A 246221-nucleotide genomic window follows, 5' to 3' on the forward strand; every position below is an offset into this window, starting at 1 on the left:
CTCCTGTCTCTGGTTCCCTCCCTGAGCGTCGTGGGCTTGGGGTCTGTCCCTGGGGTGGTGCGTGTGGGCTCCTCGCTCCTGTCCATGACCGGGGGACGTGCCTGCACGTGGGGGACACGCTGTATTTATCCACTCCTCTGTCCCTGGACACGTGGGCCGCTTCCACTTTGGCCACCGGAACCCATGCAGGTGTCCGCGTGGACGTGTGTTTCTCACCTGCTGCTTCTCACCTCCGGAAGCTCCGCCCCAGCCCCTCTCGGCAGCTGGAGGTCAAGGCAGAGCTAGGTCTCCTAACCTCTTGTGGCGAAAGCTCTCCTGTGCTCGTGACAGTGACCTTTAGGATGGAACCCCAAGTTCTCGCTGCAGCTCCAGGCCCTGCGTGAGGGAGGGCTCCGCACTGTCACCCCTCCCCATGAGCTCTGGCGCCTGTGCCCCCTCATCCCCAGCCCCTCCGGGCACTCCTCCCTCTCCCTCCTCCCCTCTCCTTCCTCCTCTTCCTCCTCCCTCCCTAACCACTCAAGCCCCCGCCAGGCTGTTTCCACCTAGAATGACTGGTTAGCTCCCGAGTCCCTCGAGCCCCCGGGGGTGGGGCAGGGGGTCCTTCGTGTCCACTGTCAGGTCCTCAGTGGCCGCCCATGCACCGCTGTCCCCACAGGTGGCAGAGACGTGCCAGCTGGCCGTCAGGCGGCTGGAGTGGCTGCAGGAGCACAGCAGGGAGCCGGCGGTGGCGGCAGGGCCCTACCTGTCCGTGGACCCGGCCCCTCCGGCCGAGGAGCGGGACGTGGGGCGGCTGCGGGAGGTGCTGCTGGACGAAGCCCGGCCGCTCTTCGAGCGCTACCGAGCCATGTTCGCCCTGCGCGATGCGGGCGGCGAAGAGGCGGCCTTGGCGCTGGCGGAGGGTGAGTGGGGGTCGGGGTCACGGTCCGTGCGCCTCGCTCAGGCTCTGTGGCCGCACCCGGAAATGGAGGAACAGAGTGACCAGGGAACGTGCGTCCTGCCCCGGTGCCCGGACTCGCCCACGGGCTTTCCCGGAGGCGGGCGGGCACACTTGCCCCCACTTCCCGTGGGGAAGCCGAGGCCAGAAAGGCGGAGAGAGTTGCCTGAGCGGACAGCGGTTGGCAGCCTGGCAGCCGCAGAGCTGGGATCCGGTCCCTGGGAGTGTGGCTCCGTGACTTGAGTCACTCCCGCCCCGGCCCCCAGGGCGCTCTCTGCAGGCCTCTCCCCGGGCGGCCTGTGGTCCCTGCTGCCCTCCGGCACTTCCTGTCTGGCCATCGCTGGGACCTGGGTCACAGGGTGGGGGTCCCAGGCGATGCCGGGCAGGAGCACAGGGCTGGGTGGCCTTGAGTCCTGGCTCGGCCTTGGGGGCCTCTGGTCCTGGGCGGTCACCGCTCGTCTCCTGGCTGTGGTTGCGCCGTCAGTATAAAGCCTGACCTGTGTGTGGAGTGGGGACCAGGTGCCCGTGACTGTCCCTTATTAATCACTGCGGAGGGGCGGGAGCAGCTGGAAGGGGACCCTGCGTGCAGGAGGGCCACGCGTGCTCTGTCTGGCCTTTGGGAGGGCAGAGCTGTGACCCCAGGCCCCCCCCCCCCCCGCCGGCTGCAGACCCCTCCCTCTGAGCAGCACTGACCACCGGTGCTGGGGCGGCTGTCCTTGAAACAAGGAGCCCCCTTTCCACCTCTCCTGGTCCCCCGCCTGCCCCAATGGCACCGCCCAGCCAGTGACCAGTCGCCCTCCCGCCTGCAGGCCTGCGCTGTGGCAGCGCCCTCTTCCGCCACGAGATCGGCTACGTCCTGGGCCAGCTGCAGCACGAGGCGGCCGTGCCCCAGCTGGCAGCCACCCTGGCCCAGCGGGCCGAGAGCCCCATGGTGCGGCACGAGTGCGCTGAGGCCCTGGGAGCCATCGCCCGGCCCGCCTGCCTGGCCGCCCTGCGGGCCCACGCGGCCGACCCCGAGCGCGTGGTGCGGGAGAGCTGCGAGGTGGCCCTGGACATGTACGAGTACGAGACGGGGCCGGCCTTCCAGTACGCCGACGGGCTGGAGCAGCTGCACGCCCCCTCCTAGAGCCGCCCGCGGCCTCCCCGGCGGGGCCCAGCGCACAAGCTGCCCATACACCGAGCGTGCGGGTGGGATCTGACCTCGCGGGGCTGTCTGCTTGGCCCTATCTGGCTGCTTTTGCATCTTGCCTCCCCCAGGGCCAGGCTGAGGTGTCCTGTGACCCCTACCCAGTGACATGGCGCAGGGTTGTAGCTCCCGGGTTTCGGGTCACGGGGGTGGGCGCGGGGGTCTGAGGGTGCAGGCCAGGGCTGTGCTCAGGGGAGTGGGGTTGCCTTGGCCCAGCTTCTCGAGGAACTAGGGGTGCCGGGAAAGGCGCTGTGGGCAAACCCGCCCCCCTCGGGCCTGGGCAGGGGCTGGGGCTGCCAAGGGCTGTTCCTGGAGCCTCTGGCTCTCCAGCCTGGGACTGGCTGGGTGGGTGGGCATGGAGACCCCAGTGTCCAAATGGATTATTAAATTATTTTTGCCAAGCCGTGAGTCTCAAGAGCGTGTTGGGGGCTCCACAGGGCTGCTCTCTAGGAACATCGGGGTGGGGCGCAGGGGGCTGGGGTGTTGGAGGAGCTCATCTCTGAGATCTGCCCCCCGCCACAGGTGCCCTGGTTTCATCTCCAGCCAGCCCTCTCCAAGGGGCTTGGGGGAGTCAGCCCTCCGGCCTGGCCCTCCCCAGGCCCTCGTTCTCCCTGGCTCTACTGGGGGCAGTGGGGCAGGGGTTTAGTGGTATGGCTAAGAGCCCAGGCCATGGCTTCTCATCCCAGCTACCCGCCCTCACGTTGTCCAAGTCCAGCCTGAACAACCTGCTTTACAGCCATAAAGTGGGCGTAACCCTAGAACCTAATCTCACGTGGAACACGTTCCACCTGCTGCTCTCCGCCAGCCAGCAGCAACCCTGACACAAGTGGAGGGGTCACATGAGGCCGGGGATGCCCAGACGGGGGTCGTGAGCTGGTTCTCCCGTGCACATGCCTTCTGTCCCCAGCCCTTCTGACACCTGGCACACCAGGCGTGTGGGGTCTCTGTCCCAAGCAAGTCATTTGTCTGCGGGTGTCCTACGACTCGATCCAGTTCTGAGGCTCACTGCCCAAATGCACACAGACCCCTGGGTCCCCCACTCAGGGTTCCCACCCCCTCCTCACTTGTGATGTATTGCTAGCAGAGCTCACAGAATTCCAGAAAGCGCTCGACCTGCTCGTGTCTTGTAAATGGTGTCAGGAGGGATCCCTGGGTGGCGCGGCAGTTTGGTTTTGGCGCCTGCCTTTGGCCCAGGGCGCCATCCTGGAGACCGGGATCGAGTCCCACGTCGGGCTCCCGGTGCATGGAGCCTGCTTCTCCCTCTGCCTGTGTCTCTGCCTCTCTCTCTCTCTGTGTGTGACTATCATAAATAAATAAAAATTAAAAAAAAAAAAAAAGTAAATGGTGTCAGGAGCCGCCGGACAAGGGGTCCTGGATGCAGGGGCTGCTTCCTGGTGGAGTTCGGGGCACAACCCCCTCCCACGCCTGGATGCGTTCACCTGCCCAGGAGCTCAGTGCCCTCCGATTGGGGTCTTGTGGAAGCTCTGGGTGCAGGCGAGGTTGGGGACTCTCCCCAGGGGGCGGGGGTGTGGCCGAAAGTCCTTCCCCCCCCACCCCCGCGGCCCCCAGCCCAATCCAGCAGCCAACCATGGAGCCTGAGTGTGGGAGGGCCTTCCTCTGGCCCTTGGCCCTCAGGAAGTTACAGGCTTTTGTTTTATTTTAAGATTTATTTACTTGAGAGAGACAGAGCCACGGAGCAAGGGGAAGGACAGAGGGAGAGCAAGTCCCAAGCTGACTGCTCACTAGGTGTGCGGCCTGACGTGGGGCTCGATCCCACGACCCCGGGATCATGACTTGAGTCTAAGAGTCTGTCATCCAGCCCAGTGAGCCACCCGGGAGCCCCGGGAAGTTACAGACTTTTCAAAGGGCCCAGGCCCCCGACACACGTTCCTTGAAAACAAGGGAAAAGGGATCCCTGGGTGGCGCAGCGGTTTAGCGCCTGCCTTTGGCCCAGGGCGCGATCCTGGAGACCCGGGATCGAATCCCACGTCGGGCTCCCGGTGCATGGAGCCTGCTTCTCCCTCTGCCTATGTCTCTGCCTCTCTCTCTCTCTCTCTATCATAAATAAATAAAAATTAAAAAAAGAAAAGGGGAAAAAAACCCCTCAGCCTTCGTGGGGTCACGGCACCCCCAGGTTCTGTCTCCCACCCACTTTCTGCTGCTCTTTCCAGCGACAGCCTCCCGCAACTCACCTGTCCCTCCTGTGCCGGCGGCTCAGCCTCTCCTGTCCCCAGACCTGTCATAGTGTCTGTCTTCCCCCTCCCCGCAGGGTCTGACAGACCGGCCCGCCCCGTTCTGGGAACTCTTCAGAGACCCGGCTCCCCCCCACCCCCACCCCCCACCCCAGGCAGGCTGGTCCCAGCTGCAGACTCGCCCCATCTCCACTTAGACACTGGTGAGGTACCCCAAACTTAGCGGGGGAACTCTCGTTCCAGGAGCTCAGCCTAAAAACATCGGGGTTGAATCAGTTTAAAATCTCTCCCAGGTCTGTGCCCACCCCCCCATCATCATCTGCCTGAACCTGTTCCAGCCCCTCCCGTGGCAGCCACTGGAGGGCGCCCCTGAGCACCCGCGTCAGGTCCTGGGGGGGGTGGGAGTAAAGCCCAAGTCCTTGGCCTGCAAGGCCCTGCACGACCTTCCCCTGCCCCCTCCTCTCTGCCACCCTCTCTGCTCCAGCCAATCACGACTCAATGTGCTTCTGACAGGCCAGGCCCAGTCCTGCCCCAGGACTTTTGCACGCGCTGTTTACCTGGAACCTCTCTCCCTCAGGTGTCTGTTTACTCCCTCACTGAAATGTTTGCTCCTTTGCTCTAAGAGCACGTTAAAATCACGTGTTCCTCCTCCCGTTAAAGTCATAACCTCACTCTAAATGTTCCTTTAAAAAAACAAAAAATTGGGATTCCCTGGGTGGCGCAGCGGTTTAGCGCCTGCCTTTGGCCCAGGGCGCGATCCTGGAGATCCGGGATCGAGTCCCACGTCGGGCTCCTGGTGATGGAGCTTGCTTCTCCCTCCTCCTGTGTCTCTGCCTCTCTCTCTCTCTGTGTGACTATCATAAATAAATAAAAATTTAAAAATAAATAAATAAAAAATAAATGTTCCTTTTATCCTATCCCCTGTCTTATTTTTCTCCAGGGCATTGATATTGTCCTGTTCGCTTTTCATAATTATTTTGCTTATTGCCCGTTTTCTGCATTAGAATAAGCACCACGGGAGCAGAGATTTTGTCTGCTTTGTTTTCTGTGACGTGACAGCGGTGTAGTGGTTAAGCAGCCACCTGGAAAATAAAAATAAAGCCCTAGTTTGTAAGCGGATCAGGGTTCTCGTAGTTTAAATATTCCCACCGTGGGGCTCCTGGGCAGCTCAGCGCTTGAGCATCTGCATTCGGCTCAGGGCGTGATCTCCGGGTCCCAGGATCGAGTCCCGCATCGGGCCCCCTGCAGGGAGCCTGCTTCTCCCTCTGCCTGTGTCTCTGTCTCTCTCTGTCTCTCATGAATAAATAAATACAATCTTTTAAAAATAAATATTCCCACCATGGTGCGCACACGCAGTTCCCGATCATGACTTCTGTAGTCAACACCCACGGGCTCCAGCACATCACTAAGTGGATCCCTAGCACCCATGACATGCGTGGCTTGTAGTAGGTGCCAGGTCAGTATTGAGGACTACTCACCCACAGCGGTGCCGGTTACACGGTGGTGCACGCGAACGTTAAGGATCAGACCTTCCGAAGGAGGCCAGGATCCCCGTGTGACAGGAAAAGCAGTCCCAGCAGCAGCATCCTGCCATCTCATTTGCATAAGTGGAATTATATGTGTTATATGTTATGAGTCATATGTGTAAATTACACATCGATAACATTTTTGAAAAATACCCAAGCATTTGCCCGAAGTACTTTAAATCTTTTTTGTTGATGTTCCCAAAGATTTTATTTCTTTGAGAAAGAAAATGAGCACAAGCAGGGGGAAGGGCAGAGGGAGGGGGAGAAGCCGACTCCCCACTGAGCAGGGAGCGGACCTGGGACACGGACCTGGGACACGGGGGCTCGATCCCAGGACCCTGGGGTCACGCCCTGAGCCGAAGGCCAACGCTCAACTGACTGAGCCACCTGGGTGCCCCAAGCCACCCAGGTGCCCCTAAATCCTGTAGCTCCCTGTGCTACTTGAAATTTTTTTACTGTGATATTTACTTTGACATTTGTCAGGAAGGATTGGCGGTGGGCCCTTCAGAGTGAGCAAACAGCCAGCACCAGGCAGCTGCTTTCCCCTGGGGCCAGAATCGTCTGGTCACTGAGGTTCTGTTCTTGGCTTTCTCTCGCTTCCTCTCTCAAATAAATCTTCAAAAAAAAAAAAAAAATGTGGGCAGTTAATTAAAAACACCAAAATGCCATCCATAACAAAAAAGGCACTTTGACAAGCTCACTGTTGGCTTAAACATCCAGGCATTCATTTCACAAATATTTATTGAACACCTACCGTGCAGCAGGCAGTCCAGGCACGGGGTGCGGGGTGGGGGGTACAGAACGAGATGGTCTCTGGTCTCATGGAGCTGACATCCTGATACTTTTTTTTTTTAAGTGATTTCCACACCAAATGTGGGGCTTGCACTCACAACCTCGAGCTCAGGCATCACGGGCTCTGCTCTACAGACCAGGCCAGCGGGCGCCCCCTATATTCTTAGGTATTGTCTTCCCTGCCTTTGAAGGCTGACTCCAGGTTGAGGTGGTCGCGGGGCCCTTGGCTGCCTTGCAGGGACACCGTCTCGACCGTGTTGTGTGGCTCAGGCCGATGTTCACGCGGGGCTTCCCCGGGGGGCCGGGCGCTGTGCTGACTCTGGAAGGCTCCAAGGCAGCGCGCCAGGTGTGATTGGGAGGAGGTAGGCCCAGGGGTGCAGGAAGCAGATATGGGACGCCACACCCCAATGCAAGACCTGTGTGCGTCAGAGAACTTGGAATCTTGAACCTACAGACCCGCGACACCCCGATAGCAAGAGACATCTGTGCGAACCAGACATCCCCCGCCTTCCGGTCTGCGGCTCCTTCGCACCCGAGCAAGTCCAAGCTCAAAGCGTCAGCAACGCCGGCCGGCCTGGGCCTTCCTTGGCCTGGGGACACAGCTCTCCGGCCTGTGCCTCGGCCCCTCTCTCTGTGTCCAGATTCCCCTCTTCTTGTAAGCACGCCACCCGCGGGATGTGGGGCCCACCCCGCTCTGGTCTAACCTCGCCCTAACTCACTGCAAAGACCCTATAAGGAAGGGTCCCTTCCCAGGTACTGGGGGCTTAGGACCTCAACCCGCCTTTCTGGGGGACACAGTGAAACCATCACCCTTCGTTATGGTTCTGAGGTCGGGTCAGGTGTCGGCCCGGCCCCTGCCCCAACCCATCTGGGCTCCTGCACCGCCAGTTCCCTCTCAGCGCCCAGGCCAGAACTCAGGGGTGACTTCTGGAATGTTTACCGGGCTGCGTCACCCCTCTGGAGTTCTTTTTTTTTTTTTTTTTTTAATTTATTTATTTACGATAGACCCACAGAGAGAGAGAGAGAGAGAGGCAGAGACACAGGCGGAGGGAAAAGCAGGCTCCATGCCGGGAGCCTGATGTGGGACTCGATCTGGGGTCTCCAGGATCGCACCCTGAGCCAAAGGCAGGCACCAAACCGCTGAGCCACCCAGGGATCCCCGCCCCTCTGGACTTCTAATTTGTCCAAAACCAGAACCTCTGCTTTAAAAAAAAAAAAAAAATGAGTTAAGTAGGAATTCAGCAATGCTCTCTAGGAGCAGAACGAGAGAGAGGAGAGGGTTTGTTCAGCACTGTGGCGGGGGAGCCCCAGATCGAAGGGGTGCCAAAATCTCAGTAAGTAAATCAGTAACATCTTAATGCTTTTTTTTTTTTTTCTTTTTAAAAGTTGACACGTAGGGACGGCTGGGGTCTCAGGCGTCTGCCTTCGGTTCAGGTCGTGATCCTGGGGGCCTGAGGTGGAGCCCTATGTCCAGCTCCCTGCTCAGCGGGGAGTCTGCTTCTCCCTCTGCCTCTCCCCCTCCCACTTATGTGCACCTGCTCTGTCTCAAATAAATAAAATTGTTTTAAATAAATAAATAAATGAAATGGACATGTATGTTGAGATCACTAGATCCCATTGCAGTTCTAAGAAATAATCCAGAAGGCCCAGTGCAACCTTCACCTAGTGACACAGAACGGGGCACACAGCACAAGTGATGACCGGCCCCCAAAAACACTGCTCCCTGACCCCCAGAACCGGTGACTGTGCGCTATGAAAGGAACTCTACAGATAGCGGTAAGTTATGAATCTTGAGGTGGGGGTGATCCTGGGTTCCCGGGGGGCCTCAGCATCCTCACCAGGTCCTCCCGAGAAGGAGGCAAAGGGTGGGCGTCCAGAGATGTGCAGACGCCGTGCTGCTGGCGGTGAGGACGGAGGAGGGACGGGGAGGGGGCGCCTCTGGAAGTGGGAGAAGGCTGGAGCCGGGACTCCCTGGGGCCCTGGAGGGGTGCAGGGGGACCAGTCCTGCCCACGCCTGGGTTTTACCCTGGGAGGCTCGTGCCAGATTTCTGACCTCCAGCATGGCAAAATAACAGTTATGCTGTGCTCAGCTCACAGTAAGTTTGGGGCGACTCGTTGCAACAGCAGTGGGAAACCACACTGGGTAACCTCCCCTGCTGTCCTTTTATAAACCCCCACATTCCTCCCTCATTGATGAGATTTTTTTTTAAGATTTTATTTATTCATGAGAGACACAGAGAGAGAGAGAGAGAGAGAGGCAGAGACACAGGAGGAGGGAGAAGCAGGCTCCATGCACGAAGCCCAATGTTGGACTTGATCCCGGGACTCCAGGATCACACCCTGGGCCGAAGACAGGAGATAAACCACTGAACCACCCAGGGATCCCCCTGATGAGATATTTTTAAAAATCAAAATTAATGTGCAAAAAAAAAAAAAACCCACGCCTTTTTTTTTTTTAAGATTTTATTTACTTATTCACGAAAGACACACAGAGAGAGGCAGACACAGGCAGAGGGAGAAGCAGGCTCCCTGTGGGCAGCCTGATGCGAGACTCGATCCCAGGACCTCGGGATCACGCCCTGAGCCGAAGGCAGACGGTCCACCGCTGAGCCCCCCAGGTGTCCCCCTTTGTATTTTTTAAATGTGGCTAGAAGAAAATTTGCAATTACTCATGTGGCTCATGTTTCTACTAGATCCTGCCGCTCTAGATCCTATGGTGTTTGCCGAGTCACTGAAATCAGATAAAGGCGCACACGTGTGACATACATCATTTCACATTAAATAAACAAACCAACAGAAACCGCGTGCCGTGGTATATTCTTTTCCTTCAAACCTTTGCCTGAATATCCCTCATCCACCATGTTTGAGACTCCAGCCCCTTACCCTATACTCCCTTGTTTCATTCATTATTCTTCATCCTTCAGCTCCCGGCACACAGGAATCTTTTTATGGTGACTTTATTGAGATAACAATCCTCATAGTATAAAATTCACTCAAAGCGTATGATTCATCTGGTTTTAGTGTATTCAGAGTGATGCAACTGTCATCACATTCAATTTTAGAACATTCCATCACCCCAGCAAGAAAGTTCCTAGCAGTCACTTCCAAGTCCTCTCCGCCCCTCCACCCGAAGCCCCTGGGGACCACCAATTTACTTTCTGTATCTATAGAAACAATACAGTGGCCTTTTGTGTCTGGCCTCTGTCCCAGGGGCTCATCCACTTGGTAGCGTCAGCGTTTCGCTGCTTTTTACCGCCAAACGATACACCTGCACGTGGTTATGCCACATTTTGTCCACCCAGTCATCCTTATAGGCATCTGGGTGGTTTGTATTTTTCATTTATTGTGAAGACGCTAAGAACGTCCAGGTAGACATGTTTACGTGGACACATCTTCAATCCTCCTGGGTTCCTAGGAGAGGAATCAATCGCCGGGTCATCTGGTAATTCAACCTGCAACGCGGAGGAGCTGCCTGACCGCCTTCCAGGTGGCTGCCCCAATTTCCACCCCACCGGCAATGCGGGGAGGGTTCATTTGCTCTGCAGCTTCACCCACACTTGTTATTTTTCCTGGTGTTGTCTTCTGTCAGAGCTGCCCTGTCAGGAGTGAGACTGTGGTTGTCTTTTTTACTTTTTAAATATTTTATTAGTGAGGGACACACAGAGGGAAGCAGAGAGACACAGGCAGAAGGAGAAGCAAGCTCCCTGCGGGGGAGCCCTAGGCGGGGTCACGACCTGGGCCTAGGGCAGATGCTCAACCACTGAACCAACCACCCAGGTGCCTGTTTTGTTTTGTTTTGTTTTTTATTTATTTACTTGAGAAAGCCCACAGGTTGGGGGGGGCGGGCAGAGGGAAAGGGAGAAGCAGGCCGACGACCCTTAACCCACTGAGCCACCCAGGCGCCCCGCCTGTGATTTTGATTGCATTTCCCTGATGACTCACGCTGGTGAGCAACTTCTCCGAGCTTCTCGACCACCTATTTTTTTAATAATAAATTTATTTTTTATTGGTGTTCAATTTACCAACATACAGAATAACACCCAGTGCTCATCCCGTCAAGTGCCCCCCACCTCGGTGCCCGTCATCGACCACCTATTTTGTTTGCAAAGTGTCTGGATGCTCTGCCCATGTGGGGGGCAGGGATTTTTGTCCCTCCCCTGGGCCAGCGCTGGGTGCGAGCGCAGTCCGCGGACTGAACCACCGTCCCGCGGGGGCAGCAGGGTCGGCCCGACCCAGACGTGCCCCTGCTGTGGGGCGCGCCCGCCCGGGGGGGAGGGTCTGCCCTTCAGTGCCCGCGCCCGAGCCCGTCCCCCGCTCAGACCCACCACCTAAAGGAAGCACAGCCGTGCCCTGGGGACCCCGCCCGCCCCGGTCGCCCGTGGCAACGCTTGGCGCCGCGCTTCCTGTATTGATTCGAATCGCGGGCTACGTCACGTCCTCCCGAGATGCCCGCCGCGCGCAGGCGCAGTCGCGCGGGGGGCGGGGCGGGGCGCGGGCGCGCGGGGGGGCGGGGCGTGGCGGCCGCACGCAGCGCGCCGGCGCGGGGGCGTGGCCGGCCGCGGGAGCGCGCGCGGCGGAGGAGGGCTCCGGGAGGCCGCGGAACAGCGACCGCCGCCATATTAAGGAGCGCGGAGCCCGGGGTCCTGTCGGCGGCGGTCGCGGCCCGGCCGGTGCAGCTGTGGGCGGCGGAGGCCGGCGCGGCGCCGGGAGAGGCGGGGTCGGCGGAGCCAGCGGGCGACCGGAGCGAGCCAGGTGAGGCGGCCGCAGGGCGGGGCGGGGGCGGGGACCCGCCCCCCGGGCCCGGGCCGCGACCCCCCACCCCGAGCCGGGCAGGGCCGGACGGCGGCGCGGGCCCACCCGGGGCCCCTGACTCCGAGCCGGCGGCCCCGGACGCCGCCCCCCGGGCCGCGCCGGGCCCGGGTGACCTCCGCATCGCCCCGCCGGCGTCGCCCCACCCCCCGAGCCCCCCGCGGCCGAGCCCCCCGCCGGCAGCCCCCGAGCCCCGCTCGTGAGGGCGCGGCCGAGCTGTCCCCGAGAAGCGCCCAGCCCGGGCCTCCTCCAGCCCTGCCCCGACCGAGGCTGCCCCGGGGCTGTCACGGCCCAGCCGGGCTCGCCCCCTCCCCCCGCCCTGCGGCCCCGAGACCCCGAGGCGCCCCCCGTGCGCCCCCCCGCCGCCAGCCCGCCCGAGTCCAGCTCTCCGTGGGGGCCCGGACCCCCACCGCTGCCCAGCCGCCCTGTCATCCCAGGGCCCTTCCCGGGAGCCCCCCGTGTGGAGTGCCGCTCCCATCACAGCCTGCCCCCCACCCCCACCCGTTGGCCCTGCTCCCCCAGTCCAGCCCGAAGCGGGAGGCCCTGCCCTGTGCACCTGCGTCGTCGTCCCCGAGAAATCATCCCCTCTTCCAGCTGCCCGGCCTACTGGGAACTGGCCCTCCTGCTCTCACTCCAGCCCGCGGAGTGATGACCTCATGCCTCCCGTGGGTGAGGCTGCACCCTCCCCCTTCGCCTCCCCCCCCCCAACTTCTTCCCGCACCTTCAGTGGGGGAGGATTTACCCAAAGGAGAAACAGGCCACCGCAACATACACAGGTGTTTCCCTTACCCCAAATCGGGGACAGGTGAGAGGATCTTTGAAATGAAGGAGGTCGGGTGGTGTCTCCCCCGTCCCCCCGTCCCGGGGAGGGCGGGGATCTGCACACTAGAGGCTGATGGGATCTGGGATCTGGGGACAATCCTCAGAGCGGGGCATTGTCCCCTAGAACGCATCCTAGGCTGTTGTTCGTCCAGAATTCCCCGTGGGCCGTCCTGGCCTCTGAGGTCAAGGGTCCCTTCCGTCTCAGGAGTACTAGACTGGCTGGCTGCCGTGCGATTCCAGGGTGCTGCGCCGAGCGCCGAGTGAGCGGGGTCCCACTGCTCCAGGAGCGTTTTAGGGAGGGTGATGGGCTCTCCCGCTCTGCACACCAGGCTTCTGGCCCGTGGATGGCTCTCGGTTCAAAGGACAGTTGCTTTGCTGGGTGGTGGGCAGTGTCCGGGGAGCTAGCCGGGCTGGCTCTTCAGGCTCCCATGACTGTTTCTCTGGGGAAATCTCAGACCCCGGGGCCCAGCCGGTGGTGGTGGCCGTTTGGGGCCAGGGGAGAAGTGCTGGGAAGCAGCTGGGGAGGCGGTGAGTCTTCAAAAGCCAGTCTGCCTCCGTTCTCACACCAGGTCCTCTCTTTCAGCAGGAGATCTCCCCGTGCTATTCGGTTGGGGCCTCTGGCCTGGTGGGTGTGGGGACCAGAGTGGGACTGGTGGTGGGGACCTTTTGCCTGGTAGCACCGAGCCAGGCGAGGATCCCAGATCATTCTTTTGGAGGGCTGATCCTGGGGACCCATGTCAGGTGTCAAGATCAAGGGACGTGGTCTTTTAGGAACCAGCAGAATGGCAGTACCATCGTAACTCTCCTGGAGCAGAGGTTCTCAAGCCGAGACATTGGTGCTGTCTGGGATATCTGTGGTGATCACGACTGTGGATGCTCATGGTGTCGAGTGGGTGGGGTCAGGGATGCTGCCCCCTTCCCCGCCCAGTGCTCAGGATGGCTCCAAATATCCACAGTGTCGGGGAGGGGGGAGACGGGCCTGGGTTGAGACCGAGAGCCCTCTGAGGGCAGGGACTCTCCCCAGGGCCTGCATAGTGCCTGGTAAGGCTGGAGCTCCAGAGCACTGCCTGAGTGGGTGCTCAAGGGCGGGAGTGGCCCGAGGATAGGGTGCGTTTGGCCCCTTCTGGGAGTTGGCACAGGGAGCCAGAGGCCTCGAGAGCTGGGAAAGGACTACTAGGCTGCCCCTCTTCTGCCCCGCTGCTTCCCACCATCCAGCTTCTGGTCCCTCACAGGCCCTAGTAGCCTCCTGCTTGTCAAGTCCACTGGTCACTGCCCCGGCTACCTCTCACTGCACCTGCCTGAGATTTGGTGTGTGCAGAGCAGCCGCAGGGGTGTGTGTGTTGGGGGGGGCGGGGGCGCGGCGTGTGTTGAGCCAGATGCGTCCTGCAGCTCCTTCTGCTGAGCGCTGGGACTCCACATACAACCAGAGCTCCTCATGTGGCATTGGCGTTCTGGATGGGGGACATTCGTGTCCCCAGCAGCCATGCATCCTTGGCAAGTGACTAATTTCTCCTGCTATGGCTTCCTCGCTTGAGACTGGTACAGGAGCACATGGTGCGTCCCACCAGTGGTTCAGTCCTCAACCATCATGCCTAATAAATGACCCCTGCCCCCCAGAAGTGGACTGTGGACTCCACTCTCTGTGGCTTCGTATACCTGCCTGCCAGTGAGCAGACTCCTTCACTGGCTCTTCTTTTCGTTATTTATTTGCTGAATTTTTGTTGGTAATAGATCTATTCAGATATAATTCCCGCACTATATGGTTCACCGATTTAAAGTACATAGGCCAGTGGTCTTCAGGCTTTTGCATCTATCCCCACTAATTCCAAAGCATTCTCATCATTCCGAACAAACCTTTCCATTATGCATCAGTTCTATACCCTCCCCAGCCTCCGGCCCCCACGAGCCCCCTCCCCGTCCGTGGATTAGCCTGTCCTGGATGTGTCACACACATGGACTCACACACTGTGGGGCCTCCTGTGTCTGGTTCCCTCCCTGAGTGTCATGGACCCAGGGCCCGTCCCTGGGACAGTGTGTGGGCACCTTGCCCCTGTTCGTGGCCCAGTGATCTGCCCCTGTGTGGGGGGACACATTATGCTTCTCCACTCGCCAGTTGCTGGACACTTGGGCTGTTTCCACCTATTACCTGTTACAGATACAGCTTCTACGAACAGTTGAGTACAGGTTCTCGTGTGGCGACCCTTATTTCTGATTTGAACCCAGATGCTTGTCTGCTCTCCACATGCTTTCTTGGCGGGCACACTTAGCTTCCTGTCCTCATTTGCTGCTGGTGCCTGAGGCTGGCTCCAGAACTCCAGGCCCATGTGGCCGGTGCCAGTCGTTGTTTGGTTGTCCTGCAGGCACCCGGGTTGAGTTAGCCCGGAAGAGGCCACTCTTTCCTTGCACCTTCCCCACCCCAGCCTCACTTGGGGCCATCCTCTCTGCCCCCCTCCTCTCAGGCTCACCTGCTTCCTCACCTGGACTGGGCAGGCACAGTCTGGTCCCCCTGCTCCCCAGTGCTCCCTTCCATGTGACCCCACCTTTGGTCCATAGAGGCACATCTCTTGCTACTCCCGGCTCCCCGTCCTGCCCCACCTCCCTGCCACTGGCCCCAGGACATGGCCCGGCCTGGTAGACTGTGCTTCCGGCGTTCCCTTTCCCTCTTCCTGCCTCCAGCGTGCTCCTTACACCCAGCCTCCCTAGACATGTGCAGTTCTCTAGAGCAGCAGACCATTCCTTCCAGATTCCGGTGCCTTTTTGCATATTCTCTTTCCAGAGAAAGGAACCACTGATTTACATGGGACAGACATGTGTTTGCATAGTGTCCTATGATAAGGGGAAAAAAGGAGATGCTGGCTGGGCGGGAGGTGGGGTGGGGAGAGGATGGAGTGAGCAAGAGAGGGTCTGACTGCTTCTTGGAGCTTGTCTGTCTGCACTTAAGGCTGAACAGTAAGAGAAAGGTCCGCGCTGGTCTACTGAGCCTGAGGGAAGCCACTCTCCCCTTAAGGATTCCTGTAAAGCAGGGTTTCTCTCCTGGAGGCAACGTCTGGCAATGTTTATGATTATCGTACTGGGGGTGTTCTGGCATCAAGTGGGTGGGGGCCAGGGATGCTGCTCAGCCCCCTGTGGTGCCCATGATGGCTGCCCACAGAGAAGGATGGGGCCGCAGTGTCAGCAGGGGTGGTTGGGGTTCCCTGCCCAAAGCATACTAGGTTTTAGGGTTTCCTTCTGTCCTTACCTGGGACCTGGAAGTGGGATCCATGGTGAGACCTATTGAGGAGGCACTTTCTGATGCTCAGGGCTCCCTGAGGGGGTCAGCTCCCTGTCCCTGCAGGTGTGCAAGCAGATGCAGTCGTGAGGGGGCTCACTCTGAAGCCTTTAAGGCCTGTCCAGCCTTCAGATCTGGCCCTCTGACGTAAACCACAGCTGCAGTCACATAAGTGAGCATACATCGTTCAGGTGCCATCGCCAAGTTTTCTTTCCTTTGCGTGGGGGTTTGCATCCTCTGGGCTGCTGTGGACCCTATGCCCTTGCAGCCCAGATGTCTCACCACGTCACACTGGGGAATGGGTACCTTGCAGTGCTGAGAGCTGGGAGATGAGTGGCTTGACCTTGGGCCCGTTTCTGAGGCTTAGAGCAGCAGTGCTCACCTGGGGAGCCAGGTGTGTGCTCTCACGACCCTTGTCACAGAGTTAAAAGGGAGAGCCTTTGCTCCAGAAAGCCACATCCTCTAGACTGCCAGCCCTGGGGGACAGGACTCCTTGATCAGCCCAGGGCCTGCCCGCACAGAGTGGGGGGGGGGTGTCAGCATTCGCTGAGTGAATGCATGCTGGAACTTGCTTCTCAGGCACCGGCCCCTTCTGGCCTCCCCAGAAACAACTTGCCTCTCATAGTGATTCACATCAGCCCCCCAGGGGAGGCACATTGTCACCTGTGTCAGGAGCACCTGTGTTAGGTGCCATTTAGATGCCAGCTCTTCCAGGCCTTGCCTTTTGCTATAGTGAGAGGTGAGGGACCACGAGCTCATCACGTTCCCTCTGCCAGGGGGACCTCCCTCTTCAAAAATCCCATTCTGTGCAGCAACTATTGGGCTCTTAGAAGCCGGCATTCTAGTTGAGGTCTGGAGGCCACAGCCAGCCCTCCATCACATGGCTCTACGTCTCTTACTGACCATAGTCTTCCCTCCTCTTGTGAGAGATCCATTCTTCTCCCCTGCAGGGGCAGTGAGGGAGGAGAAGGGGTTCCACCTGGCCACACAGCCTGCAGCTGGGGCCAGCTCCTCAGTGGACAGCAGCAGCCGTGGCTGCCGGGGAACCTTCCCGTGCCACAGACTGCACACGCTGCCGACAGAGGAGCAGGAGGCAGGCATATCTGGGGTCTGTTGTGCTCCTGTCACCGAGCCCCTGGGATCAGCCACCACTTCCTAGCTTCTCCTCTGGGTCAGGCACACTGCTGGCTGCTTCACAGAAGTCCCGCCCAGTTTTATAGCAACGTAGGTGGCCATATCCCTTTAACCCACTTCAGAGAGAAGCTGCTAGGCCAGTAGGAGTTGAAGCCAGGACTCAAAGCCAGGTCTGCCCGTTTCTGAAGCTCTCCTTTATCTTTATCTGATAGACCTTTCTAGGACGGTATGGTGGTGTGTGTGTGTGTGTGTGTGTGTGTGTGTGTGTGTGTGTGTGTTGGGGGGCTGCTGTGAGGGCTGCTTACAAGTCTGCCTGAGTGGAGACAGAAGCAGCAAAGCCAGAGGCTCCCATGTGAGCAGAAGATGGAACAACTCCCCCTTTTTCTCGTTGGATCTTTCTCATGTGCTACTTCCCCAACCTCTTAGAGACCAGCTGAGAAGAATATGACCACCTCCTGGGCCCCCGGCAAGACGCTCCGGTCTTCTCAGGAGGAAAGGGCTGCTAGTCGGTAGTGTGGGAACATCCAGAGCTGCCTCCGGGTCTCTGGCAGCCTCTGCCTGTGGATCTCTCAGGTGCATGTTCCTCTGGAGAGTTCAGGGGTCCTGTGATGGGCTGTGCCCTGTGGTGTCAGTTCCCAGGGAACCCACAGCCATTTACCAGTATATTCCTTATTGGTGGATGGTTCCTGCAAGAAGCCACCAGCGAATATTCACATGTGGTATGATGTGATGCCCCAATCCAGAGCAGGCCTTTGATCTTCAAGCAGCTGGCTCTGGTGCTGGGCCTGGGGACTCTTCCCGCTGGTGCAGCAGCATGATCTGAGCAGCTACGGGTGCTCGCAGCCGGTTCCTCCTTTGTGGAAGGGAGATAGCATTGCACCTGGGGGAGGAATTAAGTAGAGGACCTGGAGCTATGCTGGCCCGAGGAAGGGTGGGGGCAGGATCTGCTGCTGTCATTGTGACAGGGGCCAAGAGTGGTATCCTGTTCATTTGGGGCCCTGTGCCCACACAGAACGTGGCAGGGTGTGTGTCCACAGGCTCCTTCATACCCGTGTGGGTAATACCAGGTGCCGCTTGACCTCGACCTGTTTGCAGATGGCTTCTCCCACAGAAACTGGAGTTACCCTCACCCAGGACAATTTGCCAGGGGATGCCGGGTGGTGTCAAGGACATGTGGTCGTCACAATGGGAAGAGCCTCTGGTGTACTCCATTTCATAGGTAGCCACACCCAGGCCAAGGTCATCCTCAAACACCAAGTCGTGAAAGCCCTGTTGTGGGGACATTTCATTTCTTTTGGCTTATTGAAGAGCCTTACAACTTCTAACCCAGGAGGGACCGGTTTTTCGAGATAAACAGGACCTTCGAGAACTTGAAATTTGGTGAGTGCTTCTGGAAGCAGAGTGCTCCGTCCTGGGCCCAGCACGAACTTGGGAGGAGATGTGGCCTGTGCTGCACCCAGGCCTGGAGAGGGGACTGCTACGTGTCCAGGCCAGTGCCCCTGCGATACCCCCCGTGGCTGCACCCTGCTCCGGGAGGCTGGGAGGCAGGTGGAAGTGCCACATGTTGTGTCATTGGTCCTTGCTGATGCCAGGCACAGCCACGTGTCTCATCATCTCCCTTATTTGCTGGTCTCCCTGGCCTGGCCCCAGAGCAGGTTTGCCGGGCACTGTGAACATTCCAGCCGGACCACTCTCTGAGAGGGTGTCCCTGGCCCCACCCCTCCATGCCAGGACTACCCTAGTCGCGACGACCACACATGTCCCCAGACACCACCCAGTGTCCCCTGGGGGTTGGGGAAAGAGGATGGTCCCAGCAAGAACCACTGGGTCACGCCTAGAGTAAGCCATCCTTGCTGAGTTCCCAGTCGGTGGAAGCCACGTGAGCACCGCTCCCGGGGCTGGGCGAGGTCGGGGCTAGCGGGGAGCTGCGGAGGCTGCGCTCCATTGCTGCCGGTGGGAACGGGCCTGCTCTCAGGCCCCGGATGGGTGAGGAACATGGCCAGAGCCCGGGGGGCCTGGGCAGTCCCTGACCTGTGCAAACTCTAGCTTCTGCTCTGTGGGAACCTCCTCATCCTGTGAGGTGACTGGGGTGCTGGCCATCTCCCAGAAGAACAGGCGGGCAGGTTGGAAGCTCGTCTGAGGCAGGGGCAGAAGGTGGGCCTCCTGGCTCTTCGTTCCGGGGGCCACTGCGAGAGAAGGGGAGACCCCCTTCTTCTTTTTTTTTTTTTTTAAGATTTTATTTATTTATTCATAGAGACAGAGAGAGAGAGAGAGAAAGAGAGAGAGAGAGAGAGGGAAGCAGGCTCCATGCAGGGAGCCCGATGTGGGACTCGATCCCGGGTCTCCAGGATCACAGCCCAGGCTGCAGGCGGCGCCAAACCGCTGCGCCACCGGGGCTGCCCCAGGAGACCCCCTTCTTAAGGGTTGGCTTGCTAGGTGCACTGGTCCCCCAGTGACCGTACCCCGTGGAGGGGACAGTGGCAGCAAGTGGCCGAGGGCTCTGGCCCCCCTCACCTGACCTGGACACCAGATCCCCTGCTGCCTTCCAGCTCGGGCTCAGCCCTGGGGGCGGGGGCAGGGGAGCAGATGACAGCTCGTTCACAGAAGCATCACCGCACGCTGTTGGGTATTGTATCAGGAGGACCTTCTGTCTGAGGGGCAGAGGCTGGGGTGCCCTGCTGGCCGCACCCCGGCCCTGGGCCCTGCAGCTCCGTCTCCCCTACCGGCCTGTTTCTTTGGTGAACATGTTCACGGGACACAGAATCCAAGAAATACAAGCTGACGCACCTGAGGAAACCAGGCTCCCTCTGCTCCGGGCCCCTGCCCCCTCGGTGTCTCCCACAGCCGACCTGGGCTGCCCAATGTGCCCCGGGCCCCCGGAGGGAGCTGGCGCCACGCTGGCTGCCCTGTCCCCTGGCGGGGAACGAGCCTGCCGACGCTGTCCTTGGACACGTGGTTTTGCACACACAGCTACTACGGGCAAATTCTTAGAAGCAGAGCTACTGCATCAGAAAGGATGTGCGTTTGAAAATTAGGAAGCAGCTGCCAAGTTGCCGTCCTTAGAAGTTGGGTCTCAGCTCCTGCCAGGGAGTGCGTGAGCCTGCCTTCTCCCTGCGGCTGGGCGGCCCGAGGGGGCGCCGGAGGTGGGCACCTGCTGCCCTCCAGCTGCTGGCGAGGGTGGGCATCTTTTCTCAGGAAGGCCACGCTCCCACCCTGCACCTCTCTGTGTCTCCCGCGCCTGGCACATATTTCTCCCGGTTGTGTCATCTTTTAAATAAAACCATTTGTGGTTTGTCTTGCCTTCTGGACACTTCGTTTCTCCTGGGCCCTGCTGTCCTCACAGGGAGTCACCTGAGGACATAAGCGTGGTGGCCTTGCTCTGTGAGCAGGGGGTCTGGTTTCCATTGGAAGTGAGCCTACCTGGGCTGAGAGGTTTAGAGCCCCGTAGTGCACAGTGTGACTGTTCCCCGTGCTGAGGCTCCTCATTCCCCTAAGCCCCCCTGGCCCTGAGCAGCCCTGCCTGGGGAGAGCCGGAGAGGGGCGTCCCCTGAGCGTAGGGACTGCACATGGCCTTCACCTGGTCCCCCCAGGGCTCACTGCCCCAGGAACTCTGCACACAGTGGCCAAGGGAGATAGCTTCCTCTCTAACCCTCGTTTCCTTGTCTGCAAAGGGGAGCAGACAGCTGATTGGCCCAACTCTGGGAAAGTACCCCTCAGTGGTAGAACTTACCAGAATGGAGCCATGGTTGCTTCTCTTCCGGTCCCTCTTCCTCCTGCTTGGGAAGGAATTCTCAGTCCTCAAAGTGGCTGCTGGCCTCCTGGAGCTCAGCCTTGGTGTGCATGTGGCCCAGCCTCACTCTCAGGACTGTCTTCTGAATGGGCATCTCTGGCCTGGACAGAAATTCGTATGGGCATGCCGCCCCAGGAGTGGTCACGGTGGTTGGGGTTTGTTCCTGGGGCAGACCAGTAGGTCGACGTGGAGCTGGCCTGGAAGGGGAAGGTGAGAAAAGGGGTCTCACCCCCAGAGAAGTGAGGGACACAGCCATCACTCACTTCTGAACTCAGTGACAAATGGGCTGAACCAGTCTGGGGACCTCTGCTGGGGCATTCAGGGTACATGCAAGGGGGGTGGTGGCCAAGAAGGGGATGGCTGTTCCCACAGGTTTACCCCAGCCAGAGGGCCTCAGCCCCACTTTGCTCACCAAGCAGGAGGCCCACTCTGTGGCCCTGTGGGGAGGACGGAGGCCGGGGGAGCTCAGAGGAACGCCAGGCCCAGTGGAGGGAGGACCCTGGGGGCTGGTGGCCATGGACAGTCAGGCCTTTGGGCAGGCGCCCCTTTCCCTGCCCCCACGTGACCCTGAGGTGTTGCTGCCCCTCGCTCAGCCATCACATGTCCACGTGCACGAGGCGGTAGTGCAAGCACGCAGTTTGTGAGGCCACGCACTGGGAGCCCCAGCTAAGATGTGCGAGCCTGCTAACATGGTACAAGCTGTGGGACACACCGTGGTGGCTGGTGGCCACGTTCTTTTGCCTCCAATTTGAGTCCAGTTGGCTTGGCTTTGGCTGAGTGTCCGGCTCTGGGCCTGGACCACGTCAGGCCCGGCCTCTGTGTCCCATGATAGCAGGTGAGGGTCAAACACTGAACTGGCTCGTGCCTGCCCTTCAGCCACCGGTCCCAGAACCCATCAGAGAGGCCGTTTGGGGAGTTGGATTGGCCTCAGTAATCCTGGTGTGGCCACACCTGGAGAGGGCCGAGTGGTATACACCCAGGTTTGTTCCCTTCCGGGTGAGGTGAAGCTAGTACTTTTCTCAGGAGTCTCGTGGACAGGACCCTCTGGGGACCCCCTATGAGTGGGGTCATACAGGAGGTGTCCTCCTGTGTCTGGCTTCTCTCGCTGAGAGCAGTGTCCTCAGGCATCAGAACGTCCTTTCTTTTTAAGGTTGAGTAACATCCAGTGCGTGGGTGGCCCCCACTGTTTGTCCTTCATCTGTGGACGGACACTGGGGAGTCTTTTTCTGAGTGGCTACTAGGAGTAATGCTAGTCAGGGCGTTAGTACTAGTTCCGGCGTGCTTCTGCCTTCCTCCCTCCTGGGTGTGTGCCTACAAGTGGAATTCATGGGGCACGTGGCTGTGTGTGTGTGTGTGGCTTCTCCGGAAGCTCGTGGAGATGGGAGCGGGGAGTCTGTGCTTCCTGGGGACAGAGTCTCAGTTTGGGGAAGATGAGAAAGTTCTGGAGACGGATGCTGGGGGTGGTTGCAGGACAGTGTGATCTTAAAGGCGAGTATTGACGTCTCCAGGGTGTTACACCTTGGAATTCATAAACTAACAATTTTTGACCAGCCTTTGTCTTTTAACTTGATGTTTTCCTGTCATGGACCCAGGCTCCAGCCAGAGTAGCCCAGCGATGGTGACTGTGGGTGCACAGAGGGTCTGGGCCAGAGAGCAGGTGCATTGGGGGAAGCTGCAGTCCTCCGAGCCCCCTCTGTGCCAGGCTCTGTCCCTGCAAAGTCTTACATCAGCCTCCAGAGGCTCTTGGGGAGGTAGGGCTGGCAAATGTTTCATGTTGGCTTCTGGAAGCAACTGCTGGCAGTGGGCCTGGTGTCCGGCCTCATGGCGAAGAGCATCCTCTCAGAGGTGGCTACTGCCTCCCTTTTGTGCACAGCCCTTTCTTGCCTCCATGTGTTCCTCCTTCTAGAACATTCTTCTCTGCCTCCCCTCTTCTTATCCTCTTCAGAGAAGCCTTCTGAGCTGGGATGAACTCAGTGGGAGGTGGGTGTGAGCTCTGCATACTGGCCAGGAGCAGAGTGGAGCTGCTGAATCCCACCCCGCTTGTGCACACACAAGTGCCTGTAGATTGAGGACTGTGGTCCGGTTCTTGCATTAGGACCCAGAGGCTGCCCCATTCAGGGAGGAATCCATGCTGAGACGGTAGCTCTTGTCCAGCCCCCACGTCAGGGCTGGACATGGTCTGGGGGCAGCTTGTGGCCTCCGAGGATCTGAAGCAGGAAGGCAGCGCGATGGGGTGCATGGGTTGGAGGGGTGGTCCCAGCGTGAGCCCCGTGGCCCGGGAATAGATGAGAGACTTGCACTAACCAGGACAAAGCCAGGAGGTCTGGCAGACGGTCCCTCAGAGGAGTCGCAGTCCTCCCTGTCCCATCCCCCTGGGGCCTCTCTGGCCTGTGGGGTGCACCCTGGGCTCCTGGGAGGAAGGCCCTACACATGGTAGAAGGACTCGGCCGTCACCACAGGGTTTCCTGTGGTCACCAGGCAGTGGAGGGAGCTGCTCCTCACTGGTGCTGACCTCTTCCGTCCTTCCTGCTCCAGGCTGACCTTGGCCTGCTGACCTTGGCCGGCGGGCTGTGCCTGCCCTGCGGCGCCATGGACCAGGAGTATGAGCGGCGCCTCCTGCGGCAGATTGTTGTCCAGAATGAGAACACGATGCCCTGTGTGAGTATCTGGCACCGCAGCCCCACTGGTGCAGTCCTGGCTCCACGCGGTTGGGGGCTGGAGGGGTGCAGTGAGCCACTGGGCTTCAGCCTGCAGGGGATGGGGTGCTGGGCAGGTGAGAGGCACAGCCACACACCAGGGAGTCCTCGGGCTGCCAGTGTGCCTTCTGCTGCTGGAGCCCTCATGGACCATCGGCTTCCCCTCTGTTCCTGTGGGGACATGCTCGGGACTGCCTAGGGGGCCAGGGGACATGAGCTGCCCTCCCAGTCTCCAGAGAAGGAGGTGAAGGGCCCAGGGGCTCAGAGCTGTGGGGCTCGCCTGACCGGACAGAGGTGTGATGGTGGCCTGAGGTGGCCCTGTCCTTATCTGCAGGAACCCAGCAGAGTTGGAGGTGCCTCTTTCCTGTGCCTCACCCCTCTCAGCCATGCCACCTGTGTCCTGGGCTCCTGACCTGCCCCAGGCTGTACCTGCTGCTCCCCTCAGCACTCTCTAAGCTCGGCGCCTGGCAGTCAGGCTCCACCCGAGGTATCCCAGAGCCATGCTCCTTCTGGGGGCCCCGTGGAGGCATCCTTTGCCTCTCTCAGCTCCTGATGTGGCCAGCAGTCCTTGGCTTCAGAGCCATCGCTTCCATCTCTGCCTTATCGTCATGTCCCCTTCTCTGTGTGTTGGCGTCTCTGACTCTTAGGACACAAGGTGTGGATTTGGGGCCCATCCCACTCCAGGATTTTTTTTTTTTTTTTTTTTTAAGATTTTATTTATTTGCTCATGAGAGACCCAGAGAGAGGCAGACACACAAGCAGAGGGAGAAGCAGAATCCTTATAGGGAGCCCGATGCAGGACTGGATCCCAGGACCCCGGGGTCACGCCCTGGGCCCAAGGCAGATGCTCCACCACTGAGCCACCCAGACGCCCCCAGGATGGTCTTGTCTTAACTGAATTACACCTGCAAAGACTCTGTGTCTGAATAAAGTCACTTCCCAGGTGCTCGGGGATAGAACTTCATGTCCTTCTGGGAGACACAGTTGAACCCACAGCAGATCCCTTATAGAAAAAGGACCTTCCAGGGGTGCCTGGGTGGTTCAGTCAGCTTAGCATATGCTTTTGGCTCAGGTCAGGATCTCAGGGTCCTGGGATTGAGCCCCATTGGGCTTCCTGCTCAGTGGAGAGTTGTGCCCCCCACCCCCCACTGTGCTCGCTCTCTCTCAAATAAGTAAATAAAGTATAAGAAAAAAAGAGAGAAAGGACATTCCTGCAACAGTTGAGAGGGGTGGGCTGCTTGGCTGGGAGCTTGGGAGCTATACCCCCGCGCCCACTTCCTGGTTCTGCTGAGTCGAGGTTCTGTGGAGGGACCGTCCTTGTTTGATGGAGATGGGGCAGCAGCTCTCAGTGCCCAGGGAGTCAGGGGCCTTAGGTCTGTACTGTTCCCTCTCCAGCTGTTTGTGATGGCTGGGAAATAAAAGCCCTGTCACGCCAAACCGAGCGCATGGCTCACCTACCATTTCACCTCTCCTCCTGGACCTCGAAATCAATCCCCTGGTTCGGTGGCCAGAGACTGAGTGCAAGGAGCCAGGCTAGGCCCGGCCTCCGGGTGTGAGAGGAGAGGCTGGCCTTGGCACTTCATGCTGGGGGGCTCTGAGGCACCAGCCCTGTCGTCATTGCAGGTTGCGGAGATGCGGCGAACCCTGACGCCTGCCAACTCTCCCGTGTCCTCCCCCAGCAAGCATGGAGACCGCTTCATCCCCTCCAGAGCTGGTGCCAACTGGAGCGTGAATTTCCACAGGATCAATGTGAGGGGCTGCCCAGAGGGCAGGGGGCCTGGGGGGTGGGCTGGGCAGGTTGCTCCAGCTGGCCCTGCCTCCTTTCCCTCCCTCCCACAGGAGAATGAGAAGTCCCCCAGCCAAAATCGGAAAGCCAAGGATGCCACGTCAGACAACGGCAAAGGTCAGGAGTCCAGTCCCCCTGCCCCAGCCACACCCCCCCCAGCCCCTCCCTGGCCTCATGGAGCCCCTGCCTGCAGACGGCCTGGCCTACTCTGCCTTGCTGAAGAACGAACTGCTGGGAGCCGGCATCGAGAAGGTGCAGGACCCGCAGACAGAGGACCGCCGGCTGCAGCCTTCCACGCCCGAGAAGAAGGGTCTGTTTACGGTGAGCCTGCTGCCTCCCCACTGGCAGCCTGCACCGCTCCAGGCCACCCAGCTTGGCTTCTCCCCACTTGTTCCTCCCGAGCTCCCCTTCGGAGCCGCTTAACCCCATGCCTCCAGCCAAGAGTTTGCTCTCCTACTGCCACGAAGGCAGCCCTGGAACAGGTCTCACATGCATGGTCCAGAGCCTTGGGGCAGCCCCGGGGCAGTGTCGGAGCCTGTTTGGGTCTCCTGAGAGATGGCTGGGGTGCTGGTGGCTGGGGGGGTGGAGAGGTGGACACTGGCAAGTCACAGTCCAGAGGCCTCGGGCATGAGGCCTGGTTTGCTTCTCTGGATCCCCGGAGCCCAGGCCATGCCTCTGGCCAGTGCTTCCCCCCGGGGTCAGTGTGCACCCCACACTCCTGCCCAGCCGCCAGCTGGGCAGGGGCACCAGGGCTCTGAGTGGGAGGTCCCTGAGCTCAGGCTGAGGCTCCACTCAGCTGTTGTCTGCCCTCCCCTGCCCCCAGTATTCCCTCAGCACCAAGCGCTCCAGCCCTGACGATGGCAACGATGTGTCTCCCTACTCCTTGTCCCCAGTCAGCAACAAAAGGTGAGTCTGGGCCTGCATGGGCCAGGATGGGACGGGGCGGGCGGCCAAGTGGTGCTTAGGAGCCAAGATTGGTTCTAGAACTGGGCTCAGGGTACAGCGGTGGCCCGGGGCACCTCCCACATTGAGGATGCAGCACAGACTCCGTGGCATTGCACCCAGACGGGAGTCAGGGAGGGGTCCCCAGAGGACGTGCCAGGCAGAAGGGCATGATGTGGCTGTCAGAGCTTCAGGCGAGGGCAGCGCCGGTGGCGCAGCGGTTTAGGGCCGCCTGCAGCTCCGGGCGTGATCCTGGAGACCCGGGATTGAGTCCCACATCAGGCTCCCTGCATGGAGCCTGCTCCTCCCTCTGCCTGTGTCTCTGCCTCTCTCTAGCTGTGTCTCTATGAATAAATAAATAAAATCTTTAAAAAAAAAAAAAAAAAAAGAGCTCCAGGCGGCCAAACATCTGATGGTGGAGAGGTTGGTGGCCACTGGGTCACCCATAGCCTGGGATCGCATGGGCAGCTGGAGTCAGGGCCCGGTGAGTAGGAGACCCTGAGAGGGAGCCTACGGCTTCTAGGGCTGCAGAATGGGGAGGAGACCGTGGTTGCCTTAGGTTACACCAGCACAGACCCACGAGGGGGCCTCTATCTCTCTGTAGTCAGAAGCTACTGCGGTCGCCACGGAAACCTACACGCAAGATCTCCAAGATCCCCTTCAAGGTCCTGGATGCCCCGGAGCTGCAGGACGACTTCTACCTGAACCTGGTGGACTGGTCATCCCTCAATGTGCTCAGCGTGGGGCTGGGGACCTGCGTGTACCTGTGGAGCGCTTGCACCAGCCAGGTGGCCCTGCTCGGGGAGCATGTGCTGGGGGGGCAGTGGGGGTCTCAGTCGGCCTCCGCCTGTGTCAGCGGGAGAGGCGCAGCCTGGGGACAGCCGAGGGGGCCATGTTCCTGGTGGCGGTCCACCCACCTACCCAGGCAGCGGGTCTCTCCGAGTGGCAGCTGGGGTTTAAGGCCACTGCTCTTTGGAGTGGGCTGTTGTCAGGAGTAAAACTGAATGCAAGTGGGCTCCAAGGAGGCACGTGAAGCCGCCCCAAAGAGAGGACCACCCTTCCTCTGCCCACAGCAGCTGGTGCCCTGCACCCATGACATGGTGCCTTGTCACCCGGGCGCCCCTCCCCTAGGTCTGTGCTGCTGTGTGTCCCCTCCCAGCGTGCAGCCTCCTGAGCACTCCAGCTGCATTACCCTGCGTCTCAGCGCTGACACCAGGGCCCATAGGCCTGAGCAAATTAATGGGTGTTTGGGGGATAGACAGGGGGGGTGGTTGAACAGATGGTAAGGGGGTTCCTGGAGGCCCAGTGGGCAGTATGTCCACTCACACTGACCATGTCCCCTTTCCCCAGGTGACCCGGCTCTGTGACCTCTCAGTGGAAGGGGACTCAGTGACATCTGTGGGCTGGTCTGAACGGGTAAGTACACAGGCCCCGTCCCCTGGCTGGGCAGGGCTGGCACAGGGGAGATCTGACCTGGTCTCGCTGGCAGGGGCCCTTCACAGTGCTGGGAGGGCTTCAGAGACCCACAGGAGCCAGAACCCAGGCTGGAGGTCACTCGTCTAAGCTCCAAGAGTGGCATCGGCACCCCTGCCTGTCCCCAGCCTGAGAAAGATGGTTACAGTTATAGGGCTCCTCCACAGAGACCCTGGGTCACACTCAATCCCCTGCAGGCGGCTCCCCCTCGCCTTCACAGCTGGTGCGGCAGCCGCACATTGAAGCGCAGATGATTAGTGTGTCTGTTAGCTGGATTTTAACAAACCTGTGTGTTGGTGTGACCATCTTCCTAGAGGTTTCCAAGGAGAGGTAGCCTTTTGGCCCAGAGGATCTTGCAAAGAAATGGCCTGCAGCAAGGAGGGTGAGGGAGAGGTCCCCATGTGGGGCCTGATGTCTGCTCCCTCCCCATGTGATTGGTCTTAGGGGAACCTGGTGGCCGTGGGCACGCACAAGGGTTTCGTGCAGATCTGGGATGCAGCTGCAGGGAAGAAGCTGTCCATGCTGGAAGGCCACACGGCGCGCGTTGGTGAGGAGCCGCTCGGTTCCCAGGGGACAGGTGTGATTCTGGGGGGCAAAGCCTCAGCCTCCCTTGCCCTCTGTCTGGCCTCTAGGGGCACTGGCCTGGAACGCTGACCAGCTCTCATCTGGGAGCCGGGACCGCATGATTTTGCAGAGGGACATCCGGACCCCGCCCCTGCAGTCAGAGCGGCGACTGCAGGGCCACCGGCAGGAGGTGTGCGGACTCAAGTGGTCCACGGACCACCAGCTCCTCGCCTCAGGGGGCAACGACAACAAGGTAGGCACCGCAGGCTCCCTGCCATCCTGGCCTGAGGCCAGTCCCTTCCACCACAGGTGTTTCAGGGTGCGGGGGCGCTGAGACAAGCTCAGAGGTCTCACTGCCACTGCCCCCGCAGCTGCTGGTCTGGAACCACTCTAGCCTGAGCCCCGTGCAGCAGTACACGGAGCATCTGGCGGCTGTGAAGGCCATTGCCTGGTCCCCACACCAGCATGGGCTGCTGGCATCTGGCGGCGGCACAGCTGACCGCTGCATCCGCTTCTGGAACACACTCACAGGGCAGCCACTGCAGTGCATCGACACAGGCTCCCAGGTGTGCAACCTCGCCTGGTCAAAGCACGCCAACGAGCTGGTGAGTGCGGGGCTGGGTAGGGCCTGCGGGCAGGAGTATGCATGCGTCCCGCCTCGTTAGAAAGCCGTCAGGGTCCCTCAGTGAAGAGGCAGGGGCAAAGGAGCCTGGGTGTGCAGGTGTGGGGGCTGCGCGGGAGCCCTGGCCCAGTCAAGGCTTCCCCTAGGGTCCTGAGGTTTGGCCGGGCGCCTGCCACCCATGTCTTGGAAGACTGGAATGTCTGGATGTGCCCATTCTGGATGCAGGCCCTCCCGCCCAGCGCGCACTGGAGAGGTTCACATAGCTCTCAGGCGCTGTGTGGCTCTGGTCAAATCCAGCCGTCAGCCAGAGTGCAGGGAGCAAGGGCTGTCCCCTGTGGCCTCTTGCTTGGCGAGCCTAAGACACAGGCTCCGGCAGCCTTGCTGCCTGGGTGGGAGCGTCACACTGCTTGCATCTGAGCCCCGGGGCCACCGAAGGGGGGCCTGGGTTCTGACAGTGCCTTCTCTGCCCCCAGGTGAGCACGCACGGCTACTCGCAGAACCAGATCCTGGTCTGGAAGTACCCGTCCCTGACCCAGGTGGCAAAGCTGACCGGGCACTCGTACAGGGTCCTGTACCTGGTGAGTCTGCCCTGACCGGGTTCTGGAAGAACAGCACTGCCCCATGCGCCTGAGAGGCATTGTGCAGCCCCTGCCTCAGCGTCACCCGGCCTGGGCGGCCTCCAGGACTGCAGTAGGGGACATCTGTAAAGGCCAGGTTGTCCCACCACCTGGTATCTGTTTTCCGCCCCTGCCTTCCTCCACTCATCTGTGTGTGTGCACACGCACGGAAGGAGTCTCTGTGGATAACCCGGGTCCGAGTGCTCAGCTGCTCTCTGGACATTTCACCAGACCACCGTTTGATCGGGCTTGGAGAAAGGACCACTCTCTCCAGATGTGCCCCGTTGTTTTTTTCTTCTCAGAAGAAAATGTTTTGTGTTTAAACCCACATATCATTTGTCTGATTGTACAGAACAGACTGTCTCCTTGCGGTGGGTGGGGGACGGCCTTGCATTTTTACCAGGATGCTCTAACCTCGCTCTGTCATGCAGCCTCGGTGGGGCCCACCCCCTTGAGCCCCCAACTCCCCCTGCACCCCTCTGCCCCTCTGCTCCATTCCGGTAGCTTTGTCCAAGGAGGGGTGTCTGCAGGACAAAAGGATGAGGAAGGGTCTGTCTCCTTCCACAGGCCATGTCCCCCGATGGAGAGGCCATAGTCACTGGTGCTGGGGACGAAACACTGAGGTTCTGGAACGTCTTTAGCAAAACCCGTTCGACAAAGGTAAAGTGGGTCGGTATCAGTGCCAGATGTTCCCCCACGCGCGTCCCCTCAGCCTCAGTCCTGGGGGCTCCCCCTCGCCCCGCCGCCTGACCAGCCCTGTTTACCCTATCAGCTACACTCTCCCCAGGGTCCCCTCTCTCTCTGCTCCCCATCGCCGAGCAGCCCCAGCCGCGTGGTACCAGGTGCTCGGAGCCTGGCTCCCCGCACACCTCGGGGTCCTGGGAACGGTGCCTGCAGGCCCCTGTGCCCAAAGCCCCGCATGCCTTCCAGGCAGAGGTTTTTCCCACCCCCCTGCTGCCTGGCACCTAGCCCGGGTGGCCTGGCTGAGTGGCCCGCGATTACAGGGAGGCCGCCCAAGGGCCGCAGGCTCAGCGGTGCCTCCTTTGTGCCCCGCAGGAATCCGTGTCAGTGCTCAACCTCTTCACCAGGATCCGGTAAACCCTCGGGCCTCCATCCGGGTCGGAAGAGTACCACCTCTCGTCGGCGTGCATGGACCCTCCCCTCCCCAGCTCACGGTCCCCAGAGGGGGCGGGCGGGGAGTCGGGCCTGGAGAGACCCCGAAGATTCTCATTAAAGCCTGATTGCGAACCCTGGCAGCCGGTGTTTGGGGCGGGGACGTGGCCGGGCACCAGCAGGAGGGGGCCCGGCTCCCTCCATCCTGGGTGGCCCCAGCAGGGACCATCTGGCTGCTGTGCTCAGAGCACGATGGACACTTCCTGGGACCCAGCCTGCTTCCATCTGCATCCGCCGCTGCATCGTCGGGGCTGCATGCTCTTCCCAGAAGCACGTGCTCACTGCCACTGCCGCCGCCACCGCCACCACCACTCATGCCTACAGGACAGACCCCTGGGGCTGGGCGGACTGCCGAGGTCAGCACATGGATCGAAGGGACAGAGCCACCTGATAGGTTTCTCTGCGGCTGGTCCTGCTGTCCTTGCCCCGGCAGCCACGCCGCTGACTCTTCCAGAGGCACCACGTCAGAAGCAGGCCCTGGGCAGTCTCCGTGCCGAAGGACGTCATCTTGAGATGGACTTGTCTGAGGAAAACGAGTCAGGTCCATCGGCTGTCTTGTGTTTACCCTGACCCTGCACTGTCCTTGTTACTAACGGGGGTCACAGCCCTGTTTTGTCCCCAAGCAGGACTCGGGTTCTCGCGGCTTGCTGGGCAGCCAGTCAGGATAACCCAAGGGCAGACTCGACCCTAAGAGGGTTCCTGTGGGCATCTGGCCCTCCTCCCTAGCCCCTGGCCACACCCTAGGCCCCCTGGTTGGGTCCTGCCATTGGTGCCATTGGCCTTGGGGCAGCCAGGGGAGGAGGTACCTATAGGTCCTTCCAGATACTTCCTGAGCTTCCCCCAGCCTGCCTCATGGCCCTCTGCTCTGTCCAGCTGCCCCATGGGCCCATCCACTCCTGCCTTGTCTCCAGACCAGGAGAAATGGAGGAAGGGAGAGCCTGGGCGTGGCCAAGGTTGTGAGCATCCCCCCCCCCCGCCGTGCCTCCGATCAAGGGGTGCTGATGGAGCGGACGGGGACGGGGTGGAGCAGGCCTGGGCGAGGTGGGTCCTGCAAAGCCAGGGAGGCCTGCACGGAGCCCCTCCAGGTCCCCGTGGCCATGTGTGTGCACGTGTATATATGTACTTGTGATTTTTCTTTGGGTTTGTTTGTTTGTTTGTAGATCAGTCCCAGAAAATTTAAGCCTGGTGGGGCAGGAGTGGTGGCTCACCCACTACCCACTGGGGGGTCGGGGGGGACAGCGCTCACAGCTCCCAATCAGCCAAACCTGCCTGAACTTGGGGAAGGGACCCCTCCTCCCCAGCCCTGATCTGCCTGCCGCAGGGACGACAAGGGACAGTGTACATAGATGTGTGTATTTTGATTGGTCGTTCTTTGAGTTTTTTTTTTTAAGAAAATAATCCTGACTCTGCCACACCCTCACCTCGTGCAGTTGCCAGAGCCCTGGAGCTGGCCGTGCTCGAGACTGTGTGTCCCCCAGCCTGTGGACTGGGCCTGGGCCTTGGGATAGAGAGAGGGGCGCAAAGTGTGTCTGCAGCCGCAAGTGTGCGTGGGGCTAAGTGCAGGGGCTGGGGACGGAGGGGCGCCTGGTGCAGAGCTAGCCTTGTTCTTGTGAAGTGCAGCATCGTCATTAAACCAGTCGTGGGTTCATGCACTGCTAGGGCTGGCTGTCCATCTGTCTTGTCTGTCTGGTTCTCGGCCGGGGTGTCTAGATTTCACAGACGGCACAGGCAGCTTACCCCGGGTGAGCCGGCCATAGAGAAGACTCACCTGTAGTCTGTAAGAGGTGCTGGTGACCCCGAATTCAGGGTCCCCGGGGGCTGAGGACGTGGGTGTGGCCCAGCCAGGGTGCAGCCCCGCCGTGGGGAAGAGGCACTCAGCCCTGGTTACCATCTGGAAGGAGAATGGGCCAGAGTAGTGGCCTGTGTGTGCAGGGGCTGGTCACGGTGGGGTGGAGGGAGGGCTGGGGCGAAGGAGCAGATGAGGACGGGGTGAGGGGGCCGCACAGCAGCTCTCAGGTGAGACAGGTGCTCCGACCACCTCCACCCTACACAGGGAAACGGAGGCCAGTCAGTGTGGCATCTCCCTGGCCCAGCATCTCCCACAGGGGAGGAGGCTGGGGGCAACGGCAAGGTTGGTTTCTGTTGATCCATGAATGTAGCTTTTGCAGTGAAGGGAGTGGGATTTAGTAGTAATAGGGGGTGAGGCACAGGCCATGGGGGGGGCGGCACGGAGCGGCCAGTGCGGGGGCTGACGAGAGGATCATAGAAGAGGGATTTGGATGTGGTCGAGGGGAGGGGAGGAAGCAGCAGGTTTTGTGTCTCTGGAGGAAAGCCAGCCCAGGCCAGAGGGGAGGTGACTCCGGGTAGGACCTGGCAGGTCAGGGAGCCTCGGGGGGTCTTGGGAAGAGGGATGAGCCCCCTACAGTGAGCAGCTGCCCACATGTGGCACAGCACCCAGAGCCCCTTCCCTCTAGGTGAGGAGCCCTGTCGGGGGCAGTGGGGACCAGGCCATGGGGAGGATGTGGGCTTCCACCCCTCGGACAGCAGGGCCGGCGTGGGGCCAGCAGGAGGCGCTATGCAGGCAGCCAGGAGCGGGGGGAGGGGGGCAGGCCGGTCTTGCGGTTCTCGTTCTATTTTTCATTACTGTGGTAAATATGCATAACATACAGTTTACCATCTGAAAGTGTATAATTCCGTGGTTTTCACTACATTCATGAAGTTGTGCTGCCCCCATCTCTAGCTCCAGAACATTCCACCACTCCAGAAGCATCCCTGTCCCCGCCCCTAGCCCCCTTTCCATCCGTGGAGGAGCCCATCCTGGATGTGTCACATAAATGGACTCATACACCATGTGGCCTCGTGTCTGGTTCCCTCCCCGAGCGTCGTGGGCTCAGGGTCCGTCCCTCGGGCAGTGCGTGTGGGTGGACACATGGTCTGTGTCATCATGCAGTTGAGGACTGTGCATGGGGCTGCTGTGCGTGCCTGCCCGGGGATCTTGCTGAGTGTCTCAGAAGCAGATGAGGGACAGGGCCCAAGGAAGGGGGGCCGGAAGCTGGGGTCCCAGCGGGAGCTCTGGAAGGGTGCGCCTGGGGCACAGCCGGGAGCCGAGGAGGTGGGAGCCCAGGGTCGCGCACAGGGAGCCGGGGCCTCACGGCCAGCAGCTCGCTCCTGGACAGACCCCCACCCCCACCCCAGGCATGCGCCTCCGCTCACCTGGCCCTCCTGGCCCAGCCCCGTCCACTGGGGGAGGGAGGAGCAGGCTGGATGGGGGCCAGTGCTGGCCAGTAGCGTTGCCAGGACACCGAGGGTGGCCTTTATCACTGTCAACAATGGCCCTACAGGCCTTGCAGGCTTGAGCCCCTGGGGACCCAGAGGCAGACATGCAGACCCTACAGCGGGAGGCAGCCCGGCCCTACGTCCCCCGGGGGACCCTCGAAGCCGACTTCCCAGCACCGCTGTCCAGGTGAGTGGCCGCACGGCCCTATGCACCACCGCCGTGTGTCAGGCCTGATGTTCTTGAGTGTCACTGACTCCAGTCAAGGCCCATCGGTGCTGTGCCCTTGCCCTGTCCTAGCCTGGCCGCTCCCTGGGGGTACAGGCAGGGCTGGCAGAAAGGACTGGCTCTCCGGGAGTCTCCTGCAGCGGCCTGCACACACCGCCAGGCTGGGGGCTGAAGCCAGAGGCGTTCTCTCCTGGTTCTGGAAGCCAGCAGTCCGAGACCAGCTGGTCCGCAGGCCAGTTCCTCCAGGGCCTAGTGCAGCAGCTCCACTGTGCCTCCCTGGCAGTCCTCGGTGCCCCCTGGGGATGCATCCCCCCCAGTCTCTGCCCTGGCGACACAGTCCTCAGTGTCCAAGCTCCCCCGTCCAAGGACACCAGGCCCTGCACACGGGTGGGGCCAGCCCCAGGTGCCCGCAGCTTAGCAATGGTGTCTGCTGGGACCCTGCTTCCCAGCGGGGTGGCTCTGAGACACCAGCCGGATGTGGACTTGGGGGCCCTTCCCACCCAGGGGAGGGGGTAGTGCCCCTGGGCCGCTCCACTGTGCGCCTGTGCAGACAGGGGCGCCCACTGGAGAGCAGGCACAGAACTCGCCGGAAGCCCGGGAGCTGGGGCCGCGGCAAGGGGTAGGGTTAGTGAGGGCAGGCTGTTCCGTCACCTCTTTCCAGTGGCAGGAAGGCTCTGGGTTGTGGGCCAGAGTGGCATTCGCTTGAGGTTCTCCCCAGCTCCAACGTGCTCTTCATCTGTTACATCGACATTTGACAGAGACCTGCTGGCTGTCACCGCGTTTTACTGCACCTCAGTTGTGAAGTGTTGAGCTCACGGGGCAGGGTTCCCGAGGCGACCCTGAAGCTGCCCTTTGAGCAGCAAACCCTGTCTCCATCAGGTCCCCAAGCCCACCAGGGGGTTTCTAGTCTGTGATGTGACCCTGTCCCGAGGGGCGAGAACAGGATGCAGGGAGAAGCCCCTGGCCCGCAGCTCCCGGGGCCAAGGCCCGGCTCGTCCTCGCCCTGGGCCTGGGCGGCGGTGCTGCCGGAGGAGATTCCCTGCAGCCTCAGCAGCTTCGAAGGGGTCTTTCGCTTTGTGGTTTTCTTTTCCACTTTTTGGGTTTCGTCTGCTTTTGTTTTTAATGTTACCACATTGAAATCCGATTTTTAGTTATTTTATTTTTAAGTCATTTTTACACCCAACACAGGGCTTGACCTCACAACCCCCGAGATGAGGAGTCACAAGCTCCCCTCCCCACCCCACCCCAACTGCACCAGCAGGGGGGCCCCTCAACCTTTACAGTTCAGCTCTGGCCTGTGTCCCTGTTCCTTACACCGTTCCCTGTTCCCAGGGCCTCTGTACATCCCCCTCGTCCGGGAGGCCGCCTGGCACAGGGGCCCCCCCTGCCACCCCGTGTCCCCGGGATGGGGTGGGGAGGACAGGCCAAAAACACTAAAATAGGAAAAGGTTTAGGGAGGGTCCTGGAGGGCTGGAGAGGAGAGGGGGCTGCAGGGCTCAGCACCGCCCCCCCAGCCCGGTGTGCGTGCCTACAATGCAGGGGAGGGCCACAGGCTCAGCCTCTATCTCCTGCCCCCTGCCTTCACCCCCTAGTGAGGACTACCTGTCCCTGGAGGGGCCCCGCTGGGCACCGGCCATCAAGCAGGCAACACGCTGGAAGTACACACCCCTGGGACGTGACGCGGCCGGCCAGCTGTGGTACACGGGCCTAACCAACTCGGACTCCCGCGAGGCCTGGTACATGCTCCCGCGGGCCCCGGACAGCCCGTACCGGGAGGCCTATGCCCGCTGGCACGGATGTCACAGCCACCGGGAGCGAAGCATGCCCTCGGGTGAGTGCTCAGCCCTGCCTGCCCCCAGCCCCAGGCCAGCCCCAGGGAGGGGGGGAGGGGGGGACGGGGGCAAGGGCCAGAGACGACCTCCCGCCCCCTCCCCCCACAGCCTATACCCAGTGCCTCCGGGAGACCGCGTGGCATGACCCCATCATCCCTGCCCAGTACAGGGCCCCCAGCACGCAGTGGGGGAGCATGCTCTGGAAAGACAGGCCCATCCGGGGCAAGGAGTACGGTGAGGAGGGGGTGGGGGCAGCCGGAGGGAGCTGGGCCACCGGGGCTGGGGTTCACACGGCCCAGGGGACAGGAGGTGACCTGGGTCCTGGCCCCACAGTGCTCAACAGACACCGGTACGGGGTGGAGCCACCGGGGCCGGCCTCTGACTATGTGCCGTACCTGTCGGTGCCTCAGCGCCCGCGCTACACCACCCAGAACTACCGGCAGTGGGACCTGGAGCCTTACTGCCCCTCCACCAACCAGCGGCCCCCGCCCATCTACACACCCATCCACTGATAAAGTTCATGCTGCCTGATGCCACCCTCTACAGGGACCCCAGCGCCTCTAGCCCTCCCCAGCCCGCTCCTGTGCATCTGCCCCCTGGGGACTGGGGTGGTGGGGAGGACGGGGGGGGGGGGGGGGGGGGGGTCCAGTGGCAGCCAGATAAAGGGAGCTACTAACCAAGACCCTGGTGACCAAGACTCTGGGACCCACCAGCTGCCCTCTCCCCACTCTGGGCTCCAGGCAGACAGCTGAGGCCACAGTCCTCACCCACGGGTGGCTCTTTATTCGTGGTCAGCAGCGGCCTGGGCACAGGGCAGGGGACCTGCTCCTCCCACCTCTGCCCGAGGCTCCAGTCCAGCTCCGTGACCACGCCGTTATCGAGGGACCTGGCAGCATGTGGGACACCCCATGGTGAGGGGTGAGCTGGGCACAGCCCCGGGTTCCAGAGGGCCGAGCTCAGTGGGATCCTGACCGCCTGCCCTGGTGCCGTTAGGCCCAGGCAAGGATGGAGGAGCAGGGATGGCAGCCGGGGTGGCACGGGGCTGCTCCTGGCCTCAGCTGGGCACCGTGCATGTGCACAGGACAGGGACCGTGGGGTGTCAGGGCTGGGCTCCAGGGTCCCCTGCAAGAGAATGGGGTGGGGGTGGTCAGGGAGGGCGGGGCCTGTCCCTGGCCCAGCCCTGCAGCCCGTGGCCAGTGGGGGCACGGCGGGGAGGACTCACAGCTCCGCAGGCGGATGGGCCAGATGAGGAGACTGCACAGACAGAGGGTGGCGGCCACGCCCACACCGCCGGTGGCGGCCACCATCACCCAGCGGTAGAAGCCCATGCAGGCCCTGCAGCAAATCTCCAAGCTAGGGGGAGGGGGAGGGGGCGGGGAGGGCAGAGCAGACGCAGGTGAGTCGCCAGCTGTCCGGCCTCCAGCCTGGGCCTCCTGCCCAGTCCTCTCCCAGCGTCCGCCTCCCGCAGGTCCAGCCCCATCATCGCCCGCCTAGACCACCAGTCCCCTCCTCTGGGTTCTCCCCACAGTGGCCACCAGAGGGCTCCCACCCCCCTCAGCCCCCCTCCCCCAGGCCTTGCACACCTGCCCTGTCCCCTTTAGCCACAGAGGCCTCCCTGCCAATGCCAAGCCCAGTCCTGCCCCGGGACCTTTGCACTGGTGGCTCCTGCGCGTTTGCCTGGCACTCCCTGACTGGTCTCAGGTCCAATGTCACCTCCTCAAGGGAGCCCTCCCTGACCTCTTGCCCCAGGCAGGCCTCCATAAGTGATGTTTTCTACACCCCCGTGCCACCGGTTTAGATAACAGTTATATGCTTATTAAAGCGGCTGGCGTTGCCCCAGATCTATGAGGACTGGGGGATGGGTTTGTGTTCCCAGATCCTAGGCTCCTACGAGGCTCCAACTCAGGAGTCTAGAACCATCTAGGTCTGGAACCCTAGGTAGGTTCTGAGGGTCTGAACACAGGCTCTGGCTTTGCCCAGCCCTGCCCTGCCCACCCCCACTCCCCCAGTGCGGGCGTACGCTGTGTCCCCGGCACACGACAGACACAGCGCTTGCCGAGCAGGCCAGCCAGGTGCCACAGGTAAGGAGCGAGCAGGTGTTTCGCCGGGCAGACCTGGAGCGGGCCTGGCGCCAGCGCGCGCAGCACACTCTTCCTAAGTGAACAGACGAGCGGATGGCACTCACGAGCAGGGATACAGGCTCTGGATGGCCATGACCGCCAGCCCGTTGGCCACTTTATCCGAGAAGCTCATGGCGCCGTACACGAAGGCTCCGCTGTGCTGGGGTACACGAGCAGGGAGGTCAGCCCCCCGGCCCCAGCCGCGGCCCCCCGGCCCCCGCCCACACCATCAGCCTCACCGTGTGGGGGCCGATGAGGTCGGCCGTCATGGCCAGCGAGGTGACGAGGATGGTGGCGCAGCCCGCGCCGAGCAGCACCGCCGCCGCGTACACGGCCATGCCCAGCCTGTCCGCCAGCGCCACCCAGGCCGCGAAAGCCAGGACCACCAGGAGGCCCGTAAAGTAGGTCAGCTGCGGGGGAGCGCCGCGTCAGAGCCCCTCACCCGGGGCGCCAGCCCGCCCGTCTGCGAGCACCCCTGGCTCGGAGTCGGAGGGCCGCGAGGCCGGGCTGCCAAGCGCCACGGAGCTGGCCCTGGGCCGGAGCCAGCTGCAGCCACACGCGGCGCAACGTCGAGGTCCCGAACCGCGCTGGCCCGGGCTCAGGTCCCCCCGCCCCACTGGCGGCGCCCCGCGTGGCACGGGGTGCTCGAGCTCCCTCGGGGAGCCGGCGCTCGGCTGTGGGGTCCTCCCGGCCCCCGCCCGCAGCCCTGCCCACTCACGTTCCTCCCGATGCACTTGTTGACGGGCTTCATGAGGAAGGACGAGCAGAAGCCACTGAGGTACATCACCAGCGGGATGGTGGCGATGAACTTCTGCGGGGGCAGAGCGAGCGTGGGCTCATCAGCGGGGCCCCCGCCCTGTGCGCCCGGGCCCCCGCCCCGCCCCGCCCCGCCCCGCTCACCTTGGGCAGGCTGAGCGAGTAGGTGAGGTACATGGCTATGTACGTCTGCGACAGGTTCACGATGAGCCTCGTGCTCATGTACAGCAGGCCCACCTGCGGGCGGGCGGGCGAGGGCTCGGGTCGGGCCGCCTCTGTCCCCGGCGGCCGGGGACGAGGGGCCTCCGGGAGCGCCGTGGCGGCGGAGGACGGCGGAGGGACGGTGGGCCCCGTGCCCCCCCAGCGCACCTGATAGAAGGCGGGCTCCCGCAGCCAGTGTCTCCAGAGCAGCAGGGGCCGGGCAGTAGTGGGCGCCAGCAGCGGGCGGTTCTCGTCCGGCTCCTCCGCCTGAGGCCGGCGCCCCTCCCTGGTGCCCAGGTGGAACAGCAGCGAGAAGACGGCTCCAACTCCTATCACCAACAGGGAGAGGTTCTGGAGGCCAGGCGGGAGAGGGGTCAGCGGCAGCGCTCTCAGCCCGGGCCCCAGGCTCGGGGCCACCGGGGCGTCCCTCCCGGGCCCGGCTCACCTGGAACACCTGCACGTCCTGGATCCCCAGCTGGTCACTGGCATCCCGGGCCATCTCCACGTTCGGAGAGCCCTGCAGGTGGAGCAGGAACCAGGCGGCAGCGTACACGGTGATGTTGGCCACCACGGTGAAGGCATACCTGCGGAGGCGGGCGACGCTTCAGCACGTGGCCGGGAAGGCCTTGGCCCCACACCATCTGATGACGGACATCGGACGCACGACTCTGCTGTGCGACCCGCTGCCCAGGCCGCGACTGATGCGGCCAAGACCGGAGATGCTCAGAAGGGGACTGGGATGGGTTCCCAGATCCTGGGCCTGGACGGGGCCGGGGCTCCGTGGTCTCGGAGCATGTGGGGCCCCTCCTGCCTATAGCCATAGAGCAGCATCCCTCTGAGGGCTTGGGGTGTGGGGGCAGAGCCCCCGGATCTCACACCAGGACTCAGTTTCCCTTTCTGAAAGTGAGAACAAGAATACCCCAGGGATCGGAGTGAAGAGGCTGCAAGGCTGGTAGGAAAGCGCCTGCAGGTAGGAGGCGCCCCAGAGCCCGGTCTCAGCAACACCCGTCCTGCCGGCTGGGGCCCTCGGGGACTGGGCATTGGGCAACCCCGAATGCGGAACTCAACGGCGGGGTTGGGAGGAAGCCAGGCTGGCAGCGCTGGGGGCCAAACGGGCCGAGATGGCAGAGCGAGGCCCTCGAAGACGCTACCACATAGCAGGTGCCCTCGAGGCGGCCAGCCCTTCCCTGAGCTCCAGCCACACCGGCCGCTGCCCCCGGTGCTGGCCCTCTCCCTGCAACTCCATCCTTGCCAGCCTCTCCTGCTGCGGCCCTCCCCCAGGGACATGCTCTGCCCACACCCTCGCGGGGGCACGTGACCCTCTAGGAAGATTAAAGATAATGCAGGTGAAGGGCCTGGATCTGTGCCTGCACACAGCAAGCGCTCCATAAATGCTCCTGTTAGCACCGTATCCAGGAGAACTTCCATTAGTGCCCCAAGCAAGTCAACAGATGAGCAGCTGTATGCACGTGTGGCAGCCAGGATGCCAAGATGGCCCTGTCCCACCCCACCTAGTCCCTCCCCTTGGGGAGGGGGCCTGTGAATATGGGACGTCGCTCCCACGATGAAGCAGCGTTTGGTGACAAAAGTAAAGGGAGTCTATGGATATAACGAAGGGAGGTTATCCTGGGTGAGCCAGACCTAATCAGGAGATCCTCAGAAGACCCTAAGCCTCGGCGGAGGCCCCAGCCCCAGCCAGGGCCCTGACGGAAGCCTCCGGACAGACCACCACCCCAGCTAAGTGGTGGGGCGCCTCGGTCGAGCGTCCACCAGTGATATCGGCTCAGCTCGAGTCACAAGGACGGGGTCGAGGCTGTGAGATTCCCTCCCTCTCCCCCTCCCCCCACGCTCTCTAATAAATCAACCTTAAAGAAAAACACGGCTAAGCGGCCCGGCCTGGCGCGTACCTGAGGGCCGTGAGCTCCACCTTCTCGTGGTCATTGGTGGCGAGCTCCGGGATGAGGCTGAGGTGGGCGATCTGCGTGGCGGCCCAGCCGAACTGGAAGATGACAATGAAAGGTCCGTAGTAGAGGAGGGCGGCCCACTCGGGGGTGGCTGGCCCGCAGCCCAGACACGGGCTGAAGATGAAGGGGAAGGACAGCAGGACACAGACGGTGCCTGTGGATGAGCAGAGAGCGGGCAGGTCACCCCGCAGGGCCCGGCCTCCACCTGCTACGTGCCCCCAGTGTCTGCCGGGGAAACTGAGGCACACAACGGTGTCCTGGTCCCAGGTCGTGCGCTGCCGCCAGACAAAGGACAGGGCCAGGACGTACGCCGAGCGATAGGGAAGGACAAAACGGGGCCTCCCCTGCCAGCCTCGGGCCCCCCAGCAGGAAGGAAACAGGAGGGTGACAGGTGGGGAAACGGAGCAGGGTGCCCACGGCCACATACCAGGTTGAAAGGTCACGCAGGGTCCCCAGAGGCCGCACACACCCTCTTTGCCCACAAGCCCCCATCCCCGGCCCCATGGGGCCTTTCCCCAGGTCCCGCCCAGCGTCCCGCCGCGTTCCCAGCAGTCAGGCGGCCAGGTGCAGCCAGGCGGGGTGACGCCTAACCCTGCCCCCCCTGTGCCCCAGGGTCGCCACCAGCTCATAAGGAGGTCTCTTCCCCGGAAAACCCAGGACCTCGGAAGCCCAAGTCCACAGGCGCAGCCAACAGGCCCTGCGGGACCCGCCCACCCCGCCACCCCCCAGGCCAGGCTCCGTCCTGCCCCAGGGCCTTTGCATAGCTGTGCCCCTCATTCCCCTCACATCCTAGGGAGGCTGAGTCTTCCCGTCTCGGGACTCAACTCCAATGCCACCTCCTCAAAGCTGGCCCCCACCAACGCGGTCACCAGCTGTCCCCTCCCCGCCAATCCCTCTAGACACTGCTCGTCGCTCGCTTCTCTCGTGGCTTAGCGCACACAGGGGCGCTTTTGTCTCTGCTTGTTTCCTGGCCACCTCCCCCACAGGGTCAGGCTCCGGGAGCGTGGGCACTAGGTCTCTCCGGGTCCATGCTGGGGCCCAGGCCACCGGCACGGAGCCTGGCGCGCATCTCCGGGATGAGTAAGTAGGTACTTAGAGCACCCAGAGGTGGCCTCCCATCCTCCCCGCTCCGGGCCCGCCCCTCCCCACCCAGCACCCGCTCCCCATCCCCTGCCCGCCCTGCCAGCTGGCCCTGGACCTCACGCCCCCGGGCCTGGGGCCGCCTCCGCGCCCGGGAGGAGGAAATGAAAGCAAAAGCACCCTTCCTTGCTATTTCCTTGGAAGTGGGGCCCGGGAGGGGCACCCTGAGCTCACGCGGTGGGGGGGGTACAGACTGCGTAGACTCTGGTCAGAAGAATGTGCTGCCCTGGCTGGAATCCGCCCCGGCACTGGCCGGGCCGGGTTAACCATTGCCGGGAGGAGGCTGGGGGGGGGGGGGGGGCAGGAACCCGGCGTTGACTCTGGAGGCAGGAGCTCTGCGGCCTCCAGGCCACGGTGTCACAGCCCCCGCCCCCCCACTCCTATTCATCCTTCACAGCAACACCTCTCCCTTAGGAAACTGTCCACCCACATGCCCCAGCCGGGACCCCACGGGAGAAGCCACGTGTGGCTCTGAGGGTCCCCTCTGGGCTAGAGCGGGGGCGCCCAGGGAGCTGGCGAAGGGGAAGAGAACCCGCCACCCAGAGGCTCAGGGGCCAAAAGAAAGAAGCGGGCACGGTTTCCGAGGTGACTTTCACTCAAGCCACCTTATCAGGCATCAGGAGGGGCTGCCCCAGCTTCCTCTGCCCACAGATCCTCCCGGGGCTCCCACATGCTCCCTCTGAGGCAGAGAAGGGGCACAAGTGGGGGCCCTGGAGCCCGCTGGGGCCCCCATCCCCCGGGCCCGTTGGACATGAACACAAAGCCTTCGCTTCTTTATTCACAAAGGTGCCTAACCTCTGCCTCTGCTGGGGGCTCCGATGCCTCCTGGGGGGTTGGGGGTCCGTCACTGAACCCCACGCCCCCCACAAAGGAGCCCACAATCAGGCCTGGAGCACACGCGACACTCGCTGCCAGGGCTGCCCTCCCACAGCGGGCTCTGCGCCTGGCCCCCCCCTCCCCCCGGCAGAGACCCCCACCTCCCACCATCCGCCCGCCCAAGTTCACCGACCGGGAACGAAACCTCGCTGGAGGGGCGCCCGGGGGCTCGGCAGTGGAGCATCTGCCTTGGGCCCAGGGCGAGGCCCCGGGGTCCCAGGATCGAGTCCCGCATGGGGCTCCCCGCAGGGAGCCTGCTTCTCCCTAGGCCTGTGTCCCGCCTCTCTCTGTGTCTCTCATGAATAAATAAATAAAATCTTTAAAAAAAAAAACAAAAACAAATGTCACTGGAGACTCTGGGCTCAGCTCCGCAGACAATCCCAACATCAGCCCAAAGGGGGGCACCTTTTTCGGTGGAGGCGATCACCCGTCTGAGTCCCCCACCTCCCCTGCTTCCCTCCCGGTGCTACAGCCGCAAGCGCCCAGCACAGCCTGGTGTCCTTCGTGCCGCAACCCCCGAGATCCGAGGTGCGCTGCACCCCGCAGAAGTAGCGCTCACGAGGACCCGGGGTGATCGCCGCCACGGTCACCGCTCCAAGGCCAGGGAGCCACCAGCCAGCCCCTCCGGACTCTGGAAGCTGCTGCCCAGGATTCACAGGACCGGGCAGGCGTCCTGCTCCCTGATGCCAGTGGCCCCAAACGCCGGGACGCCGGGAAAGAACAGCAGAGACCGCGGCTGGGGCTAATCTCAAGGCCCAGCATCCCGGCGGCAGAGGGGGGACGCGGGGGCCAGGCCTTATCAAGGGTGCGCCCCAGGCAGGACAGCCAGCTGCCGGGGGACCTGCCGCCTCCCTCGCCACCAGAGGTGGTCTGACCGCTCCCCCGGACCACCGTGCGCCCCGCGGCCGGACCGACCCCCATGTCTCTGGTCTCCCCTGGCCCCCAAGCCTTGGCTCCCCAGGGCAGCACCCCTAAACCTCCCTGCGATGGGGCAGACAACATGGGCAGCAGTGCTCTAGACAAACGGACAGACTGATGGACGGGGCTCTAGGCAGCCTGCCCCTCATGGAGACGGAGTTGCCCTGAGCAGTCACCCGACAGACAGATGGAAGACTCAAGCTGGGCCAGGCAGACTGACGGAGGGGGCTCTAGGCAGTCAGGCCGCATCCAGAGAGGGCTCAGGGTGCCCACCGGGGTCAGACAGAAAGACAAAGGGAAGTGCCACTGGAGGGTCACATGAGCGGTCAGGTGACAGACAGAAGGAGCACAGAGCAGTTAGGCAGACAGACGGAGGAGGTCACGGATGGGGCAAGAGGGCTTCTGAGCAGCTGGAGGGAGGAGGCTCAGGCCCTGGGGCAGGCGGAGGGGGTAGGCAGAGAGGGATGCTCAGGCCCTGGGACAGGCGGAGGGAGGAGGCTCAGGCCCTGGGGCAGACGGAGGGGGGAGGCTCAGGCCCTGGGGTAGGCTGGCAGGCAGAGGGGGCAGGCAGGGGCGGGTGTCAGGCTCAGGCCCCGGGGCAGGCGGATAGGGGAGGCTCAGGCCCTGGGGCAGACGGAGGGGGGAGGCTCAGGCCCTGGGGTAGGCTGGCAGGCAGAGGGGCAGGCAGGGAGGGGGGTGTCAGGCTGAGGCCCCGGAGCAGGCAGAGGGGGGAGGCAGGGGGTGGTGTAGGCTCAGGCCCTGGGACAGGTGGAGGGAGGAGGCTCAGGCCCCGGGGCAGGCGGAGGGGGGAGGCTCAGGCCCTGGGGTAGGCTGGCAGGCAGAGGGGGCAGGCAGGGGCGGGTGTCAGGCTCAGGCCCGGGGCAGGCGGAGGGGGGAGGCTCAGGCCCTGGGGCAGTCGGAGGGGGGCGGCGCAGGCCCTGGGGTAGGCAGGCGGGGGAGGCTCGGGCCTCCCGGGAGGCAGTCGGAGGGGGGCGGCGCAGGCCCCGGGGGGGGGGGGGGGGGGAGGCTCGGCCGCGACTTACCAACCAGGTGCCAGGCCTTCCGGGGCCCGCAGCGCACGCAGCGGCCGGCGGCGCGGTCGGCCTCGTAGCCCACGAGGGGCGTGCACAGCCCGTCGGCCACCTGGCCGAGCAGCAGCAGCAGGCCGGCGCCGCGCGAGCTGTAGGCGCGCACCGAGTGCAGGTAGAGCAGCAGGTAGGTGAACCACATGGACGCGCACAGGTCATTGAGGAAGTGGCCCACCGCGTAGCTCAGCCGCGCGGCCAGCGACAGTGGCCGCGGGGGCGCCGCCGCTCCGGCCGCCGGGGGCCCCGGGCCCATGGCCGCGCTCCGCACCCGGGCCCGGCGGTCTGGCGAGCGGCAGACGCGACCCCCGGGGCGCACCGTCCCCGCCCGGCTCTCCCCGCGCCGCCGCCGCCGCCGCCCAAGCCCAAGCCCAAGCCCAAGCCCGCCCCTCCGAGCGCGCCTGCGGCCGCCGGGCCCCGAACCCCGCATTAAGGCCCGGGCGGGGCGGGGCGGGGCGGGGCGGGGCGGGGGATGCTGGCGGCCGCCTCCGCCAATCGGGGCGGCGCGCCGGAGCCCGGCAGCCAATCGCCGGAGAGGGGGCGTGGCCTCGGGGGGCCAGCGCGGCCTCCACGCCCTGCGCCGACGGAGCGGGGCGGTCCTAGCGCCCGACGGCTCACCGTGGGGCTCGCGGGCCCCCAGGGGCGGGGGACGGCGCAGGGGGTGCCCACACCCACACTCCGGCCTTCGGGCCCGCGCCGCCCTAGCCCGCCCGCTGCTTCACGAGGCCTAATGAGTGGGGCCGGGGGCGGGGGTACGGGGGGGGCCGGGGGCGTGGAGGGTGGGCGGGGGGCTGCCGGCGGATTCTGCGTGGAGCTGCCCCTCCTTGGTCCAGTGACTTCCCGGAGAGGCCCAGTCGGACGCGGAGAGGGCGCATTAGTTCTAATTAATTAGTTTATTAAGGATAATAATGGGGGTAATCATCATAATAACACCAGCTGGCGTTTAATGAGCGCTGACTGTGAGCCAGATGCCCACGTGGGTCCTCTCCCCAGGCCCGGAGGGAAGCGGGCGCCGGAGCGCGGGGAGGGCGCGCGGGGCTCAGCGAGTCAGGTGCACGCGGCGCCCCCGGGCCTGCGCTCCGAGCTCCTCCCCACTCCTCCGACGGGCCTCCCGGAGGGGCAAGTTCCTCCCAGCGGTGCACGCAGTCGTCACCCCACCCCACCCCGGGCCTCCTCCAGCAGCGGTTTGACACCTGCACCCCGGAGCCAGACGCTTGGGGCCAAACCCAGCCCCGCTGCCACCCGCTGTTCCAGCTCGGACACGCCCTGCAACTCTGCGGGTCTCGTCTCCCCAGATCTGGGCTGGGCGTCATGCACACAAGTCCTACAGGGGCGCCTGGCTGGCTCGGCCCATACAGGGAACCACCCTTGATCTCAGCCCCACGTTCGCCTAGAGATTACTTTTTAAAAAAATAAAATAAAATCTTTTTTTTTTTTTTAAGTGACATAATTGTTAGCTCTTAATAGTCTTAGGCAGAAAGGTTTCTCAGCCACCCCCCCTCACCCCGGTCACCTCTACAGTACTCTGGGCCGCCCCTCCCCATCATAACCCTGACATCTGCTCCCATCTGGCCACCCCAGCTGTAGCTGTGTCCCCCACTGAACTATGACCGTGAAGGCAGGGGCCGGAGCCCTGTCGGTCACTGTGCTGTCTCCAGCGACGCCTGGCACATAGTAGGAGCTCAAGAAACATCTGTCGAATGACCGTATGCTGGACCCGGAGGCAGAGATTCCGAAGTTCAGAAACAGACAGGAACCCGCTGACCAACCAGGGGCCCAGGCAGCCCACGAAGGGGGGGTGTCCCAGTCCAGACCCCCACACTGACGCAGGCCACCCACCACAGTACCCACTGTTTTATGAAAAGGAGCCCCCAAAATGGGTGTGGATGGGGTAATAGGGACTCAAGATAACCTAGTGGTGGAGGGGGCAGCGGGGAGATAAGGGGTCACCAATTTGGAGGAGATAAACCGATAAGGAGAGACAAGAATCTAAATTCTTTCCTCCCCAGAGGCCATGCTCCCGCCCGGTTCTCCAGGGGAATGAGAGATGACTTAAAGACATTCTAAAAAAAAAAAAAAGACATTCTCAGCCTCAGCTTTACACTACTTTTAAAAAATACTTGCCTACACTTCTTTAAAATGTTTTTAAAAAGTTATTTGTTGGGGGCAGCCCTGGTGGCCCAGCGGTTTAGCGCCACCTTCAGCCTAGGGCCTGATTCTAGAGACCCCGGATCAAGTCCCACGTCGGGCTCCCTGCATGGAGCCTGCTTCTCCCTCTGCCTGTGTCTCTGCCTCTCTCCCTCTCTGTCTGTCTCTCATGAATAAATAAATAAAATCTTAAATATAAATAAATAAAAAGTTATTTGTTGATTTAAGGCCCCTCCACCCCCAACGTGGGGCTCGAACTCACGACCCTGAGATCAAGAGTCACACGAGATCCAGAGTCACACGCTCTGTTTCTGAGCCAGCCAGGCGCCCCTCACCTAAGCTTTGTATTTACAGTTTCTCATCTCCTTTCATCCCACATCCCTGGGGGATCCTACACTCCTTCTTACCCATTTTACAGAGAGAACAGGCTCTTACAGAAGTCCCTGGCCAGAGGGCACGCGGCTAACAAGAGGCAGATTCAGGACCCAAGCTCAGCTCCCCGCGTGATCCGCAGCGTCTTTGAGCTCTTTATTTGCTGGTGGGGCCCCACCTGGAGAGAAAGGTGCCTGGAGTCCGCTCTGACCGGCCTCCCCTGCGGGTCAGGAACGCACAGGGCTCAGCCCGCACCCCCTGGAGCAGGTGCAGCACGAGGAGCGGAGCAGGGGGCGTTTGGCAGAAGCACCAACACATCTCTGGGTTTTCCTCCCAGGGGAGCCGCAGGCTATTCCTGGGCCTGGACCTTGGCAGGGACGGGGCGGGGGTGTGGGGGTGCGGCAAGAACAAGGCAGCCCCTAGCTGTGTCCTTCCTTCCTTCCCTCCAACCTTCCTTCCCGGACTCATTCATCTGCTGGATCTGGCCTCAGGCTGAGCCCCAAAGACTGAGGCCCCCAGTCGGCCCCCCTGTGGCCGGTGCTGGTGCTGGAGGCGTCAGACGCTGAGTGGCAGCCCGAGTCTGGGCGTTCCTCCGGGGCACTGGGGAGCCACGGCGGGGTTTTGAGAGGACCTGGGGGGGAGGGGGGTCCCATATAGTCTGGGTGGGGACGAGGGCGTCTGCTCCTAAGCAGGCCTTTGGCTGCTGGGGTTGAGGCAGGGGTGAGGCTGGCAGGGGAAGATCAGAGAAGGTCCTGCCTCAAGGAGGATGTGAGAAAGCAGGCCCTCGGGACAGGACGGAGACAGGCTCAGGGTCCAGAGAGATCCGGACGGGCTCGGATGTGCCCAGAGCGTCCAGCGGCACCCCCCCCCCCCCCGCCCCTGCTGGAGATCGGATGTCCTCCTGGCCACGGTCCAGCTGCAGGTAGGGAGGGGGGTTTGCTTTGATCCTCTCCCAGACCAGCCCCCACCCCGTGACGAGGAGCGGGGGGTAGGGGAGGATGGGGGGTGGGAAGGGGACCGGTGGAGGTTGCTAGAAGCCGCCTGGGACCTTGGCCAACTTCCATAAGATCCCAGGGTGGCTGTGGGGGTGGGGCCCACAGCCAAGATCAAACCCAGTCTCAGGAAAGCTCCAAAGCCTCAGTTTTCCTTTCTGTAAAGTGGGCACGACTGTAGCACTGCGGGATAGGGTCACAGGGTTGGTGTTCAGCCTGGAGATCGGGGTTCGCCAGCCCGGGCACAACACATGGCTCCAGATCATCCTGTGGGGCTGCGGGGGGCTGTCCTGTGCATCCCAGCATCGCTGGCCCCCACCCAGTAGACGCCAGGGGCACCCCCCACCGCAGGTCGTCACAGCCAAAGATGTTTCTAGGCATCGTGCAGGGTGCCCTGAGTCACCCTGGGTGGCAACCACCCTACTAGAAAATTCTCCGTTGCCGGCGGGGGGGGGGGCTGTTTCTGCAGCTGCACGGACAACGGGGACCAAACCAGCGAACACGTTCAGTCCACTGGGCCTGGAGGCTGAGCGCCAGGCCCAGTTCTAAGGCAGAACATGAATTAAGCTCCTTAACCCCTCGACGTCCTGACACAGTCACCGTCCCGTTCTGGGAGCGCTGGACCGAGGTGCAGGCGGCTTCGGTAAACAGCTCGAGTCACACACCAAGGACTCAGGGCCACCTCCCTGACCTTCCGAGGGTCCCCCGCCCCCCACCCCTTCTTTCTGGCGGCTGAGACCTCAGCCCTCCATCGCCCATCACAGCAGCCCCTCGTGCTAAAGGTGTCCCTCAAACATCCCGAGGGTGGCCCAGGTCTCCCAGCAGCGCTAACTACACCCTGATTCATTTTTTTCTTTTAAAAAATATTTTAAGGGATCCCCGGGTGGCGCAGCGGTTTGGCGCCTGCCTTTGGCCCGGGGCGCGATCCTGGAGACCCGGGATCGAGTCCCACGTCGGGCTCCCGGTGCATGGAGCCTGCTTCTCCATCTGCCTGTGTCTCTGCCTCTCCCTCGCTCTCTCTCTCTCTGACTATCATAAATAAATAAAAAATAAAATAAAATAAAATTTAAAATAAAATAAAATATTTTAATTATTCATGAGAGACACAGAGAGAGGGAGAGACACAGGCAGGGGGAGAAGCAGACTCCCTGCGGGGAGCCTGATGCAAGACTCGATCCCAGGACCCGGGGATCACGCCCTGGGCCCAAGGCAGACGCTCCACCACGGAGCCCCCCAGACGCCCCCGCACCCTGATCCTACCCCGTGTTGGCAAATAAGCATTAAACATTTCAGTGGGGGACACCGCAACCCAGGGCTGGTGTTTACAGCACGAGGACAGTCTGATCACAAACACAAAGGATGGCCTCTCATCTGTACAGAAACACGTGTGTGTGCGTGACTTGTGTTTCCCTTGCGTCCTCTCCCCTGCCACCTCCCTACCCCCCATCCCAGATTTCCATCTGGAAGTCCCAACCCCCAGGATCTGGAAATACACCCTTGTTTGGAAATAGGGCGATTGCAGATGTGGTGAGTTAAGATGATGTCACTCTGCAGGGTCCCGAGTGGACCCGGTCACAAGGGAAGGATGGACACCGACACACGGGGAGAAGCCAAGTGACCATGAAGGCAGGGAGGTCTGGGCGCCGCTTGGACAGGCCGTGGAGCACCCTGGACGGCCAGCGAGCAGACCCTGGGAAGCGGGGAGAGCCGGGGACAGTGTCCCTGGGGCCGCAGAGGGGACCAGCTCTGCCCAAGCCCTGCAGGTGCACCTCCAGGCCCTGGCCCCCGGCCCAGTACCTGTCTGTTGTGTAAGGCCCGGGTTTGCGGTGCTTTGTTTCTGCGGCTCCAGCAGTGTGCGCACACGTGTGCACGCGTGTGGGTAGGAAATGTTCTATTAAGTGTAACAGGTTGGGACGCCCGGATGGCTCACCGGTTGGGCACCTGCCTTGGGCCCAGGGCCTGATCCCCCGGGATCGAGTCCCGCGTCGGGCTCCCTGCATGGAGCCTGCTCCTCCCTCTGCCTGTGTCTCTGCCTCTCTCTCTCCCTCTCTATCATGAATAAATAAATCTGAAAAAAGAGAAAGGAAAAGAAAGAAACTAACATGAAATTTATTATTTTAGACAGCTGTGGTTCCTGCTTTTAAGGAGAGCTAGGTGGGTTGGTTTTTTTTTTTAAGACTTTATTTATTTATTTTAGAGAAAGAGAGCGCAAGTGGGGAGAGAGAGTATCCCAAGTGACTCGATGCTGACTGCACAGCCCTTCATGGGGCTCAGTCTCGTGACCCTGAGATCATGACCTGAGATCATGGCCTGACCTAAACCAAGAGTGGGTGGCTGACCCAGCTGAACCACCCCGGCGCCCCTACCGAGGCCTAAGTACTGAGAGACCTTTCTGTAGCTAAGAAAAAATAAGGGGCGCCTCGCTGCTTCAGTTATTGGACACACGACTCTTGATCTTGGGGTCATGAGTTCGAGCGTGAAGCCTACTGAAAAAAAAGAAAGAAAAAATGATTTATAATTTCAGGGCAGAAAGGACCTGCTGTCAGATAAATCACGAAGGATGTAAAGTCAAATTATAGTACGAACACTGCTGCTTGTGTGTCGCTTGTTTGGGGGTGTGGGTGTGTACGGGCTGCATGAATTGGACGGAATCCAATGCAGTTTGGACTGGAAACCCTTATTTTTTCTAGAGAATATCCATGCAGCAAGATCTTTTTCTTGATCCCCAGGAGCTACAAATTGCTTTCAAAATCAACCTCAGGGGCGCCTGGGTGGCTCAGTCCGTTAGGCGTGGGACTCCCGGCTGCCGGGACAGGCCCCTCTTCTGGCGGCAGGCTCTGCGCGGAGTCCACTGGAAATCATCTCCCTCTCCCTCTGCTCCCTCCCTGCTTGCTCTCTCTGTAAAATAAATAAATATTCTTAAAAAAAGGGGGGGTGGAATCTGTGGGTGACTCAGCGGTTTAGCCCCTGCCTTCCGCCCAGGACATGATCCTGGAGTCCCAGGATAGAGTCCCGCGTGCGGCTCCCTGCATGGGGCCTGCTTCTCCCTCTGCTGTGCCTCTGCCTCTCTCTCTGTGTCTTTCATAAATAAATAAATAAATAAATAAATAAATATATAAATAAACAAACAAATAAATAAATAAAATCTTTAAAAAAGAAAACCAACCTCAAAAGATATCATTTCTTTCTGACCTGCAGGATGACCCTGAATTCCTTGGGTGGTACCTTGGGGGGCGGGGAGGACAGTTTCTAAGGCAACCCCTTGTCAATCAAGCCAAAGAGGCGGGGTTCCCCATCTTCCTGCCTGGACTTCTCACCTAGGTTTTTGTTTAAGGCAGCGGAGGGAGGCGAGGGTGGTGTGTCCCAAGAAGCAGTAGAGCAGGGTCTGGAATCTGGATCCGTCAAAATTCCAGGGCACGCTCATCCCACTCGGCCCAGGGCTGCCTCTTAGGGAAGCAGGTTGTGCGGGGCTTTGATTCACATACCATACAATGCACCCATTTAAAGTGTGGCATTCTGAGGTTTTTAGTATATTTAGAGTTATGCAACCATCACCGCGGTCTAATTTTAGAACATTTTGATCACTCAAAAAGGAACTCCATGCCCATTAGCAGCTTCTCCCCCATTGCCTGTCCCCGCGAATTCCCCAGCCTCAGGCATCCACTAACTTTCCGTCTCTGCGGATTTATTTGCCTGTTCTGGACATTTTGTATGAATGGAGCCACACACTTGTGGTCTTTTGTGACCGGCGTCTTTCACTGAGCATCATGTTTTCAAAGTTCACCCCCCCGTTGTAGCATGAATCAGCAATTTATTCCTTTTTTTTTTTTTTTTTAAAGTTTATCTTCGTGATCTCTACATCTAACGTGGGGCTTGAACTCATGACCCGGAGATCAAGAGTCACAGGCTCCTCTGACTGAGCCAGCCAGGCGCCCCTTATCCCCTTATTTGTTTCTTTTTTATGGCCAGTGATATTCTATTAGATGAATGGACCACATTTTGTTTGTTAATCAACTGATGGGCATTGGAGTTATTTCTACTTTTCGGCCATTCTGAATCATGTTGCTGTGAACATTTGTGGACAAGTTCCTGCGTAGACATGTGTTGTCCATTCTCTTGAATTCACCTCTAGGAAGGGGGTTTCTGGATCACCTGGTAACTTCATGTTTAATGTTTTGAGGAACTGCTAGGCTGTTTTCCAAAGCACTTGCCTCTGAGAAATTTACTGTATTTCACACATTTGCTTATTCGGCAAATGCGGATTGAGCAGCTCCTGGGGCACTGTTCTAGGTGCTGGAAGTGTTAAAAACCACTCGCCCATAAAAGAGCCTCTTGGGGCAAGTCATCAAAGTGGGGCTTAATGCCTAAGCCAACTACAGCTTCAGCCTCCCCCAGAAATGTTAGGTCTTACTGGGTCAGCCAGGAACTTTCCATCCTCACCCCAAAGGAAAATGAGAGAATCAGCATAGTAAGACCGCCAGCTCTTGCCCTGCTAAGGGAAAGTCACCTTGCAAGGAGGAACAATTCTTTTCTCTTGCTAAGAACATCTTCTCCCCTTTTTCCTTTCTCTATAACTTCCCTTTAAAATTTTATTTATTTATTTATTTATTTATTCATTTATTCATTCATTCATTCATTCATGAAGATACAGAGAGAGAGAGAGAGAGAGAGAGAGAGAGAGACCGGGACACAGGCAGAGGGGGAAGCAGGCTCCATGCAGGGAGCCGGATGCGGGACTCGATCCCAGGACCCCAGGATCATGACCTGAGCCAACGACTGAGCAGCCCAGGCATCCCTAACCTTCCACTTTGTTCACCTCTTTGGAGCGCCCTTCTACTTGCTAGGTGGGATACTGCTCCACCCGTGAATCACTCAACAAAGCCACTTAGATTTTCAAATTTATTCCGTTAAAATTTTGTTCTTTGGGGGACGCCTGGCCGGCTCAGACATAGAGCATGTGACTCTTGATTTCTGGGTGGGCCCACGTTGGGGGTAGAGCTTACTTAAAACTGAAAACAAAACTGTTATGTAGCAGAGGAAACAATCACATGGGGAACAAATAAGACAAGGTGTATGGGGGAAACCTCATTGAGAAGTTGACATTTCAGCAAAGACCTGAAGGAGATCAAGCCATGAGCCAGGCGGATAACCTGGAGGAAAGGGCACACCAGGTGCAAAAGCCTGAAGGCGGGAGTGAGAGAAAGGGACCTATTTGTATGTGAGGGACATCAGGGGGTGGAGAAGGCAGAGGAGGGCAGGGCGGTGATGTGGGAGAGTTGTTTGGGGACTAACGGGACATCGTGAGCATCCAGCGGCCACAGCTGTCATCCTGGGAGTCGGGGAAGTCCCAGCCCAGGCCACAGGACCACGCTGCCGCCTGGAGCTCCCCCAGATCCCAGAGCAGAGCCTCCGGCCCCTCCATCTCCACGGGGTCCCAGCCCCGGACCTCAGCTTCGGGCATCCCAGCCTCCTGGTCCTGCACATCGTGCAAGGTCCCCATTGCAAGGGGGGCGGGGGGGGGGAAGCGGAGCCTCCGGGGGAACAGCAGCCCCCGCCCGCGCACTGCGGGGCTGGGCACAGCGGGACGCCGGGGGCCCTAACTTCAGGGACTAGTGGGGTAACTTCCCCGCCCGGTTTGCGAGATCCGAAGACAGGTCCCACCTCGTCCTGGGGCGGGGGGTGGGGGAGACCGCCACGCTGCGGGGAAGGACCTTAACCCCCTTCCCTAGCAACCGGCCGCCGTCTCCATGGCAACCAGGGAGGGGCGCGATCTCGCCCCGCAGGTCCCGGGATCCCGCTGGGGCGGGGAGTCTCGCCTTCGCCCGGAGAGGAGGAGTCCGCGCCGCGCCTACTGGCCCTTTAAGGGGCTCCGCCCGGCGCGGCCCCAAGGCGCCCCGATTGGCCCCGAGAGCGGCCGAGCGCAGCCGAACTTGACGCACCCGCCCGCGGCCTTCCCCGTCCACCTCCCACGCGGCCCAGCGGCTGCCCCAGCCAATCGCCGGCCGGCGCGCCAACCCTCATCTGCATGGCCACGCCCCAGGGAAAGCCTGCACCCAATCGGACGGCTCGCGGAGGCCGTATTAGCATGCCGGGGGCGGGGCGAGCGGCAGGGGCGGGCTCGGGGCGGTTGGTTGGAGCGTCGCAGCAGCCGAGAGGTCCGGGAAAGTTTCTTTGGAGGTGAAAACAGCCGCGGAACTCGGGGCCCTGCGAGGGGGCGGGGGCGCGGGGGTCCCGGGACCGGGGAGGGGCCCCTCCCGGACCGGGGGAGAGTGGGCCCGGCCCTTCCGGGGGGCGATCGCCCAACAAAGGATCCCTGGGGCGCCCGCCCTCGAGGGCCTCCCCGCCCCTGGATCCGGCCCCCCCAAACACCCCGGGCCCGGCATTCCGGGATCCCCGCCGGCCCGGCCCGTCGGCGGCTCGGGCGCCGCTCACCCGGCCACGCGTCTGCCTTCCAGGTGGGGCCGGGAGCGGCCATGTCCCACGGCTCCAAGCAGCCCGGCGCGGCCGCCGCGTGAGTGCGACTCCCCTCCCCCAGCCCACTCGGGTCTGCAGCCCCGCCCCCGCCCTCCCTGTCGGAGCTCGTCGCCCCTCGCCCCTCGCCCCTCGCCCCCGGGTCTTGACTCTCCCCACTGCCGGGCAGGACCTCCCGCACGCCCCCAGCTCCCCGCCCCGGTTCCTCCCGGGGGTCTCTCCCGCCCCCCCCCACCCCCGCGCTTCCGTCCCGGCCCGCGGATAGTGACCCCCGCAGAGCCCTGCTCCCGGGCCCCAGGCCCCTCTGTGCCAGCTCCGCGGTCGGGATGGACGTGAGGGCGGCGGTGACCCTGGCGTCCCGTGGCTCCAGGCCGGCGGGCGGCAAGGCTCCGGGACCGCACGGGGGCTTCGTGGTGGCCGTCAAGCAGGAGCGCGGCGAGGGCCCCCGGGCCGGCGAGAAGGGGTCCCACGAGGAGGAGGTGAGTCCCTGCCGTGGAGGGGGCAGCCCTGGGGCTCGCCCCTCGCCTGGAAGCTCCACCCCGGGCTAGATTTGAATTAGCTGCGGCCCCGCCCGCAGTCCTGATTTTCCTCCCGGCGCTGAGGCCCCGCCCCGTGCCGCACGCCACGCCCCCGGAGGTCCGCGGCCCCGGAGCCCAGGCCCCGCCCACCGCCAAATGTCCGGTGGGAGGCACCTTCCCGTCGTCCCGCGGGGCTTTCCTGCGGCGGGAAGCCACGCCCACGCCAGATGCCACGCCCACTCGCCGTCGCTGGGCCCAACCGGGGTCCTTATGCCCCGCGCCCGGGGCCTCCGATCCGTCACCCACGCGGCCAGCGTTCCCCGAAACCCGCCCTCTCCCAGTTCTGGCCCTTGATCAAGCCATACCTGCAGGTTTCCAGGATAGGCCCCGCCCAGCCCTCTAGCCCCGCCCCAACCCTCCAGGCCCCTCCCAACGGCGCGGAGTGGGTACTGTTCTGCAGCCCGTGAAGAAGCGCGGCTGGCCCAAGGGCAAGAAGCGGAAGAAGATCCTGCCAAATGGGCCCAAGGCACCGGTCACCGGCTACGTGCGCTTCCTGAACGAGCGGCGCGAGCAGATTCGCACGCGCCACCCGGATCTGCCCTTTCCCGAGATCACCAAGATGCTGGGTGCCGAGTGGAGCAAGCTGCAGCCGGCGGAGAAGCAGGTGGGGACCACTGACCTTGCCCCACCCACTCGGACACTGCCCTGCGGCCACATCCCCCAAAGGGCTTCCGCGGGGAGCACTGACCACCCTTGAGCCCTCCCCAGCAGGCGGAAGGAGGGGAGGGTCGCAATAAGCAAGAATCCACGGAAAGCTTGATAACCAACACGGAGAGGTCTAAAGAAGTAGGAGTGGGGGCCGGATTTTTATGTGATACCTCTTGGTTTTCAAATCCTGCTAATTAAAGTTGCAAAAATATAGGAAACAAAACACACCACCAGTTTGTACCCTCTAAGTGGGATTTCACCAAGCAAAATGGGTGTGGGAGCCCAGTCCAGCCTGGAGATGGGAGCCTGCCCTCAGACAACTGGGAGAGGCTTTTAAAGGCAAGAGTGTGGGGGAGGAAGGTGCCCTGCACAGCAAGCCGAGGAGCCGGGTTCACCTCCAAGGAGGGAGCTGTGGGAAGGTGCGGTGTTGGCCTTGGAGGCCGGCAGCCCCTGCCCCTGGGCTGGGACAAGCCTTCCGCTGCCCCCACCAGCGGTACCTGGATGAGGCCGAGCGGGAGAAGCAGCAGTACATGAAGGAGCTGCGCGCCTACCAGCAGTCGGAAGCCTACAAGATGTGCACGGAGAAGATCCAGGAAAAGAAGATCAAGAAAGGTGGGAAGGGCCCCAGCCCCTAGGCAGCTGGGTGCGGGCTCTGAGACAGGTGACCCAGGCAGACCGACCCGCCCTCCTCCATGGGACTCAGTCCCATGAAGACAAGACAGCTCTGGGTGAACAGGGCTGAGCAGTGCCAATGCGGGGGCACACAGACACTGGGGGTCCTCACAGGAGCCTGCCCCAGGACAAGTAGGGCTAACTTGGGGGGGGTCCCAGGCGGGGGGACGGCACTTGCATCGCAAAGCAATGTGTGGGCCCCTGCCAGGCTGATCCTGCCCTCCTCCCTCCCCCACCAGAGGACTCGGGCTCTGGGCTCATGAATACGCTCTTGAATGGACACAAGGTAAGTACCCCTCCTCCCAGGACCATGCCTGGGCGAGAAAGGTCTGGAGGCCTTTAGACCCCTGGGTGAGCCAGAGCCAGCTCTCATGGGAGGAAGCAGTGCCGGGCCTCCAAGTGTGCCAGCCGACGTGGGGCAGCCACATCGTGGGAATGTTGTTAAAAGGACGTCGATGCAGACGGCCAGAGGAATCCCTCTCAAGCTTGAGGGACACGTCCCAGAGGGGTTGTAGCTGCCCCACGCCCCCATCATCACCTTGTCCTGTCATCCCAGGGTGGGGACTGTGATGGCTTCTCCACCTTCGACGTCCCCATCTTCACTGAAGAGTTCTTGGACCAAAACAAAGGTGAGCGCTGACCAGGGGTTCTTGGGGAGGGTGCGCGGGCCAAAAGGGTGCCAAGGCCGCAGGGGGCGGGGGTGGTGGTGGTGGGGAGCATTTAGCACTCCCAACAAGCTGCGGCGCCCACCTCCCCCGCCCCGCGTGGGGCTGCAGGCAGAGCAGGACAGCCGGCCTGGCAGGGAGGCCCAGCCAAGGCAAAGGCCCCTCGGAGGGCAGGGAGGGCAGGGACGAAGCGCAGGCTCTGACCCGGCTCCCCCACGCCGCAGCGCGGGAGGCAGAGCTGCGGCGCCTGCGCAAGATGAACGTGGCCTTCGAGGAGCAGAACGCGGTGCTGCAGAGGCACACGCAGAGCATGAGCAGCGCGCGGGAGCGCCTGGAGCAGGAGCTGGCGCTGGAGGAGCGGCGGACGCTGGCGCTGCAGCAGCAGCTCCAGGCCGTGCGCCAGGCGCTCACCGCCAGCTTCGCCTCGCTGCCGGTGCCGGGTGCGGAGGCCCCGCCCCGCCCCGCCCCGCCCTCCGGGCCCCGCCCACGCCCCGCCCCGCCCTCCGGGCCCCGCCCACGCCCCGGCCCCTCCGCGCCCGGGCCCCGCCCCGGCCGTGCGACTCCAGCTCCGAAGGACCGTCCGCGTCGAGAGCAGAGCACGCGCCCGCCCTCGCTGACCCCTGCCCCGCCCCCTCCCTGGCCTTCCGCGCTGCGGCCGCAGCTGACAGCGGCTACTTCCTCTCCTCCCGGGTTTGGATCCCCCGGACCACCCCCCCCCCCCGGGGCTGCCCCTCACCACTTAGCACCCTCTGCCCCCTGCCGCACAGCTGACCTTGGTTTTTCCGGGTCTAGACGTCCTGATCTCCCACCTGACCCCACCGACGCGCCGCGCCTCTGGCCCCCGGCCCCGGGACCCTGCCCCTGCAGACCCCCACCCCCTGACCTCTGCTCCTGTGGAACCCGGCTGCGTCGGCCCCCCTCCTCCGCTGGGCTCCGGTGACCGGTCCCTGCCCTCTCCAGGCACGGGCGAGACGCCCACTCTCGGCACCCTGGACTTCTACATGGCTCGGCTGCACGGCGCCATCGAGCGCGACCCCGCCCAGCACGAGAAGCTCATCGTCCGCATCAAGGAGATCCTGGCCCAGGTCGCCAGGTGTGTGCCGGGGGCGGTGGGGCCGCCCTGTGCGGGCGGTGGGGGGCTGCCTGGGGCCCCGCGGACATGAGGCCGCCGCCACCCGGGACCTGCCAGGTGGGGCCTGTTTGACGCCCGCGGCCGGAGGCCGGACCCCTGGGTGGCGCTGATCAGATCGGGTACTTTACTGCTGCCCATGGGGTGTCCTAGTCCCCCTTGGCCAGTGGGATCCCCTGGGAGGCTAGAACGTCCCCACAGCTACTCGGTGGGTTTGTCTGGGTGGCTTCCAGCTGCCCGAGACCCAGGGCGATAAATGATGGGGGTTCCCCGTCACCCGTCTTCTTTCCTGTCACAGTGAGCATCTATGAGGGTGTCTGCAGCCCCACGGATCCAGAGAAGACCAAGCTTTGGTCATGGCCCCTTCTCTACCCCCATGGAGGAGGATTGGGGGTCCACCTTTTGGGGCCATGCCCAATCCTGCACCTTGGGGGCTCCAGCCCCCCTAAAATTAAATTTCTACAGCATCCCTCTAGCTTTCAATTTCCCCAGCCTCCTGAACCCAGAAAAATCACCTGCTGTACACGATATACCTAGAACCCATAGCCCCGAGGCCCGGCAAGGCCTGCTCGCCTTGCACATGACACTACAGGGACAGGGGAGCACCACAGGGCTGCGTAACCCGGGACACAAGGGGATCTGCGGCAGCTGGCTCGCCCAGTGTGGGGAGGGTTACACCTACTGCACCGGATCTCCAGGACCGGGCCAGGGACAGGGTAGAGAAAGCCCACCCCTGACACGCTGGGACCCCCAGCAGGTGCTCACCACAGGTGCCCCCACACAACAGGCACACTGCAGGGACACGCTCTCGTACCCAGGGCGGGGCCCTCTGCTTGTGACCTCAGATTCCTGCACCCCAGAATTGAGGGGGCTGGTACTGACCACCCCTCCCTCATTCAGCCGAGGGACCTTTGTGGAGGCAGCCTCTGCCTTTGCTCAATCTGGACTTTTTAAATAAAAAAAGTGGAATTTGAATTCCAAGCTTGTGAATGTTTTTTTCTGGGGGGGGGGGGGGGAAGTGGGCCAGAAGATGTGCCAAGAGCTCCCAAGACACCCCTGCTGGGTGTCCCAGGCCTGCCCACCCCTAGTGCCTGGCAGCCACTAACCCCCTTTCTGTCTGGATGAACCTGTCCTGGATGTTGGACTCACACACGTGTGGCCTCCACCATGGGCTCAGGGTCCATCCCCAGGGCGGCACCTGTCAGCACCTCGCTCTTTTTTCGTGGCTGAATAATATTCCAGCGCGTGGATGGACCACATTCTGTTGATCCCTTCACTCGCTGATGAACATTTTGGTTGTTTCCACCTCTTGGCTGCCGCGAGTCGGGCTGTGTGAACACGCGTGGACAGGCGCTTGAACACCTGCTTCCAATTCGGCAGGCTCTCTCCCAGGCGTGGGATTCTGTGCTTGACTTACTGAGGAAGCCTCGCTGCGACTTTTTGTTTAATGCGCTATTGAAGACATCCCAAAATTTTTGGAGAACAACTTGACAAACGCCCGTATCATAGGTTGAATCATGTCCCCTCAAAAGACACTGAAGCCCTAAACCCCAGCTCTCAGAATGTGACCTTATTTGGAAATAGGGTCGTTGCAGATATAATTAGTCAGGATGAGGTCATCTTGCAGAGGGGTGGGCCCCTGATCCAATATGACTGGTGTCCTTATAAGAAGATGAAGATGTGGACAGCCACGTGACCAGAGAGCAGAAATGGGAATAACGCAAGCTGCCAGAGAGCGCCGAGGAGCGCCCGCCGCCCCGGCAGCTACGACAGGCTGGGAAGGGCTCTACCGAGGGCTCTAGGCTGCGGGAGCGGGGCCTTGCTGACAGGCTGACGTCACACTTCGGGCCCCTGGAACCGAGAGACAGCAAGTCCCTGTGGTTTTAAGCCCCCCTCAGCCTGGAGAGACTCACACAGCCAGACGTCACCACCTCCCCGACCCGAGGTCCCTTGTCTGCCCCACACACCGCCCCCGCCAACGGCACAGGTGCCCCCACCCCGAGTTCGCAGTATATAGCAGGCGGCTCTTTATATACTTTGAGCACACAAGTATGTCTTCCTCGGAGAGTACCGCTTTGATGGGGTTTGGTTTTTTTCGTTCAGTTTTCAAAGGTTTGAAAGTGTACAAGTCTGTGGTTTCTAGCGTATTTACAAAGTTGTGCAATCATCTGCACAATCGGATTCCAGAACATTTCTGTCGCCCCAAGGAGAAACCCCGTACCCCTCTCAGCCACCGCCACCCCCACCTCCATCAGCCCCTCGGGGACACGAGCCCCCCTGCCTGTCCCTGGACGAGCCCGGCCCGGACCTGTCACACACGTCGGCTCACACGCCAGGGGGCGGGGGGGGCCTCCTGTGTCTGGTCCCCCACCCCCACCCCTCGGCCCGCCAAGCGTCATGTTTTCAAGGCTCGTCCATGGTAACACACGGCGTGTTTTGCAGGCTTGTAAACTTGACATTACATTTTCTTACATTGTCCAAAGCCTTCTGGGACTTGCCTTTTTCCATCAACGCTTGGTTTCTGAGATTCTCCCAGGGCGGGAGGCCCCTCTTCGGGCCACCCCGTGGCATTCCAGGGCCGCTGACTGTAAGAGCCAAGATTCTCATTGTTGGACGCCTCGGTGTTGCGTCCCAGGGGATTCCGACAGGTGCCTCCCGGGGGCCAGCGCCTCCTTCCCTCCTGTGACCTGGGTGTCCATGCCATTCCTCACCGCAGATCGCCGGGGTGCCTGCTGTCTCTGGGCACCAGGCCCCAGGATGTGGCAGCGGGGAGAAGAGGCCAGAGCCCCTGCCCTCCTGGGGCTGACACTGCGGTTGTGGGGACAGCCGGGATACAGGACGATTAAGTAGAACAGTTGATATCTATCAGGTAGGGCTCAATACCAGGGAGAAAAACCTAGGAAAAGGGATTGAGAGGTGGAAGGAGCGGACAACATTTGAGTAAGTAGCTGAGGTGAGGCAGGGACCCGAGCGCATGACTGGGAGATGGCCTTGCAGGCAGAAGGAACAGCACGTGCAAAGGCCCTGGGGCAGGACCCAACCTGGCATTAGAGGAAAGGCAAGGAGGCCGGTATGGCTGGAGCAGCGTGTGCCAGGGGGAGATGGGGAGGAAGGGAGGGCAGGGAGGGCGCCGGGCTGGTCGTGCAGAGCTTGGCGGGCCTCAGGGAGGACGGAGCCCCCGAGGGGGGTGGCGGGCAGGGACAGGGCGTAGCTGCGGTGATCCCCGGTCCCTGTCCTGCCCCTTCTAGGGTCCTTGCAAGGAGTACAGGGGCGCGCCTCGCACACGGGGCGCGCTGGGCACGCTCACCGCCCTGGTCCTCACTGGGGACCCCCGTTTCCGCCCCGTGTGCTGCTCAGGCCCCGCGGCCTGCCCGGCGTCCCCCGGGAGCGCGCAGCTGGCCTAGCAGGGCCCGCGCACCTGGGCCAGACCCCCCTCCGCGGCCCGCGGTGTCGCCTTCCCGGGAGGCTCGGGTTCCCGGATCCCCTTACCCAGCGGCTCGGCTGTCGCGCCCTGGGCCGGGGGAGGGGAGGCTGCAGGAAGCGGCGGATCCGGCGGCGGCGGCGGCGGTGGCGGTGGCCGCGGTGGCCCAGCTCCTCCCGCCATGGAGAGCGCAGCGGCCCACGAGCCCCGGGGCGCCGAGGCCCCGCGCCCGCCCTCGCCCGCGCCCTCGCCCGCGCCCGCGGAGCCCCCCGCCGCGCCCCGCGCGCGTCCGCGCCTGGTCTTCCGCACGCAGCTGGCGCACGGCAGCCCCACGGGCAAGATCGAGGGCTTCACCAACGTCCGCGAGCTCTACGCCAAGATCGCCGAGGCCTTCGGGATCGCGCCCACAGAGGTGAGGACCCCCGAGGCCCCCCTCCCCGCGCCAGAGCCCCCCCACGCCGTCTGAGCGGGGAGAGGGGTGGAGCCGGGGGCGCGGGGCTGGGGGCCCGGACCTCCCCTCCCGGGTGGACGGGCTCCCACCAGCGGGTCTCAGAGACGCGCCGCTCACATCCTGGGGGCCCCGTACCCCAGACCCCCTCTTGGCTCGCCCTGCGCAGAGGGCCTGCGTCGGGGTCAGCGGGTCCCTAGCCTCCCCGGACCCCCTGCGCTGGGCCAGCTAAGAGCGGACCCCGCCGGCGGGGAGGCGCCTCTGCGGTTCCAGGGCGCGGCGGGGGCCGGGGCTCCAGGTGCGAAGTCGCCCGGGTAGGGGCCCGGCTGCAGGGCGGTGCGGCTCGTGGCCCCCAGGGGGCGCCAGCAGATCCAGAATCGACCCAAAAAGTCGGTCTGGGGTGTCAGGGCGCCAATGTATCAAAACTGAAAATCTAGGGGTGACGGGGTGGGGGGGCTCTCTTCCTGCCCACAGCCCCCTTATCACCCTGCTCCCCATTCTCAAGGTCTCAGACTCCTTCTTGCCCCTCCACATTCGGAGAGCCCCACACCCCGACTTGGACTGGGATCCCCAGGGGCTGGGTGACCAGGCCAGTTTCATGCCCCTTTCTGCCTCAGTTTCCCTCCCAGGCTCCTGAGCCCATCACCCTGGTTGTTCTGCACAGACAGAGGGCGAAGAGCGCTGTCATTAACTCTGGGCTCCCCCTCCCCTTGGGACAGATCTTATTCTGTACCCTAAACAGCCACAAAGTGGACATGCAGAAACTCCTGGGCGGCCAGATCGGGTTGGAGGACTTCATCTTTGCGCACGTGCGCGGAGAGACCAAGGAGGTCGAGGTCACCAAGACCGAGGACGCCCTGGGACTGACCATCACGGACAACGGGGCCGGTTACGCCTTCATCAAGGTGCCCACGGAGGGCGGGCGGCCTCTTCCTGGGGGCTCAGGGCCCTGGGATGAGCCACTACCTGGGCTCTGGGAAGCCGGGGGGGGGGGTGGCTGGGGTGGCCCCCTGAGTGACTCTGGGTCCCTGCAGAGGATCAAGGAGGGCAGCATTATCAACCGGATCCAGGCTGTGTGCGTGGGCGACAGCATTGAGGCCATCAACGATCACTCCATTGTCGGCTGCCGCCACTACGAGGTGGCCAAGATGCTCCGGGAGCTGCCCAAGTCCCAGCCCTTCACCCTGCGCCTGGTGCAGCCCAAGAGAGCCTTCGGTGAGGGCCGCCTGGGGCCCAGGGGGCAGGTGGGGTGCTGGCCACGAGCCCTTCCAGAAGCGGGTTCTCTGGATGCCCAGCACAGTGGACGATGGGGGGGACGGGACAGGATGGAAGGTTCTAGATGTCTCTGGTGGCATGACAGAGAGCCTTCTGGCACCGTGTCAGGAAGAGGTCGGCAGTCTCTAGATTGTTATGGTCAGTCCAGCATGGGGGTGGCGGGTGAGGAGGTGTCTGGACCTGTCTGGTAACCTGGGAGGAGGTTTTAAAGTACTGTGGTCAGGCTACGGTCCTGAGAATGTTTTCCCAAGTGAGTTCTAGAATGGTGCCTTTTTTTTTTTTTTTTAAGATTTTAATTATTTATTTGAGAGAGAGAGAGAGAAAGAGAGAAAGCGAGCACAAGGAGGGGGAGCAGCGGGCAGAGGGAGAAGCAGGCTCCCATTGGGCCAGGGAGCCCTATGTGAGGCTCACTCCCGGGACCCCGAGATCATGACCTGAGCTGAGGCAGATGCTTAACTTGACTGGGTCCCCCCACAGGCGCTCCAGCAGGTAATTTTTTTTTTTAATAGCAAGACTTTCTCAAGGAAGGAACCAGCGTGTTGCTTCCCATTCCAGCCCCACTTTCCTATTTCTTTACGGATTGGCCTTTGAGTAGCACCATTCTCCAGCAAGAGGTTCTAGAAGCGCCCTGATGCATCTGGAGGGAGGTCCCAGGGAGAATGGGACAGGATGGGGTTCCAGACCTGCCCTGTAGCACAGCAGGGGACCCTGAGAGCCAGGCCCCAACGTTAGGAGGACTGAGTTCTACACAAAGTCTTCTCTAGGTTGACCCTCTGGCTATGGGAGGGTCTCAAGCATTCCTTCTAGAGAGAGTTGTTTTATTTTATTTAACTTTTAATTTACTTTATTAATTTATTTATTTATTTATTTGTTTGTTTTTTTTGAGAGAGTTGTTTTAAAAAGAGGAGAGGGATGGGGCGCCTGTCTGGCTCAGTGAGTGGAGCATGTGATGCTTTTCTTTTCTTTTTTTTTTTTTTTTTAGATTTTTAAAAAAGATTTTATTTATTTATTCATGAGACGCACACAGAGGCAGAGGGAGAAGCAGGCTCCCTGCTGGGAGCCTGATGCGGGACTCGATCCCAGGACCCCAGGACCCCAGGACCCCAGGGTCACGCCCTGAGCCGCAGGCAGACACTCAATGGCTGAGCCACCAGGCGGCCGGGAGCATGTGCCTCTTGATCTCACCGTCGTGAATTCGAGCCCCATGCTGGGCGTAGAGATTACTTAAAAAACGTAAAAAAATAAGAAGAGGAGGGAGATTCAGGGGAAGAAAGGATTCTCAAGGCAGGTCTCTGAAGACTCACCCGTGGACCTAAGGAGGGCTTTGAAGGCTTAGAAAGTTCTAGAAAGGCTCAAGGGCTTACACAGATGTGGGTCTGCCCAGAACGCACGCCCCTCCCCACTCTGTCCCCTGCAGACATGATCGGCCAGAGGAGCAGGAGCAGCAAATGCCCCGTGGAAGCAAAAGTGACCAGTGGGAGGGAGACCCTGCGTCTTCGTTCTGGGGGGGCTGCCACCGTGGAGGAAGTGGTGAGTGAAGGGGAAGGGAGTCTCCTGGGGCTCTTGCACCGAGCACTCGGCTGAGGCCGTGGGACCTCGGGTAAGACCTTCTCCTTCTTCCCGCCTGCTCCCCTCCCTGTCAAGTGGGTCCTCCTTGCGAGGCGGGGCAGCGGCGGGGGCCCTGAGCTCTGCCTCTGCTCACACCTAAGGGGCGGGGCCTCGGCGGGGCGGGGCCTCGGCGGGGCGGGGCCTCGGCGGGGCGGGGCCTCGGCGGGGCGGGGCCTCGGCGGGGCGGGGCCTCGGCGGGGCGGGGCCTCGGCGGGGCGGGGCGGGGCCTCGGGCGGGACCTGCGAAGGGGCGGGACCTGCGGGGGGCGTGCGGCGGGCCGCGGAGGGGCGGGGCCTTTAGGGGGCGGGGCCTCGGTGGGGCGGGGCCTCGGAGGGGCGGGGCCGCGTGGCGGAGCGGGAGGGAGCCAGTTTCTCACCCTGCGGTCGGTGCTCCTCCCCCAGCCCAGCGAATTTGAGGAGGAGGCGTCCCGGAGGGTGGACGACCTGCTGGAGAGTTACATGGGCATTCGGGACCCAGAGCTGGGTAAGGGGCCAGGGTAAGCCGGGCGGACCCTGGGGGGAGGACAGCCCACGGGGAGGGCGCCGAGGCCCACGGGGAGGCGGGGCCCGGGGAGCACCCTCACCCGCCTTCCTCCTGCTCGGCCTGCAGCGTCCACCATGGTGGACACCTCCAAGAAGACAGTGAGCGTCCAGGAGTTTGCGCACCGTTTAGACTCCGTCTTGGGCGAGTTCGCCTTCCCGGACGAGTTTGTGGTGGAGGTGTGGGCCGCCATCGGCGAGGCCAGGGAGGCCTGCGGCTAGTCTGCCCCGGCGCTGAGCGCGGCCCCAGCCCGGAGCCCAGCCCCCTGCCCCACACCTCCCGGCCGGTTCCCGAAGCCCGGCTCTGCACCACAGCCCGGGCCCCATCTGAGACCCAGCCCCGCTGCAGAGCCCAGGCCAGCCCTGGGGCTGAGTTTACCTCTAGAACCCACAGCAGTGTGGACACCAGTCCCAGCTCTGAGGCCAAGCCCTGCTCCAGACTCCAGGCCAGCCCTGAGGCCGAGTTCATCTCTAGAACCCAAACCGCTCCTGAGACCCAACCCAGCTCAGAGACTCAGCCCCCTTCCAGAGCCCAGGCCAGCTCCGAGACCAAGTTCGTCTCTAGAACCCCTTCCAATTCTCAGACCAAGCCCAGCTCTGAGCTCAAGTCTTGCTCTAGAACCACGCTCAGTTCTGAGACCAAGCCCTGTTCTAGACCCCAGGCCAACCCTGAGACTGAGGTCATTGCTAGAATGCAGTTCGGTTCCGAGAACCAACCCAGCTCCAAAACCCAGCCCTTTTCTAGAACCCAAGACGGCTCTGAAGCTAAACCAAGCTCTGAAATCAAGTTAAGGTCTGGATCCCAGAGAAGTGTTAAGACACAGCCCAGCTCCGAGACCAATCCCAGTTCTGGAACCCAGCCCAGATCTATGACCAAGACCCGCCGCCCAACTCAATCTGACACTGGAGCTCAAGACAATCCCATGACTCAGCCGTACGAAGACATCCAGTCTAGCTCAGGAACTCCCATTAGTTCTAGAGCCCAAGTCAGACTCAAGAAACAGCCCAGCAACAGTAGCCACACCAGCTCAGGATTGGAAGATGGCTCCCAAACCCAACCCTGCTCACGAGCCCAGAGGCATGCTACAGCTCAGTCCAGACCCAGACCCCAGCCCTGCTCTAAAACCCAACTGCACTCAACTACCCACCCCCATCCTGGGGCCTGGTCCAGTTCCAGCGATGAGTCCAGCTCAGAGAATGAGTCTGGTTTTAGACCCCACCCTAGTGCTACTACCGGGCCCATCTCCAGAAGTCAGACAAGCTCTGAAGCCCCATCCACCTCTGAGGCCAGCCCGGCCTCCGGAGCTCAGCTTGATGCCGAGCCTGGTTCTCACTGTAGAACACAGACCCGCTCTAGAATACCAGCTAACTCTGGGACCCAGACCAACGTTAAGGCCTGGGCACTTTCCAGAGCTCAGTCCAGCCCAGGGATGCCACCCAGCTCCAGAACGCAGCTCAATTCTGAAGCACAGACTGGGTCTGAAATCCCTTCCAGCTCCCAAACACAGTCGGTTGTTGGGACCTCACTGAGTTCCAGAATCCAGTTAAACTCTGGAATCCACTCTAGCCCCGGGACCCAGATCAATGCAGCAGCAGATTTATGCTCCACAAATCTGCCTCACTCTGAAGGCAGGCCCAGCTCCAGGACCCAGACTGGCCCAGGAACTCAGTCAACTTCTGGAAGTCAGATCATCTTGGAAACCCTGTCAACTTCTAGATACCAGCTCCAGGCCGCAGCCCAGGGCAGCTCTGGAGTCGAGCCAGACTTTGGGAAGCAGACCAGCTCTGGAACTCAGCTCATCTCTAGAGCCCGGCCGAGCTCTGGGGCCCAGATAAGTTCAAGAATTCAACCCAGCTCCAGTACCCAGCCCAGCCCCAGGATTCACTTTGGCCCTGAGACCTGGCCCAACTTGGAAACCCAGAGCAATTCCAGAACCCAGACTATTTCTGAAGCCCAACCCAGCTCTAGAACCCTGATCAGTTCTGGAACCCAGCTCAGCTCTGAGACCCAGCCCAGTGCAAGAATTCAGCCCAGCCCTGGAGCTCAACTTAGCTCCGGAACCCAGCTCAGTTCCAGGATTCAGCTCAGCCCTGAGACTCAGCCCAACTCTGGAACCCAGAGCAGTTCAAGAACTCAGGCCAGCTCCGGAAGTTACCCTAGTCCTAGAACCCAGGCTGTTTCTGGAACCCAGTCCAGCTCCGGGACCCAGACCAGTTCCAGGATTCAGCTCAGCCCTGAGACTCAGCCCAACTCTGGAACCCAGAGCAGTTCAAGAACTCAGGCCAGCTCTGGAACTTACCCTAGTTCTAGAACCCAGACTGTTTCTGGAACCCAGTCCAGCTCCGGGACCCAGACCAGTTCCAGGATTCAGCTCAGCCCTGAGACTCAGCCCAACTCTGGAACCCAGAGCAGTTCAAGAACTCAGGCCAGCTCTGGAACTTACCCTAGTTCTAGAACCCAGACTGTTTCTGGAACCCAGTCCAGCTCCGGGACCCAGACCAGTTCCAGGATTCAGCTCAGCCCTGAGACTCAGCCCAACTCTGGAACCCAGAGCAGTTCAAGAACTCAGGCCAGCTCTGGAACTTACCCTAGTTCTAGAACCCAGACTGTTTCTGGAACCCAGTCCAGCTCCGGGACCCAGACCAGTTCCAGGATTCAGCTCAGCCCTGAGACTCAGCCCAACTCTGGAACCCAGAGCAGTTCAAGAACTCAGGCCAGCTCTGGAACTTACCCTAGTTCTAGAACCCAGACTGTTTCTGGAACCCAGTCCAGCTCCGGGACCCAGACCAGTTCCAGGATTCAGCTCAGCCCTGAGACTCAGCCCAACTCTGGAACCCAGAGCAGTTCAAGAACTCAGGCCAGCTCTGGAACTTACCCTAGTTCTAGAACCCAGACTGTTTCTGGAACCCAGTCCAGCTCCGGGACCCAGACCAGTTCCAGGATTCAGCTCAGCCCTGAGACTCAGCCCAACTCTGGATCCCAGAGCAGTTCAAGAACTCAGGCCAGCTCTGGAACTTACCTTAGTTCTAGAACCCAGACTGTTTCTGGAACCCACTCCAGCTCCGAGACCCAGACCAGTTCCAGGATTCAGCTCAGCCCTGAGACTCAGCCCAACTCTGGATCCCAGAGCAGTTCAAGAACTCAGGCCAGCTCTGGAACTTACCTTAGTTCTAGAACCCAGACTGTTTCTGGAACCCAGTCCAGCTCTGGGACCCAGACCAGTTTTGGAACCCAGCTCAGCTCTAAGACCCAGCCCAGCTCTGGGACCAAGAACAGTGTAAGAATTCAACTCAGCTCTGGAAGTCATGTCAGTTCCAGGATCCAGCCTCTTTCTGGAACCCAACCAAGCTCTGGAGCCCAGAGCAGTATAAATATTCCACCCAGCTCTGGAGCCCAGCTTAGTCCTAGAACCCAGTTTACCTCTGAGACCTGGCTCAGCTCTGAAACCCAGCCCAGCTCTAGAACCCTGATCAGTTCTGGAACCCAGCTCAGCTCTGAAATCCAGCCTACCTCAGAGACCCAGCCCAGCTCCAGGATTCAGCTCAGTCCTGAGAACCATCCCACCTCGGAAACCCAGAGCAGTTCAAGAACTCAGCCCAGCTCTGGAACTTACCTTACTTCTAGGTCCCAGCCTGTTTCTGGAACCCAATTCAGCTCTAGAACCCAGACCAACTCAAAGATCCAGCTCAGCTCTAGCAATAGACGCCACCTACAGACCCCTGGCCTTGACCCCAGAACCCAGGCTGATCTCACTCCCCCCATCCAAAATCAGCCCTCAGGCCCACAACCCAGAGCCCTGACTCTGGCCCCGAGCACAGTCTCTCAGCCTCAGCCGCAGCCCCATGATCTGGTACATGGAACACAGGCCAATACCGGCCTGGCCAGAAGCCCACCAACTTCCCACCTGGCCCCACAGTCACAGAGCCCCTCAGCACCCCAGAAACCGGCGCTCTTCCCCAAGCCCCAGCTAGGACCCCAGAAGCCCACCCCACCCACCATATCTGACATCTCTAGTTCTGCCCCCAGGGTAGCCGTCCTGCATTCCCAGCCCCCTGAACCTCTAGCCCAGAGACTTGTCCCCTCCCCTACACTCAAGGAGTCGAGGTCTGCTCCTTGGGGGTCGGAGCCCCTGCCCCACCAAGGGGAGCTGTAGCTTGAGGGTAACATAATGTTGTTCCCCCATCCTGTCTCCTGCCCCTGCCTCCCAGCCTGGGTCCCCTGGAGACAGCAGGTGACCTCATTCCCCCAGCAGGTGGGGAGGGGGGGAGTGGGGAGAGTGGAAACAGGGGCTTTAGTTTCACTTGGCCTGGCTCTGAGAGGTGTAAGCAGATCCCAGGTCTGTGGAGTGGAAAGCCAGGCGTATGGCGGAGGGGGGCATGTGGGCCGGAGGTGGAGATGTGGGGGGCAGGAGACAGTTTTGTCCTCATGTACCTCGAGGGCTGGCGGGGAATAAAGGCATCTTCCACCCCTGCAGCTGGGCGCGTCGTTTTTGGGGGACGTTCATGGGAAGGCGGGGGAAGGGGCAGGCGTGAGGGTCCAGGGGGCTCACGTGACCACACGCGGCTCTGTGCCCAGCCCTTTACTAAGTGCGCGTGTGCCCGTGTGCCTGTGCGCGCCTGATGCTGTGTAAGGCTCGTCGTCCGGCCGGTCGGGCCGTGTTCACACCTGCTGTGGGCCAGGGGCTGTGTGTTCCAGGCCCGGCGGGTCTGAAGTGTTGAGCGAACAAGCAGGTAAAGGCACGAGCCCTGATGGAGGGGGAGGCAGGTGCTCCCTCCAGGATCCCATGTCTTGTCTCTTTCTCACCTCCCGGGGGTTAATCCCAGAACCCCAGGGGCCGCGGGGAGGCTCCCAGGAGATGCGACCATGGAAGGCCCGCCGAGGGCGAGGGCGAGGGCGCGGAGGAGAGCGGCGGGCACCCAGCGCACCCCCTCCGCCCTGCCCGGCCCCGGCGCGGCTCCGGCTGCGGCCAACACGGGGGAACAGCAATCTGACGCCCGAACTTTAAAGATTGATGATTTCCGGACCCAAAGGAAAGTAAAGCTGGGGGGGCCAGTATATATTTTGGCAAGAGAGCGGGTGTCTTGCCTGTGCACACTCAATGTTTTCTAAATAGAGCCTTCTCGGGGCTGGGGAGTCAAAGGGAATCAACTGTACCCCAGGAAGCAGGTCATATCCAGGGGTCAGAGTCCCCCCATTCTCAGGGGATTCCTGGAAGGGGAGGCTTCCAAGTCCGATTTCCTCAGACGCCCTCCCCCCAACATGCCTGCCCACCCTTCCTGGGTGGGGAGGGGGAGGAGATCAGAGAGGAGTTGGGGGGTCCCCAGGGCCGCTGGGGGGGCCCCACCATCCTGGCATGCACAGTCTTGGCCCTTCTGACACTCCGGGCTCCCGGGGCTCCGGGCCAGCTGGGGGGCCCCCCGTGTGCGGCCGTCCCGCTGGGGCCCTACGGCACCGGGCGCCTCTGGGTGAGCTGGGGCTGCAGGGACAGCGACCTGGGCCGCGCGCTGAGGCGAGGGTGCAGGCGACGGATCACCGCCCGGCGGAACAGGATGTACACCCAGGGGTCCAGGATCTGGTTCCAGGTGGCCACGCGCAGGTAAATGAGCAGCTGCTGCTCGGTGGCCCGGGACAGCTGTCCGGTCGGGCTCATGGCGGGCGGGCTGCGCAGCACCGTCTGGGCGATGAAGACCTGCGGGGAGTCAGAGCCGTTAGCGGGGGACCAACCGCCACCCGCACCCCGCCCCGCGATCCGGTGCCGCTTCTGTCGCCACCTTGCTGGGTGACCTGGGTGGGGGTGCCCAGCCTCTCTGAGCTGCCCCATGCAATCTTCCTGCCTGTCCCCACAATTAAATACGGTGGAAAACAAGGTGGGTGTGAGCACGCGGAGCCCCCGCACCGCCAGCGTTATTATCCTCCTAAACACCTGAAAATTCGTAAAAGTTTCATAATGTAAAACTATACTATTCAATCGCACCTTAAGTATTTAATTTTTTAAAAGCTTTTATTTATGTATTCCTGAGAGACACACAGAGGGAGGCGGAGACACAGGCAGAGGGAGAAGCAGGCTCCCTGCGGGGACCCCGATGCGGGACTCGATCCTGGGACCCCGGGGTCACGCCCTGAGCTGAAGGCAGACGGTCCACTGCGGAGCCACCCAGGCGTCCAAAAATAAAATCTTAAAAGAAAATTTTATTAATGTTGATTCCTGAGCACCTGCTGGGCAGTGCTGGGGACACTGCGCTGCCACGAGGGACCAGTCCCCGCTGCACAGGCTTGCGGCCCCAACAGGAGGCAGCCAGGCAGTCACAGCGTGGGGGCGGGGGTGACAGAGCTGTGACCGGGGACGCGTGGGGCCTGCGGGAGGCCAGCGTGGGCGCCTGAGCTGACCCGGGGCTGGGAGCCGGTTGGCAAACTGGGTTCCCCAGGTGAGCTTGAGGGCCGCGTGGGGGCTTATCCTCTGGGCCCATGGGGAGCCAGGGTGGGTTTAGAGCATGAGCTGGCCCGCGGGCCAAGTCGGGCTTTTCCCCTCTTCCTGTTTGGTTTGCTTGGGCTTTTGTGGTTTCATTTTATTGTTTTGTTAAGGACGTTTTTACATGTGCAAATAGTGGGAGAAAAAAAATAGGAAGGAGCACGTTTGTGACATGTGAGAATGACATGAAATTCTCGTGTCCTCCTGGCGCACAGTCAGGCCCATCCGCTGCCTGTGGCTGCGTTCCCGCCGGGAGGGGACAGCACAGCTGAGCCTGTGACAGACCGCGTTGAAAATACCACACGGAAAAAAAAAAAAAAAAACCACATGGCCCTTTATGAAACAGTTTGCCCACAAAGGGACTCAGGGGGTGTCTCATGATTCAGTGATCCTACTAGGACGGCTTCCCTCTTATGTGTAGCAAGGAAACTCCTATTCATGCTTCAAAGCCCCGGTTCCAATGGTTCAGAGCAGCAAGGAGCCCATTCTGGGTGTCCCCAGGAGAGACCAGGGGGCAGGGAGGTGACCGAGGCGGGTTCTCCCCGGTCCTCCCCGGCCCTCCCTCTCCGTCTCGCCCACTCTGCTCCTCCGACATGCCAGGCAGCGTCCTGCCCCAGAGCCTTTGCACGTGCTGTGCCCCCTTCCTGGAATGCCTTCGCCCCCAGATCTCCACACAGTCCGCTTCCTCCCCTGGACCGCGTCTTTGCTTAAATGTCACCTTCATGGAGATGTCCCTGACCAGGATCTGCCACAGTCTCCCGGGACCCCCCAGAACGGGCCCCGCTCTGCTCAGGACCACGGGCTCTGGGGCTCTGAAGCATGGGTGCGAGGTTCACAGCTGGATCAAAACCAGGTAGGTGTCCTAGATCGAATCTCACGGAGTCGTGAAACGGTTCCCGGGGCCCCTTTGGTGGCAACCTTCCTTCTTACAGGGCCGTGGAATAAATATTTTAAACGCAGTCCCTGTCGCAGCTGGGCCACCGCAGCCTCGGAGCTACAGGGAGGCACAGGGGCGTGGCTGCGCTCTAGCGTTATTTCTGGATGCGGAAATTTGAATTCCATGTCATTGTCACATGTCACAAAACATCAAAATATGATGCTCCTTTGTGCTTTTTCCCCGACTACTTACGTATGTGAAAAATTCTTAGCAAAACAAAACACAAAGCAAAAAAAAAAAAAAATTATGATCTTGGGATCCCTGGGTGGCGCAGCGGTTTGGCGCCTGCCTTTGGCCCAGGGCGCGATCCTGGAGACCCGGGATCGAATCCCACATCGGGCTCCCGGTGCATGGAGCGTGCTTCTTCCTCCACCTGTGTCTCTGCCTCTCTCTCTCTGTGACTATCATAAATAAAAAAAAATAAAATAAAATAAAAAAAAATTATGATCTTTACATTTGCAGTGCTTTATTTTTTTAAGATTTTATTTTTAGGGGGCGCCCGGGTGGCTCAGTGGTTGAGCGTCTGCCTTTGGCTCAGGTCGCGATCCCAGGGTCCTGGGATCGAGCCCGGCTGGGGCTCCTGCTTCTCCCTCTGCCTCTGCCTGCCGCTCCCCCTGCTTGTGCGCACGCAGTCTCTCTGTCAAATAAATACATAAAATTATTTTTTAAAAAAATGCATTTAAGGTTTTAAGTCCTCTCTACACTCAACGGGAGGCTCGAACTCAGAACCCCGAGATGAGGAGTTGCAGGCTCGACCGACTGAGCCCGCCGGGCGCCCATGGGGTTGGTTTGCACTCTAGCTCTTTTCACTCCCATCTGCCGCCTCCCGCATCGTCGCACACGTGCACGACCGGCCTTCCCCGCTGGCAAGAGCTCCCAGGGGGCTCTGTTGCTTTCATCCTCCGCTGTGTCCTCGGTGTCTACACCGCAGCCTGGGACGTAGCAGTCACTCGTGAAACGTTTGTGGAAGCAGCAGATGGATACATGAGTTCATTTCAACCTCACCACCGCTCGGAAGGGCAGGCAACCTTTGAATCCCCGTAATCAGGCCTGGAGGAGGGGAGCCCAGAGCCAGAGTCACACAGCAAGTCCTTGAAGGACACGGGTTGGAAGCCGACTGTCTGACTTCAGACTTTAGACTTGTTCTGATCGAGTCAGAAATGGAAAAATATCCACCCCAAATGGCCAAGGACGTCGGCCAAGCTCCCCTGACTGGGAAAATCCGGGCAGAGCTGGGTCTCGGACCAGAACCCAACACAAAGTGGCCTCAGGAAATGTCTGACGAGTCGGTGATACTACGCAGAACGCTTTCCTTGGTTTTGTTTGGCAGATAAACTCTTATGCATCCTTCAAAACCCCAGCTCCAGTGCCCCTCCTCTGGAGAGCCCTCTGATGACCCAGATGGAAGCTTGGAGCCCCTCCCCCGGCATCCCGGGCCTGGCCCCCCCGGTTGGGGGGTTGTCTGTGTCTTATCCATGAGCTCCTCTGGGAAGGATGCTCAAACATCGGGGGGTCCGTGCCAAATTTTCCTGGGTGGGTGGGAACCTGGGAACCTAAATCCACTGTGGAGGGGCGCCTGGGGTGCTCAGTGGGTTAAGTGAGCCTCTGCCTTCGGCTCAGGTCGTGACCCCCGGGGTTCCAGGGTCCAGCCCCACGTGGGGCTCCCTGCCCAGCGCTTCTCCCTCCGCCCCCTGCCCTGCTCGTGCCCGCACACGGGCTCGCTCTCTCTGAAATAAATAAAACCTTGAACAAAAAGGCAACAGATGCACGGCGGATGGAGCCCCCGCCCCGGGGAGGGCGCACTCACCAGCAGCGGCATCCAGCAGATGCTGGCCACCACCATGATGCCCGTGAGCTGGGCCATCATCTCCACCTCGCAGTCCCGCGGGCGCTGCTGGGCCGCCTCCTGCCCGTGGTACACGTGGCACAGGGTGGCCACGCTGATGGTGTTGAGCAGGAAGGACAGCCCCACCGAGAGGCTGCCGAGGAGCGTGAAGAGGAGGCCGAAGGCCACGTCCCCGGGCTGGGCGCCGAGCGTCAGGAAGCACCAGGAGCCGGGGTACTGCACGGTGTAGCGGCCCACGCCCAGCAGCGGCAGCAGGCCCAGCGCCAGCGCCGCGGCCCACACCAGCGCCACGGTGGCCCAGGCCCGGCGGCGCGAGGAGGCCGCGGGCCGCGAGAAGGGCCGCGTGATGCCCAGGTGGCGCTCCGAGGCCATGGCGGCGCCCAGCAGCAGCGGGCAGAGGCCGAAGAAGACCATGACGACGCCCATGAACTGGCACAGGCGGCAGCCGGGGTCGGCGGCGCGCCAGTCGAGCAGCGCGGCGTGCTGGGCCACCACGATGGCGCCGGTCACCAGCAGCCCCATGAAGTCGGTGAGGACCAGGCCGCAGAGGAGCGTGAGGAAGGAGGAGCGCGCGTGCGAGCCGCCCTGCCTGGCGCCCGCCAGCACGCCCAGCGCCAGCAGGTTGGACGCCAGGCCCGCCAGGCAGAAGGAGGCCGCGAACCAGGGCGACGCGATGAGGCGCCGCTCCTCCGCCGTCAGGTTGCTCGGCCGGAAACACGGCCCCGCGGAGCTGCCGTTGGGCCACATGGCGCCGAGCCGGGCGCGGGGTCAGCACCCCATGGGGCGCGGCGCACCTGGGGGCACAGAGAGGGTGACTGGCCGCGGCCCTGGCAGCGCCGCCGCCGTTGATGGTCTGGGTTAGGAGCGCAGCCCCGGCCCCCCGACGTGCCCCGCCGAGCCGTGGCCGCCGCGGAATCCAGGACGGTCGGGCCGAGGTGAGGAGGTCGCCGGCTGTCGCGCGCTCCAGGCGGCCCTGGGCCCCGTCCGGGCTCGCGGCTCGCGGCCACCCCTCCGGCTCTTCGGAAGCCGCTGCCTCACACATGTTGGGGTCATGTGGGTTCTTCCCCCGTCTGCCCCCGTTTTTATAATAAATAAACCCAGAAATCCAGTTCCATTCTGGGAACAGCAGCAAAAACCCCGGCACTCGGCACTCGGAGCAACAGACTCCCCAGGGACGAGCTATAAATGGCAGCGAGAGGGACCTGTCACCCTCCGGGGCTGCGAGACAAGGCGGAGACGCCCGGGCCCCGCCGCGAGTGTGGACGGGTGTGGACGGCTGGACCGGCCGGGGTGGCAGGGGAAGGGGGGATGTCCAGGAGAAAGAAAACGAGGGATCATTCTGGAAACCGCTCCCGGTGCCCGAGAAGGACAGGCCGGGGGACCTTCCGGGGGCTCCTGGCGGCAGCTGGCGGGTCCCCAGCCTCCTGCCCTGGTCCGTGCACCAGGCTCGGGTGGGCAGGCGTGGGCGGTAGCACGCAGGCGCCCGGAGGGCGGGGGGCAGAGCCAGGCAGCGCCTGGAGGATCCCCACTTTGCAGAGCCGGAAGGGGAGACACAGGGGTCAGGCCTTGTCTGGCTCGAGTTGACCTGAGATGTAAATTCAGGCCTTGTTATGCGTAAGCCCAGCCCGTGTGAATGATTCGCAGGCCCGGGCCTGGGGGGTCCGGGTCGGGGCGTGGATGTGGGCCCCCCCATTGTCGGATTCTTCTTTGAGGGGTAGAATTTTCTACAGCGGGATCCGACCAGATCTGCACCCAGGCTTGGCCATGAGCCCCCTCACGGCCCTGCTGAGCTTCAGCTCCCCTTCCTGTAAGCAGGGACGGTGGGAACGAGCCAGGCAAGCGCAGGGCCTGCGGGCGCCCGTGGGTGCTGCCGTGGCGCCGGCCCTGGGGTGGGGGGGGCCCCTGCGGCCGCCAGCCCTCGCCCCCCAGCTCCCCTGCTCATCGCTGCGTTGGTCGGGCCCCTCTGCGCGGCTCCTTATCGCTCCTCATAAATCACCCAGGCCCTGAGCTTCCCTCCCAGGCCGTGAGCCAAGGCCGGGGGCGCTGGCGGGGCAGGGCCTCCTGGGCGGGGGTGGGGGGGTGAGGGGGGTGGGGTGGGAAACGGAGGCTTGAGACCCACGGGGTCTTAGCCTCCCGCAGGGCAGGGCTTTGCCCTCTGCTCCTGCAGCGAGGCCTCCTTTGCGCCCTCTCGGGCCGGGGCACCCTCTGCCTCGGGAGCTGCTCTGCACCGTTTCTGAACATTCCCGGGGACTCGGGCTGCGCCTCTGTGTCCTGGGTCTCGCGGCCCCAACCGGGTGTGGGGGCTCGTGCACCACCCATTCGCGGGGGGCCGCACACCCCAAGACTGCCAACGGCCTCCCTTGTCTGAGAACAAACCTGTGACCCAGAGCCCTTGGCGTGGCCTCCGGGGGGAGGCTGGAAACTGGCATGACTCCCCCTGGCCACCGCCGGAGGTTTCTAGTCCCCCCGCAGGTTCAGGTGATAGAGGCTGTCTCAGGTTCCCCAGGCACCCAGGCCAGGCCAGTAGGGGCACCGGGCACGCCTCCTGCCCCTCCCAAGTTGTCTGGGAGGGATGGCGGGGCCCTCACCCTGCAGGGGACTGTCCTCGTCTGCGCGAGGTCCTGAATCAGCACCGCGTGGCCCTTGGGGGAGTCCAGCTCCAGCTCCCTCCCGGGAGTCATGGACCCCAAGTTCCCAGGCTGGATTTGCTGGACAAACCCAGGCTTCCAGGACCCAGGCACGGGGAAGTGTGGGCTCCGAAGGACCAGGGACCTGGAATCCGCCCCCGAGCTGGTTCTGGAACCCCTGGAGGCCTCAAATTCCAGTGGCTGAGGTGCCAGCACTTCACCGGGCATGTGGCAGGGCCCTGGGTTCCAGAGCACGGGCCTCAGCTCCCGGTTCCTCCTGGGGGACGACCCTGCGGGGTGGTCAGCCCACCTGGGGAGGCCGCCCGTCCTGCCGTCCTGCCCCTCCCGCGCCCAGGCCCCCGTGGAATGTGATCTGGGCCCCTCCTCTGTCCGAGGTCACCAACGGCCCAGCACCCCTCCTCCCTCCCTGGGGAGCCGGCCAGCCCCCCATGTGTCCCTCTCCCGCACTGCAGCCCACGCACTGGGGCCCCTGACCTGCCCTTGCCACGTTGGGGGCGCTGCCCCTGAGCCTCAGCATCCCCCCTCCCTGAAATGCAGAGAAGGGGGACACCGAGTGGCCCGCTGGCATCCTGGCTGGTCTCCCCAGGCCTGACCTGCTCCCGCCTCCGCCCGGTGAGCCTCTCCTGCTCCTGGGGTGCTCCCAGCTTATCCTGTTGGCCGTGTGCACGCGTGGGGCGGTGGGGGGGCAGCCCTGCGGCGGCCCCAGCACATTTGCTGAGTCCTGAGTGCTGTCCAATGACCGTCGCCGCCCTTTGGTGTGACACCACAGGGGCCCGGCCAGCCCAGGCCTGATGCAGACCCGTGGCTCCCGGGCGCGGCGCCCCCACAGACACCCACCCAGACACACCTGCCAGTTCCCAGGCCGCCCCTGCCCACCCTCCCACATCAAAAGGCTCAGTTTCCGGGAACTTTTTCCTGTTTGTGACACCGACCTAGCCCTCACCTCAGAGGGTGCAAAGTGGGGCCTCCACAGTCAGCCCACTAGGTCTCAGCCCAGCCTGGGTCTGACTCAGGGGCCCCCTGGGAGCCTCAGTTTCCTCATCTGTACAATGGGTGTGCCCTCGAGGGCTCACCACCCACGGCCAGGGGGGCTGTGCAGGGGGGCAGGTGCGGGATGAGGGCCCCCGGGGCCTGTGGCTGAGGTTAGGGCTGCAGTTAGTGATGGTGCAGATGGGCGCTGAGACCTCACTGCCTGTGCATGCGGGCGCGCACACACACACGCACACACACACACGCACACACGCACACACACACGCACACACACACGCACACACACACGCGCGCGCACACACACACACTTGCTCACAGCCACACCCAGACCCTTGCACCCTTCCCACGGCACCAGAGGCCCCAAGTGGCCCCACGCTTGTGGATCCCGGGACACGCATGAGCACATCCTCAGCCACCCCTGGGCAGTGGCACACCTGGTCTCAACACCACCCCCAACACCCACACCTGGGCCGGCTGGTGGGGGGACACACCCACCCAGGCCCCTCCCCTGACCGGCGCGGGTCTCACCTGGAGATGGTGATCGGTGGGTCGTGCTGGGGTCACCGCGGCCAGGAGCGGGCCCAGGCCCGGAGGGCGGAGCGGGGAGCGGGGCGGCCGGGCCTCCCGGGCCTCTGGGGAAACAGAGTCACAGCCGGGGGCGGGCAGCTCAGAGGAGCCTCGCAGGGCACAGAGGGAGGGCGCGGCGGCGCAGCAGGCGGGGGTGCGCGTCCCCCGGGGCTGGGGGGGCCACGAGCCCTCCGGGCTGGAGCGGGTCCGGGGGGGCTGGGAACAGCCAGGCCCGGGGCTCTCGCTCTGCCGCCGGCGCCCTCTCTGCCGGGTGTCCGTCCGTCCCTTCATCCGTCTCTCCGCGGCCCCGCCCCTGTGCTGGCCACACCCCTCCGGCCGGCCCGGCTGCTGGGGGTCGGTGGGGGTCGGTGGGCGCCCCGGGCGGGCTGGGCAGGGGTGGGGATGCGGGGCCGCCGCTCTGGAGCCTCGCCCCGGGCCCCCCGGAGCTGCCCCGTGGCCCCGCATTGTTCACCAGCCCCGCAGCCCTGGATCACAGGCCGGGAGGGGCGGCATGGACCTCCCCCACCCCAGGCGCCCAGACCCGAGCCCAGGGCCCGGGGCTCTCAGCTGGTGACCCCGAGGGCTGGGGCCTGGCACCCAGAGGTACCTAAGAGGCTCTGTGGGCACCGGGCGGAGCCCTTGGGGCGTGCTGGGGGTCCCCGCCTCCCTGCGGGAGTGTCCTGCAGGGCAGAGGCTTGGAGAGGCCGTGGGGCTGGAGAGAGCACAGCCCTAGAGCCCGGCGGGGGAGAGGAGGTCCGGCCCCCTTCCCCCTCCACCCCTCACCCCTGCGTGGGGTGGGCAAGGGTGCCCGGCCGCTCAGCTCAGGCGAGAGTGCGGGTGAGGCCCGGGGCTTGGGTGCGGGCCGCAGGCAGGGTGCGCTTCCTCGGAGACCCCAGACCCCGCCCCCCAGCCCCAAGAGCAGAGGGCGGCCAGGCTGGACGTGGCTGAGCAAAGGCCCCAGAGGTGCCCTGCGCTGCAGGTAAGTGAGGCGAGGCGAGGGGGGCAGGAGGCCTGACCCGGGCCTCACTGGCCCCAAGTGAACCGCCTGGCCGCTTTGGCCTCAACCCCGCCCCGCCCATTCCCGCCCCCCCCCCCTGCCTGGGAAGGACCTGGAGGTCGGCTCTGCCCTCCTCTGCCCTGCGAGTCCCCGTCCTTCCGGCCTCCAGGCCTTAGCTCACACCCAGCGTCCTCCCAGACGGCCCCTCCCCGAGGCCGTTAACTCTAACTTCTCCTCCTTGGGAAGGGGTCCCCAGCTCCTAGGCGTCTGGCACAGCCCTGGCTCCCAGGGCCCCTCCTCTGTAAAGCCCGGCTCTCCCAGGCCGTCTTGCTACCCCCAGCCTCCCTCAGGGGCAAGTCTGTGTCCTATCCCTGCGCCGGCACAGTTTTGCGCTGGATCTGCCCTCGAGGATGCCTCCTGCGGGAGAAAGTCCCAGCGAGAGGGACAGTCCGGCCCCCTGGAGCCAGGGCTGGGCCAGAGGAGGTGACGGGGCGTAGGGGGTGCCCAGAGGTGAGCCAGGAAGGCATCCTGACAGAACTGGGGCTTTGTAGGACGAACAGGAGTCCCCCGGGTCTGAGAGACGGTCGTGGCAGAAATGACATGATCAAGACGTTGAGGAGGAGACGGGGGTGGGGGGGGCACTGAGGCTTCGGGAAATTGTAAGGAAGGCAGATGTGGTGGCGAGAGGATGTGGAGCGGGGGCTACAGATGTGGGGACTTGAAGGACCCTGCTCCCCACTTCCTCTGCCGCGAGATAACAAGGACAGCACCCCTTCTGGGAACAGCGCGGCGTGTCAGAGGGGCCAGACCTGCGCGCCGCCACCCGGCAGCGCCCGAGGCAGTGGGGGCGGGGGAGGGGACTGGGGGCGCCGGCCAGCCTGTTGGCGGAGGGTACGACGTCCGGGTCGTGAGCTCAGCCCTGTGTCACGTGTGGAGATTACTCAAAAAGTCTTAAAAAAGAGGGGGGGGGAAACTGAGGCCCACAGGAGGGAAGGAGGCAGCAGAGGCCTCGTGCGGGCACGCAGCTCGCGGCCACGTCCGCCTCCTCCGGGCCTCCCTCCCGGCCCCGCCCGCCGGCTCAGGCTCAGCTCATCTGCTGGGGAGGACCAGATGGTGGGAACAGAGGCCAGGCTCAGGATGCGCCCCCCGTGGCGGGCTTCCGGTGGGGGCCCGGCAGGCAGTGTCTATTCTTAGCCTCCAAGGCCAAGGGCAGGAAGACAGGGTGGGGGCTGGGGCAGCTTAAGGCACCGGGCGGACCCTGGGGGAGGGCAGGGGGGCGGGGGCGGCTGCGCTGTCTCCACTGACACCCAGCTCCAGGCCGCCAGACATTCGCCCTCTATGGCTCCCAGGGCCACCCCCGGCCTGCAGTCACTGCTCCCCACCCCACCCCACCTCCAGCACCTGCTGCCTCAACCTCTCCCACAGCCCCGAGCCCTGAGCCACAGCTCTGCCCAGCGCCCCTTCTCCCCTTCTCCAGGGAGCCTTCCTCGTTCCTCCTGGGGGCCCCAGACCCCAAGCCCCCCTTGCCGCAGCCTGACCCCTAGGTCGCCCTTGGGGTCCGCACCCCGTGAGGGAGCAGAGGGACACGGGCTGGGGCGCGGTTGGGAGGTGGGATCCTCCCAGCCGGAGACTCCAACCCCGGCTCGCACACGTGGCCTCTCTCCGTGAGCCCGCGCTGGGGCCTGCGTGCACCCGGACAGGGGAGCAGGTCCGGGATGCACTGGTGCCAACTGCTGGGACGTGTGGGACAGTGGAAGATGGCTCCAGCAGGCGCCACTGATTAGCGATGTCTGTCGCGGGTTGTGAGGGGGCCCCTTCCTGCTGCTCCCGGCTGCGGTGGGCACATGTGAGCTGTGCCAGGCGCTCCTGGGAGCGTACGGTGGGCTTGGGGGCCACCGGTGGGCTTGGGGGCCACCCGTGGCCTGGGGACAGTCTAGGCCATGCACCCTGGGCTGGACCCTTCTGTCGTGAGGCGGCCTGGGCACCGTGGGGGGTGCTGACCAGAGCACCCTCCCCACCCAGGCTCCAGCCGGTCAGACGCACTGGAAGGTGAGGCCGGGAGGGCAGAGACGGGAAACCTGGAGCGGGAGGTTCCTGAGGGGCCGCCGCCTCTGTGCTCTGCAGCTTTGTAAAAGGCCGTCTTGCCCGAGCCCTGGCTGGGACGTGCGAGCCCTGAGCCCTGGCTGGGACGTGTATGCCGGGCTCAGGGAGATGGTAAGGACGCGGCTGCGGCGGCGGGGCGGGGCACTCTGCAGCATTTCTGACAGTCTGGAAGTATTCTAAAATAAAGCGTTTATTAAAAAAACATGCAACTTCATGAGTCGACCAATTAAATGAAAATAAGATCTTTCCCCCACCTAAAAAAAGTCTTCGTAGAGAAACAACCTAAAACGTTTCCAGACGGAACAGGGCATGTGGGTGGGGCCGTTGGAGGAGCCCTCAGGTGGCCCTTGGTGGGGCGGGGGTCATCCCCCTTAAGGCCAGAAGGAACAGTCTCTGGAACCAAATGTCACAAGAAACGTTTCTGGGGCAGCGTGTGACCGGGTGGTGACTGCACCTGTCAGCCCCGCCGCCGGGCTCAGGCCACACACAGGGATGCCGAGGCCAGTTTTGAGCCGGCTGGGAGGTGCTCTCCAGGGACAGCTGTCCCAACATGGGGGGCCCCCAGGCCAGGTGGCGTGCCACAGCCGCACACGGAGACCAGGCTCCTGCAGCCACAGAACATCTCAGGCCCCGCCCCCCCCACTCCTGGACCCGACGGCAGATGGTGATGGGTCTTCCTCGCCCACCAGGGGGGCACTGGCCCACACCAGCACTGGGGCCACCTGGGGAGCCAGAGCTCAGGCGCCCCTCAGCGGGCTCTCTTGGACCGTGCCCGGCGGGGGCCCACGTCCCTGTGCTGCAGGCCCAGCCAGGCCAGCCAGGGAAGGGGCCAGGAGTGTGAGTCCTGCAGCCGCCCTGGACTTGGTTTCCTGCCCGAGAGCGCCGCTCCCTGTTCCGCACCCTGTTCCATTGACTGTCCCCAGCAGGCTCTGTGGTGAGCCCCCCTGCACCCCCTTCCCACTGGGGAAATTGAGTCTGGTGGAGCGGCAGGCCCAGCCTGAGCTCCCGGGGCCCCTCGCCCGGCCCGGGGAGGCTGCTGGCTCCACCAGACCCCGAGGGGGGCTGCAGGTGGTGTGGGAGGAAGGCCCTGGCCGTCACCGCCGGTAGCGGTAGCGCTTGAAGTGGAACCAGAGCTGGAAGATGCCGTTGGCGAACTGGCAGCGGAAGCCGTGCCGGTGGGAGTACTCCCACTCGCGGTTGACGATCTTGAAGGCGATGTCCTCGTAGGGCGGCCCGGCGTGGAAGCGCAGCGTGGCGAAGTCCTTGTTGTCGGGGCACGCCTCCAGGAAGTACTCGGGCGTGGAGCGCTTGTCGATGAGGTCGGGGTAGAAGATGTTGAACTTGTAGCCCTGCACGATCTTGGGCGGCGGGTTATCGAAGTCGTAGTGCGTCTGGTTGTACTTGTTCCACTCGAAGCCCGTGTGCACGCGGTTGAAGAAGCGCGGCTTGCGGGGCCGGTACTTGTCGGCCCACAGGTAGGCCTTGCCCGTCAGCGGCATCTCCACGCTGAACTGCGCCTCGTCCTGGCCCATGCCCTCCTTGGCCCGCCGGAAGAAGATGTCCTCCGCGCTCTCGCTGGCGTCGCCTGCAGGCGGGGGTGCGCGTTGGGGATGCGGCAGCCCTGGGCCCCCGCTCCACCCAGAGGTGCACAGAAAGCCCCCCCTCGCTGCCCCCTGCCCCCGACGCCCGGTCTGGGTCATCTCTCCGCATCCTCCTGGGTGGGCACCGAAGAGCCTGTGGCCAGGCGTGCGGCCAGAGAGCCTGCTGGTGAAAGCCCTGCACGTGAGCCCCGGGCAGGTCCCCACGCCCCCGTACCTGTGACCTGGAGCTGCTGGCGGGACAGCTGCAGACGTTGCAGGTCCTCGTCGGGCTCCAGCACGTGGGCGTCCAGCGGCAGCTCGTGCGCCGTGAGCAGCCGGGGGCTGTACTTGCCGGCGTCGTAGTCATCCAGGCTCTGCTGGATCAGGTCCTCCTCCATGAGCACGGCCTCCCCGTCCGCCTCACCCTCCACGGGCGCCGCCCCTTCCGTCTCGGGCTCCGCAGAGCCGCCCTCCGAGGAGGGCCCCGGTGGGGTCGGTGCCGGGTCCTCAGGCTCTAGGCTGCACAAGGGAGGAGGCTGGGCTGGGCCAGGCAGCAAGGAGCAAGGTGCTGCCCGGGGGCCCACCAGAGGTCCTTGGCTGAGGGGTGGGGTGGGGGCCACGGGGTGGCCTACCTGTGGCCAGGGGACGGGGGCTCTTGCTTGAGAATGGGAAACAGCGGCTCGCTCTCCACGCCCTGCTCCTGCTTCAGCTTGTAGAGCTTCTGACGCAGCACGTCCTGGTGGCGCTCTCGGAGCCTGGAACGCAGGCTGCCGGTCACCCCGACACTGGCCGCACAGGGGCCCCCCCCCCTCCCCCACGGCCTTTCTTCCGATCCCCTTTGATGGCGAGGGCCTGGAGCCTGGGAGGGCACCAAGGGGTCCCTGCCCAGGCGAGGCCCTGAGGCTCCAGGCTGTGGAGGGGAGAGGGTCGGGGGGGCAGGGGGAGCCTGCCGGGGTGGGGGTGCTGCGGTGGGGGGAACCTCTGGGCCAGGGGCCGGGACTCAGGGTGACAGACCCTGCCGGGAGCAGCATTCTGCGGTTGGCAAGAGCGGGTCCCCATTCAAGGGATTCATGCGCCATGTCAGCCACCGAGCCGGGGGGGACAGGGCGCAAGACGCCAGCAGGGGACGAGTGAACTCAGAGGCAGCTCTGCAGTTAGCGACAGCCAGGCGCTGTGTTTATGCGGCGCGGCCAAACATGCTGAGAATTTGTACACAGAGGGTGTGGGGTGGGCGGGAGACGGGGGACAGGCGGCCTCCGGGCCCGCCAAGATGCCCGCTGACCCGGGCGAGACGAAGGCCAGGTGCGGCTGGAGGCCAGGCCCGCAGAGGCCCTGCCCGCCGCCCCGGACCCTGACCCCGACCCCCAACCCCCGACCCCAGGGGCACAGCCTTCCAACTGGGACAGTGAGCGGACGCTCCCTGGGGCCGGCTCCTGGGCCCCACAGAGGCCGGGGGAAGCACTGACCTGGCGCGCGCCATGTGGGCACGGAGCTGCTGCAGGAGGCTCTCCCAGTAGCCCATGTCCAGGTTGGGGCCCCCGGCCCGGATTTTGCCCTCGATGCCCTGGAAGATGACCTGCAGCTGGCTGTACGTCTTCCCCTTGAAGACCGACTGCACGTCAGAGCTGACCGAGGCATTGACCCCCTCTCGCCGCTCTCCTGCAGGGGACGGGACGTTCAGCACGGGCCGGGGTCTGAGCTTTCCCTCTGCCCGCCCCGCTCCTCCCCTGCTCCTGGGGTCCTCCTCCCCGCCTCTGGCTGGATCCTGCTAACACATGAAGCGGACACCAGGCCACAGACCCTGGCTGGGATGGTTCGGACTCTGTGGGCCTGGGGAGCCGGGCAGGTCCTTCAGAGGGTCTGACCCCCGGGCCACGTCTGAGCACCTCAGCCTGGCATGTCTGGCCTGTCACCCCGAAAAACATCTGAAGAACAAGGAGGAATCACCTGACAGCCCAACTCTCGGGAGCTCAGATCCTGCTCCCGCTCTCGGCCATGTGATCCTGGGTAGGGGGCTTGCCGCTTCTGGGTCTCCCCGTTTCCCCAGGAAGGAGAGCTGCTCATCTCCCAGGCTTTGCAAGAAGTCCTGGCGCTGCCCCGAGGGGAGCATGCTCACCACCCCCCACCACGGTCCTGCATCCGTGGTAGCTGGCGGCCCCGGAGGGCGGTGTTGGGTGCTGCGGGCCCCACCCGCTCTGGCACACCCGTCTCCTTGTTGCTCAGCACAGACACCACACCCTGTCGCAGGGCCTTTCCTCCAGCAACGTGACCTTCCCTGTCCGTTTGCCTCCCAGATCGCTCCCCTTGGCCCGGATGCCCGATTTGTGGCTTCCCCAGGGCAGGGGCCTTGTGGGGCTTCTCTGCGGCACCGTGCTGGCCCTCAGGAGTTAGGGTGCAGCTGCTGCTGGGTGCAGAGGGACATGAGCAGAACGTGGTCCCTGCTCAAGACCTGGCTTCTGCTACCCTCCCGCTGGACGGAGTCGTAGCTGGTCAGAGAGGGGCACGAAGGAAGCACGCTCCTCTAGCCAACCAGCGCAGGACCCGGGAAGCAGCACAGAGACTTGGCCCCTCTGCACACAGCTGGGCGCCCCAGGTACCCTAGTCTGACCGGCTGAGTCTGCGACGGGCACAGAAACGTTACAGGATCAGAAGTGAATTCAGAGACAGCTCCCAGCCGCCCCTGGGGCCACATCCCGCGCTCGCTCACACAGAACTCACACCACACACAGACTGCGTCCGCCGGCACAGCCCCACATGAGCCAAGCTCCATCTTGTCACGAGTTAAAGTCGGGTCCCAGGTCCAGATGCCCCCTAACACCCAGCTACAGGGCCCGGCTGGCTGGAGGCGGGCGCCCGAGCAGCTGTGCTCTGCTGACTGGAGCACTCTGCGGGCAGCACACGGGGAGAACCCACAGGGAACGGTAGTGGGGGACCCGTCGCGGTCACCCACTTTCTACCGCACAGCTACCAACGTGAGAACAACAAGAGAAGAAGCCCAACTGAACTTGTAAAGACAACGTGTGGCACTCGACTCAAGGAACGATGGGGCTGAGACTGCTTGGAAATGAGGCCGAATGGAGAAACGGAAAAGCAAAGCTCACCTCAGAGGATGGCTCAGGTGAGGGGGAGAGCGGGCAGGGACTGGGCGCAGGGCAGCTGTGCGCAGGGGCACAGGGCGGGCCGGCCCCCACTCTTCCCCAGCCGGACGTGCATGACGTCCCAGAACTTCCTGATTCTCGCCAGAAATTACTGGAGGATGCGTCCCACTAAGATGAGGGAGCACCAAAAATGGTGATGTGGGGGGGTCACAGTGGGGCTCCAACACGGGCGAGTGAAGGGAACCCCAGGAGGTGGGGGGCGAGGGAGGCAAAGGCCAGTGGTGAGCCTGAATGCCACGACCCTCGGTGACACTGGCCAGTGTAGCTTCTGGTACGTGACAACCACCTACTCATTTCTCCTCCCGTGATGCTCCCAAACATGTCTTATCATCCCCAGGGGACAAAAGGGACAACCAGGCTCCCAGGAGCAGCCGACTGGCCCAGGTCACTGAGCGGCCTGGTGGCCTGGATCCGCACTCAGGGCCACACCTGCCCAGTCAGTGCCCTTCGGGCCAGAGTTCTATACCCAGCCCCGCTGCCCCCGAAGGAAATGCCTCCTCAAGCATCTCCAACAGCAAAGCATTTCCTTTTCCTTCTCCTGAAGTTACTACAGGACGTGCGGAGGGGACGCAGGAAAACAAAGCACCAGTTACAAAGACAAGGAAAGACGTGCCTCCTTCTCCTAAGCAGAGGAAACCAGCCCCAGCCCTGTCTGAGCAACACAGGCGTGGGGGAGGGGAGGCCACCACGCCTGAGAAACAGCAGCAGAGGACGTGCCCAGGACAGGCGCAGAGGAGCCAGGCACGGTTTGAGGGGCGGCTCGAGGGGTGGAATGCAGTTGGTTATAAGCTCCTAGAACAGCGGTTCTCACCCTGGACAATCCTGTCCCCAGGGGACACCAGGTTATGTTTAGGGAGCTCTGTGGCTGTCAGGACGGAGTGTTTCTGACACCGAGTGGGTCAGGGTCCAGCGTCTGTGGTGCTGAGCTCCAGAGTCACTCCCCAGAGGTCATGAGTGTATGGCCACCTCCAGGGCAAGAACGCACACGGAGAAAGATCACCAGGTTGAACAGACTAGGGCTCCAGGGGGTTCCCAGACAAGCGGAGCCGAGTCCCACTCTGGTTCAAACACACCAAGCCTCTGGCAAAAACTTGAAACCCAAACAAACAAGCCCCTGCTGGCGCCACTCCCAGGGAAGCTGAGCGGCTGAGTGTTTCAAGGAGGCCGGTGGGTGCGCTGGGGGGTCTGAGCCCCCACCCAGTCAGCGTCAGGAGCACCTGCTGCTGCCCCCTGGTGGTTCCCGGAGAGGCCTCGAGAGGGACATGGAGACCCCATGTGGGGAAACTGAAGCAGCAGCGAGGCCAAGGTTCCCTGGGGAGCCACCCAGACGAAGGCGGATCCAGCTATGTGTCCCTCAGAGCACACCGGGCGCTTTCTGGGGACTCTGGCGCCCGTGCTGGGTTACCTGGGCCCTTGCCCGACGCCTCCAGCTTGCGCAGCTTGGCGATCTCATCCTCTGTGATGGTGGTCATGTCCCGCCAGAAGTCTGCGTTCTTGCCCTGCTCCAGCTCCATGTACACCTGGAGGTGGACGTGCAGAGGGGCGAGTTGGCGGAGGGCTATCCCAAGGGCCCGGGTGCGAGGGGCAGGGCCGGGCAGTACCTGGATGTCCTCCAGCAGGTCCTCCATATCCGCTACAGTGAGGCCGTTGAGGAAGGTGTACGGCTCGTGCATCTCCACGGCCAGGTCATCATCCTCGGCGCTGATGTACTTGGCCAGCAGGTCAATGGGCTTGGCCCGCCCGTCCCGGATGCGGATCTTGGAGCTGCCAAGGAGCAGGGAAGTGGTGTCAGAGCCCAGGACATCATGACCCCCGCTGCCCCTCCTGAAGACCCTACTCTGGAGGGGTGCCTTGTGTGGGAGCCAGGGGGAGAGCCTGGCCTGTAGGGGCTGGTGGTCACAGAAGTCTTCGGGAAGGGGGGGTGCCAGGCACAGGAGCAAGGGAGTTGGAAGACGTAAGTAAGCGTGGCATCTGAGGAGCAGCAGGTGGGAGTGGAGCAGGGCAGGGAGGACCACCTGGGGTGGGCTGCTGGGGTGGAAGATCCGAAGCCTCACTGCTGCACCCATGGGGACAGGAGTCAGAACCAGGTAGGTCTGAGCCCCTGAGGCTGGCATGGCCAGCAGGCCCCAGGACAGAGGGGCCAGGAGTGGGTTCCTGGCGCACACACACCGGGCCTGGGGTGCTCGTGAGCCCTAGAGCCTCACAGTCCTTGTCTGTGGACCGGGCTGTGGGCTGGAGTAGAGAGGGGTGACCACTCTGGCTTGGGGTCTAGCACTCTGCTCAGCTCCCGTGGCACCACTACATGGAGCGAAGATCACGCAGATGTCTCCTTGGCATGCGACTCAATGGGGGACACAAGGGGACTCGCCAGTGACAGGCTCAGGGAAGGAAGTGAACAGGAATGGCACACACAACAGGGGTTGGCACCAGAAAGGGGGTGAGGGAGGGACCCCCTGAGGCGACGATGGGTGGAAACCTGAAGGGCAAGGGGGACCAGCCAGGGCAGAAGGCTCCAGGCAGTGCAAACAGCATATACAAAGGCCCTGGGGCAGACAGGGCTCTGTGCGTTTGGGCCCAGAAAGAGGCTGTGGGCAGAGGGAGGTGGAGGCAGCACCGTGCAGGCCTGCCCACGTACCGCAGCTTGGCCTGCTGGAGGTGGAAGTTGTCCTCCTGCTCCTCCCACGTCTTGAAGTGCTCTGCCTCCTTCTCCCGCTGCAGCATCTCCAGCTCCTGCTCCCGCATGGCCTTCTCCCGCTCCCGCTCCAGTCGCAGCTGCTTCACCTGGGGGTGCACGGGGAGGACGTACTCTCTAAGGCCATGGGGGACCCTGAGGTCAGGGGTGGGACTCTAACCCAGGCCTGGCCCCAGCCCACCAGCCCGGGTGTGGACTAGTCAGGAAAGCCTGCTTCAGACAGACACTAGGGCAGATGCACATTCTTTCTGCTGGAAACACAGCAGCCTGCAGCAGCCAGGACCATTTCAGACCTTTCACTGAAGGAAGTTTCTGAGAGTAAAGCCCAGGGCCCATCAAAACCGAGAGATGGAGGGAGACAGTGTGCTGAGACACGGCCTGAACCCCTTGATCCAGTCCATCCATGTTGCCTGAAGCCAGCATCCCCTGGACTTACTGCATAAGCCAGTCAGGTCTCCCTTGACTTAAGCCAGGGTCAGCCAGCATTTAGGCCCTCACAAGGGAAGGCCTCCTGACCCGCGTAGGCAGGCCCAGGGCAACCCCACCTTCTGCAGCTCTAGGCGATTATCCTCCTGGATTCTCTTGTTGCGCTCCTTCAGCTCCTTCTCCTCCAGGTGGCTGATCCCCTTCTTTTCCAGGGCCTGGAAGGGCCAAGCACACGCCCACTGAGCAGAGACGCCTCCCTCCCAGGCACCACCCGCCAAGGATCTTCCATGCCCTCCTCTGTGAGACCCAGATCGAGATCCACCTGGCTGAGTAGCGTCTCTGCAGGTGAGGCCCAGAGAAGTGACCTGTCCATGGCCACACCTCCCTGAGTCCCACTGAAGATGCGGCCCCCTCAGTGCTCCCAGACCCAACACGGCCGAATGCAATGCTCAGAGCAGCCTCCTGCACGGGTGGGACATACACTAACGTGCAGAGGGGAGGCAGCCGCCTGCCCCAGGGACTCCCGGAGGTCGCTCTCAGAAGCATCTCAACATGAGCCCCACTGCCCTGGTTTACACAGGAGCCTAGCTGTGCCAAGTCCGTTTAAGCCCCCAGCAGGTCAGAGGCCCACTGCATGCGGGCAGAGGCAGGACAGCGATGGAAGGACTCAGAGAGCACACTTGCTGGGCTCACTATGAGAGGAACAGCAGTCCCCGGGCTCACAGACCCCTGGGGTGCCATGCAACATGGTCAATGCTTCTTTCCTATCTGCCCCCTCACCCAATGGAGGGTGCTTGGGGCACAGGGGCTGGAGACCCTTCGACCCTGACATCCCCCCATGATTACTGCCTGAGCCGGGCGCTGAGCCCACACTTACTGACATGCACTCCCCTGGCTCCGAGGGCTGTCAAGGAGGCCCCCAGTGCCCAGGAAAATATGCCCGCAGCAGGACACGGAGCTCAGTGAGGGACCACCCGGCGACACCCGTGCTGCTCCTTGGCCTCCCCAGCCGCCACACCTATTAGCAGTGACCATACTTGTCACCTCTGTGGCCACACAGAACAGCAACTGAGGAGCTGGGCAGCCCTGGTTCCAATCACAGCTCTGCCGTTCAGGAGCATAGAGACCATGGGCCACCAACTCAGTGACCTGGAGCCAACAAGGCCAAGTCAGGGAGAGCCAACACGCGGAGAGCACTGTGAACAACGCCCAGCATGGAGTGTGTGTCAACGATCAACATGGTGACTGCCCATGCTGCCAGCCAGCGGTCCTGGGACAAGGGGACAAAACGCATGATGCTGCCCAAACTGTTGGCCTGTCTAGAGCGGCCTCAGAGGCTGAGCTGGGGTCGACCCCCAACGTGCTTATCACCGGAGGGGCCAGTGAAGGCCTCTTGTGGGGCAAATCCCCCTAAGCCAGCATGGGGCCCAAGAAAGACCATTGGGGAAATGCCTGAGCACATGTGTGTGCACATCACCTGGAACTCATTCATTCCACACCTACCCAGGGCCGAGCGTGCGCCAGGCTCTGGGGACAGAGCTTGCCCGGTGGGGCTCACAGTCTGGCAGGAATCATACGCACGTTATCAATCAGAACCCACATTTAGATGTCTGCTTTGCAATGAGACCTTTCTGGACCTGCTTATTCTAACCACAACCAGAGCACCCCAACACCTGCCTGCCTTCTCTCCTCTGTGCTTTGCTAATCTACTTATTTACAGTCTCCCCCAGATGGCCGGCTCCACAGGCATCTGTCTCTGCAGCTCACGGATGCATGCTGGGCCTGCACGGTCCCCAGTGCCAGCAGTTGAGTGGCACCGGTTCATGAGTGAAGTGCTAGGAGGAGAGGACAGGCAACACTAGGACCTGTGGGACCAAGGGGGCTGACAAGCGGGCCCCAGAACAGGGACCAGGTCAGCTGCAATCTGAAGGAACAAGAAAGCAGCAGCCACAGAAAGAGGTGGGAAGTGCTCTAGGCAGAGGCGCGGCGAGGAGCAGGGCCCACGGTGGCATGGGCTCAGTGTGTTCTAGACAAAGGCCTGGAGTGCACGTGGTGAGTGGCAGATATCATGGCATCCGACTGTGCCCGCCTGCTCTTGCCACCCCAGGGCCCCCCTCCCCGCCCCCATCCCGCCATAGATGGGTGCCGTGTGAGGGTTAACTGCACCCTCCAGAAAGTCACATCCACTTCCCAAGCCCAGAACCTGTGAAGGGACCTTACATGGAAACAGGGTAGTGTTCAGAGCAGCCTCCTGCACGGGTGGGACATACACTAACGTGCAGAGAGGAGGGACCGCAGATGTAGTGAAATAAGACCAAGTCACGTGGTGTTAGGCTGGGCTCTAAACCAACGACCAGTGTCCTTACACGAAGACACAAGATGGCCACGTGACCGTGATGACAGAGGTTGGGGAAAGCAGCCATGAGCCGACTTCTGACCTCCAGAACTAGGAGAGAAAACCTGTGGCCTTAAGTCCTGTGCGCAAGGCCGAGACTGACGGGTGAGTGATCCGCATGTGACTTTCATCTTGACAATGAGATGTCAACAAGACTGAGCACCTGTAACTGGAATCCCATCTTGGGCACACGACGCAGGGAACCTGCTCCCGGTCACGTCTGAGATTAGCCTGGTGTCTCGGAGAAAGTGTCTGAATTTTACATGGCAAAAAAATTGACACAGTAAAAGGTGGCAGAAACCAGGGCGCATGCGCACGGATAAAATAAACTCTTAACGGCAAAGTACCAGCTGGGAACACGTGCTGCATGTGCTAAACCACGTCTTTCGAAACAGAAACCGTAAAAGGCACATGAAGCAAACCCACGAGAAAGGCAGGAAGAACCTGCAAAGGATGCGCCACGTGCCGAGGGCGGGAAGAGGCTCACCTTGTTCCAGATGAAGGTGCCCAGGAGATTGTTGTCGCCGAAGGGGTTGTCGGTGTTGGTGTAGCCCATGTACTCCTCCCCCCAGCCCATCTTCTCCCGCTTCTTCCTCTCCTTGGCCTCCTTCTTGGCCAGCCGCCGGGCCCGCTTCTCCTCGGGAGTCTCGAAGGCCTTCATGAGCTCCTCCTGCTGCTTCCGCTCCTCCCGCAGCCGCAGCCGCTCCTGCAAGCTCTGCTGCTGGCTCAGGGCTGCCGCCGCCTCCCGAGGGCTCTGGGAGCGGTCTGGGGAGGCCGAGCTGGATGCCGAGGAGCCCGGGGACCAAGAGTGTGTCCGTCGCCGGCGGGCCCATCGGCGCCGCTGCTGCTCCTGCCGTTCCTCATCCGAGTCGGACTGAGAGGACCGGTCCTGTGAGCGCCATCGCGGTGGCAGTGGGCTCGGGCTCGGCCTCCTTCGCCGCTGCCACCTTTCTTCCTCCGAATCTGACCTGTGGAGGGAATCCACAGAGGTGCGCTCACTGCCTGCTGGTCAGTCTCGTTTGACAGATGTTTACCGAGCACCTACTGTGCCAGGTGCTGTTCTAGATCCTGGGGACACGGCCGTGACCAGCAGTGATACCGACCAAAGGTCGCAGCCTTTGGAAGGCTCCCATCAACAAACAAGCCACATGACACTAGACAGTGCTAGAAGTCCCAAAGAAGAGTGACTAGGCATTAGGAGATAGAGATCTGGGATCCCTGGGTGGCGCAGCGGTTTGGCGCCTGCCTTTGGCCCAGGGCGCGATCCTGGAGACCCGGGGTCGAATCCCACGTCGGGCTCCCGGTGCATGGAGCCTGCTTCTCCCTCTGCCTGCGTCTCTGCCTCTCTCTCTATCTCTCTGTGACTATCATAAATAAAAAAAAAAAAAATTTAAAAAAAAAAAAAAGGAGATAGAGATCTGAGGAGGCAACTCTGGAGAAAGTGGGGGAAGATGCCACAGGGAGAGAGTCATCCATGAAGAGGGTATAGCAGGAGCAAAGGCCCTGCGGCAGAAATGTACTTGGCATGTTCAAAAAGCAGCAGGAAGCCTGTGTGGCTGGAGCAACGTGAACGAAGGGGAGTGAAGGAGGGAGTGAGGACAGGGAGGCGGGCTGGGGTCTGATGGTACAGGAGCTGTAAGTATAGGAACCAAAGGATCTGATCTGTCCAGGTAACAAGAGGGAGCTTACAGGAGAAGTGGTGGCTAAACAGGTCTCACAGGATGGGCTAGAGTGAACTGGAGTAAGACTGGCAGGACCCAAGCGCCAGGCAAAGAATACTGTGGACACGAAATGGAATGCACAAGCCCTACTGCAGGGATAGGCTCTTTAATGGTCAGGGGCCTTTGAGTGTGCAGAGGAACAACCATGTCTCTTCATTTTGTTAAACGCTCCACTTGTCAAGCTCACATAAAAAAAAATCTATGCCACGGGAACCAATTATTTTGGAGTCCCTGTAGGCAAACTACACACTTGATCAGATTTTTTTTTTTAAGATTTTACTTATTTATTAATGAAAGACACAGAAATGGTGGGGGGCAGAAGGAGAAGCAGGTTCCATGCAGGGAGCCCGATGTGGGACTCGATCCCAGGACCCCGGGGTCACGCCCTGGGCCGAAGGCAGGTGCTAAACTGCTGAGCCACCCAGGAATTCCCCCTTGATAAGATTTTCATAAACAACCCAACTTGAACTCGGTATCCAGGATGGCTGATTCTCCTGAGGAAACAGCAAATATGAGAGGTGCACAGAAGACTGACGGCTGTACGTGAACCAGTGCGGAAAACACCAACCCCAGGGGCTCACACCAGAGCCAGCAAACTCTCTCTGTGAACGGCCAGATGGTCGAGGACACAGTCTGCTGCTCTGCTGTTGTAGGGAAATAGTAGCTCGGACAGACAGGAACTAATGGGCATGGGTGGGTCCCAGTAAGTTTTTACTTCTGCACCCCAAAACTTGAACGCATTCAAGTACCCCATAAAATTTTCACGTCTCATGAAATACTTTTCTTTTCCCCCCCCTCGCCATTTAATAACGTAAAAACCAAGGGCACCCGGCTGGCTCCGTCGGTTAAACGTCTGCCTGCGCTTCAGGTCATGATCCTGGGGTCCTGGGATCAGGCTCCGTGTCGGGCTCCCTGCTCAGCGGGGAGTCTGCTTCTCCCTCCTCCACTCCCCCCTGCTCATGCACGTACCTACGCGCTCTCTAATAAATGAAGGAAATCTTTAAAAAGACATGTATAAACCATTCTCGCTTCACAAGCGGCAGGCTGCACACCCCGCTTTAAACCCTGTCTGCGCTACTTCCGTTCCGCTTCTTATAACTTCTCGGCAGCCTGCGGTTGCAATGATCTTAGGAGCCTCAGAAAAGAAAAACTTTCTCGAAGCTGGAGGGCCATCAGCCACTTCTGACTTCAGCCACTGTGGCTGCTACGGTGTGAACAGGCCGGAGGGACGGGAGACAAGGCGTGCTGGGAGAGGCCCCATGGACATCTTCAGTACGGAGAGGAGCACGTGTGGGCCACACTGGCGCAGGGACTGGCCCGACGGTCACAGCCAGGCAGGTGGTTAGTCAGTCCCCGGCACCGTCGGGGTCCCTTTGTGCAGGAGCAGACTGAAGCCAAGCCTGCAGAGTGGAGAGGTGTCCCATTCCCCCCCGAACCCGCTTTTTAAAGCTCGTATTTATTCATTTGGCAGAGAAAGTGAGCACAAGCAGAGGGAGCGGGTGTGAGGCTCCATCCCAGGACCCCGCGATCACCTGAGCCGGAGGCAGAGCACTTAACCAAGCGAGCCACCCAGATGCCCCAGGTGTCCCCTTTCCAAAAAGACGGGACTGTGGGCCTCAGAGAGGCTGAGACCCAGGTCCTAGAAGTCGGCCCAGGCCTGCCACCTGTCGCCAGCAGTTCTTCTGTCTGACGCCCACTCCCGCGGCAAGAGCTGTCACCTCCACCTGGGAGATCCCTCTCGAATGTGCCCATTTCCCCGCCGTGCCTCCCCCCGCCTCCCTCCCTGAAAGCCACCCCCATCCGTTGCCTGGACGACCGAACCACCTTCCTCCCCGCTGTCGCTCCTGCCAGCCTCCTCCGTCCCTTTCCCACGCGAAAACCGGAGGAAAGTTCCACAAAGTAAGTCAGGCCACGTCGCTCTCTTGCTCAGAATCCCTCCCTGGCTTCGTGCTCCCCTCCCAATAGCGACCGAACCTCCAGCGGGCGCAGAGACCGCCGGGTGGGCTGTGGGCTCTCGGCCCTCGGCCGGACCGCGCCGCCTGCTCGCGGCGCTCCCACTGTCCGCCCCGACGCCCGGGACGCCTGGGGCGCCGCTCGCTCTGCTGTCGCTGCCTAACCGACACCCGCGGCCGGACGCCTCCTTCTCCAGGAAGCCCTCACGGACTCATTCCGGGATCCCCGGCTCCCCGGCGCCGTCCGCGCAGCGAGCCCACCTGCGCTCCCGGCTCTGCCGCCTCCGCCTGCGCCGAGCTTCGTCGTCCCGGCGCCGGCGGCTTCGCCGCCCATGGCTCCCGCTTCGACTTCGGCTCCGACTCCCGCTCCGTTGCCTGCGGCGCCTGCGACCAGCCGACCGCGAGCGCGAGCGTGTGTCCCGACCCATCAGCTGAGACGGCGCCGGCAGCGCTGACACAACATCCGGGGCCTGCGCCGGGGGCCTTCCTCCCCTGCGGCGCGCGCCAGGCTGCCCCGCCCGCGCCTGAGCCGAGGGGAGGAAACCTGCGTCACTGTCCCGTCCCGCCGGGACTCCGGCGCCCCGTCGCCTCTCCACTGCCCTCAAATGTGGCCCGTGTGACGGCCTCCGGCCAGGCCTCCGTCTCCAGGGTGGAGGACTCGCCCTTTAGGCACTATTAGGGGCAGCTCCGTGTGGGTCCTCGCGCCTTGGTGGGCGGGCCTGGGGGCCGTGGGCGGAGCCAGAGCGAACCCGGAACAGCGAGTGGGGCGGAGCCTTGGGAGGCGGGACCCGGGAGGGGGCGTGGCCTCGGGGCGGGGCCAAGCGGAGGCGCGCCGCGCCCGCGAGATCTCGGGGCCCCTGCAGGCGGGCAAGCTGCGACGTCGTGGGTTCGAGTCCAGCCTGCTCACCGGGGAGACTGACGGACTCCAGGTCGGAGACTGAAAAGCCTCGAGGCTGGGCTGACCTTTGAGAGTCACCATCATGCTCCATCGCCCGCAAAGATGGGGAAACTGAGGCTCAGAGATGGAAAGTCAGTTTAAAAAACAGTAGTGCCCACCCCCCCGCCCCAGCCCAGATGAGGCAACGTGGAGCTGGGATCTGAACTAGGCGGTGCGCTTTTGTTCTGTGGGTGCTGGGGAGTCTCGGGAGGGCTTTGAGCAGGGAGAGGGGTGTGTGGGGGGGTGCTGGTTGTTAGGTGGGGTCCCTGAGGGACTGGTGGCCCAGGAAGGACCACGGCAGGTAGGGCTGGGAGACCCCGAAGTCCCTGCTCCAAGCTCCCGCAGCCCACCCCAGAGGATGGTACTTCGTGTTCTAGTTTAAGCTCTTCAGATGTTTATCTTTACAACTTCATGACGTCACCCTAAATGCTAGTTTGCACTCCGCTTCGTGCCAAGGCGCTGGGTGCGGTGGGTGGCGCAGACTTCCCGAAGACCGTCTCCCGCCACCCTCCATAACACGCCAGCTTATCAGGATGTGGATAAAACCCAAAGGGCCCTGTGATTCTCAAAATGCAGATGCATCATGAGAGTACGCGAATAGTCTCTGGACGTGACGGTAAACATGCTGCAGCTCATCGGCATGTCCAGGTTCTAAGTGAGCTGTGCTGTTCTGCATCAGGATGAAACTGGGCTTCCGGCGGCCTGCTCACGGATGGGATCTTACTTTCAAAGCAGCGTTTCTCCAGTTGGGAATCCTGGAGAAATATTTTCCCCTTAAAAGGGGTCCATGCGTTCATTACTCAATTTGAGCAACGCTGGCGGAACAAATACAAACTTTGGCAAGTGTTTGTTCTTTTGAGCTGGGCTGATGTCAGAAATTTTTCAGTTTCCTGAGCTGAACTGGAACCCGGAGCAGGCCACAGCTATTAAGGCATTAGGTCCTGTTATTTTATTTTATTTTTATTTGCTTTTTTTAAAAAGATTTATTTATTCATGATAGACATAGAGAGAGAGAGAGAGAGAGAGGCAGAGACACAGGAGGAGGGAGAAGCAGGCTCCATGCCAGGAGCCCAACGTGGGACTTGATCCCAGGACCCCAGGATCGCACTCTGGGCCAAAGGCAGGCGCCAAAACGCTGAGCCACCCAGGGGTCCCCGGTCCTGTTATTTTAAATCTGACCAAAGTTTCTTTCTGTTCTCCTTCAAAGTCAGTCCTTAAATTCCCCAGCCAACCACCAGAACGTACGGAGGCAGAGAGAGAGGGTGATGCTTATTACCCGATTTTATTAGAGAGAACTCTTCAACGTAAAAAGGAGGAGGGGCGGTAGGGAGGATAGGGGCCGGGGGCTGCATATGTTATTTGGGGCCAGCAGGACTGCACAGTTAGAGGTGCCCATGGCTCTGGGTTTGAAAGAGACGGCGTTCTGTGCCTGATGAGGCCGCGCTCCGGATTGTCACACCCCAGACCATGGGGGCTGAGCACACGGAACCCCCAGAGAGAATTAAGACACACGAGGTTTGCAGTTTCACTGTGTTGAAATCAGTTCGACCATAAAAACGACATTGGGGGTGGGGACAGGCAATGCAACTGAGCCACCAGAGAAAAGGCGGTGGAGGGCGCTGGCCCGGGGAGCAGACCGAGGGGCTGCAGCGACAGTACCATGGCAAGGGACCCCACCGGGAGTATTGCACTGAGCCAAGTGGTGGAGGGAGGGGCGAGGGGAGGCGGGAGGACGGAGGCTGGAGGCTGGAGGCTGGCAGGGGCTCTCAGGAAGTTGCACCTTGTCAGTCTCAGGAAATGCCTTTTGTTTTCACAGCACAGCAATCCAGACAGTGCCCAGGCTCTCATCTCTCAGGGACAGCAGCCATCGGGGATGAGCCACGAAGGAACTCAGATTTCTATGCTGGGGGCGGGCACAGCTGGGTGGGTCCAGGGCCTTCCTGGGATGGGGAAGGGGGTGGGGGGCGGAGCCTGGGAAAGGCCCTGAATTTGCTACACATTATAAATAAGGTCTTGCCTTCCTGCCCCCACCCCCCACCCCCGGAACATAATAAGCAAACACTCCCACCGGCACAGTCTGCAGACCACGTTTAGCATCCACGTGACAGTTCTCTGAAAAGGGACAAAGAAAGCAACCAACACAAAACAGGTCTCCAAAGGGGTCTCTGGGACCTAACACAAAAATAGAAACATCATGATATCCAGGACGCTTGCAAATTTCTCTCAAGTGTCAGCATCTAAGTGATGCCTTTGTTTCGTGATTCAATTAGGAAAGCCCGCGGGGACCAGAAGGGCTCCCCTCCTGTCTCCTAAAGCTCCAGGTGGCTGTCAGTGTCCTGTGTCCAGGAGGACTGTGCCTGCTGCTCTGGTCATCCCCACAGAACTCACAATGTGCCTGAACATCCGACCTTTGGGGGCTGGGAGGGAACTCCCAATGCCGGCTTTTGGGTGACATGGTTGTCCCTGTCAGTCACCAAGGCCTGAGATACCCCTTCAGACCTCCATCTGCTCAGTCGCCACCTTCCTTGGCGAGAAGGGGTAGGGATGGGCTGACGACTCACAGCATTAAGCCAGGGCACCTGCAGAGATGCTGATCTGAAATCCAGGTGAGGACGCTTTCTGCCTCTGGACAAAGGCTCCTTGGGCAAGAGGGGGAGGACATCACTTTGCTTCTAATCGGGGACACCCACGGGCTTGTTCTGATGGATCCTCTCAGGATTGCCTTCTCTCAGGGCCGCACACTGGCACATTCCCTGGCAGCTCTGGACCGACGGCAGCCAGGCCAACAGGCTCCCTCCAGGCGCAAGAAGAGAGCCAGGCGAGGGGAGATGAGGGACACAGAAAATCAATCTCCTGGATCAGTAGGTTTTCCACCAGGAAGGCAAGGGCCAGGAGAAATTCTTCCAGAAGGCACAGCTTCTGCTCCAAGCCAGCTCCCAGCTCCTCCCAAGCAAGCCAGTGGGGGGCAGAGCGGTTAGGGGGAGACCATCCCCGCCATGCCGCCTCTCAGGAGGTGGGAGTGCATTTCTGTGGGGACAGGATGGACCCTGCCATGCTGTTGGCGCCCACAGTGACGCAGCGAGCTCTCTGAGCCCAAAGGGCGGGGGGGGCTGCCCCTGCTGAGGACAACAAACCGGAAAAAAAAATTTATTTTTCATGAGGAATTTTGTCTCCTATCCTTAACTTGCGTTCATGTCAGCATCTTAAAGAGAAAGCCCAAAGCCCATCCCAGGCCCGGAGGAGCATCTCCTACTGGAAAGCCGAGCAGCGCGAGCACGGGAGGGCCCCTGCTCCAGGACCGGCTCTCGGCAAGTCCCACGGCCTGAGGGCCCAGCGCGCCTCCCCGGCTCAGGCCCTCTTCCAGACACTGAGCGGGCCACGCCGGGAGCACAGACAGGCCCACAGTCCTGAGCTCCGGCGAGAGGGGTGGCCCCCGGCCATACCTGCTCATGAGTCTCCTGGCAGGTGAGGTGGTGGGAAACAGACTCGTAAAGGTTACAGGCTTCGGCAGGGTGGAGAGTCGCCCCCAGACCACTGGTCAGCCACCTCCAAGGTCGATGTCCAGTGCCTGGCCCGGAAACCTGAGCCCCTGGGCTGCGGGTGGGGGCCCTTCCTTCCTCCGCATCCCGTCCAAGTGGAGAGACAGAGCCTCGGAGTGTGGATTTCAGCCGGGGGGGGCACGGCCCCCCGAGCCCACAGGCCTTGTTCCCTCCGGGAGACACATGCAAGCACAGCAAAGAACCACAAAGTGCAGTGGACTTTCTTCTTTTCCCGCGACACGTCCTTTTTTTTTTTTTTTTTTTTATCTTTTTCTAAAAAAGCACACGTGTGCTGCTGTCTTTGTGCAAAGAGTAAGGACCCAAAATAAATACATGATCGGACACTCAGGGAGGTTCACAGTCTCACAGGCATAGGTAGTTGACGGGAGCGGCGGCGGCGGCCGGCGTGCAGCCAGGTCCTGCGGGCGGGCCTCCGGGGAGCAGCCGGGGCGGCGGGCGCTCGGCTCCGGCTCCGGGTCGGTGACTGCATAGAAATTACTGCGGAAGGCAAGGGGGTGGCTGAGGGGCGGAGGGGCGGGGCGGGACGGGACCCCCAGCTGCTGCCCCGCCCCCCGTCTCCCCCTTGGTCCTGGGCAGGTGGCCAAGTGGGGCCAGGAGAGGCCAGGTGGGACCAGGTGGGGTTAGGTGGGGCTAGGGGTGGTCAGGCGGGGTCAGGTGGGGCCAGGCGGGGCCAGGTAGGTCCAGATGGGGTTAGGTGGGGCCAGGCGGGGCCAGGTAGGGCCAGGCGGCCAGGCGGGGTCAGGTGGGGCCAGGCGGGGCCAGGTGGGGCCAGGAGAGGCCAGGTAGGTCCAGGCAGCCAGGCGGGGTCAGGTGGGGCCAGGTGGGGCCAGGCGGGGCCAGGCGGGGCCAGGCGGGGCCAGGTGGGGCCAGGCCGGCTCAGGTGGCCAGGCGTCAGGTGGCCAGGCGGGGCCGGGCAGGCCGAGCGCTGGCCCGAGGCCGAGCGGGGCGCACTTACGGTGTCGCTCTCGCCGTCGGAGGCTGGGTGGGCGTGGGCGTGCGCGCTATAGTGAAGCGGGGAGTACACCCAGCTCCTCTCATCGGTGGGCTGGGCGGGCGGGCGCGCGTGCAGGAAGGGCGCAGAAGAGCAGGGGTGCGAGGAGGCGCGACAGAGGCGACAGGGAGGAAGGAAGAAACAGAAATAAAGGAGGCGGACCCCAACGCGGACGACGAGGCGGCGGCTCAGCCCCTGGCCCCGGCGGGCCTTCCCCCCACCCGGACGGCTCCGGGGCTCCGGGGCTCCGGGCCCTCCGGCGGAGCAGCGGCAGCGCGGGGCTGGCGGCAAGAAGCGGAGCGCGGGGTGCAGCGGAGCTATGGTGGGGGGCCTTTGCTTGCTGTCCCTGTCCCCTCCCCCCTGCTCAGACCCCGCCCCGGTGGGGCACCCCAGCCTCGGGTCCTGCCTGCTGTGTGGCCACCGGGGCCGCCTGCTGGAGCAGGGCCCCGAGACGCCTCCACCGAGGGTCCTGGGTGATGAGGGCAGTCGGGTTGCAGGTGGAGCCCATTTTCTCATGTTGGGGGCGGGAGAGGGGGAGACCGAGGTGCGGGCCACCCAGAGAGCCAGCCACAGGGGGTGGGTCGCTCTTCTCCCAGCTGTCAGGGGAGGGGTCCGTCCCCGTTATGGGTCAGACTCGGGGGTGGGGCAGGGCGCACCTTCCCCCGGCACCCACACCTGTCCCTCCTGGGTCTGTTCTCAGCACCAGAACCCCTGCAGATCCCTTCTCCCTCTTCCTCCTCTTTCCTGGGGATCCCCACCCCCCAGTCTGCAGCGCCCTTGCTCCACCCCTGCCCTGGCTAAACCCGCGGAGGCCACAACCCGAAGAGCCCCCAGACCTGCCCCTCCTCGGTCGGGTCACAACCACGAGCCTCAGCTCTGCAGGGGTGGCTTCCTCAGAGCCTCCTGAAGGACAAGTACGAGCACGCGACCTCCAGGCCTCTCTGGGTGAACCCAGGACCCCCCTGACCTTGCTGCCCTTCAGGGCCCCCGCTGCCTCTCCCCACCTCTGTGCCCCCTCCATCCCGCCCTCCTACAGCTCTGGCTGCAGAACCTGCCCTCACAGGCCAGACCACCGGCACTGGCACCAGGCACCTGGCCCAGGGCCACATGCCCCCTGAAGGCCGTCCATCAGCGGGCAGCCTGGCACAGAGGCGCATAGGCCCTGCTCACCGCTTGGTGGTCACAGCACACCCCGCCCGGCCCCCACCCCAGCCGGCCGGAACCGGTAGTCCGGGAGCATGGGGCGAGGCCTCTTTTGGGGCTGCTCATGCCGTGTCCGACACAGGGCAGCTGCAGCACACATTCGATGCCAGGGCAGCTGCCCCTTTAGGACAAGAATGTGGGACAAAAGAATCTCCATCTGAACTCTGCAAAGAGCTGGCCTCAGGGGAAGGAGGGATCGTGGGCAGCAGGATCCAGAACTCTGCGATGACCCCACTGAAGTGGGGCCAAAGACACATCCTCCCCAGGTCCTAGGGTCTGTGCCCACTCACCTAGCCCTCACGCTTGCTTCCGTTGTGCCCTCTATGGAGCCCCCCTCCTCTTCCCGCCTCCCCACATCCTGAGTGTTTCCTGGTCCGGGTCAACCCCTCTCCAGGCAGCCTCTGCAAATCACTTCCCCAGGGGGCCTCAGGGCCTGCTGTGTGTCCCCAGCTCTTGGATCATCTTCGGGGTGTGGAATCCCTGTCTCAGCAGGACACAGCACGGCAGGAAGGTCTGGGGAAGTGGTTTCCACTTCTTGGGTTTGCTCGGCAGTGCTGGACACCCACTGACGCTCAGAGGCATTTAGGGTAGGAGATGGGAGCCTCTGAGGGGCCTCATCTTGAGAACAAAAATTCCTACTTCAGGTATTCAACTTGTTTTGCCTGCTTGAGTGCTGTGTGGCTCTGGGCAGGTTCCTAGGCCTCTCTGGGCCCCTCATTTATTGCTCATGACGACAGTAACAGGTCCTGATAATACCATGGCTACACGATACCCACAGTGTCCCAAGCACAATAGGTGTCTACTAGACACAGGGGCTGCTTGGGAATTTGGACCCAGATTTTATTTGAACTGTGCCTTCTTGTGGGCTTCCCTGGGGAGCTGAGCCCGTGGTTTCTCCACTATCAAGTAGGTATGGAGATACCACCTCCTCTCTCCTGCAGCGAAGAGCTTGGCTTTGAAGTCCCTTTGCTGACCTACATGACTGCCCACTTCTGCAGGGCAGATGCCCCTTGGGGAGCCACTGGCAGCCAGGTCTGAATATTAGACAAGTGTCGACCGACTTGTCCCTGACTTAGGCAGGCTGGGGAGGGGGCAGAAACAGCCAGGGGCTGGGGTCAGATGCAGACCCCACCACTACGGACAAGTCCCCTTAGCCCTGGCTGTGTGCCTAGCAATGCCCACCTCAGAGGGACCTAGGTGACATCACTGGGGACACATGGCCGGCTTCAGTCGTGGTGATTATTTCCCCAAGTCCCTTCTCAGAGGACGAGGGACAGCCAGGACTTGTGGCTCCCTGCTGCCCAGGGTGGTGGGACAGGGGCTGGGCTCCCTGGAGGCCTGCTGTGGTCACTTACAGTCCCTGAGGAGCTCAGCGTCACGGCCCGCAGTCGGCGATGCCGGGGAGAGTAAATCCAGTACCTCCCATCGGTGAACTGGGCGGGCCGGGCGGGCGGGGGAAGAAGCAAACAGAGGACAGGATGAGGCAACAGGAATCCAGGGGACGGTTAGGTGGGGAGGGTGCTGGGCAGGGGCAGGTAAGCCGATGGCCAAGCAGGAGGTGAGTTTCAGGGTGGCGGGGGTCCCACAGCAGCCCGATACCTTCTCTGCTGCCCACAGGGCCTGGCCGCCCACTTGGGTGTCAGGACCCAGACACACACATAGGATGTGGCCCCCTGGGGCCACCTCACACACTGGTCCACAGGATGGGACACAAACCAAGCCCCCAGGGATGGGGATATGACGGCGGGTGTGTGGACGCAGAGACAGTGCACCTGTTCCTTCTCCAGGCCCAACGGAGGCCCCAAGACAGAGCAGGGTGGTGTTAGCTACACAGCAGCAGCAGCAGCAGCAGCAGCAGCAGCAGGCCCCCAGCTCACTGGCCAACAAGATCGAAGGTCTGGGAGGAGGAGAGGCAGTCCCCCTCATTGCATAAGGCCTTCTGACCTGACCCCTCAGTAGGGCTGCCCGAGGAAGGCAGCCCCAGGACCCACTGGGGCAGGGGGTGCGGTCATTGGACTGGACTTTGCAGGTTACCTGGCTGCCCAGCACCCACCTCACCCAGGCTCCTGGCCCAGCTGTTTGCCTGTGGGAGATGCAGAGTGGGGGAGGCGACCCCCTGCTCTGGAAGAGAGGTCCCAGGTCCCTGGGGGAGGGCCTCTTCTTGCTCCCACAGACCCCGCCCCATCCAGGAGCAGCCATGAGTCCTCAGCCAGTGAGGTTGGCAGCGTGAAGCACACCTACCCCTCGCCACAATTCCCTTGCATCCTTGAGAACAAAACCCGCCTAGCTGCACCCACCACCCAGCGGGAGAAGATCCACATGGTTTGCAGCCCTCAGAGGCTGGCCCGGTGGGGCACGCAGCTTGAGGACTCCAGATGTTTCCTAGGGAGACGCGGAGGCATGGCTAGGGCCTTGCCTGGCGGTGGTCACGAGGCCTAGGGAGGAGGGACAGGGCTGTTCCCTGGTCTTGGAGTGGCCTGGCCTGGCTTGGATGGCGAAGGCAGGGTGCTCCCATGCCATGTGAGCATGTGATGTGAATGTGTGTGAGGGGACACTGGGCGTGCAAGAGTGTATGCATGTGACTGCTGACCAGTCAGTGCACTGTGTCCACGTGGGTGCTCTGTGAGTGTGACTGCAGGAGTGTATGCCTGGTCAGGGGTCTGGTGACGGAAGGAGCTGCGGGGGACTTACAAAGTAGATGTCTGTGGCGGGTGCATCCTCCTCATCTGAGGCCTGGCTGGCGGGCTCCGAGGCCTGGCTGGTGGTTTCTGCTTCGGCAGCCGCACAGGCATGAGCTGGAGAAGCCTCCACCCTGGGGACACGAGGACAGGGGAGTCCTGAGGCAGGGCTCCAGACAGCACCCACACCAGCCCCAGCCTGCACCTGCCTCCTCCCCTCTCATCAGGAGGTCATCATGGGGACAAGAGACTCAGGAAGCCAAATAACTGCCCCCCACCCCCCGCCTCCAAATACCTCTGTGGCGAGGTGGGGAGGATGTGCCCACCCACTAACAGGTGAGCCTCTACTGACTGCTGCTCAAGCACACACGGGTGGGCAGGTCCTGGCCTCACCACTCACCCCTGGCGACCCTGAAGGTCCTTTCCCAACCCTAAGCCTCAAGTAGCCTCACCTGTAAAGAAGGGACACCTAACACCCACCCCACATTGAGGTCAGAACCCCTTTGTAATCTTTACTGAGCATTTGTGATCTTGAAAGAGCCAGGTATCCCGAGTTACGGAAACAGGCTCCAGATGGGAGGGGAGGCGACTCCTAGGTCTCACCTGGTGGCAGGTGGTTGGGGGCACAAGTTCATCTCATGAGCAAAATGCACAGCTCTGAGATGGGAGGGGCACCTATAACCACGGGGCTCTCCAGCCACGTGGGATGGTAGGCTGTTTTGGGGGCAAAGACAGAAAGATCTGTCACATGGCAGGAATTCAGTTAATGGGAAAAAGTGGCTGGTGGCAGAAACCGCTGTGTGTGCACGCGGGCGTCTGTCTGCGTGTCTGCAAAGTAATTCTTGATGGCAACGCGCAGGCGGGGAGTGTGTGTGAACGCTAAGTAAGGGGTCTTGAAAAGAAGAGAAACTTTAGAAGCAGGTGAAGCAGAAATCAACAATGGAAGCAAGAAGAATTTGATAACACAGCAAACACAGAACCAAACAGACCAAACCGAACAAGGGCATAGGCAACTAGATGCCTCGATCAATACACGGGACACAGAACGTTCCTTCCCTCCACAGAAAACACACGTTTCTCCCACATGCCCACTGATTTGGGGGCACCTGGGAGGCTCAGTCGGTGAAGCAGGTCAGGATCCTGCGGTCCTGGTGTTGAGTCCCACATCCTTCCCTCCAGCTCCCTGCTCGGCGGGGAGTCTGATTCTCCCCTCTGCCCCCCCGCCCCCGCTTGTCTCTCTTGAATAAATAAATAAAATCTTTAAAATGATAAATTTTGGGGATCCCTGGGTGGCTCAGCAGTTTAGAGCCTGCCTTTGGCCGAGGACATGATCCTGGAGTCCTGGGATCGAGTCCCACCTCTGGCTTCCTCCAGGGAGCCTGCTTCTCTCTCTCTCTCTGTCTCTCATGAATAAATAAATAAATAAAATCTTTTAAAAAAATAAAATAAAATAGAAAGATAAATTTTGGGGATGCCCGGGTGGCTCAGCGGTTGAGCGTCTGTCCTTGGCTCAGGGCATGATCCTAGGGTCCTGGGATCCAATCCCATGTCGGGGTCCCTGGAGGGAGCCTGCTTTTCCCACTGCCTGTGTCTCTGCCTCTTTCTCTTTTTCTGTGTCTCACGGATAAATAAATAAAATCCTTTAATAAAAATTTTGTATTCAATCATGAAGGCTTTGATCTGTTTTTTAAATATACGTCAATTTCTTTAAGGCCGCTTTCTTCAACTTATAACTAAAGACGTATAGGGGGATCCCTGGGTGGCTCAGGGGTTTGGCGCCTGCCTTTGGCCCAGGGCGCGATCTTGGAGTCCCGGGATCGAGTCCCGCGTCGGGCTCCCGGCATGGAGCCTGCTTCTCCCTCCTCCTGTGTCTCTGCCTCTCTCTCTCTCTATGTCTATCATAAATAAATAAATAAATCTTTAAAAAAAAATAAATAAAGACGTATAGAAATCAGCCCTGAAAATATAAACAGGTCTTCAAATCCTGGAAAGTTGAGAGACACTTCTAAAACCCTACAGCAGGGTGTCCCCCCGGCACCCGGCGGGTGGGGGGGCAGGGTCACGCCCGGTGGCTGAGAGCCACTGCCCCGGATCAAGGAGCCGGTAGAGAACTGCCCCACGCGAACCCAGCAGAAGGGGCGGCCGCAGGCGCCTCCCCGTTGAGGGAAAGGCCCGAGCAGGGAGAGGAACCAGGGGCGGGAAGGCAGGTGCTCCGCAGGAGAAGCAGTGGACGTAGGAACAGACACCCGGGCAGGGGGCTGCATCCAGAGGCTCCCTGGGGAACCGGAAAGCCCCCTCCCGCAACCCGGGGCTCAGGGCAGAAAGGGTGAGGAACCCCGGGAGACCCGAGGCCCCCCAGGGGCCCCTGCAGACTGCCTGGTTCCCACGCCCTGTACCGCCCCTTTCCAGTGGGAGGCCCCATTCCCAGGCTCTCCCCGCTTCGGCTCCCCCGCCCCGTCCACAACCTGGACTACATCCCCCAGCCTGCCTTGCTGCCAGCTGGCCACGTGACTGCGCTTAGCCAATCGGATCGGACCGAGCGCGCGGTGCCGGGGTGGGCGATGCGACACTCACCCCGCGTCCTCTTCAGTGGGGACCACGATCTCCACGCTGCACGCGGGCTCCACCTGCACCGTGATCTGCTGCAGGTCCTCCTCTGCATGTGTCTCCTCCTGGGGCCTGGAGGCAGTGGGAAACTGCACCTCACTCTCTCCTCACCCTAACCCTGCCCCCAGGGGCAAGCTCCAGGCCAGCTCAGATCTCCAGCCCTGGTGGGAAGCCGGGGGGCCTCCATGGGGTGCTCTCTCTGGGTGCCATCTGACCAGTGCTCTGGGCTGGTCCAGCTCACCCCTGGTCCTGTGGGTGTCATGCCCACCTGGGGTCTGCAATGGGGGCAGGGACTGGTTGTCCACCTGAGACCATCTTGTGACTCTGGTACCAGCAGAGGCATAATGCATAGGGTGGGATCCTGCCCACCCTCCTGGGGGGAAGCTGCACATGGGCCTGGGGCCTGGACTGGGGGTGGGGTGGCTCCAGGGCTTTCAAGGTCCAGGCCCCTGATGCAGGTGGGTCAGAACATTCCGGCAGCCAGGCATGCAGAAGCTCTCTGGATGGATGGCAGCATCAGAGAGCAGAAAGGTCGCTGAGGTGGGAGCAAGCAGCAGGAGAGAGAAGTGCATTCTGCCAAATGCCAAGTGCTTTGTGCTGTAACTTTTTTTTTAATGGCCAGAATAATTGCCCCAAAACTAAGGAAAGCAAGCCCTATTCACTGTGGTCGGGATGGCAAGATCAGGCAAGTGCAACCACCGAAGTGCCCCCGAGGGCAGGCTACATTCTGTCAGACAGAACCCGCAGGCGCTCCCCCCAGCTCACAGATGACCTTTATCTGCTAAGTGCACAAAGCAAGAGGCCTGCAGGGGCAGAGAGCTGCGCTGGTGTCAAGACCAAAGGCAAAAACAGGCCTGTAGGTTTGTTTTCTCATATAGTCATAAAATATTTCTAGAAAAATAAAAAACCCATCCAGGGACTACTCCCACGGAGGGGAAGGGGCACGGGGCAGGGGGAGGTTTTTCACTATATTGTCTTTTGTACCACTTAGAATAAAAATATGTAAAAATTATTTAAAAAAGGATCAACAAGCAGGTTCAGGGGAGGGGTCCTCTGGCCCCTCTGGGGGTCTGTGTGGAGAGACAGAGAGGACCACAAAGTAACTCAAGATTCTGTGATGTTCTAGAGTCTAACTTAAAGCTGTGCCCAGGGGAGTGGCCAGAGAGGCGGGACTCTGGGTGGAAAAGTGCAGGAGTGCCTCAGGGGAGGCCGGACTGTGGGGGCGGTCGGGGTCTGGGGGGGAAGCTGGGGTCTCAGCTCACCGGCCATCGGGTCCTGAAGACTGTGTGCGCCTCCTGCAGAAAGACGCAAGCAGGTGGATCAGGTTGGGGAGGCCGCCCGCCCGGCCCCTCCCGCGGAGGATGCGCACTCCCCACCCCTGCCTCACGGAGGGAGAGGCCCCAGGCTCCTCACCGGTACCGAGGCTGCTCTGATGACTCCGAGGGAGATCGCTCCGGGATGGAGAGAGACGTGGAGGACAGGGTTGTAGCGATGGAGGCGGTGGTGGCCTCCTCAAAAGACGGCGGCGTGCAGGGCAGGAGGTCGGGCCGACCTGTGGGGAGGAGGTTGTGGGCGCTGCGGCAGCCAGGCCCCCTCACCAGCCCTCCCAGGCCTCTGGCTCCACCTGCAGCTTGGCTCACCTTCAGCAGCCTGTGCCCCGCCCCACCTGCCACCCAACACTCCATTCTGCTTGGCAGCTTTAAGAGGACAAATACGCTCGAATTTACTGTCGGCACCAAGGTTTCGGTAGCCCACTACTCTCAAACTGCAATCGAAACCCTCCTCAGGCCCATAGGTCCTGCTGGAGGCCCACTTCCTCCCTCTCTCCTTCCCTGACTTTGCTCCAACCACACAGGTGTCCTGCTGTCCCTCCAACACAGCAGCCCCAGGGCCTCTGCATGTGCGGTTTCTCCCTTCCTTTATGCTATTCCACCCAGCCCCTCCGTGCCTGGAATCTCTGACTCTTTAACCCTGGGAACTGGGGGGAACCTTCCAAAACATCATGCCCAATTCCATCAAATGCTTCATGCCTCTAGGTCTCCGGGTGTCTGGTGATGGGGTGGGTCACCTCCCTGGTGGCACCTTCTCTGTTTAGCTCTCCCTGTGGCAGTCTCAGCTGCTCCCCCTCCCCACGTGGCCTCAGATCTTTGGCTGGGCTGGGGGTGACTGTGACCCAGGCCCCTCCCGTCCAGGTAGCCAGCCTCAGTAAACCCTTCCTCACACTGTCCCTTAGCCCCAGGGACAGCACCTGTCTCCAGCAGCCCCCTTATCTCTCCCATCACCAAAGCACCCAGTCACCTTCGTCCTCCAGCGTGGGGTAGCTGCGGGCCCCCCGGAGATCGTACTGTGCGTCCTCCCGCTCGCTGGGGATCTGGCTGGCCGAGAAGGCAGCTGTGGGTCCCAGGGGCTTGACAGCCAGCAAGGCCCCACGGCCCTTCTTGGACGGTGAAGATTTCAGGGCTGTGGACGGTGGAGAGGTGGAGTGATGCTTGGGGCAGCCTAAGAGCCAAGGCAGCACCGAGGCAGGCCCCCCCAGCCCCGGCCCTCCTCCGCACGGAAGCCTGGTTGGTGCCCCCCGAGGCCCGCTGCCTGCACACAGGACCCCCCGCTGCCCGGCCTCCAGCGTGGGCAAGAAGCAACATTCTCTGTGCAGAAAACCCTGCCCTGCTCTCTACCCAGCTCTGCCTGGAGGTCCCAGGCGGCCCTGTCCTGCGGCCCGCCCTGCCCGTGGCCTCCACTTTCACACGAGGACACAGAAAGCCTTGGGGCATGCGGGGTCAGCACCAAGGGCCAGGATCCAACCCAGGACAGAGCCTGGGGAACGGGGCTCGCCCTAGCGTCACCGTCTGCAGCAACAGGGTGGGATAAAGCGGGTGAGCCCCGTGGCACCCCCCGCACCAGGCCTCGCCCATCCGCTCCTGCTGTGAGCTCTGCTCCCAGGATGGCCACAGCTCCCAGCACACACGTGCTGGATTCCCTGTACGCGGCCCTCCCGTCCCTGGAGGCTGGCAAGCGCCCCTGGACCACAGTGAGGGTGACGCCCCAGGCAAGGTTCTCATCTGCTCACGTGGACGGTACGCTCACGTGGATGAACCACCCGCTCTCAGGAGACAAACGCCAGAACTGTGGCGTTTGCACACTTCCCCAATGTGAACAATATAAATAATCCCCCTGCCATCGAGTTCCAGCTACTGGCTAGATGTCAAAGAACTTGGGGTCGCGTTGGCACCATGACTGGCTCCAGGTGACCGGAGCTGGGTCACCACCCACACACACCTGGCGGAAAGGTGGGGTTCCATCGCTCCTGCAGGTCGAAGCCTGGACGGTAAAGTGCATGCCCACGAACACTGAACACCTGCTGCGTGCCAGGGACATACAGTGACCAAGGCTGACAAGCACGCTGCCTTCTGGCGGCCCAGGGGGCAGATGCCAGGCAGGCACATGGGGACAGAGACAGGCCCTATCAGGCAGCACGTGGGATCCTGGCCTGGGATGTGCACCAGGGTCTGGGACTCGAGGCCCAGTGCAGACAAGGGACCTCCCGAGGCCACCCCTGGAGCACGGGCACCTCTGTCCTGTGCCCTCCCTAACAATGCCCGGTCTGGCTGATGACGGGCTGCCTCCATGCCCACTAAGGCCACGTGTCCTTGGTGATGCCATGAGGCTGCAGGTGATGCCCTTGAGGACCGGTATAGGGCCAAATGCACCCGTTTCGTGTGTAAACACATCTTGCCCTCACAGCTCTGTACAGACAGGCAAACCAAGGCACGGGGTAGGGCATCACCCACTGGAGGTCACACAGGCAGGATGCAGTGGGGCCAGGACCTCAAGCTCAGACAGTGGGCACCGGGCCCATGAGGGTGGCACCCTGACCACCCTGCTCTCTGGACCTCGTCCCTGAGCCAGGCCCAAGGATGGCCAGGCAGCGGGAGGAGGTGCTCTGGGTTCACCGCACTCTTGGCCACCCCGCCTCCCCGCTCCGCACCCCAGGGCCCTCCTGCCAAAGGGCCTGGGAAGCTCACAGGAATTCTTCCGGAAGACTGTGTTGCTCATGAACTTGAAGAAGCGCTCTGCATAGAAGCTGGGCCGGTGTACAGAGACAGTGTCCTGGGAAGAGAAGTGGGGCCCGAGGGCAAGAAGGGCTGAGTGCCACCAGGCCGCCAGGAGCTCCCCGTGTCCCGCAGGACGGCCCAGGCCACAGTGGCGGGACAGGGAGATGGGTCCACGGCACGGGGCTGCCTGGGAGACCCAAGGACCAGGTAACAGTGGCAGGGAGGGGGCCCGTCAGGAAGGGGGGCCTGGCACACAGCCAGTGCTCCAGTGTAATGCTGGACCCCGAAAGGCGGGGACTCCTTGCTCCTCCCCAGGGGCCAGTGTCCCTGGCCTCCATGGCACAGTCTCCCCTCGGCACTGCGCACGCCAGCCCCGGCGCTGTGGGAGCCTAGCACAATCCCTGCCCCCACCTCTTGATGCTGGGAAGCTCCCCCAGGCGTGAGGACCACAGATGTGGCCCGGTCCTCCCCCCACTATAACGTAACAGGATCCGCAGGGACATGCGGGCTCCAGAATGCACGCTATGGTGAGCATCCTTGCTGCCGCGAGGCGTGACCGCATGCTCTGGCAGACAGCGTGGGAGCCGAGGCGGGGACAGAGGCAGCCTGCGGGGCTGGGGGCGACGGTCACGCCCGGGGGTGTGCAGCGACACGCAGGAAGGACCTGGGCCTCCACTCCACCGGCCACTCCTCCTGCCCCAGACCGCTCACGCCTGTGTGGTCACTGTGATCAACATCTGGACCCCGGGAGCTGACGCAAACCCCACTTCAGAGATTACTAGTGGCCTCGCCAGGACTTGGCAGCTCTCGTCTGTCATGGCCTCGTAACCTGCGGAACAGCTTCCTGCTCGCCGGCTGCCACCTGGACCTTCCCGGTGCACTCTCCAGAAGCTCCCGCCTAGACCCTCCAAACACTCTGAGGGGTGTCGGGGGCTTGCTGGGATTTCTGACTTTACAGACTATGCAAACACACACAGCCCTTAGCACTTTAGTAAGAACTGGTCTGCAGGGGGGCACGGGAGGGGAGGTGTGCACCCGAGGCACCAGCCAGCTTGTCAGCACCACTGGACCGGGGCTGGACCAGGGCTGCCTGGGGCCCCCAGGTGGGCTCTGTTTGCTCCCCAACCGTTGGTCCTCAGTCTTTCATATCTGAGAATCGCCCACTCCCAGCATCCAAGCTACTCTCACGCAGTGGAGCCATTCTGGAGCAGGCCACATGCCCCCAGGGCAACGGGTCACGCTGCACGGCCCCTGGGTGTGGCCAGTGCCCAAGACCCCCTCCGTATCGCACGTGTCCACAATGGCCCGACCTTCCTGCCAGGCTGTCCTTGGGAATCCTTCCCACTCCGCCTCCGAGAAGCCTTCCTGTACCGCTCACCAGTGGAGGTCAGACCCCTCACTGGAGAGCCTGTGGCTGCCGCCTGTGCTTTCCCGTCCTGACCCCGAGCCCCTGGCCTGTGACTGCCAAGTCACAGGGCCGCCCCCACTGGACGGAGACTCCAGGGAGGAGGGAACATGTCTCTTGTCGTGGCCCCGGGTGGTCATTATGTTTGTGGATTGATGGATGAACACTCACCCCATCGTGGACAAGAGCCTTCCAAGTATGTTCCAGCTTCTTGATGAACCTGCAGAGAAAAGAAATACCTGAACACCTGCCAAACTTTCAGGCCCAGTGGCTCCCAGTGGGGCACTGGGCCATGTCTGGGGACGTGTGGGGTCACCACGACTGGGAGTGCTCCTGGGACTGAGTGGGTGGGGGAGCCCTGGTCCAGAGGAGCTGAGGCTGCCTGCTGCACCCGCCAGAAGCCGCCTCCCTCCTGTCCACTTGTCCCCCTCCAGGCCTGCTGGCAGCTCCTACCACTGCTGCTCTTGGAACGGAAGTGAAAAGGCCATGGTGCTTGGCCCCCTGTGGGGGACGGAGGGCCAGCGCCTCCCAGAGCACGTCCTTCCCCTCTCCTCATGGCCTGAGCCCCGGGCCCCCCTGCTGGAACTACTGTCCTGCACTGTGGCTCTAACTAGGCCCCTGCACATGTGGGCTGGGGAGAGTGTTGCCTCCTCCAGACAGCCCTCCTGGACACCCCCTAGCCCGCAGTGGTGGAGGGTCCTCTCCTCAGCACACCCCCCATGACACCCCTGCCCCAGGATGGGTTTGTGGCTGCCTGACACACACAGGCCCCTCTCCTTGCCTCCACTTGGAGCCTCTGCAGAAACCTTGCTCTGCTACCTCAGAAGCTTCCTAATCCTGCCCTAAATTGAGAGGGACATTCTGCAGCAGACATCGGCCTCAGGCAGGAAATCAACAGGCTGTGAGTCTGAGCGTCTGACGGGCAGGAGTCGCGTTTTGATTTAGGAAGCAGAGACCACGAGGAAGAAAAGACCCAAGGCCCAGTGGGCTCCCGAGGCGGAGGGCAGGGAGCAGGGGCCGCCCGCCCACAACATCCCCTGGGTCCTGTTGGCCCGAGCACGAGGACATACGCTACCCTCAGGACAACACGTTCATTGGCAAAGCCTCGTGAAGGACAAGCACAGGGCAGCCCGGTGGCTCAGCAGTTTAGCGCTGCCTTCAGCCCAGGGCCTGACCCTGGAGACCCGGGATCGAGTCCCACGTCGGGCTCCCTGCATGGAGCCTGCTTCTCCCTCTGCCTGTGTCTCTGCCCCTCTCTATGTCTCTCATGAATAAATAAAAAAAATCTTAAAAAAAAAATTAAAAAAAAGGTGAGCACAGACGACGGGGCTGCTGACCCCCCAGCTGTAAGCTGCGCGAGGCTGGAGTATCTGTCCCTCAGGCTCTGCCACATTCGAGATCATGACATGTGGCACCAGCCACGAGCGTGTACTTCTGCCCCCGCGTGAGCAGCCCAGGGATGCCGGGCTTTGTGGCCACGAACGAGCTTCCATCCTGCTCAGTGTAGCCCAGCGCTTGGCACACAGCAGGTGCTCAATAGACAGGGGAGCTGGTGACAGCCCGTCCCCCACGCCAGCCTCAGCCTCTACCTGACGTGGGCTCTCACCGCACTCCTAGCACAGATCCTCACGCGGAGTCACCATCTGGTCAGGGACCAGATGCCTCCCCTCAGGGCTGGGGAGGAGGGTGTGCTAAGGAAGGCTGGACCGCAGAGGGTACGCTGCTCCTGTGAGCAGGCGAGTGTATTGGGGGAAAGGAGAGGCAGGGCAGGGAGAAGGTGGGAGGGGAGAAGGCAGGGGCAGAGGGAGGCAGGGCAGGGGGGGCAGGGGCGGGGGGGAGGCAGGGCAGGCGCCCACCTGTAGGACTGCAGAATGTCGATGATGCCAATATGCAGCAGCAGACGCTCCCCTCGGCCATTCACGGCGGGAATCCCACCCATCCTGGGGGGAGAGGGGGAGAGTACCCTCTTTAGCACCCCACAGAGCCAGACCACATGGGAGGGCACCAGGCACTAGCCCTGCCCCGAGCCCCCCTGCTAGAGCCCAGCCTGCACCCCCATGCTCCCTGCAGGCGGCAGCGCAGCTGGGACTGAGCCGCTCCCCTCCTCTGGGGCACTCGAGGCTGGAGGCCGCCGAAGGGTCCGGCACCCACACGCCCATGCGCACGCACACGCACACCCATGCACGTGCATGCACACGCTCACCACGGGCAGGGCCACCAGGGCTTCTGGGTGCCGACCGGGGAGTTAGTTGCTTCACTCAGCCCCCGGCCCACATGTGCCAGGCCCAGCAGGATTAGTGAGGTCACACAACACAGCCACTGTCCTCAGGTCACCAATGACCCCAGACCCGCTGGCCCAGGCCCCCCGCAGGCTCAGCTCACTGCACTCCACGCACTGCTGAGCTCACCTGCACACCCCGCCAGCCCCTGCCAGGCCCCGTACAGATCCTACAAACACCAAGATGGTTGGAGGTGGGCTAGCCGCGCCAGGCCCTGCTGCTCCCCAGCCTGCCCTGCGGGGGCCGGGCTCAGCTCCTCCTCTGGCCCCCCTGCAGCTGCTGGCCAAGTGTGGTGACCAGGCCACAGGCAAGCCTCAGCCCCGTCACCAGCCGGCTGTGCACCCAGGACAGCTGCTTCTGCCTCTGAGCCCCCGTGTCCCCAGCTACAGTGGGGGTGACGCCCCCTCCTTCACCAGCCACCCCCCCCATGATGGTCGCCAGTATGGTCAGCGTGTGGTGATGAGAAGTCACCCTTGACACCTGCCTACAGCAGCAGTCCCCACCCAGGAAGTGCCTTCCACAAGCTCTGGACAATGTCTGGAGACATCTGTGGTCCTCACGATGGGGGTCACTCCTGGCACCGAATGGGTGGGGGTCGGGGAGGCTGCTCAGCCCCCCAGGGCCCAGACAACGACCCAGCCCAGCATCCACAGTGCTGGGAGGGAGGGAGGGGCACCGTGCGAGCCTATCTCCCCCCAGAGCCGAGCCCCATGGCAGGACTGGGTCAGCCCGCCAATCCGAGCCATGAGCTCGTCCTCCATCACGGCTGCCCGTCCCTGGGGCTGTGGGTCTGACGGCCCGTGGCAGGAGCCCACCCCCGTGCCCAGCGCCACACCCTCTTCAACGCCTTTCCAGTTTTGCTTCGGACGGTGGTGCTTTACCCCGTTCTGGGGCCCGCCAGGAGGAGGGGGCAGCTGTGCTTCCCGCAGGGCCAGCCAATGGCCTCAGCCCGCTGGCCTGCTCATCCACGTGTGGGGGTCTGTGTGTCCACACGTGTGACCCCTATGGGGCCTGCCAGGTGGGCGCCACTGCTCTGGTTCCCACACCCCGAACTGGCTGCAGACGGGCTTCTGGACTCATCTGCTCTGTGGTCTCTTGCCCCCCGGCCACCCTCCCCCTACCCCCGCCTGCCTCACACCTGCCAAAGGGGTGTGGGCAGAGGAGCTAGACGCCCCGCTGGCCCCGGGCCACCTACGTGTCGTCCGACTCGATGGCCTCCCCGCGCGCGGCCCCGCCCTGGATGGACTCCATGGCCGTGGAGTACAGGGCCTTCTGGCCCAGAGGCCGCTTCTCGTCTGCGGTGCTCTGGGCGCCCTCAGCCTGCCGCTCGCGCTCCTGCTGGTCGATGTTGTGCACGCCCAGGAGCAGGCTGTAGTCCATGATCTTGAAGCTCTCCAGCACCTGCCAGAGGTGGGGGTCAAGAGATCAAGCTCTCCGTCCCCATCCCCAAACCCGGCCTGGCGCGACCCCAAGCCACGTCTGGGTCTGGGCCCACTCAGCCACGTGAGGGCCGATCCCCACTGCACAGACCGTGAAGAGACCAAGGGGCCAGGCCTCCAATCGGGGCCGGGACAGGGTGTGTCCTTCCTCCCGGCAGAACTCCCACCTGCCTGGTGACAGCTGAGGAGCCCGGGTGTTCCCGGCCCCAGTGTCTCTGACATCGGGGCTTAGGGGAGCACGAAGTCCTCAGAGGTCTGGGGGGGTCCTCTGGGGAGATCATGCAGTTTTCAGAGGCCTGGGAGCCAGGAGTGGTGGGCTGGGGGGCTGCGGATGGGGCAGAGGGCCCTGGAAGACCCGGCCCTGGCAGGCTGGGCACGTCAGGCAGGGCTGCAGGGATGGAGGAGACCGCACAGACACACGATGGAGGCTCAGAGAGGTGAGGGCCCGCAGGCCCCCCTGTGCTCGGGGGAGGCTGGACGTGGCGGCCTCACCAGGCAGTCCCGCTGCAGCGTCTTGACGAGCGCGGAGAAGGTGTCTGCGTCGAGCAGGAGCCCCTCGGGCATGTCCTGGATGAAGTCCAGGTCCTTGTAGGTGGGGATGCTCTTCTCCTTCTCCTTCTTGCTCGCCCGCCGCTTGTACGTGGAGCCCTTGAGGTCGAACTTGAGGTGCATCTTGACCACGCGCGGCAGGATGTTGTTCATGACCACCACGCGGATGTTCTTGCCGCCCGACTGCACGCAGTACAGCCCGTAGAACTTGGGCAGCAGCGTCCTCGGGTTCTGGTTGAGGTTCTGGGAGGTGGGGAGGGGGGAGGGGTCAGAGGAGTGGCCGTCCTCAGGAAGCGCTCCCTGGCCACCTCCTGGGGGGCAGGCGCCCCCTTCCCTGCCCTCCCAGCATCCTGATGGGAGCTGGGCACCATCTCCCAGCAGACGAGAGGCTCCAGGAGGACCCGCTGCAAGTGTCAGGGCCAGACCGGGGGTCCCACGTGCCCAGCCCACCCCGGGGTGACACAGGGGCATGGCCGCTGGGCACTGTCCGGGGCATGGGTTGGCAAGCTCCAGCTGGAGGGCCAAATCCGAGCACCCGCTTGTTCTCACGTGGCCGGTTGAAGGTAGAGTTTTGTGACACGTGAAGATTACGTGTTCACGTTTCCGTGTCAGTCGGTGAAGTGTCACCAGCACTACGACACACCTGCTGCTCCCTCCAGGCCCACGGGGCCCTCCCTGCGACATCGGCAGGGCTGAGCAGGGCAGGGAGAGGCCGTCTGGCTCCTTCCAGAAAGCGTGCTGAGCCCCGACCGAGGGGAGCCGGGAGCCAGGGGCCCACCCAAGCCCACGCACTAGGATGAGACACCCCAAGCGGAGAGGGGTCCACGCACAGCTGCCGAGGAAGGGCGGGCCCACCGCTGCCAGGTGCCAGGTCGGGCTCAGCAGGGCAGGTGGGCGCTCGGGCCGAGCCAGCTCCACCCCGGGGCGGCTGGATACGGAAGCGGAGGCTCCTGCTTCCACCTCCACTAGGGGGTCTGTTGTGCCCTTTCAGGTTGTGAGTCACCCGGGGAAACGCCAGCTGGTGGCCCGCCCCCCTCCCCCACGCCTGAGTCACCAGCTACCCAAGCCCCACGAGACAGGATTTCTGGGATCTGTGACTCGGGGGTGCCGTGTGTGGGGGACCGCGTGAGGGGGATCCTGTGGGTGAGGCTCAGTGACCCAGCAAGGCCCCCGCAGCCCCCAAGAGGCGGGGTGGTGCCCGGGGCCCCTGCTCCGGCGCCTGCCCTGTGAGGGAAAGGAGCTGGGGGAGGGGGCCGCAGGGCAGGCTCACCATGTAGTAGCCGGGCAGCAGCTTCTGCAGGAACTCGGCCTCCTTGTGCATCACCGTCTTGATGATGAACTCGTCGTCGCTCGTGACGTAGAAGAGGGAGCCGCTGGCGCCAGGGTTGGACAGCTCGATCAGGGGCTCGTTGCACAGCGAGTACTGGGGGGGCAGAGAGTGTGCAGGTGGGCTGCTGACACCTCGCAGCCAGCGGGTAGGGGAGGGCTCTGGAACAGGTCACTGTTCCTTTTACAGACGAAGAAATAGGCTCAGAGAGGGAGACCGACGTGCCTGAGGCCACACAGCACGGAGTCGAACCCTGGCCGAGCCAGCAGCCGGGGTGCTCACCTCCTAGGGCCCAGTCCTTCTCCTGTTGCTAACAGACCCGGTCGGGGTGGGGTGCTGACACATCGGGCCACACTCACTTCCCAACCACTACCCCTCCCCCCCCAGCTAGGTGAGGCCACAAGAGTCAGCTCTGGCCAGTATCTGTCTGTAGAAGCTTCTGAGTGGAGCTTTAGGGAAGACTCCCTAAGCGAGTGACAGAGGCGGGCACACTTGGAGTTTGGGACCTTCCCTCCATCCCATCTATTTCCCACCCGGAGTGCTGACGCGAGAGCTGGAGCCCCAGCAGCCACGGTGGACCACAGGGTGACCTTTGGTACGGAGACCACCCTCCAGAACAGCACAGAGGGGGACCTGTGCCTCTGGTGAGCAGCCCTTAGCCCACCTTCTCTTCCACTGACATCTGCTTCACCTCTGCTCTTGCGGTCCAGCAGCCCCACACGCCCTCCCACCAACAGTCAGTACGTTCTGTGGACGCGGGGATTTTTAAGCGTGTTGTTGGTGGAGGGTCCCCAGCGCCTAGGACGGTGGCCGGCAAGCAAAGGAGTGGACAGGAAAGCCCTGCAGGCTGCTCTCCCTGGGCCCGTTCAGCTAGGGAGCCGGTGAAGCACTCTCCAGGGTGACGGACAGCTGTCTGGGCTGCCTTTCTGTCCCTGCACCCCCAGTCCTGACTGAGCACCGTGGGTATACAACACGGATAAGGCCCCAGCACATTCCCCACTGGGCTGAGAGTGTAAGACTGGGGCCGACAGGTGGGGATGGGGACACAGGGAGGAGCAGGATGCCCCCCCACCCCCACCGGGTGCCACGTGCTGCCCCTGGCCCGGGGAACAGCAGCGTGCTGGGGGTGTCCTGCAGAGGCTCACATGGCCACAGCAGCACGGGGAAACAAGGTGTCACCAGCTCCAGTGTGGCCGTGCCCCCGGGGAGAAGTGAGCTACAGTGAAGCCTGGACCCCAAGACCAGGCGTTTGCCATCACAGCACACCCTGCCAGCCCTGGGCTGACTCTGTCGAGGGCCCAAGACCAGAGGGCACCCATAACCCTATGCCCCAGCAGTCAGCGTTGCCCAGCTGGATGAAGACCCAGGGGATCGGGAGCCCCCACCTGCTCCTGGGTGGCACCGTGGGAACCCCGGGGTGGGGCCCGGTATGCCAAGCACTGACCGCAGTGGGGCTGGCTGAAGGTGCGATGGGCACCCCCCGAGGCGTGACCTCCCAGGGACCAGGTGGGGGCTGTCGGCGGAGGGGAGTGGAGTCAACGGGCCTCCCACCTGCACTGGCACAGGCAGCCAGCAACCAGCTCAGGGAGGCAGCGGGTGTGGAGGGAGACCCACGGCCCTCCGTCCATCCGTGGCAGCCACGAGGCTCAGGACAGCCGGGCAGCATGAGGGAGATGGTGCAGGGGGTGCCCAGCCCACCCTGGGCTCTGAGGGAGAAGGGACACACCTGGGGTCACCTGCCGTGACCCCACCCTGCTGGCTGGCCACCCGGCCAGGAGGTCCCTGTGTTACTTCTTCTCCCTCAGGCAGCCAGGACCCCGAGAGGCCTGACCCCAAATCCCCACCAGGCCACTCCCTGAGGGCAACTGCTATTAGCCATGTGGTTCCAGAACATTCTCTGCTCATAGACTTTTGGACAAAATCATTCCTTTCCCACCACTTGTTTCTCTCAGCACTATCCCCCGTCTCCCGCCAGCTGGGGTCAGCCGTACCGCCTTTGGGGTTTGCCTGTGAGGAGGGACGGTGGCTGTGGGCTCCAGAGGCCCAGGACACCAGCCCCCACAAGGTCCCTGCTTGCCCCTCGCTTCTGCCTTATAAGAGGGAGAGCTGACGTTAACACCAGGACGCAGCAGCAGTGGGCGCGCCCCCATGAGACTCAGGACCAGCGGCAGCTGCCAGAGAAGTCTCTGACCCAAGGCAGTGCCCGTGGCCCATGGGGACCCCTCCAGGAGACAAGACCCCCAAAGGGGCAGCGCTGACAAGCAGGGATAATGATGCCGTCTGGGTGCCCGCTCCAGCTGCACCCGAGCTCCCGCCCCTGCTGCAGGAGCGTCTCTCAGTCCCAGGGGCCTCGTCCCCCTGTCGCTGCAGCAGGATGGGTCTTGAAGGTGACAGAGAGGCCGAGAGAGGACCTCACCGTGTCTGAGTCCCCACCCTGCAGCCAGGCCACGCGAGCTGGTGCCCGCTCCCCGCTAAGGGCACGGAGGCCACATCACCACGGCCATTCGTGCAGCAGGTCTCCGCTCTACTCACGAGACCTCAAACCTAGGTGGCCCTGGGTCGCTTCCACTCCAGGACCACCAGGCCGTCTTCGCTCTAATGAGGCTGCAGGACCACGGGGAAGGTGTTCACGGGGCTGCAGGGGACAGCAGGGGTGGCCGTGGAGCATGACACAGAGCCCGTGGTTGGGGGACCAGGCCTTGGCCTTGACAAGGGGCCCCGTGCCTTCTGGGCACCCCCGGGCAGCTAGAGAACTTCGGGACCAACGCGCCCCTGGCCGGAGCAGTGCTGGTTCCCTCAGGAAGTTGCACCCACGTTCCTGACCCGCGGGAAGCACCTGCCGTGGAACCTGCTACGCGGCGGTCGTGCCCTGACTAAGGTGCTCACCAAGTAATCGTCCGGCCGGATCCCGAAGAGCTCCCGGAAGTAGCGGAAGGCGACGGGTGCGTAGGTCTTGAACCTGAAGTCCTGGAAGTGGTGGGCAGGGGTGAGGTTGCTGCCTTCACTGTGGAGCAAGGAGGGAGGGAAGCCCGTGAGGGACGCTGGCTTCGGGGGTGCACGTGCCCAGTACGCCGGCGGGCGCACAGCCTCCCCTGGTGGCCAGCCCAGAGAGCAGCACGGGGCCCCCGGGGACCAAGGGCCATGGCCCGTCTCCAGCTGTGTCCCAGTATCCACTCCCGCCCAGAATAAGTCCACTGCCGGCCCCTCCTGCCAGTGGGGGCGGTCACGAGCCTGTGCGTGGCCAAAGAGCTATGGGCGGAACAGAACCTGTGCCATTTCCAGGTCCTGCCCTTAGAGAGAAGGGGCCTGTGCTCCCCTTCTCCTTTCCCTTCCAAAGGTGGAATGCAGGTGTGATGGCAGGATCTCAGGCAGCCACCAGACAGCACTGGCTGGCAAAGCTGCACATGATGGACCTGCTGGAAGGAACAGGGGCCCCACCCGGGGAGCCGCCTGAGCCCTGGACCGACTGCCTATCAGTTCTTTTCACATGAGAGAAAAAGAAACTTCAGATTTTCTCTTCCTGTTTTCTCCCAACCGGTCACACCGCATCTCTCTGGTTCAGTAGAGAACTAGGACCGCGGCAGATGCGGGGTCAGACCTCCAAGCCGAGCACGTGCCAGGAGAGACCTGGGCGATTTGCAGCAGAGCAGGGCGCTCCAAGAGCAAGGCTGCAGGCACCGCAGCGGCAGCTCCACGGCGCAGGGCCGGGCCTACCTGGGGAAGAAGATGCTCTCCACGACGTAGAAGTCTTGCATGAGCACGTCACGTTCTGGCTTGGAGCTCAGATTGCCCACCGTGTAGCCGATGCCCAGCTGGATGGCCCCCTTCAGGGTGGAGGATGTGGTCTGCAGGGAAACCCAGCTGCATCAAGGCCCTTGGCCCCCAGGGTGACCGGCAAAAGCAGCAGCCCCCCCGGGCAGGAGGTCGGGGCGCATGCCCAGCCTGCAGCTGCACTCAGGCACCCGCCACCACCACCAGGCCCCAGGGCACCTGCCAAGTACTTGTCACAGACCTGCTGGCCTCTGTGTCACTTAGCACACACGGGCGCACAGCAAGGAGGTGGCCTGGCTGAGACTCCAGTATCACCTCACGTGGCCCCAAGGCCTGTTTTCCATCTAGGTTCTAGAAGTTTCCAACTTCTCAAAACTGTCCTGACTCAGGAAGGGTCAGTCTACTGCCAGGATCTTTTTTCAGAGGTGGCATAAATTTACAGAGTGACACCCCAACTCCACTTCTGTTCCTTCTACCCATCCTCCCAGGATGTGCATCATCACGCTGGGAGAGTGACGCTGCTGCTGTGCCTCAGTTTCTCCACCCATAGTTGGGCACGGAGATGGCAGTACTGGCCATCCTGGGGCTGCCAGGCGTTATGTGGTCTGAGCTGCCAGGGCTGAAACCTGCCCACACCTGAAGGGGGGGGAGATGGGAGTGACAGCTAATGGGGACGTCACTTTGGGTGACAGAAACAGTCAGCGCTACGACTGTGGTGATGGCTGGACACAACCGGGAAGATGCTAGAAACCATCTAACTTGGAAAGGGTGAGTCACATGGTCACCCTTCCTGTGCACCCTGTGGCCTGGCCTCGCTCAGGCTTCCATCAGCTCAGCCCCACGTTCAAGGGAAGGAAGAAGAACGGCATGTCCCCCTCCCCAGAGGAGCCAGCAGGGCCGGAGGTGGCAGGTGACCCCTGCAGCCACCCGAGCATAGCACCCGACGCCTGTGACGTCAGCGACAGGAGGCAAGGACATCGCTGGGATGAGGGGCCTGCACGAGAGCATGTGCCTCCAGCCAGATCCGGGCACAGGGCTCGCCCGACCCTGTGGGGGCCCAGGACGGCTGGGGGCCCCACCCCACCAGCTAAGGGCAGGAGAGAACCTTCTTGTAGGTGGTTTCACCAGATGCGTCCACGCCCCGATGACCCAACTTCTTCCCGTGGCCAGGACCCGGCTGTCCAGTCATCAGCGGGGCCTGAAGAAGAGGAAGTAGGAAGTATCAAAAACCAGCACGGAGGTGCCGCTGGGGCCAGAACACTCTGGAAACCCTGAGCAGAGAGGCTGAGTCGCCGGGTCCTGACAAAACACATGGGGTAGAGGCTGGTGCGGGCAGGCGCCAGGACAGAGCAGGTGGCCTGTCACCCCAGGGCCCACATGGCCCAACTCTGCACACCCAGGAGGGCCCACCCCCAGGCCGCTTCCGGCTCCCAGACAAAGGCAGGAAATCGGCCAGCACAGCCTCCTTGCAGGGTCTGGCACCACTGACACAGGGGCCGGGTCATTCCCTGCGGCCCCCACCCCTCGGGGCAGCCCTGCCCTGGCACGACGACCACAGATGTCCCCAGACACCACGCGGTGGCCCCCAGGGCAGAGTCACCCAGCTGGGACTCTGGGCTGGAATGGCCGGGGGCTGAGGGGCACGGTGCCCCCGGCCTGGGCCCTCTCTGGGGACAGCCGTGGCAGGCCTGACAGACCGGTGCGTGAGCACCAGCACCGACGTGTGACTCCACGGGAGCAGTAGTGGAAGGGGCGGGGGGGCAGCTGGGAGCCCGAGGCCGAGGCAGCCAGCAGAGGGGAGCCGGGCCTCCCGGGGGCTGGACCGTCACTGACCCTCAAGCGTCATCTGTGCACCTGCCGCCATCCGCAGAGCCCGCACAGCCCTGCGGCCCCCAGCTGGGACGGCTCGGAGCAGCCCGACCCACTGCCCCACTGCCCACGTCGGGGCCCAGCAGCCCCTCCAATGCCCCACCTGCCCCAGCTCCTGAGCCCGGCTGCCGTGTGTTCTGCACCCCGGCCGCCAGGGGGCGGGCTCTCCCGGCAATCGGAAGGCACGGCCCCTGCCCTGCAGCCCTCGAGGACTCCCCAGCGCCCCACGGCTTGACACCCCCTGGGAAGCCCTCCTCGCAAGATGCCACGTGGCAGGTGGCATCCAGGGGACATGGATGCCTGGGGCTCGGCAGCTGGCACGGGCACAGGAACGCCACCCCTGGGCCGCTCCTGGAACGCGGGGCTCCTTTCAGGACCAGGGACCAGGGGCCAGGGACCAGGGACCAGGGATCGGGGATCAGGGAAGGGCTGACGCCACCCCCACCCCCAGCAGGGCTGAGTGGGAGGGCGGCCCAGGCCCCACAGGCGGCACCCCCAGGGAAAGCTCTCTGGAGCACGACCGACGACGCGGGCGAGCGCGCGGGGACCCAGGGACGCTACAGTAAGGGTGCTGGTGACGGGCACTGGGCCCGGTCCCGTCCTCCTGGGAACTCCGCAGGGACCTGCGCGTGCCGGCTGCCTTCCCACTCTCTGCCCCTCGGTCTCCGGTCCCTCTGTCCCTCACTGTCCGGGCCGGGTCCTCGCTCTCCCCGCCCCAGCGGCTCCCCTCCCCGAAACTCGAGACGGTGGCCAGACTGCAGGACTTTCACCGCCTGCCACTGGGGCCCCCGGAGGTGCAGTCAGCTGCCCCGGACCCCGGGCCGGTCTGTCTCTGGAGAGGAGGAGGGTCAGGCGGGCACAGGACACTCACCTCCGTCGGGACCATCTTCTTCTGTGCCAAGCCTGCGGGAGAGAAGGGAGAGGCTTCAGCCTGGAGCCGGGGCGGCCCTCCACCCGCTGTCACCACCCTGCCTCCGCTGCACACAGGTGCCTCTGACCCCACTCAGCCCTGCACCCTGTGGAGGGATGGGAGGACCGGGGGTGTGAAACGGGCAAGGATGCCAACCCACCACGGACGCCTCAAGACGTCAGGTCCCCCGTGGCAAACAACTGGCTGAACTGACAAAGCCGTCTACGCCCGCTGGTGGGAGCAGGGGCTAACAAGGAGAGGCTCGGGCCCCCGATGGGTCGGTGGGAAGGGCCAGGTGTCCAGGGCTGCGGACACGGCCCCCTGGCTCCTGTCCACACAGTCCCCAGGGAGAGCTGCTTGCCACGGAGAGAAGTTGGAGGCAGCAGAGGGCTTTGGGGGGCCCTCCCCCCAATCCTGGCTCCCGTGAGGCCACCAGCGACCTCTCTGAGCCTTGGCACCCTCCCCTGGAAGGCAGGCTTCTGCGGACTGTGTGTTCAATGGTGTGATGGCAGATACGCCCACCCCCTGCGGATGACGGGCTCTGCAGGGGGGCAAGGTGGGGGCGACCCTGGGTTCCCGGGGCCTCACGAGAGGGAGCCAGAGGGTGGGAGCCTCAGAGACCGGCGGACCCCCACGGTGGTGAGGACAGAGGAGCCGCAGGCTGGGGACGGGGCACCTCTGGAAGCTGGGGGGCAGGAGCGGGTCTCCCTGGGGCCCCGGGGGGTAGAGGGGGACCAGCCCTGCCCACACCTGGGTTTAGCCCCAGGAGACCCCTTTAGGGCCTGTGACCTCCAGAGAGTGACACAGGTGTGTGGTTTTAGACCAAGCCGTGGTGACTTGTCACGGCGGCAACAGAAGCTCATACAGGGTGTCCACCACGTGTCCGGCTGGCAGGAAGGCAAGTAGGACCAGGACACACACTGCCCCCACCTGCAAGGGCTCACAGTCGGGGGGTGGGGGGCACAGAAGGCCTGGCCAGTGTGGGGAGAGCCAGGAGGAGGGCCTGGGGTGACGGGTGAGGGGTTGGGTCAGGCCAGCAAGGGAGGACTGGGGCTTTTCCCCCAGGGAGGTGGGAGCTCTGGAGGGCTGGGGGGGGGGCGGGGGCTGGCTCGGGTGCTCACGGGCGCCCTCTGGGGGCCGCCGCGGGGAGGGCAGGGGGTGGGGAGGGTGGGGGCCCAGCTGGGGTGGAGGGGCGGTAGAGAGGGAGGCGATGGGGTGCACCAGGTGGAGGCCCAGGAGGGAGAGGGGTGCGCAGGTTCTGAAGGTGTCAGGTTAGGCTACACTCACTGGAAGCAAAGTGAAGAAAACAAGAAGTCGAGAATGACTTCTCGGATTCAGAGGATTCTGACTGCAGCAGTGACAGGACAGGACACATGGCCTCAGCCGAGATGAGCGACGGGGCAGGACGGTCGGGGACAGCGTGGCCGAGCTGAGTGAGGGACGCCCCAGACCCCCCGGCAAGGAGACCTCCAGGGTCAGCAGACCTTGGGGGCGGCCAGGCTGGAGACAGGACTGTGGGCGTCGTCCCGCCATCGACGAGGGAGAGCAGACGAGGCTACTAATGGGAATAGGGCTTCCTCCAGGGGACGAGAATGTTCTAGAATCAGTGTGTGCAGTTGCACCACATTGCGAACACACGAAAACCAAATTGTAAGCTTAAAAGTGTGAGTGACGGCACATGGATTACACTTAGAGGAAAAGCGACCCCAAGGGGCCCTGAGTCTGGGCCAGCAGTGGGGAGGGGGGTCCTCGTTCAGCCATAACCACCTGCGCCTCAGCCATATGCTGGACATGGTCTAGCCAAGGAAACGGGCTCGGTGGGCAACTGGCCGATACCAGGGGGACACTGGCTGCCAGGCGCCCCCAGCTTGTCAGGGGCGGCGTGGCAGCTCCAGGCCACACCAACACCAGCATCTGAGACGCCGTCCTGCCCGGCTCCTTGTCCTGGGCCCCGGCCACCCCCCTACCTGGGCCCCAGCCAATCCCCTGTCCAACTCCCTGGGCCCCCACTGCCCTGCCCGGCTCCCTGTCCCGGGCCCAGCCACCCCCGTCCCCCTGCCCGGCACCCTGGCCCCGGCCCCCTGCCCCCCACCTGGCTCCCTGTCCTGGGCCCCCGCCGCCCTCCTGCTCAGCACACGCTGCTCCCACGCCTGCCGCCTTCTCCACTCAGGAACCGCTGCGCCACCCTGCAGACCCTGTCCTGTCCCTCCGGGCGACAATGACGTCAACATCCGTCCTCCCCGCAGGAGCTGGGGTCCTCCTCCCTCAGGGCTGGCCTAACTAATGTTTGCCGACTGACAACCGTTCCTCTCCCCTCCGCACGCACATGGGCTTCAGCAAGAGCCGCTTCTCCACGTTTGCTTCACGTGGAAACTGAGGACCCCAGGACCAGACATTAGCCTTCCCATCAGCCACCTGTACCCTTACAATCCGTCCAAAACCTGCCCCCATCCCTGACCCTCTCAGCCCATCACCTGGACCAGCATGGTCCCCTCCACCCCATCCCAGGCTCCTGCCCTCACCCACATCCGTCCTCCCCGTGACGGTCACCAGAGGGCGCCTGTGAGCACCTGGGTCAGGTCCCGCCCTCCTCTGCCAGCAGAGGGGGGGACACGATGACGACAAGTCCAAGGCCTCCCTGGGTCCCCAAGGCCCTGTACGACCTGCTCCATCCCCTCCCTATCCTCCCCTCCTCTCTTGGGTCCTGCCCCAGGGCCTTTGCACAGGTTGGGGCCCCTCCCCACCTGAGACACCACTCCCAAGACACTTGAGGGGTTTGTTCCCTTGCATCGTCCAAGACCTGGCTCAAACGTCCCCTGCTGTGAGGTGTCCCCCCCCCCAACCACCTCACCCCAAACAGCCCCTCTGAGGTCACTCCTCACCTCCGGCCTGCTCAGTCTCCCAGGCACTCAGCAGCACCCGGCGCCTCTATGCGATGTCTCCCCCACTACGGGGAGACCGGGTCTCCCCTGACAGACACCTCCAGCACTCTCTGAGGGCAGGTCCCCACTGGACAGGGGCCGCAGAGGGGCACGAGGCCCGGCAGCTCTGCGCTGAGGCCACGTGCCAGGGCGGGGCCGCTTCCCAGAGCAGGACTGCCGGGTGCCCAGGATGGGTGCCGGGTCCCCATGACTCAGAACAAACAAGAAAGCACGGGGACAAGGCAGGCCGGACCAGCAGCCCCGAGGAGCCAGGAAGTGGCGCGGAGGCCCGGATGCACACTTCCCTCATTAGCTAGAACGATCTGGCCGCTCTGGCCTCCTGCGGCCGGGCCTCCGGGGCAGAGCCCTGCGGGCCGCCTGCGAGGAGCCTGGGGGAGCCCGGCAGCCTCTGGGGGCAGCGCCCACCCTCACCCCGGTCAGGCTCGGCCGCCCGGATGCTCACAAGCCCCACTTGAGAATCCTGTCGCCGAAGTGGAAGAAAGTCTCCCGTGGAGGAGCGAACGGGGCCAGGTCTTTGCATCCACGTGATGCTCTGAGCAGCAGAGGGCGACCCCAGAAGCCGGAGGGCACCCCCGGAACCCTGCGCCCCGAGGTCCATGGCGGGGTCTCTGCCAGAGACCGGAGAGCCCTTGGGGACCGGCAGGCGGCCCCCAGCTGAGGGCTGGATTTCGTGCCACCTGCTGACCGTGGCTGCGTGGCTGACCCCAGGTGAGGCCGTGGAGGAACCGCCCCGCTGAAGCTGGGACAGAATCACGAGCAAACACGCAGGTGTTCTCGGCATTGGGGTGGTTTGTTTGTTACGCAGCATCAGCGGACTGAGGCTGGTATTATACGCGCACGTGGAGAGTGTTTCTAAAAGGAATACAATGACCTATTACCAGGGACTTCGGGGAGACAGAAGGGAAATAGCATTTTAAGTCTTGTGTCCAACTAAAATTCCTTACATTCAAGACAGCGTTAAAAATATTCAAATGGTAGATGATTAAGTCATACAAAGGATGAAGTGCTGACATGCGCTGCCCTGTGGACGGACCCCCGAGCCCACGACCCTTGGGGGTGGGGGTAACCAGACATAGGAGGCCCCGCAGCGTGAGTCCATGTGTGATACGTCCAGGATGGGCTCCTCCACGGACAGGGAGGGGGCTCCTGGGGGTCGGGGGGGAGGGGGACGGGAAATGGTCACTAATGGGGACAGGGTTTCCTTCGGGGTGATGGAATGTTCTCAAACTCGACAGGGGTAACAGTGGCACAACAGGCGAATGTAGTAAAACCCACTGAATTGTGCACTTTAGAGGGTTTTTAAAAGACTTTTAATTTTTTTTAAAGTTTTTATTTATTCATGAGAGACACAGAGAGGCAGAGACGCAGGCAGAGGGAGAAGCAGGCTCCCTGCGGGGAGCCCGATGGGGACTCGATACCAGATCCTGGGATCAGGACCTGAGCCACCCAGGCATCCCAAGACTATTTATTTTAGGCAGAGAGAAAAAGACAGCGAGAATGACCATGAACAGGGGAGGAGCAGAGGGGGAGTCAGAACCGCAAGCTGACTGCCCACTGAGCATGGAGCCCCATACGGAGCTTGATTCCACGACCCTGAGATCACAACCTGAACCAAAACCAAGAGGTTGGATGTTCAACAGACTGAGCCACCGAGGCGCCCCAATGGGGTGAATTTTATGGCATATGAACACATCTCAAAAATGAATCCCTTAGTTGCATAACCACTGCCCAACCATCAGTACCCACCATCCAGAATGTTCTCTGGACTCTAATCTTTCTGGCAGGTGGTGCTGCAAAATGAGAGAAGGAGCGGCCCAGGTCACGCTGCCCCAGGCAGGGAGGCCAGAGGGTGCCTGTGAGCTCCTGGGACAGACACCACCTGACTTAATGGTCTTGTTCTGGTACCAACATTTTACAGGGAAGGCAGGGAAAGGGTTTGAAGAAATTGACCCAGGTCGAAAGTGAAAAACCCAAGGATTACATCTCAGAATCCAGATAGGCATTGAACAAAATTCAACAGATTTCACATCCAAAACTATTAGAAATCAGAGAAACCAACAGAAAATGGGGGCCGGACAGGGGTAAGAACTGCCTTTACTTGAAAAAACACCATAAAGCGAAAGCCCATGGCAAACACGCAGCGTCCACCGCCAGAGGAGTGCAGCCTAGAGCCGAGAGCTGGCCACTGCAGTATGACAAGAAAAAAAAAAAAAAGGAAGAGAGACCAGAAGGAAAGGCAAAATTTTAGGAATCCCAGAGAACCAAGCGGCCGACTGTCAGAACTAAACAGAGCAGAGCAGGTGGCCGGCAACTCACCTGAGGCCTGCGCCGCACGTGTGCTGAGGAGGCGGCTCTGGGAGCTTCTGCCCCTTGCACCCACCACCTCCTCTTTATCCGGCCGCCTCTCCCGGGTTTCACGCTTCGGTTAACTTTTACCTGTCAGATGTACAATAAGCAGACCCTGGGAAGGTTCCCCGTCCCCCAGGAGCACCAAGGCCCCAGAGCGGGGAGGAGATGCGGGGGGGGGGGGACAGGTGGACGGAGGTGGGGGATGGAGGGAGGTAAGTGGGGAGAGGTGCGAAGCAAGCACAGCAAAATGCCAATGGTAGGACCCAAGTGGTACGCAGTGCGCGTCCACTGTCCCATCCTTTCAACTTTTCTGCCCGGCTGAAAATTTTCCTGATGCGATCTTTTCCCTCTGGGTTAAAGGTGGAGTTTGACTTTCACCGCCAGGTGTTTTCAAGCTTAGGAGAAGCACATTTTTTTGAGTGGATTCTGCCCAAGGAAATGTGAGCAATCACAAGGGAAGCAGCAGTCGTTACAGAGCACCGTGTGCGAGGCTCCGTGCCTCTGCACGTTCACCCAGCAGACCTTCAAGAAGGCACATTCCCACCTCAGGGCCTTTGCACTCACCGCGCCCTCTGCCAGAATGCAGTATCCATCTCCACGTGCCTGGCCTCCACCACCCAGGTCTCACTTGAATATCGCCTGCTGGAGGGACTGTCCTTCCCACCCCTAACCTCCTCCCACCCTCCACCATGCCTGCTTGATTAATTCATGACACACCTCGCTGTCTGGAGCTAACTGCTCGGCCGCCTTGCTCCTTACCAATGGAGCAGGGACCAGGACTGTCTTGCTGACACTACTTCCCCACGGCCTAGCCCAATCCTGGCACACGGTCAGAGCGCGGCAGCCACGGGTCCCCTGGGGCTGGGCGGGGGATCCTGGGACAGACAGGTGGGCCTGGATCTGGGAAGCACCCCGGAGGGAGGACAGCCCGGCTGTGAGAGGGGAGCCCCAGGGAGGACACGACGCCAGGGACCGGGTCGGGTGGACAGCAGAGGAGGGACACCTGGATGTGGCCAGATGCTCAGGGTGGGGCACACACGCAGGACGGTGCCCGAAGGGCGTCACAGGTGCTCGATCAACGTCCCCGTCAGGACTGGATACACAGACACTGTGGTTAGCACCCCCCCACCCCACAACTGTCCAAAACCGGGTTGGGCTGGCCCCCAGGGCACGTGGGAAACACATCCCACTCGGTCCCCTCACGCCAAGGAGAACATACCGCGTGGGCGCTGGGAAACCACACAGGGCCTCAGCAGCAGCAGGACAGCCTAGAACAGCCTAGAACTTCAGAAGACAGGGCAAGTCTCCAACCAGGGCCTGGGGATTAATCCAGCCGTCCTCCCACTCTTGGATGCGCCTCCCCCCACAGGTGTGCCTGCATCACTCGGAGCCCCTGCAACACTGAATGGGGTCAGGTCAGGAATTAGGAATCTTCTTTAACAATCAACTACCCAGAAAACAGTCTGTTTCTTTCCTTTACTTCCTCACTTGCTCGTTCCAGACTGGGGAGCATTTCCTGCTCGCTGGGCCCTGCCGTGGGGATGAAGGGCTATGGAGGGACAGGCACGGCCTAAACATGACGCTGAGTGACAAACGGATTTGAAACAAGGCGTAATATAAGGGACACCCCCAGGTTAAACAGACCTCGTCTTGTTTATCCCTTAAGTCAGGGGTTGGCAAATACGTCCTGTTAAAGACCAGAGGGACCCCGGGGAGGCAGGGACGGTGACCAGGGCGGAGGGGAGTGACATATAGGTGGCTCTCACCCAGGCCGGTCCTGCCCCACCTGGGGGGCTCCTGGCCCAGAGGCTGCTCAGTCTCCCCAGTGCCCGGGACATCCCCCCCAGAACAACCTGGCTCTGTGTCCACAGTGCTGGAAACAGACTCTGGGGCCGCCATGGGGGTGGGAGTGGGAAGGACGCGGTGTCAGTATTCTCCAGGTATTTAAAACACTTTAAGGGGGTGCCTGGGAGGCTCAGGTCATGACCTCGGGGTCCTGGGATCGAGCCCCGCGTCGGGCCCTCTGCTCAGGGGGCGCCTGCTTCTCCCTCTCCCTCTGTGCGCTCTGGCTCTACCTCTCTGTCAAATAAATAAATACATCTTTAAAAAATACGTCTTTAAAAAAGATGTTACGATAGGGCAGCCCGGATGACTCAGCGGTTTGGCGTCGCCTTCAGTCCAGGGCGTGATCCCAGAGACCCACGTCAGGCTCCCTGCACGCAGCCGCTTCTCCCTCTGCCTGTGTCTCTGCCTCTCTCTCTCTCTCCCGGTCTCTATGAATAAATAAATAAAATCTTAAAAAAAAAGTTACGATAAAAACATATTTGTACCATCCCGGTGCTTCTGTCTGGCTTGCAGTTCCCCGTAGTAAAAAGCTACAGTGCGCACCTTCCCCAGCGCTGGGCTGGGCCCCGGAAGCAGCTTCTCCAACCTCCTAACAAACACTCCCGCAGGCAACTGTCACTGGACCCACCTTACAGCTGGGAAGACTGAGGCTCAGACGTCCAGGCCAGTTCAAGGCAGCAGAGCTGGACTCACTGGTGACCTCCCACGAGGGCTGGCTCTCAGCTTTGCTCAAGGCAGCCCCAGCTGGCCTGTCCTCACCCGTGACCGGAAGCTTCCTCCCAAAGCCCTCCGGTGGCCTTCCCTGACCCCCGGGCTGACCTGCTGCCCCTAAATGTGCTCCCACGCACGAGCCCACGTCCTGCAGCCATCTGGTCACTGTGTGACCCCCACCACCACCCCGTCTACGGGGCTCGAGCACAGAGCCCCTGCTGGGCCTAGCACTGGACCTGGTGCCGCGCTCTGAGCCCGTGCGACCGACTGCCAAGCTCTCGGCACGCGGTGTCACCTACACCATCACCATCACAGGGACAGAGGGCGACTGCGCGTCTTTCACGAACCTGGACACCCCAGGCTCACCCTCCAGACCCAGCACCCAGCAGTCACCTGCCTGCGCCCACACACCCGCCAGCCTGTGGTCTGCTGTCTGCTCAGGTTCCTTCACGCTGTGGGCCCTGGGCCATGCAGCGGCCGCATCTCCTCCCCACATCCCCTCTGCTTGGTGAATGCCTCCCCGGGACTCATCCTGGGGCCTGGGGGTTCAGGGTTCTAGCCTCTCCTGGCAGCTTCCCTCTGGAACCCACAGCACAACACCACCTTCAGGGCTCTCCTGGCTCCAAGGACAGCTCCTCGGGACAGGTCGCTTCTCCCTGCCTCCCTCACTGACCCCCCTACCAGCTCTCGGGCACAGAGCTAGCCTCAGTGCACATGGCAGAGAAACCCTGGAGGGCTGCGTGGAGGTGGCTGAGGGCAAGCACCGCGGGACCCTCAGGGGAAGGGCAGGGGGAATGCAGCTCTCACGTGTTCCCCGAGCTGGACATCTGATGAAGGGCTTCCCGCCGGGCCTGTCCTGGGCATGCCTCTCACCCCTCTTCTTCAGAGGGCGAAACGGGCTCAAAGAAGGGGGACTAGGTGGCTTTGCGTTCAGTCAGACGCCTACCTCACACTGCTGGGAGAACAGAGGGACATTCTTTTTAACAACTTTATTTATTGAGACAGAAAGATACAGAGAGATGCAGAGAGAGAGAGAAAGAAAGAGAGAGAGACCACGAGCAGGGGAGAGGCACAGGGGGAGGGAGAAGCAGACTCCCCCGCTGAGCCAGGAGCCCGACGCAGGACTCGATCCCAGGACCCAGGGATCATGACCTGAGCTGAGGGCAGACACTTAACTACCTGAGCCACCCGGGCGCACCAAGGGATGTACAGGTTTCAAAGATTTCATTTCTTTATTTTAGAGAAGAGAGCGAGCATGAGGGGAGGGACAGGGAATCTCACACAGACCCCTCCTGAGCACAGAACCCGACACGGGCTCGATCCCACAACCCTGAGATCACGACCTGAGCAGAAGCTAAGAGGTGGACATTCCACTGACTGAGCCACCCAGGGCCCCTGCACCTCCGTAAGATTTAATTTGAAAGAGAAAGAGAGAGAGAGAGAGAGAGGGAGGGAGAGGGACGGGGAGAGGGACGGGGAGAGGGACGGGGAGAGGGACGGGGAGAGGGACGGGGACTGCTGTTAACATAACCCGGGCCAGCACACTGCGCCCTGCGGAACAATCCCACACGTTGTCTGTTTTATAAACGAGGTTTAATCGACACGGAGCCACGCGCACCCATTTCGGAATCCCTACGGCGGCTTTTGCGCTTCGACGGGAGAATGGGACGCTCGCCCCGGGCCCACCGGCCCTGCCCGGAAGCTCGCCAAGCCCCGACCGACGGAAGAGGGCAGGTGCGATGAGCCTCCCCCGGGCTCCTGGGGCCCCAGGACCGGCTCCCCGGCTGTCAGCGCCGCGGCCCTCCCGGCAGGGCCCCCAGGCAGGCGCTGACTGTCGGCTCTGAAGTCCCAGGGTAGGGTCCCCACGCGGCCCTGCAGCCAGCGGCGCCCTGCCTCGGGTGGGGGGTCGGGGCTCCTCGGGGGACGCCAGGTGGCCAACGCTGGACCCCCACCCGGGACGGTCCGGGGACGAGGCTGACCTGGAGACGGGAGGGCAGGACGGGCGGGGGGGGAGGGAGCCCCGCCCCGGCAGGTGCCCCGCAGAACATCACGCGCTGTCTCAGGCCCAACGTGTGAGGTTCCTTGGCCCAGTTTTCCTCCCAGATATATTTTTACTCCCCGGAAGCCGGGGCTGGGCTGCAACACCGCGCCTGAATTCTGAAATGCCAAGAGCGCTGAGGACGCAAGCGGGGCTGCCGGCAGAGGCCCCGGGCCCGGGGCTCGTCACGCCCGCAGGAGCGCGCCGGGCAGGCTCCAGGTGGACATTGCCTCGGCACGGCAGTAAGCCCCAGGTGGGCCGGCCTCCCCGGCAGGGCAGCTCCAGGCTTCCAGAATCCTGGGGGCCAGCATGGGCAGCGAGCGGGGCCAGAACCAGGCCCCCGACTCCCCCCCGGGCCCCAGGATCACCACGGGAGCCTTGCACCTTGAGGGTCCCTCTGCAACAGGCCCGCGCTGGCTGCTCCACCCCGCGAGCCAAGGGCCAGCACGGCCCCACCCTCCGAAGCCCGCGGGGGTGGCCAGCCTCCAGGACAGTCGCCAGTGGGCTGGGCCCCGGGTCCTCCTGCAGTGGCTGGTGGGTGTGGTCGACAGGGTAGGGCTCAAGCCAGACACCGTCATGTTCCCGGGTGGACGAGTGGCTGCCATGCTGGGAACCGAGGCCACCTGCCACCAGGCATGCAATGGAGTAGGTCGGGAGTGGCTCAGGTGAGGCAGGAGGCTTGACTGCAAGCTGCTCTGAGACCCTGTGGGAACCACACAGCTCGGCCGCCCTCGGGTTCCGGACACACAGACATCATGAGATAATAAACATGTGCCACTGTCTAAAGCCACTACATTTGGGGTAATTTGTTTCACAGCAACAGCTACCTGATACACACGGGGTTTCCACATGGCCCCTGAGTACAGATGAGGATGGCGGGCTGGGGGATGCCGACAAGGCTGGCTCCCTGCCCCCCGTGCTCCTGCCACACGGCTTCCTCACTGTCCTCACATGTGCCAGGCAGTCCTGCCCCAGGGCCTTTGCACACACTTCTCTGGGATGCTCTTCCCCATCTCACCATTCCGGCCTGGATCAAAGTCTCCTCCCCAGAGAGAGGCCCTCCCTGCACACCTGGCTGAAGGCTGCTCCCCACCCCACTCGCCCCATCATAACCCCTACCCCTGATCAGTTCAAAGCTCCTCCTTGCTCCTGCAGTCCCACTGGCTGCTCTCTTGGAGGCCAGAAGCCTCCTGAGGGCAGCAAGCATATTGTGCTTCACAGCCACAGCTCACGGAGCCGCTCGGCAGGGCCGCCCGCACAGTATCTGCTCCCTCCTGCCTGGTGGTGACGCAGGGAGGCACATGGGGAGTCACGACAAGGCCTGGGGGCCGGGGCACGAAAGGCCTGGCTCAGGAGGCAGACAGGGGAGTAGGAGGCTTGGGGCACAGCCTGCTTTGTGTCTCTAACCACTGGGCCTCTCCTGGCTGACGCTCCAGCACCGGCTAGAGCGCAGCAGGGCCGCGGACACAGCACCAAGGAGCTGACGTTTGCTGAGCCTGAACGTGGGGCCGGCAGCGTGGGACACCCTCGCGCGTGAATTCACCACATCCTCCAGCAGCCCTAGGTGGTGGGTCTGCTGCTACCTACACTTAACGACGTGGAAGCCAAGGCTCCAAGAGGCCAGCCAGGCCACTGGCCTGAGGTGCCCCAGGAAAAAGTGGGAACAGATGAGTGTGATTCTGGGCAGTCGGGCTCCAGCCTGAGCCGCGAGCACACGGAGGAAAGGAGACGCCGAAGCACTAGTCACACTAGAGCCAGCAGAGCCTCCCTGGCAGAAAGAAGAGCCAGTGCAAAGGCCCTGGGGCACGACTGTGTCTGAGAGTGTCCAGTGGTCGAGTGACCATCCCTGCCGCCCGTGCTGCTCAGGGGTGCGGGACAGGGTGGGAATCCGGTCACAGGGGCAAAGGCTGGTGCGGGCCTCTTCCTGTGTTCCTTCCTTCTGGGCTTCCCTCCGGGCCCAGCATACAGTAAGCGCTCAGTAACGAGCTGATGAGCAAGCAGGAGTGCCCGGCCTGTGCACAATGGGATATCACATGGGCTTCAGAAGACCCCGGGGGGCCCTGAGCTGCACCCACGAGGACAAAGCCAAACCTAATGTGTTAAAGTGTAAACTGCAGAACACAGTGGAAGATTCCCAGTTCCCCATTTTTTTTTTTTACAGATTTATTTGTTTTAGAAAGAGAGCGAGCGGGAGGAGGGGCAATGGGAGGAGGATCTCAAGCCGCCTCCCCACTGAGCGCGGAGCCCGATGTGGGGCTCGATGCCGGGACCCCAAGATCACGACCAGAGCTGAAACTGTGAGTCAGACGCGCTGCCAACTGAGCCACTCAGGCGCCTCTCCCATTTCCTCATTTCCTAACTGATGACAAAGCCACAGTAATCCAGGCGGGGTGGTCCCCACAGAGGCAGGGACATTGTGGAATGGTCCAGAATGCATCAGTGAGGATCCAGGCTTCCATGTGCACACTTGCAGCCCGTTGAGATCCACCGGGCACCACGACCCCTGGGGGGGGGGGGGGGGGCGGCGCAATCCCCACGCCGGGACGACAGGACCTCCCTGCGTGGAGGACGGAGCAGGGCCCCATCCCACACCACACACAGGACAGACCCCCAGCACAGCGGGACTCGAAACCGATGTAACGAACAGAGGAAAACACAGCTGAGCCTTTACCACGTCGGGTCCGGCCGCAGCTTCTTGCACGTGACAACGAAGCACAAGCAACCGAGGCAAAATAGACTGGACTTCCTCAAAATGAGAAACATTTGCGCTTCGGGGGCGGCGCCCGGCGGGCTCGGTCGGTGGAGTGTACGACTCTTGACTCTTGGTGGCAGGGTCGTGAGCGTGGAGCACACTTGAAAACTAAATAAATAAATAAAATATTTGTTACAAAATGTTTGCCTACACAACAGGAGAGAATATTTGCGGATCACAGGCCTGGGAAGGGACCGGTCTCTATGACACGCAAAGGACGCTTAGGATTCAACAACAGAAAGAAAAACCACCCAAAGGAAGAACGAGCAAAGGCTCTGAACAGACACGTCCACGGAAGATGTACGAACAGCCAGCGAGCCCGTGAAGAGGACTCCACGTCATCAGCGGGATGCAGGCCCCCGGGGAGGCACCTCGTCCCCCAGGACACCCAGAGTTGAGCTGACACCCGGGAGCAAGTACCGTCCAGGATGGGGATCCGAGGCCTCATGCACGGCGCGCGGGATGGGAAGGGGGGCAGCTGCGGTGGGGGAGTCTGGAGGTTGTTCACAAGGTTAAACCCAGACTTTCCAGGCAACCCAGCAACTCCGCAGCCGGGTGTGCGCCCACACGACAACCTGCCCACGCAGGTGCACGGCACACCACCCGTTATTGGCAAAACAGCAGAAACGACCCAGCTGCACCAACAGATGAACGGATAATGGGACCCGCTCCATCCCCGGTATGGAACGAAGAGGAGCGAGGTGTCCACACGTGCTACCCGTGGACGAAGCCCGAGCACACGCCTAGTGACGGCGGGGAGGGTGAAGGCATCCTCAGGGGGAGAGGGCACGTGCAAAGGTCCTGGGGGAACAGGATGGGATGCTTTTGAGCAAAGAACAGGATGGGTTTGCTGTGGCTGGAGGGGAGGGAGCAACGGGAAGAGCCGAGAATGGGGGCAGGGAGCAGCCTGGGGGGGCAGAGCCCCGAGCAGCAGCCGAGCCTCTCCACCCTCCCCCAGATCTGTCCATCCCCTTCTGCTCCCCCACCTGAATCTCACTGCACAAAGCGAATGCATTTCCAGAGCAATAAACAGGAAGCCTTGCAAAGGATGGGGGAGGGTGGCCATGGGTCCAGAACTCCGCAGGCCTCAGGCCAGTGGTCACTTTTCCAGAACCTCCCAGCATTCAAGAAAGAGGATTCCAGAACTTTCACCAGTCTTGCCACCAACACGGCCACACACACACCGGTCCGGGCCAGCGCGGGCCTCCCCGCAGAGTCCAGGGCCTGAGGCTTGAGAGAATCCAGCGGCTTCCTGAAGAAGCAGGCTAGGGGACCGGTGCTGAGCGAGCGGCGGGCGGAAGGCCAGGGGGTCGGGTCCACAGAGTGTGATCCTGGACCACATCCCGGCAAGGAGACAGTCGCAGCTCTGAGGGACAGTTTTGGACTAACTGATAACCTGGGACCGTGCACCGGATCGGCGGCGACCTCTCCGACTTGACCCCACACTTAGGGACGAGAACGTCTCTGTTTACAGGGTCTGCAGCAGCTCGTTATTCGCGGGCCTGTACCTGCCGATCCACCCACTGGCCAAATCAACACCTGCGAGCCTTTCACCATCACCTGCAGACACGCAGGGTAGCGAGAAATCTGTCACCTCCCACCCGTGTCCAGCTGAGGTCACTCTGCCTTCATGGTTCACCTCTTGGACCACAGACACTTTCCACGGGCTAATGAGTGACGTGTCTTGAATTTTTGTGCTTTTTGTTGGTGATGTTCACGGGTTAAAACAGCCCCCGTCTGCCTTCGAGGTCATGATCGAAGGGTCCAGAGGTGGAGCCCCGTGTGGTGTTGGGCTCCCTGCTTCCCCCCAGGCCCCCCGGCCCCTGCAGCTCCCCCTGCTTGTGCTCTCCCTCTGAAAGAAATAAAGTGGCCCCCAAGCGTAGAGCTGCAGTGCTCTGGGGCTCGCGGGCGCAGAAGACCATGTGTGACAGGCCCTCAGAAGGAAAACACTCGTGGGCAGCCCGGGTGGCTCAGCGGTTCAGCGCCGCCTTCAGCCCAGGGCCTGATCTGGGAGATCTGGGATCGAATCCCACGTTGGGCTCCCTGCACGGAGCCTGCTTCTCCCTCTGCCTGTGTCTCTGCCTCTCTCTCTCTCTCTCTCTCTCTCTGTGTCTTTCATGAATGAATAAATAAACAAAAATCTTAAAAAAAAAAAAAAAGGAAAACACCCGTGTGGACAAGCCTCCCCCACACATGAGCTCCAGCACCGCGGGCCAGGCCCTCAGCCTTAGCGAATCGACCACACATACCTTACAGAGAGGCTCTGAGCAGAAACACACGTGACACAAGCTTCCACGATGAAACTGTGAGCAGAGGCTCGCAGGGACCTCACCCTGTGCGCCCGCGGGAGCCCTGCTTCCGTACCCACGGACTCGGTGTTCGCGCCGACCTTACAGGACAGAAGCGATACGAATGAGGAGAACCGGCCACCTGGGTGTATCAGGGCCAAAGGGGCATCAAGTCTGCAGCTCTCAAGTGGCCCGCAGCATCTCTGTCTCCCTCACACACACACACACACACACACACACACACACACGCATGATAATACCCGTTTGGTAAAAAGATAACGTAACGTGGTGAAGTGTGAGCAGCTGGCGAATCTCAGCTAAAGGCCTATGGGTATTGCTGCAGTATTCCTGCAACTTTTTCTGCAGGCTTGAGAATTTTCAAAACAGGAAGTTAAAAAAGAAAATGTACGGACACAGAAAACCACCTGGGATGACGGTTATCTCCTCCTGGAAGCAGAGGGCGAGACAGGAATCTGCCCTCTCCCCTGACCACAGGTCTGATTGTTGCTTTTTTAAAGGAAACATGTTATTACTCGTCGTTACAGACTCGCCTGCTGCAAGAACCAGGCGGATGAGTGGGACAGAATAGAAAGTCCAGAAATAGAGCAGCCACGTGCACGAATCTGCTATGTGATAAAGGTGGCATCTCAAATCAGGGAGGAAAAGCAGCTTATCCAGAAAGTAGAGTTGGGACAACCCCGAACCACCTGGAAAAACACGGAACAGTAGACTCTCTTACACCTTGTGTAGGGATGAGTTCCAAATATAGCAAGATTTCAAATGTGTTTTTTTTTTAAGTGAAACTACAGAGGCTCTAGAAAAATTATAACCTCAGAACAGGGAACACTTCCGTCCGTGACATCAAACCGAGAAACCATAAGAGTAGAGATTGATAAGTTTGGCCACGTAAGTACAAAGATATCTGCCTGACATTAATTATCATCATAAGAGATGAGAAAAGACCACTCATGCCTGTGCATAAATTAAAAAGAACAAAAATGAACACTGTTCACTATATATAAAGAGCTTCCACCAATCAATAAGAAAAAGACCCCGAATGAATATGGGAAAGTTACAACCACCCAGTTCCCAGAAGATAAAGAGAGTTGTGAGATGTGAGTTATTAAATGTGGGAACAGGGGTGAGCAATGAGGAGGGGACTGGCCCAGGTGCACCTCGGGGCGTCCTTCATACACGAATACCCGAGGCTCACCCCACTTCCTTAAAGCTTCCAGGGGAATAAAGGCCAAGAAACGTGTGTACGGTGTAAACGAGAGACGGAAAGCAACTGTGACAAAACTGTCACCATTTTGGGGGTTGCTTCTTCCAACCAAAAGCCAGGCTAAGTCCCCAAGACGCCTTCACACGGACTCAAGCTCGCGGGGCCCCTCGGGCTGGACCCCAAGCCTGCCAGTGTGGCCGGCTGGTAAAGCAGGTGCAGGGCCCCGTGGCTAATCCCCCGGGCCCATAATCCCCACACGGGGCAGCCCACAGCTCCAGGCCCCCCTGTCCAGCTGGCAGGGGCAGGCAATCCCCAGTGGGGTCTCAACCTGCCTTGTCACGAGTGGCGACACGTGGCTCAGCTACAGCAGCAGGCGGTGCAGACAGGAAGGCCCGGGAGCCCGAGACCCCCCTGGAGCCCGGGCCTCCCCAGCTCTGAATGCTGACATCATGAATCTGTCATTTGGTGAGCGCCACCCAGGGGCTGCAGGCTTCCCCCCCCCCACCCCCGTTCCTGCCTCCCGAATCCCCAGGACCCCACTGCCCTCATCTTGAAAGGAGCTGACATGGGGAGCAGCAACTGCACTGGCTCAGAGGCACAGCGTCCAGGGGGCAAGGGGGGCCGGACCCAGGCCAAGACCCTGCGTGCCCCTCCCACATCAGCATCAACCTGCAACAACTTGCTCCTCCCCGGGCTCTCCCCAAGGCCCCCCACCAGCTCCAAGGCAGGGGCCAATCCCTCCCGGGGTTCTTCGGCTCCCTCAGCCTCCATCCAGGCCCCCAGCACCGCTCAGCACAGCTCACCTGGTACCTGCACTGGGAAGCTGGGCCAGGCCCCCCACCCCCACCCCACAACCCCACATGACTGGCCCTGCCCGTTTCAGAACCGCCCACAACACTGATTTTGTTTCCATGGATCAAATGACTCAAGCTCATGCCTACCTCAGGGCCTTTGCATGGGCTAACCCCTCTGCCCAGAACACTGGACCCGTGGCTGCACTTCTCACTTAGGCCACCCCTTCCCGACCACTCCACTGCAGCTGGCCCCGCACTGGCAGTCGCCCCGACACTGGTTTCTTTTTCCTCTGCACGCTCACTACTGACCAGCCTGCTCTCACTCAGGGGACGGCAAACACTTTCCGTAAAGCACAAGACTGTGAGTATGCCTGACATTGCAGGCCATGAAGTCTACGAGCAAAAAGTCTTCCCAGGCCACACGTGAGTGGGTGGGTGCAGCTGTGTGTGAATAAAATTTACTGATGAAAACTGGTGCTGGAGGGGCTTGACCCCATGGCCCAGCGGCTGAGCCCCGACCCTGCCTGCCTGTGTGTCGAGAGAGCAAGGGAGCCTTCGGGTCACTGCACCGGCCCAGCTGGCCCTCTGTGGGTGTCTGATGTTTAAGGGGCCTTAACAAAGACGAAGAAGCAACTGGGTGTCCCCAGGAGCCCCGAGCCTGACGGCAGACCCCACCCTGTGCCAGGCTCTGCAGGCAGCAGGTCCAGCACGCGGCCCTTGACCGGAGGAGGGAGGAGCCCAGCACCCACCTGGGCACTAAGGCCGTAGGGGCCACCGGCCTGACCCAGCCCCATGAGAAACGTGCAGTCGTCGCACCCATTTCCCAGGTGGACACCCTGAGGCGGGGGCCCCTGGCTGGTGGAGGACGCATGCGGGATGTGGACCAAGCAGTCTAGCTGCCAAGGCCTCTCCATGGAGGGGACGAAACTGGCAGAGGCAAAAGCGTCACGTTGCCAAGAAGCACCCAGGGCACAATTCCATCTGGGAGATTTCTGCCTCCAAAGCACACAGATGACTGGCAGCAGGGGGGTGAGGGACCATGCGCCCACAACTACAGAGGAGGCCTCCGGTGACAATGCCCCACCCTAGCCCCGTGGGCCCCTGTTGGTTTTCAAGCACACAGGCCTCTGCCAGGGGCTGTGCCATCTTCTTTTCTCTCCTTCAGGCCTCCTTCCAATACTGGGGGAGGCCTCACTGAGAAGGAGCTATTTGAGCAAAAACTTGAAAGAGCTAAGGAAGCAAACAACACAGAAACGATGAACATTCTAGACAGAGGGCATATGTGCAAAGGCCCTGAGGCAGGACCACACCTAGTGTGAGGGAGGAACAGCAAAAGGGCCCATGTGGCTGGACCAGAGTGGGTGAGAGGGGGAGGGGGAGAGAGGGAGGAGGGGAGGCAGGTAGGTGGTGAAGGCCCTCATGGGCCTTGGGGAGGACTTGGGTTTTTATCCCAGGTAGGTGGGTGCCCTGGAGGGCGGTGGGCACAGGAGGGTGGAACCTAAGTCAGGTTTTTTTCTTTTTTTAAAGATTTTATTTATTTATGAGAGACACACACAGAGGCAGAGACGCAGGCAGAAGGAAAAGCAGGCTCCCTGCGGGGAGCCTGATGCAGGACTCGATCCCAGGACCCCGGGGTCACGGCCTGAGCCCGAGGCAGATGGTCAACCACTGAGCCACCCAGGCGCCCCCTAAGTCAGTTTTTAATGGGAGCCTTCTGGAATGAGCTGTAGGGAGCACAGCAGAGACGGGGGACCAGGCCAGCGATGCATGACAGGGCTAGACCAGGTGGGGCAGAGACGGGGGAAGAAGGAGGCAGACTCTGGGTCCATTGCGAAGACAAAACCAGCAAAATCTGCCACCAGATTAGATGTGGGAGGGGGCTGGGGGGTGCCGAGAACGAAGCCAACTGTTCTGTGACATCATGCAAGCACGAAGGACAGGAGGGAAATGGCTCTGAAAACCAGATCACAGCTCAGGCCAAAAACCCACAGGTCCTAACAGTCGGCCCCGTGAACATATCCGACCCCCCTCCGGCCCTTCCTGGACCAGGCTCAGGAGCAAGGAGCAGGGCATTTAAAGTAACCGGATTCTAAACACCACGATACCATTTCACCTCCACCACACTGGCCAAAATCAAGGAGCGGGTAACATTCGGAGCTGGCACCGCTATGGCAGGAATCTGGCCCCTGCCAGACCTTTCTAGAAAGCCAGTGGGCATCAGATACCGATGTTCAATCTGCTCGCCACCACCCAGCCAGTCCCAAGCAGGGGCTTCAACTGCTAGAAGGTAAAGGGCCGCAGTCAAGGGCCACGATCAGAGATGTTTACCACAGCATCTCTTGAAACATTAAAAGGTGGACTCCGGAAGCAGCCAGAATGGTCCTCAGTAGGAGGCTGGTTGAACCAGTAATGGCTGGTGCCTAGAACGGCCCGTGTCGAATGTTCATGAAGCACTGTCAACAGGCTGACACATGCTAACTCAGTAAGGCTCGTGGCCAGCCCCCGGCAGGACACACATCACCCCACTTAACAGACGGGACTACTGAGGCCCAGCAAGAAGTCAAGCATTTGCCCTTCAAGGTCACACAGCACTCGACTAGGGTTTGCACCCCCTTAACCACGGCACCATATTCTCTCTCTCTCTCTGAAGAAAGTAACTGATACCAACATGGGAGAAAAATTCAGATAAATTGCAAGATAAATGCAGATAAAAAGCAAGCCAAGTTATGGAATAAGAGATACAATACAGTACAATGGTTTCACCCGGGCTGATGGTGTCTCCAGGGGACACCGGAGGTGTCTGGGGGCATTTATGGTCATCACGACTCAGGGGAGATGCTCCTGGCACTGAAAGGGCGGGGCCGGGATGCTGCCCAACACCCTATGGTGCCCAGGACGGTACTTCCAAAACAAAGAATTTTCCAGCCCAAAATGTCAATAGTGCCGAGGCGGAGAACCCCTGGTGCGGCATGGAACCATTTTGGCAAAAAATAAGCAGACGTGTTTATGGATTTCTACATTTCTAGGAGCAGTAGGAAAAGTGTGGACAGTTATTACCCAAATGAGGACTTACACCAGGAGAAACGAGTTTGGAAAGGGAGCGGTAGCTCTGCATTTTAAAGTTAGTGAAGTAAATGATTTGCTGGGGGAGTCAGATTTCTGCGGATCTTGGTGACCGGCAGTCAGGGCCGGTCCCTTATCTCCCACGTCCCCTTGCTTAAACCCGCCACCCCGCCACCGCTGGGGCCTGGGGCTCTATCTGCCCCCCGTGTGGCTCACTGAGCCCCCGATGAAATAAATGTTAGCTCCGTGGCTTCCTTGTGATCTCTAGGTCGTGGGCTGATTTGTCTCTGAGCAGCCCAGGTCGGAGGGCTGATCGTGGGGGCCAGGGGTCTGATCGTGGGGGCCAGGGGTCTGATAAAGGAGCACGGCTGGGTGCCCGAACCACGTCTAGGGCCAGGCACGCCAGGGCACCGGGCCTCGGCCAAGAACAAGGGCGAGGCAACCGGCAACCGGATGGTGGAAGGGAAGCGGGTCATCTACCAAGCACTTCCAGATGGCAGTAGGGACAGAAGCGGCGGGAGCCTTCCAGAGCCTGGGGGAAGCTCGCTCGCTGGCCCTGGCGCTCTCTCCCCAGACATTTCACCCAGCCCCCCTCCCCCCGCCCCAGCCACACAGCACATCCCGCCCGCCTGCCAAGGAAGCTTCAGGAGGCCTGGGGGAGAAGGAGGACGGATGCCCATGTGGGTGTCTGCAGGGCCTCGGCTGGCGAGGGCTGCCCGAGGAGAGCGGGGGATCCTGCAGATCCGGAAACTTCTGTTTGGAAGCTTGAGAATGTGACCCAGAAGGAACCTTGGGGGACAAGGGGCCATCCCTCCGGGCAGCAGCTGGGCTCTGCGAGTGCCCCGGACACAGCTGGCCGGGAGCCTCCGGGGCTGGGCCGGGCCACCTCGCTCTGCACACCTGCTTTCTGGAGGAGGGAGCCCCCTCCAGCGTCCAGGGAGAAGGCTGTGGGGTGAGGGGGGCCGCCTGTTTCTCCTCCACCTGCCTGCAGAGCCGTCCAGATGTCATGTCCTCAGCCCCCTCCTGTTGCAAGCAGGGAAACCGAGGCCCAGAACGGCAATGAGTGGCCAGTGCACTAGAAACCGGGGCTTGGGGGAGTCCCACGAGGAGGAATGAGGCAGCCAGGAGGCTGACCCAGATGGCCTCAAAGACCCCCGCCTCCCCCGTGGCAGCCCCTGGCCTTCGGCGCACCTCACAGCAGAGGATGTGCCCACGGTTGTGCTGCGGGCGCCCCCCGGGCTGACCCCAGACGCGGACGGGCAGCAGGCGGGCGGCCCAGGGAGGGGGCCCCCGCCAACCAGACTGGGTGGGATGCGACCCCGGGCGCCCTCGGCGGGAGGCAGCGCGCCCACCCTCCGCGTGCACCCCCGCCCGCCCCGAGGTGCGGACCCCGGGTCCCTGCACGCCTCGGACGGGGGCTGCTCCCCGCACCGGCCCCGCACGCGCCCCGGGAGCCCCCGGGCAGGGCGGCGGCCCCGCGAGCCCCGGCGAGGGGCGCCCCATCCCCCCCCGGGAGCGCCCCCGAGTGGAACGTTCCGGCCTCCCCGCGGCGGTCCCGGCGCCCCTCCGGCGCTCGGGCGGGTCCACTGGGCCGCGGCGGGGGGAGGCGGGCGGGCCCATCGGGGAGCGCGGAGGGAGGAGGTCCGGCCCCGCTACCTGCCGCCGCGCCGCTCTCCGTGGTCCAGGACGCCTCCGAGGTCACGGCCTCCGCCTCGGCGCTCTCCGCCTCGTCCGGCACCTCCAGCTCCATGGCCGCGCGCGGACCGGCCGGCGGGCGGGCGGCCGAGGCTGCACCCGAGCTGCGGCCGCCGCCGCCGAACAACAACCGCCGCCGGCTGGAGGGCGGAGGGAGGGGGCCGGGGGCGGGGCCGGGGCGGGGCCGGGGCGGGGCCTGCGTGCGCCTGCGCACAGCGCGCGCGCCGCCGGCCGGGGCTCGGGGCGGGCCTGCGTGCGTCCCCGCGCCTCGAGCGCCCCCAAGCGCCCGGGGGGTGGAAGGGCGGCGCCGCGCGCGTCCTTAAGGTTAGAGCCGGGATAACCCGCGCGGGTCACAGACCCAAGCGCTGCCTACCAGGAGCAGCGAAGCGCTGTCAGCATCGCGCGGATGACACTTCTGCGCTTTGTCGTCAGGAGCAGCTATGATGACGCCACAAATGACGCAATAAGTAAAAATAAACAGGATCTGTGTTAACGTGCACGACATGTAAATGACGCGGTAGGAAGGTACAGGCAAATTAATACCGCCAGAAAAAAGTATATAATTATGACAACAGAGATAATGTTAAAGCGTCGCAGACGTATATAATATATAACACTATGTATGATGTAATGCGAAGTTACAAATAACGATGTAATTAAACACCAGGCTAGATGCTAAAGCCTCTGAGTACAATCCCGTTGTAAGTTAGGGACCTATTTCTTGTTTGCCTTTTTTTTTTTTTAATTTTTATTTATTTATGATAGTCACAGAGAGAGAGAGAGGCAGAGACACAGGCAGAGGGAGAAGCAGGCTCCATGCACCGGGAGCCTGATGTGGGATTCGATCCCGGGTCTCCAGGATCGCGCCCTGGGCCAAAGGCAGGCGCTAAACCGCTGCGCCACCCAGGGATCCCCTGCCTTTTTTTTTTTTAAACTACTAATACGTTCCCGGTACCTAATATGGAGTATAACACCTAGAAGAAAATAAATATTTGAAAGTATTGATCAACCAGATTGGGACTCTTATCATTCCCATTTTACACACACAAAGAGAACAGGAAAAAAGGAAGGAAGGAAGGAAGGAAGGAAGGAAGGAAGGAAGGAAGGAAGGAAGGAAGGAAGGAAGGAAGGGAAACAGGAGCTCAGAGAGCTGAAGCCACCTGCTGGAAATCATAAATAAGGATGCTGTGAATCAGTGTGTTTACATACTGTATTAGGACTCATTGTGTTCGTGTCATTAAAGTTTAATGGTGAATTTTTTTAAAGATTTGTTTATGATAGACACAGAGAGAGAGAGAGAGAGAGGCAGAGACACAGGCAGAGGGAGCAGCAGGCTCCATGCCGGGAGCCCGACGTGGGACTCGATGCTGGGACTCCAGGATCACGCCCCGGGCCAAAGGCACCAAACTGCTGAGCCACCCAGGGATCCCCTTAATGGTGAATTTATTGATGACGTGTCTAGGTTACTAATTCTGAGGTCATGATTCAGGGAGTAATAAATGTTGGTATTATTAGTTTTGTTTGTGACTAATGATTTCTGTTGGGGGGTGAGTGGGGGAGTCTGAGTGCCCAGCCGGTGAGGGACAGCCTAGGACATTTTCACCCAGGCCTGTCTGACTCTGGAGACGTGGCCCTTCAGCACAGTCTGGGGGCCTGGCAAGGAAGTGGGAGACTGGACTCTGGGGTGCTGGGCAATGGGACAATGGGGATTGGGAAGATGGAGCAGGTCACAGTCAAACCCAGGGGTTAGAAAGATGTTTCTGAAATGTTTTCCATCAAAACAAGGAGGCAAATCAAGAAAGGAAAGGCATGGAGAATAGGACTCAGGATGTGGCAAAAGGAACCCCCAGCTTAGCTGTGCCCTCTGTCAGAAGAGAGCCAACCCAGATCGGAGTCCAAAGACTTAAGGGAATCAAAGCATGAAGGATAAACAAAATGTGGCCCATCCACACACTAGAATGTTCTCCAGTCTTAGGAAGGAAGGGACCCTGACACCTGCTCCCACGTGGATGGGCCCCTAGGACACTGGGCTCAGGGAGGGGACCCAGACCCAGAAGGACACTTCCTGTAGGACCCCACTCCCAGGAGGTCCCCAGAGGAGGCCCGTCCACAGAGACAGTGAGGAGGTGGTGGGAGCCAGGGGTGGGGCCGGGGGCCGGGGTCAGTGCTTCCTGGGGACGGGGTCTCCGTGTGGGGAGATAGAAGGTTCTGGAGAACGATGAGTGTGCTTGATGCTACTTAGTTGTACACTTAAAAATGGCGAGAGTGGGAAATTTTATGTTGTGTGCCTTTTATCATTTAAAACAATGTAACAGGGATCCCTGGGTGGCGCAGCAGTTTGGCGCCTGCCTTTGGCCCAGGGCGCGATCCTGGAGACCCGGGATCAAATCCCACATCGGGCTCCCGGTGCATGGAGCCTGCTTCTCCCTCTGCCTGTGTCTCTGCCTCTCTCTCTCTCTCTGTGACTATCATAAATAAATAAAAATAAAAAAAAATAAAAACTAAAACAATGTAACATAAAGCCTCCAGGAAGAACTCTTTGGATACACGCCATGGATAGATCTCCTGAATCATCTTGAATCTGGTGTTTTGTTAAGATTTTATTTAAGTCATCTCTACACCCCGCATGGGGCTCAAACTCACACGTCCCTCATCCTCCACTGACTGAGCCAGCCAGGCACCCCTCATTTTAAATCCATTTTGAAAGATTAGAGGGATGGTCCTCAAAGCCTGGTCCTTGGACCAACAGCAGCAGCCTCAGCATCACCTGGGACCTGGTTAGAAATGCAGATTCTTGGGCAGCCTCAGACTTCCTCTATCAAACACTCCATGAGTGGGTGGGACCTATAATCTGGGTTTCGGGAACACCCTCCCCCCCACCTCCACCTCACCTGAACTCCAGGCAATTCAGATGCCTGGGTTTGAAAACCACTGGCTCAGACAACTGGAGAAGGGTTGGGGGCTGGGTCAATGATAAGGATCTTGAAAACGAACCAAATTAAAAAAAATCAACTTCCAGGTTGATTCTGAAAGTCTCCTGGAGGGAAGTCAATACTAAAATCGAAAAAAAAAAAAAAAGTGGCAAGACAGGTCTTACTTAGATATGCGGAAGTGAATGTCCAAATAATCAGTTAAAAGACGCTCAAGGAGGGGCGCCTCTGGGAAGGGAGGAACTGTGGGGTGGCAGTGGCACTGCTAAGTTTAGCAAACCTAAATGATGACTTGACTCTTTAGGGTGCATGCATTACTGGGGGAAAAAACACACACACACAAAAAAAAACAAAAAACAAACTGGTGTTGTGGGAGGCAGGAGAGCATGGTTAGGGAATGGAGGGGAGGGGCGGGGATCGGGGCGGAGGTCGCAGCTTCTGATCCTCCTACCTCATCCCGTCGTGTTCCCATTTTACAGGCGGGAAAACTGAGGTTCCAAGGGCTGGGGCCGGTTATCTGGTTTCTAGCGCCCCCTGGTGGCTGTTACCGTCAGCTCCTGGTGCTCCAGATAGGGACTCGGCGCTTCCCTCCATCATTCATTCATTCATTCATTCATTCATGCCACAAGTCTTCACTGAGCACCTACTGTGTACCGGGCACTGTTCCAGGCCATGGGGACGTAGAACTGTCACGCGTGCCAATTTAAATGGAAAACTGTAACGTCATTTTAAAGTTTTTAGTAACCACATCCCGAAGAATGAAAAATGAACAGGGAAGATTACTTTTAACGATTAAATTTAATCTAACCCAAAACATCTGAAACTGTTACTGTTACTGTTCCAACACGGAATCAGTATTCAAAATAACGAGGTATTTTACGTTCTCTTTTGCACGCTGAGCCCCCCACATCCGGCGTGTGCCTTACACCTACCGGCACCTGAGCCTTTCCCACCTGTGGACGGATCATCATGGCTGGAAGGTGCGGACCCAGCATGGTTCTATGAGCACTTTACAGGCATTTTCATCCGTTTATCCAACTTCTCAAATAGCCCCAGGACGCAGGGGCTGGTGCTTTTCCCATTTTTCAGGTGAGGAAACTGAGGACACTCGGTGACTTGCCCACAGCTGCCCAGCAGGGAAATGGTTGGCCAGTCCCGGCACAGGAATCCACTCAGGGGCGGCAGTGGCCGAGGAGCAGAATTTGCACTCAGATGTGTTCCGCGGGCGGGAGCCAGCCGAGCGGTGATCTGCGGGGGGCACATCTGCCCCCCCCCCCCACAGAGCTTGCCAGCCTCAGATGCAGGGGGGCCGAGGGAAGGGGAGCCACCAGGTGAGTCCATGACCCACCTGTTCCTTCCAGTCCCGTGGTGATGCCAGGGACTCACGGCAAGGGAAGAGTTGTGAGCGGGGCGGTCCCTCCGGGCGAGCAGGGGTTAAGGCCAGCGACGCCCACGTGAGAGCACTTTGGGACAAAGCCACACACCCAACCAGCTGCCGGTGTCTCACTCGCTGCTGCTGGTGCTGCTGCTACCGCCTTGTGCACCCCGTCCTGGTCCTGCTGGTTCCACCTGGCACGGGACAGAGCCGCTGCACTCACGGGGGAGGAAAAGTTGGGGAACCCAGTGCGGAGGACAGAGCTCAAACCTCAGGTCCCCTCCCCACCCCATGCCAGGCGGGCACCCAAGCCCTGGCTCCTGCTGCCTGCCCAGAGGCCACCCCGCCTCCTAGACAGGTAAGTCCCTGGCCCTGCTCTACGACGCAGACGCAGACTGAGCTCCCCAGCACCGGTCCTGGGACCCCCGTCACCTCTTCTCTGCTGCCCCTGAAAGCAGGACACTCACACTCCCGTGTGGGCATTTGACAAAGTTTCTACGGGCTTCTCTGGCTGGAAGTTAGCGCCCCTGGCAACCTGCCCAGGACGCCAGAGCCAGAGACTTAAAAGGGTCATTGTGGACCTAGGTGGGGCCAGGGAGGCCGAGAAGGCAGGGGCTGGTCCCTGATCCCCCCACACTGGGGCGGGGAGGCCCGCGCAGGGAGGCAGCAGGCGAGGCAGCCTGGCTCCTGGTGGGTGTGTGGGCCTCCTAGAGCTTCCGAGGAGACTCCCCAGTTTCCAGGCAGCGGCCCCCACCTCCCCTACTGCTGGGACCCGCAGGACCCGGGGAGGGGTCTCGTGCTGGGCTTATCTCACGCATCTGGAGTCCCTCTCTGAGCAGCACCCGCCAATGGAGAAGCACAAGAAGGGGGTGGGGGTGGGCAAGGTGCTGGGGGTCCCTGGGGGCAGAGGAAGCCCAGAAACCGCAGAGGACGGGGTTGGGTGGCAAGAGGTTTCTTTTCTGGGTCGTTTGCTCCCAAAAGTGCAGGACAAAGAGAGCTTCCTGGCCAGCCAAGTGTCCGATTGCACCTCACGCCTCTTTGTCTGGGGCAGAGAGAGTCCCCCGGGGCCGGGGTGGGGGCACAGGCATACAGCTGGTCTGGAATTTGGGGTCACTCCCAGGGAGTGGAGAGCTTGCGAATCTGGAGTCTGTGGGGGGACAGATCTTGACTGTCGGATCCCACCTGCCTGGGGTTTTGGAGAGAAAATCCACGGAGTCTGGGAGATCTATGCCCCCGGCCGCTCAGCCTATCTAAACGTCAATTTTCCACTCTGTGAAATGGGTGCAATCCGAGTCAGTGCAGCCCAGGGCTGCGGAGGGCAGCAAAGGAGAGCGTGGGCAATAGATTCTCAGTCACGGGGGGAGTTGGGTGTAAACTGTCCCACCCAAAATCGGGACTCAGAGTGCCAAGCTTGCCGCAATGCCCCATCCACCTTCCTTAGACAGAAGTTGAACTCGGGCTCAGAGAGGGGCGGCCACTTGCCCAGGGCTGCACAGTAGAGAACGGATGCCAGGCAGATAGGGGAGTGGGGGGAGTCTGGGGGCTGCCCTTGCCTCCTACCTCCTTCCCCTCCCAAAACCAAACACTCCCGGCTCAGCATCTTGTAAAAGTCCTGCCTCTGCGGCTCAGTGTTTCCGCGTGGCCCTGAGTTCTGGCGAAAGTCCACTGAGGCCAGTTTGGGTTCCGGTTCTTCCTCCTCGGCCTGGCCTTGTGCCACAGAAGCAGTGTTTGCTCAGGGAGGAGCCTGACACCCTTTGGAATGGGCTGAGGTTAGCGAGAGACGCCACCGGGAGGAGGGGCCGCCCGGGGAGCGAGCTTGCACTTACTGAGCACCTACTACGTGCCGGGTGCCGTTCCGGGGCCTTGGGGATTCTGGGCAGGAAACCAGACCGACAAAGATCCCTGGTCTGGCGGGCTTGTATTCAGGTGGGTGAAGACATATGAGAAACAAGATGTATTATAAGGAAGTGAATCGTATCCGGGGTTAAAGACTGGTCAGTCCCATGGAGGGCAAGATGTGAAACAACAGGGACGGGAGTGAAGCAGGCAGAGAGGTATTTTACAAACCGCAGTAGAAAGATCGGGGTGGCCCTGCTGAGCGGGGGACATTTGAGGAGACAGAAAGGAAGTGAGGATTTGGGGCACAAGCATTCCAGGTACATGGCTCAGCCCGTGCAAAGGTCCTGGGGCAGGATTGGGCCCGGCATGTTGGAGGAACAGCGAGGAGGCCCGTGTGACCGGAGTGGAGTGGGAGAGGAGGAGAAGGAAGGAGGGGGGGACTGGGGGCAAGTCGTGCAGGGCCTAGGAGGCTGCATGTGTTGGTAGGACTCGGGCCTTTACCCCTAGGAGAGTGGGAGCCCCGGAGGGCTGTGGGCACAGGAGGGCGGAGGAAGGTCCCAGGGCTTGGCAACATGGGGGGACCCGGGGCACCACGGGGAGAGCCCTGTGCCACAGGAGGCGGTCAAGGCTCCAGTGGGGACAAATGGAGGTGATCTCACGGCATTCCCAAGGCTGGGGGGGGGGTCCCCACATGCCATCTGTGCCAAGGCCTCTCCGTCTGTCGAGATCCCTGGTGGTGCCTGTTACCAGCCTGGCCTCTGTGCCTGTACCCCAGGCCAGCTCCCCTCAACCGGCCCTCAGGGAAGCCCCCCCTAGGTCGCCAGTCCTTACCTGCTCTGTGGCCGGACCCGCCACACCCCGAGTCTGTCCTTCTGGGGTACATGGCACGGGTGTTCCTACTCTGATCAGAGTCTCGGGTGGCTCCCCAGGAGCTCTCTGGTCATCTCAGCTGTGGCCTAGGCACTCGGGGTGATACAGGGAGGCGCAGGGCTCACAGACCAGCAGGGACAGCAGATCCTCCAAAAGTAGCCCCGGAAATAAACGTGCAGTGAGCGAGCTGTGACCTTAGCTCACAGACATCAACAGGTCCTTAGCATTTGTGCGGTGACGGAGTATCGATCAATGTGAGGCTCTGGTGCGCCCTCCAAAACCTCCGGGGCTTCCTGTCGCCTCTGGACTATTTATTGTACAGCCCCTGGAAACTTTTTTTTTTAATTTTTAATTTTTTAAAAAAATTATTTCACAGCTCTTGTGACTTAGAGCTGACTGGTAGTGCGGCAAACTTGACTCTGGTCCATAGAAACGCAAACGAATTTTGCTCAACGGAGACTGTTGATTATTGCCCCGTGGTTAGTGTCTGGCTTATTGTTTATCTGTACATTCGTTGCCGTGTTCTTGATGTGTGTGTGCACGTGTGTGCACGTGTGTGTGCACCAGCACTCTGCCGTTCGGTTCATGGTGACCGTGGTGGGATGTTGATGTATTAGCTGTGACAACAAACCGCCGTCGTGGAAGACGTTAGTGCTGGGGGAGACCAGGTGAGGGTCATGTGGGGACTCTCTGAATTATAGCTGCAACTTTGCAGTCAAGTTTTTTTTTTTTTTTAAGATTTTATCTATTTATTAAGGAGAGACACAGAGAGACAGGTAGAGACACAGGCAGAGGGAGACGCAGGCTCCCTGCGGGGAGCCCGAGGCAGGACTCGATCGCGGGACCCTGGGGTCACGCCCTGAGCCAAAGGCAGACGCTCCACTGCTGAGCCACCTGGGAGTCCCCTTTTCTGTCAATTTTTAAATGATTCAAAGTAAAACGTTTGTTTGTTTCCAAGCTACATCTTGCAGGGCCTGCAGGCTGGGCCTTCGGGGTCACCCCCGCGGGCCGTCCTCCCACAGTGGCCACCAGGGGGCGCCTGCGAGCACCCAAACCAAGGCCCCCTCTGCCTACTGCCCTCCAGGGCTCCCACCTTCCAGCAGTAAAAGCCCAAGTCCTCCCCAGAGCCCCCAAGTACAGGACCTTCCTTGTTCCTCTTCCCGCCGTCCCCTCCTCCTCCTCTCTCCCCCTCGCCCACTCTGTTCCAGCCACACAGGCCTCCTGGCTGTTCCTCCAACACTCCAGCCCTGTCCTGCCCTGGGGCCTTTGCACAGGCCGTGCAGCTGCCTGGAACACCTAGATCTCCCCAGGGCTCCTCCCTCATCTCCTTTAGGTCTAATCGTTCGTCTGTTTAGACCCCTCTCACCTAGGTCACTCCTACTGGATTCAGTTGTTTTTTTTTTTTTTAAGATTTTATTTATTTATTCATGAGAGACACACAGAGAGAGAGAGAGGCAGAGACACAGGCAGAGGGAGAAGCAGGCTCCATGTAGGGAGCCCGAGGTGGGACTCGATCCTGGGACTCCGGGATCACGCCCTGAGTCAAAGGCAGACGCTCAACCACTGAGCCCCCTGGGTGCCCTCAGTTTTTGTTTCAAGGGCCATTCCTTGGGGAAGCCCTCCCTGAGCCCCCAGCCCCCGTACGTCCCCCGCTGATGCTCTCAGAGGTCTAGGTGGTCCCTTTTACTTGTGCTACGTGACGATTCGACTACTGTGTGCCTCTCTCAGGTCTGTCTCGTCAGTCCTGGGCACACAGTGGGTGTTCAGTAAGTGCAGATGACTGAGCCAGAGCCGGCCAGGCTGCACAGCTGCTCCAGGGCGTTCTTGGGTTCCAATGACACCGTCAGGCCACAGATACAGCCTCAGCCTCCTGCAGCCCCACAAAGCAGCCTTCACGGGGGAGGCCCCAAGCCAGTAGGTGACTCCTGACCCCCAGGCTTTCACCTCTCCTGTGGCCAGCACTCTGGAGGGGGGAGGGGGCCTCAGCCCCGCCCCCCACATTCTTGGGGTCTCAGTTTCTTCATAAGCACCAAGATCAGCGGAGCAAGATCATCCCAGGGGTCCTTCTGGGACCTGCCTTCCCCCACTCTCCCAGCCTGGTTGAATTTGGCACTGAAATTTCAGATGGGAAGTCGGTCCCTATGGCTCCTCTCTCTGTGCTTGGTGCATAGCAGGGACCTGACACATTTTTGTTGCGTTAATGACTGAATAAAAACAATGAATGGAGTCGATTGATGAAAAGCAGAATTTTATTTCCTTACAGTAATCGGGCTAGGGGTGGGGGGTGGCGGCTGCAATAGCAGGCTTAAGGCCAGTTCCTCCAGCCTGTGGGGCAGCACTGGCCGCACCCTTTTTCTTTTTCCTTTTTTTTTTTTTAATTTAAAAAATTTTAATGTACCCTTTTTCAAAACCCTGCATTTGGTGGGCTGCCTGGCCGGCTCAGTTGGTGGAACCCGGGACTCTCGATCTCGGGGTGGTGGGTTCAGGCCCCACGTTGGGTGTGGAGCTCACTTTATTTTTATTTTATTTTTTATTTTTTATTTTTTTTTATAAAATCTACAGACTTTATTATTTTTTTTAATTTTTATTTATTTATAATAGTCACATAGAGAGAGAGAGAGAGGCAGAGACACAGGCAGAGGGAGAAGCAGGCTCCATGCACCGGGAGCCTGATGTGGGATTCGATCCTGGGTCTCCAGGATCGCGCCCTGGGCCAAAGGCAGGCGCCAAACCGCTGCGCCACCCAGGGATCCCTATTTTTATTTTTTAATTTCTTTAAAGATTTTATTTATTCATTAGAGACACACAGAGAGAGGCAGAAACACAGGCAGAGGGAGAAGCAGGCTCCCTGCAGGGAGCCCTTTGCGGGACTCGGACTCGGGACTCGACCCCAGGACCTTGGGATCACGCCCTGAGCCAAAGGCAGATGCTCACCCACTGAGCCACCCAGGCGTCCCAATTAAAAAAACAAAAACCCCACAAACTCTGCCTTAGAGCACAGGGTCATCTGATGGGTACTAGGGAGCCACTGAGAATTCTTGAGCCTGAATAGGTGGGGGCAGGACATTGGGTGGTTGGAGGAAGACCATGCGTCTTGGGGTGGTTGCCCCCCTTCCGAGGCTGGTCCAGAGTGGGGTTCCTCTACTACATTAGTGCCATTAACATTCTCAGCCAGGTCATTCGTTGTGGGGAACAGTGCTGGGCGTTGGGGATGAGCAGCACCCCTGGGCTCCACCTACTTGGTGCCAGGCATCTCCAAGTGTCCCCCAGGGGCAAATTCCCCTATAGCGAGCCAGAAGCACTGTATGGAGCTAGGGGCGCGGGGTCAAACAGAGCCATACGGGGTGGGTATGGGGGTGGGAGGCAAATCCAGCTCTTGCTGGTGGCTCTTGCCACTCAGCCAGGCTGCCAACGAGTGGACACGTGGACATCCCGTGTACCCGGGGCGAAGCAAACGCTCAGTAGACGTGCACCAGGGGGCTCATTACCTACAAATTCAACCCATTTGTTCCCCCCATGATGGTGCTGAGGTCTGTAGTGGAGCGGGAGTTTAGGATGCTCCTCACCTACAGGCCTCTCCGGGTGCTCACGGCCGCAAACACCCACGTTCGTCCGCGTGTCAGTGGGGAGCTTATTTATGTTTTCCTATGACTCATTAAAACAAATACACAGCGACTTAAAAAGAAAAAAAAAGTTTGACCTTGTTCTACCTCAAGTTGTTCTGTGTGCCGCCTGCTGGTGGCCTGACAGCGGGGGGTGGGGGGGTGACTGCGAGACACGGAGCTTCCCCCGCAGCCCCGAGGTTTCACGCAGATCCTCAGAGGGGTTTCTGCAGAGACTGACTGTCTTGGGGACCTTTGGAGATGCGTGAGGGGCCCATTCCGGCCGCCTGGGCTCTAGGACTAGTGGGTTTTTTTTGGGGGGGAGGTACTGCAGTGAGGAGGGGTAAGAAGTCAACTCTGGGGGCCTCGAAAATGTTTATTACATCGTGTCTATTACAGCGATTATACCGTCCACGTGGTTCCCTTGGCAAACTCTTACCCAACCTTCAAAACCCCAATGCCGTGTTCCCTCTTCTAGGAAGCATTTCCTGACACACACACACACATGCACACACACACACCCCGTCTCCTTGTTTCTCTGCCTTTCTGTGCCGCAGCGTGGGGCTCCGTGGGGCTCCTCTCTGCCGGAGTTGCCTGCATGAGGCTGGGAAGGGGCCTCTGCCCAGATTTGCCTTCCGACCTTGGCGCGAGGTGGGGCACCCAAGAGCTGGGCCTCAGGGTGTGTGTGCATATTTATATTTACACGTAAAGGGGTGAGGAGCACGGGGTGTAGCCAGGGGCAGCTCCAGCCTCCCTCCCCCCGGGGGGTCCCTTCCTCCCTCCCCCCCAAGGAGGGGTCCTGCTGTGCTCTGCTCAGGGCCTTCCCAGATCTTACCTTCTAAGGCCCACGAGGAAGCCTGACCTTTGCTCCCAGGAGCCTGAAGAATGTTCTGGGCCAGGCCAGGCCCGCCCTACTCAGCTGGGGGCCCGGCGCCCTGCGGGGTGTGAGGACGGGGCTCTCCGGGTGCCAGGGGGGGCCCCAGCACCTTCAGGAGGTCTGTGCGGCTGACCTCCCTGGGCCTCAGTCTCCCCGTCTGTGTGATGGGGGTGAACCTCCCGCGGCCGGGGTGCCCCGCGAAGGCCCAGGCCTGTGTCCCCAGGTCCCCGGCCCTGCGCTTGCCCCCGCTGTCACAGGCGTCCCCACCCGGAGACGCGCGCGGGCCCGGGCGCCGAGCCACGGGCCCGTCCGGTCCGCCGCCCGCGCTCCTCCGGGTCTTCCCGGCAGCCGGGTCCCGCCGGCCTCCAGCCCCGACGGCGGGCGAGCGGCGCGGCGGGCTGGGAAACCCGGCCTGGATCGGCGGCCCGGAGCCTGGATCCCGCGCTTCGGGCGGAGGCGGCCCCGCGCGGCCCGGGGGCGGGGCGGGCGGGGCGGGCGGAGGAAGAGGGGCAGGTGCAGCGGCCGCGGCCGGGCCGGCGGGAGGAGGGCGAGGGCCGCCGCCGGGGCCGCCGCGAGCCTCCGCGGCCTCCTGCCTCGCCCCCAGGTGGGGCCCGACTGCCCGTCCAGGCCCCCGACGGGCACGGGCGCCGCAGAGCCCCGGGGTGGACCATGGCGGTGAGATTCCAGGCGAGTAGCCGCAAGGGCGGGCGGGGGAGGGGATCTAGCAGGAGTGGGGCCTGCGACCCGGACCCGGGACCCCAGACCACCCCGATGGCGGATGGGGAAACTGAGGCCCGGACGCAGGTGCAGGCGCGCGGCGAGGTCCCTGAAAGCTGCCTCTGGGGTCTTTCTCTGCCCCCAAGGTCCGCCTCCGTTACCTGGTGGATCTGGGTTCCAATTCTGACTTTTCTGTATGACTCTGGGCCAGTGAATCAAGGCTTCCCGGTACTTCTCCTATAAAAGTGATGATCTTCGCTTTAAAGAAGGTGCAGGGAGGATCCCAGGAGGAAAATGTGTCTTAAGCGCCCGGCACGCGTGGGGTGCCCCATAAAGATGTTTACGTCCTGCTCCTGGTGTTCGCCGGCTGAGCTTGAGCAACAGTGGAAAGGCTGCAGTGACTTCTCTTGTGGGCTGGAGTGGCGTCAGGGAAAGCCACGAGGCTGCTGGAGAGGGAAGCAGCATGTATGGGCGCCTGCTGTGTACAGGGGTGGCAGACTTAGGGGTCGAGAGCCCCTTTTCCACAGAAGCAAACATGCTGGAGGGAGGGGGTCTCCGTGTCTCTATTTGGGGTACCACACTGTCCAGGGATGGAGCTTGAACTGACTCTTCCACAATCGCGGTATTGGGTGGGAGATCGCGCCGGGGGTTGGGGGGGATGGGGGTAAACTGAGGCCATAGGGAAATGTGGCTCAGCCCAGACCACCCGGCCTGAGCCCTGAGGCCGGGCCCTTCTGGTTGCCACCAGCTTTCTTCCTGGCTGCTGGGGAAACAGCTTCCAGAATCCCCTCCCCGACTGGCCTATCTGTGGCCCCCCTGCCCGCCTCCCCAGCCTTTGTTCTGGAGGTGGGGGGAGGGGGAGAGAGGACTCCAGTCCCGGAGCCCAGGGCGTGGGGTTGTGTGCCTGGGTACCACCTGACCTGCCCCTCTGGGCGACTCCTCCTCTCCCCACTGTTTGTCAGTGGGTCGGAGCCCCCGCCCCAGCCTCAGGGCAGGGAGGAAGGCGCAGGCCCCGCCCCCTCAGCTCACCTGGATGGGTTACCTGCTGTGGGGTCTAGGAATTCCTGACACACCTGGCTGATTTCCTGACCAAATATACCTTTTATGTCACCACGTACCTGTTCCTCAAACTCAGTCTCCCTGCTGGTCCCGTGGGGACTACGCTGGGGTCCCAGGGCCGCCAGCCCTGCCCACCAGCAGGCCCCAGACTAGAGGGGTGTATGGGAGACAGTGGACAGGGACATCCCGAATTCTAGTAATTAGGGATGTGAGATGTGTGTCTGGGACCACTGAAGACTTATTTTCTGGAGGAAGAGACAGTGGCACTGGGGCTGTGAAGGATGAATAGGAGTTTGCCAGAGAGTGCAGCACCTGCTAAGGCGTGGGGCGGAGGCTGATCGCCAGGCCCAGGAGGTGCCAGTGGGCGTCACCAGAGTGTGCAAATAAATAGCCGGCCTCACCCAGCCTTCACAGCCCAAGAGGAAAGCCCAGAAACTTGCCAACCGGTGATTACACAGGGTACATTTAAGATGGTTCAGAGGCCGTGAATAAAGCGTAATAAAACAAAGAAGAGTGCTAGGGAGCCAGGGAGGCTTGGGTAGCCAAGGAGGGCTCCTGAGGAGGCAGCTTTTGAGCTGAGACCCCGAGTGGCAAGGGCTGGCTGTGCACAAATCCTGGGAGGGTGTGTTAGGGACAGGGGTCAGTCAGGGAAAGATGTGGAGGGGAACTAGGCTGACAGGGGCTGCGGGGTTAGCCCCCCCCCCCCCCCCCCCCCCGGTTTTCATCAAGGCCTCAGAGCAGTGGAGGCACCTATGAGAGGTGGGATGAGCCTTGGCCACCTGCACCTGTCCCCCTAGGGGCACTGGTACACTGGGGCTGTTTCTTTTTTTCTTTCTTTCTTTCTTTCTTTCTTTCTTTCTTTCTTTCTTTCTTTCTTTTTCTTTCTTTCAACTTTTCTATTTATTCATGAGAGACACAGAGAGAGAGGCAGAGGGAGAAGCAGGCTCCATGCAAGGAACCTGATGCAGACTCCATCCCAGGACCCCGGGATCACACCCTGAGCCAAAGGCAGACGCTCAACTGCTGAGCCACCCAAGCGACCCCCTGGGGCTGTTTCTTAAAATAAGGCCAGGAAATCAAAATTCTGGAGGGCATTTCATGATACAAAGTGTAAAATCAAACCAAGTGAAAAAGATTCTTTTGGAAAATACGCTTCCAAAGAAAAAAATGAAATAAGCAGCAGGATGCCGTGGGTGAGGAGCAGGGGTGGGGGACGGGCCGCCCGTGTCCACCGTCTGCTGTGTGACCTCCCGTAACTTCTGGACCTCTCTGGGCCTTCCTTTGCTCTCCCTTGGTGTAGGAACAATATTGGTGCCGCGGCCTAAGGCCCCTCCGGGTTGAACGAGTGGGTGCGTGTAAAGCTCCGGTTGGCAGCCAGCACGGAGCAGGGTTTTCTCCTCCGTGCACAGGAGGAAGGTCGGCATCCTGCCCTCTAGGAACCAATGCCGGGTCCCTGGGAGGGACCTTTCGCGCGTGGGGCTCCCGCCTGGCCCCGGCTCCTCCGCTGAGAAGGACCAGGCAGCAGGAACCCGGGTTACCCATTTTACAGGCAGGGAAACTGAGGCCGGAGGAGGCATGGGGCAGCCAGCAGAGGGGTTTGAGTCTGGGTGGTGAGGGCTGCCCTGGGCTCCCTGGTAACCGCAGCCCGGTGCCCGCGAGGCCCCGCCCTTGGCTTTGTTCCTCTCCCCTCCACCCCCTCCCCTCCCTGGGAGCCAGGAATGCTGCTCTCCTGGGAACCGTTAAGAAAAGGCCCTGGAGCCGCCAGCGGGGGTTCCTCTGCGGAGGGCATCACCCACTTGCTGTGCCAGGCTGGGGAGGGCCTCCCCCCTGCCCCCTCGCCCGGGAAATAGGGCCCCCCAGTGTGTGTGGGGGGTGAGCTCCTCCTCCGCCTTCCCTCTGGCAGGTGTCCTGCAGTGTGGACTTCCTGGCTAGAGTCTAGAGTCTAGAGCACGAGCACGGGCCTGAAAATAATCTGGTATTTCCACATTCCCCAGCCGCGACCTCAGTCAGCTCTGTTTTCTTGGCAGGTGACTTTGCCTCTCTGGGTCTTGCGGCCCTGTCTGTGCGGTGGGGGGGGGGGGGATAAGAAAATCTCCTTCAATGAGTGCATTAAATGAGATAGTACGTGGAAAGGGCTCCACTGCGAACGAGACGAACAAAAATCTCTGTCCCAAAAAAAAAAAAAAAAAAAATCTCTGTCCCTCTGGATCTGATTTTTCTTCCTTCCTTTTTTCTTTTCTTTTTTTCTTTTTTTTAAGATTTTATTTATTTATTCATGAGAGACACAGGCAGAGGGAGGAGCAGGCCCCCTGCAGGGAGCCCGATTCAGGACTCCATCCCAGTACCCCAGGATCACGCCCTGAGCCCAAGGCAGACGCTCAGCCGCTGAGCCACCCCAGGTGCCCCCTGATCTGATTTTCTAGAGAGGGGAGATGGACAGACCCCCCAAAATATCCAGAGGACGTCAAGGGGTCAGAAGTTGTGTGCATTAGGGCACTGTGTTGGGGCAGGGGGTTGGGGTGGTCTGTTGTATGGCAGGCGGCCTCGCTGCAGGTGGGGAGGCTGCGCAGATAAGATAACAAGTGAGTCACCAAGAGCAGGGGTGAGGGGAGGAGCCTGGTGGAAATCTGGGGGAAGAGGGTTTCTGGCAGAAGGAACAGCACATGCAAAGGCCCCAGGTGTTGGAGGGACCCTGAGGAGCCCCAGGGTGGCTGGAGCTGAGTGTGCTCCCTCTGCGCAGCAGGCCTGGCTTGAGCCCCCAGGCACGGGGGCCCCCCACCCCCACCCCCGGGCTTAATCCCCCTCCCCCCAGCCGTTTGTCTTTTCTCTGCTGATACCTGTGTGGTTTACTTAAACCAGGGTCTCAGCTTTGGCATTTGGACATTTGGGCCTGGACTGTTCTTTGTGGGGGCTTGAGCAGCATCCTGCCCCCCCCCCCGGGTGCCAGCAGCACTCCGGGTTGTGATGACCACGGATGCCTCCAGACGTTGCCAAGTGTACCTGGGGGTGGGGGGCAGAATGGTTCCCGGCTGAGATCCCCACCTTGACTTAAACCCACTTTGCAGATGAAAAAGCTGAGGTCTCCAGAGAGGTGGCAACCTGCCCGTGGGCTTGGGACCATGGGGGTGCCAGAGCCAGTCCCCCACCCGGGGCAGGGGAGGCCCCTGAGTGCCCCAGGGAACCTGCCACGGCCTCACGCCCGCCCTCCGTTCCCTCCCGCAGGTGCTGGACATGGAGGAGCTGACCATTTGGGAACAGCACACGGCCACGCTCTGCAGGGTGAGGCCTCCCTCCCCCCGAATGGGTGTCAACGAGACTGTCACCTGGATCCCGGGCTGCTCAGCGGGAGGGGAGAAGCTATGTGCCCATGGGAAGTAAAAGCTCATCGTCTACCTCATCCTCTCTTAGGACCCCCGGCGAGGCTTTGGCATTGCGATCTCTGGTGGCCGGGACCGGGCCAGTGGGTCCGTGGTCGTGTCCGATGTGGTGCCGGGGGGACCCGCGGATGGCAGACTGCAGTGAGTATCAAGGTGGTGGGGGGGTGCCGGCCACAGGAGGGACCCCGTGTGCGCCAGTGCTGGGAGTCAGGAAAGTGCCGGGTGCCTTCCAGCACTGTCGACACAGGGCTTGGAGCTTGGCCGCATGGCCCTCACTGTCCCCAGGGCACTTCCCAGTCCTTCCTGGTTGGTCTCGGGGTCATAGTGGCCCCACGGCATTCCTGGAATGAGAAGTCCTGGAACCCTGTCTTGGCTGGAGGGAGGGAGACCCAGGGTTCTGAGCCCCGGGGGGCAGTAGGGCTTCTGGGAGTTACGTTGGGGGAAATGGTTCTGGGACCTGAGTGGCTGCCGGGTGACACGGCTCAGCCCCGGCACAGCTTCAGAGAGATTTTGAAACACAGGGAACGAGGGGAACAGCAGGAAGAGGGCATTGACAGAAGAAATGGGGGTGAGGAGAGACCTGTTATAGCCACAGCCTCCGTTCTGTGGTTGTGTTTTATTATTATAGTAGCATCCACGACTGGCCCCCGTTTTACAGATGAGGAAACCGAGGCCCAGAAGAATTGATGTCTTTGTGAGACATGGGACAGTGAATTAGAACCAGGCCTTTGTGGACCTGGGAGTGATGGCCCCGAAGTGGGGCACTGGGGCAGGTGCCGGGGGCACCAGGGACGGGGGCCTCCTCCCTGAGACCCAGCCTCCTCCCTCAGGACAGGCGACCACGTCGTCATGGTGAATGGGGTCTCCATGGAGAGTGTCACCTCCACCTTCGCCATCCAGATACTCAAGACCTGCACGAAGTTGGCCAACATTGTGAGTGGGGTCAGGTGGGAGGGGAGCCCCTGGCACAGTGGCACCGCTGCACCCCGCTGAGCCCCCCCATCCTGCAGGCCACGGGCAGAACGAGTGTGAGCTTGTCCCCATTTCACAGCTTGGATGTTGAGGCCCAGAGAGGGGCTGGGGTCCCCCAGGAGCACCCAGGGGACAGGGTGGAGCCCTGAGCTGACCCTCCCCTCGCTCCCCTGACAGACGGTGAAGCGTCCCCGGAAAATCCAGCTGCCTGCCACCAAGGCTGGCGCCTCCGGCCGGGGACACCGGGGCTCGGAGGAGGAGGCCGACTGCGGCCAGGGCTATGACGGCGACACGTCCAGTGGCTCTGGCCGCTCCTGGGACGAGCGCTCCCGCCGGGCGAGGACGGGCCGCCGGAGCCAGGCTGGCAGCCGTGGGCGCAGGAGCCCGGGCGGGAACTCGGAGGCCAACGGGCTGGCGCTGGTGTCCGGCTTCAAGCGGCTGCCGCGCCAGGACGTGCACATGAGGCCCGTGAAGTCCGTGTTGGTGCGGAGGACGGAGAGCGAAGGTGAGCCGGGCGGCCGGGGCGTGGTGCTGGCCGTGGGGTCAGAGCTCCCGCCGAGGGGCCCCCCGGTCACCGCCCGACACCCTGTCCCGCGTGGCGTGCGTGGGCGCGGCAGGATAAAGCCCCCAGGGACGTCCCCATCCTGGTCCCTGGGACCCAGGACGTTGCCTCCCATGACGAGGGGATCTTGCAGAGGGCAAGTCAAGGCCCCTGAGGTGGGGGTGACCCTGGGTTCCGGGGGGGCCTCTGAAGAGGGAGGCAGATGGGGGGAGCCCCAGAGACGGGCAGACCCCGCGCTGCTGGCGGTGAGGACGGAGAAGGGGCCGCGGGCCGGGGAGGGGGCACCTCTGGACGGGACAAGGCCGGAGCTGGGCCTTCCTGGGGCCCCGGGGGGGTGGTGACCAGCCCTGCCCGCCCCTGGGTTTTAGGACTTCTGACCCCAGAACTGAGATTACAAAGTAGCATTGCTTTAAAGCCGCTGAATCCGTGGCAATGGTGAGCAACCCCAGGAAACTGAGGCCCAGGGACGCCGATAGAGTCACGAACCTGGAATTCTCTTCGTGACACAAACAACGGGGATGTGACCTCTGACCCCACCTCCATTCAGTGGCAGCACTGTGACCTTTGAATTCTAAATGTCATGTGACAAGTGGCACCGGGGCCCCTGTCCCCACCTTGCAATTCAGTAACAAGAGTCACGTCCTGAAAACAGGAGGCGATGTCATTAAGGGTCTCCGTGGGGTCACGCTGGAGCCCCTGCGGTGACCAGCAGGGCGCTGGGAGCCAGGGGCAGGGGCCAGGGCTCTCTGTTCCGTCCCAGGCCTCCCCCAACCCCTCCGGTGGCGGCCCCGGAGGGCGGGAAGGCCGACGACAGGTGAGAAGTCTGAGCTTGAGAGGAGCCCGCAGCCCAGACCCCAGGCCCCGCCTCAGTTTCCCTGCTCGCCCCCACAGAGTTCGGGGTCACCCTGGGCAGTCAGATCTTCATCAAGCACATCACCGACTCGGGCCTGGCCGCCAGGAATCGCGGTTTGCAGGAAGGAGACCTCATCCTACAGGTGTCCCCAGGCTTCCTGTCGGGGGCGGGACAGGGAGACTGGGAGGCTGGAGGTGTGACCCTGCCACCCGGCGGGCAGGGCTGGCTGCAACCTGCTGCCTTCCGCGCTGTTGCCTGTTTCCCAGGGAGCCCCTGCCCCCGGCCTCTGCCCAAACGCGGCCAGTAGCCCCCCCGCTGCCGAATCACACGGGGGGCGCCGGCCCAAGGGGGTCGGGGCCCACAGTCCAGAGGCCAGGCTTAGAGGAGCGGCTCTGCCGTGCAGTGGGTTTCTTTCCAGACTCCTCTCCTGAAAATCTGTTTCTAGCCATTCCTAATTTTTTATTTTTTAAATTTTATTCTTTTTAAATATTTTATTTATTCATGGGAGACGCAGAGAGGGGCAGAGACACAGGCAGAGGGAGAAGCAGGCTCCCTGTGGGGAACCCGATGAGGGACTCGATCCCAGGCCCCGGGGTCACGCCCTGGGCTGAAGGCAGATGCCCAACCACCGAGCCACCTGGGTGCCCCCCAAACGAAGTTTCTAAGCCACGTCTAAGTGTCTGATTCCAGGACCTCCCACAGATTGGCTGTCTACCCCCGCCCCCTAGTTAGACTTGTTTCTAATGTTTGTTCCTGGTGTTTCCTGGGAAACTCCCCTTGGAGGGAATCAACCTGCTTCTAATTTTCCCCTGGCACCTACCCCGCCCCTCAGAAAACTGGCCGATTCTGGGTCTTGTGGGAGTCACTTCTGGGCGTGTCTCCTCCGAGCAGGAGGAAGCCAATTCTATTATTTCCTCTTGAGAACGTCTGTTTTTATGAATTCCTGGGGACTGTGTGTTTCTAGTCCCCCCACCCCACCCTGCAAGCTGTTTCTAGTATCCACCCCCCACCGCCCCATCTGGCGTGGACTCACGTCCTGTCTTCCTTCCCGGCCCCTTCTAGATCAATGGTGTGTCCAGCGAGAATCTGTCCCTGAGCGACACCCGGCGCCTGATTGAGAAGTCCGAGGGGAAGCTGACGCTGCTGGTGCTCAGGGACCGAGGGCAGTTCCTGGTGAACATCCCGCCGGCCGTCAGTGACAGCGACAGCGACAGCTCCTTCCTGGACGGTGAGGGGCCCCCGGGCAGGTTGAATGGAGAAAGGCCAGGGGAGGCTGAGAGGCTCAGCGAGGCATAGAAACGTGCCCGAGGCCTGCACAGTAAGCCGGGCTGGAGGCTGTGGCCGAGCCTGACTCCGTCCGGGCTCCTTTGCTTCGAGGAGCCTTGATGTTCCTCCCTGTGAAATGGGTCCGGCCTGGCAGGTGTGGGCCGGAGGCCTGAGGGGACGTGCTCTCCCCCGCAGACATCTCGGCCCTGGGCTCAGAGGTGTCTCAGGCGCTGCCGTCCCATGTCCCACCGCCACCCCCGCATGCGCAGCGGAGTCTGGACTCCGGCGGAACCGACTCCCCCAGGTACGTACCCCCGACGGCCAGAGCGCTGGAGCAGGAGGGGATCGTGGGCACGTCTTTTCCAGCTGGTGGCCTGCCTGGAAGAGGCTTCCCCCTCCCACCCGTAGTCCTCCCGGCCCCCAGGACGGGGCTCTGCATGCTTGGTATGGGGCAGGGCAGGGGGGGACCTGGTATCGATCGCCTGAAAGCAGAAGGAACTGAATTTTACAACACATCCCCGGAGACGTCAAAACACAAAGGGCCCCTTTTTAGGGCTTTTCTCTTGGGGGCACAGTGGCCGTGGATGTGTGTGGGGGATTGGAGGCTGCTTGTTCACTGTGGTGACGTTCGCAGGCGGGGACAGGTGGCAGTGACCTTGCACTGGTGTCCCGTGGCGGCTGTAACAAAGTGCCACAAACCTGGTGGCTTAGGATGGAGAAGGGTGTGGGCTCCAGGGTCCCAGATGAGGGTGAGGACAGGGCCACATTCCCCTGGAGGGCTGGGTGGGGACGGGGCTCTCCGAGCTTCTGGGAGCTTCTGGGAGCCTCCCCTGCAGTCCTGAGCCCATCGTGCCCACCTCCTCTCTGTCTGCACATCATCCTCTCCCCCGTACATGTCTGTCTCTCTGCCCCAATGTCCCCATTTTATAATCCCCCATGGGATCAGAGCCCACCCCGCTCCTACTCCTCGGACCTCCTATCCCCTGATTACACCCACAGTGACCCTATTTCCAAGTACCACCACGTTCAGAGATGCTGGGGCTTGAGAGCTGAGCCGATGAATTTTGAGGGGACACGGCTCAATGTCTAAAGTAACCTAAGTGCCCAACACGTGGGGATTCGACAGCAGGAACCGTCCTAGCTTCCCACACCTGTGAGGCAGGGGGTCGGTCTGTTACCCGTGGCTGTGGGGCAGGTTACCCTACAGCCCGGCAGCTCGGAACCCCGGTTAACCTTCTCAGGCCGCGTCTGAGAGCCTGGAGCCAGGGCGGCTTGGCGGGGGCCGTCGAGGGCTGGAGGATCTGGGAGTGGGTGATCCACTCCCGAGCTCACTCGTGGGGCGTTGGCAGGAGGAGACAGGTCCTTGCCTGGTGGACCACCCCTCTTGTGCTGCTGCTGTCCTGGGTGCCCTGGGAGCACCCAGGGCGGCATTTCTCCGAGGGTTTTGGGGGGGTGACTCTCGCATGACCTTACCGGGCACCCCGCTTGCGCAGGAGGAGGATCTGCGGGGCCCGTTTCTCTGATGTGGACCTGCTGGGGGGGGGTCGTATTTTCAAACCTCTTCCCCACCCCAAATCACCCAGCGCTGGGGTCTCGCATGGGAAGTGCTGACATGGGGGCTGATGGTTTCCTCCACGCGTGTTTATCGGAAAGCGTCGGGAAAGTCTGGAAAGTAGGTCCTGCGTGCTAAGCGCGGATGGGCTTTGCAGGTGACCTTCTGTCCCGTCTAAGTCGGCCAGCTCAGGCCGTGATGACAAATGCCGGGCGGAGGGGGGTTGTGGGCCTGCAGCCGCTGCTCCTCACGGCTCCGGAGCCTGCAAGGTCACGGCCGTGGCCCGCGCTGCCCCTGCTGGGGGCCCTTACCCCGCCGCCGACGGCTTCCCGCTGTGCCCTTGCCCCCTTTCCCAGGGGCCGCACCCTCATGACCGCACCCGACCCGTCACCTCCCAGACACCGCAGCTCCACAACCACAACCATCCCACTGGGGTTGGGGGGACGGGGACACACTCAGGCCAGAGGACCTGCTACCACTTCTCACTAATACTGAGATAATACATGTGACCGCCTGTCTCCAGCTCCGTCCCTCGGAGCCAGGGCTCCCGGTGGCCCTGACTCCGCTGTCCCCAGCGCTCTCTCGGAGGGAGCACGGGCCCCACGGCCTCACGGCTAGGGAGGGGGAGACACAGGCCTTGGACCCGGGTGCACGTGCACTAGAATCCCCCAGTCACCTCTCAGCGCGCACCCCCACTTCACCCAAGTACTGTCTCCCTCCAGGGAGAGCCCCCCCCTTCGGCGGGAAAATTCTCTGGATTCCAGAACCACCTCGGAACCCGGTGAGCAGACGGTGCGAGGGTGGTGACTCTGAGCATCCCCCTGGTTTTTCTGATCCCAGCCAGTGAGGTTGTGCCAGGCAGGGCGGGAAGGGCTGGCACGGGTCTCAGGGGTCAGCGGCAGCTCCCTGGGAAGGGCGGGGGGCCGGGTGACGGCGCCGAGGGGCAGGGATGCCGCAAGGCAGGGGTGCAGCGGCGGGAACAGCCCGTGTGCCCGGACACAGGCTGCTGTTCCCTTCCAGACGCCCCGAGGCACAGCAGCTATGACATCTACAGGGTGCCCAGCAGCCAGAGCGCAGAGGACCGTGGGTATGTCCCCTGGAGAGAAAGCCCACCCGCCCAGACCTGCACATCCCGGGGCCACCTCCCTGCCACGCTGTCCTGCCTCCTGGCACCAGTGTGTTGGTGGGGCCACCGTGCGGGGCTGGGGCCCGGAGCCGGTGCGGGGCTCCCCCAAGGACGCCCAGCACGCCCCCTGCACCCACTCGGGCTTGACCCCGCCCCTGCCTCCCCTCCAGGTACAGCCCCGACTCCAGGGTGGTCCGCTTCCCCAAGGGCACGACCATCGGGCTGCGGCTGGCCGGCGGCAACGACGTGGGCATCTTCGTGTCGGGGGTGCAGGAGGGCAGCCCGGCCGACGGGCAGGGCATCCAGGAGGGAGATCAGATTCTGCAGGTGACGTGGGGCTGGCGCCGGGTGTGCAGCCCCCGCCCACGCGTTCCCCCCCCCCCCCCCCCCCCCGTGCCTGCCCCTGCGGACAGGCGACACCCCGTGCAGACATTTGAACACTTTAACGTTTCTCTGCCTGCGTCATGACCCTGGTGGCTGGACCACAAGCTTACTGATTGGGGCACGACTTGTCCGGGTCATGACCTTGTCCTTGTCACATCCTGGTTATCAGTGTGCCTGACTGTGTCATCCAGGTCACGCCTTGTCCCATTCACGGCCATGTCATCAACATCATGATCTGGTCATTGGTGTCACGGCCACGCTCACCGTGTCCTGACTCTTGTCTGTGTCACGGCCTCGGCTACTCCCCCACGACCCCCGTGCGCCTCTCCAGTCCCTCTGTGCGCCACCACGCGGTGTCTATCGCGGCCTCATCCACGTCCTGCCTTCCCCATGCTCTTGCCTCCCTCCACACCTGTCCCCTCTTACAGTTGTTTCACATTCTCATCCCTGTCCCCACGCCCTCACTCCCATGTCCTGCTGTCCTCCTCCCGGGAAGGGGCTCTGCAGAGGCTGGGCTGGGGTGACCAACCAGGGGTCCCCCGGCGGCCGCGGCCCGTCTCACGCCCCCTTCCCGGCAGGTGAATGACGTGCCCTTCAGGAACCTGACCCGGGAGGAGGCTGTGCAGTTCTTGGTGGCGCTGCCGCCGGGCGAGGAAGTGGAGCTGGTGACGCAGCGGAAGCAGGACAGTGAGTGCGTGTGGCCGGGAGGGCCGGGTCTGGGCGGTGACCCCCGGGTGCTCACCAAGCCCCCCACTCCACAGTCTTCCGGAAAATGGTGCAGTCCCGCGTGGGCGACTCCTTCTACATCCGCACACACTTCGAGCTGGAGGCCAGCCCGCCGTCGGGCCTGGGCTTCACCCGCGGGGACGTCTTCCACGTGCTGGACACGCTGTGCCCCGGCCCCGGGCCGAGCCGCGCCCGCGGGACCCACTGGCTGGCCGTGCGCATGGGCCGCGACCTCCGGGAGCAGGAGCGCGGCATCATCCCCAACCAGAGCAGGTGCGCCCCCCGCCCACCCGGGGCCTCGGCTTCCCCGCCGGCGTCGGCTCGGCCCCGCAGCACAGTCACGGGTCCCCTGCCTTCTCCCCAGGGCCGAGCAGCTGGCCAGTCTGGAGGCCGCCCAGCGCGCCGTGGGGGCCGGGCCGGGTGCCTCCGTGGGCTCCAGCGCGAGGGCCGAGTTCTGGCGGCTGCGGGGCCTGCGGCGTGGAGCCAAGAAGTCCACCCAGCGGAGCCGCGAGGACCTGTCGGCTCTGACCAAGCAGGGCCACTACCCACCGTATGAACGCGTGGTGCTGCGAGAAGGTGGGTCCCCGGGCCTGGAGGGTGGGGGGCCCCACGGGGCATCATAAGATTGTCGGAGCTTCTGGACCCACGATCCATCCGCGTCCAGCCTTCAGAAGCTGCCATCCTTACCTCTCTCTGCTCAAAAATAACCCATTTTTTAGGGTGCGGGAGGAAACAGGGAAGGGCTTCTTTCCTTAAAATTCATTCCTATTTCCAGTTGACACATGCAAGCCACGTAGGTAATCTCGAAAAAGAAATGGTTAAAGATACGTTAAATAATTTATATCTAAACCATTATTTTAATAGATAATTCCGTTATGGTATTAGTGAGGTATTTCACATCTTTCTTTTGTGCGTGTGTATTGTCTTCGAATTCCGGCGTGTGTTTTGCACTCAGAGCAGCACGCCTTGGTTCAGAGGAGCCGCGTTGCGAGCGCTCCACGGCCACACGCTCCACGGCCACACGTGGCCAGCGCTTGCTGCAGACAGCACAGCGAGAGGGGGCGGTACTCGCAGTGGGTGCTGCTGGCGCCAAGCAGACGCCGTTTAAAATACAGGCGTGAAGTGAACGGGCCTTAGACCCCACCCTGCACACGCATGCTCACAGCAGCCAAAATGTGGAAACAGTCCAAATGCTCATCAGTAGATGAAGGGATATAATACAGCATGTCCCCCACGCGCGGGCATGTCCCCTGGCCACCGACAGGAGCCAGGCGCCCACATGTGCTGCCCCGGGGATGGACCCTGGGCCCACGATCCTCAAGGAGGGAACCAGACACAGGAGGCCCCACGGGGTGTGAGTCCACATATGTGACACGTCCAGGACGAGTTCCTGCACGGATGAGGAGGGGGCTCATGGGGGCTGGGACGGGGATGGGTTGGTGATGGCTGATGGGGACAAATTTCCTTATGGTGATGAGAATATTCTGAGACTTAGTGGTGGTGGCTGCACAGCTCTGTGAATGTACTAAATGCCACTGACCTGTACATCTTTTACTGTACATACAGTAAAATACTAATTTCATGTCATGTATGTTTCAAAACATACATATTTTACAAAGATTTTTTAAAAGATTTTTATTTTATTTATTTGTTCATGAGAGACACACACAGAGAGAGGCAGAGACACAGGCAGAGGGAGAAGCAGGCTCCATGCAGGGAGCCCGACATGGGACTTGATCCCGGGTCTCCAGGATCATGCCCTGGGCTGAAGGCGACGGCGCTAAACCGCTGAGCCATCTGGGCTGCCCTCAAAACCTTAATTTTAAAAAGTCACAAATCTTAACTAAAAAAGTTAATCCAATCTTTAGAAATACAGACAGAAGCAGCACATAGATCATAGACCCTTCCTCTGGTGGGGAGACAGCCCCGTCGGGATTGCAGGAAGGAAAGCGAACCCTGGCCCACGGCCTTGGGGGGAGAGAGAATTACAGCAGATGCAGAGGCCTTTAGAAAAAAAAAATAACAACCTGCCGATGGGAATGGGCTGAGTTGATGCTCCAAGGTCTGGGAGAGGAGAAAGATTTATGTTGTATTTTTGTGAGAAAGACTTCAGAGGCCAAAAACTTAATTTTGACCAAAGAATGTTTAGAAATCAAGGTATGGAGCTCTTGAGAGAGAGGCCTGTAGTCCAGGGGCGCTGAACAAGAGCGGGGGCAGGGTATAGCCCAGCAGGGAGGCAGCATGGAAAGGGTGCCTGGGACTGTGTGCCAATAAAACTTTATTTATAAAGCAGGCAGGGGGCTGGATGTCGCCCCCCCAGCACCACCACCGAGTCCGCTAGGCTCAGCTGCTCCAGCTGGCCGCCCACCTCACCCCCGGGACAGCTGCAGACACAGACGAGATGCAGCCCAGGGCGGCCTCCCCCGTCTTTGTTTTTCTGTGCAACTGGGGTGCAGGGTGGCGCGCCCACACCTACCTGGGGAGGGCGGTGCAAGGGGCCAGGAGGTGAAGCAAGGCCGCTGTGCTCGCGCCCCATTGGCCAGGATGGAGTCACGTGGCCGTTGCCTGCAGGGGATGCTGGGAGATGTAGTCTTTGGCTGGGCGGCCGTGGGCAAGGCCGGATCTGGTGTCTTTGCTGCAAATGGGACCTGGACTGTTGCGGTTTCTATGCCCTTCAGCCAGCTTCAAGCGCCCGGTGGTGATCCTGGGGCCCGTGGCGGACATCGCTATGCAGAAGCTGACTGCCGAGATGCCTGACCAGTTCGAAATCGCAGGTAAGAAGACAGGTCCTAGCGCGGCCTTGTTGGCCGGGAGGGGGTTGGGGATCCTTTGACAACCATTTCTCTGCCGCGGGGGCGCCGAGGCAGGTTGGTGAGCTGGCTGCTGTTTGTGGAAGGGGCTAGAACAGCCCATGGGAAATGGGAGTCACAGCACCCTTCCGACGCCTGGGCCAGATGTCCTCAATCAGTCTGGATTGAGCCTCAGAATCCTTCTTAGCACAGTTCACCAGGTAGCCAGTGTGCTCCCCCCCTTCGTTTGTTGAAGAGATATTTATTGAGCCACAGACAGGGGCACTGAGCAAGACAGAAGTTCCCCGGGAGAGGTCCAAAATTCCCAATGAGCTAGAGTGGAGGGTCAGCAAATTAAAGCTCCTGGGCCAAACCTGGGTCCTCAACTTTTATACCGCCTGCTAAGAATGGAATTTACACATTTTAAAAATATTTATTTATATATATATGGAGAGAGAGAGTGTGCACGTGAGCATGAGAGCTGTGGCGGGGGCGGAGGGAGAGAGGGAGTCTCTGGCAGACTCCCCGCTGATCTCACAACCACAACCCCGAGATCATGACCGGAGCCAAAATCACAAGTCGGACACCTAACCCGCCGAGCCACCCAGGAGCCCTGCATTTACACATTTTAAGTGGCCGAAGAGAAGTTAGATTATTTTGTGACACGTGACAGCGACAGGAAATTCAGATGTCGGCATCTACAAATAGTTTCATTGGGGTACAGCCATGCCCTTGGGTTTCAGATCCTCTGTGGCTGCCTCACAGCGGAGACAAGTTTGTGGGGAGCCGATGCGCTTAAATAGAGCAGCCGCCGAGCTCTTGGTCGGGAGCCCCCAGCGCAGGGTGGGGGGGCGTCTGCAGCCGGAGGGTCCCCCTGGCCGGGCCTTCGAGTGAGGCCGTTAGGAGGGCGCGTGTGAGCTGCAGGCAACGCCGCGGGCCCAGGGGATCAGTGCCCTAAATCCGTTCCTGCTCTGCAGGGTGGGGTGACCCCCGGGCTGGCACCTTGCCCTCTCTGTCTCTCCCTCGGGGGCCGTTGTACTCGGGAGGACGGGTGAGGGACCAGGGCAGGTGCGCGCGGCACAGCAGCTCGTGGCCTGTGTCCCCAGGTGCCGGGGGGTGGGGTGGGGGAGCCTGCGTGAGCTGTGAGGCTCAGGAGGGGAGGCCCTCTGGCCCTTTGGGGCTCGGCAGCCTTCGGGAGGGCGACCTGGGAGGCCGGGTCTGTGGGACGCAGCCTGGTGGGAGGAAGAGGCTCCGGGGCGTGGTTCAGAGGGCGACGTGGGAGGCCAGGTCACACCCGAGAGGGGCCATCATGTAAAGCAAAACAGACAGATGGAGCAGGTGTCCAGAGGGTGTGGAGCAGGTGTGGCCCCAAGGTGACTGGGGCTGGAGGGGGCGGTGCTGGGGAAGACCGTTGGCAGCTCCCCGGAAACTTAAATACAGAGTCAGCATCTGACCCAGCGAGTCCGCGTCTGGGTCTATACCCAGGAGACGTGAAGGCCAGGCCGCAGCCTGGGACCCGCGCCCCTGAGCTCCCGGCAGCGCGTCCACCGCGGGCACACTGCAGTCACAACCCATTGACAGGGGAGCGGGGACACATGGTGAGGCCCGTCCACACCCGGGATATGACCCAGCCCCAGGAAGGAAGGGGCCTGACACCTGCCCCCACGTGGACGGACCCCGAGGACACCGGGCTCAGGGAGGGGACCCAGACCCAGAAGGACTCCTCCTGCAGGACCCCACTCCCAGGAGGTCCCCAGAGGAGGCCCGTGCACAGAGACAGAGAGGAGGTGGTGGGAGCCAGGGGTGGGGCGGGGGGGCGGGGGTCAGTGCTTCTTGGGGACAGGGTCTCCGTGTGGGGAGATGGAAGGTTCTGGAGATGGTGGTCGGGGAGGGTGTGTGCAGTGGGGTGAGTGTGCCCTGAGCTGTGCGCTTAGAGACGGTTACGATGCTTAATTTTATGTTGTACGTATTTTATAATAATTAAAAAAACACATAAGGCTGTTACCGCCCCTTCCTTCCCGGTGCCCCCAGGGCAGGCGTGCCTCCTGCTGCCTGGCTGTACTGGAGGGCTTCCTGGGGGAAGCCGCGCTCCACTCACGTCCTAGAGGGCAGATGGGGGGCAGGAGAGCCGCTTCCATCCGCAGGGTCTGAGCAAAGGCCTCCACAGAGCTGGGGTCACCTCCGCACACAGACTCCAGATCAGGCTCCTCCCCTGCCCCCCCGTTGGCTCAGCGACCGGGAGCCCGTGACCTTAGGTCCCTGAGGCCGAGTCCCATCTGCCTGCTGGGTCAGTGGCCGGGAAGGCCACGGTGGGCCCGGAGGCCGAGCGCAGCAGCCTTAGGATGGCCGTCAGGGCGATGGGAGCCCCGGCGGGCTGCGCAGCAGGAGGGGCAGGGGGCGGGGAGCTTGGGCGGCTGGGGGCGCCCCTTCTGAAGCTGCCGCCTCATCTCCCCGCCCGCACAGACAGCGTGTTGAGGACCGACAGCCCCTCCAAGATCATCAAGCTGGACACCGTGCGCGTGATCGCGGAGAAGGTAAGCAGGGCCTGGGGGGGGGGGGAGGGCGTTTCAAGGGCGGGAAACCAAGGCCCAGGCCTCCGACCCCTCTCGCCCCACCCCGCGTGGTGATGCGGGGGCCTGCGAGGGACACGGGGGTGGGGGGGGAGCCCTGGGCCGTCACGGACCCCGCCCCGCCCCCCGCGGGCTGCCTGCGGCGCGAGCCTGGGGTCCACCTGGCCCTTCACCTCCGTGTCTGATCGCCCCCTGCCTCACCTGCCGCACCTGCCGCACCTGCCGCACCTGCCTCACCTGTCTCACCTGGCCCGGGTCCTGCGGTCCGCCCCTCCCCTCCGCCCAGAACAAGCACGCGCTCTTGGACGTGACGCCGTCGGCGGTCGAGCGCCTCAACTACGTGCAGTACTACCCCATCGTGGTCTTCTGCGCCCCCGAGAGCCGGGCGGCCCTCAAGGCCCTGCGCCAGTGGCTGGCGCCCGCCTCCCGCCGCAGCGCGCGCCGCCTCTACGCGCAAGCCCAGAAGCTTCGGAAGCACAGCGAACACCTGTTCACGGGTCGGTGGGCGGGGCCCGGGGCGGGGCCGGCCGGGGCGGGGCCAATCCGGGAGGGGCGGGGCCGGACGGGGCGGGGCCAGGCCGGGAGGGGCGGGGCTGGCCGGGGCGGGGCCAGGCCGGGAGGGGCGGGGCTGGGCGGGGCCAATCCGCGGGGGCGGGGTCTCCCTGACGCCGCCCCCTCCGCGCAGCCACCATCCCCCTGCGCGGCACCAGTGACACCTGGTACGAGGAGCTCAAGGCCGTGGTCCGCGAGCAGCAGACCCGGCCCATCTGGACGGCGGAGGACCAGGTACGGGCGTGGGGGGGGGGGGTGTCCGCGGCCCAGATCTGGCCCGAGGTTCGGGTCTTGACCCGGCTGGGACCGAGGCCGAAGGCTGGTGTCCTGGGTCTGGGGCTTGGGGGTGGGCGTCTTGGCTCAGCGCCCCCTTCGCCCCCAGCTGGACAACTCGTCCGAGGACAACCTGGAGCTCCCTCACCGCGGCCTGGCCGACAGCTCGGCGGATCTGAGCTGCGACAGCCGGGTCAACAGCGACTACGAGACGGACGGCGAGGGCTACACGGACGGCGAGGGCTACACGGACGTGGACGAGGGGCCGCCGGCGCCCGCTCTGGCCCGGTCCTCGGAGCCCGTGCTGGAGGAGCCCCGGAGCCCGCGGCATCAGGGGAGAGCCTCGGGTGCCCGAGGAGCCCAGGTGAGCGGGCAGGGTGGGCGTGCAGGGGTCCTGGGGTGAGGCCGAGACACACGGGGGAAGGGGGTCCTCTCCAGGAAGGCGGCGAACAGGGGCGTCTCTGCTCAGACCCGTGTCTCCCACCCAGACCCAGGGTGTGGGAACCGTGAGTCCCTGAACGACTTAAAACCAGTGCTTTAACCTCATCAGTGCGTCCTAACCTGGGAAAACCAGTGCTTTAACCTCATCAGTGCGTCCTAACCTGGGTACAACGGACTAGATAGATCTTGAGGCTCCAAGCGGTTGTTTGAACCCAACGCACTTACCCAAGTCCCAGCCCGCACGACCTGGGTGTTGACCAGTGACAAGGATTTATATGCAATTTATTCTGTGAGGCTGCCTCAGCCCCCGCAGTGCCTTTCTAGAAGTTCGACAAAGGCGCCCCTTCCTCCAGGCCCTCTCTGGTGAGATGTGAAAATGGACGCATCTAGGAAATGCTCCCTGGAGTTGTGCAGTACCCGACCTGCTCAGCTGTCCGTGGCAGCCTGCTTGTGGGGCAGGCACTATCCTTTGCATACCTGGACTTACCCACCCCCCGGCCCAGTGTCTCTTCTCACTAAGAGTTGGAGGAGCTGCAGACCTGAGTGGGGCGAGGAGGGAGTCTGTGGGCAGTGGAGCCTGGGCCCAGGTGGGGAGCTGGACAGGGTGGGGAGGTGCTGACCTCCTTTCTCCCCTCCCCCCAGGTGGACAGGCACCCCCACCACAGCCAGGGGCGACAGGACAGCATGCGGTAAGAGCCCCCGCACTCCACATTGGAGTCCCTCAGCCCTCTTCCTGGGACTCAGGCTCCAGGGGTCAAGGGACCTTGAACCCAGCTATGCCTTCACGTGCTCCCAGCCCTGTTGGGCGGGATGAAGGCGGAGAGGCTGATCCCACCCCACGCAGTCAGGGCCAAGGAAGTAGGAGCCTGCTTCCTGGGAGGACTGGAAAGCTTGGGAGAGGACAGGACACGAGCTGGGGCTTTGAAGGATGTGTAGGAGTTCGTTAAGGAGGCCTGACACACACACGCACACCCACCCCCGCCATGTGCAGCCCCACTTGTCTCTGTGCACACCCACTGTGTCTGGCAGAGAGCCGGCCTAAGGTAAGGGCAGTTCCAGCCTCCCCACGTGGGCTTACAGCCTCCCCTCTATTTCCTGATCCCCAGGACGTACGGGCAGGAAGCCTTGAAGAAGAAGTTTACACGAGCTCGAGATGTGGAGTCCTCCGATGAGGACGGCTATGACTGGGGCCCGGCCACTGACCTGTGACCCCTCCCAGGTCCCCTGGGGCTGGACCCAGTTTCCCACTCAGAACCCAGAACCCAAAAAAAAAAAAAAGAACCCAGAACCCCGCGTCCTTCTGCCAGTCATTAATAAATAAGAGTATTTTCACAACACTGCTTTCTGGAGACTTCTGAGCAGGACACGGCACGAGAGTCGGTCCTGTCTTCTCTCAACGTCACAGACCTCAGTCCAAGATTCTGCTGTTTTTTTTTTTTTTTTAAAGCATTTAATGTTTTACATGAGAAAATAACACGGCGCCAACGAGCCCGGGAGGCCCCGCAGATGGAGTCCCTGGGCCGCTGGAGCTAAGGCACGACGGGGGGCGGGGGCGGGGGTGCTGGTGGCCGGTCACAGGTACACGGGCTGCTCCTGGCCCGTGAGCAGGCGGTAGGTGGCGGCCGGCATGGTTTTGATGTGGACCTAGGGGAGCAGAGAGGGGGGCCGGTAGTTCGGGGGGCCCGCGCTGGCAGGAGCAGGGCCCCCCGCCCCGGACCCACCCGCCGCCATGCACCTCTGTGTGGGCCTCGGTGAGCAGCTCAATGATGCGGGCGTGCGGTGTGGCCACCACGCTCTGCCCGTTGATCTCGATGATGCGGTGCCCCACGCGCACGCCCCCGCGCTCCGCGATGCCGCCCCGGAGGAGACTGCAGATCTGTGGGGTCGGAGGCGCCGCGCTGCTCAGGCGGCCGTGCTTGGCACGCCCCCCCCCCCGTCCCTCCGTCCCCCCCCATCCGGGGCTGGGGTCTCACAATGCCGTCCTCCACGCAGAAGCCCAGCTGTTCACGGGCGTGGGGCCGGCGGATGATGGCTGTGGTGACTGGTGGGCAGTGGATGATGCTGAGGGTGACCAAGGTCTGCGACTTCACCTCCTGGGCAGGACAGGAGCTGTTGGCCTAGCTGGGCCTCCGGGGTGCTGCAGGGCCTCTCGGGACACCGCAGCCCCTGGGGGCCTCAGTTTACCCACTCTGAAATGAGAGCTTTGGAGTCGAAGCTCTAGATTCTAGAAGATGCCTCAAGGAGCAGTTAGAGACACAGACTCAAGCCAGGAGGCCTCGGGTCGGAGGGGTGACCTCTGCTCCCGATCTATGGCCTCAGTCTCCCCGTCAAGAGCAAGCTTCCAGCAGCGCCTGCCACGCTCAAACGCTCGGCAACACGCCGCGTGGATCTGCCCTCCTGACCTGCCTGGGGCCCTCCCCAGCTCGGGCCTCAGTCTCCCTATCTGGCAACAAAGGTCAAGACCCAAGAACACGCGGGCTGCCTCGTGGCGGAGGAAGGCTCCTGGCCCCGCACCCAGCCGCCTGTGTTCGAGTCCTGCCCTCACATCACCAAGGTCCCCCCTGGGCCGGCAACAGCTCCCTCCCCAGGAGTCCGTTCCCTTGGGTGTCCGGGAGCGGACGGGACAGCACGGTGCACCTCGGCCCTCTGGAGCGCGCCAGGGAAGGGCGCCCCGCTCCCGGGGAGGACTCACACGGACAGCGGCCTGGCAGGCGGCCAGGGGCAGCCCCACCAGGCTGGTCCCGTTGATGGCAGTGAGGCGGTCCCCGATGCTGAGGGCCCCCGAGCGTTCGGCGGGCCCCCCGTGCAGCAGGTTGGCGATGACGGCCGTGGGCAGCAGGGAGCCCCAGCCCGACTCCACCAGGGCCACGCCCAGGCCCTCACCCCGGCGCTTCTCGATGACCACCTGGGAGGGCGACAGGGGGCGGGGGGCGGGCGTGAGGGCCGCGCATGGGGGGGCTGGCGGGGCCACCGGGCCGCTTGCTCACCTCTCTGCAGTTCTCGCTGTTGGAGAAGTGGTCGAGGTCCCCGTTGTGCAGGTGGCCGGGGCCCGCGGCGCCCTGGCTCTGCGGGGCGCCCACCTGGCTGGGGTCGATGCCGCTTTCCCGGAGGAACTGGCTGTAGGCGGCGGCGAAGGCCTGGCCGATGGCCTGAGCGATGAGCTGGGCCTGCGAGCCGACGGGCAGCGTCCATCCGGGGGGCGTCCTCAGAGCCGCCCTCCCACCCACCAGGGGACGGTGCGGTGGCCCCGTGGAGTCCAGCCGGGGCGGGGGCGAGGGGGGAGAGGGAGGCAGGAGGCTGGCCCAGGGGGGGGGGGGGCACGGTTCAGGGGTCGGCCCACGGGGGGACCAGGGGCTGAGGGGTGGTGGGCGGACAGCGCCGAGGACCAGCGGGAGGACACTGGGGCCCCCGGTGGGGGGCGTCCGGCCCAAGTACCCCCCCACGCTCACATCCTCTGAGTGGAAGACGTGGCACAGCATCTTGTAGAGCCTGCGGCTGCGCGTCTGGGAGGCCGGCCTCCGCGCCAGCCGCCGCCGGGCCATGAGCACCAGCACGCTGCCGATGTCGGCCGTGTAGGAGATGGTCTGCAGCGCGTGGTCCATCATCGCCTCCTGCCGCGGGGGACAGCACGCTGGGCGGGCTGCGCGGGCCCTCGGCGGGGACCCCCACGCCCCGCAGGCCCGGCCCGTACCTGGGAGTCGGCCGTCAGGACCTTGACCCTCTTGGTGGACACAAAGAGGTCCACTTCTGTCATGGGCTGGGTCTCCCCGTCGGGGGCCTGTGGGGGCGAGAGGGAGGTGGAGGCCCGCCAGGACCCAGCCTCTAAGGCGCTGGGCTCCAGGGGCCTCGGGGACCCGCCCGCCCCGGGGACCCCACCTGCCCAGCCCTGGCTTCACCTTGACCCGGTCCATCGCCTCCCGGGCCTGGGCCATGCGCGTGCTGGGCGGTGGGTTCCGCTCGGACACCAGCTGCGTGGAGCCCAGGTATTTCGCCCCAAATATGACACCGTCCAGGAGGTCTTCGTGGTCACAGGGACCAGGTACTGGAGGCAACAGTGGAGGACGGTCAGCCCCCGGGAGGCCCCCGCCACGCGTGTCCAACCCCACGGGCTCGGCCTTGGGTCCGGGCTCCCTCGGCGGGCTGGAAGCACAGAGCCCTCGCCACGGCTTAGCACTCCGGACCACACAGGTCCACTCGCTGTTCCAGAACCGTCCTGTCAGCAGGAGCCACGGACAGGCAGCTCGGCCCTCAGAGGTCTAGAGCCCCTTGCCAGCTCGGGCTCCATCCATGGCTCAAGGACCCCGGGGCAGGAGACCCAGTTTTCAGGGGGCCTCCGAGCGCCTAGAACCACGGCAAGATCTGAAAACCCGCTCTAGCACCCAGACACCTCCACCCTGTGTTTTTTCTGTGATTCTGTCCTCAGGCGAGAACCAGGCAGTCCCATTTCTAAAACCAGCAAGGTCAGAAAAACCACAGTCAACTGCACTCAATGGTTCTGGAGCCCCCCCGGATCAATCCAGAGCCAGTTAGCTTTGCCCACTGTTCTAGATTTCTCCTTCGTCAGCCCAGGACCGGAGACAACTGTACTCCATGGTTATACAACAGCCCAATTAGGGGTAGAGAGAGACAACGTCCCCCACGTCCAAAACTCACACACCATCCAGAACCCCAAATGGCCCCAATTCGTGGTTCTAGAGCTCCTCGACAGTCACAGAATTCTGCAGGGGTTCTAGAAACCAGCACCGCTCCAGAACCACATTTTCCCCAGGCCGTGCTTCTGTACCTTCTTAACCATGATGCGCTGGATAGCTCTTGGCTCTGCTTCTAGAACATCCTCCACCAGCTGGACACCTCAGCTGTACCCAGTGGTTCTAACACTTATCCGAGTAGTCCAGAGACGAACGACTCTGCTCACGGTTCTAGAATTCCACCAACCTAGCCCAGAACCACACCGAGTACTCTGCCCTCACGGCTCCCGTAACTCCCTGGGCTGCCCAGAACCAGCCAGCCCTGCCAGTTCTGAAAGGTCCAAACCCGGAGCCGTTGCCCCTTGGATTTAGAACTGCAGGTACCGGCCCCTGCTCTGGGTGACGTGAAGTGATTTAAACCACAGCCAGCTCTGCCCATTATCTTTCGTGACCTAAGCATTCTGGAACAACAGACGACTCTGCTCTGGGGTTCTAGAACTGTGCCATCGAGCACGGTAGCAGCCAGGCACATGTGCGTATCGTGCACCTGAAATGCGGCTGGCCCAGACTGAGAAGTGGTGTGAGTGTCAAATGTGCGCGGGGTTTTGAAAATTTTATATGAAAAAAACGTAAAATAATCATAAGATCTGGATTATATGTTCAAACAACATCTGAACTATACTGTTAGGGATGCCTGGGTGGCTCAGTGGTTGAGCGTCTGCCTTTGGCTCAGGGTGTGATCCTGGGGTCCTGGGATCGAGTCCCACATTGGGCTCCCTGCCTGAAGCCTGCTTCTCCCTCTGCCTGTGTCTGTCTCTCACGAATAAATAAATAAAACCTTAATATATATGTAAAAATGTTATTGATCTTACCTGTATTTTTTTTTTCAGTTTTCATTTTTATTTAAGTCATCTCTACACCCAACATGGGGCTTGAAGTCATGACAACCATGATCAAGAGTCACAGGTCCTCTGACTGAGCCTGCCAGGCGCCCCATGTTTATTTTTTTAGAGCAAGTAACTAGGAAATTAAAAGTCACACATAGGGGGCACCTGGCTGGCACAGTTGGTTGAGCGTCTGACTCTTGATTTCAGCTCAGGTCATGATCTTAGGGTCCTGGGATCAAGCCCGGGAACCGGGTTGGGTTCAACACTCAGCAGGGAGTCTGCTTGGGATTTTCTCTCTCCCTCCGCCCTTCCTCCTGCTAGTGTGTTCTCTAAATAAATAAATAAAATCTTAAAAAAACAAACAAAGTCACAGGGAGCCTGGGTGGCTCAGCAGTTGAGCATCTGCCTTCGGCTCAGGGTGTGATCCTGGGGTCCCGGGATCAAGTCCCATATCAGGCTCCCGGCCTGCTTCTCCCTCTGCCTGTGTCTCTGCCTCTCTCTCTCTGTGTCTCTCATGAATAAATAAATAAAATCCTTTAAAAAATTTTTAAAAATGGGATCCCTGGGTGGCGCAGCGGTTTAGCGCCTGCCTTTGGCCCAGGGCGCGATCCTGGAGACCCGGGATCGAATCCCACGTCGGGCTCCCAGTGCATGGAGCCTGCTTCTCCCTCTGCCCGTGTCTCTGCCTCTCTCTCTCTCTCTCTCTCTCTGTGTGACTATCATAAATAAATAAAAATTTAAAAAAAGAAAAAAAAATTAAAAAAAATTTTTTTTTAAATAATTGGGCAGCCCCAGTGGCGCAGTGGTTTGGCGCCACCTGCGGCCTGGGGCGTGATCCTGGAGACCCGGGATCAAGTCTCACGTCGGGCTCCCTGCATGGAGCCCACTTCTCCCTCTGCCTGAGTCTCTCTCTCTGTGTGTCTCTATGAATGAATGAATAAAAAAAAAAAATCTTAAAAAAAAATTAAAAATAAAAAAGTCACACATCACTCACATTTTGATTCTACTGTACAGCGTGACTCTAGAACTGATTCCTCTAGAATCGGAGAGCCATGTCCACAGCGCTAGAACACCCTCTGATCTAGAACTGTAGATAAGTTCTATTCACTCCACGATCATGAACACTCCCCGTCTAGATAGCTCGGTGTCATTCCAGAACACTGCCAGCCCAGGTTCCTTTAATCTAGAACCACAGGCAAAATGCCAAATTCTGGAACTCCCTAGGTGAGTCATAGCCCCATCCATGATTCCAGCAACTTCTTAGAACTGTGAGTTCAAACTAACTCTCCTTCCCACAACGATAAAACTTGCTCTTTGACTCACAGCCTCAGGTAGTTTGGGGGGGAAATCCTAGAACATTCCAGGTGCCCAGAATTGGTTCTTTCCATGCTCTCAGGGCAGAGATTCACAAACCTTCTTTTTTTAAAGCAGGTTCCACACCAAGCCTAGAGCCCGAGGTGGAGCTTGAACTCACAGCCCTGAGATCAAGACCTGAGGTGAGATCAAGGGTCAGACACTTAACCGAGCTACCCAGGCGCCCCAAGATCAGCAAACTTCTTATGCCGGGGGCCAAACCAGTAAATATGCTTGTGCTTGTGGGCCAGATGGTCTGTGCTGCAACTGTTCGACCCTCTCTTTGTTAACACGAAAGCCACCGTAGACAGTATGTAAATGAATGGGCATGACTGTGTCTCAATAAAACTTTATTTGTGGACACGGAAATTTGAGTTGCACATTGTTTTCATGGATTGAGAAATACTATTCTATTTTTCTCCAACCACTTAAAAACGCAAAGGCCGCTGTTAACTCACAACTCACGTGAGAACAGGCGAGCTGGATTGGATCCGCAGATGGCTGTAATCCGCCAATCCCTGCTCTAGAACCCAGTGCTACAAATGCCACACCTGCCCTTCCATCCCCTATTCGTTCTAGAACATTCTCGCCTTTCTCTCTCTCTCCTCTCAGACCGTCTGGAATCTACTCAAACCAACCTCAGAGCCTCTCTAGAAGCAACTCCTTACTGGCAAACTTTTGTGCCACTTTGGGAGCGTGGTGTGGGCTATTCTGAAACTGCTACGTCTCTAGGGCCAGGGTGGGCAGGACACTCACCCTCCTGGAGGGCAGGGTATGGCACCAGGGTCTTGGGGCTCTGGAAGAAGATAGAAGAGGGGCAGGACTGAGTCCCCTGGCTTGGTTCCTGGCAGCAGAGGCGGCCTGGGGGGCGGGACAGGCTCTACCTGGGCACTGGCAGGCGGTTCTTCAGGAGCAACCAGAGGTACCGTCTCCAGCCAGGGTTCTGGGGAGCTGCTTGAGCTCCTGCTGCCACCCTGCTCGGCAGAAGCTCCCTCCGCCCATTCCGGGGCACTGGTATCTCCATCCGGGTCCTCGGGGGGCTGCAACAGGCGAGGGGCAGGGTCTGGAGGCTCCTTGGGACAAGGCTGGGAAGGAGGGCACTCCTGGCACTGCAGAAGGCTCAGCAGGTCCTCCCGGCCCGCCTCTGCAGACAAGAGCCCATGGGCATCAGCAACGTCCTGGGAAGCCAGGCCGTGGCCCGTGGCAACGTGCAAGGGGCAGGGACGTCCATCCGGGGACAAGCCCACCAGATCACCAGGCAGGGCCTCAAACTGCTGCACCAGGTCCTGAACACTTGGCCCATCGAGTTCCATCTGACTCAGGCTGCCGGAGCCTGCCGGCACCGGGTCCCACTGGCAGGTGGGTGTGAGGTCCTGAGGGGGTGACAGGGTGTCCCTGGGCTCCTCCAAGTCCATGGCTGGAGGGGCTGAGGGAGACTGGGAAGCCGTCAGGAAGTCCATGCTGGGACCGCAGGCTCAGGTCAGCATCTGAAAACACAGGTTCAAAGATTAAGATTCCCCGAGTGCCGCCGGGGTGCCGGCTCTGGGAGGCCGTTCCTACAGAACAGGTGCACAGGTTAACCCCCACATGCCCTGCAAGGAAGGGTCCGCTGCGATCTCCGTTTTAGGGACGAGGAAACCCAGAGCGGCCCAGGGGGTTGTCAGGCAGTGGCTCGCGGGCGGCGAGCCGGGGGTGCGTGTCCCCGCCCGTGGGCCCCGTGGGCCCCGTGCCCCAGGCCTGGCTCTTCCAAGTCTCCCTCCACCGCGACGTGGAACCCAGGCTGCCTACACCGACCCGGCGGGCGCAGGCACCCGGGGCCTCGGCCTCGGGGCCCCAGACCTACCACCTAGAGATCCAAGCCGCCGGTCCCACGCTCAAGATCAAGGCCGGACTCCGACCCGGACCTCGAACCCAGCCCCGAAGACCGAACTCCAGCCCGGGGCTACGAGTAAGCCCCCGGGGCTCTCGCGGACCCCCAGCCTCAAGACCTCACAACCCTTCCGTCAGCCGCCGGCTCCAGACCCTGCTCGGCCCCGCCGGGACACTCACCTCCCCAGCCGAGGTGGCCTCAGCCCAGAGCCCCACGCCCCCGGCCCGACCGTCCCCCGGGGTGTCCCCCTCGCAGATCCCCGGCCGCGGCGCCGGCAGGTCCGTCCGCGCAGCGCTCCGACCCACTGGGCTTGCGCGCGTTTGCGAGGCCTGCTGGGAAATGTAGTTCTCCCAGCCAGCAGCGCCGCGCCGGAACTCTAGGTGTCCGGACCAAGGGTTCGCATCCCGAGCCTCAGTTTACACAGAGTGGCAGCCCAGGCTGGCCTCTGCTCCTGTTTCCTCCGCCACAAAGCGGGGTGGTGATCGCTGCCCATTATTAATAATGCCGCGGCTGCGGGCATTATTCCAAAGGATGGCAGATGGGAAGAAACAGGACTGGGAGACATTAAAGCGGAAGGCGGTCCCTTTCGACGAGAGGGACACCGGAAAGCAGCGCGGGGACCCTAATTGTAGACGGACTTCCGGTTTCGCTCACAGCTGGGAAGCGGAATGGCGCGTCCTGGCAGGATTTGCCGTCCTTGCGCTCCGCTTCCGGAATTATAAACCGGAGATGATAATAAGAGCACCGACCTCCTACTTGTGAGCATGAAGCGGGCTCGAGCTGGTTACGGATTTAGCAAAAGGAATGGGATATAACTAGTCTATTAAGTATTGCCTAATTATTTTGGGGGCTTTTAGTAATTGCTGATTGAATAGAATCAGGCATGCATAAGGCGTGATCTCAAAGTGGGTGATAAGCAACCCGAGAAGGGCAGTAAGTAAACGAGATGTCTTTTGAAAGTCTCATACAGTAACAGGGTGTCCGTAGAAGTTTAAAGAAGACTCAGGGAACGCCTAAGACTGGAGAATACTACATTTCCCAGAAATCTCTAGGAGCCTACAACTCCCAAGCACCCCCTGGCCGCTGTCGTCTCCCGGAACAAGTGCACGTGCCGGCAGTCGGCGTACGTCATGGCGGCCAGACGCCTCCTTGGGGCTACGTGGAGCTGGGCCCGCTGGCAGGCCCGGGAGCCTCCGGCCCCTGCCGAACCTGGAACACTCCTCGTTCGGGGTTACGCTAAGAGACCGGGTGAGCTGGGTTAAGAGGGACCCGGGTGAGAGGTTTGGGACATTGGGGAGTTAGTGGTGCGCAGGCGCTGGCTTGGGAGGTGGGTCCTAGGCTCCTTGCGCAGGCGTAAAGAGGTCGGCCCGGAGCTCTGTGCGCAGGCGCAGTGCGAGGTACCTGGGAGGTGATCGGACCCACTGCGCAGGTGCGGGGTGGGTGGATGGATGCACGGATGCGTGGATGGGTGTGTGTGTGGCGGGGGGTGGGGTCCTCGTGAGCTTGGGTCCCAGGCCTGGTTGTGCCTTCCGGGCACCGTGTGAACCCGAGCAAGTCGCCAGCGGACCTCGAGGACGCGGCGGGGCCCCGCTGAGCATTGGGCACCGAAGCAAACCCCAATCAGCCGGGTGTAGCCTCGCCTCGTCTCCTTCGTTGGGAGAGACTTGACAGCATGTTGGGCCTGCGAGCGTCCGAGCCCTTTCTCCGTGACGCAGACGGGAGGAATCAAAACCATTGGAAAGCGGTGACCTGGTCCCTCCAGGCCTCAGTGTGTAACACAGTAGCCACGTCCCACCGAAAGTCATCTTGGGCGCAGCAGACAGTCCGGTCAGGGGCCCCGGGGCCACCGGGGGGAAGAGGGAGCAGAAGGGAAGGTCGGGCTCCCGAGGCCGCAGCCGGCAGAAACGACCCTCTCCCACCCCGCAGTCATGAAGGGGGGCAAAGGTGGCAAAGGCGGCGTGGCCAGTGAGGCCCTGAAGGACCCAGACGTGTGCACTGACCCTGTCCGCCTCACCACACACGCCATGGGTGTCAACATCTACAAGGACGGCCAGGACGTGGTCCTGAAGCCAGACGCAGAGTACCCCGAGTGGTGAGTGACAGGGCTGGAGAGCCGGGAGAGTGTGATGGGGCGAGGGTGGCCTGGCTGAGAAAATCTAAGGTTTCCTAGGGTTTCCCTGGGGAGGGGAGGCGGGGCTCGGGACCTGAGTGGGCGGTAGACGCGTTAAAGGTGGAGGGAACAGCCAGTGCAAAGGCCCTGGGGCAGAACTGCACTTGCTTTGTTAACAGCAGGAGAGTGAAGGTGGAGAATAGAGGGAGATGGGGTGAGGGTGCGGGGGGCGCCCAGCGGGGAGGCAGGTAAGATTTTGCTCTTGGCCCCAGGACCAGTAGCAGGGCACTGAAGCCATTGACCCACACTGATCCTTAAAGCCGGGGAAGCTTCAGAGAGGTGTGGGTGGGGAGGTGTCCCCCGCGGACAGCACAGGCGATGGGCAGGAAGCAGAGGACGCGGTGCGTGCCCACCACCCAGACCAGCGCCAGCTTTCCCACAGCTGGGAACTGGCGCAGGATGGGGTGGGGGAGCCGTGGGGGTCGGCCCGCCTCCCTGATCCCCGCCCACACGGCGGCAGGCTGTTCCAGATGAACGTGGGGCCCCCCAAGAAGCTGGAGGAGCTGGACCCTGAGAGCCGGGAGTACTGGCGGCTGCTGCGCAAACAGAACATCTGGCGTCACAACCGGCTGAGCCGGAGCCGGAGGTTCTAGCGGGAGGGGGCCGGCCGCCCAGAGCCCCCGGGGCCTCCCCCGGCCCTGAAGGACGACCCAGACACACGCCACGTCCCCACCCGGCCCCCACACAGGACTTGATTTTCCTGAAGAGAACAGAGTTTTCTGAGGACAGAGGAGGCCCCTGACCTGGCACCTGTGTGGTCCCTACGGGCCACCCCCTGGCAGCCCTGGATGCTGCTGGGTGCTGCGGGGGGTGTGGGCGGGGGACGCCTCGGCCCCATGGCTCCAGGGGCAGGGTTTCCTAGACACGTCCCTTCCTCTGGGTTGCAGGGGACTCGCGCCTCCAAACTAGCGGGACGTGAGAGTCTCTGAGCTTCAGAAACTCCGTCCAGGTGGGCTCGGCCTTCAGGCACGCTGCACTCGGGGGCTTCGGTGTCCAGACGTGCGGCTCCTTCTGGCTCTGGTCCCTGTAGCCCCAGGGGGTAGTTCTGCGGGGTGAGGGGGCTCCAGGACTCCCGGCTGACACCCCTGCCCAGTCAGCAAGCCCAGCCACAGGGAAGGCACTTCCTTTTCCTTCCCATGAGTCACATGTTCTCTGTGTGGGCCAGTCGAGCCCAGGGACCTAGGCCTCCCCTCCATCCTCCTGTCCACCGCCTAGTGCCTGGGTCTCAGCCTCCCCTGCGCCCACCCCACCGGGAAACGCCCCCGGGAGTCTTAATCTGGCACCATGAACCCGACCCTGAGTGAGAACCCCGGCTCCCGGTTCCTGACTCCTGGCAGGGGCCCGGGGTGAAGCCTGGTATGTGGTTGCAGGGGTGGCAGAATGAGGGCGCCACCTGGGGGCTGGGCCAGGGCCCCTCCAGGCTCCTCCGCACCCTCTTGGCTCGCCGGGTGGGCGGGGCCGGGGGCTAATTCTAGTCCCGGGAACCCGGGAGCCCTCATCCTCTTAGGAGGACTCTGCCAAGCGGATTATCTGCCCTCCCTGGTGGCCTGCCCAGAGCAGGTGGAGGGTCCCAGTCCTCCTGTGGACCTCCATGGCTCTCAGGGTAGAAACAAAGCTGTGGCGGCCACAAGGCCTTGCCAGACCTGCCTCCTGTCCCCACCCCCGTGGGCACCTCGCTGGCTTTCCTTCAGCCACAGGGGCCTCCTGGTTGTTCCTCCCACACCCCAGGCCCGGTACTACCCCAGGGCTTTGGATGTGCCATTCCCTCTGCCCGGTGGCTCTTCCCCCGGTGTTCTCTTGGCACCCTCTTTTACCTCCTCCGGTCTTCTGATGTCACCTCCAAGAGCCCCCCCCCTCCCCCCCCGTAAACTGCTCTTGTGCCACACACTCTAGTTTGCCTTTTGTGGTCTTATTTCTTCTCAACACTTAAACCAGCTGGTGTTTTATGTATGTGTGCGTTTATTTGTGTTGTCTTCCTCCCACTGGGGCGGGAGTTGCACCAGGGCAGGGATTTTTGTCTGTTCACCCATCACATCCCTGTGCATGGACGAGTAGGTGCATGGATGGGGTGATGGAGGGGTGGGTGGCCGGGTGGGTGATGGAGGGTGGGTGATGGGTGGGTGAGGGGGGTTGGTGATTGACCCGGCTGCCACGACGTAGAGAAGACATGGGCATAGGCTCATGTGAGTTGCCCAGTGAGACGAGATGAGCAGGCCAGCTTGAACCCGGTGGGTGCGCACCGGTGTGAGGACCCAGAAGTGGTCCTACAGTCACTTTGTGGACAAAAAAGACCTCAAAAGCAGGGTGCTCGTCACTTGCGACTTCTGCCTTTGAGCCCCTCCCCTCCTGTTCTGACCCAGGCTGCCCCGTCCCCTGGGGAGATCCGCTGTTGTGCTGAGACTAGGCCAGGCCCGAGCCTGGTCACACCCTGTTCTGCCCTCGATGCCTCCTAGTCCTGGAGTCCAGCTGAGTTCTGGGAAGGGTGGTCAGCAAGCCTGGCCTCTGGGCCTCGGTTTCCTCCCCGAGAAAGCAGCTGTCTTGAGGGTCAGGCGATGGGCCCAGGACGGACACACGGTGAAAGACGCCGGGGAACGTGCGCCGCCCCGGCTGTTCTTGATCATGTCTCGGAGAGCGGGAGGCCTGGGAGCTGGGGCTCGGCTGGGGAGGAGCAGGCGCAGGCGGGGGGCCGGGGCGCAGTGAGTCCGTGGCTTGTGACTGCAGCCTTGCTGTCCCAGAGCCTCCCCCCACGCCCGCCCGTCTGGCAGATGGGGAGGCCGAGGCCCCAGGCCGGGCCACTTCCTTCCTGAGGCAGCGCGCATCTCCCTGCAAGGCAGGGTGAGGTGAGGGGGGACCAGCACGGGTGGGCCCGGACAGGCCGAGACAGGAGGGCTAGGCGGGCCCCACACTCAGGCCTGTGGCCAGGCCCTGTCCAGAGCCTGCGCGTGCTCCTTGGCCAGCAGCCGCAGGGACGCCTCCTCCAGGGTGAAGCCCTCCGCGAAGGCCGGACCAAAGGCGTGGGGCCCGAACGACGCCTGCAGCCCGGGGCCCGGGGCCAGGAGGCGCGGGAGGCCCGGCACGGCGGGGGGTGCGGGGCCCAGCCAGGGCTCCAGGGGCAGTGGCATGGCTGGCGGGCGGGCAAAGGGCAGCGACGGGGCCTCGGGGAGCCTTGGGGCTGCCACAGCCCCAGAGCCTGACTCCAGACGCTCCTGGCGGCGCCACTTGGCCCGGCGGTTCTGGAACCACACCTGGAGGTGGTGAGAGGGGTGCTCCCAGCTGAGGGCCCGGCCAACCCTCGCTCCACCGTGAGCTTCTTGGGGCTCCCGCCATGCGGGGTCCTGCCTGCTGCTGTGCCTCAAGGGGATGGTGTCTCGGGAGAAGGCCCCCCCAGGGCCCCCACCAGGTCAGCTGAGGTCCCCTGAAGCTTGGCCCTCGACCTCAGCTGGGGATGCCCTGCACGGGCTGCGCCCCCTGGCCCACCCCCTGGGTGCCGGCAGGATGGGAACCCTCCTGTGGCACCCCTCCACAGCTGGTGCCCAGAGAGACACCCACCTTCCTTCCTTCCTTCCTTCTTTAAAAGATTTCAAGTACCCTTAGACCCAGCGTGGGGCTGGAACCCCCAACCCCGAGATCAGGAGTCACTTGCTCTACCTGCTGAGCCAGCTGAGCCAGCCGCGCCCCCGACCCTTTCTGCTTTCTAACTGGAAAACCTGCGCTCTGGCGCCAGGGTCCCAGTCCCACATCCCCTCCTTCCCGGATGTCCAGGTCTCCCGCCTGCACGCCGGGAGGGGGCCTGTCGGGCTCCCGCTCCTCCCGGGGCCGCCGGGCGCCCTCACCTGCACGCGCACCTCGGGCAGGTGCACCTTGGCCGCCAGCTCCTCGCGGCTGTACACGTCTGGGTAGTGCGACGCCTCGAACGCCCTCTCCAGCTGGTGCAGCTGGTACGTGGTGAAGGTCGTGCGGTTCCTGCGGTGCTTCTTCTTGGGGGTCTCCTCGCCGGGGCCCGGGCCCCCCGCCTCTACCGGCGGCCCCTCCCCGGGGCTCAGGAACATGGCTTCTCCTCGACCCCTGGGGGGCGGCAGGGCAGGGGGCGGTGAGGCGGGCCCCGGTCTGCCTGTCCGTCCGTCCGTCCGTCCGTCCGTCCATCCCTCCACCTGTGTCCCCTCCCGCCCGAGCTCTCCCTCGTGGCCTCCGGCCCCCACCCCCACTTTCGTCTGTCCGTCCGTCTGTCCGTCTCCGGGTGCCTAGGACGCCGCCCCCAGAGGCCCCTGGCCCCACTCAGTACTCACCGCCGCCGGCAGCCCCTCGGCCCCCCAGCGTCCACGCGGGCCCGGCGCCCCGACTGCTGCTGGCCCGGCCCTGCCAGACCCGAGGGGGTTGGGGTCCGGCGAGGAGATTAGCGCCAGGTGATTAATCGGGGCCCCTCCCGCCCGGCTGGCCGCTCTGAGCTGCAGGGGGCGGGCACGGGACGGGGGGGGGGAGGCTGGGCTCCGGAGGGGTGAGCTCCCCTCACCGTGGTACCCGGCCAGGGCCTCCCCCTCTCCGGGCCTCGGCTTCCCGAGACCTACCTGATGGGCTCCCACCGGGCAAGGGGGGATGAGGGAGCGGGCGCCGTGACTGCGTACAGGGCGTGCTCGGGGAGTGTCCACTGCTACTGGTTTTATCAGCTGGGGCCAGAGAGGTGCTCTCAGCCACACAGGTGCTGGGGGGCCGTTCCCGTCGGCCCCGGACAGTGAGCTGACCAGGGAGTAGGGGGCATTGTCGCTGGGTTTTGAGGAATGAATAGAAGTTCACTCTGATTTCAGTGGACATTCTTGAGCACGCGCTGTACACCAGGAACTGTTCACAGCGGTGAACACAACACACACAGACTTGGAGCTGACATCCTAGTAGGGGAGGTAGACAACCAGCAAATAAGATGCAGAGCGGGTCAGGGGGTCACAGGCTAGCGAGGAAACGCAAGCAGGGGAGGGAAGGGGGAACAGAGGGTGGGCTGTTGTAGAGAAAGTCCTTGGAATGGGGGATGGAGCAGGAGGCTAAGACTGTGGACACAACGGGGTGGAAGGGGAGGGTACTGGGGAGCCATGGGAGGTCATGGAGCAGGGAAGGGACGCAGTCAGATGGCATTTTGGGTGAGTATGTATTGTGGGCAAGATGGGAGGCCAGGAGGAAGCTGGGGCCTGAGCAGGGTGAGGGCTGTGGGGATGGAAGTGGGGGGATGGGGGGCAGGGGAACACCCCCAGGGAGAAAGTTCGGGGAAGAGGGAGGAGCTGGTGATACCCAGGCCCCTGTTTTGGGGACAAGTGGATGACTGGATTGTTCCAGAGGCTGAGCAGGTTCCATGGAAGCCCCTGAGCCTGATTTACTCCCCCCAAAAGAGCCTGGGGCCCAAGGGGAGGGGAGAGGAGAGGTGGGGGCCTGGGGGGGGGGCCAAGAAAATGTCTGATGGATTTAGTGACACGGAGGACAGGAGGGAGACGGTGTCTGGCGCGAGGCAGGAGGCCCTGGAGGCCGAGCACGGACCAGGGAGCAAGTGGGGCGGGGAGAGGGCACCTGCCAGGGAGCAAGTGGGGCGGGGAGAGGGCACCTGCCCTAACGGAGGCTTCGAAGGGAGGGGCCCGCGGGAGGGAGCAGCGCCCCGTGCACCCGCACACCCGGTGGGGTGGCCGCCCAGGAGGGGGTCCACGGCCTTGCACCGCCAGGATGCAGAACCAGCTGTGGGTCCGGCTGGGGGGGTGCAGGCAAGGAGGCCCTGGAGGACACCCTGCCCCGGGCGGGAGGGCCGCAGGTGCTCCCCGAGGCTCCCTGGGACCTGCCCCGTCGGTGAGGGGGGCTCGGGGGGCTCTGGGGCCAGGGGCACGAGGCCTGGGGTGGGGGGCGGGGGAGGCTCCCTGATTCCCTAATTGCTTCCTTGCTAACGAGCTGCTCTGTTCTCAGGCCCCAATTAGCTAATTGGCCCGGGGAGGTTAAGAGGCTGCAGGAGGATCGGGCGTTAGGCGCAGGGGCTTTGCTGGCTTAGCGGGTGCGGCTGAGGGTGCAGACGCTGTGTCAGCTTAGAGGACCGGATTAGGGGCGGGGTGGGGCGGGGCCCGGTGTCCCCTCCAGCTGGATTAGCTGGGGGTCAGGCCACTCTCAGCCTCCTATCCCTCCACCCGGAAGGGGCTAGTGGGGAAACTGAACCCAGAGGGGGGCAGGACTTCAGGGGGGCACTGCAGGAGGTCAGTGTGACCTTGGGAAAGTCGCCGGCTGAGGCTGTGTCAGGCGCAGGCGGGTCAGCCACCGTGGGAGGGTGTGCTGTGGGGTGGGGCCCCTTCCGGCGTGGGGGGTTCCTGGGATGAGGGAACCCCTGGGAACATCAGGGGGTGGGGGTGATGTGGTACACTGAGCACCAGCTGTGTGCGCTGGATCGCTGGGGTGAGCCTTCAGGTCCCTACCCCACCCCGAGGATGCTGGGGTGCAGGGGGGGGACTGACCCCCATGTGTCCCCCATCCCCAAAATGCTATTCATTGGGGACGGCTGGTTGCCACAGGTCAGGGTCAGGGCCACAGAGCGGAGGGTGAGTCAGACTCAGACCCGGGGGTGCAGGCCTAGGCCCCAGCCCCCGAGTGGGTGTAGACGGGGGGGCGGGGCCGGTGCTCCTCAGCCCGACCCCCACCTCCCCCCGAGTCACTGGGTGGTACCGAGCACCCCCTGGCAGGCCACCGCAGGGCAGAGGCTCCCCAGGCTCCCACAGGCCCACCCTGAGGGGCAGGGGCGGGGGTGCTGGAGCCTGGACCTCCCGAGGGTACGACGACGGCGGGAACCACAGGTGACAGCAGGCCTGTGGGGGGGCTGTGGTCCTGGCCGGGGGCTCCATCCCTGCGCACCTGTGTGCCCACGGCGGCTGCAAGGCCCCGGCTGGGGGACTGATCGGCCCCGGGCCGAGTGATGGGGGTCCCCTGGGGTTAACTCCTGGGGTGAAGGACGCCAAGGGTTGTAGAGAGACGCAGACACCCACAGTCCTTGGAACCAGTCTTTATGGAGGCGCTGCCCCGGGCCTCCCTGGGTGTGGGGTGCCCACGGGCTGCCCGGAGCCCCATGTGGGCGGCTCCCCAGCCCTGACCCTCCCGAGGCCTGGCCCCGCGCCCGCCCTGCACCCGCCCCGTGCCCTCTGCTCTCTCCTCTGGGGCCTGCGGCCCCCGGGCAGGGTCAGGGCTCCTGGCCGCGCGGCAAGGGGGAACTGTCCGTGTCCTGGCCCCCCACCGGGGCCGGGGCCCCCACGCTGCGCAGCTCCCGGGCCAGCTTCTCTGCCAGTTTTCGGAAGGGCGGCCGGCGGGCAGGCTCAGCCTCCCAGCAGCTGCCCATGAGGGCATGGATGGGGCCCGGGCAGCCCTCGGGGGGCTCCATGCGGTACCCCTTCTCCACGGCCTCGGACACCTCCTTCAGCGACTGTGGGCAGAGGGCACACCGGCATGGCGGGGGTCAGGGCCTCGGCGGCCAGACCTGTGGGGCACCCGGCGCCTCCCCGACACCCCACTCACCATCTTGGGGTATGGAGCCCGGCCGTATGAGAACACCTCCCACAGAAGCACCCCGAAACTCCAGACATCCGACTTGCTGGAGAACTTCTGTGGGGCCCAGGATTGGGGTGAGGAGGGCCCTGAGGGGCTTGTGCACCAGTCCCCTGCCCAGGGGACTCGGACTGCGTGCGGGGTTGGGGGGGTGTCCTTGTTATTCTTGGCCTGGCATGGAGCCCGTCTGTTTCAGAAACGGGGAGACAGAGGCCCAGAGGGTCCCACAAGCAAGAGGCCAGACTCAGGGTCACACAGTGGGCAGAACTGGGGCTTCAGGGGTCCCGGGGGCGGAGGGGCGCTCACCCCGTGTTTGAGAGCCTCGGGTGCCGTCCACTTGACCGGCAGCCGGCTTGAGTCCAGCCCCTTCCGCTCGGCTTTGGCCAGACCGAAGTCACTGACCTTGGCCACCAGGTCCTCGGAAACGAGGATGTTGCGCGCGGCAAGGTCTCGATGCACCAGCTTCTTGCTCTCCAGGTACTCCATGCCCTCAGCGACGTGCCTGCAGCGGTGGTGCGACGCTGCCAACGCCCCAGGCCAGGCCGGCCCCGCTCCGTGCCTCAGTCTCCCCCTGACCTGGGAGGGCCCCCGTCCCCGCGCCCCTGGGAACCCCACTCACAGGGAAAACTGCAGGAGCTGGGAGGTGCTCACAAGGGCCCGGCCTCGTGTCCGCAGAAAGTTCACCAGGTTGCCCTGTGGGGAAGGGAAGTGGGTCTGGGGGCCTCAAGCCACTCTGCGGCCCCCCAAACCCTGATGGCACCTCAGGCCCCACCCCCACCTTGCTCACGTGCTCCATGACGATGTAGAGCCCCTGGTGCAGGATGACGCCCAGCAGACGCACCAGGTTCTTATGCTGCATCTTCCTGGGGGGCCGGCAGGCGTGCCGTGAGGGCGCGGCTGGGACCCCTACCCCGGGACGCCCGCCACCCACCCCGCGACCCCCGGACTCACGTCATGACCGCCGTCTCGTCCAGGAAGGCCTGGGCCGTCACATCGCACTTAATGTTCTTCACGGCCACCTTCTGCCCCAAGTACTCGCCCTGGAGGACCGCTGGGGGGGCGGGGCGTGGGGACAGACAGATGGAAATACCCGCTGCCCCGACCCCGCGTATACCGGCGCAGCAGTGGGGAGCCCCTCAGCCCCCGCGCTGCTCAGAGAATCACCGGGGCGAGGTCTGCAAACTGCAGCCCTGGGCAGAGCCGCCCCGGACAGCGGGGCCCCTAAGTTCTGAGCGGGTTTCGCATTTTTAAATGTTTGAGAAAAAAAATCAAAAGAAGACTAATACTTTGCAACAAATGAAAATTTACACAAAGTTCACATTTCAGCGTCCAGAAATAGTTTTATCGGCACGTGGCCGCGCCCGTTCATTTCCTGCCACAGAGGCAGAGCTGGACACACATGACACAGGCCGTGGCGCTCAGGCCCCGCTCCAAGCCCCAGAGCCTTCCAGAACAGTCTCCAGGGAGTGGCGTTCCAGGCGTGGGGCCCGGAGGCATGCAGGCACCCCACGGCCCCGAGCGGACGCCAGCCCCCCTCCCGGAGCAGGTGGTGACACGGGGTGGATTAATCCACCCCTAAACCTGAGCGCACCCCCCGCAGCCCCCGACCCGGGCCTCCACTCACCTCCAAACTCACCCTCTCCTATCCGCGCGCCCAGCGTCAGATGCTGCAGGTTCAGTAACCAGCCGGCTGTGGGGTGGGGACGGGCTCAGAGGGGAACGGCCCCCCACAGCGAGGGGCCGGGTGGTGTCCCCCCCCCCCGTTCGGGTGGCTGCTGCTCCTGGCGGTGGCCCAAGGGCTAGTCCGGGACACCCCGTCCAGCGCTGGAGAGCAGCAGAGCCCGTGGGCCTCAGGGCCCGAGGAAAGGGGCTTGGGGAGGGTAAGGCCCCAGCCCTGCTCCCCAGGAGCGCCCACCCGGCCCGGGGCGTGCTGGCAGCCCCGTTAGGGCCGCCCCTCTCTACCTGGGGACCGCGGCCCTCCACGTACCCCAGGGGCTCCTCCCTTTACAGTCCTTTGCTCTGGCCACCCCGACACAGCAAAACAGCAAACAGGGAGACTAACGCTTCTGGAGTCTTCCGACAAAGGTTCCAGAATCTTCCCATGCTCTACGTGGTCATCTGTGGTCCAGCCTCCCTGACCCATGCCTCAGACATGCCCGTGTTCTCCCAGCCTCTCTCCTCTAGTAGGTTCCACGGGCCGCTTCCCCTTCCTCCCCAAAGCGCCCCCTCCACATCTCGAGCCTTAGTTGCAATCAGTCACCGGGACACCAGCCTCCCCTCGGGCCCGACCCTGACACGGGAGAGACGTGCTTCCAAGGAGGCAGCGAGGACCACCGGGTTCAAGGGTCAGGGCAGTGGCCGTGGACGGGCCTTGCACATGAACCAAGAAAGATGGCTGGGCCACGAGGGAAGGTTCTAGAAGGCAGGGTGGATTTTCACCGTAGAACGTCCCCTCGGGGGGCACCGAAGCAGGGGTCGGGTGGAAGGGGAGTGCCCCCCAGGGAGGAGGTGGTCTGATGGCCGGGGCTGAGGCGGCCCGTGGCCCAGGCGACGGGGGGATGACGGGCATGTGCCAGCAGCCGCAGGCGTGGGGATGCGCTCCCTCGGGCTGATGGGTATCTGTGGGCGCCCCTGCCCGGCCCGGGGGCTGCCCCCCGCCTTCCGCTCACAGTGCCAGGCACCGGGGCCCAGTGGGGGGCGGACCCGCACCTTTGGCCAGCTCCTCCTCTGCGGACCTGGTGCCCTGCTTCCTCTTGGGCTTCACCAGCTTCGTGCAGATGGCTCCCTTGTCCTTGCTGTAGTGCTGCAGGGAGGGGCAGCGCGGGGGAGCCGTGAGGCGGCCCCGGGTGCGGGGGACCCTGCTTCTGCGCCCCTCCCCGGGGGGTGCTCTCTGAATGGGGTGGGCAGGAGCTGGGGAGGAGAGGGGTTTGCTTCCCACTGGGGGAGTTGGGCTGGTTTCCATGGGAACGGAGAGGATGCTAGGAAACCGGAGGATCCTGGGGAAGGTGGGGCGGTGGTCTCTGGCTTAGTGTCAATTTGGAGGTTCCTAGGGGTCCCCAGAGGAGCCAGCCCAGCCCAGCCCTAGAGGTGGACGCAGAGGACTCAGACCACCTGTGGGGTTGCTGGGCTGTGGAGACAGCCCCTCCTTCCTGCCCTGCGACACATGCGGCTTCGGGTGCCTGGGGCCCACCCGGTTGCCACAACAGGACAGGGGGGCCCTGGGGTCCCTCCATCTCCACAGCTCAGACCACACGGCTCTGGGGGGCCCGGGCCCCGGGGGGCCGCACCTCCACCATGTCCATGAGGTTGCAGAAGCAGACGGCCTCATCGATGGTCAGGTGGCCGTCGCGGTGCAGCACGCGGTAGTGGATGACATCACGGCCGAAGCTCACGCACAGCACGTAGTCGCCGGGGTGCCGCGCTGACTCGCGCACCAGGAACAGCCCGTCCTCGGGCGGCTGCAGCTGCTGCACGGCCTCCTGCCCGGAGATCTTGCCGTGGAACCACCTGCGGCCGGAGGTGGGAAGGGCACGATGGGCAGGTGGGCCAGGCCCCCCTGCCGCCTGCCCCGGGGCGCCCCGCGACTCACGGCATGAGGCTGAGCTTGGGGTCGGCCGACAGGGCCTCTCGCTCCCGCAGCGCCCCCGCTGCCAGCAGACCCTCCTGGCCGCTGGCGTGGTGCTTCGCGCGGTACCAGCTCTTGCTCTGCCAGGGAGGGAGCCAGGAGTCGGTGTGTGTGTGTGTGTGTGTGTGTGTGTGTGTGTGTGTCAGGGCAGGGGTGTCCTGGCAGAGACACGTGTCCCCAAGCGCGCCCAGGCCCTCTGGCCACCGCTCACCTCACAGGCCTCCAGGATGGTGACCACGTCGCCCTTGCGGAAGGCCAGCTCTCCCGGCTTGGGGCGTGTGTGCTCACACTTGGTGATGCATTGGGTGCCTGGGGCCCAGCGCCTCTGAGAGGGGGTGGGGGGCAAAGGGGCATGAGGGGGAGGCCCAGGGAGCGGAGGACAGGGGATTTGGGCAAAAGACGGCAAGGCAGAGACAGAAGGAGCAGAAATCAAGAGGGAGCAGCCAAGGCAGAAACATCAGTCACAAACCCAGGTACCCAGCGCAGAAAGTCAGGAAGGAAAGGTGACACAAGTGTCACACCAACCGACAATGTTACAGCAGGCAGCGTCTTCCCGAAGGGGGCAGGCGTCACCGAGTGCAGCCCGGGGACAGGGGGCTAAGGTCCCTGGGGGGGGACTGAGCGGAGGACCAGCCGGGACACAGGCCCCGGGGTTGGGGGTACTCACCGTTGGCATCCTGGCTGAGATGCGCGTGGGGTGCCAGGCACGGAGGAAGTGAGGGCTCACCTGGGGGCGGGCAGAGACCAGCTGCAGAGACCAGCTGCGGAGCCCAGACTGGGGGCCGGCTGGGGCCCGGGGCCATTCCTGACTAACCACTTCCCGCCCAGGCCTGGCAGAGGCAAGCAGGAGGGCATCCCCGTGGGGGCCTCCAGGGGGTGGCTCCCCAAGCCCCCTGGGGGAGGTGGTCTCTACCCACAGGGGTTCCTTATCACCGTCGCAGCCATGGAACCTCTGCGAGGGAACCGCAGAGTCTAGCCCCGCCACGGTCCCGAGAGGGAAACGGAGGCCTGAGGTGGGCACGGAGCAAGCGGCCACCGGGTGGGCAGGGGTGAAGCGCCACGTTCAGGCCCCAGCAGGCACACGGTGGGTGGGGGACGCGGTGCCACCTAATCGAGTTGGTTCTTCCTCTTTTCTGCTAAGTGGGCAGGAGCAGGGCAAGGGAACAGGATGATTCAAGGTCATTCCCAAGTATCTCTGAACCTAGGGTGGGGCCCGGGGGGGGGGGGGGGAGGGGGCATGCAGCCCCGCCGGGCTCCTCTGGCCCTCGGCTGAACCTCTCCCATGCCCCCCAGTCCCGATGCCAACCTGGGACAGACACGCGGGTCTCACCACTGCTGGGTGGGGGCTTTTCCAGGCCTTTCCTCCTGCACGGACCCCACAGCAGGTGGCTGGGCTGCGGCGAGGGTTGGGGGCGCGAGCCTGTGCCCCTCCAGGATTGCCCCCCTAAGTCCCCAGCCCCCCGCCCCGTGTACTCACACGCATACTGATCCATGTACACACGAGCACACACAGAAACACACGGGGCTTGGACACAGGTGGACACAGGTGCCCACAGGCGCGGGTATGCAAGCAAAAGCCCGTTCACCTAGAGACAGGTGTGTACACTTCTACACACGTGTACACGCGGACAGACTCGGCCAGCCACGCGGGTACCTGTCCCCCCAGCACACACGCAGCCCCGCATCGGACACCTGGGCGCCAGACCCCGGCCACCGGGGCACGCAGGGCTGCACGCAGGGCCGCGCACACGCGAGCGCCCCTGCACGTGGACGCGCGGATACACACGCCGGGAGCTCGCAGCCGCGCACGCTCGCGCCCAGAAGCCCCCACCCGGCGCCCGATGGCCGCGAGGCACCCGCCGCCCCAGCCGCGTGCCCGCCGCGCACACCCGCCGCGCACACCCGCCGCGCACACTCGCGCGGGGCGCCCCTCCCCGCGGCCCCCTCCCCGCGGGCCCCCGCCGCGGCCCCCCCTCCCCCGCCGCCGCGCTCACCTGCTCAGGGGGCGCCCCCGGGCCGCGCCCCGCGCCCACACCCAGGAGGGCCCCCGCGCGCCGGCTGCGCACCCCCAGGCAGCCCCGGCTGCACAACTTGGAACAAGTTGCTCCGTTTCCTCATTTTGGGGTGGGGGGGCAGGGCCCGGGGAGCGGGGGAGCGGGAGGCGCCGCGGCCGGGAGCCCCCGCGGGTCCTAGCGCCGGCCGCACTGCGGTCTGCTCCGCGCGCCGCCGCCGCCGCCGCGGCCCCTCCCCGCCCCGCCCCGCCCGAGGCCCCCGCGCCGCCCGCCCCGCCCGGGGGGGGCCGGGGCGCTCGCCAGCTGCCCCCCCCGCCCCGGTGCCGCGGGGCGCGCACCCGCCCACCCTGGAAGCCCAGGCCGCGGGGCGCGGGGCGGGTGCCGCGCACGGGGCGGGGGGCGAGGCGGGCACGGGAGAGTGAGCTGCCCGTCCGCGGAGAGAAGCAAGCCGCAGAGCCCGGACGCCGCAGGGATTCCACCGCGCTCGCTCACCTCCCTGCCAGGAGGGTCGTTGGCGTCTGGTGCAAAGAAGTGCTCAGAAATGCGGCTGGTCACCAGCGCTGTCAGGATCGCCAGCAACAGCAAGGGGATGTGGGGCCCCGGAAGAAAGGTCACGGGGAACCGGGGAACCCGAGGCCTCGGGCTGCAGCGGCCGCCTCGGAGGGCGCAGTGGAGCCCGCCCGGGTCAACCCGCTGTGCCGGGCTCGACCTCCCTCCGCGGGGCCGCACCGGCTTCGACCTCGACCTCGACCTGGCGACCTCGCGCAGCGGTTCACTCGCTGCCCATCTGGGGCCGCGCACTGGGCCTGGCCTGGGCGCCCAGCGAGCTCTGCTTCTCCTCGGGGAGTCCGCTTGGACCAGCAGGGAGCTGGCGGGAGGCGGTGATGAGCCAGGACGCCCGGGAGCCTGAGTCCTGTGGCCCCAAGATGCCCACTTGCCCAAAAGGCTAAGTAAATGTCTGTGCTCTAAGGCATCATGTGGTTTCTCAGAATAGAGGCCCAGTTGCAGAATTACAAAACATCCCTATTATGGAATATTATAGAACAAAAACTAGGAAATCATGTGTATCAAGGTTCTAGAATCAACAGTTGTCGAAAACCACCCCCACCACCCCCACGGCGTGACACAACCCAGACAGCACCACCCTGTCGTGTTATACAGGAGAGCGTAAGTCCACAGGGAAAGTTCTAGAAGGAGACCCTCCAGCCGGCACCAGGGTTATCCCAGCGAGGGCGGGGGGGGGGGGGGGGGAGCCCCGGGAGGGAGCTGTCCTTCCTTTCCTTCCCGGTGGTGGAGCTCCCAGAAGTGGTGGTGTTGGCAGGGAGGGTGCCCTAGCATCTTCCTGCTAATAAGCAGGGCCCCCCAGGCTTCCCGGGCTCCCCGGGGCCGGCAGCTGGGAGTCCTGGGGTCTCGCCCCACCTCCCAACCACAGGCACTGCTGCGGACCCAGGGCTGGGGACCCTGCCACCAGCATTCTGCTGGGTCACGGGGCCACCATATATGGCAAAGCATCATCACTTGCCTGAAATAGAAACATCGAAATAGCCACAGGAAGCCCAGCAACACCAGTAGATTCAGACCAGAGTCAGAGGTCCCACGATGGGGTTCGCCTGCTGTCGCCTCAGCAGGGACAGAGCCCGTGTGTAAAGCTGGAGGAGGCCCTGGCACCCCAGGGAAGCTCTCTCCTTGACGCTGTCAGGGGGGCTGGCTTGCTCCCTCAGTGAATCAATACTTGGTGTCTGAGTGGTACCCGCGTCTTCCCCGCACCCCAGGGACCCTTGTCCCACACTCTGGAAGGCCCTACCCCAGAAGGAGGGATCAGAGGGCCCACAGGGGCTGGACTGGAGAAAGACTTCAGTGGGCAGCACCAGGTTCCCCAATCTCCAAAGAGGGATGACCTGGGGTGCAGGGGGCTCCCCAGCATACAGGCACCTGACTCCAGGGAGCTAGGTTTGAGTCCATGGCTTATTTGGGGTGAACTCCCCATCCCCGAAGGCATTCAAGCGTTGGCCACTTTGAATCTCAAAGACAAAGATGGGAATTCCAGGCCTCAGAGGTGGGAACCCCTAGTTTCTCCTCCTCCTGCCAGGAGCGGGGTGTGGGGGGACTTGGGGGACTTGCCCCTTCCTCTGCCAGCCTGAAGCCAGGCGGCAGCCACACCAGCAGGCTGGACTCCAGAGCTACCGAGCCCCGCGCTGCTCACCCCCGATATTTCTGTTCTGTCCATGTGATTGCGGAAAATCCCTGACGCCCCAGGCCACCCGCTGGTGCAGGCTGGTGACACAGAAGCCCCCCCCCGGGCTCCCTAGTTGCCTCCAGTGTTTCTCCTTGCCATCACTCACCTTCCGCTGGTGCCCAAGGATGAAGATGTGACCGCGCGCCCCCGGGCCCCGCCGTGAGTCCTCCCAGAGCTCCCCGCCACCGAGGCGCTGGGTCTGGCACTCAGAGCTCTTCCCGTGCAGGAGTTTGCGTCCCCTTGTGCCACCTGTCCCTTCTGCCTGCAGTGCCCTGCCACCTCGCCCGGCCGGTGTCCCCCCCTCATGCCCCCCTCAACTGGCAGCATGTCGGTGAAGCCTTCTTGGATGCCCGCGCCCTGCTCACAGCAAGACCCGGCTCCCAGAAGACCCCCCGCGGGAGGCCCTGGCCCTCTGGTCTCGCTGTGTCGTGCTGGCCGTGGACCTGGCCTTGGTGACCGAGCCCTCGGCCCACCGGGGAAGGAGCCCAGTCCCAGTGATGTGGGAAACAAAGGCAGAAGGAAATTATTCCATTTCCTTACTCCCTACAGCCCGCTGACAAGTCCTTGCAACATGCAGAGCGACCTTCCTCGAGGGACTCGGCTGCCTCGATGTGACACTCTGCCAAGGGCAACAGGCAGCCCTAGCCTGACCCCAGGACCCTGTGCATCTACTCTGACATACAAAAATCTGGGGGATCCCTGGGTGGCTCAGCGGTTTAGCGCCTGCCTTCAGCCCAGGGCGCGATCCTGGAGTCCCGGGATCAAGTCCCGCGTTGGGCTCCCGGCATGGAGCCTGCTTCTCCCTCCTCCTGTGTCTCTGCCTCTCTCTCTCTCTCTGTCTATCATAAATAAATAAATCTTAAAAAAAAAAAAAAAAGAGCCTGTCCTCTATTAAAAAAAAAAAATCCCTTTGGAAACTTCCTTTATCTTTACCCCCCAAGATATCACCCTCCAAACGATCATCCGCCAAGCATATGACCCCCGCCCCCGACGTCTATCTGAAGGGTCTCATGACTGAGTTTTTACTAAATAATAATAAATGATCTTTCCCAACAATAACTAGCCCCCTCGGGATCTGGGAAACCTTGTTCCCAAAATACCTGGGAGGCTTACACTCTCCCTAACCCGCTCTCAGCTTGAGAGTGTATCATGGGCCATCCTCCTGACCCCATAATGGGCAGCTCTTTCTGCCCACGGGCCCCGGGCCTCGCACTTTAATAAATCCACCTTCTTGCATCAAAGACGTCTCAAGGATTCTTTGTGGGCCGTCGGCTGCGAACCCTCACGTCTCCCCTACATCAGCAAGACGGCAGGGGCTGAATCCTGCAGGAAGAAAGAATGCAAATCCTTGGATCCTGCCAGAGGTCACGCTACGACTAGTGCTGGAAGCCACTGGTTGCTTTTTGGGTTGCTTCTGAGGCGGGTTTCCGCGACCTGCAGGCAGAAGGAATCCTAATACCGAAAACGGGGCCGGAAGTAGGGCGGTGGAAAGGGGCAGACTCCAGGGTGAGGAATTGGAGAAGCTGATTAGATTTCCCTCAACCCAGTCAGGAAGTGGGGTCTCTTGGGCGCTCCCTCCCAAGATTCCATAAATCTGCCCGCCACCCATCCCTCACCTGCGGCAGAGGGACCCCCCGGGACCCCTTTCCCTCCCGAACGCTTTTCCTTCTTTATTTCTTTATCCAAATCTCGCTCTGCTTCCGTCCTACCTTTCTCCTGTTTGGGCTGTTGCGATCTGTATAACCCCCTGTTCTCCAAACTCCTAGCGATTCGGGTGGGGAGTTGGGGGGCCGATCCCCTCCTTCTAGAATTGGAGCAGCTGAGTTCCAGCGAGGCAAAGCGACTAGGCCCTGCTCACGCAGCTGGCCGGGGCTACACATCAGGCCTGCGGACTCCACTCAGGGGCCTGTAAGCTTCTCAAAGGCAGAGCTCGTTTCTTCTTCTTTACTAATACGATGAAGGTCAACGTAGGCAATGAACAGGGGGGGTCATGTGACCTGCCCTTCACAAAGTGCATCGGTCAGTTACGGACGGAGGACCCCCAAGTGCGAGAGGCTTGAACGAGACGGAAAGTAAATCTCTGAGGGGTGTGCTCCTGGGCAATGTCAGGAACCCGGGCTCCTGCCGTCTTGCTGCTCTGCCTTTCGTAGCACGTGAACTTCCATCTCTTGTGCTAAGAGGGCTGCTCAAGCTCCAGCCCTCCCATGTGCATTCCAGCCAACAGGAAGCAGGAAACTGGCGGGGAAAAGGTTCACCTCTTCTCCTTAAGTCCTCTTCCTGGGGATACCCGGGGCGGGGTGTGTGTGTGTGTGTGTGTGTGTGTGTGTGTGTGTGTGTGTGTGTGTGAGTGGTTGAGCGTCTGCCTTTGGCTCAGGTTGTGATCCCGGCATCCTGGGATCGAGTCCCACATCCGGTTCCCGCTTCTCCCTCTGCCTGTGTCTCTGCCTCTCTCTCTGTATGTCTCTCATGAAAATCTTTAAAACATAAAAATTAAAAAAAAAAAAAACATACATAAAGCCTCTTCCTGGAAGATTCACGGTGACACCTTTGCTTCATTCCACTGGATGGAACTTAGCCACGTGGCCAAAATCAGTAGCAGGGGAAGCTGGGAAATGTAGTCTTTACAGCGTGGCAGGGCAGGGCAGGGGGAGGCAAAGAAGCTTCCTCAAAGCCCCCAGGCCTGTTCCCACCTCAGGGCCTTTGCCTCAGCTGTGCCTCCTGCCGGCGACGCTTCCCCAGACATACCTTACAGAATACTGCCACGTGCTGACACTTCAGGTCCCCGCCCCTTGGAGCTCTGCAGAGCTCCCGGAGTCTAACTGACCATATACGCTATTTCTTTTTCTTGTTTCCTGGCCGCATCCTCTCTCGAACATCAGCTCCCCCGAGGGCAGGGATTTTGGACTGTGTCATTCACTGCTGTGGCCTCTGGACCTGGCACACAGGAGATGCTCAGAACCTATTTTTTGTTTTGTTTTATTTTTAAGCCAGTGAATATCGGGGAGGGGAGAGGTAACGGCAGTGATGACACCTGTGCGCTGACCACTTTCATTGTACCCATTTACAGACGTGAAAAACTAAGGCTCAGAGGGTTCTGCGGCTCACCCCAGGACACAGGAAGTAGGCAGGCTGCACTTTTTAACCCAGGGCTGTCAGAGAGACCACCCGTCCGAAGAGTTTTATAGAGGGCAGGTGAGGCCGGCCAGCGGCAGCCAGGTGTAGGGACAGCTGAGCTGCCAGGACCCTAGTGGATCTTCCGCTGGAGCATGTGGCCAGGTCAGACTGCCCCAATTAGTACACCTTTAAATTTAGCTTTCCCTTCCCTGCCAGGGGACTTGGGGATTCGGCGGAGGAACACTCCGCTCTTTCGAGGAAAATTGCTGCATCGCTCGCTCTGCAGCTGGAGGTGGGGCCTGACGGGCCATTCTCTGCTCTGCTGCTTTGGGGTGCCAGGGATGGTCGGGTGGTAGAGCCTATCTGCTCCCACATCCCTCACTTTGCCTTCCTTGTTCCATAGATGGAGCTGGGCCTGTCATTTCCCAGCCACGCTTGCACGTTCAACACGTGTAAACTGGGTCTGGGTCCCTTCTTGGCTTAAAATCTTGCTGTTTTAAGCAAGGGTAAACCCTTAGGGTAAACGCTTAGGGTAAACCCAGGCTCCTCACTGCGGCCCGTCTCCAGCTGGGTCTGGCTGTTGTGACCTCTTGCTCCGAGCTCCCTCCACTTCCCTGGGCTGGCTCTCTACCACCTCCTCTCTGCTCCTCCTGCCTGTTCCTCGAACATTCTAGGCATTGATTGCCCAGCCTTGGAGCCTTCGCACAGGCTGCTTTCTCCTCCTAGTATTTGCTTTTCCCGGCTCGACTCTCAAGATTGGCTCCCTCTCAGCACTTCTAGCTCCTCTGAGAGACCCTTTACTGACCACCCATAATGGCCACCCACCATCTGAGCCCAAATCACTGCCTGTTATCGTGTCTTACTCATTCTTGTTGACTGCCCTCCTGACTTGCCCTGACCCCCTTCATAAAATATATATATATATATTCCATGAACGAGGGCAGGGACTGTCTCTGGCTTGGTCAATCATTCATCTCCGGAGCCTGGCACAGAGCAGACCCTTATGTTATTATATGTGAATTGCTCACAGTGGAGCAACATCCACATAAGAACACTTTTATTTTCTAGGACTTGCTTTGTTATTTTCCTGGAGTTAATAGTTGCCTTTGTTTTGTGTATCTATGACATTCTCTTACCTCCAGCCATTCCGATGGAAGAAACTTCTCCACTCGGGGCCAGCTGCAGCCCAGCTGTACCCCTGGCCCTTCTCTTTTTTGGCACATGGGTATTTCTGGGATGTAGCTCCTGTTTCTTGGGTCCGGGTCTCCCTGTTTCTTGGTCTGTGCCCTTGTTTTGGGAATGTGAGCCCTCTAGGCATTTCCAGAGAAGGTATTCTCTCTCCGTACTCTTCTGTGATGGTGGTTTGGGTGAGGACGCTCTGCTGGGTGGTGGCTAATTGCCTTTGCCTTGTGTCTTCCAGCTTCCAGTCTTGGGCAGTTGAACAGCCTGAAGCCAATCCTCTTTCCTCATTGTCTGCTCATCATGTTGTCTTCTCTCTCTTGGGGAAGCTTGTAGAATCTTCTTATTCTCCTCATCCTGCACTTTCAAAGTGTGGGTTTGGTGTGGGTCTTTTCTTCACCTGTGGAGCTGGATATTTAGTGGAGCTCTGTCATGTCTTCCATTCCCCACAAACTTCCTAGAATGACATCACTGGTGATATCTTCGACCTTGGTGTCTCCTCTGTGGAACTCTTCTTTGACATGTCAGCCTTCCTGGGTTGATCTTCTAATTTTCTTGCCTACCTTTTTTTTATTTTGTCTCCTCATTCTACTTTTTCTTCCAAGCCTGTCAACATTTCCATCTTGACTATCAGGTTTTTAATTTCCAAGGGCTGTTTCTTGTCCATTGAATGTTTTTTCTTTTTTTTCTTTTTTTACATTTTCTTTTCTTTTTTTATTTTATTTTATTTATGATAGTCACAGAGAGATAGAGAGAGAGGCAGAGACACAGGCAGAGGGAGAAGGAGGCTCCATGCACCGGGAGCCCGACATGGGATTCGATCCCGGGTCTCCAGGATCGCGCCCTGGGCCAAAGGCAGGCGCCAAACCGCTGCGCCACCCAGGGATCCCCTGAATGTTCTTTTTCTTAAAGATTTTTAGGACATCTCTACACCCAACGCGGGGCTTGAACCCACTCTCCTGAGATCAAGAGTCGCATGCTCCCCCGACTGAACCAGCCAGGCACCCCTGGGTGTTCTTTTTCCAAAAGGCAAATGTAAAGCCGCTTCCTGATCGCTGTGTCTCCTGCGACCTGAGGATTAACCTACACGAGGGTTTCTCTGCAACTCATTGTCTCTTTCCTCCAACAAGTTACTTTTTTCTTCTCCTTTTGGGTTTTAGTCTCTCACTAGCTGCTAGAATTTTTGAGGCATGTGCTGCAGAGCTGGCAGGGGGGCCCCTTGCCGTTGGGGTGGCTTCACTCTGGTTTGAGTCTGAGGCACTAGCCACTGTAGGCGAGTCCCAAACACCAGCAACATCTGCAGGGTCTTTCTCACAGCCCCGCAGCTGGTGTTCTAGAAGATGAAGGGGCCACTGTTCCACGTGTGACTTTCTGACTTTCATCTCGATTGCTGGTTTCCACCTTCACACCTGCCCTCCGCCACACCTATGCCTCTGAGGCTGACCCTTTCTGGGCAGCAGGTGTGAAAAAATGCATTTTATCACTGAGTTCTCCCCCCAGCTCTGCAAGCTGGGTGCTACTAGTTGAAATTCAGCTTTATAGAGGCTCAGGGAGGTGACACCCCACAGCTAATATGTTCAAGGGCCACACTGAGACTAGAGCCCGGAGTCACCCTCCCTGCATGAGTTACAGGGTCTGAGTCGTCTTTGGGTCCCCTCAAGGAAGGCGGTGAGCGCTTGCTGATTGAATATTGAACACACTTCAACACTCTTGGTGGGAGCCATGGGGAAGCCACGCGAGTGACTGTAATTCGATAAACACTGTGTTGAATAACTGAGGAAAAGAAAGAACAGCGGTGTGGGATGTGAGACATCACACAGGAGGAAACCGAACTGTTACACGTCTGTCCATGGGGAGAGAAACGTTTGGGACATGAGAAGACAGGGTCCTGCCTTGGGGGTGGAGTCTGGGGCTCCTTCGGTTACAGCGAGAGGGACACTGGCAAAACCTGATGGAACACAATCTCGCACATGGAAGTTTCGGATGCCTTAAAATGCTCGTGCCCTTAGATTGAGAAGCTCCATTTTTGGACACCTATGGGGGTCAGCGACAGAACCCCAACCTACAACAACAATCTAAGTGTCCAACAGTAGGGGGGATGGTTAAGCAAATGACGGTATGTTTATTTTATGGAATATTATGCAGCTATTAAAATTTTTATCTCTTCGTAATAGCCCCAAAGTGGCTATTTCCAGTTTTGGAAACAACGCAAATGTCCATTAGTGGATGAGTGGATAACAAGACGTGACCCACCCACACGTGGGAATATCAGCTACCAACAGGAGTGAGGCGCCCACACGCGCTGCCCTGTGGACAGTTGGACCCTGAGGTCACGACGCTCATGGAGGGAATCAGACTCAGGAGGCCCCACGGGGTGTTAAGTCCACATGTGTGACATGTCCGGGATGGGCTCGTCCATGAACGGGAACAGGGCTCGTGGGGGCCGGGGGCTGGGGGTGACAGATGAGGGGGCTAGGTTTCGTTTTTGGGGTGATGGAATGTTCTGGAATGAGACAGTGGTAAAGGTTGCACACCTCTGAAAAAAAAAAAAACCCCAAACCACTGGGTTTTACACTTTGAAATGAAGTGGTTAAGTTTTACACTATGTGCTCAATTTAAAAAATTATGTCATGAGGTCTGCAGAAGTATAAGAAAAAGTATCTGAACACATTAAAACACATGAGAAAGCCACGCTGTGACAGCGTCAAGTGAAGAAAAGCAGGAATCACGATGGTATAAAGAGCCTCTCCGGACCAGGAGAGCATGAGAGACGGGAAAGGAAGGAAACCCGGGTTCGCAGCGGTCCACCGCATCCCGCTCTTCCACTGTTCTGGAACTTTCAAGTTCTTTGTAATGGGAAAGCCCAACGCATTCAAGCTCCTTAGTGTAAAGCGGACGTAAAACTCACCATCTTCACCATCATAACTGCCTCTAGGCACCCAGCTCAGGGCGCGGAGCACACTCACCCTGCCATGCACCCACCCCCACCACTGTCTCCAGAACGGAGACCCCGTCCCCAGGAAGCACTGACCCCCTGCCCCCTGCCCCACCCCCGGCTCCCACCACCTCTTCTCTGTCTCTGTGGATGGGCCTCGACACCGGCCCCCACGTGGACGGACCCCGAGGACACCAGGCTCGGGGAGGGGACCCAGACCCAGAAGGACGCCTCCTGCAGGACCCCACTCCCAGGAGGTCCCCAGAGGAGGCCCATCCACAGAGACAGGAGGTGGTGGGAGCCAGGGGTGGAGAGGGGGGCAGGGGGTCAGTGCGTCCTGGGGCAGGTGTCGGGGCCCCTTCCTCCCCGAGGCTGGGTCGTGTCCCGGGTGTGGACGGGCCGCACTGTGTATTGACCTGTTGATGGGCAAGTGGGTCATGTCCACCCTTTGTCTGCCATGGACAATGCTGCTGGGAACATGGGGATGCAAATACCTGCTTCCTAATTCTTTTTTTTTTTTTGGCAGAACCTGGGCTGACGTAACCAGGGCACTAGTAGTGCCCCCAGCCCAGGACCCGTCTGCACCGAAGGGGCAGCTCGGGCCTCTGGCTCGGCCGCTAGCACAGCCTTCACCTGCGCGCCCGGAACACCTTCCCGCCCACCCGGGCGGCGACTAACAGGCGCCCAGGGAGCCCAGGGAGCCGGCGTTTCCGGCCCAAGCCCCCGCCCGCAGGGCCTCTGGAGATGCCCCCACTGCCCCTGGGGCGCCACTTATCCCCCGACAAGGGACGCGGCGGGTTTGCACGGTCAGCAGGGACTTTGGATGAAGTTGGCAGACCTGCCCTTCCATTTTTGTCTCTGGGGACGGGCTGCCAGGTTCAGCTCCAGCCCTGCCCACACGGCCCGCGTCATCCCTCCCACACTCACCGCCGTCTCCTAGCAACCGGCTGCCCGCCAGCATCCTGCAGCCTGAGGTCTAGGGGGGCTTCCCGGGCGCCGCCGGCCTGCACAGGGGTCTCCTGCCCGGGGCTGCAACGACCTCCGTCCAGACGCTTCATCCATCTGGACCCAACGCTTCGCTAGCCAACTGCTTGATCTTTGTGGAGTTGCCGGGAGGCGGGGTGGGGGGGTGCAGATCTGCCTCCCCGACAACGACATTGGTTTCAGAGCACCCGGTGGTGAGGATGCCATCGTCGTCCCCAGCGAGAACAGTGGGTTATGGGGTTTTCTGGGGTCGCCCCTGCCAGGCACTGCGCCCGTGGGGCTTTCCACGAACACCCCGCATGGTGGAGGCCAAGCCATCCTCCCTTCTCTTCACCTCCCCCCCTCCTGCCACCCCTCCACCCCCCCACCGCCGCAGCTGAGGCCTCACCCCAACCCGTTCCAACAGCCTCCTGGGATGAGATGGACACAAACGGGGTCCTCACTGCCAGGAGGCATTTCCTCTGACAGGGAGCCGCATCTCGGAGGCAGAGCACGGCTAAGGCCGCCTAACGCGTTTATTGGGCTACGACGGTGTCTGTGGTCTGTTCTGGGGGATACCGTGGTGAGCGGAGCGGACGCGCTCCCTGCCCACAGAGAAGTCACATCCCTGGGGGAAGGCGGGGAACATGTGATTCTAACCAGGGGTGTGCGGTAGTCAGAAAAACGGTCATGTGACCATCAGGTGAGGTGCTCGAGGAGTCTCCTGTGAGGGGGTGACACCTGAGCTGAGACCCGAGGGAAGGCAGGAGTCGCGGGCCCTACAGGTCAGGGAAGAGCTTACTGGGTAGTGGGAACAGCATGTGCAAAGGCCCTGGGGTAAGGGCAGGCTTGGCTGCTGAGGACAGCACGGACTGCTGGGTCTGACATGGGATTATGGGGGAAGAGGGTGGCAGACGGGCTTTTGTGGGGCTTTATGGTTTTATCTTGAGCCTAGCCCTGAGGTCTGGAGGTCTGAAGCAGCAGAGGGCCGCTGTCACGGCAGGCAGAAGGGGGGCTTGCACCCGAGCAGGCGGCAGTGAGCCGGGGCATCCAGGTGAGAGGCAGGGCCCTGGACGGGGAGCGTAGGGGCGAAGGCCTGCTGCGGGAGGTGGAGAAGGCGGGGACGCCCTCCCCGTGCCCACCTGTGGCTGCAATCAGGGCCAGCTGAGGGGCTGGCTCTGACTCCTGGCATTGTGGGGAGCGGGGGTGGGGGACGGGGGGCCGCCTGCCCTCTGGGAAGTGGTGGCGGCTAGGCGCGGGCTGGCTACAATGAGGCTTGCCCTCTCCCCGAGGGGCTGATGGCCCCCCGGCCAGGCTCTGAGAGGGGGTCCTGGCACCTCCCCACCCTGGTTGGCATGCGCCCTGCCCGTGCTACGACAGGGCCACTCCCGCTGGACACCGTGCCCCCTCCCCTCCGGGCCCCTCCCTGCTGCCTGAGCCACTGCCCGGGGTGCCCTGGCTTGAGGCTGTCAGCAGCTCAGCCCGTGACCAGGTCTCCCCATGTGAGCCCCCCTACCCACCCCCCGGAGGTCTGCAGTGAGGATTTGGGAAAACTCCAGCAAACTCTTGGTGGGAGACCTGCAGGCAGAGAGCCCCCACCCCACCCACCCCGCCTGGCCGCCGCCTCCTCCAGGAAGCCCTCTGGGCCTCCGACCGTCGTGCTGATGGCCCCACTGTTCATTTCTGGGACCAGGACAAGACGGGTTCCTTGAGCAGCCGTGGGGCAGGTGTGAGAGGAGTGCTTCTGGGGCAGGGTCCCCAAGTGTGGGGATGGCCTGAAGGACCACACGTCAGGGTGCAGCCTCCAGGAAGCACCAGCTCCTCAGACCTCCCCACTGGTCACACTCGAGGCCTGAGTCCCAGAGGCCAATGCTGGCTGGTCAGGTGCCCCTGCTCGGAGCCCCGAGGGAGCGGTGGGGGGCCCCGCAGGCACGCCTGTACCCCGAGCAAAGGACTGCACAGTGCACAGCAAAAGATGCTGTTTATTTACTCCCGCTCCCCACAAACTCTGGGGTAGCCCTACAAGGACATGAGACACGAAGCCACACTCAGACTGTCCCCTAAACACAGAGGTGAAACTAAAAGGACCAAGTGACTGTAGACTTTTCTCCTTCAGGGTCACTGGGCAGCTGGTCAGAACCCCCAAGCAGGGAGGCCTGCTGGGGCAGGCAGGGGCTGGGGGGTGCCCCACATCCACCAGCGCTCCTGCACCAGGCCCCGCCCTAGGCCCACCCACAGCTGCACGTGAGCGGGGCCGAGGGCAAGGCCCAGCCCCGAATGAGAAGCTGCACATGGCAGCATTACTAGAAGGCACTCGGCGGTAGGGGTCAGGGCACACTGGGTCACGGACTGGCTGGGAGGCGAGGGGGTGCCCAGCCTGCATCCTCACCACCCTCTCTGAGGGCTGACGTCGGTGGGGTGGGGGAGACACCAGCCCAGCTCAGGCCTGCAGGCCTCTGGCTGTGGGGTCGGGGGCTTCTCTAGGCTGGGGGTCTGGAGGGGTCGGCTGGGTCGGCAGCAGGTTGGGCCTGGGGAGCCCGGCTCCAGGCCTGGCAGTGCCTCGGGTTCACCCCCCGCCCCCCAGTGCTCCCTGGCCTGCCTCCCCCGCCAAGGGGGCCTGTCTGCCTGATTTCCAGTCCTCGCACGGCTGGGGCATCCCAAGGAAGCGCTCCCGAACCCCACGTGCCTAGCAGGCCACCGGCCGAGTTGAAAGCCAGTGAGAAACACCAGGGTTTACAATCGGTGTGTTGTACCTCCTACCGGCCGGGGGGCCGGGGGGGCAGGCCTGGGCTGGCGGGGCTGCCCCAGTCGGCTCTCACTCCCAACAGCGTGGTTTCACTGAAGATCTAAGCACAACTGTTTTTAAAGAAACCCACGGAGCGTTTCTGGAAAGGAGAACACGACTGTCCTCCAGCTGCGGGGACATGTGTCACGTCACTTGCAGGGGTGAGGCTGCTCACGCAGGTCCCTCTCTGCCCTGCCCGCCCTGCTTCCTCTGGACTTCACACTCCGAGGCCACAACCTCCTCCCGCAGCCTCTTCCGGAAGCGCGGCCCCGGCCTGCTCCTGGGGGGTGGCAGCGGCTCCATGCCCAGGATCGTGTGGATCTGCCGGAAGGCCAACAGGCGCAGGGCGTGCTGGGGGCAGAGAGCCAGTCAGGGCCCACCCGCGGCCTCCCCTGCCACAGCCCCCGCCCAGCCCACCGCGGACACAGGGGCTCCAGGGGTGTCCTTGACAGCAGCCTTCTGCCAACCACAGAGCCCAGGGCACACTAGGCGTGAAGAGGTGTGGGGGGCTCGCCGGGCGCGGATGGCAGGACGCTGCCTGGGAGCCCCTGGGGCGTCAGCCCCTTTTAGCCTCCCTGCGGGGACCCCAAATCCTGCCTCTGCTGTTGCCTCTGATCCAGAGCAACTGGGCTCTTCCTGTCAGGGGCAGTTCATAAGTGCCAGGCCCGATGCGGTTTGTGTGCCACTGGGAGATCTTCTTATAAATAAACTCGCCGACGAAAGGGAAACCACAGGCGGGGGCTGTGCTGGGGGCCAGCTGAGCTCGAGGCCATGGCTGGGTGTTTTCACAGCACAGGGAGGGGGGCCTAGGGGCGCCCAGGAAAGTCTCAGCCAGCAAGGGCCCAGGTGGGTGCCTCGTCGCCATGGCAGCTGGGCTGTCCTGCTCCTGGGAATGGTCCTGCCACTTGCAGGCCACCCATCTCCGCAAAGGGAAGGGGAGTGGAGGGAAAGCCCCAAACCATCTGTGGAACCACCAAGCCCTGCTGGGACCTGGGTGCCACCCTCTGCCTGCTGGGGCTGGACTCCACTCAGAGCCGTGTGTGCCGCAGAGACCGGCTGTCCTACCTGGGCAGTGGCCGTGAGGTCCTCGCGCTGCTGGGGGGTCATGGACTCGAGGGTGTCCCTCTGGTCTCTCTCGCAGGGATCCTGGAGCCCAGGCCCATCTTGGTGAGGGGAGGTGGGGGCGGCGAAGGAGAGAGCACCCTGGTGAAACACTGCCATGGCCACGGGGCCATGCGGGGGCCCAGGCGGGTTCCAGGGGGTCCGCCCCTGCCCCCTATGCACCTGTGACCGCAGTGACATGAAGGGCCCACAGGACGGGCCCACGGCATCACTTCTCCCCTCTCTTAACCTGCCACCATCCCGCAGCACCAGAAGGACCAGGAAACCCCATTTCTGCATCTAACACCTCAACGTTGCAGTGGGTATGGGGACGCCCTCGGCACCCGTAACATAGGCCGCGTGAGCACCTCGGCGCGCAGCCCACTGTCCCGCCGGTTATTTCCTTGGGCAAGATTCCCGGGCTCTCCCGACACAGGGGGGCCCCTGAGAACCAGGGCTGTGCGGCCCCTCCCGCTCTCCTTCGCAGGCGCCGTCCTGAGCCTGTGTGAGCAGCTCCCTCTGCACCTGCCACATGCTCTAGCATTCTGGGCTCCGGCTGGTGGGACTGACCTGGCAGGAGTGTCCCCGAGGCCACGCACTCCAGGACACGCCTCATGCCGTCCCCAGGGCTCAGGCGCCCACATGCGCTGCTCAGAGCCTTCTCCACCAGCAACTCCAGGGCCTGGGGTGCGGGGACAGGACAGACACTGAGGTGTAAGAGAGCGCTTGGGCCGCTGGCTCCCACCCCAACAAGAGCCGACCCTGGGCCGAGAGGCCCCCCCACCCCGCCCAGCTCTCTGCCTCTCACCCACCCTTCCCCGGAGCCTGGCCTCCTACCCCCGTCACGCCCTCTGTGACCCTCCTGCATTTAGCCCTCTCGGAGTGGACCCCATGTCCACCTTGGGGTGGTGTCAAGAGCGGTGCCCCCCTGGACACAGCAGGAAGTGGAGGTTGAAGAGGGGGCACGAGAACCCTGGTGGCTAAGGCCCAGGGCTGGGCGCGGGGAAAGGCTTTGGGGGCAGAACTGCAAGTAGAAAAACTTGTCCCCAAAGTAAAGGAGGGAGGGACAGACTCAGACCCGCCCTCGGGTGTAGGGGTGCAGGGGTGTGGGCGCGATCCCAAAGGAGGGTGTGAGGCGGGGAGTAGCCCAGAGAGGGCAGGGGGCTGGGGGTCTCCCAACACGGCACCTCGGGGCCTGGGTGCACGTGTGCCCCGTGGTGTCTTCTCCCCGCTTCCCCACGATGGGCTCCAGGGTGACTGCCGGGGGGTGTCAGAGGAGGGAGGGCGCGGGCCAGGCTCCTGTTTTATGTGCGAGGCATGGGTTTAAGGTGCTCCGTGGCAGGCCTCCCCTGGTCCCAAGGGACCCCTGAGACGTGCCCCCCATCCACCTTCCCTGGCTGCTCGGGCTTCAGTGGGCCCCTTTCTGAAAAGCCCAGCCCTGGGACAGGGAGCGTCTGTCTGGGACAAAGCGGGGCCACTGGGGATGCCTCACCCAGTCTGGCAGGGCGCCCCAGATGGGCACACGCTGACAGAGGTCACGAAGGACCCTGAGGACGATCACACACGACTGCAGGCCGCTGGCTCGAGCCTTTGGGGGAAGAGGCGCCCGTGAGCTCAGGGAGCCAACCCATGAGGCGTGGGGAACAAGGGCCGACCCGGGGATGTTGGCCAGGAGACATAGGCCGACGCCAGGCAGGGAGCCGCCATCAGACGCTGCCCTTCACGGTTGTACTCAAAGCCCGCTCTCCTGGATGGTGGGGCAGACCCACGTGGCCCCCTGCCCCTGCCCCCTGACCTGGAACCACTTGGCGTGGCGGAGGGCAGCCAGTGACTGCAGGCACTTCTCTGGGCTCAGGACGTCGTCGGGGTTGGGCTGAGGCACCTGCACTCCTTCTAGAAGGAAAGGGCATGTGGGCACGGTGCCCCTACCCCTCCTCCCGCCCCCTGCCTCCCAGGGCCCCAGACCGGCCACCTTCCTCCAGACACTGCAAGGGCCAGAGACAATCCTCTCCCCCTGTGGTTTCGAGGGGAAACTCCAGCACCCAGTCCCGTGGTGAGCAAATTCCACATCAGGTGGAAAACGATAAATGAAGCCAGATTTCCAGACACTTCCAAGTGTATCCCAACAAGGGAGCAGGAGGGTCAGATTCAAACAGATGCCACCGCTGATGGCAAAGGCCCGGCGTCGGGGAGACACCCTCTGACTGCTGCTTCACATGCGCCCTCCTCGCCCCAGGAGGCCCCGGGTACAGAGGTCAGCAGTGGGACCCATGTCACTTGTGCATAGATGTCCCCAAGGTGGGTGTCAGGCCAACCGCTCTCTCAGGCAGAGACGGAGGCAGCAGGGGTGTCTGCGAGGAGGGGCTTTGACTCCCCCTCTGGTGACCACCAGCTGGGGCCCGGACACCCCTGGGGACACAGGGGCCACCCCCAAGCCTGCGCCATTAGTGGACTTGGGCCGTCCACACTTCCCGACCTGCCCCGTCTGCCCCTTGTTCGTGTGCTGGAGCAAAGCCTCATGGGGCCTTCGGCTACAATTTAATGGTGTTTTATCCCCGAGTTTATTTTTTAGATGAATGTGACACCTGGTAATGTTTTCCACCAACGGTTCAACGGTGCCACTCTTAAAAAATTAAAGTGACAAAAGTGAACTGATTTAAAGAACAGTGTGAGACGTTCGGGTTCCTCAGCTCTGATGAAACAAGCAGAAGGGGCTTTAGGAATGACCGGAGCTTGGGATGCCCAGTGGCTCAGCGTTTGAGCGTCTGCCTCCAGCTCAGGGTGTGATCCCGGGGTCCTGAGATCGAGTCCCACACTGGGCCTCCTGCAGGGAGCCTGCTTCTCCCTCTGCCTGTGTCTCTGTTTCTCTCTCTGCATCTCTCAGGAACAAATAAATAAAATCTTTAAGAAATAAAAATAAAGGAACGACCAGCTGTGGGCCCGTGTCTGTCGGCAGCCGCCCTGAGGCCCAGCTCTTCTCTGATGGCAGCATCCAGGGCTGACAGAATACATCCCTGGCCGCGGCCCCCACCCCACCCGCACACAGGCAGTTGCTGCCCTCAGCCACCAGGGAATGTGGGGAGTGGGTGGGACGCAGGGGCCCGGCCACACCTTGGTCCACAGAGGAGTCCTCCCGCATCAGGGGCGAGGTGACACACACAGTGACCTTCATCCTGGGCTCCTCACAGGAGGAAATGATGACACTGTCTTCAGAGTCAGAGGAGACCTCATACTTATCTTCTGTCACCATCTGTGAGGTGCAAAGGCAACAGGAGTCCGTGTCACTGCAGCTGAGAAGCACAGGGAAACCAGCAAGGATGGATTCGAGTGACAAGCCCCGGGCTGGGCGTCTGGAACCTCCAAGGGACCGAGACATCGCCCCCACCCTGCGGGGGCACAAATATGTAGCAATGCATACAGATAACGGATCCTACATGTAGGTACCTTCATATGTAAAGAATGCCCACAGCTCAATAACAAGATGAGCAATCCAATTAAAGAAACAAACTGGTGAGTAACCTAACAGGCAGTTTGTGGAAAAGAAACAGAAAGGACCCTCTTTACACAACAACACAGGTTCCTCCCATGGTGAGAACGAAGCAAATTAAAACTATAATGAAGTGCCACTGTCACCCGTGAGGACAAACCTCAAGAAGTCTGAGGGGCAGCCCCGCTGGCAAACCCCTTAAGCACCCATAAACTGCTGGCAGAGGCTGATCTGGAGACGTGCACCAGAAGCATCTGGCCTCATGTTGCCCAGCAATTCTGCCCCTGGGAGAAGCTCTCACATGCGTACAAGGTCATCTCCTCGCTGGTTACACAGCGCACCGGAAACGGCCTGACTGTCCAACTACACGGGCGGGGCCCTCCAGTGATGGACGGACAGCAGTGAAATGCTCATCGGCCACACGACACGGCGACGCTCCTTAAGCAAGCTTACGCAACTGGACCCAAGAGGTGCTGCCCAGTGAGAACGGCAAGACCACATAGCGGGTCTAACAAGCTCCAGGGTGGGCATACCAGGGAAGCGTGGGGAGAGCCCATTCCACGTCCTGCCTCCAGGCAAGACCCAGGCGCCCTCTGGCTCTGGTCGCCACCCTTACCTGCCACAGGGGCCCAGGCACGGCCCCTGCCTCTCACTGGGGGGGGCCCTGAGCCGGCTACCCTCACACGCAGGGCCTCCAGGGAGATTTCACAACCGAGGCATGTTTGGTGCAGCGCCCACTGCCCCAAGAGGCCTTACTGCACCCCTGGCCTTGTTTGGGCAGGGTGCTCCTGAGCTGGCCTGGAGCTTCAGGCAGCCGTGTCTGCACCCCTGGACACGCTCCACGCCCCGGCTAAGCCGCCTGGCCCCCACCTGGCCAGCACAGACGAGCCCGAGTCAGGCAGTGGGTTCAGATGCTTCCCCGTCACATCTCCACATCTTCGTGTGGGGACCAGGGAGCCCACGGCCCAGCCCACCTCAGGGGGCCTGGGGCCTCCAGCACAGAGCTGTGCACCCAGCACCCAGCGTCCATCACCCTCTGACACCACCTGCATATATGCCTGAGGCCACTCTTGGCCCTGAAACGCACCCTCCTCCTGCCCGCTCCCCTGTTCTGCTCAGGGCCTCCTGCTGAGGTGGCCCCGACGGCCTGTCCACGCTGCTGGAGTGGGGCACACTGCCCACGACCGAGGCCATCCTCGTGGGGCTGCACATGAGCCATGCTTGCACCCCTGCAGTAGTGAGCTGGAGACTACAGTGAAGGAAACAAGTATTTACCGATTTACTTAAAGATTAACTATGAGAGAGAGAGTGAGTGAGCTTGAGCCCGCTCATGTGGGCATACAAGGGGGGGGAGAGCAGAGGAGGAGGGAGAGGGAGAGGGAACCTCAAGCAGATCCCCTGCTGAGCACTGAGCCCGTTGCAGGGCTCGATCCCATGACCCTAGTATCATGACCAGAGCCGAGATCAAGAGTCCGACACCTAACCGGCTGAGCCACAGAAACGAGTATTTACGTGGCCAAGTGGGGGCACATCACTCCTCTGCTCAGAACCCTCCTGTCTTCCCACTTCCAGGGAAGTGATGTGGTCCAGGCCCCCGTGTGCTCGGGCACACCTGCCCCACGGCCACTGCAGATGCAGGTCCTTCTACAGGGAACACTGTGCCCCCACCTTTCAAGGCCACCCCGGTCTCTAGCTCCTGCCTCGAGCGCTCCACCCCGTCGGGACGCACGCCTCCCACCACCCCGTGTGATGTGCCTCCCGGCTCCCGCCAGTGCTCCCTCCTTGGCATCAGGCTTTCACTTCTTCACCGACACGCTGGAGGTTAGCTTGTTCTCGTGCTCCCTGGTTGTGCGTCCTGACCAGAGTGGAGATGTGCCGGGGTCTGCGCAGCCCCCATGCGGGATTTTCCCAGGATCGGAGGCTGACACACCAGGAAGGGCCCCCACACACACACCCCGGAACTGATTTTTTTTAGCCTGAGATGATCCATTTAGATCACAAGGCCATCTCAGTCCTCCCGCAACTGTTGTTTCTGGGGAGAAAGTCCCAGGAGCCCGGGCTGCCTCCCGCTGGCCCCAGACGCAGCTCTGGCTGCCCCAGCATGAAGGGCCCCGTAAGGTTCTCGGCTCCGCTTGCCCCGCAGTGGCTGGTAAGTCGGCACTGCCGCGACGGGACGCTGTCGCTGGGCCTTACCCTGAAGTCACCTTAGGAAGGAACCCCGACGTTCCTCCCCCTCTTGTCAACCTTTTAATGAAAACAACCTGGTTTGCGTCTAACAGCCAAGCCTCTCGTTTCTTAGAACCGCGTGGAAACAAGTCATCCCGCCTGGAGCCCACGGGCGGAGCCAAGGCTCTTACCGGGAGCTGGCGGGGCAGCTGCTCCGAGATTCTCCGCAGCAAGGCGCGAGTGGGCTTCTGCGAGCAGAGCAGGGTCAGCTGCACCGTCCTGTCTCCCCGCAGGAGGAGGCCCTTTGCCAGGAGGCCGACCCGCATCACACCCTTCAGGACCCGAGCTGAGGAGGAGCCACCGCTGTGAAGACAAGCCCACAGAGGTGTGAGACCCGCGGGGTTAGGGGGGTGGGGAGGAGGCGCTGCCACCAGGGTTCCTGGCTCCGGCGCTCACGGGCTCCTTGCCAAGCCTCTGCCTCAGCTTCCACACCTGTGAAATGGGCACACGCCCCGGGGACAAGGCTGCTGGGCTGCACATGCTCAGTATGGGCTGGCAGTTGTTACTCCTTCCGGATAATCTGCACTCCTACAAAGGCCCCCAAAGGCCATCCCCATGGGCCCTGGTCACCGGCGGGCCCCACCCACACGGGCCCTTGGCTGTGTCCCCTCCGAGTGTCTCTGGGGTCACGGTGCCCCCACCTCAGCTCCTTGGCCGGGAGCCTGCCCTCTCCCCTCAGGCCCAGGTCCCGAGGCCGGGGGCGCCCCACCTGCAGCGGCCTGACGCAGGTCCCTGCTCGGCCCTCTGAATGCCTGGCCTGCTTGCTGCCGTGTGAACCTGACTACTGCCTCTGCACAGCGCAGCCCCTCTGCAGGTGGGGGACACGCCAGCTTCTCCCAGCCCTGCCTGAGGCCTCCCAGCCGCCACCCTCTCCCTCGCGGCTTTGCTGCCTCCCTCTGTGGGCCTCTGCCTTGGCCCCTCACCAAATCCCTGCCTTGGCTCAGGAGCTGCCACCCTTTGGTTTGACACTTCTCGGGATAGGAGGGGCTCCAATTTTTACAAATCCATTTATGTATTTCTTTTTCTTTCTACCTTTTTTAGGTAGGCTCCATTCACAGTGAGGAGTGCAGTACAGGGTTTGAACTCACAACCCGGAGACCAAGACTCAGACACTTAACCAACTGAGCCACACAGGTGCCTTATGTATTTCTTGTTGGTTTCTGGACCACAGTGCGCTGGAGCCCAACATGGCCAGAAAGGTCTGGGCTGAGAGGCCACCAGCAACACGCAGATGGGAGATGGCTGCAGAGGGGCCGAGGTCCACGGAGGGCAGAGCTCGGAAGCGGGTGGTGGGGGCTGCAGACACAGAGACTCAGAGCTCGCCAACCAGTCTGGATCCTAATTCATACCCACTGTAAAACAAAACCACCCCCAAACCCACAGTCTGACCTCTGTGGGACAACAGGAAATTTCAACCCTGCATATCTGACGATGTTGAAGGATTGTTTTTGAAATATAATGGCATTGTGGTTTTGTTAAGTCAAAAAAGAGCCCTTGCTGCTTAGGATGGGCTTCTGGCCTCTCAGCTCCCTTCTGAGGGATCAGCTGGGACAGGCACCAGGCGTTCCCCAGGGCTTCACTGTGTGTATGTGACAGGCCCTCCACAGTAAGCGAAAACCCCCAAACACGAACACACTCTCTGCCCCCAGCTGAGTAAATGACTGTCTACTCTGATCCCGTGTAAAGATGCACATCCGTGTTTTTTAACAATAACATAAAGACCTAACATGTGATGTGACATAAATGTCAAGTGAAAGCTTAAAATGGGGTCAGGGCGCCTGGGGGGCTCAGTGGGTGAGGTCTGCCTTCGGCTCAGGTCAAGATCCCGGGGTCCTGGGATCGAATCTCGCCTCGGGCTCCCTGCTCAGCGGGGAGTCAGCTTCTCCCTCTGCTTCTGCCCCTCCCCCAGCTCATCCCTGAGCACTCTCTTAAAAAAATTTTTTTAAAAGAACAAGGTGACTTTTGTTCTTCAAGCACACAGCGGCTGCAAGGTTTAGGGGAGGCTGACTCGTGGCCGTGGGGGCCACACGAATCTGCAGGTCCTGAGCTGAGCATGGTGGGCGTGCGCACATCCCCAACAAGCTGGAACGGGACTTTGCCCTCTTGTACGAGGACGCCCGTGGGGAACAGAAAGCGTGTCTCTTTGCACCCCTGCTTCCACCAGCACTCGAGGTGGAGGAAGGGCACTCTCCCGGGGGAGGCCCTGGAACCCTGGGGCGTTTGTGTCAGGATGACCCCCTGGAGCTCACTCATGGGTGGCACACATGCGCTTTCCTAGGGCACAAGTCTGCAGAACAAGAAGCTCCTGAGTGGCACCCGCCAGATGCAAAAGGGCCAACCCTGTAGGGGACAGGACGTGCAGTGGTGGGTGCCAGGGCCGGGGTAGCCAATTTACCAGGGCCGGATTTCTGCATGAGGGGGCGGAAAAGCTCTGGAAGCAGATGGTGGCAATGGGCGCACAACCCGTGAGTGTCCCCTGTGCCGCTGGACCATACGCACGAACGTGGAGTACTTAAGCCTCATACAAACAACTCAAAAAGGAAGCGAAGCCGCCACTCGGAGAGAAAGGCCTTGGAAAGGCAGACTTCCTTCAGATCACAGGCAGCGGGGCCTTCCCACCCGACAGTCACAGCGACCGGAATAGTGACTCACGCGGGGGCGCTCCAGGGCATCCTCCCGCCAGCGGGGGTGGGGCCAGAGGAAGAAGAGGGTCAGAATCACCCTAATCTCCACTTCACAGAAGAGGAACAGTCTGGTTCGCCCTTCGTGAAGTACATTTCTAGATGCACCTTCCGTAGGAAATGCCAGTTTGGGGAATGTTCTGCCCACGGGTGGAAAGCCCCAGAAACTGGGGCAAGCTCAAAGCCAATCAGGGTGAGGCTGCCTCTGCCCTCCTGCCAGCCAGCCACGTCCCATCTGGGACCCCGACCCTCCCCCCGAGGGGACCTCCCTGCCCCGCCAAGTCACCCCGGGGCCCTGGGAATGCAGAGTGGCCCCCACTACCTGTGCTCACCACCCGCGTGCTCCAGGCTCCCAGAGCTGTCCTCGGCCAGCGTGTCAGACACCAGCTTGAGGGCGCGCTCCGAGTGGGAGACGGCCTTCTGGACGGCCAGGAGCTCCTCCTCTGTGGGGTAGATGGCGGCGTGCTTACACAGGACGTGCCGGTCATCGCTGGTCTCCCGCCACATGGACTACAGGGCAAGGCGTGCACGTCACAGGCTGGCTGCGAGGCCCCAGGCGCCCGGTGGGCAGGCGACAGGTCAGCCCTGCTGAGGCACAGCACATGCAGCAGGAGGCCACAGGGAACCCCGGAGTCAGGCTGGCTTCGGGGGTGACAGGCAAGTGGCAGCAGGGAGCCAGGCCAAGGGAGGACAGGAACCCGTGAGGCGTGGAACAGCGGGGATGCGGGACTGCGTGGGGCCAGAGGGCTCCCCTTCAGTGACGTTCTTACATTTTTGAGCCAGAGGCTTTTCAGCCAACTCAGTGGGGCTCTTCCCCTCAGCAAGGTGGGAACGAAGGCTCCCATCCAAGCCTAGGCCCAGCCTGCACGGACGGACGCCGAGGGCTCTGGAGGGAGGTGGTGGCCCGGGCCTCGGAGCCAAAGGAACTCCCATGGCCGGTGGTGGGGCCTGGGCCTGGGGCTCCTGCGGGTGACCGGTGATGGGGTGGGCAGGCTATGGCTCTCAGGCCCTGCCAGCTCCCACCCCCGGGCGCCTCTCAGGGGGGTTTCGGTTCAAAGTCATGTCCCTCACCCGGGAGAACTCAGGTCCTAGCGAGGGCTTGAGAGGGTCACCTGCCTGCGGGGCCTCCACCGAGGGAGGCATGATGGCACCAAGACAAGGCCACCACCCACCAGAGCTGAGCCTGCAGGCGCCCCTGGCCTGCTCTTGAGGGAAGGAGGGTGCTGGTCAGGTGATGGGGGTCCGGGGTGCTCATCCTGGGCCTGGGGCCCCTCCTCCAGGCGTCTCCTGCACAGCTCGTGGCGCCTGCCGGGGAACCAGGGGCGAACAGGGTGCTCAAGTGGCTGCAGGCCCCACCGGGCTGGTCACATCAGAACCACACCTGGTCGTGGGGCTCAGCAAGGCTGGTGGCTCCAGGACCACCAGGGAGGGCCTCAGCTGCCCGACGGGGCCCTGAGAGCCCAGGAGATGGAGGCGAGGTGGGCTGGGAGGACACAGGCCAAGGGCAGCTGCGGGGGAAGGCAGGGGCGGCTGCAGCCCCTGGTCTGTGCAGCGCTTCGTTCCCCAGCTTAGCCACGGCCCGAATCTTCCATCAATCATACACTAGGTCAGAAAAGGCTTCCAAACTGCTCCAGATGGTGAAGGGGGACATGACAAATGTGTGTGTGCTCGGGGGACGCAAGGAACACTAAGATTTAGGGGAGACAAGAGATCAGGACACAGGAGGTCAGAGGTACTCTGGGGAGAGAGGGAGACACAGAGCATGCCAGGAATGGGGGCCCAGAGCACCTGCCCCGTGGTCACGGGGGCTGCGCTGTTCTGCATTTATTATGTGACAGTAGCACAGATCCTCAGTGTGACCGTCTCCCCCAAGGGCGGTGTCCCCTGCTAGCCTCTCAAGGGTGAGCACCTGGGTCCTCAAGCCTGAAGCGAGCAGAGGGTGTTCGGGAGGGTGGGGGCAGCCTGGCAGGGACCCTGCACACCCCATCCACACGTACCAGCGTCGCATCTCCTCAAGCCGCTTCTTGGTCAGCTGCCTCTGCTTCCTCAGCCTGGCCTCCAGGAGCTTCTGGGTTCTGTGGCTGGGCTTCAGTGCAATAGGAAGGTCGGGGTTCACTTTTTTCTGGAAAGTGGAGGAAGGGCCGTGAGACAGGAGACCTTCATTTCCGTGAGCGCTGGGAGCCCCAGGAGCCCCCATGCCCACAGCCTCCTGCACTGACTCAACAGTCGAGGCTCCATCCCACAGAGTTCTAAGGCTCCTGGGACTGGGAGCCACAAAACAGGGAGCTTCCAGGGGGAGTTTGCCCAGCAGACACCCGGGTGCGGCCACCCAAGGAAGAAGGGCATTCGGCACCACCTTGAGACACTTCACTGACCCTGGATCGGTCGCTGCAGAGCCAACCCCAAGTGCGTATTTCTAATCAAGCAAATTCAGTAGAAGCACCATTTGCGTGAAATCCGGCAATCTGAGTTTTCTATACCGTTGCAGCTTCTCTCTTCCTTCATCACCCAGAAAGTGCGGCACTGTCTAGGGAGCACTCACTGCCTGCAACGGTCCACGTGTACACGTCCCCCCCGACGCAGGCACATCCCTCAGCTGCAAACAGCGGAGTGAGGCGCCCACACATGCCACCCCGGGGACAGACCCTGAGCCCACGACGCTCAGGGAGGGAACCAGACACAGGAGGCCCCACGGGGTGTGAGTCCATGTGTGTGACACGTCCAGGATGGGTTCCTGCACGGATGGGGAGGGGGCCCATGGAGCAGTGTGTGCAGGTGACTGCTAATGGGGATGGGACCTCATTTCGGGGTGATGGAATGTTCTGGAACTAGAGAGAGGAAATGGTCACAGTGTGTGAATATATAGTAGTAAAAGCCGTGAAACTGTACCCTTTATATGGGCAAATTGTTGGCGTGTGGGTGACGTCTCAATAGAGCAGCTAGAAAGGAGGGGCCCTGTGAGAGAGCCACTCATGTGTGCTGTGCACAAGCTTGCTCGTCGCCCACGTGCACACGTAACAAGACCCACGCTCTGCAAACCTGTGAGAGGGAGGCTGAGGGGGGCAGCTGACAGCTGCGCTGGCTGGGCCCCTGGGCAGAAAGGCCCACAGGCCACCACTTTGGGTGGGAAGTGGAGTGCACGGACAAAGGCCCCACTGGCGCTGGAGGCCCTCAGCACCTGTAGCCCAGGGTCCTCGAAGGACTGGCTCCCTGAAGACACTCAGCCTGGACAGCCCAGCACTCCTGCCACATCTGTGGCCCCTGGATCACACCCTCCTGCCCCCCAGGCTCCCCACTCAGCCCTGCACACTAGCTGGGGCTCCTGGTAGAAACCAGAAGAGAACATGGACGCTGAGAGCCTGGGGACAGGAGGCGGCATCCGTGAGCCCGTCCCATGTGCTTCAAGGACCCCCTCCCGCAATAAGCGGGCACGGAGTTTTACCACTAAACCTTCCTTGGCAGGAGCTGAGACACCACGGGAGACACAGCTAGTGCTGGGTCTCCTCCCACGGTTCCCAGGCAGCGGGAATGCGGGTGTGGACACCGCCTGACAGGCCCATGGGGCCTGGAGCTCCCGGCAGGGGCTCAGACTCAGGAGGGGGTGCCAGGGCAGGGTGCGGGAAGCCTGGCCAGTCAACCCCACATACCTTGTACTGCAGCCGATGTCGCCGTCCCCGTACATGCGTGTCCCTGGCCGTGGGGTCGCCAAAACTGCACTCACACAGCCTGCAGTGGAACCGGATCACCTTGCCTTCCTCATTGCACACCTGAGACACAGAGACCTGCTGAGTCGGCTGTTGCCCACGCAGTGTGTCTAGTCCCTGGGCAGGGGGACCCCTGTCCCCTCAGGGGCACTGAGCCTCCCCCAGAGGCCCTGATAAGGGACAATGGAGCCGTCCAGGCCTGCGTGCTGGCTTCCTGCCTGCTAAGAGGCCTTCAGGGGAGCCAGCATGTCACCAACGTACCCTCCCGTGCCCTGGGTCTCCCCTGCCTCCACCCCCTCCCCCCACCTCCGTCCCCACCCCAGGTGCAGACACCTGGGGCCCAGGCTCTGTCCTGCAGAGCTCCTGCCTCTGTTCTGTGGCGAGTTACACCCATCACAGGCCCTTCCGTGCTTCCTGCAGCTTTTATGCACCTTATCTCCTCCACTACTAAACGATGGGGCTTCCCACGGCAGAACTCCTATCTGGTGTGGTTATTTTATAAGGGACAGAACAGAAGATGCTGAATGGGTTGAACAAAGAGAAGAAATGGTCACACACTCCCTTTCAGCCACTGAGGGGGAGCCTGGGAACTATAGAAGCAGCCAGTGGAGGTGGCTTCCAAATCAGGACCTAGAAGGCTGTTCAAGGCAGGCCGTGCAGGGCCACTGCTTGGGCTCTGGGCATCTGGGCGATGCCACAGAGGCCACACACCAGCTCCTAATGCCCAAGAGTCCTGTGCCTCTGTCTCAGGCCTTCCTCCTAGGGTCTGAAACCTAGTGCTGGGACCTTCCAGTGAGTCCCGCAAGATGGTCCACTGAGTCTGCCCGTGGACAGGTGTGTACATGTCAGATGGAGAACTGGGGTGCAGTCTTAAAGCCTGACCCCTGCCAGAGCCCTCTACCACAGCCCAGAGGCAGAGCAGGGTGCACACCGACAGTCCAGGGCACAGCAGCTGCCTGGCAGCGTTACCTCTTCCACGTAGCCTGGGCCCACTGGCTGCGCCTCACAGCTTCCAGAAGCTTCTGCAGAGCCTCCTCGGGTGGGTGGATCTCCAGGCCTGTCTGGTATGGGGTGTGCCCGCTTGCCCTCTGGGGGTCTGCTGCCTGCTGCCTGCGGCTTGGAAGGCCCTGGAAAGAAAAGCTGGATTGCTCATGACCTGCTCCAGCGGGGAACCAGGGCCAGCTTCTGTTCTGCTAGTGTGAAGGGTGGAACGCCATGCAAACTGAGGTCTCCCACTGCCCATTCACCCCCTTGTGACATCAGCCAGTTTGGTGCCAATCTGAACACATCCACAGGGCAGCCCTAGAGGCAGGACCCTCGCCGAGGAGCCCACGGCCACACCAACTCTGCAGCCCTTGGGTCCCGAAGATGGAGGTCCTAGTGGACCCAAGGTCACGGTCAACTGAGCCCCATGAGGCAAAGTCACTGGGCCTCAGAGGGGAGACGTGTCTTGTCACCACACTGCTCTTTGGTTTGGTCTTCGATGTTGTGTGGTGATTCAAAACACAGAGCTGCTGAGGCTTAAAATAAGTCCTCCTCCTCCTTCCTGGGCAAGGCCTGGAGGTGGAGAGCAGACCTGTCGGCCAGATCTGAGTCTGAATCTCACCTCTAAGAGCTATGTATGAGGGGGCCCAGGGCCAGGTACATGACCTCACCTCACCTCTCTTTCTCCCTCTGCAAACTGGGATTATGGCAGAACCGACTTTCCAGAGTCATGGAGGGCAAACTTCAACGCCGTGAAGCAATCAGTGGACTGATAGTCTCACACGCGACCCTAGCTGTTAGCCACTCAATCTGCACCACCAGGCAGCCTTTACTGCCCGGGCCCCCCAAGGGGAGGTGGGACCACAGGTGGGGGGCTCAGGAGCCCACTTTAATCTCCCCGAGACCCACATAACTCATCAGAGCCCGCTCCGTTCACCCTGAACACCGTGGTGTGAATCGTGCTGTCACCATGCTGGCTCTCAAGGGTGTGGCCCAGAAGTGGCCAGGATGCGGGAGAGAAGGCCTGCCTCTCACCATCCCCACCCTCCATCCAGAGCTTAGTCCCTCTGGAAAGATGTGATGGCTGTACACATACACACAAGTTAACGGGACAAGCACTTCCGTGAAATTCCAGCATGAGGAGTGAGTCAGGGCACGGGCATTAGGCTGTGACACGCAGACATGTACCCACACACGTGGCCTTCAAAGCTGGTCTCTTGGCTAGTGCTGGCTTGCTCAGGGTGCACATGCTGGGGCCAGCAGGGGCTGTGGGCTTGGCAGAGGCCATGGAGGGACTCTCCGTGGTAAGGGGGGCTGGCTTGCTGGTACAGGTGGCCTGGGCCGAGCTGGAGTCCCCTGGCACTGGTTCTATGGCAGGGATGGGCTTCCCCAGCTGAGTGTGCAGCTTGAGGACCTGAAACAAACCCAGGCCCCCTGTCAGGGCCACCTCCAGGTCTGATTAGACCTCCTAAAAGAAGAGCACCTGGGTGGGTGTAGGAGGCAGGCAACCTGGAGAAAGGGGGGTGCAGGTCCCATCCCAGGCCCCAGGGACATGCCCTTGGCTCCCAAGCATCACTTCCTGCTTCCAGGCCCACTAGTCATGCCCCGGCAGGACCTAGAACATCTCAACACCCTGTGCTGCTGACATCCACTGCTCTGTCCAAATGGCATGGTCTCAGCTGAAAGACAGAGCTGTTTTTGGCATCCCAAGCAGCAGTCCTGTGCCCACCCCAGATGGGTACAGGGACCACCTGCTAAGATGTATGATGGTCCACATGCACAGATACACTCCATGTTCCCTTGGGACTGTGCATCCCTGTCCAGGGACACCAATTCACCTAGGATTTGGTGACACCCTGTCCTTGGCATCCCGGCACCCCCCTCAATACATTTACTACAAGGACTACCCCATCACCTGCAGTATCTTTGCTGACAACCACCTCAGCCCTGGCTTGGGTGCCGCCGCTCTGACACTCACAGCTCAGACCTGCCCCCTCCCAGAGCTGGCTGCAGGATTCCTTGGCCCCTGGAACAGCCCAGCCCTGTTGGGTCCCAGCTCTCTTGCCTGCAGCCCCGCACAGCCAGGCCTGTGCACCCACTCTTCCCACTCCGCTGCTTGCTTGCTTCCCTTCCCCCAGGTATCTGCTCTCTCCTTTTGTGGGCTTTGTGGGTTTGCTCAGGCTTCTGAGAGCCTGCCCTGGCTGGGCTGAGGACAAGGCCCTTGAGGAGGGGAGAGGAAAACACAGGACCTTGGGCAGGTGACCTTGGGGTGGCCCAGCTGGCAACAGGAACTGGAGGAGGGCCGGCAGCGGGGCAGGGCAGGAGCAGAGGCCCCAGGGGCAGGAGGGAGCACAGAGCGGGTTCCGTGGGGGCCTACAGACCGGGGCCTCCCTAACTCTCCTGCCTGTTAACTATATGGCGCCAAACTGGTGTCCCACCGGGCATTCCTTGTCCTGCCTTCAGGGCACACCCCCTGCAAGTGAGCATTACCTAGCTGGTTAACAATATCATTTGGGCAGGGTTGCTGCTTTTCAAAAAGCTCCCTCTGGAGCCCAGCAAGGGGAGACCTCCCAGGGAGAGAGGTGGGTGTCTCTCTACCTTCTCTAGCCAAGGGGATCCCACTGGTTTCTCATATGCTGACATAATACAGGCACTTTAAGGCCACAGGAAAAGGTTGATATTAACATAGTAATAAATATAAAAAACACAGATGTTAAAGAATCTCATACTCATTAAAACACTGCTATCAAAATTGACATGGGAACTTGACCATTTTAATTGTATTCATTTGATCTACTTCTTTTTAAAAAGCAGAACCCCAAAGTGAACATGCAGTTTGACCTCATCCGTGTTCCAACTCTCGTTTCCATAAGCAGGTAAACATACCTAAGGCCCAGAGCAGTCTCCCCTGGGGTCTGGGAATGAACGAGGCCTCGATCCAGGGGGTGGGTACAACTTCTAGAACATCCCAAGGAATGCAGCCGCATGGGCCCCACAGGAAAAGCTTCCTGTCGTGGGGCAGCTGCCCCCTGGGAGGCCACCATTGTGGGGGGGGGCATGAGGGCTCCTACCTTCTGGTGCCTGGCCCCCCGGATGTGAGCGGCGTAGGCTTCTGCCCCCGTGCATGACACGGCACACAGGCTGCAGCGCAGCTGTGCCTGCACCCCGCACGGGCTGCCGTTGGGCTGCGTGCCCGCCTTCTGGGCCGCCTCTCTCTTTTTGTGCTTCTGTCCCTCCAGGTGCTCGCGGTAAGTCTGCAGGCAGAGAGTGAGAGCGGCCTGAGGGCCCGTGTGTGCAGTTCCGTGATGGGGGAGACCCAGGCCTCCCCCCCCCCCCGTTCACTGGCCACCCAGACAGTTGTGCGCCACTTTATTAGACCTGGTCAACAGGCCAGAAGCTCAGCCTGAAAGACATAAGTTTTCTTTCTCTTCTCGGAAAATCAATGACCTTCTTGAGTTTCAGGGGCCACTTCAAAGGAACATGCTGGCTATTTAGAATCTGACCTCAAGAACCACAAGAGACATACGCTACCGGAATCACACAGGGCACACTTCCTTGTCAGAAGGCGGCGAACACGCCGGGGGGTCTGTGAGGGACGCTGCGTGAGTCACCGGCCTGTGCGTGCTGCACCAGCGTCCCCGAAATATCTGATGGCATCTGGCAAGTGACCAAGCTCTTACGGGGCATTCCAGACTCCCCTCTGGGAGTCCTTAAGATGAGGCCAGCTGCAGTAAGCATGCTCTAAGTGGGCCTACTCAGCCACCTCGCCAAGAATCGGCCTGCCCTGGTGACATGGGCCGGTGACACAGGCCAGTTCCGGGGCAGATGGGGGGCAGCCAGCAACAGGAGCAGGAGAGGAACTCTCTGGAGCTCAGGAAACTTATGAGCATTTACCTGAGCAACAGAACACACACACACACACACACACACACACACACACACGCATGCACCCCCCAGGTAAAGGCCTGGGGCAGAGAAAAGCCTGGAAGGACAGACTCCATGGTGCTAAAGGGAAAGCCGCTGTAAGTACAGCAAGTAAGGCAGCTCCGGCCTGCTCCTACATGCACCGCACCAGTTAACCCTCACGACTTCGACCATCTGAGGTCTGACTTCTGGCTCCATCACTGTGGCAAGTCTGAGTTCCTCGGTTCTGGGCCCCAGGCCTCCCCCTGACACATGGAGGTGGTGATGAAATGACCTACAGGACGTGGGGCGCAGAATCTGAAGCTCAAAGTAAGAGGAAACGTTTGCAACTGTCTTTCTGCCACCAGACCTCCCACCATCAACATGCATTCAGTGTGTGAAGACAGAAAGACCAGGGAAGAGGCCTGTCTGGTGCTCCTGCAGCTCCAAGGACTCCCCTTGGCCACACAGGGGCCCCATAGTCCCCATAGTCCTGGGGGCCTCATAGCCCACTGGGGGCCACTGAGAAAGGCCCTCAGGACACCCCGAGAACAGGTACAAGGGTCGAAGCCCTGCACACGTAGCAGATGGGAGTGAAGGGCAGGGGGTAGGTAAGTGCTGGGAACATGCAGGTCCCCGAGGTGGTGGTGGCAGATGCAGGGGCTCGCCCAGGTGCTGACTTAGCACATGTGCACGACAAGCTGCAGACATCTGAATAAGAAGGATGGGTCGCATCAATGTCACCACTCTGGTTGTGATACTGACTGCAGCCCGGAAACTGGTGGCCTTGGGGAAGTCGGGGCAGGGGGTACAGGGACATCTCTGAGTCATTATCTACACCTGCTTCTGAACTCACAGCTTTCTCAGCAAAAATTCCAATTTCAAGAGAGCTATTAACCTTAGCAAAAAAGCTGGCATTGACAAGAGCTCAAGTTTCTGTGGCACATGGCATGGCCAACAGGTGCCAACCTCGCAGCAGGCATGTGTCCCCCTCGTGGGGGAGCGCCCCACACTTGCTCAACACAGTGCTGTGCAGGGCCTAGAATTAGGAGCAGAGGCTTGTGTTTGGCAAGTGAGAGGACCCAAGAATCACAGAGATGCAGAATAAAAATCCCGCAGAGAAGTAAAGACAAGAGCAGAGAAAACTAACCTCCCCTTAATGAGCACGTGTATTTTACAGTGGAAAGAGCGCACAGAAGTTTCAATCAAGAGGCCTGTAAAGAAAGCAGGAGGCAGGAAAGGGCCCCAGCCTAGCCAGGGAGGTGGGGGCTGGATGGGGGTACTGAGGGCTCCCCATGCACCCCGATAGCCTGCCATCCTGGAATCTATGCACTCCTCCAATTTCCAGCTTTCTCTCAGAGTAATAAAAAGAAAACTAAACTAGCATGAGGTACTCTGTGAAGAGGGAGCCCTGGGGTCTGATGACCTCAGACTGCGTGAGAGCTGGGTTATCCGTGAGTGTGGCTGTGGGATCTCCCTCTTAGACACCGACAGGCACACACACGGCACACACGCGAGCGCACGCTGGCCTCCTTAGGTGGCCCTGCAGCGAAGGGCCTTACGCCACCCCCAGGCGCCTCTTGGAACTGCGCCTACCGGACCTATCAGGGTGTGGAAGAGGGGGCCCTGCCCGTCTCTGCCCACTCAGGCAAGGGAACCCCCAGACCACGTTCCCACTGCCAGCAGTCAGTGCTACGCCTGCCCTCTGTCTTCCACAAGCATGCCAGAAAGGCAACTCTGACGTGCACTTGACACTGCCAGTTAAATAACAGGCCTTTTGGGGCAATGACCCAGATGTCTGGTTAGCCAGGTGGGGGAGGGGGCTCTCCCAGCCCACAGCGGGCAGGACGGTCCCCAGAAGGTCCTCTGGGCCTGCTCAGCGGGGGTGGATGGCAGCTGACCTGGGGACCAGCACAGCTGATCTTGCAGATGTCACAGTAGTGAAGCGGGGGCTCCCTGGGGCCGCCCTTAGGTTTCGGCAGTTTGGGGGGAGCCAGTAGCTTCCCAGAGAAGCTGCCGGCAGAACTGGCACCGGGACTGCTCCCTGAGCCGCCCCACAGGGAGCCCGGGGGCTCCGGGAACGGGAGGGGTGGCAGTGGGGGGCAGTGAGGACCAGCCGCCGAGTGCACCGCTGCTTCATAGCCCAGGTATCTTGGTCCTAGGAAGCAGAGAGAAAAAGGAGACAGGAGGATATGGGTTGGTTTCAAGGACACTATTAGAAGTATGGCCTGTGCCTGCACGTGCCCGGAAGCACGTCTCACCCGTGTCCGGGGCAGAGGTGGGGCTGTAGGAGGTCGGGGTGTAGGAAGGCAGGGCAGAGACAGAGGCCTCGGGCAGAGTGCTGGTCGCCAGCGGGTAGGTGTAGTTCTCCATGCAGCTCGAGGCCAGGGTGCTGGGTGGCTGCCCTGCCTTGGCCGTGGCCGCTGGTTGTAGGGCTTGGCTGTCCCCTCCACTGGGCTGGATGGAAGTTCCTTTAATCCCTGGGGGGCAAGCAGAGTCTCTCTGCAAAGCCACCCTTTGGAATGACCCCCAGCAGACAGTGGCGGCCACACCCCCTGTGGCCTTGGCAACTGGCCGCCCCAGGCGCTATTGCCACACCCTCTCTTCCATCTCTAAACTCCAAGTCCTCAGCAGAACTCACCTCCTTGGATGAAACTGGTTAGCGCCCCTTCTAGTTCTCTCTCTTTCCTTCCTGCCCTCTCTGTCCTACACCAGCCCCACCCCCAGCCGGGAAGATAGCCCTGACATGCACGGGACCCCTGGCCCTCCTCTGAAGCTGCAAAGTTTCAAGTGTGACTTCGCGGCAGCTCCTGGCACCGTAAGGCCAGTGCCTCCTTGCAGAGGCCCACCTGGCTGGCAGAGCATGGAGGTGGCTGGGAGCTGAGGCTGGCTGGAAGCAGGCAAGTGACACTGTCCGTCCTCGTAGCTACTGGCACCTGCCGACGGTCCGTAGCAGTAACTGTCCTGCAAGGGTGTTACCAGAGAGACACAGAGGAGGGGAAAGCCCCTCAGGGCAGGGGTGAGGGCTGCCCTCGCTCGCCCCACAAGTGGCACACGTTCACATGGTTCCTGAGCTCCTGCTCTGAACTGGGTCATTTCAGGAGCTGGGGACACACTGACCAGTGACATGGACACAGCCACTCTCGTAGAACTGTTAACATCTGAGAGCAGACATGCTCTGAGGAGTGTCTAGCTTGGCCACAGATCCTCGGAGGAGCAGTACAGGCAGCGCACATGTGAGCCAGGGCCGGCACGCGGAGGCAGCAGGTGGGCTTGCCGACCAGAGGGCGGTAAGAGCACAGGGCTATGCACACGCCATCTGGGGCCAGAGGGACAGGTGGGGCCAGGGGCTCGGGGAGGGTCTGGGTGCCATGCCAAGGGGCATTCGGGCTGTTGCGTGGAACAGGTCAACATGCAGGCAAGGACAACAGGAGAGGCCAGGCAGCGCCCTGGGGGTGGGCATGAGTTTAGGGGTGGCCTGGAAGGAGAGTCTCAGACGCAAGGGAGGGAGGAACAAGGCAGAAGCAGGCAGTGTGAGCTTTGCAAGCTGGGCAGCCCATGGTACCACCCGCTGACGTCAGGGGTACATGTGGTGGGGGGCAGAGGCTCGGGGGTTGGCCCATGCCCAGCTTGGGACATGTTGGCAATTCCAAGTGGAAATGCAGCAGCCAGATGTCTAGGCTCAGAGCTCTGAGTTGAGGAGATGGCATCATCAGTGCCAGAAGCGCCCTATGAGCACAAGCTCATCCCCTGCTGCCTGTCAGGGGCAGGGACAAGAGCAGGAAGGTAAGTCTGTGTGTGTCCCCATTTGTCTGCCACTACGGGCTGCCCAGCGTGCATGCCCAGTCAATGGTATCCGTGTCTTCAACAGTGCTAGCCAAAGAAAGGCAAGGCTGATACCTGGTAGGAGGAGGCCATGGTGGGTGCCAGGGTGGGCTCCTGGGGCTGGCTAGAGTGGAGCTGGTACCCGCCATATCCCGCTGGGGTGACAGGCCCGGGTGGCTGGGTGGCTGCGGGGAACGGTGGGGTCATAGTGGGACCCATTCCAGCAGCGGGGCCCGAGGCAAGGCTGGCTCCAGCGGTCGGGAGGGGAAAAGCCATCGGAGGCTGGGCGCTGGAACCACAGATAAACATGACAGCTGGTTGCGTCAGATGAATTCTAAGTAACACTACTGTGGAACACACCCTAAGTTCCATCAGACCCTGGGCGTCGGCTGCTCTGGACGCCTACAGTAAACCCGTCCTTTCTGTGACTACTAACGTTTGTTAAGACCTTTCTAGGGCAGCAGGCTTGGGTCTAAGCACTTTCCACGAGTTAACACAATGTCCTAATAACTCTGTGAGTCAGAGGCCCTCCTTGTCCCCACTGACAGGAGAGGAAACTGAGGTGCTGTAAGTGGCAAAGTCAGGCCCTGAGCCCGTTGGTCGACTTCTCAGCTCATCGGTGTGGGCAGCAAGCTTTTTCTGGACATCAAGATTCTTTAAAGCAAGCTGGCCTTGAATGGAATTTTGTAACTGAGGGACAAGTGGATCCTGGATCAGCCCCCAACCCCGTTATTAAAATACAGAAGATCAGTTAACACGAAACTAAAAACTCGTTGTCACCAGAACTCGTTTTATCACCAGTCTGCTCTGCAGGCAGCACAGCACCTCTGTCTCCTCCTCCACCTCCTCATCACAGAGGCGGTGCCAACTGTGTCCATCTGTCTGTCCGTCAGTCCCGTTTCTGGATGAGGAAATCTGTGAGGACCATGACACAGGGCAGGTGCTTGATTTGGACCTAGATCTTTGTGACCCAAGCGTCCCTCACTCTGCTAAATAGCCGTCACCGAGGAGATGGTCCTAGAAGGTGAAAGTCCATCTGTCTGGGAAGGGCGTCACCGAGGCTCTCAGCCCCGTACCAGTATGGATCACATAAAGTCACCACAAACCCTGCAGGGGACGAGCCCAGTGTGCACATGTGGTTTGGGGCAGGCAGGCCCAAGTACAAAGGGACCACAGCAGCGGTGCTCATGTACCTTCGCACATGTTCTAGACCAAAGCTAGCTACACGATGGCTGCCAAGCTGCCCCTGTCCCTCTAAGTGGCTTGCTGCCCAGCTGGCACAACATGGGGAGCACTCTCCAGGCCGAGCACAATGCTGACGGTCAACCACACAGAGTGAAGTGCCAACGCTGCTCACAGGAGCTGGGGGCCAGCAGAGCCCGGTGCCTCACCCCTGCCGGGCGCCCGTCCACCTCCTCACTGGCTCTGTCCCCCTGGCAGCCAGAGCACAGCATAAACCTGTCTGTGTCACCCTCCTGTTTAGAACCCTCCAAGCCTCCGAGATGTGGCCCCATCCCACTCCTGATGGTCACTGTTCGAATGTCACCTCCTCCAACAAGCTCTCCCTGAGCCCGTCTAGGATAGCAGCAGTACCCTGCCCCTCGCCCTGCTGGATTTTTCTTCCCAGTACCACCTGATCCTCTCGGAACTGTCTGTCTCCTGGCCGTCTCCTCCCCCATAGCATGAGCCCACAGGGGCACAAGAATGGCAGTGTCCCCCAAGGTCTTTCTGGGCACTGCAGGAGCATCTGGCGCAGAGCAGGTGCTCAGCAAATACAGCTGCGGGAGCAGGTGTTTACAGGCCTCCTGGGGGGCACGTGTTCAGGTAAGGGTGGGGGGGGAGGCCCCTGTGGCTCCCATCTACAGCATCTTTCTGGATCCAATCAAAGGCAGCATCCTGGACCCACCAGGGCCCCCGGGGCCACTCCTGAGTGCAACGCCACCGTCCAAACAGGTCGAAATCTGCAGCCCTACGGCAAAATTATAACGCCACCTGGAAACCAGACCTCTAACAACCTGAGATGCTTTCATCTCTCCCAGGAAAAATGGAAGCACCCTGTCTGCTATGAAGGAACGCTGAGATTTCTCCAGTCAGCCACTTGTGAGGTTCACGTGTCTCTGTGTATCGTCTCAGAGACCTTCTTGGTCAAAAAGCAGATCAAGCGAATGGCGGACTAGCTCTCTGGATCCCCTGGCATTGGGACTTCTTTCTTATACAATTTTTAAGCACAGAACATAATGACTGCACACCGCTGAGATGTAATTAGCCTTCATGTTTTGCCATATGTGCTCCAGAACTTCTTTAATGAAAACGGAATCTTACCCCCATCAGATCCCCTTCCTACCTCCCCTGGGCTTGGCCCTTATTTTTATCCTTTCCTACACAGGAAGGAGTTTCCATGTCCCAGTGCTGTCTTCCAATGTTACAGTGTGTGTAAAGCCATGTCCGTATTATGTATCGTACCCCCGCAACCTGCTTCTCCACCCCCAACATCCCCAGGCTTTCCAAAGGTACTGCAATGAGACAAATACTTGTGCTTCCTTCATATTTAACTCTGTTATGGCCCATGCTGCCCTTCACTTGGGCTAAGGAGCCCCTGACCTGGCCCCACATTTTAGAGCTATGCTGCTCAATATGGCAGCACTGGCCACATGTGGCCCCAAGGCACTTACAGTTTGGCTCCAGTGGTTGAGGAATGGAATTCAACGTTTAGTTTCATTTTAATTAATTTAGGTTTTGAGAGCCACCTGTGGCTAGCGGCCATCACGGTGGAAGGCGTAGATATAGAATATTTCCATCATCACTGAAAGTCCCGTGGGGCAGTGCTGCATTAGAACCCCCCCCCTCATCACAAATACACACTTGTACTGAGAAGCACATAAGCCTCTCTGCCCCCCACCTGCTCCTGTGACCACCCCTCTTCAGGCCCTGGGGAGACCCTTCTCCCCACCTCTTGCTCTAGGACATGAAAGCAAAATGTGGTCTACACACATATAATAGATTGTCTAGCTTTAGGAAGGAAGGGACCCCGACACCTGCCCCCACACGGACGGACCCCGAGGACACCAGGCTCAGGGAGCAGACCCAGATCCAGGACACCTCCTGCAGGACCCCACTCCCAGGAGGTCTGTCCACAGAGACAGGAGATGGTGGGAGCCAGGGCTGGGGTGGGGGGCCGGGGGGCCGTGTGGGGAGACGGAAGTTCTGAAGACAGTGGTGGGGGTGGGTGCGCAGCAGGGTGAGTGTGTTGATGTTGCTGAGCCATGCACTTAAGAAATGGTTCATTGGTATATTTTATGTCTACTTAACTGCAATAAAAAGAAACCTCACAATCACTACCTGTCACTCCCCATCCCCACCCATATAGTTTGTCTTTACATTAACAGAAAATTTTTAATATTTTTAAAAAGATTTTATTTTATTTATTTATTCATAGAGACACAGAGAGAGAGAAGGAGAGAGACAGGCAGAGGGAGAAGCAGGCTCCACGCAGGGAGCCCGGCGTGGGACTCGATCCTGGGTCTCCAGGATCACACCCCTGGCTGCAGGCGGCGCCAAACCACTGCACCACTGGGGCTGCCCATTTTTTAATATTTTAAGAAAGAAACCTTTAGAAACACATGAAAAATTGTGTTGATTTTCCATGTTTTACATTTACTCAGCATTTTTTTAAAATTTACTCAGCATTTTTGATGAGAATATATCTGTTTGGCACACTCTGGCTTTAACTGCATCTTATGGTTGGATCTTCTAGCTCAGCCTTTCTCAACTGGGGTCCCAGTGGAAATGAAGGCCTCTTGCCCGCAGGTATCCATGTAGGTAAGAACTTGCGTCCCCCTGTGGAGCCTGGAATGGCGCTGCTTGTGGCCCGTCCCTCGAGGACTCTGGCTCTCCGACTCTCTGACCATCTCCCGTGTTCTGCAGCTGTGAGGTGGAACTCTGATCATCTAAGGGGCTGTGTTGGTTTGCTCGGGATGCCGTTACAAAGTCCCACCAATGGGGGCAGCCTGGGTGGCTCAGCAAGTTAGTGCCTGCCTTTGGCCCTGGGGTGTGATCCTGGAGTGTGGGGAACAAGTCCCAGGTCGGGCTCCCTCCATGGAGCCTGCTTCTCCCTCTGCCTCTTCCCCTGCCTCTGCCTCTCTCTCTGTCTTTTATGAATGAGTAAATAAAATCTTTAAAAATAACAAAGTCCCACCGATGGGGTGGCTTGAACAACAGACATTACTGTACAGGCCAGAAGTCCAAGATCAAGGAGTTGGCAGGGCGGGTTCCTTCCAAGGTGTCTCTTCTGGGTGTGTAGACACTGTCTTCTCCTGTGTCCTCACAGGGTCATCCCTTTATGTGTGTCTGTGTCCTCATCTCCTCTTACTAAGACACCAGTCAGATTAGATTGGGGCCCACCTTTGTGACTACATTTTAACTTAATCACTAACTTAATGACCTTTTTAAAGACCCCAATCTCCAAATACAGTCACATTCTGAGTGAGGTCTTGGGGGTTAGGATTTCCAACATATAAAATTTAGGAGGACACAAGTCAGCCCACCCATGACAGCTGCCTCATTATTGTAACAAAACTCAAATAACATGTAAATCTTGGTTATGCAAACATCATTCATGCTGAAATGAAGGCACCTAAAATAAGTTTTACAGAATATATAATCATTTATGAATTTAGGACATCCAAACAGCACTAGCGGATCAACAGAATGCCCAGACATGCACAACAATAAATAAACTCAATCATCTTTGATGTTTTGCTAAACAGAAAAATCTTAGTCTTTTTTTTTCTGTTGGAAAGAATTATTTGTCAAGGTAGGTAGGATAAAACCTACTGTATTTTTTAAAAAAAACCCAAAACCTACTGTATTTAAATTTTTGCCAGTTTGGTTTATAATGTTAAAATATTTAGACATATGGTATGCAAGCTCCCATTTGTACTTTCATCCTGGGCCACCCAAATTTAAAGGCTGATTACTTAGTCCTTTGAATAGATCACAATTCATTTGCCTAACCTCCTCCTGGTAGACATTTATATCATGTACTAGTTCTATGTACTGCTGAGTCATAAAATTATCCCCAATGCCATGGTTTTGAATAATAGTAATCTTCACAGTTTCTGTGGGACAGGAACTCAGGAATGGCTTGGCTGAGCTCTAGGCGGTCTTTCTGAGGTTGCCAACAAGATGCTGGCTGGGGTGGCATCATCTGAAGGCTTGATGGGGGCAGTGGGCCATGCTTCCCCGATGTTCCCTCACATAGTGAGCCGTTTGCTGCTGGCCGTTTGCGAGGAGGCTTGGGTCCTCTTGCGTGGGCTCTTCCCAGCACAGCTGGAGCATTCTTACAACACAGCTCCTGGCTTCCCCCAGACAGAATCGAGAGAGTCTGGGGGGTGGGAAGGCCCAGGCGGAAGCTGGCCTTGTAATGACCCAGCCTCTGACCCCGGTCACATGGCAGTGTTGCCACATTCCATTAGTTAGAAGTGAGACGCTAAATCAAACCCACACCCCAGGGCAGATGATCATGCCCCAACTTTTGAAGAAAGGAGCATAAAAGAGCTCCTGAGAGCATCTCTTTAAACCACCAAACATTAATTCCAATTTCCTGCAGGTAAAGCAATGCTACAAGGTATCCTCACGTACATTCTGCATATGCTTTCTTGCACTGACTCCCTCTCGTGACTTCCTATCCAGGCTGGGTCCCACACCACACACCACAAACCAAGCACAGGCTACAGGATGGGGCCAGGGTGGCTGCCTCAGACTCACCTGTGTCTTCACGTAACTTCAGTGACTTCATTAAAGGCATCACATTGGGGGTTAGGGTTTCATATGAAGGAGGTGGGGAGAGGAGGACACAATTCAGCCTACAGCATCACCTTACCATCCTCAAACAGGACAAATCTTGCGCTATCTTGGTGACTCCCCATTGATTACTGCATAAAAGCAGCTTCTGCCTCGTATCTGAGAGCCCCGAGCCCACTGTCTAGCCTCCTGCCACATCCTCTGTCCCTCGGCACACAGCAGTTTCCCTGTGAGCTCCTGTACTTTGCTTCCATTTCAGTGTCTATTCCAGGCCCTTCTCTCAGGCCAGTGGGTCACGTCCAAGGCCCACCCATCAAAATCCCAGTCGGCCTTTACTGTAAGGCCTCTTCCAGCCGTGGGAGGTAGAGGGCTCCTGCTAACTGAAGGGCTGCTGGCCCAGCCATTCTTCCTCCTTCGGGGCTTTACCAACACGACGGGGTTTTGCAGAGCAATCTAAGGTAGTAAATGTGTGGTGACAATGACCAAAGTGGTGGCTGTGGGCCAAAAAAGGGAACACTAGACCCACCTTATCCTAAGTAACTGCTCACGACACCAAGAAGGCACCTGTGAGTGTTTATGGTCTGGGAGAGTAGAGTGCTGCCTCACTTTTATTTAGCGAGCTCTAGAAGGGTGTGGAGCATGGACTCCCCCTCAAACTCGGGGAGGGCATGTGCTGTGCATCTCACACCCACTCTCAGAGACCTGGCCCAACGGGGCCCAACGGGAGAGATGAAGTGAGAAACGGGAAGGTTTTCAGCAGGGTTTGGCATGGGCTACTGGACAGAATTATGCAGTTGCTTAATGTACCTCCTGGTGAAAAGAAGGGCGGATATGTGATCAAGGCATCAGAAGGCTCTGCTTTCTTCCCCGGGAGATGCGCGGAGATCTTGGCCAGGGGTCAGAGCATCGGGAAGCTTGGGGTCCTTCATCCTGACGTCATCACCAAATTTGAGCTGACCATGCCCTGCTCCTCCCTGGAAATCAATATTGAGCCTTTTCTGTGAAGATGGGTCTCTGCTGTGTGACCCTCCCCGAGTATCCCCTCCTCCTGCCCTGCTGTCCTGTAGTCCTGTAGGGTTTGAGCCACATCTGTCCACTGCCTGCTTTTGTATGGCCCGCAGCAAACTATGGTTTTCCCACTTTTAAATGAATAAAGAAGGGCCCTTGGGTGGCTCAGTGACTGAGCATCTGCCTTTGGCTCATGTTGTGAACCCGGCCGGGGTCCTGGGATTGAGCCCTGCATCAGGGTCCCCACAGGGAGCCTGCTTCTCCTTCTGCCTATGTCTTTGCCTGTGTTTGTCATGAATGAATGAATGAATCAATGAATCAATAAATGAGTGGAGAAAGTTAAAGGAGTAATATTTCGTGACATGTGAAAATTATGTGACGTTCACACTTCAGAGTCACACTAAAGCTTCGATGACACATAGCCATGCCCACTTGTTTGTGTACCGTCTACCGCTGCCCTTGCCCTAGAATGGTGGAGCTCAGGGGCTGCTGGCACTGGGTCAGTCACCAGGGATGCTGCTCCACTCCCCACAGCCCTTACCCCAGAGTGACCTGCCTCAATGTCAAAAGTGCTGCTGAGAAACTCAGACCTGCCAAAATGGGTGAGGATACTGCAAGCTTGGGGACTGCAAATTGAGCCTAACGTTTGGGGAGAAAGGCAGCCAAGGGGGCAGTAGAGGCACTTTCTTTCGCCCAGGCTCCTGGCACACATCCAGAGGAAGAGCACTCCACCTCTGCTCAGGCTCCCCTTCATGGGAGGTCATCGGTCACCTTGCCTTCTCTCAATTTCCAATAGTTTTCTGGGTTCTTTTAATAATCAGCCAGAAGCTGAGACTTCCTTCCCTCCGAGTCCTTGGAAATGGCAGTTTTGCCTGCAGCCACCTGGGCTTCACAAGCCCCAGATTAAGAATCCCTACTGGAACAGAGATAGGGGTAGGGGAAGTAAAAAGCAGTTGTTGAAGTTAAATGGCAAATTTTACGTGGCCCTGTGTGACGTGGCCTGTCCCCTTCTCTTGGGAAATGTGAAGTCTCCTTGCAGTGGCACGGACCTCTTCGCGTCCTTACTCAGGCACCTTCTGGGGATTAAAATCCCACAGGCACACGTGAGACATTCCCTTCAAGCAAGTTGGTAGAGAAGAGAGGCTGAGGATAAGAAAGTTCTGCGTAAGGACTGAGCTGGAGTCACAGAGGCTTCAGGATTAGGAACTGGAAAGAGAGCCCCAGCCCAGAGGGATGGCTTCCAGTCCTGCGCTGCAGCCTGGGGCCTTGAGCAAGTTACTTTTTCCTATGCTTGGTTTACTCGCCTGTAGAATGGGAACATCCACCTGAGATGGCAGGACAATTCAACAGGAACTCAAGTGCTACAACACCTGGCACGGGCAAGAGCTTACGATGCAGTCCAGAGGTGCCAGATCTTGCGATTTTAAGCAGGTCCAGGGATGCAGATCTTCCAATTAAAATCAGGGTTTTTGCAAAGTCTCCCAATGTTTATTTTTTTAATGTGTTAAGTAATCTTGACCCCCAACATGGGGCTCAAAATCACAACCCCCAAATCATCAGTCACATGCTCCTCCGACTGACCCAGCCAGGCCCCCAAAGTCTCCCAATTTTTAAATGCTGGTAACCAATTCAAATAAAGCAAGCGACAAGCCTACTCCACACAGGCTAAAGAGGGCAGCTGTAAGAATCAACGACCATGGTGTGCAGGCTGCCAATTTTCAACTCCTGATGGATAAGAAAATAAAAAGCTACAAATTTGCTCTTGGTGAAGCCGCCCCTTAAGCCAGCAGCCTAAACTGTGAGGCTATTGTTGGAAGTCACCGGTTGTTTAAGGAGAGGGTGTGCCACTGTACTACAAGGCTGAGGGCCGCTGTCTTCACAATGAGGATCCCATGACAACAAGGACCCAGCTGGGGCCGTCTGCCCAGGAGGGAGAAAACCTGAGACCAGAAGCTGGGGGAAAAGCGCTGGGCACCTGT

The 246221-nt window shown here is 61.4% G+C and overlaps 15 protein-coding genes across 36 annotated transcripts in view; 7 read left to right on the top strand and 8 right to left on the bottom strand.

Annotated features, from left to right (window-relative positions):
* DOHH (deoxyhypusine hydroxylase) overlaps positions 1-2523 on the top strand; it is a 9369-nt gene extending 6846 nt beyond the window's left edge. Inside the window, exons 4-5 of the mRNA XM_041764331.1 lie at positions 656-899; positions 1744-2523. Coding sequence (XP_041620265.1) covers positions 656-899; positions 1744-2060 — 561 coding nt within the window. The 3' untranslated portion in view covers positions 2061-2523. The remainder of the gene's footprint in view (positions 1-655; positions 900-1743) is intronic.
* An 8663-nt stretch (positions 2524-11186) lies between these two features.
* FZR1 (fizzy and cell division cycle 20 related 1) lies at positions 11187-33176 on the top strand. 2 transcript variants are annotated; one of them, XM_041761426.1, is made up of 14 exons: positions 11187-11382; positions 22989-23111; positions 24773-24898; positions 24989-25052; positions 25129-25256; positions 25759-25841; positions 26482-26665; positions 27228-27293; positions 27795-27897; positions 27983-28167; positions 28286-28519; positions 29010-29114; positions 29721-29822; positions 30210-33176. In XM_041761426.1, exons 2-14 carry the CDS (start codon positions 23043-23045, stop codon positions 30249-30251), a joined length of 1491 nt encoding a protein of 496 aa, XP_041617360.1. In that variant the 5' UTR covers positions 11187-11382; positions 22989-23042; the 3' UTR covers positions 30252-33176. The 2 variants fall into 2 exon arrangements, with proteins under 2 accessions (XP_041617360.1, XP_041617361.1); XM_041761427.1 differs by having other exon boundaries at positions 11188-11382; positions 29721-29813.
* Positions 33177-33267: 91 nt separating this feature from the next.
* Positions 33268-36287, top strand: C7H19orf71 (chromosome 7 C19orf71 homolog). Its single transcript, XM_041761429.1, has 4 exons — positions 33268-33789; positions 35421-35659; positions 35769-35894; positions 35994-36287. Exons 1-4 carry the CDS (start codon positions 33707-33709, stop codon positions 36170-36172), a joined length of 627 nt encoding a protein of 208 aa, XP_041617363.1. The 5' UTR covers positions 33268-33706; the 3' UTR covers positions 36173-36287.
* A 136-nt stretch (positions 36288-36423) lies between these two features.
* Positions 36424-45141, bottom strand: MFSD12 (major facilitator superfamily domain containing 12). The gene is made up of 10 exons (XM_041761428.1): positions 44679-45141; positions 40645-40855; positions 39183-39321; positions 38906-39088; positions 38681-38773; positions 38499-38591; positions 38020-38190; positions 37846-37940; positions 36883-37013; positions 36424-36782 (listed from the first exon to the last, which is right to left on the bottom strand). The coding sequence occupies exons 1-10, from the start codon at positions 44974-44976 to the stop codon at positions 36760-36762; spliced, it is 1437 nt and encodes a 478-aa protein (XP_041617362.1). The 5' UTR covers positions 44977-45141; the 3' UTR covers positions 36424-36759.
* Positions 45142-54313: 9172 nt separating this feature from the next.
* Positions 54314-59370, top strand: HMG20B (high mobility group 20B). The gene is made up of 10 exons (XM_041764543.1): positions 54314-54409; positions 54688-54743; positions 55074-55182; positions 55682-55885; positions 56421-56541; positions 56841-56887; positions 57158-57230; positions 57491-57706; positions 58227-58359; positions 58694-59370. Exons 2-10 carry the CDS (start codon positions 54706-54708, stop codon positions 58704-58706), a joined length of 954 nt encoding a protein of 317 aa, XP_041620477.1. The 5' UTR covers positions 54314-54409; positions 54688-54705; the 3' UTR covers positions 58707-59370.
* A 1613-nt stretch (positions 59371-60983) lies between these two features.
* Positions 60984-70152, top strand: GIPC3 (GIPC PDZ domain containing family member 3). Of its 5 annotated transcripts, none has more exons than XM_041763113.1 (7): positions 60984-61043; positions 61265-62228; positions 63007-63169; positions 63299-63479; positions 64957-65069; positions 65549-65643; positions 65757-70152. In XM_041763113.1, the coding sequence occupies exons 2-7, from the start codon at positions 61468-61470 to the stop codon at positions 69838-69840; spliced, it is 5397 nt and encodes a 1798-aa protein (XP_041619047.1). In that variant the 5' UTR covers positions 60984-61043; positions 61265-61467; the 3' UTR covers positions 69841-70152. The 5 variants fall into 5 exon arrangements, with proteins under 5 accessions (XP_041619047.1, XP_041619046.1, XP_041619049.1 ...); XM_041763112.1 differs by lacking the exon at positions 60984-61043 and adding an exon at positions 61134-61264 and having other exon boundaries at positions 61393-62228; XM_041763115.1 differs by lacking the exon at positions 60984-61043 and having other exon boundaries at positions 61281-62228; positions 65549-65630; positions 65757-66036.
* A 572-nt stretch (positions 70153-70724) lies between these two features.
* On the bottom strand, positions 70725-79237 carry TBXA2R (thromboxane A2 receptor). Its single transcript, XM_041763117.1, has 3 exons — positions 79106-79237; positions 74901-75733; positions 70725-71376 (listed from the first exon to the last, which is right to left on the bottom strand). The coding sequence occupies exons 2-3, from the start codon at positions 75684-75686 to the stop codon at positions 71131-71133; spliced, it is 1032 nt and encodes a 343-aa protein (XP_041619051.1). The 5' UTR covers positions 75687-75733; positions 79106-79237; the 3' UTR covers positions 70725-71130.
* A 3181-nt stretch (positions 79238-82418) lies between these two features.
* Positions 82419-96635, bottom strand: CACTIN (cactin, spliceosome C complex subunit). Its single transcript, XM_041763845.1, has 10 exons — positions 96430-96635; positions 92983-93463; positions 90220-90315; positions 89618-89763; positions 88584-88746; positions 88388-88502; positions 85291-85483; positions 84457-84579; positions 84060-84343; positions 82419-83829 (listed from the first exon to the last, which is right to left on the bottom strand). Exons 1-10 carry the CDS (start codon positions 96594-96596, stop codon positions 83339-83341), a joined length of 2259 nt encoding a protein of 752 aa, XP_041619779.1. The 5' UTR covers positions 96597-96635; the 3' UTR covers positions 82419-83338.
* Positions 96636-98368: 1733 nt separating this feature from the next.
* Positions 98369-147596, bottom strand: PIP5K1C (phosphatidylinositol-4-phosphate 5-kinase type 1 gamma). 8 transcript variants are annotated; one of them, XM_041761028.1, is made up of 20 exons: positions 147406-147513; positions 131004-131123; positions 125707-125738; positions 124072-124164; positions 122910-123040; positions 122082-122199; positions 119139-119291; positions 117812-118111; positions 117076-117281; positions 115458-115541; positions 113773-113821; positions 112167-112251; positions 110443-110604; positions 109558-109696; positions 109407-109439; positions 108112-108216; positions 105551-105671; positions 104215-104292; positions 101621-101710; positions 98369-101142 (listed from the first exon to the last, which is right to left on the bottom strand). In XM_041761028.1, the coding sequence occupies exons 3-20, from the start codon at positions 125719-125721 to the stop codon at positions 101140-101142; spliced, it is 1965 nt and encodes a 654-aa protein (XP_041616962.1). In that variant the 5' UTR covers positions 125722-125738; positions 131004-131123; positions 147406-147513; the 3' UTR covers positions 98369-101139. The 8 variants fall into 8 exon arrangements, with proteins under 8 accessions (XP_041616962.1, XP_041616965.1, XP_041616961.1 ...); XM_041761031.1 differs by lacking the exon at positions 131004-131123 and adding an exon at positions 146650-146772 and having other exon boundaries at positions 147406-147501; XM_041761027.1 differs by lacking the exon at positions 147406-147513 and adding an exon at positions 132256-133112.
* Positions 147597-151894: 4298 nt separating this feature from the next.
* On the top strand, positions 151895-179491 carry TJP3 (tight junction protein 3). 3 transcript variants are annotated; one of them, XM_041762906.1, is made up of 21 exons: positions 151895-152107; positions 163936-163992; positions 164122-164231; positions 164921-165023; positions 165240-165567; positions 166516-166619; positions 167540-167705; positions 167939-168047; positions 170018-170076; positions 170316-170382; positions 170592-170748; positions 171384-171492; positions 171567-171804; positions 171896-172107; positions 174210-174305; positions 176784-176854; positions 177177-177387; positions 177576-177676; positions 177825-178079; positions 178799-178845; positions 179263-179491. In XM_041762906.1, exons 2-21 carry the CDS (start codon positions 163945-163947, stop codon positions 179363-179365), a joined length of 2694 nt encoding a protein of 897 aa, XP_041618840.1. In that variant the 5' UTR covers positions 151895-152107; positions 163936-163944; the 3' UTR covers positions 179366-179491. The 3 variants fall into 3 exon arrangements, with proteins under 3 accessions (XP_041618840.1, XP_041618841.1, XP_041618839.1); XM_041762907.1 differs by lacking the exon at positions 151895-152107 and adding an exon at positions 153539-153675; XM_041762905.1 differs by lacking the exon at positions 151895-152107 and adding an exon at positions 159456-159624.
* Positions 179492-179599: 108 nt separating this feature from the next.
* On the bottom strand, positions 179600-187288 carry APBA3 (amyloid beta precursor protein binding family A member 3). Of its 2 annotated transcripts, none has more exons than XM_041762908.1 (11): positions 187134-187288; positions 185969-186571; positions 185841-185880; positions 182053-182198; positions 181848-181934; positions 181606-181767; positions 181144-181323; positions 180849-181061; positions 180130-180249; positions 179892-180032; positions 179600-179800 (listed from the first exon to the last, which is right to left on the bottom strand). In XM_041762908.1, the coding sequence occupies exons 2-11, from the start codon at positions 186542-186544 to the stop codon at positions 179729-179731; spliced, it is 1737 nt and encodes a 578-aa protein (XP_041618842.1). In that variant the 5' UTR covers positions 186545-186571; positions 187134-187288; the 3' UTR covers positions 179600-179728. The 2 variants fall into 2 exon arrangements, with proteins under 2 accessions (XP_041618842.1, XP_041618843.1); XM_041762909.1 differs by having other exon boundaries at positions 179612-179800; positions 179892-180054.
* Positions 187289-187593: 305 nt separating this feature from the next.
* MRPL54 (mitochondrial ribosomal protein L54) lies at positions 187594-189875 on the top strand. The gene is made up of 4 exons (XM_041763869.1): positions 187594-187712; positions 187915-188202; positions 188881-189046; positions 189585-189875. Exons 2-4 carry the CDS (start codon positions 188085-188087, stop codon positions 189715-189717), a joined length of 417 nt encoding a protein of 138 aa, XP_041619803.1. The 5' UTR covers positions 187594-187712; positions 187915-188084; the 3' UTR covers positions 189718-189875.
* A 1316-nt stretch (positions 189876-191191) lies between these two features.
* Positions 191192-196030, bottom strand: RAX2 (retina and anterior neural fold homeobox 2). The gene is made up of 2 exons (XM_041763868.1): positions 192958-196030; positions 191192-192369 (listed from the first exon to the last, which is right to left on the bottom strand). Exons 1-2 carry the CDS (start codon positions 193171-193173, stop codon positions 192031-192033), a joined length of 555 nt encoding a protein of 184 aa, XP_041619802.1. The 5' UTR covers positions 193174-196030; the 3' UTR covers positions 191192-192030.
* Positions 196031-196121: 91 nt separating this feature from the next.
* Positions 196122-202965, bottom strand: MATK (megakaryocyte-associated tyrosine kinase). 7 transcript variants are annotated; one of them, XM_041763863.1, is made up of 14 exons: positions 202292-202480; positions 201775-201883; positions 200965-201024; positions 200509-200622; positions 200262-200377; positions 199960-200179; positions 199382-199475; positions 198309-198362; positions 197624-197723; positions 197451-197535; positions 197292-197365; positions 196979-197174; positions 196643-196729; positions 196122-196550 (listed from the first exon to the last, which is right to left on the bottom strand). In XM_041763863.1, the coding sequence occupies exons 2-14, from the start codon at positions 201778-201780 to the stop codon at positions 196311-196313; spliced, it is 1446 nt and encodes a 481-aa protein (XP_041619797.1). In that variant the 5' UTR covers positions 201781-201883; positions 202292-202480; the 3' UTR covers positions 196122-196310. The 7 variants fall into 7 exon arrangements, with proteins under 7 accessions (XP_041619797.1, XP_041619796.1, XP_041619794.1 ...); XM_041763862.1 differs by having other exon boundaries at positions 197460-197535; positions 198297-198362; XM_041763860.1 differs by having other exon boundaries at positions 198297-198362.
* An 11768-nt stretch (positions 202966-214733) lies between these two features.
* On the bottom strand, positions 214734-237701 carry ZFR2 (zinc finger RNA binding protein 2). The gene is made up of 18 exons (XM_041760581.1): positions 237508-237701; positions 236457-236571; positions 235869-236087; positions 235509-235765; positions 232776-232958; positions 230893-231118; positions 229690-229847; positions 228664-228783; positions 227014-227138; positions 226189-226321; positions 225339-225526; positions 222467-222638; positions 219734-219872; positions 218418-218515; positions 218115-218210; positions 217193-217304; positions 216587-216684; positions 214734-215872 (listed from the first exon to the last, which is right to left on the bottom strand). The coding sequence occupies exons 1-18, from the start codon at positions 237649-237651 to the stop codon at positions 215693-215695; spliced, it is 2763 nt and encodes a 920-aa protein (XP_041616515.1). The 5' UTR covers positions 237652-237701; the 3' UTR covers positions 214734-215692.
* Between the last annotated feature and the right edge of the window lie 8520 nt (positions 237702-246221).

Source organism: Vulpes lagopus, chromosome 7, assembly GCF_018345385.1.
Source record: "Vulpes lagopus strain Blue_001 chromosome 7, ASM1834538v1, whole genome shotgun sequence".
Taxonomy (NCBI): Eukaryota; Metazoa; Chordata; class Mammalia; order Carnivora; family Canidae; genus Vulpes; species Vulpes lagopus.

Bases quoted from the DNA above. Each gene is read 5' to 3' on its own strand.
- FZR1 (XM_041761426.1), top strand. From the start codon at position 23,043: ATGGACCAGGAGTATGAGCGGCGCCTCCTGCGGCAGATTGTTGTCCAG. The intron at 25,257-25,758 runs GTGAGCCTGCTG...CCCTGCCCCCAG, and splicing joins AGAAGAAGGGTCTGTTTACG to TATTCCCTCAGCACCAAGCG. The intron at 29,823-30,209 runs GTCGGTATCAGT...TGTGCCCCGCAG, and splicing joins GTTCGACAAAGGTAAAGTGG to GAATCCGTGTCAGTGCTCAA.
- CACTIN (XM_041763845.1), bottom strand. From the start codon at position 96,596: ATGGGTCGGGACACACGCTCGCGCTCGCGGTCGGCTGGTCGCAGGCGC. The intron at 93,464-96,429 runs GTGGGCTCGCTG...TTCCCTCCACAG, and splicing joins CGGCAGAGCCGGGAGCGCAG to GTCAGATTCGGAGGAAGAAA. The intron at 90,316-92,982 runs GTGAGCCTCTTC...TGGCCCTTCCAG, and splicing joins GCACCTTCATCTGGAACAAG to GCCCTGGAAAAGAAGGGGAT.
- GIPC3 (XM_041763113.1), top strand. From the start codon at position 61,468: ATGGCTGGAGCAGCGTGTGCCAGGGGGAGATGGGGAGGAAGGGAGGGC. The intron at 62,229-63,006 runs GTGAGGACCCCC...TACCCTAAACAG, and splicing joins TCGGGATCGCGCCCACAGAG to CCACAAAGTGGACATGCAGA. The intron at 63,170-63,298 runs GTGCCCACGGAG...GGGTCCCTGCAG, and splicing joins CCGGTTACGCCTTCATCAAG to AGGATCAAGGAGGGCAGCAT.
- MRPL54 (XM_041763869.1), top strand. From the start codon at position 188,085: ATGGCGGCCAGACGCCTCCTTGGGGCTACGTGGAGCTGGGCCCGCTGG. The intron at 188,203-188,880 runs GTGAGCTGGGTT...CCCACCCCGCAG, and splicing joins GGGTTACGCTAAGAGACCGG to TCATGAAGGGGGGCAAAGGT. The intron at 189,047-189,584 runs GTGAGTGACAGG...ACACGGCGGCAG, and splicing joins GACGCAGAGTACCCCGAGTG to GCTGTTCCAGATGAACGTGG.
- RAX2 (XM_041763868.1), bottom strand. From the start codon at position 193,173: ATGTTCCTGAGCCCCGGGGAGGGGCCGCCGGTAGAGGCGGGGGGCCCG. The intron at 192,370-192,957 runs GTGAGGGCGCCC...CACCACCTCCAG, and splicing joins TGCCCGAGGTGCGCGTGCAG to GTGTGGTTCCAGAACCGCCG.
- C7H19orf71 (XM_041761429.1), top strand. From the start codon at position 33,707: ATGCAGACCCTACAGCGGGAGGCAGCCCGGCCCTACGTCCCCCGGGGG. The intron at 33,790-35,420 runs GTGAGTGGCCGC...TTCACCCCCTAG, and splicing joins TTCCCAGCACCGCTGTCCAG to TGAGGACTACCTGTCCCTGG. The intron at 35,660-35,768 runs GTGAGTGCTCAG...CTCCCCCCACAG, and splicing joins GGAGCGAAGCATGCCCTCGG to CCTATACCCAGTGCCTCCGG.
- TBXA2R (XM_041763117.1), bottom strand. From the start codon at position 75,686: ATGTGGCCCAACGGCAGCTCCGCGGGGCCGTGTTTCCGGCCGAGCAAC. The intron at 71,377-74,900 runs GTGAGTGCGCCC...GACTCCCCGCAG, and splicing joins TCTGCTGGATGCCGCTGCTG to GTCTTCATCGCCCAGACGGT.
- TJP3 (XM_041762905.1), top strand. The intron at 168,048-170,017 runs GTACGTACCCCC...GTCTCCCTCCAG, and splicing joins GGCGGAACCGACTCCCCCAG to GGAGAGCCCCCCCCTTCGGC. The intron at 178,080-178,798 runs GTGAGCGGGCAG...CCCTCCCCCCAG, and splicing joins CGGGTGCCCGAGGAGCCCAG to GTGGACAGGCACCCCCACCA.
- HMG20B (XM_041764543.1), top strand. From the start codon at position 54,706: ATGTCCCACGGCTCCAAGCAGCCCGGCGCGGCCGCCGC. The intron at 54,744-55,073 runs GTGAGTGCGACT...CCGTGGCTCCAG, and splicing joins CAGCCCGGCGCGGCCGCCGC to GCCGGCGGGCGGCAAGGCTC. The intron at 57,231-57,490 runs GTGAGCGCTGAC...CCCACGCCGCAG, and splicing joins GTTCTTGGACCAAAACAAAG to CGCGGGAGGCAGAGCTGCGG.
- MATK (XM_041763860.1), bottom strand. The intron at 200,623-200,964 runs GTGAGTACCCCC...ACCCCCTCTCAG, and splicing joins TCTCAGCCAGGATGCCAACG to AGGCGCTGGGCCCCAGGCAC. The intron at 197,536-197,623 runs GTGAGTCCGGGG...CCGGCCCCCCAG, and splicing joins GACGAGACGGCGGTCATGAC to GAAGATGCAGCATAAGAACC.
- ZFR2 (XM_041760581.1), bottom strand. From the start codon at position 237,651: ATGGGTCCCACTATGACCCCACCGTTCCCCGCAGCCACCCAGCCACCC. The intron at 227,139-228,663 runs GTATGTGGGGTT...TCCACTTTCCAG, and splicing joins GACATCGGCTGCAGTACAAG to AAAAAAGTGAACCCCGACCT. The intron at 217,305-218,114 runs GTGAGGCATCCC...CCCGCACCCCAG, and splicing joins GGGGCGCCCTGCCAGACTGG to GCCCTGGAGTTGCTGGTGGA.
- APBA3 (XM_041762908.1), bottom strand. From the start codon at position 186,544: ATGGACTTCCTGACGGCTTCCCAGTCTCCCTCAGCCCCTCCAGCCATG. The intron at 182,199-185,840 runs GTGAGTGTCCTG...TGTTGCCTCCAG, and splicing joins ATACCCTGCCCTCCAGGAGG to TACCTGGTCCCTGTGACCAC. The intron at 180,033-180,129 runs GTGAGACCCCAG...CCGACCCCACAG, and splicing joins TCTGCGTGGAGGACGGCATT to ATCTGCAGTCTCCTCCGGGG.
- PIP5K1C (XM_041761024.1), bottom strand. From the start codon at position 147,499: ATGGAGCTGGAGGTGCCGGACGAGGCGGAGAGCGCCGAGGCGGAGGCC. The intron at 123,041-124,071 runs GTTCTCTCCTGC...GTTTCCCTGCAG, and splicing joins GTGAAACCACCTACAAGAAG to ACCACATCCTCCACCCTGAA. The intron at 113,822-115,457 runs GTGGGCGCCTGC...TTTTCTCTGCAG, and splicing joins GACATTCTGCAGTCCTACAG to GTTCATCAAGAAGCTGGAAC.
- MFSD12 (XM_041761428.1), bottom strand. From the start codon at position 44,976: ATGGGCCCGGGGCCCCCGGCGGCCGGAGCGGCGGCGCCCCCGCGGCCA. The intron at 38,592-38,680 runs GTGAGCGGGGCG...CTGCCCCCGCAG, and splicing joins ACTCGCTCAGCCTGCCCAAG to AAGTTCATCGCCACCATCCC. The intron at 38,191-38,498 runs GTGAGTGGGCAG...GCTCCCCCGCAG, and splicing joins ACAAGTGCATCGGGAGGAAC to CTGACCTACTTTACGGGCCT.